The 253,129-nt window shown below is 49.6% G+C and overlaps 33 protein-coding genes and 5 long non-coding RNA genes across 60 annotated transcripts; 20 read left to right on the top strand and 18 right to left on the bottom strand.

Moving 5' to 3' along the window:
- Positions 1-919: 919 nt before the first annotated feature.
- On the top strand, positions 920-8,022 carry LOC108161170 (maestro heat-like repeat-containing protein family member 1). Its single transcript, XM_017295393.2, has 9 exons — positions 920-1,183; positions 1,973-2,150; positions 2,224-4,727; positions 4,792-5,437; positions 5,511-5,982; positions 6,062-6,262; positions 6,418-7,311; positions 7,380-7,482; positions 7,567-8,022. The coding sequence occupies exons 1-9, from the start codon at positions 1,030-1,032 to the stop codon at positions 7,707-7,709; spliced, it is 5,295 nt and encodes a 1,764-aa protein (XP_017150882.1). The 5' UTR covers positions 920-1,029; the 3' UTR covers positions 7,710-8,022.
- Positions 8,023-8,493: 471 nt separating this feature from the next.
- Positions 8,494-10,537, bottom strand: LOC108161180 (aladin). Its single transcript, XM_017295404.2, has 5 exons — positions 10,046-10,537; positions 9,840-9,969; positions 9,610-9,761; positions 9,169-9,542; positions 8,494-8,931 (listed from the first exon to the last, which is right to left on the bottom strand). Exons 1-5 carry the CDS (start codon positions 10,444-10,446, stop codon positions 8,591-8,593), a joined length of 1,398 nt encoding a protein of 465 aa, XP_017150893.1. The 5' UTR covers positions 10,447-10,537; the 3' UTR covers positions 8,494-8,590.
- A 1,045-nt stretch (positions 10,538-11,582) lies between these two features.
- LOC117187256 lies at positions 11,583-12,614 on the top strand. Its single transcript, XR_004472001.1, has 2 exons — positions 11,583-11,964; positions 12,104-12,614. It is a non-coding gene; the product is annotated as an uncharacterized LOC117187256 (long non-coding RNA).
- A 1,481-nt stretch (positions 12,615-14,095) lies between these two features.
- LOC108165265 lies at positions 14,096-15,137 on the bottom strand. Its single transcript, XR_001775958.2, has 2 exons — positions 14,746-15,137; positions 14,096-14,606 (listed from the first exon to the last, which is right to left on the bottom strand). It is a non-coding gene; the product is annotated as an uncharacterized LOC108165265 (long non-coding RNA).
- Positions 15,138-15,788: 651 nt separating this feature from the next.
- On the top strand, positions 15,789-19,012 carry LOC108164967 (CXXC-type zinc finger protein 1-like). Its single transcript, XM_017300982.2, has 4 exons — positions 15,789-15,936; positions 15,990-16,123; positions 16,188-16,827; positions 16,910-19,012. The coding sequence occupies exons 1-4, from the start codon at positions 15,907-15,909 to the stop codon at positions 17,966-17,968; spliced, it is 1,863 nt and encodes a 620-aa protein (XP_017156471.1). The 5' UTR covers positions 15,789-15,906; the 3' UTR covers positions 17,969-19,012.
- Positions 19,013-19,681: 669 nt separating this feature from the next.
- On the top strand, positions 19,682-26,183 carry LOC108164915 (extracellular signal-regulated kinase 7). 3 transcript variants are annotated; one of them, XM_017300911.2, is made up of 9 exons: positions 19,682-20,021; positions 20,125-20,171; positions 21,615-21,923; positions 21,978-22,168; positions 22,231-22,437; positions 22,490-22,663; positions 22,722-22,821; positions 22,901-23,367; positions 24,267-26,183. In XM_017300911.2, the coding sequence occupies exons 3-9, from the start codon at positions 21,849-21,851 to the stop codon at positions 25,927-25,929; spliced, it is 2,877 nt and encodes a 958-aa protein (XP_017156400.1). In that variant the 5' UTR covers positions 19,682-20,021; positions 20,125-20,171; positions 21,615-21,848; the 3' UTR covers positions 25,930-26,183. The 3 variants fall into 3 exon arrangements, with proteins under 3 accessions (XP_017156400.1, XP_017156392.1, XP_017156408.1); XM_017300903.2 differs by having other exon boundaries at positions 19,682-20,171; XM_017300919.2 differs by having other exon boundaries at positions 19,682-20,171; positions 22,725-22,821.
- A 401-nt stretch (positions 26,184-26,584) lies between these two features.
- LOC108164976 (synembryn) lies at positions 26,585-29,283 on the bottom strand. The gene is made up of 2 exons (XM_017300995.2): positions 29,093-29,283; positions 26,585-29,013 (listed from the first exon to the last, which is right to left on the bottom strand). The coding sequence occupies exons 1-2, from the start codon at positions 29,171-29,173 to the stop codon at positions 27,394-27,396; spliced, it is 1,701 nt and encodes a 566-aa protein (XP_017156484.1). The 5' UTR covers positions 29,174-29,283; the 3' UTR covers positions 26,585-27,393.
- A 187-nt stretch (positions 29,284-29,470) lies between these two features.
- LOC108164955 (kelch-like protein 5) lies at positions 29,471-34,600 on the bottom strand. Its single transcript, XM_017300961.2, has 6 exons — positions 33,836-34,600; positions 31,783-32,826; positions 31,510-31,717; positions 31,309-31,431; positions 31,007-31,243; positions 29,471-29,734 (listed from the first exon to the last, which is right to left on the bottom strand). The coding sequence occupies exons 1-6, from the start codon at positions 34,093-34,095 to the stop codon at positions 29,645-29,647; spliced, it is 1,962 nt and encodes a 653-aa protein (XP_017156450.1). The 5' UTR covers positions 34,096-34,600; the 3' UTR covers positions 29,471-29,644.
- An 891-nt stretch (positions 34,601-35,491) lies between these two features.
- LOC108164991 (dual specificity mitogen-activated protein kinase kinase dSOR1) lies at positions 35,492-38,082 on the bottom strand. The gene is made up of 4 exons (XM_017301020.2): positions 37,686-38,082; positions 36,243-36,882; positions 35,821-36,147; positions 35,492-35,725 (listed from the first exon to the last, which is right to left on the bottom strand). Exons 1-4 carry the CDS (start codon positions 37,793-37,795, stop codon positions 35,612-35,614), a joined length of 1,191 nt encoding a protein of 396 aa, XP_017156509.1. The 5' UTR covers positions 37,796-38,082; the 3' UTR covers positions 35,492-35,611.
- A 246-nt stretch (positions 38,083-38,328) lies between these two features.
- On the top strand, positions 38,329-40,205 carry LOC108164982. The gene is made up of 2 exons (XM_017301008.2): positions 38,329-38,663; positions 38,725-40,205. The coding sequence occupies exons 1-2, from the start codon at positions 38,482-38,484 to the stop codon at positions 39,902-39,904; spliced, it is 1,362 nt and encodes a 453-aa protein (XP_017156497.1). The 5' UTR covers positions 38,329-38,481; the 3' UTR covers positions 39,905-40,205.
- A 73-nt stretch (positions 40,206-40,278) lies between these two features.
- LOC108158022 (pickpocket protein 28) lies at positions 40,279-44,452 on the top strand. The gene is made up of 4 exons (XM_033389505.1): positions 40,279-40,990; positions 41,064-42,588; positions 42,647-43,908; positions 43,973-44,452. The coding sequence occupies exons 2-4, from the start codon at positions 42,398-42,400 to the stop codon at positions 44,308-44,310; spliced, it is 1,791 nt and encodes a 596-aa protein (XP_033245396.1). The 5' UTR covers positions 40,279-40,990; positions 41,064-42,397; the 3' UTR covers positions 44,311-44,452.
- A 2,793-nt stretch (positions 44,453-47,245) lies between these two features.
- On the top strand, positions 47,246-61,728 carry LOC108164938 (glutathione hydrolase 1 proenzyme). Of its 3 annotated transcripts, none has more exons than XM_017300930.2 (7): positions 47,246-47,613; positions 58,057-58,272; positions 58,347-58,450; positions 58,829-59,492; positions 59,675-60,088; positions 60,193-60,834; positions 60,904-61,728. In XM_017300930.2, exons 1-7 carry the CDS (start codon positions 47,555-47,557, stop codon positions 61,403-61,405), a joined length of 2,601 nt encoding a protein of 866 aa, XP_017156419.1. In that variant the 5' UTR covers positions 47,246-47,554; the 3' UTR covers positions 61,406-61,728. The 3 variants fall into 3 exon arrangements, with proteins under 3 accessions (XP_017156419.1, XP_017156436.1, XP_017156427.1); XM_017300947.2 differs by having other exon boundaries at positions 47,247-47,613; positions 59,213-59,492; XM_017300938.2 differs by lacking the exon at positions 47,246-47,613 and adding an exon at positions 52,261-52,547.
- Positions 61,729-62,560: 832 nt separating this feature from the next.
- LOC108164998 lies at positions 62,561-67,484 on the top strand. 2 transcript variants are annotated; one of them, XM_033389450.1, is made up of 6 exons: positions 62,561-63,249; positions 63,304-63,455; positions 63,506-63,719; positions 63,785-64,419; positions 64,759-67,230; positions 67,334-67,484. In XM_033389450.1, the coding sequence occupies exons 1-5, from the start codon at positions 62,628-62,630 to the stop codon at positions 67,222-67,224; spliced, it is 4,089 nt and encodes a 1,362-aa protein (XP_033245341.1). In that variant the 5' UTR covers positions 62,561-62,627; the 3' UTR covers positions 67,225-67,230; positions 67,334-67,484. The 2 variants fall into 2 exon arrangements, with proteins under 2 accessions (XP_033245341.1, XP_033245340.1); XM_033389449.1 differs by having other exon boundaries at positions 64,759-67,484.
- Positions 67,485-67,747: 263 nt separating this feature from the next.
- Positions 67,748-71,671, top strand: LOC108164908 (sodium/potassium-transporting ATPase subunit alpha). Its single transcript, XM_017300892.2, has 6 exons — positions 67,748-68,026; positions 68,104-68,370; positions 68,700-70,783; positions 70,845-71,019; positions 71,088-71,320; positions 71,378-71,671. Exons 1-6 carry the CDS (start codon positions 67,883-67,885, stop codon positions 71,496-71,498), a joined length of 3,024 nt encoding a protein of 1,007 aa, XP_017156381.1. The 5' UTR covers positions 67,748-67,882; the 3' UTR covers positions 71,499-71,671.
- Positions 71,672-73,284: 1,613 nt separating this feature from the next.
- On the bottom strand, positions 73,285-88,920 carry LOC108164891 (dual specificity mitogen-activated protein kinase kinase hemipterous). Of its 3 annotated transcripts, none has more exons than XM_017300861.2 (10): positions 87,944-88,920; positions 80,956-81,428; positions 80,703-80,882; positions 80,416-80,636; positions 80,184-80,348; positions 76,818-77,446; positions 75,933-76,418; positions 75,278-75,835; positions 74,416-74,995; positions 73,285-74,339 (listed from the first exon to the last, which is right to left on the bottom strand). In XM_017300861.2, exons 1-10 carry the CDS (start codon positions 88,287-88,289, stop codon positions 74,201-74,203), a joined length of 3,777 nt encoding a protein of 1,258 aa, XP_017156350.1. In that variant the 5' UTR covers positions 88,290-88,920; the 3' UTR covers positions 73,285-74,200. The 3 variants fall into 3 exon arrangements, with proteins under 3 accessions (XP_017156350.1, XP_017156358.1, XP_017156368.1); XM_017300869.2 differs by having other exon boundaries at positions 74,416-74,920; positions 87,944-88,919; XM_017300879.2 differs by lacking the exons at positions 80,184-80,348; positions 80,416-80,636; positions 80,703-80,882; positions 80,956-81,428; positions 87,944-88,920 and adding an exon at positions 78,715-79,058.
- A 537-nt stretch (positions 88,921-89,457) lies between these two features.
- Positions 89,458-92,785, top strand: LOC108165042 (dual specificity mitogen-activated protein kinase kinase 6). Its single transcript, XM_017301084.2, has 5 exons — positions 89,458-89,980; positions 90,073-90,463; positions 90,527-90,659; positions 90,734-90,936; positions 91,008-92,785. The coding sequence occupies exons 1-5, from the start codon at positions 89,919-89,921 to the stop codon at positions 91,233-91,235; spliced, it is 1,017 nt and encodes a 338-aa protein (XP_017156573.1). The 5' UTR covers positions 89,458-89,918; the 3' UTR covers positions 91,236-92,785.
- Positions 92,786-92,973: 188 nt separating this feature from the next.
- On the top strand, positions 92,974-94,165 carry LOC108165051 (probable alpha-aspartyl dipeptidase). The gene is made up of 3 exons (XM_017301096.2): positions 92,974-93,220; positions 93,280-93,840; positions 93,917-94,165. Exons 1-3 carry the CDS (start codon positions 93,123-93,125, stop codon positions 93,978-93,980), a joined length of 723 nt encoding a protein of 240 aa, XP_017156585.1. The 5' UTR covers positions 92,974-93,122; the 3' UTR covers positions 93,981-94,165.
- Positions 93,993-112,589, bottom strand: LOC108165011 (chondroitin sulfate glucuronyltransferase). Its single transcript, XM_017301051.2, has 6 exons — positions 111,846-112,589; positions 99,813-100,424; positions 96,816-96,971; positions 96,139-96,741; positions 95,568-96,063; positions 93,993-95,500 (listed from the first exon to the last, which is right to left on the bottom strand). Exons 1-6 carry the CDS (start codon positions 112,065-112,067, stop codon positions 95,166-95,168), a joined length of 2,424 nt encoding a protein of 807 aa, XP_017156540.1. The 5' UTR covers positions 112,068-112,589; the 3' UTR covers positions 93,993-95,165.
- On the bottom strand, positions 107,894-108,723 carry LOC108165060 (soma ferritin). Its single transcript, XM_017301110.2, has 2 exons — positions 108,513-108,723; positions 107,894-108,443 (listed from the first exon to the last, which is right to left on the bottom strand). Exons 1-2 carry the CDS (start codon positions 108,648-108,650, stop codon positions 107,997-107,999), a joined length of 585 nt encoding a protein of 194 aa, XP_017156599.1. The 5' UTR covers positions 108,651-108,723; the 3' UTR covers positions 107,894-107,996.
- A 328-nt stretch (positions 112,590-112,917) lies between the features above and the next one.
- LOC108165022 (actin-related protein 6) lies at positions 112,918-114,617 on the top strand. Of its 2 annotated transcripts, XM_033389517.1 has the most exons (2): positions 113,213-113,303; positions 113,363-114,617. In XM_033389517.1, the coding sequence occupies exon 2, from the start codon at positions 113,477-113,479 to the stop codon at positions 114,365-114,367; it is 891 nt and encodes a 296-aa protein (XP_033245408.1). In that variant the 5' UTR covers positions 113,213-113,303; positions 113,363-113,476; the 3' UTR covers positions 114,368-114,617. The 2 variants fall into 2 exon arrangements, with proteins under 2 accessions (XP_017156550.1, XP_033245408.1); XM_017301061.2 differs by having other exon boundaries at positions 112,918-114,617.
- Positions 114,444-115,570, bottom strand: LOC108165077 (iron-sulfur cluster assembly 1 homolog, mitochondrial). Of its 2 annotated transcripts, none has more exons than XM_017301138.2 (5): positions 115,390-115,570; positions 115,228-115,281; positions 115,096-115,171; positions 114,942-115,016; positions 114,444-114,870 (listed from the first exon to the last, which is right to left on the bottom strand). In XM_017301138.2, the coding sequence occupies exons 1-5, from the start codon at positions 115,471-115,473 to the stop codon at positions 114,767-114,769; spliced, it is 393 nt and encodes a 130-aa protein (XP_017156627.1). In that variant the 5' UTR covers positions 115,474-115,570; the 3' UTR covers positions 114,444-114,766. The 2 variants fall into 2 exon arrangements, with proteins under 2 accessions (XP_017156627.1, XP_017156619.1); XM_017301130.2 differs by having other exon boundaries at positions 114,942-115,019.
- A 429-nt stretch (positions 115,571-115,999) lies between these two features.
- Positions 116,000-116,688, top strand: LOC108165068 (DNL-type zinc finger protein). Its single transcript, XM_017301120.2, has 2 exons — positions 116,000-116,260; positions 116,343-116,688. Exons 1-2 carry the CDS (start codon positions 116,024-116,026, stop codon positions 116,670-116,672), a joined length of 567 nt encoding a protein of 188 aa, XP_017156609.1. The 5' UTR covers positions 116,000-116,023; the 3' UTR covers positions 116,673-116,688.
- Positions 116,655-117,901, bottom strand: LOC108165033. Its single transcript, XM_017301073.2, has one exon. It carries the CDS (start codon positions 117,707-117,709, stop codon positions 116,669-116,671), a length of 1,041 nt encoding a protein of 346 aa, XP_017156562.1. The 5' UTR covers positions 117,710-117,901; the 3' UTR covers positions 116,655-116,668.
- Positions 117,902-118,804: 903 nt separating this feature from the next.
- LOC108156105 (E3 ubiquitin-protein ligase HUWE1) lies at positions 118,805-141,519 on the bottom strand. Of its 5 annotated transcripts, none has more exons than XM_017287411.2 (16): positions 141,401-141,519; positions 137,673-138,290; positions 137,320-137,559; positions 136,989-137,210; positions 136,649-136,920; positions 136,024-136,520; positions 126,827-135,961; positions 126,355-126,749; positions 125,108-126,271; positions 124,898-125,036; positions 121,323-124,460; positions 121,072-121,260; positions 120,671-120,992; positions 120,432-120,597; positions 120,139-120,329; positions 118,805-119,567 (listed from the first exon to the last, which is right to left on the bottom strand). In XM_017287411.2, exons 2-16 carry the CDS (start codon positions 137,952-137,954, stop codon positions 119,465-119,467), a joined length of 16,455 nt encoding a protein of 5,484 aa, XP_017142900.2. In that variant the 5' UTR covers positions 137,955-138,290; positions 141,401-141,519; the 3' UTR covers positions 118,805-119,464. The 5 variants fall into 5 exon arrangements, with proteins under 5 accessions (XP_017142900.2, XP_017142927.2, XP_017142909.2 ...); XM_017287438.2 differs by having other exon boundaries at positions 136,069-136,523; XM_017287420.2 differs by having other exon boundaries at positions 126,355-126,746; positions 136,024-136,523.
- Positions 138,653-139,865, top strand: LOC108156142. Of its 4 annotated transcripts, none has more exons than XR_004472000.1 (3): positions 138,653-139,141; positions 139,355-139,632; positions 139,703-139,865. It is a non-coding gene; the product is annotated as an uncharacterized LOC108156142 (long non-coding RNA). The 4 variants fall into 4 exon arrangements; XR_001775090.2 differs by having other exon boundaries at positions 138,668-139,354; positions 139,416-139,632; positions 139,703-139,861; XR_004471998.1 differs by lacking the exon at positions 138,653-139,141 and adding an exon at positions 139,337-139,354 and having other exon boundaries at positions 139,457-139,632; positions 139,703-139,859.
- Positions 141,520-142,749: 1,230 nt separating the features above from the next.
- LOC108156133 (DNA-directed RNA polymerases I, II, and III subunit RPABC1) lies at positions 142,750-143,553 on the bottom strand. Its single transcript, XM_017287449.2, has one exon. It carries the CDS (start codon positions 143,460-143,462, stop codon positions 142,830-142,832), a length of 633 nt encoding a protein of 210 aa, XP_017142938.1. The 5' UTR covers positions 143,463-143,553; the 3' UTR covers positions 142,750-142,829.
- Positions 143,554-144,419: 866 nt separating this feature from the next.
- On the bottom strand, positions 144,420-145,754 carry LOC108164988. Its single transcript, XM_017301014.2, has 2 exons — positions 145,276-145,754; positions 144,420-145,217 (listed from the first exon to the last, which is right to left on the bottom strand). The coding sequence occupies exons 1-2, from the start codon at positions 145,597-145,599 to the stop codon at positions 144,573-144,575; spliced, it is 969 nt and encodes a 322-aa protein (XP_017156503.1). The 5' UTR covers positions 145,600-145,754; the 3' UTR covers positions 144,420-144,572.
- Positions 145,755-146,842: 1,088 nt separating this feature from the next.
- On the top strand, positions 146,843-150,349 carry LOC108163025 (ATP-binding cassette sub-family F member 2). Of its 2 annotated transcripts, none has more exons than XM_017298070.2 (4): positions 146,843-147,025; positions 147,972-149,143; positions 149,227-149,763; positions 149,853-150,349. In XM_017298070.2, the coding sequence occupies exons 2-4, from the start codon at positions 147,977-147,979 to the stop codon at positions 149,982-149,984; spliced, it is 1,836 nt and encodes a 611-aa protein (XP_017153559.1). In that variant the 5' UTR covers positions 146,843-147,025; positions 147,972-147,976; the 3' UTR covers positions 149,985-150,349. The 2 variants fall into 2 exon arrangements, with proteins under 2 accessions (XP_017153559.1, XP_033241969.1); XM_033386078.1 differs by lacking the exon at positions 146,843-147,025 and adding an exon at positions 147,415-147,581.
- A 1,648-nt stretch (positions 150,350-151,997) lies between these two features.
- On the bottom strand, positions 151,998-154,254 carry LOC108164795. The gene is made up of 2 exons (XM_017300719.2): positions 153,927-154,254; positions 151,998-153,835 (listed from the first exon to the last, which is right to left on the bottom strand). The coding sequence occupies exons 1-2, from the start codon at positions 154,094-154,096 to the stop codon at positions 152,977-152,979; spliced, it is 1,029 nt and encodes a 342-aa protein (XP_017156208.1). The 5' UTR covers positions 154,097-154,254; the 3' UTR covers positions 151,998-152,976.
- Positions 154,255-154,584: 330 nt separating this feature from the next.
- LOC108162006 (CDP-diacylglycerol--inositol 3-phosphatidyltransferase) lies at positions 154,585-157,011 on the top strand. Its single transcript, XM_017296495.2, has 5 exons — positions 154,585-154,738; positions 155,051-155,185; positions 155,601-155,754; positions 155,820-155,971; positions 156,058-157,011. The coding sequence occupies exons 1-5, from the start codon at positions 154,687-154,689 to the stop codon at positions 156,243-156,245; spliced, it is 681 nt and encodes a 226-aa protein (XP_017151984.1). The 5' UTR covers positions 154,585-154,686; the 3' UTR covers positions 156,246-157,011.
- Positions 157,012-157,303: 292 nt separating this feature from the next.
- Positions 157,304-158,037, top strand: LOC108162013 (mitochondrial inner membrane protease subunit 1; the record flags this gene model as incomplete). The annotated part of the gene is made up of 2 exons (XM_017296508.2): positions 157,304-157,462; positions 157,523-158,037. Coding segments are annotated over 2 exons (540 nt in total), but the record flags the coding sequence as incomplete, so codon positions are not given.
- LOC108161992 (nudix hydrolase 8) lies at positions 157,969-160,386 on the bottom strand. The gene is made up of 5 exons (XM_017296463.2): positions 160,343-160,386; positions 160,192-160,288; positions 159,242-159,531; positions 159,045-159,166; positions 157,969-158,987 (listed from the first exon to the last, which is right to left on the bottom strand). The coding sequence occupies exons 3-5, from the start codon at positions 159,415-159,417 to the stop codon at positions 158,290-158,292; spliced, it is 996 nt and encodes a 331-aa protein (XP_017151952.1). The 5' UTR covers positions 159,418-159,531; positions 160,192-160,288; positions 160,343-160,386; the 3' UTR covers positions 157,969-158,289.
- Positions 160,387-160,516: 130 nt separating this feature from the next.
- Positions 160,517-164,895, bottom strand: LOC108161978 (SRSF protein kinase 3-like). Its single transcript, XM_033386077.1, has 4 exons — positions 164,807-164,895; positions 163,384-163,513; positions 163,237-163,321; positions 160,517-162,877 (listed from the first exon to the last, which is right to left on the bottom strand). The coding sequence occupies exon 4, from the start codon at positions 162,853-162,855 to the stop codon at positions 160,600-160,602; it is 2,256 nt and encodes a 751-aa protein (XP_033241968.1). The 5' UTR covers positions 162,856-162,877; positions 163,237-163,321; positions 163,384-163,513; positions 164,807-164,895; the 3' UTR covers positions 160,517-160,599.
- Positions 164,896-164,970: 75 nt separating this feature from the next.
- Positions 164,971-167,433, top strand: LOC108162022. 3 transcript variants are annotated; one of them, XR_004471204.1, is made up of 3 exons: positions 164,971-165,572; positions 165,628-166,068; positions 166,128-167,433. It is a non-coding gene; the product is annotated as an uncharacterized LOC108162022 (long non-coding RNA). The 3 variants fall into 3 exon arrangements; XR_001775531.2 differs by having other exon boundaries at positions 165,631-166,068; XR_004471205.1 differs by having other exon boundaries at positions 164,971-165,555; positions 165,631-166,068.
- Positions 167,434-177,941: 10,508 nt separating this feature from the next.
- Positions 177,942-179,954, bottom strand: LOC108158109. Its single transcript, XM_033386048.1, has 2 exons — positions 179,791-179,954; positions 177,942-179,363 (listed from the first exon to the last, which is right to left on the bottom strand). The coding sequence occupies exon 2, from the start codon at positions 179,302-179,304 to the stop codon at positions 178,048-178,050; it is 1,257 nt and encodes a 418-aa protein (XP_033241939.1). The 5' UTR covers positions 179,305-179,363; positions 179,791-179,954; the 3' UTR covers positions 177,942-178,047.
- Positions 179,955-184,870: 4,916 nt separating this feature from the next.
- On the top strand, positions 184,871-187,472 carry LOC108165086. Its single transcript, XM_017301137.2, has 2 exons — positions 184,871-185,103; positions 185,969-187,472. Exon 2 carries the CDS (start codon positions 186,027-186,029, stop codon positions 187,215-187,217), a length of 1,191 nt encoding a protein of 396 aa, XP_017156626.2. The 5' UTR covers positions 184,871-185,103; positions 185,969-186,026; the 3' UTR covers positions 187,218-187,472.
- A 13,718-nt stretch (positions 187,473-201,190) lies between these two features.
- Positions 201,191-219,115, bottom strand: LOC108158187 (homeobox protein vnd). Its single transcript, XM_033392301.1, has 3 exons — positions 217,475-219,115; positions 209,146-209,846; positions 201,191-203,321 (listed from the first exon to the last, which is right to left on the bottom strand). Exons 1-3 carry the CDS (start codon positions 218,085-218,087, stop codon positions 202,125-202,127), a joined length of 2,511 nt encoding a protein of 836 aa, XP_033248192.1. The 5' UTR covers positions 218,088-219,115; the 3' UTR covers positions 201,191-202,124.
- A 19,074-nt stretch (positions 219,116-238,189) lies between these two features.
- LOC117188429 lies at positions 238,190-240,130 on the top strand. 4 transcript variants are annotated; one of them, XR_004472580.1, is made up of 6 exons: positions 238,190-238,320; positions 238,440-238,815; positions 238,872-239,100; positions 239,158-239,337; positions 239,396-239,747; positions 239,805-240,128. It is a non-coding gene; the product is annotated as an uncharacterized LOC117188429 (long non-coding RNA). The 4 variants fall into 4 exon arrangements; XR_004472581.1 differs by lacking the exon at positions 238,190-238,320 and adding an exon at positions 238,363-238,381; XR_004472582.1 differs by lacking the exon at positions 238,190-238,320 and having other exon boundaries at positions 238,327-238,815; positions 239,173-239,337; positions 239,805-240,130.
- The last annotated feature ends 12,999 nt before the right edge of the window (positions 240,131-253,129 follow it).

Genomic DNA, 253,129 nt, shown 5'->3' on the forward strand with positions numbered 1-253,129 from the left:
GGTCTTCCAAGTGAATTAACTTCACAATAAAAAACTCTGAGAGCTCGGAATTCTCCATCAAGTATTCATTCGCTCCACTATATCTTCATCCATTGAAACGTGGCCAGCAATGGATCCGCATAATGTAAAAAAAAACTCTCAATTCGTGTGATTTAATAGTGATTAGACTTTCTTTTACCTCGAAAGCCCAATTGGAAAAAGCATGCAGTGAGAGTGAGAGAAATGTATGCGTTAGCTTGGCTTTCCAATTGAGCTGTGACATTAGCCATATCAGTATACAATAAAAAGTTAATAAACAGAATTTGCAAACAGTATTAATATATCTCGCACGCGGCTACCACTGTTTAAATTGAGGGAGGCTAGGTGGGTTAAGTTAGTTCAGTCGTGAACGTTCCAGATCACGGACAGAGAACGGTTAACCAGGGTGACCGTTTATGGTATTTTTAATACTTTTCGGTATTTTGTAGGTCAAAATTGAACCGTATATTTACTTAATTATTTTAATTTAATTTTCAGGCAAAATCCAATAAAAGCATGTATCTAAATTAACCCAGTCAAGTAGAAAATTGATTCACTAATCGGATAAAAATATGTGGGCATGGCTAAATTGTCTATTTAGCTAGTAATATTCGATGGAACATCAAAAGCGAGGAATATGATTTCCAATTCATGACGGAGAACGATTAACCTATTATAAGCCAAGGGGGTGTTTCAATTTTCCACCGAATATAAAAAAAATTTTATAATTTTAGCGCAGTTCATTTGAAAGTTAGCGTTGTTATTTTTAAGTTCAGATGAAAAACGGTATGAATCTACAAGGAAAATTTAAAATCGTTAATATTTTCCGACATTTTCCTCAAGAAGTTGAACTATTTTAATAGTGGGGGCTTAAGTGGGCTAAGCCGCTGTCACCGCTGTTCTATTCTGTGCTTCCCACCTTCTTCGCATTTTCAGTTAAATTCGCGTTGAGCAACTAGAAATCTCGGCAAGCTGGAGAAGTGGAAGAGAACTCGTAATTCCACTAAGAAGATGGACCCGCGTCACCGGAGTCCTGGCGGCAGCCCAGCAACCCCAGCCGGAGACGGAGCCAACAAGTCAGCTGCTGGCAGTGCGGGTGGTGCTGCTGGTGCCTCGCAATCGGGTGCAGCGTCGCCCCCAGTTGATAAGCCAACGGTTCTGGAAGGTAATTCGCTATAAACAAAGGCCTGTGAGAATCTCTGGCATGACACAGACTTCTGCGCTGGGCACTGGGCGTTTTTTCATGGTGTTATTGTGGTTATTGTGCCCTGGAGCTATGTATGCTGTTTAATGTTGGTGTGGGGGGTGGTACGTGGTGGGTTCACCCCCGCCCTGGTCCTGGGCTATAAATACAACTACGCAATATCTAGGGCGCCAGGACAGTACAGGATAAACACACACGCACTGGTGGACTACTTTTGGTGTTTATTTTTAGTGGTGGACTGCTGTGCTGGGGGTGGTGGTGTATGGATATGACGGGAGAAAATGGAATTCTTATCTGCTATTCTGTATAGGAATTCTGGTGTGTGTGTGTGTGTGTGTCCACCCGACCTGTTGACTGTCTCGCTCCTCTCCCGCCGCTAGCACACTGATGAAATTGGAGCAGTTGAAGCCATAGAGAAGCATCTCCATAACCTTTGGAGCCAACAACAACAACAGCCAGTATTTCACAATAACACCCACAAATTGTATTTGTATTTGCATTCCCCGCTGCTGTGATTCATTGTGGGTGTACATATGTGTGCGTGCTTGTGTTCATGTGTGGTGTGTGTGTGTGTGTGTGTGTGGTTGTACTTTCCTCACTAGTGCACTAGTGGAACGGAACGAAACACCAGTGGGGGCTGTGGACTGTGGGCCGTGGGGCATACTTGACTTTGAACCAGATAGATTCCCGTTCCCGTTGAATGAATGATACGCCTTTCTTTGTCTCTAATCACGCTCCCGCCCGGATCAGGTGTGCTCCACAATATATTCGACGGACTGACGGATAAAGATGAGCAGGTGCGGGGAGCCATGCAGCAGGCGATAGTCAAGATACTAGAGACGCACCCGGAGCGCGCCACCGACATCCTCGGCGAGTACCGCGCAGAGCACCTCAAGATGAACGAGCAAACAGTCTCCATGCTTTTGGAGTAAGTAGTCCGTCACTGGCCTACTGGCCTGCCTGCTTGCTAATAATCCTGCCATTTCTATCCTTTCCTGCAGCTGTGTACGACGCGTGGTGGGGGCGGATACACCACTGCCGCGTGCGGCTAGCCAGAAACTGATTGCCCTGGCCCTGCAGGAGCTGACGCGGAGTACGGAGCACGTACCGCTCATTCAGAATCCCGCCCTGCGCATTCTTGTGGCCATCGGCAGGAGCGGACCAGAGGGCTGTGCCCTCGTAATGGAGGCCCTGCAAGCTCAAACCGGGGGGCCTGAGGGTGTGCCCCACTTTATGTTGATGCAGTGCCTGGGCCAGTTGGCCACAGAGAATCCGGGAGGCGTGGTGCCACACATCAAGACGATCCTGTCGCGCTGTCTGCCGCACCTGGGAGGGATACGGCAGGACCACATCAAGCAGGCGCACGCCTATGCCATTGGTCGCTTCAGCGAGGCGGTGCTGGAGGAGGAGCAGCAGCAGGGACAGGGACAGGACACGGATGAGCAGCAGGACGAGACGGCCATCAGCTGCTCCACAGAGATAAGTGTGGCCTACGACGTGCTATTCAATCAATGGCTCCACTCGCGGGAGCCAAAAGTGTGCGTGGAGATCCTCCAGGCGCTCTCCAGCATGTATCCGCTCTTGCCACGGGACCGCATCCAGGACCAGGCCGCGCGCCTGGTGCCCCAGATCTTGGCCCTGTACCGCCGCAGTGTGGACCGCAACGCGGTGACACAGTTCCTGTGCTCGGTGCTCAAGACGAACCTCGCACTGCACGCCCAGGTACTGGACGGGATTATAGATGCACTCGTGTCGCATCTGTTCGACCTGGTCTGTGTCTACCCCGACTACGAGAAGCCGCAGACGGTGAAGGGCCATTACGAGGTGCTGCGCTGCTTCCACCTGCTGGCCGGCCATCCCGCATACTCGGCCAAGATCATGGACACGCTGATCATCCACCTGCGGAACAACAGCGAGCGGGAGCGCATCAAGTCCCTGCTCATCCTCACCCACTTCCTAAACACCTGCTCCGGCCACATTGAGAGTCGCCTGCCAGCCACCATCGAGTGCCTCAAGCAACTGATCCTCAGCGAGCGCAGCGTCAAGATGAAGCTCACCCTGCTGAAGACCATTGTCGCGCTCGCCCAGAAGTCGCACATCCGGGACAAGGAGTTCGTGTGGTTCGTGGTGCGTCACAGCTGCCGTTACGGCAAGCTCAACCAGGAGCACGGCACCGCCGAGGAGCACGCCAACCTGGCGCTCAGCTGCGAAAACACCCTCTTTATGCTGGCCTCCACGGTGGGCACCCTCGACGAGCTGCTCAAGCGCGAGCTCCTCAACTATCTAGTCCTGCTCGACTACACCGACATCTGCGGCAACCTGGCCAAGTGCCTGGCCAGCCTGTTCGCCAAGTCGCCCCACATCGAGTATGACATCGCCGGTGACGAGATAACCGCTGAAGCAGCCAATACTGAAGCGGCTCCTCCGCCGGGAGCATCTGCGACAGCAACAGCGGTGGCGGCCACTGGCCACGATGACCGATCGGTGGTGAAGCGCGGCAAAGTGATGGTACCCGGAGCGGAGTCGATATATGCCCGCTGCCTGGCCCTTCTGGGTAACCAGCACTGCATCAAGCGCTGCTCGAACATCCTCAGCTTTCTGCGCTACTACCACCCGCAGCTGAACCCTGCCCTGGATAAGCTATGGGAGCACCGCATTCCGGACCTCCTGCTGCATATAAACAAGGAGAGCGCGTACCGGCAGCAGCTGCACGACTTCATCCTGGAGACGAACGAGTTCCTAACCGGCCTCGACGAGCACTTTGCCCAGCGGTTGGCGAACAAGCTCGCGGATCAGATGTACCTCTATCCGATGACGCTGCCGCACTCCGAGTGGCAGCTGCCGGACGTGAGTGCCGAGCGCGGCATGCTGCTCCAGGCGGTGGCCCTCACCCTGCTTCAAGTAACGGACGTGGCGTGCATCCATACCAAGATCGACCTGATTGTGACCACCGCCAGGCAGGAGCGTCTCGACAAGCACGTCAAGCACGCCGAGTTCGAGCGGAAGATCGAGCCGTGCGCTCGCGCTCTCGGCTATATATCCCGCCAGCACCTCGGCCACTTGATCAAGAAGCTGTCGGAGCTGGCGCAAGTGGGGGGACGCAAGCATTCCACGGGCTTCTTCAGCAACCTACACTTCATCAAGGACACCCACAAGGAGCTGGAGAACTACAAGAGCAATCTGCTGGTGATAAAGGCCTTCGGCCGCATCATGGACGAGGCCGATCCGCTGCAGTCTCTGCAGCACCTCGACGATGACACCATGCTCAGCTTCCTCATGCAGCAGCTGGCCGGGCACAAGGACCAGACCATAATGTCGGCCATCCTTCAGACGCTGCTTAGCATCTGCAATCAGCTGATCGTGACCAAGGAGCAGCTACCGGCACCACTCAAGTATCGTAAGCAGATCATGGAGACGGTGTTCAGCATACCCATCGAGGCGCCCTTCCACGACCTGCCCCTGCTGCCCACAATCCTCAAGCTGGGCACGGACTTCATACGCATAGGTACGAAACGCCACTTGAACTTTTACTTTCACTTGATTAACCTCTAACCCTTTCCTGATTGAAGGTGGTCCCGACAGCGAGGAGTGTGTGGATGGAGGCGTCATATTTGAGATTGCCTGTAAGAACTTCTTCAGCTGTGCCCAGCAGCTCAAGATGAAGTTCGACTCGCAGGAGGAGGACGAGCGCAACAGCTTTCTCGCGAAGCATCTCAACGAATCTCTGCCGCAGCTGAACGCCCTTGTGCGCGCTATAGTCGAGCTGGATGCCTCGCCAGCCACGCTGGACCTCATCATAGGCATCCTCGAGAGCTGGACGCGCGACAGGAACTCTGAGGTGCGCATCTGTGCCAGCCACGTGTTCAACAACACCCTCGACGTGTACATCAAGTCGATGCGGATCGGCTGCGAGGCGCCCTCCAAGTTCAACCAGACGGGCCAGATGCTGGGCAAGATTGTGCCCCGATGCATCGACTCGAACGGAACGGTGCGCCAGGTGTCGGTGGAGATACTGCAGAAGACGCTGGAGATAGCCTGCATCTACGAGACGCTGACTATAGCCAGCATCGACAGCAGCGCCGACTGGCTGAAGGAGATCGAATCCATCAAGGAGCACATCATCACGGACGAGCCAAAGCAGATCTACGACCTGGCCGGCGACATAGCCAAGGTTATAGCCCAGCGTATCTCCAGCTTCCAGTATCTGCAGTTCTGGTTAGTAATCCAAGTGCAATGCTTTGCCAATTAGCGTTTGGCTAATTATCGCCGTTTTCTACTTCCACCTTAGCAAGACCTTGCTGCTGTCGCTGAGGGACCCAGAGCAGAGCTCCACGATCGGGGCCAGTGTCGTGCTGAAGTTTTTCATACAGCAGAAGGGCTCCGAGCTCTTCCATGCCATTCCCGATCTCGTGAAGGACAGCCTGCTGGCCCTACAACTCTGCGAGGTGCCGCGCGCCAAGTCCGGCGTCCTCAAAGCTCTGGTGGCCCTCACGAAGCACCATCCTAAGCTGGTCTGCGCCGAGATGCTCAGCCAACCGCTGCCCTACGACGCCCACATGGTCGAGTACTGGCATCTGATCTGCAGCGATGCCGACCTGACGGGCCTCATGCTGGACAACTTCTTGCAGTTGCTTAGCGGCGCTTGCCTGCACGAGGCGTCGCAGGAATCGACGCTGGAGCGTCAGCGCTTGGCTAGTGTCCAGCCATTTGCCATCTTTTGCGCCCTGCACGAGATGTTGCCCTGCAAGGACATACAAGGGGTGAGACTGCACACCCCACCAAACATCATCCATAGGATTCCCTTAACGGCGCCTTCTCTTCACTTCTCTTTCAATCCAGCAACTGGAGATGCGGTTCGCAGACATGTTCAGCATGCTCCTGACCTCGCTGAGCAGCTACACTAACCTGGCAGCCCCGAATATGCCGGCTAACTCCAGCAGCCCCGGCCAAGTGCAGACGAGCAAGTCAAAGTTCGGTTTCGTGCCCAACAAGGAGCTTATCAAACTGAATCCCTGCCAGATAGCCCTCGAGACGTTCCAGGTACGAATCCGAAACTGTAACTTCATTTGGTTGTGTGCTCATCCTGCCCAAAGGGCATGGCAAACTTTCTTGGTGCAGATACGCAGACAAGCAACGGGTGACTGTTCATCTGTTCGGACTACTGTTGACTTTCTTTCTTCCCTTTCTTTCAATAGGCCTTTCTCACCAATCTCGAAATGGAGCAGATAGCCAATGTGCTGACCGTAACAATCAACCTGGCCAGCAGTGCGGACTGGCACAGCTACATCGAGCTGCTGACGCCCATGGCCATCGGTCTGGGCCAGCAGCTGCAGCTGGGGAGTCCTCAGATGCGTCAGCTGGTGAATTCGTTAAGCAAATACTTGGCCTCACCCCACGACGGGCAGCGTGTGGCTGCTGTCGGACTGTTCTCGCGCCTGGTACCGCTTAAGCCGGTCGGGGAGCTGGCCAGCTGCGTCATGATGCACCTCGGGGCAGCTTTAAGCGACCCGAATGCGGTGGTGCGCGGCCTGAGTATCCAGGGAATGGGCTTTGTAGGCCAGTTGGGTGAACACGAGGCGCCGCGGTACGCGGAGGCGGCTATTGCTGCCCTGCTAAAGGGTGTGGACGATCCCGTAGGCGATTGTCTGATCAACATACCACTGGAGAGCATGCGCGGCCTGTCCACCATCCTGAGGGCCTTGCCCAGCAGCCGTGTGGAGTCCTTCCATGTCTCTCTGGCAATTCGCATCCGGCCATTCTTCGGCAATTACTCACTCGAGATGCGCGAAGCGGCGATTATTTTGTTCGGCGACCTGTGCGAGGGCAAGCACGACGATGGCAGCAGCTCGCCCAGCAGCTCATCGATGGAGGCCCTGCGAGAGCAGCTTATCGCCAATCTCTTTCCGCTGCTGCTGCACCTCAGCGAGGGCGAAGCGGCCATAGTTAGTGCCTGCCGTGGCACCCTGCAGCGTGTCTGCCGCCTGTTGAATGCCCCGCGGGTCATGGAGATGGCCCACCAGCAGTTGGGCGAGGAGAATGGCCATCAGCTCAGTTACAGCACCTTTGTCGTGGATTTCGTCAAATTGATTGTGAGTGGAGTGGTTCTTTTCTATTCTCTTCCTTTGTAAAAGCGTATCTTCCGTTCTGTCTGTCGCAGGCTCTGGAGCTGACTGAACACATTCAAGACTTCATCGACTCTTGCATGCCCAAGCTGCGCAGTCAGTGGCCTGAGGTGCGAGGAAGTGCCGCCATTGTGATTGGTAAGTGGAGGCGCGGAGGCGAGAACAGGGCGGATAGGGCGAGCCCGACTTATGAGTGACTAATCAACGATCGATCTCTTGCAGGCATTCTCCACAATTTTCTAAGCGAGCGTAATGCCCAAACGGAGGCGGTGGCCAGCAAGATGTCCGTGCTGCTCAAGGACGAGCAGGCGGGTGTGCGTATCCGGGCGGCCACGGCCCTCGGATACTTCTTCGGCGACATCTAGAGGGACCAAATCTTTTATTTATTACTCTATGTGGATATAAATTGATATTTATACATGTTTATATTGTGACTTAGTATTTCTCAAGTGTGATCCCGCCTGCGCCACGCATTCCCGGCGTAGCCTCATTAATTGTTTATGTTGTTCTGGTTGCAACCATTATGTTTTGTATTTAACTTTATGTTCTGTTATCCACTCCAAGATTACGTTATATACTTACTATATATATACACCATACAGATATACAAATATTTATAATCATGTTCATGAAATGCGTCTTAAAACTAAACAATAGCAGAGTCTATACAATTGTCAAGATATTGCATTAGGAACCAATTCCATTTGAATTTTGCGATCGGCAAGGACTTTGCATTTTTCTCTTGGACTCTAGGGACCGAAGGCAATGACGAAAAGACGAATAGGCAGCGAGGAGTGCGGTCAAAGACGAAGCATAGGTAAGAGAAGAACCCCGCCGTAGAACAGTATGCCACATCTTGGTAGTTTTATAGTCAGTCGTTGATAATAGTTGCCATTTCGAGATGAGCGAGTACGAATCTCGAATTAGATGAATTATCTGTTGAGGATCGAATAAAGTGATGAAGAGGGACGGGGATAACACAGATTGAAGGGAGGCAGAGACACACACATACATATACATATACAGAAACATATATGTAGATAGAGGCAGAGGTCGAGCGTCTACCAGAAGAAGCCATAAAGAAAAGCAAGCCTTTCTTATTATATACATAAAGTTGCTCCAACTCCCTCTTCCATTGATACATTCCTATTTTAGTTTCGTTTTATCAATTTATTCCCTTACAGAAACTATATAAAATAAAAAATACAAAACGACCATCCTGAATACCCTATATCGTGGCATAACATCAGTCGAAGGCATAGTACTGGATACGTCCCGAGGACCACGCAATGGTCACAATCGATCGCTGGTCCTCTTTGTACAGCGGCTGGAAGCACACGAAGATGGGGTGCTCTGCTGCGATCTCGCCACTGAGATAATAGGCGGGCGAAATTTGCAGATCGTACTTTGTGATGAAGGTGCGGAAGACGGCAATGTGGTTGGTGGACTTGAAGGTGACCACCAAGTAGTTGCCGCGCGGATCCCAGGCCAGCTGCTGGACAGGGCCACCGATCAGCGATCTATTTTCATCTGCACTGCAAGCATTCAGATCGGCTATGGGCAGTACCTCGTTCTCGTCCTTAGTCGCTAGAGGGGAAAGACGTCATTATATACGAGTGAGTATAAGGTTCAAACTGGTGTTTCAAGTGTAGGCAGCATTATACAGGCGGTCTGGAAGCTCAAGCAGCCGCCAACCTGTTGCTAACTGGTTTACTCTTGGGCAGCCGCTGGTGGTCACATTCTGGCCATAACTCTGGGACAAACTTTTGACCAGGCTGCCCTTGATTTGATCGGATAAGCATTCGCATTCGCGTGCGTACTTACGTTTCAACAGAGTTTGCTGGACAAACTGCAGTCGATAGAGAATCGGCTCGGTGGTACTGACAAAGAGCAGGAACCGTCCACAGGGGGACCAGCAGGCAGTCTGGACATGGCCGTTGCCGCACGTCCAGCGCTCAGTGGTCCAATGGTTGTGGCAGTTCCACACACGAAATACTCGATTCACGGTGCCAGCGAAGAGCCAATCATTGCCCGGTGACCACTTGAGCAGGGATCCGGGCGGACCCAGTCTCTTGAGGGGCTCCATTAGTCCACTGTCTGGCTGCCAGATGATGATCGAGCGATCGCCAATTGAAGCTGTCGCCAGTAGGTTGCCAAGCTTGTTCCACTGCATGGAGGTAATGGGAAGATTTGCGGGACTGCGAATACCATTAACAATAGAATACCACTCACTCTTGCTGCTGCTGATAATGCATTAATACTCACTGCTTGAAGAACTGACTGGGCGAATTGGTACGTCCCAGAATCATGGTGTTGTCCACTACCCAAAAGCAGAGACCCTGACGGCAGCCTATAACGATCTCCGTGGCACTCAGTGGACGCCAGGCTATGCATGTGATTTGTGTCTGAGTTGTACTCTGCAATGTATCAGGATGATGGATTGGGTTAAGCCGATGAAATAGTTGGTGTGCGGGTGCCAAGGGACTGGCACTTACCTTCAGTACGGTTGTCGCTGCATCAGTGTTCCTGGTGTAGATGCGCACCACATCGTCAATGCCAGCTATGGCTAGCTTGAACACATGACAGTTCCATGCCATGAAGCGCACATCGCTGTCGATCCAATCCCTGCAGCAAACAGAAAACAGCAAACCTCGGACTAAAATGCAAGTCCTTTAGACAAGAGAAATCTCAGTAAACATACCTGGTCTCCACATACTGGGCGATCCGCTCTGCACTCAAATCCTGTGTGTGCGGGAATACTTTTAGCTTAAGCGTAGTGGCGATGCCCAGCAGCTGGGATATGTAGTCGCCGGTCTTTCCTAACCAGGGAGCCTGTTCGCGTGTCTTTTCGCTGCGAGTCTCCGCCAGTGAATCCCAGAAACCTCCTTCAAAGAAGGTGCGAATGATGCGTTTCAGGACACCTTCATGAACCGGCACGAAACCCTGACCGCCATAAAAACGCTGAGCCGATGAATTGTGTAGCTCGCCCTTCACATGTATCCTGGGGTAGCTGTCCAGCTCAGGAATATGATTGGCATCGAACGACGGATCCGCCAGGGTGGAGAACGGCGGGCATTGTTTCAGATTGCTTAGGGCAGCCATTTACCTTTAATTTCAATCCAAATCCAAATTTCAATAGCACGCCAACCAAAAACAAAATCAAAAAAGGCAGTTTAACGCGTAAAAAATATAGCGTCCGACTCTCATAAATATACCGAAACATACCGTCTTACTATAAAAATATACCGTAAATATACTGACGAGCTCAAGTTCTATTATACATACATATTCTTCAATTTTTATATTTCGTCGAATATTAATAGCTATATAGAACATTTAGCCATGCGCACATAATTTTATCCGATTAGGGAATCTATTTTCTAATTGACTGGTTTATTTTATCGCACTGCCGAAAGCGTACAGAAAAAACCAGTATTTCAAAGATATGCAAATCCAAATCTTCGGAAGGCTATTTCTCAGACAAATAAGGCCAGATCGGTGAAGGACTAGCACTTCCAGGATCGCGAGGGTCCACCCTGTCGAACGGCATCAAAATCTCGACATCGAAAATGAGGCCGATTTTTGGAAAATTCAATGATGTAACCATCATGATTTTTTGCGAAAATCGTGAAAAAATTGATGTCTCTTTTTCTGATGCCAGTCGATTGGCAGGACCCTCCCGATCACGAATAGACATGCCACGCCCAGATCGGCCGCTGTTTAGCCGAGATATAGAGTACAGCGAAAACCAGTATTTAAAAGATATGCAAATCCAAATCTTCGCTTAGCTATATCTCTGACAAATAAGGCTAGATCGGTGAAGGACCAGCACTTCCAGGATCGCGAGGGTCCACCCTGTCGAACGGCATCAAAATCTCGACATCGAAAATGAGGCCGATTTTTGGAAAATTCAATGATGTAACCATCATGATTTTTTGCGAAAATCGTGAAAAAATTGATGTCTCTTTTTCTGATGCCAGTCGATTGGCAGGACTCTCCCGATCACGAATAGACATGCCACGCCCAGATCGGCCGCTGTTTAGCCGAGATATAGAGTACAGCGAAAACCAGTATTTCAAAGATATGCAAATCCAAATCTTCGGAAGGCTATTTCTCAGACAAATAAGGCCAGATCGGTGAAGGACTAGCACTTCCAGGATCGCGAGGGTCCACCCTGTCGAACGGCATCAAAATCTCGACATCGAAAATGAGGCCGATTTTTGGCAAATTCAATGATGTAACCATCATGATATTTTGCGAAAATCGTGACAAAATTGATGTCTCTTTTTCTGATGCCAGTCGATTGGCAGGACCCTCCCGATCACGAATAGACATGTCACGCCCAGATCGGCCGCTGTTTAGCCGAGATATAGAGTACAGCGAAAACCAGTATTTAAAAGATATGCAAATCCAAATCTTCGCTTAGCTATATCTCTGACAAATAAGGCCAGATCGGTGAAGGACCAGCTGAGGAAGGACATGTAAAGCCTTGCTTTGCTGGCTGGCTCTTGATGACGCGGTGGTATTCGAACGCCACAGCCGAAGACCCTGGGATCCAGTTTTCTGTGTTCGATGTGCGACATGCTCGCTGTATGAGCTGGCACATCTATGCACTGTATGGTTAGTAGTTAAACCACGGAAAATAATACTAATAATAAAATTAATAATTACTCTTGTAGGTCCATTTTGTCCTTCATCTGTGTTCATCTTATTTCTTCTTCTTAAGCTATTATTTATTTAACTTCTCCTTCCGTTTTAGCAGGTCGCCCCCTCCCGCGTACACCGTCATGCCCACCATCGCTCATCAGGGGCTTCTCCCTTCTGGTCTTCCGGTTCATATGAGCGAGGGTGCGCTCGATGACGGCAGTCCACTCCAGGTGCCTGACCGGGTGACATCGCGAGCTCCCCACCGGCTCCAGCGCACGGGGCCACGATGCCCTCGGGACATGATTCATGTCGCGCGAGGCTGTGGGCCTTGGCCTGGGTAGAATAAATGCAGAATCGTATCCTGGCAGTACAGAAGCGCACACCTTGCAAGATCCGAGCCGAAAGGCCATCGTCATCCTTCCACCTGGCCATCGACCACAAGGACTTTGACTATGACAACCAAGGGAGAGGCTACGCGGGCTACTAGACTGTAGATAGATATCGTTGTTCTTAGGTTTAAGGATATACCCGTCCATTTATTTAAATAGTAGATACAAATGTTTAAACTTATTTATTTATTTATACTAAGCTAAGTTTTGATGAATAAAACTTTTGAAAAATCATCCTTGCTGTATCCTGTATGGGGGGGAAGCTATGCAGATTACAAAAAGGCGTGGCACGCCCAGAATGGTTGACAAATAGCGGGAAAAACAAAAATGCTTTGATTGGGGAAAAGGTCCTTGATCCTTGATAAGGACCTCATTAAATCAGGGACATTTTTCCGAACACAGAAAGCCTTCGCACGCCCCCATCGGGCCACAAGTAGCGAAGAAAAATAAATATGTATGGTTGGGGTTGTTGGAGTCCTTACCGAAGGATCAAGGACATTTTTCTGATCACGGCGGGCCATGGCATCTTCCACTCAAGCCACAAATAAGGGAGAAAAAAAGATATATATGTCTGGAGAAAATATCCTTGATCCTTGGTCCTTGGTAAGGACTGCATTACATCAAGGATGCTATTCCAAGCACAAGAAGCCGTCGCACCTCCCGATCGGGCCATAATTAGCCGAGAAAACGTAATATGTATAGTTGGGGTTGTTGGAGTCCTTACCGAAGGATCAAGGACATTTTTCTGATCACGTGGTGCCATGGAACGCCCCGATCGGGCCACAAAAAACGGAGAAAACAAAACAGGCTTGTAATTTGTTATTTAACAAAAAGGAAGTTCAAGAAATCACCGATAGGGGCGCCACCGTACAAAAAAAAAAAACTCGCGTCAAATGGCCAAAATCTGGATGGGATACCAGGCGAACAGAATCAGAAGAAGGTCGCTGAATTTTTTTAAATTTTCGAGCCCCCATAAGTATGCACCACTTTTTTCATTTTCTAAAGTTGCTTGCTGCTGATTCTGTTCGCCTGGTATCCCATCCAGATTTTGGCCATTTGACGCGAGTTTTTTTTTTTTGTACGGTGGCGCCCCTATCGGTGATTTCTTGAACTTCCTTTTTGTTAAATAACAAATTACAAGCCTGTTTTGTTTTCTCCGTTTTTTGTGGCCCGATCGGGGCGTTCCATGGCACCACGTGATCAGAAAAATGTCCTTGATCCTTCGGTAAGGACTCCAACAACCCCAACTATACATATTACGTTTTCTCGGCTAATTATGGCCCGATCGGGAGGTGCGACGGCTTCTTGTGCTTGGAATAGCATCCTTGATGTAATGCAGTCCTTACCAAGGACCAAGGATCAAGGATATTTTCTCCAGACATATATATCTTTTTTTCTCCCTTATTTGTGGCTTGAGTGGAAGATGCCATGGCCCGCCGTGATCAGAAAAATGTCCTTGATCCTTCGGTAAGGACTCCAACAACCCCAACCATACATATTTATTTTTCTTCGCTACTTGTGGCCCGATGGGGGCGTGCGAAGGCTTTCTGTGTTCGGAAAAATGTCCCTGATTTAATGAGGTCCTTATCAAGGATCAAGGACCTTTTCCCCAATCAAAGCATTTTTGTTTTTCCCGCTATTTGTCAACCATTCTGGGCGTGCCACGCCTTTTTGTAATCTGCATAGCTTCCCCCCCATACAGGATACAGCAAGGATAATTTTTCAAAAGTTTTATTCATCAAAACTTAGCTTAGTATAAATAAATAAATAAGTTTAAACATTTGTATCTACTATTTAAATAAATGGACGGGTATATCCTTAAACCTAAGAACAACGATATCTATCTACAGTCTAGTAGCCCGCGTAGCCTCTCCCTTGGTTGTCATAGTCAAAGTCCTTGTGGTCGATGGCCAGGTGGAAGGATGACGATGGCCTTTCGGCTCGGATCTTGCAAGGTGTGCGCTTCTGTACTGCCAGGATACGATTCTGCATTTATTCTACCCAGGCCAAGGCCCACAGCCTCGTGCGACATGAATCATGTCCCGAGGGCATCGTGGCCCCGTGCGCTGGAGCCGGTGGGGAGCTCGCGATGTCACCCGGTCAGGCACCTGGAGTGGACTGCCGTCATCGAGCGCACCCTCGCTCATATGAACCGGAAGACCAGAAGGGAGAAGCCCCTGATGAGCGATGGTGGGCATGACGGTGTACGCGGGAGGGGGCGACCTGCTAAAACGGAAGGAGAAGTTAAATAAATAATAGCTTAAGAAGAAGAAATAAGATGAACACAGATGAAGGACAAAATGGACCTACAAGAGTAATTATTAATTTTATTATTAGTATTATTTTCCGTGGTTTAACTACTAACCATACAGTGCATAGATGTGCCAGCTCATACAGCGAGCATGTCGCACATCGAACACAGAAAACTGGATCCCAGGGTCTTCGGCTGTGGCGTTCGAATACCACCGCGTCATCAAGAGCCAGCCAGCAAAGCAAGGCTTTACATGTCCTTCCTCAGCTGGTCCTTCACCGATCTGGCCTTATTTGTCAGAGATATAGCTAAGCGAAGATTTGGATTTGCATATCTTTTAAATACTGGTTTTCGCTGTACTCTATATCTCGGCTAAACAGCGGCCGATCTGGGCGTGACATGTCTATTCGTTATCGGGAGGGTCCTGCCAATCGACTGGCATCAGAAAAAGAGACATCAATTTTGTCACGATTTTCGCAAAAAATCATGATGGTTACATCATTGAATTTGCCAAAAATCGGCCTCATTTTCGATGTCGAGATTTTGATGCCGTTCGACAGTCTGGACCCTCGCGATCCTGGGAGTGCTGGTCCTTCACCGATCTGGCCTTATTTGTCAGAGATATAGCTAAGCGAAGATTTGGATTTGCATATCTTTCAAATACTGGTTTTCCCTGTACGCTATATCTCGGCAGTGCGATAAAATAAACCAGTCAATTAGAAAATAGATTCCCTAATCGGATAAAATTATGTGCGCATGGCTACATGTTATATATAGCTATTAATATTCGACGAAATATAAAAATTGAAGAATATGTATGTATAATAGAACTTGAGCTCGTCAGTATATTTACGGTATATTTTTAAAATGAGACTGTATATTTTGGTATTTTTCTGAGGGTCGTCACACTAATTTTCTTTCCACCATGTCTAGCTCACACACCTTGCAAATGGTATGCCTTTCATAGTATTTTCTAGTACTTTCCAGTATATTTTAAGACGCGTTATGGACCACCCTCTTGTCGAATGCACCAATGTAGAAACCGTGTAGAAATGCCACTTAGAGCCATGTCCCACGCCACATCGAATACTAATTCGAGATCAGTATCGAATTCCTGATGTGTTGTAGTTCATATGTAGCGAAAGTGTAGTTAGTGTGTAGTTGCTATGTAAAGACATTAGTTTAGTGGAAATGGTTCGGTTTCATTATTATTTGTATGGTATATTTTTTTAAATTTGTGACGTATTTCGGCTGTGGTAAACAATCAAAATAATCATGTCTGAAAAAAAGAAGTACAAGAAAAGCGTAAGAATACTATAGTTAAAAAATAACCAGTTAATATTCAGTCATTCCTGCAGAGGGAAGAGATCCGTAGGGAAATTGCCCGTGAATTCGATTTGCCTGAACGCAAATCCAAGATAGCAACAATTTTGAAGCAGGAGGACCAGGCGTACTGCATATGTCGCACTTCCGACTGCTCTAGGTTTATGATGTGGGTGACGTAAATTGATTGACTGCCGAAGGTTTGGTAATCCAACAATCTTTGCAATCCACAGCGGCTGCGATGGCTGTGAGGAATGGTACCATGGAGATTGCATTGGCATCACGGAGAAGGAGGCCAAACACATCAAGCAATACTTCTGTCGACGATGCAAGCAAGAGAATCCGGAGCTGCAGACAATATTCAGACTGGTGGCCACCGAGCGGGCAGCCGCCTCAAATGCCGCCTCCACCAGTGGCTCCAGCATTCACGGATCGGGTCCGCCTCCATTGGCTTCCCTTCAACCTGCCGCCGCCCAGCCAAAGCGAAAGCATAGCAATGCCAAAGAGCCTAAGGCAGGAAAACGTTGCGGCACCTGTGAGGGATGTCGGCGTCCGAACTGCAATCAATGTAATGCATGTCGAATTCGCGTTGGCCACAAGCCGCGCTGCATCTATCGGACATGTGTCGCCCAGGCAGCCGCTGTGTCTGAACCTCAAGCTGCGGTTCCTTCAAGGAAACGAGAAAAGGCCACGGCCAAGGATCGCAAGATGAAGGTCGGGAATCGCGTGGCCAGTCCCGAAGTTTTTCTCAACCCCGAGTTGGAAGGAACGAGGCAGTGTCATGGCCCCGGCTGTTGCTGCCAGGCGCGACCGCAAAGCAAATACTGCAGCGAAAAGTGCGGCTTCAATCTTGCGACCAACCGCATATTCCAGGTAGCTATCATATCTTCACTCATTTAAAATTATAAATTAACATATTGATCAATATTTATCAATATTTCAATGGCAATGACAGGTACTGCCGCAGCGTCTGCAGGAATGGAACCTAACGCCCTGCCGTGCAGCAGAGGATAGCCGCACGCAGCTTGAGGCCATTAGGGATAAGCAATCGATGGTCCGCTTCGCTCTCGCCGAGCTCGAGAAGCGTTCCGACGAGCTCAACATGGTGGTGGAGCGGGCCAAGCACAGCATCATAGAAAGACAGACCGCGAACGAAACTGGGGACGTCGAGGATGAGCAGAGCATGTATTGCATTACCTGTGGCCACGAAATCCACTCGCGCACCGCAATCAAGCATATGGAGAAGTGCTTCAACAAATACGAATCTCAGGCCAGCTTCGGCAGTATTTTCCAGACCCGCATGGAGGGCAACAACATGTTCTGCGACTTTTACAATCCGGCCAGCAAGACCTACTGCAAGCGACTGCGAGTCCTGTGCCCCGAGCACAGCAAGGATCCGAAAGTAAACGACACTGACGTCTGCGGCGCTCCCCTCGTCGCCAACGTCTTCGAGCCCACCGGACAGTTCTGTCGTGCTCCAAAGAAGAGTTGCTTCAAGCACTATGCCTGGGAGAAGATCCGGCGGGCCGAGATCGATCTGGAGCGGGTCCGGCAGTGGCTGAAAATGGACGACCTGATGGAGCAGGAGCGTGGCTACCGACAGCAGCTCAGCTCTCGGGCCAATCTCCTTGGCCTCATGCTTCACTCCACCTACAACCACGAGGTAATCGACGAGCTGGTCCGTAAGCAGAACGAGCATCTGGCCGAGTTCGAGAAGAAGCAGCGACGTCAAGCACATCAGCAGCTGCTGAAGGAGAAGCAGCAGAAGCAGGTACATCAGCACCAAGAACAGCAACAGAAGCAGCAGCATCCGCAGCAAGAACAGCTACAGAAGCAGCAGGCACCACAATCCCAAAATCCTCAGCGACTAATACTGCTACAACAGCAGCGACAGCATCAACAGCAGCAGCAGCAGCAACAACAACAGCAACAGCTCCAGCTTCAGCACCAACAGCAATCACAAACGGAGCAAAGGCAAAAGCCCCCTACCATCTACCAGCATGGAAGAAGCTAAAGATCGAAACTGTGTCCGGCTCCAGCCGACGCTCCAACTCCAGCGCCTGCACGACATCATTCCCTTCGCTGCAAACGTAAACTCTAGTAAAAAGCTAAAACGTAATACTTTTTTTCTCTATAAACAAGGTTCTGTATCCGCGTCCCTCTGGGCAACCTATTGACACTTACATTTACCGGTAAGCCGCCGTCGTTTCTCTGGAGACTTTCGTGGAAGAAGCAGATCACGAGCATAGTCACAGGTTGCTATGCGTCCGGACAAGGGCCCGCCCATGTTTGTTTTGTTATAGAAAACTAAGCATCAAATATGCATTTATTGATAGCAACGTGTCCCATAACAACCATAGGTCGGCCCTCTTAAATATATCATTCACTCGCTCATACTTCATACTAGAAAATAAATGAATTTATGGTTATTTACGTATAGAAACATGATGGTATGTATAGACAGACATACAAGGCCTAGTATTGGGGCTGTAATTATATGAATTATTTTTCAGCATTTTTAAATTTAATTCAACTCCGGTTAAAGGATAACATAACTAAAAGTGTATTAAGCTGAGTAGATGTAATCCCAAATCTGTTGTTAAATCGGAACATACACACTTGATCATAATAATAGGTACACACATCTACGTAAACTTTAACATAACATAAAACGGTTTTATGCAATATATTAAACTTAAAATTAGTTCTCAATTATTCCTTAAGTATCTGTTTTCAATCAAATAAACTTGATTATATTATAAGATAATGTTATAAAAGAAAATAGATCCATTTGTACATCACAGTCAATATCATGCTGCTCAAAATAATAGGTACACCACTTCAAGTATTGTCACCTTTATAATTATTTTTGGCGTACTTTTAATAAGCGTCTGGCAGGTGTCTCATACCACAATTTTTGGATGCCCTCGCATAATTTTTGATTATTTGAAAATGAAAACTTAGCTAATTTTGTTTCGTAAATCTGCCCACAAGTTTTCGATTGGATTTAAGTCGGAAAATTTAAGAAGCCACTTTAAAACGTCTATTGTTTGGTCCTCACAAAATATGGTCAAAAGCTTGGATGTGTGCCTTGGGTCGTTATATTACTTAAATACCCAATGGAAACTCATGTTTTCTTCAGCATAAGATAGCATAACTGTCTGCAATCTGGGTTTGTATTGCTCAGCGTCCATTCTGTTCGTTGTCAGGAAAAATGGACCTACGCCGTACCAGGATGAGCAGCCACATATAAAAAAAAACATACCAAAAAAAATTTTGTTTTCAACACTTAAAGTACGATAAAACTAATTATTAATGAAAAGCTTCAACGTGTACCTATTATTATGATCAAGTGTGTATGTATGAGTAGATTCCTTAAGCAAACGGTTCAAAATTTAATAAAAAATGGAAAATTCCTTTAAATCAGCAACCAACCGAAGCGTGTGCGTACGCCATCCCATGGTGCATATGTGCGAGGCGGCTGGAGGGTGAATGATATGGCCAGCACAGCTCCTGCCGGAGCGAGCTGCAGTAGTGCAGTCAACGGAGGGGCTGGGGCGGGGGTTGGGCAACCAATGGAAACCAATGGAAGGGGAAAGGGAAAGTAATGGGACCGAATGTTATTGAAGCCGGGAGGTAGGAGGCCGTGCGAGTCTATACGATACGATACGATAAGTAGGCATGATATGCATTTGAAATTTTCCAAAAACAGTAGTCGTGGCGTTTTCTAGACGCTGAGCAAACAAAACGTTCGAAAGCATATACAATTCGGAATTCATCAACTTCATACACAGTGGGATTTTACAACAAAAAACACAAAATATTTCCCTTTCTTTCTATAGTAAATTCGGTTCTTTTTGGTAAATTTGAGAACCCACGTGCTAGCCAAAGCCTGCAGGCCGCGTCGGCTGTATCGGGTTGTCGGTCACTCATCAATCATCCATCATCAAGAAACAATATATTTTATATTCCACGACAACTCCGAGAAAGTAAGGATGCGTTTGGCCCACGAGTGAAAGGTGCAAATTGAATTGTCCGCGCGCTGCCCCAAAGAAAAAGCTAACGGGGTAAGGATTGGCCTATTGGATCCCCACCAGTTCGAAGACGCCACCACCGCCTCAACGGATAGGGGTTCTGTGTTCGTTATCATTTTGTTCGTTATTGTTGCAGTCAAACATCAAACAGCCCCACTTATATCGAGCAAGTTTTCCCATCAGGTAAGTACTTAGGATCTCATCTCATATCTCCCCTTTGTCACGTTTCTGCTGCTGGTCTCTGGTGTTTTCCACACATTTAAGAATCTATACAGATCATTCGCTTGGCATTTGGTTCTTGGAAATGCCAGGAACATTTCTATAGATCATTTTCGCAAAAGCCTTATCTACTCCCCACACTTGAGCTGGATATTGTGGGAGGCCCATACGCAAATTTGAGTACCTGCCTATTTATTTGTTAAACAAATTCATTTTCCTCGTTATGGCTGTGACTGTGTGATGACTGTGGCTGTGCTTCTTTCAGTTGATGGCCTGCCATCATGAACCCATGAATTTCTTTTGATTGTTTTTGCGGCGTTTGTAGAGCAACATCCACACGAAAGGGAGGCTAACAGTGCGCCTCGCCTCACCCGAAGCGAATGGTTTCGAGGCAATGATACCCTTGCAGATCGATCGATCCTATAAACGATGATATATACATACATATGCTATGCAAACGATCTACTGAATTTGATCTGCATTTGAATAGGTTTGGTTTCGATAGATGGTTATTACATTCATACAATCAAGAATATATGTATGTATAATATATATGAGCAGATTGGATGAGGGCCACATGAAGTTGTCGAAGGCACTTGAGCGTCCCATTGGATTGGAGACATTGCCAGGACGATTCCGGCGGTCGCTTTCCCTGATCGATCCAACAATAATTCAGTTTCAATCAAATTGTTTCACGAAGATTAATTCGTTTTTCGTTTTTTATTTTTTTCCTCTCTCTTTTTCTTTCTTCTTTGTGCAATACCCTTCAGAGGATACTATTATTTTGGGCAGATGTTTGCAACGATTGGCAGACACCTTATTTCTTTAGTTATTTATCCGGTTATCCGTTTTCTGATTCTATCCTTTATTTTCGTACATGCTCTATATATGCCAAGATTGGATCAGTGTCGTGCATCCCAATAGGCTGTCAATCGAAGTTGGAATAACAGAAGAAGGTGCATATTCCTTTTGGTTGTTCCAAGCAAACTCAAACCACGTTACTTTATCCGAAACGTACCATATATTGCCCCCGTATAGACTCCATATAGGACCGATCTTCAAGGGTGTCTAAAGCTTCGGCGCCCGTAGCGCTGGCCTACCTTTTCTTGTGATTTTTGGTTTTGTTTCCATCCATACATACAGTCATATGTATATATATATTTACATATGTACTTGTGCTACTTGAATCGAATGCCGTGTGCATATGAGAGACATAGACATCCAGGACAACACGCGAGCCTCCTTTTGGTCTAGGACAGATTCCCCGGAGTTGGAGCCCAGAAACCACTTGGGAACTACTCAAAGTCACAGTCACAGCAACAATTGAGACCAGCAGTTGACGGCAACAGCACTACAGTAGACTCGCGCTAAAGGGAACTAGAGAATTGACCAGATACCTTGCCACAGCACCAGTCCACCACCTTAGTGGGCCTGGGCTCTCCAGCAGCCACACACAGCTACACACACACACATCCAAACCGGCTGGAAGAAAACACTCGGGGAAAGCACACGCGGAATCGACGGATTCAGATCCGCAAATGAGCGAGTGAGTCCGTTCCGAAGTGGAGGACAACAGAGGCCAGAGGCAATACACCACAAATTAGCAGCAGAAGCGGACGCGGAGTCCAGAGCGTGAGTCCGATGGCAAACAAATACAAGACGGAATCCAACTATGAACTGGACAAGAACGTAACGGCAATCTTCGATGTGCGAAAGGTAAGAGCAACCATGCTCGTACATATCCATGCTCTAATAATACGAGCATTGCAGACCTTGGGCAAGGGTGCCTATGGGATTGTGTGGAAGGCCGTCGACAAGCGGCAAAGGGATACAGTGGCCCTGAAGAAGATCTACGATGCGTTTCGCGACACGACAGATGCCCAGCGAACGTATCGGGAGGTGGTCTTCCTGCGGGCCTTTCGCCATCATCCGAACATCATTCGACTCTTGGGGATATACAGGTGCGTGAGCCATTGCCATCGCCATTGTCCTACTGGTATCACGTTGATTACTTGCACTTTAGGGCCACCAACAATATGGACTTCTATTTGGTGTTCGAGCACATGGAAAGCGATCTGCACATTGTCATCAAGAAGAGGGACATCCTCAAGGACATCCACAGGCAGTTCGTAATGTACCAGTTGGTCAATGCCATAAAGTACGTGCATTCGGGCAACGTCATCCACAGAGATCTGAAGCCCAGCAACATACTGATCGACAGCAAGTGCAGGTGAGTCCCCGCCCCTTACTCGACGGTTTTTCTAATATTTTGCCAAACAAAGACTGAAGGTGGCGGACTTTGGACTGGCGCGCACGCTTCCGGTAAAGCCCAGCGAAGGTGGGACCGGCGACGCCACCGGCCTCCACGACGCCCCTTCTGAGAATGATGGCATGATGTCCGACTACGTGGCCACGCGCTGGTATCGTGCCCCCGAGATACTCGTGGGCTGTCGCAGGTGCGAAATACAGTCGTGGAATCATGCAAATAGTTGCATCTTTTACCTTTCACCCTAGCAGGTACACTAAGGCCGTCGATATGTGGAGTCTGGGCTGCATCCTGGGCGAGATGATAACCGAACAGCCGATCTTCCAGGGCAGCAGCACCATCAATCAGGTGGGGGAGTCACCACAAAACACAAAACACACCCCAACCCACCATCACCTAACCACAACCGTTCTGCCATGCCCCACAGATGGAGAAAATATTGTCTGCCCTGCCGAATGTGACCCAGCGCGAGATAGACGATATTGGAACCAGATTCGGGACTTCACTGCTATGCCGGTCGATCGTACGCGACTACCAGCAGTCCCTGAGCGCCATGTGTCGCGGCTGCACATCCAACGAGATTGCTTTCACCACCTCGCTGCTGATGCTCGATCCGAACGACCGGATCACGGCCAACAAGGCCCTCAAGCATCCGTTTGTGAGCTCCTTTCGTTGCCCCTCGGCGGAGATGGAGATGCGACTGAATGTGCAGCCGCCGCTGCGCGACGATTACCGCTTCGCGCTGGACGACTATCGTAACAATCTGTACAGGATGATCTCCAAGGAGTTGGGTACCGGACGTCGCAGTACCCAGTCCTGTAGGACCCCGACCACGACCACGGTGCCAAGGGATTCAGCTGCTCTACGGGAACTGCCCTTCGGGTGCCGAACCAGGTGAGTGTCACTCGATTGTCTTGAGTCCTTTGGGCTGGCGAGGGGTGTGTGGGTGAGTCTAAGGAGTCCAAGGAGTCCAAGAAGTGGCGGTAGTCTGGTGGTGGGGTGCTGGAGCTTCTCTAGCTGCTCGTCCCCTTTTTCAGGTACCGTCGTCCCTAGCATAGGCGTTCCGCATCCACTACGAGTATCCTCGCGCCACCAACAGCCGCATCGAATGTGAAGCCACAGAAAACTGGCAAAAAGACCGAAACCTCCGCTTCCGCTTCCACTGCCACTTCCACAACCATAGCTTCGGCAACAGCTCCACCACAACAGCCACAGCAGCAACAGAAGGAGCGTCTTCACCGATCCCGGCCCAGATATTCCAACACATTATCATCCGCGTCATCTCAACCCAGGGCAGAATCAATAGCCAATAGCCAATAATCAATAGCACTTCTAAGCCAGTCCGGCCGTTAGGCACATCCGTTGATAAGTTTTAAAAGGAACGCGTTACTAGTACTACATACATATATCATATAGAACCTTAGAAAACTATCAAATAAAGAATTTTTAGGAAAACAAATTTCATTTCTAAGATCTGTGCAAAGAACTCAGAGAACTAGGGGCAAACAACATAGAGGAACGATCAGAGAACTCATATATATGTATGTATCCCTAAGAAAAGATAATTTGGAGTAGTAAAAGTCTACTTTTATCTTAGCTTGGGGAATATTATGGTATATATCTAGATAGATACTGAAACACCTAGTTGGGCTCCCGAGAGAGAGAGCGAGAGTATGGTTTAGTCGGAAAACACCCCCAAACCACCCCCATTTTACCACACACGAACCCCCTCCCCGGCACCACCCTCAACCTGCAACTAACATAAAATCCAACCTGCTCCGTCCCTCCCCCAGTGCATTGAGCAGTATGCGAAAGCCATGTGCACTCGCTCCGAACACCCCACGAAATAACCAGAATAGGATCTGTGCGGAGCCCCAGCAGAAGTATACCAATGCGTGTTGCAAAGTGCAGCAGCTCTACTCCAACTCCCAATCGCACCCCCATTTCCTAGGCCAGGCGAAAGCGCACGCTCAGTCTATGGAGGAGCTGCCAAGGCGGCCTCATTACCACAAGCACAGCTCTCATTTCGGGTTCAAGGGGCACACCCACTCACCGCCGATCCCTCCGCAGAGGGTAGACGGAGAGCGAGCCCAGCACAAGGGCCATCGATCGCATGTGCCAGCCGCACAACGGGAGTTGCGGGAGCACGAGCGTCCAGTGGTAGTAACGACACCGCGTGTGGTAGCCCAGCCAAAGGTAAAGGAAAGGGTAAAGGAAAGGGTAAGGGAAAGGGAAAGGGTAAGGGAAAAGGAAAAGATCCTATCACAATCACAGGCTCGAGCCTATGTAGAGACGGAAGCCACAGGCAAGCATAAGCCGCAAGTCCTCGAGCTGAGTACACATGACTGGGTCGAGATGCTGAATCCAACCACCTTGGCTGGTTCTCAGGATGCTAGAGAGCCCCGGGGCGAGGCCGGCCACCTAAAGCCGCCCAAGGCAAGAATTTCCAAGCAGAAGCCTAGAGAGCAGCCGAAGACAGTTCAAACCAGTGTTCAGCACGAGCTCGAGGCCATAGTCGTCCAGAAGGAACCGCAGGGCATAGTGGACCATAACCAAAACCCGAACCCTGACCCGGACCCGGACCCGGACCCGAACCCGAACCCGAACCTAAGCCAGCGGAAAGTGAGGAAGCGGGAGAAGGAACTACTGCAGGCGCTACCGGGCAGGCGCACGGACAACACAACGAACGAGAGGAGCTTTCTTCTCGAGGCATTGCTGCGGCGGAAACAGCGCGAAACAAATTCCCAGGATCCCGATATGGATGCCAAAGTGCAAGCGAATTTGGATAAACTCGAGGCCGCGAGGAACAAGATGCAGAAGAAGATCCTTAAGTATGCGGCAGAAACCGGACTGATGTACATCAACGAAAATTCGAAGAATAACGGCTCAGACCGCTCCACACCGGTATATTCTACAGACTCCGAGACCTATTTTACACCAAAATCTCGTAAGACGGTGGTAAAGAAGACACTGCTTGAGAAATATCAAGGCAACCGGGACGTAAAGCACCACGGAAATAACATTACGGAGCTCCACGAATCCACCTTGTCCCACAAGTTCAAGAAGCAGCAGCAGCAGGAGCAGCAGCACGATGTCTTCGATGCATCGGAAAAAGATGAGCAGCAGGTGGGCGACGTTCAAGATTTTTTGGAGGCAAAGTACTGCCTAACCCAGGAGCTCCTTCGCCACGAGATGGAAAAAGCTAGATACGATTCCATAATCCCTTCAGGAGTTCGCCAATCGCCAGACGATTCATTCAACACTAGACCTACACCTGGCAAACAGCACACAGTCCTGAAGCCCATGTATTTTGATTCGCGTTCGACTCCGGCACCGGCACCGGCTCCGGCACAGACCCTGCCCCGTCGCAGGAAGCATATTACTGGAGATAACTTCCAGCCCCTGCATCAGCGACACATCAGCGAGATCCAGGCGGCTCGCATCAATGACGACTAGATGATTTCATTACCATTTTTGTGTTTTTAGTTATATATATTTTCTATTTATAAATGCAAATTTTTCGATCGACGACAGTAATTTAACAACATTTTCTTGTTGCTTGTGTGAGACTTTCACCGATTGCAAGAGTTTCTTTCTTTGCCTGGCCCTGCCCCTGGCGCTGGCGCTGCCCCTGGCCGTATCTCGTATACATATATTTATTTATTGATGTCTTCTATCGCTATTGCAAATTGAACACAATAAAGCTCTATATAGGATGTGGTTTTTATAGTTCAAAGAGACTGCACGTCTCCGACACGTGAAAGCCAGATACTCGTAGTTTCGATTATAGTCTCCGTTCTGGATTCTTTTTGTAATGCCTTGCGCGAATATATAAATTTTAAAACTGTGAACATTATGTTGAAAGGTTTAGGTTGAATAAATCTGATCATCTGAAGCATATGCGTCCGGGGAGAAATAGACAGGACAGGAGCCTAGATTAATTCGAAATCGTATGGGGTTGTGTGGTTATCCCTGGGACCAGTGTGCTTGAGGAAGCATTTCAGCTAATTTCAAAGGGTAACAAAGAACTTATAGCAGAAGAAAAAGTTCAAGAAACTTGACTTGACAACATCCGGAAGAGCCTTAACGACAATAAAGAACAATTTAGTAATTAGCAAGGCGAAGTGTTTGAAATCGGTACCGAGTCTGGATTTGCTCCTTCAAGTTTACCTCACTCGCGTCTATCATGGATAGACTTCATAGTCATTATTTTAGTCAGTTTAAGCTAGTGTTATAGTTACGTACACAAAACATGTATAGTATATGTATAATATAAGAGCTGGTGCGAAATAGATCTGATGCAGCATAGTAAACATAAGTTCTGGATCTTCGAAATTGTACTCGAATGTGTTCAATGTAAATTCAAAGCCAAATGTAGGCTGCAGTTTCGTAGGAGGTCGGCCAGCTGGGAGGATCGGATCGGATCGAATCCGCGTAAGGCCTATTTCACACGAACTGTATGTACTTAGATCGTAAATGTATAATTAGAGTTTTTATAAATACATGCACTTAACTATTACAAAGATTAGTCAAATTTGTCTATTGATCGATTTGTGGATCAGTTGTGTATATATAAAAGATTGCCGTTTTGGTATTTGTTTTTGTTTCTGTTTGTTGATCTGTCACTACCCTGCGAGGCCCCATCGGCCCCGACCCCGTCCCCCGCCCCGGCCCGCCACGGCCCCGGCACCAAGCTGGAAGACCCCAACGATTGTTATGCATTTTGTTTTCGATTCGAAGCGTACGATGGAAGTGCTGTGAAATTAGCCCCACGTCTCTGTTTGGGACCTATTCCACGCAAAGGTATCGATAATATAATCGAGCTTAGCATTTATCTACCGATTGCAGGCAGGTGCAGTTAAATCGATTTCAATTTGGGCTATGACATCATCGATATCATTATGCAGGCTATGCTACTGCTTAGGTTTTGCGCTTCTGCTCAAGCTGCTGCTGCGGCAGTTCCTCCTGGAGCTGCAGAATGTGCTCCAGCGGCTGCGGCTTACCATCCTTGTCGATGAGTGCGGGCTTGACTATACCCCCCTGGCGGAGCTGCTCGATGAGATTGACCAGCTGGAGCGCCTCGCTCTCCTTCTGCTCCTCGGTCATGTCGTCCAGCGGGTTATGCTTGGATTTGGGTTCCACGCAGCCGAGAACAGGATTAATACCCTGCTGGTGCTTCTTGTACTCCTCGGTGTCGCTGTCCTCGCTGTCCGATGAATAGTCGGCGCCCTCCACGCGGCGGCAGTCGAGTATGCCACGTTTGGCAAACAGGCCGGCCGCATTGCCATATCCCGTGTACTTGATCATCCGGCCCACGTCTTCTTTGCAGAGGACAAAGAGCAGCTCAGCGGCGAGGTCGCGCAAGATCATTGCGGGCAGCGTAAGGAAGCGGCAAAGGTGATTGCGCAGCTCCTGGCCAATCTCCGGACGCTGGCTAACATCACGCAGTGGCGGTAAGATCTCCTGCCTCAGATAGTGACGCATAACGCGATCGCTGCGGGAGCACTTCACCAGAACGGTTAGCACCGGAGAGAGCAACTCATGGGAGCTGGCCTCGGCCTCTTGCTGGGCCAAGGCTTGCCGCAGATAGTTAAGGAGTACGGTCAAACAGCGCACATTGCGTTTCTCGAAGCAAAGAGCACAGCATTTGGCCGGCTTTTCCTTTGCCACACCCTCCACCGCCTTCTTGGGCTGCTCCTCGGCATTACTGCACTTGAGGGTTAGTTCGATGAGGCAGCTGCTGGAGATGTTGGTAAGCAGATTGATGGCATGCGTGACCACCGAGCGCTCCTTGTCGGTGGCCATCTTTCCGAAACGGAGCAGAAGCTCCCTGAGCACTCCGGTCAGATGCAAGCTCTGGATCTCGTACTCGTTGGGACTCTTATCCGGTGCACTGGTCACATTGAACATCACTTTGAGCAGCTCGCAGATGATGTTGAGCTGCTCCTCGCTGCAGCTGGGCTCGGCCAGCTTGTCATCCAGCCACTTGGTCATGTAGGTGAGGCCGTTGAGATCGATTTGGAGACGGGTGCGAGCCGCTGGCTCCAGAGCTGTGAGCAGAAACAGTAGCTTCATGTCGTAGTACTCGAGAGCACAGGGATGACGCATCGAGGAAGCCACCCGCTTTAGGATGGCGTCCAGGCAGTGTTGGCGCAGGCACTGCCGGCGGCAGTCCGCACTCTGGTAGACCAAATTGCACAAGCATTTTAGGGCTTCGGCTATAATGTCCGACTGGGCCAAGCTGGGCTGCTCCTGCAGCTGCAGCTGACCTTCCTCCTGCTGCTTGAGCTCGTCGGGGGTGGCTGGCAGCTTGAGGGAGCTGGCCTCGACGCGGGCCAGCCTAAGCAGCTGGCTGACCTCATGCTCGATGTAGTTGGTTTGCAGACTGAACTCGTCGCGGGTCAATATCCTTACCGTATTGAGGCACTGGGTGTGCAGGTGTCCTAGCTGCGCGTCGTCCAAGATCCCGAAGATGGCCAGCCAAAGCTCGTGCCATTGGTTGTCCGAGTGGAAGCTGTCAAAGACCAGAAGATCCGCGTGCTGCAAAGTAGTTTGTTGCATTGGACCATGGATCGAACGGATGAGATGAGCACGGTTCACCATATTGTAAGTATCCTACCTTTTTATTGAATTCATTTAAAATGTCTGGGATGTGCTCAGCTTCCCTGCCTTCTAGTCGTTTCAGGTGCTCCGCGTCCATGCTACCGACTTCGCTTTGTGCGTTTTTAATTAACGCTAATTGGATTTTAAGCAAATTTCAATTCTATGACAAATGAGAGAGAGAGAGAGTATGGAAAACAGAGAGGAATATGGCCGGGAGAGAGCGCAGAGTTGCCAGCCCGACTTATCGATACGGTCAGAGGTGGTGCGCAACGGGATATCGATATAAAGAGCGGACTATCGATAGCTTGTAATAAGCGGTTGAGTTCGATTCGGCTCTCTCGATTCGGTTTTAAACAGGCAGCTAATCAAATAAATAAGATTTACGATTTATTACAAAAAATACATATTCAGTTTATACATTTATGCATAGTGTATGCTTTGTGTAAAAATATATGTGTAAATATAAAATAATACGTAATATTTGAATTTATCTTCCTTGCTTTTTTCTGTTTTCGTAGCATTGCTTTGCTTAAATATTTATAGTTTTTCAGTTTCAGCTTTCTTTGCTTTACATATTACAGTAGTCGACAAACTCGACGGATCTAGGACGCCTATAGCAGATTGGATCCAATCTCACTGGCTTCCACTTCTTCTTTTTCTACAAAATACACGCACGTTTAATGCAGTCGAGAAACGAGGAAAACGTTCGGAAATGGGAAAAGAAAGAAATAAAAACATAATAAAAAATTAGAAATAAATGCTTGCTTATAAACACATATATGTACATATGTAGGTAGTACATTGCTAATCGATGCCAATGAAGATGCAGTATGTAACTATAATCATTCAAAACTAGTTTCAAAATGCCATTACATACATACATACATATGGTACTTACTAACTAGAACTAATTTTTGTATTTTCTTACTATTTTTCTTCATTTGTATAAACACAAAAGCGTACACTTCACATGCGAATGAGCCGTTAATTGGATTCGGATTTGGAATGTTCGGAATTTTGGCTTGGGACAGTCTTCTTTAGCATTAATACACTGAATCACTGGAGCAGTATGGAATGGAATGGATGGTATGCTGGATGGAATGGAGTCGAGTAGACGGTGTGCGTGTGTACGTGGGAGTGTGGGATGGGATGGATGTGTCTGTATCTGTCACCTCGAATTGAGTGAGAGCGAGCAGGGGCAGGGGAGCGACTACCGTGAAGCATTCGACAAAATAAATGAGATGCGAATGTAACTACGATAGGTAGAAAGAATATTTAAATGGCGTTAGCGTTCATGAAGCCTCGCCGCATGCATATCTTATAATTTATGAGATTTTTGTTTGATTTCGTTGGTATGCTTAACCGCGAGGAAAGTAGCAGGAAGGCCCGTGGATGGCTTGGATGCGAGAAGTAGGAACTGGGAGCGGGGGGTGGAGACGCGAAAATGCCATGCCAGAGGGTGCCAGGGGATCAATGCCAGAACACAGAGGGCGAGAGGCGACGCGAGCGACGTAAGCAGAGCCGGGTCGGGTCCGTTCGGGCTGCAGTTCTTGCATGGTTACAAAAGTATTTATTTGCTTCCCAGAAGCAAAAGCTATCTTCGGGAGCCGAATCTTCACGTACCCTTGCAGATTCTCGAACAATACTCTACTCTTTTTGCGGCCTATCTTTCCACCAATAGCAGCTCTCTACGATACAGTCGTTTTTATGGAACATGGCACCATATGGCAGTTTGAATGGAAGCAGACATAAGGACATGGCCACATCTAGTGGGCTTTCTATACTGCAAGGATATGATCAGGATAACATCGACAACAACGGCAGCGCAACAGCCACGAGCAGCTCAGAACGACAACGACAGCGAGAACGTGAACGTGAACAACAACTACAGTAGAAACAAATGTGATATTGGAATTGGGTTAAACTAAACTGTAGCACTGGGGGGCGGCTGCTGGGCCGCCGGCGGTATGACATTGGGTATGGCCACGACACAGGCACCGGCCCGGGCAAACGACATGGGGGCCAACTCGTTCCAACCATTGCGAACCGGGTCGTATTCCTCAACGCTCTTCAGCGCAGTATTGCCATCGTAGCCGCCAACGACAATCAGTCGATCACCAAGCAGAGCACAGCCAATTGCGTCCCTTCCTAAGGCCAGCGAGCAAATCTAAGAGCGGGTGATATACTCGTATACTCGTATGCGGAGAGCACTTTTATGTGGGAAAGACTTACCAGTGTCCAGGTATCGGTAGCTGGATCATAGCGTTCCACGGTTTCAGTGCGACAGACCATGGGGTTGCTGGCGGGGCAATCGTGCCCGCCCAATGCATAAAGGAAACCATTTGCCACCGTCACCTGAAAGAAATACGTACAAATCAGATCAAAATATGTGCATATGGATTCCGTAGTCCGTGCCCTTCCGAGACGACTTACACCCACACCACCACGACGCCGATTCATGGGCGCCAGCAGGCTCCATTTGTTCGTGTGCGGATCGTAGCATTCTATGGAGCGATGGCAGACGGAACCATCACGCCCGCCCACCGCATAAAGGCGGCCACTTAGCACCGCCACACCGGCGGTGGAACGCATCGAGGACATGGGCGAGACATAGCTCCAGGTACGAGCTATGGGATCCCACCTAGACCAGGGAAAAAAAAGGGGAAAATCAAAGGGGATTTCCAATGATTGGGAGCCCTGACTTACCGCTCAACGGTGTTTAGGTAGCTCCAGCCATCATGACCGCCGACAGCATAGAGCGGACCCTCGAGCACAGCCACACCGAGACCGTGGCGTGGAGTGGCCATGGGATTCAACGGGACCCAGGACATAGTATTCAGGTCGAGGCTCTCCACAGTGTTGAGGGTCTTCAGGCCATCACGTCCGCCTACCAAGATAAGCTTGTCCTCCATGACAGCGGCCCCGAACTGTAGACGACGTCCAGTCATGTGCTTAAATGGTGTCCACTTGTCCAGGCGAGGGCAGTAGCTCTCGATACTGATCGCTCCCTTGTGGGCATCCATGCCGCCGACAGCTAGGAGTCGGCCAACGGTTGACTTTCGGGGAGTAGTGCGCTCGGTGGCGATGCGGGAGCGACGCTCGGGCATTAGGTGCCACTTGAAGGCTTCCATGACCAGTTGCTGGCACTCGTTGGCATTGCAAACGTTCTCCACGTGGTCCATGATGAAGGACGGCTGCAGCAGCGGCAGCCGGACGAGGGCCAGCAGCTCGGGAATGTGCTGCTCCCGGCTGGGGGAGTCGTGCCGCACCCAGGACATAAGGCTGTGAAAGACGTCCTGCTCGGAGGGCACATTGAGATCATCGCTGCAGAGCAGCTTGCCCAGCTGGTCGGCATTCAGTTGGAAGAACTCCTGGTTCTGGCACACTTGCATGAAGTACTGGCACGTATAGGACTGGGCCAGGCGCAGCAACGTCGTGCAGCTCTGCTGCTCGGCGAAGAAAGCGAATCCCAGACAGTTGGACGGGTGCAGCTGCCTGGCCAGAAAGTTGCAGCACGCAGTCACTACCGCGGTGAGCTGCAGCAGGCAGGCCGTCGCGAGGAGCGTCTCCACGGTGTCTTCGCGCAGTTCGATGAATCCCGTGTAGCAGTATTGCACCAGAAGATGCAGGGCGTCGCCTGGCACCTCGCCGAGCGTCACCTCCTGCTCCTGGGTCTCGCGAAGTGAGCCCGTGAACATCGCCGAGAAGTAGGCACTGGAAGCCGATAGCACCAGTCGATGGGCGGGCACTCTGAACAACGAACCAAAAACCAAAAAGAATAAAGTGTTAAATCGTTAAAGTATCCTTCCCTCTTGCTATTTATTGATATATAATGGGAGAAGCAGAATGAAGTGCGGGAACCGGCTTCGAAGAAAGCTATCTATATCTAATATATTTGAGCTCTGTCTCCGAATCATCATTCGGATTCGGATTAGGACTCTGATCATTCCCAAACATAAAAGTTCAATATGAGTATAAGAATATCATACATTGTGTGTATGCACTGTCTGCATCCGAGTACCACGGTACCGGGGAGGAGGGTTTCCATGAAAAAAAAACCGGTTGAATGCACAAAGCATCAAAGGAAGCATCAAAGGAAGCATCAAACAGAGCTTCAAATGTACTCGTGTGTGCACATTTTTCTGCATAGATCGCACCATAAATCTTGATTGGAAATCGGGAAATCTACACATATGTATCTTTCCATATCGCTATCTTCGCCGCATTACCATTGTTCCCCTCTCTCACGAACATGAATACGAAACGAAACAGACTGCGGAACTGCATTCGCGTCTCTCTCTCTCTCTGTCTGTCTGTCTCTGTCCCTCGCTCGATCACTTGTCGGCCCGTTTGCTCAACTCTCAGCCGCTCAGTTGACTAGCCTCTGCTGCAGCTGGGACCCAGCTCCTCCAGCTCCTCGTCAGCTCTCGTGCAGCAGACGCAATTAGTGCGACGCGTTCGATGTGTGTGTATGAGTGTTTACTGTTGGAATCGCGTTGGGGACAGCGACTGACAGCGCAGAAAACAGACAAAGAACCCAAGTGAACTGAGCCGAAGTGAAGGTCAGTTGCGGGAGAGGAAGCGCCTGGGGAATGGCAGCAAGTGAGAGAGCGAGATAGAGAAAGAAGCATACGCTGGAGAATCGCTAATGAATCGCACAACGGGGATGTGGCTGTGGAGAGGCAAAGGCAAAGGCAAGGCAATTGGAAGGGGCCCAACTTTCCAATTTGGATTCCTTTGTCTTTCGTTTTCGACTCACCGCTTCCCATCGATCCCAGCGATTAGAGTTACATCGCACAGCTGCTGGCTTTCCACGTACAGCTGCATCCGCTTAAGGACATTGTCGGCGTGATCCCGGCAACGGAAGAACTCGTCCTGGCTGCCGGCGGAGTTCAGGCTGCCCAGGCTGTAGTCCCGGGAGAGAGACTCCAGTGTGCTGTCTACCAGCATAGATATGTGTCCCGATGTGGAGGCAGTGGAGTCCCGGCTGGGACTCTCCTTTTGATTAACTGCTGACATGATGCTGGATGCTTGAATTTGGTTTTCCTTTCCTTCTTCGATAGTGTTCCAGAGATCTGCCCCTGCGTCAAATGCAGTTGCAGTTGCAGTTGCAGTTACCGTTACCGTTGCTGCTGCTGCGGAACGTCTGCATTGGAGCTCTGTCTTGAACCTACTGTCGCGTCGCTTGTTGTTGTTATGGAGCGTGGTCGGTCGGCTTGTTGCTCCAACTATAATTTGCGTCGCGTTGCGTTGCAACAAAGAACTCTTGTCTCAATTTTCCTGTGCTTGTGCTTGTGCTGCTGCCGCTCTCTTCCTCTCCCTTTCCCTCACCCACATCGCTTATGTGCTGTGCTGACTGCGTCTCTGCTTGGTGTCTGCCGCCTCTCTTTCATTGACAATTGCAATTAGTCAGGAGGGTACGTACTGGCCAAAACTGCGTGCTCGATCTGCAACTGCGTCTGTGAAATGCTTATCAACAAACGTACTTGTATCTGTTTATATACAACCCGAGCAACACAGCTGTTTCTGCTACTTTATTTATTTTTCGCGACTAGAGATGGACGATGCGATACCTTCGATATCGGTAACCGACGTTGTTGAGTAAAATCGGTTGGAATTTGAAAGCGCGCCCGCCAACAAAATTTGGCAGTGCAAGTTCACTTATAAAGATTTAAGCAACGATTGGTCTAACACGAACCATCAGTACGGCCAAATCGGAAAGTTTGATGAAGAATTGATTGGTTATCCCCTGCTCAGGCAAGAAGTCCACGAGAGCATAGGATGGGCTGTGCACTCGATACAGGAATACACATTCCAGTAGTGCTCGAACAGGAACAGCTCCTTCTTTCAGCGGGAGCGGTCAGCATTGCTAAAGGCCTTCGACAGCAGTTTGCAATTAATGGACAGCTCTTGAACTTGGGCGTAATTCGTTAAGGATTGGCTGGATTGGCCACGAAACACGGCTTAAAACCCATTCATGCCGTAGGGACGTTTCACTTGAGTCTTCACCAGGGGTTTCGCGATGATTTTTGAGGTAAGATACTCACGAATGAAAAGTGAACCAAAAGCTGCCCAAGCAAACAGCAATCGTTTTTGAAGAGTTTTCGAAACAGTTTTTGCGTGATTTAACTTTGATTTTTTATTTTCGATTTTATAATTAGTTTTGTTTGCTTTTGTTGATTGTTGGTTTTCTCCTTTCGTTGCGGAGTAATGAAACATGAAGTTTCTTTGTAAAAGAGCAAATAGAAACACACAGAGACATCGGAAGGATTCGAAAGAATTGGAAATACATATATAACATACATATGCATGCGATGTATATCGATGGATCTATATATATATATATATATATATGGTATGTGTATATGATACAACAGTATAGTACTTAGCTACATACAAATAGATAACGTGTATGTGTGTTTTTTGTGCGTGTTCGTTAGTGAGTGCGGCACGGCGGGTGAGAGGGCCAATGGTGAGTGGTGGTGTGGTGAATGGGGAGAGCGCAAAACGCAAAACGCAGATCGGAATGAAACATTTAGTTGGGCGAAGTATTGCGTTTTGGTGTCGACGGCGGCAGGTCCATTGTCTTACACACCCATCCTGATATATCCACCTCCTCCACCTCCGCCTTGCGTATCCACGGATGACTCTTTACAGCAACAAAAAGAAAAGAATTCGGACTTCAGAGAACAGAACAACGATCGAAATGATTTGCGCAGCGGAACTGGTCCCGAATATACATACCAGCAGAGTCTTGAGATCGGCCCGCTCGTCGGGCTGCTTCTTGAGGCAGATGTCGACAAAGTCCTTGAACTCGCTTGAGAATGTCTCATGCTCCAGCTTGGGTGGCGGTTCATTTACTATATAGTCGAGCAGCTCGAAGATGGCCATCGCCCTCGGCTCATCTACGGGCTGATTGCTATCCTCGACTTTGTCGGCAAACATAGACGCTAAAGTGGCGGTGTTCGGCGGCGGTATCGGATACATGCCGATGGCCATCTCCACCAGCGACAGTCCCAGCGACCAAATGTCCGACTGTACTGAGTAGTGAGTGCCCTGCAGACGTTCCGGCTGCAACAGAAGCGCAGAGTAGAGTAGAGTAGAGGGAAGCGGATTATTTAGTGCACATTTTGGCAAGGATCGATCGGCAAGGGAGTGACACTCACTGACATGTAGCTGCGCGTGCCCACAAACGAGTTGGCCATTGAGTCAATCAGCTGGCCAGACACTCCGAAATCACAGATCTTTATCTCTCCGCTGCTATTGACCAGGATGTTGCTCGGCTTCACATCCCTGTGGATGATGGCGTGCTTGTCCCGCAGATAACTAAGGCCTTTCAGAACGGCGAGCGTGATGCGTCCCAGGATCGACTCGGGTATTCTACCGGCCCGCTTCAGTATGAGATCGAGTGAGCCGCCGTCCATGTATTCCATGCATATGCTAATCTCACCGTCGCTGTAGAAGGCGCCATAGAAGCCGACAATGTGTGGGAAGTTGCACTCGTGTAGGACCTTTAGTTCGCGTAGGATTTGCTTCTTGATGGCCGGCTTCACCTCCAGATGAATCAGCTTCCTCGCCATAATCAGGTTTGTGTGCGTGTGTCGGACTTTCATGACTACGCCGCCGTTCCCGGAGCCCAGTTCGCCCAGCTTCTCCAGGTCCTCGTCCGAAAGTTCGCCAATCTTCTCCTTCTGGCTAAGGAACACTTTTATCCGCTTGCGCTCCGTGTCGTCCATGTCCAGTCCTTCTAGAGTCTCAGTTAACGCATCAATGCTCGTTTTTGGCTTTCCCAGCAGGCTATGTGTTCTTTAATTTAACTTTTTAATGAATTTTTGCGGAACAAAAACGAAAAATAGAACTAGGAGCGAGGAGTTGGACTGGATTGGATGGGATGCGAGGCGAGGCGAGGCGATGGAGGGAAAGAGGTGAATGCAAGGCCAGGGTATACTCATACAAGGTACATTATCTAAGTGGCAGAGGACCCTCTTCTTGAGTAGCATAATTGCATTCAGTTGCACTTTTATGTATATGAACATGTACATACGTCCGTCGCTGCATGACAGAGAGCGAGAGAGTGAGAGCATGACATATGCTACCCGTAGAGGAGAGTATGTATGGCCCCACCTTGTATACGTTTACCCTGTGCCATCACCATGTATCCTTGTCTCTTTTTCACTGCTCCACATTGTTGTGGGTGGCTTGGGCTTGGGCGTATGTGTGTGAGTGCAAACTGCCAACGACTACGACATCGCCTACAAAAGCAGCACACCCACCAATACACCATTTCAAAACAGACCCGGCCAACTGTTCATGCCCAGCACTCGCTCCGGGTAGATTAGGTTGCCTCGTATCGATCATTGACAGCACCCGCCTTCTAATGCAACTGCGCTGCCAAATTTGTTGCTTAAAGCGACACCCTCTTCCATGGTATACCACTTGAGACCACACCGTATTATCGCCGAGATTACCTAATATCCCCGTACTGAGTGCTGGGTGTACACAGTGTGAGGCAGTCGAGCATTCGCTAGCCTCTGTTGACAAATGAAAACTGCGAGTTTTGCGAGAAATGTTGGGAATTAGAATTAATTAGAAAGAAATGCCATATTTACTCTGTGCCCGATGGTGTTTTAAATGGCGGCGTTGGGGCCACTTGTGCGGCTGCAACAGTTGCCTCCGTATTCACCGGCGGCAGCACCAGGTTCAGCTTGTTTTTCGACATTTCGGCCAAAATGCAAAAACACACGCACAATAACAACAATACGAGTGCGCTAGCAGCAGCGACGGGTCGGCGTTTTGCGGATGGCGCGGCGGGGCGGTGACGAGGGCCAGCTGCGAACGTCGATCCGGCAAAATTGTATAATCAAAATAAGTGCGGTGCGTGCGCTCCAGCCGCTTTTCAAAGGGCAAACAAGTATAGTTTTCTTTGGGATCCTGCCTGGAAATTCGCCGACACGGCTATACGGTCTTTTTTTTTGCTTTGAAGCTGCGCAAGTGAGTGAGGTCGGTGCCCAAGGAGTGGTGGCGATACTGATATCGATAGTGTGCGGGAAACTATCGGCAGTACGAAATTCACCATTCTAATCAACAAATAACTCAAGTATTTGAATAATGTGTGTTTTTCTTCGAATTAAAATGATGGACACAAATCTACTTAGCCGCAAGGATGTTTTGTTTGTCAGTTAAAGCCCTTTAACGATATATGTACGTGTTGCTTCCGCGTATCGATACACTCAATACACAGCTATTCCTATTCTCTCATGTCCGACAGCTGATGGGTGGTATAACCAAAACCGAAGAAAACCAACCCAAATTTAACTGTTTATCTTGGGTTCCGTTGCATGCCAAAAAACATGATAGAAGATTGCAAATGATCTGCTGGAGGAACAGCCGGATAGCGCACTAGCGATGCAGCTAAATCAAAAGATGGAGAACGATCAGCATGAGCAAAGCTCGTCGCACGAACCTATTGAGTTTAGTCCTCAAGCCACCGAGCTAGTTAACGTGGCCAACCAGGACTGTGATTCACTCGCAAAGCTGGCCTACAATCTGTACAAGCTGTCCAAAGACGACCACATAGTTATTGATCGGTAAGTAGTAAATGTCTTTTATGTAGACAACTTTTGACAATTAATTTGCGTCTATTGCCAGCAAGCGGAACGAAGTGATACGCACAGATTCCGTGACCCATCAGATGACCATCTACCGCTGCCTCGATCCCATCGGCATGGGAATGCGCCCAGCGGAGATTAAACACACTCCTCTCAAAGTTGGTCGCCCCCCGAAACGCATATCCACACAAACTACCTCAGCTGCTGCTGTGCCTCTCGGAAAGCCGTCACCTCTGCCACAGGCGGCAGTGCCGGCTGAGGGCACACATCGTACTCGCTCCGGTCGCCTGGTGCGTCCTTCAATGCCGCAAGCAGCGCCAGTTCCAACTGGCATAGCCTCGGAGCCAACATCCGCCCAGCTTCTGGAGGCGCTGGTGGCTGACCTACGAGACAAAGACTATTACGCTCCGATGCCAGCGCCAAAGACCTCGCCCGTTGAGGTTGGCGTATCTCAACGATCTGTGCCCAAGAACGCCATTTGCCCGGGCTGCAACAAAATCTTCCTTGGCCGCCGCATGCAGCGTCATTTTGTCAAGTTTCCCGAGCACATGCCACGCGCATCAGAGCCCTCGCAGCCCCCCCAGCAGGTTCAGCCAACTCAAGCTACGTCCCAGCCCCTTCAACCGTCATTGTTCGGACTTCTAACCACCCAGCTGCAGCGTCACTCCCACCTTAGCGAGGAGCAGCGAGCCGATCTCTTCTTGCACGAGTTGAATGACTTTGTGGTTCAGCTGCAGCTGCGGAGCACACGACTCATACGCAATACCTCCGGCCTGCATTTTGTAAATGCCCGTATTGCCCGCGTCCTGGGAATACCCGAGGGCCAGTATGCCTTGGACATGTCGGCGATGGAGTCGGCACAGGCACCTACACCGGAGCCAGAGCAACTGTTGCCCTCAGGGCCAGCTGTTGGCGGGGGGCGTAACCTGGTCGACTACACCGGGCTTAGCATGTCACTGGACGATACGCTCACCGATGAGGCGGCCCAGCGCTTGAATCTGTCAGCGGGCGGAAAACTCTTGCCACCGTCCGAGGAGAGCCTGCTGAGAAACGTGAGCGACCTGATGCAGCCCCCAGTGGCGGGGGCACCGCCCACCTTAGGCCATGGGTATGATCATGCCAGCGACAACGCCGTGGAGGCGCTAAGCATGAAGGAGACGCCCAATGCGGCAGACATTCTAGATCTCAAAGTCGACTTTTTCCAATTTAATCCGAATTAGCTAGCTCTTTTGGCTATAGTTTCGATGCATTTGATATTTTTTAAGATAAATGCCAGAGTTTGTAGCACTCCTTTTATCTGTCCAACGATTTCTACGGCTTTTATACATGTACATACACACAACGTATAGTTATTTTAATGGAAAAGAGAGTACATACAGATTTGAATCTAATACGAGAAGATGGCCGCAAATGGATGCAGTCACGGAAGGCCGAAAGTTTATTGAAATTATTTACAAAGTTCCCGACTGCCTCACGAAAGAAGTTCATTAAACGCTGGCCCATGCCATTTGAAAATTTGAATTTTAAATGGATGAGTAATAATCATTTCAAGACCGTTTCTTTTTCTTCCCAACCTGTGCTGTGTGCAATGTAAGGTGGGGTTTTTTGTTTTTTAGCCAAATATGCTGGCTTCGTCGATCTTTTATGAAGATGGTCGGTCATATTGGAACTTCAAGCTGATTGAAGTGTCTTCAAGACATAACAGGAATCTACGACCAGAGACCACACTCGAATCAGTCGAGTGGCGGCTTACGTGCCGCGACACTACTGATACTCATAGTATATTTAAGTGGGCATTTCCATGGAACCACCGTACATATTGAATCTATCTATCTATCTATTGAAGCTTGACAAATGTATGTATTTACATGAGACAACGATATTTATAGTGGATGTTCCATAATAGTCGCATAAATTGCAGAAATCAAAGCAAGCTCATTGCCCAAACGGACCGCGATGCGCTGGAATTCAGAGCACACGGACCTTTTTTCTTTGCTACTTATAAGACATAGACATAGTTAGTTTATCGAGTAAAGGAATGGGAATCTCTTACAATTTTCAATACATTTTTTGATCTACAGTAGGCTATGTAATAGTTTTGTTTTTGCTTATATAGTATATTTCCCATTTTATTTCATTATCAAACAGAGAGTCGACACGTTCACATCACATCACATACTTGTCAGTAATTTTTCTCGGTTACATTTTTGTAATCCAAGCAACACTGCCACATCTATCATCGGCATACTGGTACTGGTGGCTTGGGAGAGTGAGTTTGACAGATCGGTTTAATCCAAAATGTCGACGTAAGTAGACTGGAAATCTCTACTCTAGCTACCTTGGGTTATCCTGCCATTTTTTTTGTTTTCTTGGATACAGAAACAGCAGCCCTTCCACAACCGGAGCCCTGGCAGCCCATTCGGATACAAGACGATGGTAGAACTGATGCTGGCTCGTGATATTGGACAGTGGTCTGAAATGTTCGACTTATCCACTTGTACACTTTATTCGTGATATTTCTGATGCTGATGCCTGGCTCGAGGCACATCTTCAATACCATATGTTCTATAAGTAATTCTGAAACGTAAATAAATCTCGATTCAAACAAAAAACCTAACGAATTTTGTATACCACTTCCGTTTTGGCATCCGTTTCTGATTGACATGCGGTTTTTCTGGTGAAGTGTCATTTCTGATAAGACGAAGCTGGTGAGTCCTTGGCAGGCTGGTGAAACCTAAGGAGAGCATGGCTTATGCCACCAAAGTGGCGTCAGGAGTAAAGCGTTCATTTGAGAATCACAGTATGAAATTAATGCTGAATCTGTTAACAAAATGCAGTTTGAGTCAGACATACAAGGGCGAACATGCCACCGGAAGTTTGTCTCCACATTCCAACGCCAATGAAAACCACGAAATGAATCTTTACAATCTATCATTCAAAGGAAAAACTAGATCTGGACGGTCTATAGCACATCATACTGTGTTTCAACAAACCTTGTGAGGCAAATGCGATAGTGCCCAACGATGATGTTGAGGAACTAGGGACTGTTGGAGGCATAACAGAGGCAGGCTTGTCTCTCTCTTGCTTTTATAGTCTCTCAGAACTGAGAATTCCAAAGAAGAAGGACAGAAATATCGGCTGATATTGATACAGATATAAGGGGTTGGAAACGATTCCTTACACTCGAATTTACGATGCCCCTTACTACTCGTTGACACAATTAAATACCGCGATATATCTCAACTGGTGCCAGTCTACAAGTCGCGGGCCTTGGATCTTTTCACTTTCATGTTCGAATATTGGAGTTTTTGGAACACAGAAAAGGCATGTAGGTGGGAGCTTTGTTTATGCTGGCGGTTCTGGGATTGTAATTGTGGCAAGAATGCCATCCACTGTGTTTATAGAGAGCAAATCGGATTGCTTTGATTTTCGACCTTTGGGTGTGGGAATCAACGCGTCCGACTTTGATGGTTGACAAACATTGGCATTTTCTGGTAGCAGTGGGGCATGCCCCATGCCCCGCCATACATTCAATTTGGCAGTTATCGCTGCCAAATGGTCGTCTGTGTTTGCCCAGAGCCAATATGATTAGCGCTGATGACCGGACCTGCACTACGGAATGGGAATGGAATTGAAATTGCAAGTACCAGTGCAGCGCCGCCCCTGACCTGCTATAAATGCACGGGGACCTGGCCGTCCCGGGCTAGTGCACCATGAAGGCATTGACGGACAGCAAGCGACGCCTCAGCTTGTCCTCCAACTTCAATGATGACGACCAAGATGAGGACGATGAGACCATGTGCAGCGGCACAGCCGTCAAGCGGAGCATTGTCTACTACCTGAAGAACAGCACTCTTCATGGGCTCAAGTACATCGCCGAGGAGAGCATTACCATTCCAGAGCGGTGGGTCCTCTAGTCCTTGTCCTTCGCTTTTGCTTGAAGCTTCCAGTTTCTATTTCAGGGTCTTCTTTGGGATCGCCTTCGTTCTGGTGGTGATCCTGTCGGGCTTCTTTATATCGAACGTGTACGTCAAGTGGAGCGCCTCGCCCATCATTATCTCGACGAGCGCCAAGCAGAAGCTGACCAGCAACATGCCCTTTCCGGCCATCACCATCTGCAACCTGAACCAGGCCCTGCTTAGCCGCGTGCAGCGCATCTCGCGCTCCAGCAGCAACTTCTCCCTGCTGATGGGCCTCTGCGACCAGGGCGGAGACCTGACCATCTCCTACATCGGCACCTGGAAGTACTTCAAGGCGATACTGGTGGAGGTGGCCCAGCCGTGCGACGAGATGCTGCTCTACTGCAGCTTCGGCTCGCGCCAGGAACAGTGCAGCATGCTGTTCAACTCGATTCTCACCGACGACGGCCTGTGCTGCAACTTCAATGCCCTGGACCCCTCGTACCTGATACGCAACTACAGCGACGATGTCCGGCTGGAGCCGCCCCAGCAGAACGGGCGCTACGAGGCCATCGACTGGACCGCGGAGCGGGGCTACGCCAAGAAGCTGCCCGAGTTCTACTACCCCCGAACCTCGGGCGGCACCGGGATACGCATGGGGCTCACCGTGGTGCTGAATGCCTCGGTGGCAGAGTACTACTGCACCAAGTCCATGAGCGTGGGCTTCAAGGTGCTCGTCCACAATCCCGCCGAGCTGCCGAAGGTCAGCAACTACGGCCTCATAGTGACCGCGGGCAGGGAGGCGAGGATACCCATCGAGCCCGTGTACGAGGACGCCCTGCCCTCGATTCGGTCCATCAAGAGGTCGGTGAGGCGCTGCCTCTTCTCGGACGAGAACGATCTGGCCTACTACCGCACCTACTCGCGCAAGAACTGCGAGCTGGAGTGCGAGGCCAAGCTGCTGCTTCGCGAGTGCAACTGCGTCCTCTACTACCTGCCGCGGATCGACCCGGCCTCCCGGGTCTGCGGGCCGAACGACAACATCTGCACGAATCGCGTCCAGACGGAGATCGAGTCCTCGCTGACGAACCTCTCCTGCGAGAACTGCTGGCCCGGCTGCTTCGAGCTCACCTACAAGGCCACCCTGTCCACGTCCTCGATTGTGTCCGATCCGCGGTTCCAGTCCGGCGAGAACCTGCCCGACTACATCTTCAAGGGCGAGCACAGCAATGCCAGCGAGCTCTCCATTCTGCACTTCTACTACGTGACCAACACCTTTCGCAGCACCACCAAGTCCGAGATGTTTGGCTTCACGGAGTTTCTCTGTGAGTTCATGAGTCCTCCCCCCCCCCCCCCCCCCCTCCTGGCTCTATCATAGCATCTTTTCAGCAAACACTGGCGGCCTCCTGGGCCTCTTTATGGGCTTCAGCATCTTCTCGGTGATCGAGATCGTCTACTACATCACTGTCCGTCCGTACTGCGCCTCGCGAACACTCCACCAACGGCGCCGACGGCGCCTCGAGCACCTCCGCTGGCTGACCCCCATTCGGGCTCCGGCCAAGCAGCTCCAACGAAGACTACGCAGACGCCGCCTGCTGCCACCTGCCTACAGCGAGCTCCAGCAGCGCCAGATAAAGGCGCGCCAGAAGCATACTCTCTGGCAGACTTTGCGCGTCCGGCCAGCGGACCCCGGGCCGGAGCCGCCTGTCTATCCCTACCTGGACTAGGATGGGGATGGCGTTGAGGTTGAGGGAGGGAATGTACAATATCCGCTGCGTTGATTATCGATTTGTGGGCATGGCTGAAAGTTGAATGGCCACATAAATGGGAATGGGAATGGAAATGGGCCAGAGGAAAGCAATAAATAAAACAAAGGCTACGAAAGAAATAGAGAGGCCAACGAACGGGTCCGGGTACGGGTACGGGTCCGGGTCCGGGTCTGTTTGCGTCACTTGGGGGCAAGGTAAGCGGCGGAGGGTGGCGTTGCACCGGAAGCACAGACAGCGCCCACTGTGATTCCGGATACTCCGATCCGATAATGGCGCTAATCGACACGCGAGTCCAATTTTAATTGATACTTTAGTCCGTTGTTTGCTGCCAACGGTTTGGACACTGCCTCAGAGGATGCACAAATTGGCAAATAAAGAAATGAAGATTCAGAAAGCCTAAGCTCCATAATCGAAGAAACCAGTTTCCAAGAAGAGGTACCAAAAGACAGATCCATTTTCGAGGGATATGCAGTCATCCATTGCCAGAGGGTATCCAGGCTTCGTTCAGACCGAACGAATTGCCCTCGATTCGGTCTGGCGTAGAGAATTGTGTGCCAATTGAAAATGAATTGAAAGACAACTTTGGAATTGGCCAATTCCATTGGCTTTCGGCTTTTCTGTCTAACGAATTTTAAACATGAAACGAGCAAAAATATTCCGGGCCAAAGCTTGCCACTGATGTCACTCCCTCGATTCGCGCCGTCATGTGTTGCCCTGTCTTTGCGCGAGTGCGCGTATCTGTGGGATGGATTTTTACGAGCTGCCTCGAAGGAGATAGATTTTAAGGCCGGGTCACACAACTCAAGTGGGGTCCCTCCTCCCGCGGCATGGCGCGTCAATGTCAAGTGGGAAAGTGTCTGTTTCGGCGACTTCTTCACTTCACATCTCGCTCGGATCTAAGTACATAAGTGCCTCCACCGCAGAGGAGCAGGCCGGCATAGGCATACTTTCTGGGGGATAGCATCACCACCCCCGTACCCCCATACCCCACTCCGTCGCTGCCCTGCTGCGCTTTATTACACGGCCAGCTGGAATATCTCACATAGCACTTTCCTACATTTTTTTTCGGTTTTTTCATTTTCCAGAGAGCGGGAGGTAGAGGGAGGGGAAGACTCCGATCGCCTCGATAGAGTGTAAACAAACAAGTGCCGGCACTAGATCTTGCTAGAACTTTCAGACGTATAGGTATAGGTGTTCCAGGGCCGTAGACAAAGAGGGGATGAGATGGACACTACCCCTAGGGGCATAGCCTTCTGTGACAGTCCACAAATCTCATCCGGTTTTTTGGTTCAATATGTATCTTGTAGATAAAAAGCAAGTTCCCCTAACAAAGTTCTGCACCTTCACTCAGATATGGAAGAAATATTGAAACTACTCTCTGTAATTTCCAATGAGCAGACATTCCATCTGTCGGTCCGTCGGTCCGTCTATATAGTATAAGCAATAAGTATAGTCTCTGGCCATATATTATTGCCTGTCTGTCGGCCAGGCCATTTTAGATTCATTGTGTTGTTGTTGCTTCGGTCATGGTTTCCTCCAGTTTTATGGATGGATGTGTTATAGCGGTCTGGCCTGTGATTCATTCCAACCAGAAACCAACAGCGTGACCGATAACATGTGGTGCTGTTTCAGAGCACCTCATACATCCCATTTCTGTACATACGACATCCCTCAGTTGAAGGGCTCTTACGAGTAGTATCTTAATACTAACAAAGTAGTTTTGGCCGTGCCGAATTGTGCTAGAAGTTGTCCTCTTACATACTCGTACTCTCACATTAAAAATCGGTTTTATACTTATTGGGATATACCGCATTTGGAAGCGCAGTAGCAAAGACTATACCATACCGATATGTTGCATGAAGAACCAGAAAGCTGTGCTATGGCGGGCCTGCCCAATGCCTATGGCAGCTTAGTCGGTCCCTAGAATCTAACAATAAAATGCACAGTCTCTAACGACGTGCACAAGTCGGTCCCCAGTCGAAAATTGAAATGGAGTTCGTTCCTAATGAAATATCTTGATGATTGCATAGACTTTGGCTGTAGTTACGCTTGTAAAATTTAATTTGTATTCCTTATTTATCGTTAATTTATTATTATGCGCCATTAAGTGGCCCCAGCGACTCCAAAGCGACTCAGAAATGCCAGGAGGTTGGTAGATCCAGGAAAGATACATAGATGTTGGACTTATGATGTAACATTGATGCAGGGATAGGAATGTTATTACCTAGTATTCAATAAAAAAAGAAGGTAGTTAACTGCTCTTCACAATGCGGGAGGAGGAGCAGTTATAGTCCGAGAATAGGACCCTGAACGGTTCATAATTGGATATACAAAGCGGAAGGGAGAATGCTGTAAAGTTTCTAGTGGATCTAATAGGATCAGTGATGCTTAAGCGACTCATCAAGTAAGTACAAGTACTCTTCGTCATGCCTAATGCTAGAACTACTATTAAGTACCGGCATTATATTTAATTATAGCATTGAAATATGTGTAGCCCAAAAAAAACCAAATAAAGAATCACCTGCCTTAGAGAACCATCCCGCACTGTATAGTAGATCTGTACGCACATGGTATGGGTATGGGTATAGGTAGATATAGTATTCAGGTACTGGTCTATCGTATCTGTGTGTTTATGCTGAGGGAACAGCCGTAATAGCCGCAGCAACTATTGGCCATCCCACGTGGTGGATTTGGATATAGCTGTGGCTGTGGGTGTGGGTGTGGATATGAGGTGGCATCTCATTCCATGGAATGGTTTCGTTTTGGGAGCAGCAGCGTCATCCTCTGCCCCGACCGGCCGCGCTGCTGCTGCTCTGCTGGTGCGCTGCTGCTGCGCCCGTGGCGGGCATCCTCGGCGGTAACAGAGAATTCAGTCAGCCGCCGAACGTCGCGAATGCCGCCGCAGCCAGACGCAGCTGCAGAAGTCGCTCAAGTCGCATGCGCAACATCTAAGCCGAACCGAACCCTGCCGAACCCTGCCGAGCCGAGCCGAACCGCAACGAACCAGTGAAACCCAACCCCGGAGTAAAACCCAAGCCGTGTTCCAGCCTCATTTTGATCATTAACCGTTGGTCTATTTTGTGGAATCGTTTTTTGTTTCTGTTTGGTGCGTGAATATATATATTTTTGGCGGATTGTGCTGACAGCCACGGAGAGAGAGAGAGAGAGAAAGCAAAGGAGGAAAAAAAGAACAAGTTGCACAATGCATTCCACGGCGTGCGGCGTTGGAGCCTCAGCCACAAACCTTTCCACACTGCAATCGTAAGTCCAGAATTCCCGAATAAATAAATAAACAAATTTCGGAGTTACAAAAATCAGAAAAAAAGGGCGGAAAAATATAGAAATATTTCGAAGAAATTTTTTGTACGTACATATTCCTTAGGGAGCTTTTGTTGCCCAAAATAAAGTCTTTCTATAAGGAGAACTAAAAAATAAGGGGAGAACAAAATGAACAAAAATTTGTACGAGTCTTGGGCTTTACAGTAGCCCAGACTTGCGTTATTATTATAATTTTTATTATTATAAAAAATTCCTTGGGAATATACTATTCTCGTATACATATGCACGAGTATGTATGCTCTCTTTTTAGAACCGTCGAATAGCTGTTTTCATGGCAAATCAAAATCACAATTCAAGCCGAAAATGTTTACATCTGCAGTGTTTAAAACAGAAAAAGAAACAGAAAAAATAGAATTGAATTCCGCTCAAACGGATTCAAGGTAATCAAAGATCAAATTGTTTCAATATTGTTTACATTTACATCCGATTAGATAGGTGTGCAGTACAGAATAGAGAAAAGAGTACCGCACCCCACAAAAGGCGGATGGTTTTATTTTCGGGGATGTTCAAACTTAAAGTTTTCCCGATTTCCATGGACCGCTAAACAATCCATCAAAGATGAAAAAGGAAATGCAAAGAAGGGGAAAACCAACAGGGAAAATTGTTTGTGATTTGGTTGAGGAGAACCTGCGACTGCGGGTGGGGGTGGGGGTGGGGTTGGGATCGTGTGCGGTTAGAGGGGGTCACATGCTGTGCTGTAAAGTAGCCCACAAGAAGCCGAACAATGTAAACAAGTGACTGCCCCTGCACCTGCCCCTGCGCCTGCTCCACAAGTCTCCTTCCATCGCTCTGGCATTCCTCTACACTCCACTGCCAGCCCGCCTTCTTTAACACATACTGCCTCGGACCCTCTTCCGTTTCTCCCATCATAATGTGTGTCAGACAGTCTGAAAATAGTTGCAGGATGATTGAGGGTGGGGCATGCCACATGAAAGTGCAACAGAATGTGGGGAGCACACTTCAAAAAATGAACAACCAAACAGCAAGAGCCCGAAGAGCAAAACATTTCCCCAACCAATTAATGGGTATGCCAAGTGCCCCAATTGACGAAGGGGATTAGTGGCAAGTGCTGATCAAGTTCCCCACTTTCACAGTTCCCCACTTTCCCAGCTTCCCAGCAGACTATGCTTTCCTCGCCCCCGTCCCGTGGAGCAGCCCAAGGGCATTCGGTAAATGATTTTGTCATCACGTCGGCGTGCCAGTGCCAGTGGCAGTGGAAGTGGAAACCGACATCAGCCAACGCACCAAAATGTATTGATAAATGTCTTTTTCCCGGCATCGACTGCCGCTGCTGCTGACTGCATTCGCACCTATGATAAAATAAAACAAACGATTCGAATGGGTTCGGCTTATGGCCATTGATGGGCAGGTCGCTGGGGATTCCGCCTACATAAATGCTTAAATATGTACATATGTATGTTCATACGTTCGTATGGAATACAGTACACGCTCGATAGGGAGTTACAAGCCGAAGGCACAGTGGGTGACCACTGATCAGTATTTAGAAAATGCTCCCAAGCGTATGCTCGTTATGGAGCCACAAGTCTATCCGAAAGATTCGGTTTGATGCCAGAGATACCGCTTTGGCCCTTACATAATTTTATCTGTCTATTAATAAAATTTGATAATGTTATGTAAGACAACATTACAATGATCAGAAAAAAACTGAGACAGAGACTGGGAAAACAGACGATTGGCGAATGTGCTATATGGTATGGGATAGGGTTTATAGGGTCAGAGTTGGTTCCTTTTGTTCCTTTGATCCGCTTGTATAACTTTAATCTTAGACTGTAGCTTTTCGTAGTTTGTTGTTAAGTCTTTGTTAAGAAAGAACTCTTTTGCTATCCTGAACTTACACGAAGGATCTTCGTTCCTCCAAAATCTTGGTTGAGGCTTTCCTAGGTGCTTTCCGAAGTGCAGGTATGTATCGTATAGTCAAAATTCCTACCTTCTTGAGTAAAATTTGAATAATGGGAGCGCGTTTAGGTTCACTTGACGAATACCCCAAATGTTTATTCTTGTTTATTTGTGTTTACCTGTAAGTTTTCTTATACCACTCGTAGTATTTTCCGCACTCCCCCCCGCCCCAGGGCAAACTTAAAGTCCATTCCATTCCGTTCGATTCCATTCAACTTCGAGTTTGTTTGGGGTCTTCAACAGTGGCCGGCCGCCCACACACACATATCCATACCCATACCCATACCCGTACACAGATGGACGAAAAGTGACAGTGGCAGAGATTTAGCATGGAAGTCCATTCCGCTGGCTGGTCTGTGATGCACAGTGGGATAAACCGGTCAAAGAGTGCCAATCGACTGGGCAATCAGAGGGGGGGAGACCAGAGACCAGAGACCAGAGACCAGAGGCCGTCGACAGTCGACGGTCGGCAGTCGGTGGCAGGTCATTTCTCGTGATGTATGAACCGTAATTAGCCCATTGTCATGCTGATGGATTGTGATACCGCCCACCTACCTTCGTACATACGTACGTACATACGTACATACGTATGATGTATCCGAGTTCGTGTCAAGTGCACTAGCTGTCTCTCTCGCTCTGCCTCCCTGCTGCCCCTGGAGTGGCTCCTAACTGTACCACAACTGCTGATAATTTGTGCAATTTGTTGACACACATTTCAATTTTTGCGTTTGTCGTCCGTGGCTGCTGGAAAATTGCACGCTTGCCCCTGGCCTGCCGCGCCGCGCCCCTCGCGGGCGCCAGCACGCCATCTGTTCTGACACGCATCCACGATCATCCTCCGTGTATTTACACATGCTCGTGCATGTGTGCGTGTGTGCGTGTGTCTGCTCCGCTGTTCAATCTGCGTCTTATCGGGCCCGACACTGCAAAATGTCAAACTGCAGCGGAAATCTTCGTGCCTCCACACACACACACACACACACACGCACGCATGTACAGCGGATGTGATGACCAGAGAAATATGCAAAAATATGCGCAGACCTGCCCACTTGCTGGCACAAACACAAACACAAACACATACGCGTACGCATACGCATACACATACGCATGTACCCGCATTGCACCTGTTCCAGTGTTCCAGCCAATTCCATAAACTTCCAGTCGTGGAAGGAGTATGAGTGGGTGGAGCCAGTGACTAAGCTGAAGACTCGGAACAGATAGGAAGGAACCCTGTGCCCGATTCAGGAGGCATCTCAGAACGATTTAGGCAGGTTTTCTGGTCTCGGGAGTAGTTCCAGTATTCGATCCGGCAGAGCAGTGCTCCCGCAGTGCTCTTTTTAACGCCGTTGAACGGTCAGTGTTTGATAGGGCAGAGTGTCCACCATTTAGCGATTTTACAGCTCATTTAACCAAATGGATGCGGAACATGTGGTGTGGATCTTATATTGGAATGAGGACGATTAAAGTGTGTAGATAACGCCTTATCCGCAGGAAAGGGTCAGTAAGTGCATTCAAACGACTTTCGAGTTTATGCCCAAATGTTTGCCGTTCGCTTTTTTCCCTCTCGTCGACTACGACAACCCAATGCTTTTGTATATAGAGTCGAACATCCATCTAATATAGAACTATTTTGCGTTTGTGCAGAATAAAGAATTATTGTGCTCTGGAAATCAATTCGGCTGTATACCAAACCTCGTCGTAAGGAATTTCGTAATAGAGAAGTTTATACTCGTATTCTCCTCGGTTTAGCGGTGTTCTATTTACATCTGAGTATGGAAACTTATCGGTCTCAGGCTAGTGTTTTTCTTATCAAACACATTTCCTCCCAGAACTGTGATTTACCAGAAAACACTTTAAGAGAGGTTTCCCTTGAGACCAAACTTTCACGAGAAACAACAGAACACATACTCTTTAAAGCCACCCCTCTATGTATGTATGTATGTGTGTGTGCATTTAAGTAATCTACTATTTAATCTTGTCTCTGTGACATTTGGCCTTTGGCAATGAACTGTCAAACATTTCTGGTAATCGAACGTCCCAACGGGGGCTGGTGGTACTGCACTTCCCAGCGGATCTAGTACAGCAATCAAGATGGATGGATTGTGGTCAGTTCGATGATGTGATGATGTCATGGAGTTGTCTGTCGCAGTCACACGAGTATTCCTACCACGTTATCATTTTCGGTACGATTTGTTTGCTTCGCTGGGCGCCTCTCACTCTCACACTCTGTGTGCGTCCACTTTTGTGTGTCACTGTCAACAAATTGCTTTTAATGGCCTGCCGGCGGGTGGGTGGGTGGTTGGTTGGTCGCCGCACAGCCTTTTCCTCCGCCTGAAACGGCAATCACGCCTCCAAAGTGACAATCGGGGGGAGCTCAATGCGTTGCGTCGCGTCGCGTCGCGTCGTGTCCATCGGGGTCGCCTAATTTTCGTGATTTCCGCACGCCAGCAACAATTTGCAGTGCAGCATAGAAGCAACAGTGAAACAACAGCAGCAGCAGCACCAGCACCAGCAGCACCAGCGACAGAAGCAGCAAAAAAACCAACAGCAGGCAGCGACGCAGCGTCGGCGCAGAGTCTGACGAAGTTGCCCACTCGGCTAGACGAATCGCAGAGGCTGCCTCTGCCTCGGCCTCGGCCGCGAACCCGTCCCGTTCTTAATTCAGTTGACCAGACGACGTCGCAGACGCGACACGCGACTAAATCAGCATACAAAACGGCTAAAAGAATAAAATTGCGAATCATAGAAAAGTTATAGAACATATGTACACATAGCACATACGATACACACACATAACATATATACGCACATATGTACACCTCGAGGAGAATGCGAGTGCCTTTCACGCGTCTGGAATAGTGCGCTGTGCAAGAAACGCGCGCGTTTTTGAAAACCGCAGCACCACCGCGCATAAATCCAAACAAAATCCACGCCAAAAGGTGACAAAAAACCACATTATATACACAACATATCCGATTCTGTTTTATTTTTTTTTATTTTTATTAAATTTTGTTGTTGTGCGTGTGCGTATCAGGCCAGTAAAATCAAATTGCAAAAAAAAAAAAAAAAAAAAAAAAATGAAACGGAAACATATAAAAAAGGTTTTATTTCTGTTGTATGTTGACTCTTGGGCCGGCATCCGCCGCCAGGTCCGCCCACCTGAAACCAGAAAACTGAAGGAAATCGACTATCATCGCATTTGATACACTTGCGACCCTATCGTTGCACAAATATCGGACGATGCTACAGTCATATGATATGCGGTCTTGTGGCCGGGTCTTTAGTAGGGAAAGTTGCAGGCCGAAGGGATCCTTATGGGTTATGGGCATGGGTTGGAATATTCCCATGTCATAGTACCCTCTGGAAGGGTATAAAAACGTTGGCGACACCAGCAGCAAAAGCAGAAGAAGAAAAACAAAAACAAAAAACAAGTCCAAGTCCAAGTCTAGGGCTACCATCTCTCTGCTCTGGTTCGCTCTGCTCTGCCGGGTGCTGTGTGTGCTTTTCGTTTCGTTTTGAAATTATTAAGCATATTTATAAATAACCAAAATAAAACAGAGAACTGAAAACAGAAAATCAGCAGCAGCAGCAGCAGCAGCAGTGGCAACAAAAAATCTAGAAAACAGCAGAATGAAAACCAAATAAATGCCAGACGCCAATAATGCCGCCAAATGCGTGGAGCAGCGGGCACACTTGTTGAGATGCACTCATTCCTCCTGGTTTCCGTTCCTGAAGGCCATCGGAGATGGTGGGGCTAGACGAGTGGGCAACAGAGAGAGAGATACGAAGGAGAGAGTGTGTGTGTGAGAGACGCTAATCTGTCAAATTCTTGAATACTTTCGTAAATTCTTTGTTTCATATAATGAAATGAAAAGAAAAGTGGAAAATGTCCCATAATGAGTGGAATGAACGAAAAGAGATGAGATGGGATGGGATGGGCTGGGATAGATGGGAAATCTGTAATATCGATAAAGACTTTTACTTGGCAACTATCCAGGAAATACTTTCCCTCTCCCAAACGCCTATGATTGATGAAAGTCAATATTTTATTCCATGAAATTGGGCAATGATATAATACTGTAGGAGTTCAAAACTATAGATCGGAGCGGAGTAGTTCTTCCGTTAAGAAATACTATATATGGTAATGATTTAGTCGCTTAAAACTCTGTTCTTGGGTACGAGTACTAGTACTAGTTGCAAATCAGTTTTCCTTTCAAGAATTCCAAATAAATACTCTTTTACTCTTTTCAGTATATTCTTAGTATTCTTACCCTCTCTTAAGCAATCACCGCTATCCATAGATACATTTATATGTCCAGTAATCGTATTGATATGTACGTTGTCTTATTCCCGTTCTTGACTCATTTTTGGACGATTTTGCCAAGCAGAAATTCATTTCCAAAACCAAAAGCCATCGAGAGATACCCGTATATCTAGCAGTTGAACAAATATATACATATATATTGTATATATCCAAAGCATTATTCGCTGTCCATACATTTCATTTGAGATGGAAGACCATTTCACGGCACCACATTTTTTATTGGGGACTGTAATCCCGTGCGGTAATTTAATAAGTGCCACATCCAAATCCGACAACTGTTCGAGTTTTTTGTGTGTTGCTAAGAGTATACGTATACGAAAGAAGCAAAGGGGGGAAACAGAACATTTATCCTTTGGGGGGATCAAAGAGTCCCCCAAGACTTCACAGTTGACGTCTAACACGCCTCGGCACCGCCGAAGAGATTCAGATTCATTCAGAGCAAGTGCAGTCTTTATCAAGCTCAATTCTGAGACCCGGCTCAATTGCTCCACAGATCTTGAATGCTATCCCAGGCCAGAGTCTGGGGCTGGGGCTGGATCTCGGGCTGGGGCTGGGCCACTTAGTCTAACAGTAATGGACGCTAAACGCTGTCTCGTTTTGGGAAGCCGCTGAGGCTGCTGTCGAGGTTGCTGATTGCTGACAAGTTAATCAACAGCAGCATAAGGCATTATTCCGCCCCGATCTCCCTCAACCATACACACCCACCCATCCATCCATCCATCCATCCATCCATCCATCCATCCATCTATCTATGCATATGTACATCCATAAATATGTATGTGTATTGGAGCAGATACTATAATGCCCGACACTTTCCACTGACTATGGCCCTGCCGGCTAATCTGTACTCCCCCCCTCCCACACTCTGTGTCTATCTGAAGTACCCATATGTGTACGTACCGCTCGTACAATAGACACTCGTATGCACCCGCATGCTCTGGTGGAAACGGCCCTGAACTTTGGGGCGAGATCAATTTGCACTGTCACGAATTGGATTGGAAATGATGCGAAATGTGTCAAAATACAATAGCAACACGACACAAATAGTATCAACTCAGGCAACTCGGGCAACAAACACGCTACTTATTGCCTTCTGCTCTAAAAGGCAGATCATTGTTTGATGAATTCAATGCGAGCTGCTTGCTGGGCCCTTATTCCCCTTATTCCTTATCACTTCCAGTCGTCCCCCATAAATCGGTTCTCTGGATCAGTGACTGGGTTGAGCCTGGCTTCGATGGCTTCTTCGACCAAAAGAAGTCTCTGAAGATAGTGCAAGTCTGCATCTGCATTGGGGATTTGTTTCACTTCTTATCGTCTTATCGTTCTGGGGACGAGTAGAGAGAGGGTGCTCCTATCTTGATCTTTGTTTCCTCTGAACGAACCCTGGAACGAACCTAATCCATTCAAGCGGGGGTGCTGCCTAGTACTATTGTTCGGAGGCAGTGCACAAATAGTTCCGAGCTGACTCATCCATAAGGCCGAAAACGGGGTCACTCTGGTGTCTCTCAGTGCACGGCCTGGCACATACTCTTACACATGTGTATGTCTAGTACTCGTACTTGTTGTTTAGGAGGAGCATGAGCATGAGCAAAAGCAAACATTAACATTTTTATGCTTTGCAATTTGAAAATGCAAGTGGGTCGCCTATCCCAGCCCGCCATGTCTTCGGCTCGCCGGATTGATCATCGTTCGGACCTGTCTTTTATAGATACACACATGTACATACATGCATACTTGCATGTATGCCCATGTGTGTGTGTCCCCACTCCCTTCTGTTTTCACTCCAAATTTGATTTATTTGCGTTCGTCTTCGCGCATTTTAATTGTATTTGTTGTCAAATTGTTGTTGACTTAATTGCCCCCCACCCAAACGTTTCGATCCGAAATGCAAATTGAGTTTCTGTGCCATTGGATATGCCCGATCGACCGTGATCTATGGCTATGGCTATGGCTATGGCTATGGCCCTTGGCGGCGCCCCTTCGTCTCTGTCCGCCGCCACTTGACTTGGTAATCGAAGGCTCTTTTATGGCATAATTATTTAGAAATTATATATGTATATTTTCGGCGCGGAAATATCATAGGGAAATGAGGTCTAGCCTCACCGAATCAAAGCTTTCGCTCCACACAATTATAGATCGCATGCAAAGGCCCGAAAATTGATAGACAACTGAGACCCAGAACGCATGCTGAGTCGTATTTCTCGCACTGTACCAGATGACCTCTGTTCCTCTGCCTCCTGCCTCTGCCATTGCCTCTGCCTCTGCCGATTCAGAGCAAGCTCTGATAAACAGTCGGAAAAGATGAGAGTAAAGCCAAGATCCGGCACTCCATGAAACCACAAAGATATCGGACTCCGATATGCATATACCATACATATATATACAGCATATTTCCAGTGAATGAAAACTCTCAGTGTCTACTCATTTCTCATTTGTATAATTAATTTCAAAGTTTTTCGAAGCTGGCCATCAATCAGTCGACTCACGTAGCTCATATAATGACAATCAATTCCGATTTTCAATCGGTTGTCGGTCCGAATTTGTCTTTAGGGGCGCTGCGCATGCGCCAAAACCGTCGGAAACATCCGTCCAGCAGACGTCTGCAGACATACATAAATATGTGTGATCAGAGAAGGAGGAAGGCAGACGAGGCAGAAGCAAAAGGTAGAAAGAGTGTAGTAGAAAGAATATCCAAAGCAATATCTTCTATGAAGAATACAAAGAGAGAGTAGAAAAATACCAATTGCTTACCTAAAACTGGCCCATTGCTGGGAAATCCTGGGAAACAGGCGTCACCTTTCTGGACATGCGAGTAACGGACGAGGTCTGGCGAGAAAAGAGCGAGAAAAGGGGCACTGTTGGAGGGCATGGCATCATCCCATCGCGCTACTCAATGCAATGGTTCAATGTGCCATTTTTCATAGGACTATGGGAGGATTAGGCAGGTGGGCCCAAATGGTGGGTAAACCCAAATCGCATTCCGCCTGCCATGTAATTTCTGCTGGCTGGTTCTGGCCACTGCGAGCCTACTGCGGGCGGCCATTTAACGAAAACGAAATGAAATTAAATGCAGCTGACCTAAAAATGCAACAAATGCCTGCCACGTGCCATGCCACGCCATGCCATGCAACAAAAGTTGCACAAGCTCTAACAGCAGCCACAAAAACCGATGGCTATTATAGGGTGCTGCCTGCAAGTAGATCCCCAAAGACCAGAAGCTCAAAGCTCAATTTCGCTCGTAAGCCAACTCTGAATTGGTTGTACATGTTTCAGCCAGAAGGGTATAAACAGCCAACGATCTATTCGATCTATGAGGCTGCCACACACCCTGTATGGGCTGCTTTCCTCCACAGCAAGTGTCGTCACTCGTCGTCACCGTTTCCCGGCAGCAGTCTATCGGGCAGCTGCAGCGTCAACAATTACCGCGTGGCCCAGGTCCGGGTACGGGTACGGGTCTGGGTCTGAGTCCGGAGCCAAAGGTCCAGCGTGCTGGCTTTGATGGCTCCGCCGTAGTGGCAATTAACCCAATTGCTGAGTGCAATGACTCCGCCGCGAAGCCACGAAGCCGCGGACCACCCGCCCAGCCAGCCATCGGCACTGCCCACTTCCTCCCGTGGAACGACCACGCAAGGTTGCAATCACAACATTCAATTATGGTTATGGCCGAAACAACAAATGAAAAGCGCAGGAAAATGCATTTGCTTCTGCTTCTGTTCCTCTGCTGCTCTGCCGCTCTGCCAACTGCGGCGCTGACGTGTGCCTGACCCATTTTTTCACCCACCCACACACGCACGCCGACAGCCACACAGGGGCATACATATGTACACATAAATACATACATATGTATAAGCCACATCCTGCCTGACGACAGGGCTGTCGTCGTCGTCATCGTCGTCGCTGTCGTCGTCGTTTGTCGATTGCTGAAAGACTCTGAGCACGGTTGGGGAGGGGAGGGGAGGGGAGGAGGGGCGGTGGGGGACTGTTTTCGCCCGATGGGGGACTGCGAACTGAAAGCGATTTCAGTTTGCTTTGTGGCCTGCGGGCGAAAACTGTTGCATACTCCCGGGCGCTGGCACACATCTGATTGACTGACTGACGCTCTCTGTTCTCCCTCTCCGGCATAGAACCACAGCAGCTGCATCGGCTGGAACAGGAACAGGAACAGGAACTGGACCCGGAGCCACAGCAGATGCCCACAAAATGGTGCACCACAGCAACGAAGATGCCATGAACAAGATTCCCCTGAAGTCGGCCAGCGGCCTGGACTCCGACGAGGAGAAGAATGGCGGTGAACTGATGCAGGACACCGCCGCAGCCGAGGAGGCGAGGCGCGAGCAGATGTAAGTTGGAAAGAGGGTAGAGGGGGCTTCGGGGGCTGTACTAAGAGGCAACTAATTCTGCTCCTTTTTCGCAGGAGAGCCAAGCTGCTGGCCTGGATGAAGAAGCTGACCATTGTGCTGATCTGCTTCATTGGCATTGCGCTGATCAGCTACGTGATCATCAGCCTCTGCTTCAGTGGTGAGTACAGATCGTACGGGTCCTAGGGAGAGCAGGATCGAGCCAATCACACCCAGCTAACAAGTCACTCCACACCCAAGGCAAACTAAACCATAAACAGACACAGACACAGACACAGACATAGACAGACAGACAGACTGATAGACCGATAGACAGAAAAACTGACTCTTTCGTATTCGTATTCGTATCGTTATCGTTATCGTTATCGTTGCTTTCTCTGCATGTTCCGATCCATCCTAACCAAGCACCAGGCATTTAATCAAGCTCAAAATAATTTCTTCTATTGTGGCACCCAAAAGTATTCACATGAAAAAAACCAAAACGTAAAACTTTACACCCTAACCTCACCTAACTGCAACTGCAACTACAACAACGAAGACTGGCCCAAATCGACGCCACATAGAAACAGCACCACAACAGCAACAGCCACAGCCACAGCACCAATAATTGCAACAGCAACAATAATTGCAACAGCAAGCACAACCACAGAGGCAACAGCAACAGCGACAGCGACAGCAGAAGCAACAGAAATTGCAAGTAGCACAGCACCAACGGCAACGGCAACGGCAACAGCAACAGCACCAACAGCAAGAACGGTTTATGATAGCACCACAACAAAACCACCAACAACAACCACAACAACAACAATTTCAACAATAGAACCAACAACAACAACAACAACAACAGAAAGCACAACAACAGAAAGCACAACAGCAGAAAGCAATCCTAGCCACAAGACACTTAAAACATTTACTTTGACAGATGAGCAGCCGCAGGAACAGCCGGACCAGGACCCGGAGGAGGCGACCCCCATCGGCAACCTCAATTTGCTGGATGGGTCGCCGGGCGGCAGCACCACCCCGGCAGAGGACACACTGCCGAATGTGGCCGCCTCAACGTCGGCGACAGCGGCCCCCACACTGTCCACTGTCTTCGCGGATCAGGTCAAAATCGATACCAGCGAGAAGTTCGATTCCATTCTGGGTGTCTACCAGAAGGCGGCCGTGAGCTCCGACAACCTGGAGTGCAGCAAGATCGGCAGGTGAGAGATCGAGGCCAAAAGTCATGGCCAAATCCAATGGGATGGCTCCCATGGCTTAGAATTTGAGTACAATGCTCGTAGTCCCCCGAATCACTAAAGATCGCTGATTCCGTTCAGACTAATGATGCATTATGGCAGATGGGACTTATAGCTTATTGATTCGTTGTCTCCCCTCTCCTCAGCGACATACTATCACGGAACGGCAGTGCTGTGGACGCGGCCATCGCCGGGCTCCTGTGCAACGGCCTGCTCACGCTGCAGAGCATGGGAATCGGCGGCGGTTTCCTGATGAACGTGTACAGTCGGAAGGAGCGGCACGCCACCTCCATCGATGCCCGCGAGGTGGCACCCTACGCGGCCGAGCCGGACATCTTCGACAAGAGTCCCGAGCAGTCCTTCAAGGGACCCTTGAGCATCGCGGTGCCCGGCGAGGTAATGGGCTACCATGAGGCGCACTCCAGGTTTGGCCAGCTCCCGTGGGCGGAGCTTGTGGCACCATCGCTCAAGCTCTGCGAGACCGGCTATCATGTGTCCAAGCACATGGCGAGGGCGCTCAACCAAACATGGTCGAATATCAAGGATCAGGAGCAGTATCAGTGAGTAAAACTCTTCACTTAAAATGTAGATCTAGCCTCAGAATCGTATTTCTGGCTAATCTAACCTCTTTAACCTCTGATCTTTGAATCTGTTTCGCACTCAGAATTTACTTGAACAAAGAGACAGGCAGGCCGCATGCTGCTGGAACTGTGGTGAAGCCGCCGAAGCAGCTCTGCGAGTCGTACAAGCTGCTGGCAGACAACGGGCCCCTGGACTTCTACAACGGCACCTTGGCCAAGCTGCTGGTGGAGGATCTGACGGAGTTGGGCAGCATTGTAACCGGCGACGATCTGCAGTACTACTCCGCGGACGTGGTCCACTCGATAACCATGGAGCTGGGCGAGGACACGCTGTACGTGGTGCCACCTGTCAGCTCGGGCTCGGTGGTGGCCCATGCGCTTAGTATCCTGCAGGGCTACAACTTTACCAAAGACGATCTGGCGACTGAGGATCTGCGTGCCCGCACCTTCCATCGGTTTGCCGAGGCCGTCAAGTTTGGCTTCGCCCATCGCTCAGAGCTGGGCGACTTGCACTTCATCGATGTGCGGGAGCTGGTCAGCAAGCTGAATAGTCCGGAGTTCGGAGCCCAAAACCGCGCCAAGATCAACGACAGTCACGTGCTGGAGGGTCCATCGGCCTACGGAGCTCAGTACGGGAGCAATGGTGACCCCGATGGGACCTCTCATCTTGTGGTCTTGGCCCCCAACGGGGATGCCGTCTCGGTGACCAGCTCCGTCAATTTTTAGTGAGTCCGCATCGGTTTCAGGTTCCCTATTCGGTTCGTATTTTAATTGCTGATCGTTCTCCTTCGCAGCTTTGGCTCGGGCCTGATTGGACCGCGGACTGGCATCGTTCTGAACAACGGCATGAACGACTTCGCCGTGGAGAACAATTTTTATGGGCTGCCCGCCTCGCAGGCAAACACCATAGCACCCCACAAGCGGCCGATGTCCTCGCAGTCCCCAGTCCTGTTGGCCGACAAGGCAGGCGAGATTCGTCTGGCTCTCGGAGCGGCCGGCGGCGCTCGGATCATTCCCGCTGTGGTCGAGGTGTTGGCTCGCGTCTTGTGGTTCGATCAGGATCTGAAGACGGCGATAGATGCCCCGCGCCTGTACCACCAGCTCATGCCCGATGTCCTGGAGTACGAGCAGGGCGGCTTCTCCGACCCGCTGCTGCAGCTCCTGGCCAAGCGGGGACACGTCCTCAAGTCGGTCAACAATGCCCTAACATCGGTTGTCACGGCCATAGCGAGGAATGCAACGGCGGTCTATGCGAATGCCGACCATCGCAAGCGTGGCGGTGTTGCCGGCTTCTAGAGGTCAACCCACCCAGGCCTCCGCCTCCGCCTCCGCCTCCGTCTCCGCCCCCTCCCCACCCACTCGCACACAGCCGCACACATTCACACACCGCATTGAGATTAGATGAGCAAGAGCAGGAGCAGGAGAAATTGAAGTGGATGGATGGGGCTCAGTATCAGGATCAGGATCAGAGTCAAGATCAGCCGCAGCATCAAGTGAAAGTATTTAAGCTAGCTATGTCTTTTTTTACATACTATGTATATCGTACGTTATATAAATTTATATGCTACTACCTAACTACTACCTTATACAATAAACAATAAACAAAAACAAAAACCACAAAAAATACAAAACTTGTCGTCTTTCAATGAATGTGCATGCAAAATAACCCATGGAATCACTCATGAAAGCGTCACGGCTAGGGGTGACTTTTTTCCAAAACAACTTTCGTATAACTAGAACTATGCGGGAACTAGATCGGAAGAAAACCACAGATCGGAGCTGGTTCAAGGGGTCACTTTTGCTGAATCGATAAGACGGAGGGAGAGGTTTAACGAGTTTGAATAGAAATAAAGTCTTAAAAACGATAAAACATACGAGGACTTTCTCCGCCAATAGAAAAAATATTCCTTCACTTTTCCAATCTTTTCCACTTTCTGGCAAACCTTGACCTCGAGAATTCTTGTTTTTTTTGCAGTCAAAATTTGTATACCTGATACTCAAAATGAGTATAGGGGTAGATTAGATTTGTGGTAGAACTGAATGTGTGTAACACCCAGAAGAAAGAGTTTCAGACCCCATAAAGTGTATATATTCTTGATCAGTATGAAGAGCCTAGTCGGTAGGGCCACGTCTGTCCGTCCGTCCCGATAAGCGCCTAGATCTCAGAGACTAGAAGACTACTGCGATATCACACTGTTACAAATGTATTTCGAAGAATGAGCCCTCACGATGATCATGATCCTGGGAGAATTGGGAGTCAAGTCAAAAACTTTAGAGTTTTCTTTGGCACCCCCCGTATACTAAATGTTCGAAAAGCTACTCCTTTTGCAAGATATAGTGATGCCACACTTGGTACCAATCGATTGAGTGTGTGTCCCGAGCTAATACCACCTTACCGATGTTTTCTGATCGACCCCTTTTCGGGCACACAAAGCAGCTAATGCCTTAAAAGTTAATCAAGTATTTGGAAAGACATTTGTTTGTTCCTGAAACAAACAATGATTGCTGGCTCTCAAATATGTTGATGCAACAATTGATTTTTCTTATAAGCTGTTTGTGCACTGTAGTAGTCGCGAATTCGACGAATGAGTTCAATGTTCATGTGTTTATTAACCGGTACAATGCCTACGGAAGAGCAAATATAATCACGACCCTGGACTCCTTGCCAGAGGCGTGGTTCACGACTAGGGTCACCATGAAAGTAAGGATTTTGGTTGACTTCTTCCAGACAAACGTGAGCGAGCACCAGGGGGCTTTCGCCTGGTATCGCACAGCAAACCTGCGGGAGACACTCGACTTCTATGATGTGAAGATAGAAAAGGATCTGCCCTACGTGAAGGGTCACTTTCATGTGTCGAGAGTCAACTTCTTTCAAAGCGGGCACTTCCTTATCAATGCGATCATCACAACCGAGGGCCTGTACGACAATGCGGTGACAGCAAAGACCTATACGATTGTCAAGCTAATGCAGGGCAATGCATGCGAGCCTAAATTCGACATTCCAAGCTGCTTCGACTCAAATCGGCCCCAATATTACGAGACATCCAAGGAAATTGTCCTGCGAGCCAACTTCTCCCGGTTCTGCCCAATGGATACCTTCATCCAATATCACTGGACCCTCCACGACAGTACCGATGCGAGTAAGTTCCTTCTTCGGGATCACGTTATTGTGGATACATTGTTTGTACTCACAGAACTACTGGAGTTCCTGGGGGCCACCCTGAGGCCGGAGATAAAACTGTCGCGGCATCGTCTGAGCGTGCGCCAACAATCGCATCTGAGCCGCATAGTTCTGGTGCGGCTGAACGCCAAAATTGTGGGACGCCGCATACCACTTGTGGCTCGGGTAATTATTCTGTTATTGTGGCTGTCCTGTTGAACATCTAGTGCATTTAGTGCTATCTTTCCTTGGCGTCACAACGACTCTTTCCTGTTATTCGAGGCGGAAATTACCGGAGGGTTTTCCGCGGTAAGACCATCTCAATCAGCGGCAGCCTCAGCAAGGATCTTTCGCTTGCCCGGGAAGGACCCCAACACCTCGAATACAAGTGGTCGTGTACCGCCAAAATGAAGCAGCATAAGAACGTCTGTAAGAAAGATATGGGCACAAGTAAGACTTCACGGTACGGTCCAAGAACGCTCTGCTCCTATATTGTATACAACTTTGTTCCGCAGGAGATCGCATTATTATTCCACCGTACAGCCAACCGAATAACCAGACCCTCCACGTAGTACTGCTGATACGTTCCGCCTTCGATCCCATCCGCACCGCCAGTTCGAGGCAGAAACTGGACTTTGCCCTCTCCCCTCATCTGATAAACCTGGAGGTTGCCTGCGTTCGGAACTGCGAGGAGAACAAGTACTATCCGGGAAAACCCATCCACCTGAGGGGCAAGTGCGAGGGCGTTGGCAACAAGAACATTACCAAATGGGAGTGGCTAGTGGATGGTCTGCCAGTAGAGGGACATGCAAACCGACTTATTTATACGGAAAAGGACTTGAAGAAACAGAACGTTAGCATACATCTCAATGTGGAAGCAGCCCATCTATACAACCCGAGCTACAACTATTATGGAGAGGACTGGATATTTTTGGAGAAAAACATTGGCCCCACCGACACCAAGTGCACGATAGTCCCGAGAGATGGCTATGCATTTGAGACACTATTCATGATCCAGTGCCAGAGAAGTCAAGCTCGCTTCATGCCCCTTCGGTATTGTGTGGAAGTCGGCCGCGTTCTCATTATCGACTGGCAGTCGAATCGGGAGATGGTCGTTCGACTCATTCCAACGAGTAAGGTTTTCGTAAAGGTATGTACTGTAATCTGTTTCCATTGCATACCCCGCGGGGCATCAGAGCCAAGCCATGATGACCTTAAACAAGGTCGTCCGCTCCCGCAACGCGCTCTCTTTTCGGGTCCTATTTGGCGCAGTAGAACAGCAAACTTCTCTCTCTCTCTCTCTCTCTCAGCAAACATGTCGTCAAAATAATGCAGAGTGTAATATAAGCCCCGAAAGAGAGTAGGTGGACCTCCTTGTATAATTTCTCTCGCTTCTTCTGGTCCTCTCTCCCTACGCACTCTCTCACTCCCACCTACAAAGTAATTTTAACTTGATTATGAGGAAAATTCGTTATCCCCCATTCCACAGATATGCGATAAGCTTGATGTTTGTGAAAATGTTGAGCTTAAAGTCTGGGTCCAGACAATACCCATTCCAGAAAAGGAGTCCGAGGTCATAGCTGACCATCTGGCTCGAGTGCGTCACTGGCTGGAGTATGCAGACTGGCAGAAGGCCTATCCTATGTTGAGTCTAATATCCAAAGTGATCAAAACCAAGGAAATGCTGGTTGTTTTCACGGATACACTCGCCGCACATGTGCCGCAGTCAACCGTAGAACTCACGCAGCTGGTGCGACTCACAAAGAACGTGGTGGTCACCATTCAGCCACTCGATGACATGAAGGCTCTTATATTGGCCAGAATGTTCCACAGAATCACCTCAACGTACAAGCTAATAGTCGAGAGCAACGATCTCACTCTGCTGGACGAATACTACGAGCAGATGACGAGCGATATGTGCGACATGCTGGACATCATAAACGCCGAGTGGGAGTACATTCCCAAGGCGCACTGCCTCACGGAGTCGGAGTCGTGCATAAACATCAATAACTTTGGAAAAAGACTGGAACAACTGTCGTCCCTACGACCGCTCCTTGAACATGTGGACAACTGGATGTACGCGTATTGGAAGCTGAGCAACTGCCTCATTTATATGGGGATGGAAACGGCCCGTCGTCTCCACCCCCATGAGGGCCCGAGACTAATTAAAAAGGATAGTTTCACCATCCACATGGAGAGCTTTGATCTGGACTACCAGCGCAGTCTCCAATTCGAGTCCGCCGACTCGATGCACACGCTCTCGTTTTCGTGGACTCTTCTTCGGGAACTGCGTCGGCGACTGCGACACAACGAAGTTCTGATTTCTGTGCGCAGTCATAAGATCAGCCAGTACTGGTGGTACCCGAAGAAGCGATCGCGAACCCAGGAACTAGTCGTAAATGCCTTTACAACCAGTTCAATGTTCCTACCGTCCGCACCGCTCTTGGAACCGCTCAAGTTCTTCGCGCGGCTACAGAGTACCCCGAAGATCGACATCGCCGAACGGGACAGGCGAACTGCCCTCTTTGGCGGACCCGAGGAGGAGGCCTATGCCGTTATTCACGATAATGTTTACACCCCGTTCGAGGTTCGAATGTACCGCACCGAAATCTATGCCAAGTCAGTGCTGAAGGTGACATTTATCCGAGCTCAGATAGACTACGACGTGCTGATCCGTATGACGAACGTACCCAAGTTGGAGGACATGGACGTTGCCGGCGCCACGTGTCGAGTGAAGTACGGCATTGAGCAGAGAACCAATTTTCTACTGAGAAATCGCTGCGATGAAGCGCGCTCGGCGTTTATTTATCTCCGTGCAGCCAATCCATCTGAGTCGTGGGATAACTATGATCAGAACGGAGCCTACTTCTCGTTCGCCACCGAGATCCACATCTGCCGAGCCTGGAACTCCTCGGGCACCGAGCATAGCTGGCAGAAAATATCCTGCATGCCCGAAATGATCAAAAGCACCAACTCGGGTGTGCACTGCAGCTGCAATGTCATTGGCGACTTTGATGTGGATGCCATGCCCATAATCACCGTGCCCGTGAACATCAAATGCCACCTGGATCGGCCATCGGCGAGACGGCACTACGATATGCTTATCGTGTACGTGCTCATAACCGTGCTGACTGTAATATACATAATTCATCACATGAAGAAAATACGTCATTGGGACAGGCAGCTGTGTGTTGCAGACTACTATACGAGAGCGCTGTACTACCGTGGCGACATCGTCCTCCGGCTCACCTTCGGTGGACGACTCAATGCCGGCTCGTCGGGCAATATCATAGTTTCATTGAAGTCATCCCAGGGGACTGTGCAAATGATCGTCTACCAAGACCCAATCTGCAAATCATTCCTGCGAAACAGCACAGTATCGTTCCGTATTCAGCGTGAGCTCGTCCAGGTGCCCGCTGAGATCGCGATCGGCCATGACGACTCTGGGATATACCCGCACTTCTTTTGTCGGACCGTTGTCCTTACCGATATGCACACCGGTCAGACACAGACCTTCCTCATTCATAAATGGCTGAGGGGTGCCCCGAACACCTCCAGATACATATCAGCTCCGGTATTTTACTTCGCGAAAACCACCGAAAAAGAGGTATACCCTTGGCGCGCACGTTTCGCCCATATACTGGAAATTTCCATGGGAGGCTGGTATCTGTTTCAACCAATCATCGGTCCCTGGCGCATCGGAACGCACTGTTCTTCGTTCTGTCGCTGGGAGCGCAGTTGCATTTTTATAGTCAAGATATTTGTCACGATTTGCATTGTTGTTCAGTACTTTGGGCCATCCTATGTGGCCCTGTCCTGCGACCCGAGTCCGAAGAAATACCACGACTTGTCTTCAGTATTCTGGGTAGCCTTGATATGTTTTATAACCACTGCTCTCGTACAAGCAGCTATGGAAAAGACTATCCTATTAATTGGATACTATGATCATATTTAGCAGAAAGTATGTGTGTTTTTCACCCCTATAAAAATGTATTGCATTATATTTTGGAAATAAGGTTTCCATTGCCAATGATCAACTTTACTTTACTAATTACTGAAAATAGGTGCCGCTGGAAATAAGTCGATACCTACTTGGACCGTCTTTGCACCAACATTAATGGGCCAGTAAGGTTCCCTGAACTACCTCTACATTTGTCGGTTAGTAAATTTGTAATCATATGAATCCTGTAACTTATACAATATATAGTATTCCTGAGCTCCGTCTCGCAAATATTCGAGTTCTCTGTCTTTCTCTTTTCTCTTTCTTTTCTCTCACTCCACCAGGGGACGAAAAATAGATGGAAATAGATTTTCTTCATGTCCGAACTGATCGAAATTCGGCAATCTTGTACATATAATCGGGGGATGACACAGATCGACATTCCCGTCGAATTCCAGGTTTTTATTATGGCTTCCTTCTGGCTGTTACCCAAGTAATCCTTGAGCAGTATTGGAAATAGAATAGACTCTAATAGACTATCAGGATACACAAACATTGCTGTGAAAAAACTGTTACAGATATTAAAAAATTATCAATAAATCATTTGTTTCCTAATCCCATATACGTACAATACGACATAAACTTTTACAACAAAAGCTTGTTCGTTTGAAACATGGCTTCAAACGAGAAAAAGAAATTCATAAAATTAAAAGAAACCAAGAAGGATATTCAATCGTATAAGAAAGATGTCGAAACCGATCTCCATAAAATTCCGCTGGAGGAACTCTTGGCGCGGATGAACACTGATCCGGTCAAGGTAGGCCGAGCAGCCAGAGGGCTCGTATTGACTGCTAATTTTCCAAAAACCTTCCTTGTGCCTTCCAATCTGCACAGGGTCTATCTAAGTCGGATGCAGCAATGCGACTGGAACAAGATGGCCCCAATATGCTGACACCAGCCGCAGCCACGTCCCAGCTTGTAATATTCCTTAGGAATATGTTTGGCGGATTTGCCATGTTGCTGTGGGCTGGATCTTTCCTGTGCTTCGTTGGGTACATTATACAATCTCAAACCCAACCCGATGCACCTGATGACAACATGTTTCTTGGCTTGGCCTTGGCCATATTGGTGATCATCACTGGCTTATTCTCCTACTTCCAGGTAAATTTTATTGTTCACTCGCGAGGAGTCATTGCTAAGTATGCCCCCGCATGACACAATTTACCAATGAAACCAGAACTTGGTTCCAGAGATGGCTCGTTACGAGTATAACCTGATTTCAGTATTAATACTTTTTTGTTGAGGCCTTTTCTGTGAGTTTAGTGGTGTACCACGTGGAAACAGCTCTCAGATATCTCGTGGAAGAACACCTAACTTTCTTTGTGGTCCTCTTGGGAATAGGACTACACTTATACGGACTATAGAAGCGGGTGTTCGGCGATGAAAAGTACACTGCACATCTATTAATTGAATGATTTCCTTATGTTCAGGTTCATAAATCATCGGCCATTATGGATTCGTTCAAGAATATGGTTCCGCAATATGCCACAGTTATTCGAGATGGCGAAATAAACACCATACCCGCAGATGAGCTCGTCAAGGGCGACATCGTGGAGGTGAAGTTCGGCGATCGAGTTCCGGCCGACATTCGAATCCTAGAGTCCCATGGCCTAAAGGTGGACAACTCATCGTTGACGGGGGAGTCGGAACCACAGGTTAGATCGCCCGAGTTCACACATGAGAATCCGCTGGAAACAAAAAATCTAGCCTTCTTCTCGACCAACGTCCTCGAAGGCACTTGCCGGGGAGTTGTCATCAGCTGCGGCGACAACACCGTGATGGGTAGAATTGCCAACTTGGCGGCCGGCTTGGACGAAGTACAGTCGCCCATATCCCGGGAAATAGAGCATTTTATTCGATTTATTACAATTCTGGCGTGTCTGTTGGGCTTCACGTTCTTTGTAATAGCATTAGTTCTTGGATACACGTTCATAGACGCCGTTGTGTTCCTCATCGGCATCATAGTGGCCAATGTGCCGGAGGGTCTGCTCGTAACAGTTACTGTCTGCCTGACGCTGACGGCCAAGCGCATGGCGTCTAAGAATTGCCTCGTGAAGAACTTGGAAGCCGTCGAAACATTGGGCTCTACGTCGACCATCTGCTCCGATAAGACGGGCACTCTGACGCAGAATCGAATGACAGTGGCACACATGTGGTATGATCAGGCCATAGTGGAATGCGATACCACGGAGAACTTCAGAGGGTCAAAGTTCGATAAGAGCGATGCCTCCTTCAACGCGCTCTTGCTCTGCTCAGCCCTCTGCAACTCGGCGGATTTCAAAGGAGGCCAAGAGGATTTACCGATTATCAAGAAAGATGTAAGTGGGAACGCTTCGGAGGCGGCACTGCTCAAATTTGCGGAGACTGTCTATGGCGGCGTGGGACCAGTTCGACGAAAACACCTCAAGATGACCGAGATACCCTTCAATTCCACGGAAAAATATCAAGTTTCTGTGCACGAGTTCGATTCGGAAGATGCTCACTATATTGTAGAGATGAAAGGTGCCCCAGAAAGAATATTGGACCGCTGTGAAACGATAATGATTCAGGGAGAAACCGTCAAACTGACGCAGCAGCTGAAGGATGAGTTCGAGGAGGCCTACATGGAGATGGGCGGAATGGGGGAGCGAGTGTTGGGATTCGCCGACCTCATGCTCACGAAGAACGAGTATCCGCTGTCCTACGAGTTCCGTACGGAGCCACCAAACTTTCCGCTCACGCAGCTGCGCTTTGTGGGCCTAATATCCATGATAGATCCCCCGAGGGCGGCCGTTCCAGACGCAGTATCGAAGTGTCGATCGGCGGGAGTGCGAGTAATCATGGTAACCGGGGATCATCCCATCACAGCCAAGGCCATAGCCAAGAGCGTGGGCATCATAACAAAGCCCACGGCGGAGGACATTGCCAAGGCGCGTGGCGTTGATATCCACGAGGTGGATCCCCGCTCAGCCACTTCCATCGTGGTACACGGCGGAGAGCTCCGCGAAATGAAGGCAGAAGACCTGGACGCCGTCATTTACTACCACACTGAAATCGTATTTGCCCGTACTTCGCCGCAACAGAAGCTCATCATAGTCGAGGCCTGTCAGAGGCGTGGCGAAATTGTTGCCGTCACGGGCGACGGCGTCAACGACTCGCCGGCCTTGAAGCGGGCCGACATTGGCGTGGCCATGGGCATTGCCGGATCGGATGTTTCCAAGCAGGCTGCGGACATGATTCTGCTGGACGACAACTTTGCCTCCATAGTTGTGGGCATTGAGGAGGGCCGCCTCATATTCGACAATCTCAAAAAGTCAATTGCGTACACTCTGACCTCGAATCTGCCCGAGATAGTGCCCTTCTTGCTGTTTGTGACAATTGACATTCCATTGGCCCTGGGGACCATCGCCATTCTTTGCATTGACATCGGAACCGATATGCTGCCGGCCATATCCCTTGCTTATGAGAAAGCCGAATCCGACATCATGTCCCGCATGCCGAGGGATCCATTCGAAGACCGCCTGGTAAACAAAAAGTATGCTTAGATGTGTTTCAATCGGAGTTCCCCCTAACTGCAATCCACTTCAATGTTACAGGTTGATTTTGATGGCCTATTTGCAGATCGGAATCATACAAACCGTCGCTTGTTTCTTCACATTCTTTGCCATAATGGCCGAACATGGATTTCCGCCCATGTCCCTCGTGGGAATTCGGGAAAAATGGGACGCCAAGGATGTCGAGGACCTGAAAGACGACTATGGCCAAGAATGGGTACGATGATCGATGGCCTAAGGTTTAAATGGACTTAAGGTTTAATCCACTTCATTGTTTCACTGCAGACCTACGAGGAACGCAAGGAGCTCCAGTATACGGCCTGCACGGGGTATTTTGTCTCAATTGTTGTCACCCAGTGGGCCGATCTAATAATCTGCAAAACGCGCCGAAACTCCATAGTACATCAGGGCATGAGCAATCATGTTCTCAATTTCGCATTGGTTCTGGAAACAGTTATCGCAGGTGCGCTCTGCTACCTGCCAGGCATGAAAAAAGCTCTAAGAATGTACCCCGTCAAGTAAGAAAACGTAGACTTAACCAGCTTGAACCACTTTGTAGACACTCCTACTTCCAGATTTATATGGTGGACCTATGCCTTTCCGTTTGGAGTGCTCGTTATTCTATTTGACGAGGGTCGCCGCTATCTCATTCGCCGAGAACCCGGCGGCTGGGTGGAGCAGGAGACATATTACTAGCCACTGACATAAATAAATAACTCTGAAAATGGCATCGAGAATCAGTCGTATTAAGCACTCCACACGCTCACAAATGACTCGCGAAACGAGTCAAACGCGAGACTTGATCCGACAAAACGCTCGCATTCGGATCCGTAGACTATGCAAATATATGAGACTTGAGAGACTTGTGATATCTTTTGCGCGACTTTTTTGATGCTGTGTTCTGGTTCTTGTGTTTTGGGCAGGAAATAGTTTTTACATTTTACGTGAATTGTATTCGAATAAATATTGCGACTACATTATACGGATGGGAATCAAAGCATTCCGAAGCATTGCCATTCGAAGCTGGCATGGTGCTGCCGTGCATGGTTTCGTTTAAAGCTAGTTATTTATTAAATTTGTCTCGTTACTGGTATTCATCAGAGTCTTACATGTTCGGTTTGATGGTTTATTATGGTTTTTCAGTTGAATGTTTTTACAATATACAATATGCGCATAAAAACTAAAAACGTACGTACACATCTCGCACAGACTGTGTATAGAGAGTACAGCATGGATGGGTGTGCGTATAGGGTGCACCAGAAGATCGTTCCAGGCGTATACGCACAGCCAAGGATACTGCTCGCTTCAAAATATACAAACATACATAGGCCTAGACATACTCGGTACCAAAGCTTAAACTTTAACACATAAATCAGTCGAAAACAGATCGTTTCATGAATTGTTGCTTGTTGCCGAATGCATATATAGTAAATAAAACATTTGCATTATCATAATCGTTACAGTAGTCGGTTACAATATCTTCCCATGTGATGTGCTTGGATTTCCCTTCTGTTTTGTGGTTGCAAACAGCACACATCCGCCTACATCTCCCACTACACTCTACTCTCTCTCTCTCTCTCTCTTTATATATACAAGGCTCTTCTATACAAATACAAATCAACGAAAGTTCTTCTCTTTTGGGGTTACTAGACAGTTACTAGAGTTGTGGCTAATAGGTTACATACTATGTACTTTGTTGCACGCACGCACAGAAGGAACAAAGAACACGAGGCCACACAAACTGTGATTAGAATTTGGTTTCGGTTTTCCACACACACACACACACACAGGACAGGACTATTTATATGCCTTCTTTCCTATTTTTATGTATACGTACTATGTCTGTCTGTACATACCATACGTATGCGCACATGCAGGGAGTAGCAGGGGGGGTATGCGAATGCTGGGTCTGGGTCTGGTTAAGGAACATGTCGAATGGACTACAAATTAGTGTTGGGTAAACATTGCTTATTTTGGTGAACATGTTCACTTGTTCTTTTTTAGTAAGTGAGTCAACTCACTCATATTGCTCACTTGCTCTCTTAGATTGCTCAGTTACTCACTTGTTCAGTTGCTCACTTGCTCAGTTGCTCAGTTGCTCACTTGCTCAGTTGCTAACTTGCTCACTCAGTTGTTCACTATTCATGCACAGATGGTTCCAAATTTCACTATACTTTCGAATTAGCGACATACTGAATATTTGAAAGAGTAAACAGCTTTGCCGGTAATACAAAAAGTGTGAAGTAAACGCAAATATGAGCAACAGCTGCCAGATCGCAAAATGCCCTTTGAGGAGCAAAATTGCGCAAAAAGTGAGTAGAGAACAAGTGAGCAAAAATGAACAAGTGAGCAAAAAAGAACAAGTGAACAACAAAGAACAAGTGAACAACAAAGAACAAGTGAACAAAAAAGAACAGCTTGGAAGGAACATGTTCAGTTGCTCACTTAAGTGAACAACTCTTTTTTATTCACTCACTCATGAGCAACACAACACTACTAAAAATACATATTTACAGAGGAAGAGTCTCTCCTGGGGATTGCTTGGTTGCTTGTTTTGTTTTGAGGTGTATAACTCGTACAAATCGAAATTGCTCTTGACTCCTATATGGAATATACATACACGCATATTCATGTACATAATAGGTATATGCTTGTGTATATCTGTGTATATAGTTGTATAATGTAAACATTTAACATTGAAAGGGGCATACAGTAGACTGAACGATAGATAGATAGATAAATAGATAGATAGATAGATAGATATCTCAATGGACAAACATTATTGCTTTCAACTATTGCACAAAGGAATTTATATATACTCGTATATAGATCGATATATGTATCTTCTGATTCTGATTCTAAACAAAAATAATAAGAAGAAAAAGGAAAAGATAAACACAGCGGAAGAAGTAGTATAAATTAGATTTAGGGATTTCTAAGATGAGGAATCGCTGAGGCCAAACACTTATTCGTATAAGACTTTTGAACACTTTCGTTTGCTTTTTCTCTCTATATGTTTCGGTCTGTCTGTCCGTCTGTCTGTCTCAATCACATGTCCACGGCGCCTTGTCCATCCATCTGTTCCCATTTCGGCTGTTTTTTGCCCCTGCTCCTGCTCCTGGCCATGCATCCCCATCCCCATTTGCATCCGTATCCATATCCGCTTTGGCATCCGCATACAAACTGGCATACGAACCACTCGCCGAGCATGCCCGACGACCCGCTCCGCTCATTCCCCCCAGCGTTGGGCCGGCGCTCAAGTGGCCGCGAGGGTCGGGCATCGACAGCGATACGTCCCCTGGCGACGCATCCAGAACGGATGCATCGGAGCCACCTGCGCCCCCGGCATCGTCATCGAAGCCATACCAGCATCACATGACCATGATTTGCAGCGCCACTCATTGATCTATGGTGCGATAGATGCGTCTCTGGGGCTCAGGGGTGTAGTGGATGCGGGTGCGGAAGTGCTGCGGCGATCCGGGCACGCTCTCAGAGCCGCGTCGCGGCGGGGGCAACGGCGGCGACGCCGACACATATCTATAAGGAGGCACAGAAGGTGAAGATAAAGCATTCACACGGTTTAGAGCAGGCCGACAATAGGGCAAAGACTCACCGTCTATGGAGCAGGGGGGAGCCCGGCGGCTGTCCACTCAGCTCTAGCAGATTCTTGCGTAGCAGCAACGGTGACTGGCCGCGATTGTAGCGTGGCGGCGGATCCGGACTGCGGTGCCTGCGATCCAGTCCTGCGAGGATGTGCGGACTGGGGGGTGTGCTGATGCTGCCCCCGCCTCCGGAACCGGCACCGCTGCTGGCATAGCGCCGCAGGAAGCCAGCGCTGCTTGCCAGCGGCTCCGTGGTAGGGGAGGTGCTCTGGCTTGTGTTGCTGCTGCTGCTCGCTGCGGAGAGGGTGCGATAGTAGTAGGCCTTGCCACCTCCTCCGTTGTTCACGACACTCCTGTAGGCCGGCGGCTGTACCTGCGACTGCATTTGTGGCTGCGACTGCAACTGCAACTGCGACTGCGACTGGAGCTGAACAGGACTCGACATGGACTCCATGGGTAGGAGGTGTGGCTGTGGCTGTAGCTGTGGCTCACCCGCGCTGGCCACCGGTGACGTGGCTGTGGAATTCAATTGGGTTTTAACATAGGTGGCAAATTGTCGCTTCATGGCGCCGGCGAGGGTGTTGAACCAGCCTGATGCAACGATGATGGATGATTTATTGATTGATTTGTTGATTGGTTGATTGGTGGAGGCAGTGCAATGATTATGACGTGCGTTTTGTATGGTGCGTGTGATGGTGCATGTGGATGTGGATGTGCGGTGTGCGGTGTGCGTGTGGAGAAAAACAAAGAGAGAAAGAACGAAACGAAAATGTAAATGCAAATGCAATCGAAAAGAATTCCCCCCAAAGCTCAAGCTCAAAGCAAACCCAAAAGCGGCAGCCAAAAGATGAAATATGAGGCGGCGCCACTCACCCGCATCGTGCTGCTCCTTCGCGTCCAGGCTGTTGCTGCTCGCCCTGCTGCTCGAGCTCTGGCCCAAAAGCTGCCGACGGGCATACAGCTTGCTCAGCTTGCTGGCCACCATCGATCCCCCAACGCCACCGCCCCCGCCACAGCCACCGCCTCCCCCACCGCCATACTCCATCTGTGGATGCTGCTGCTGGTGGTGCAGGGGCTGCGGTTGCGGCTGCTCTGGAGATCTGGGACTTGTGGCCACCTCCGCCGTCGTTAGGGGCAGCGGCTGGTACTGCAGCTGCTCCGCACTGCCCACCCCAAAGTGTCCCGCTGCCGCCGCCGCAGCCGTCGCTCCGGGCGGCGATAGGCTGGCGAGGGGGGCCGCAATCTGCGAGCACGTCGACTGCGTGGACGACTGACTAGATGTGGAGTGCGTCGAGGGCGGCGGCGGCACGTAGTTGCTGTGGAATGGATTCGTGCTGGTACCGCCGACTGGCTGCTGGCGCTGCTGTTGGTACCGCTCGGCGGCCTCCTTCTCGCGGAGCTGGTTCTGCTGATGGTAGAAGCGTTGCAACACTGAAACGAGAGTGAGAATTCAAAGGCCGATTAATATACAAGCTTTAAACTCTCGGTGGGGTTTGCTTTTCCTTGGGGATCCTTTCTTGACCATTACCTATGGGGCTTTGATTTCCTGGCTGCAGGCGCTGTGGTTGTTGCTGCTGCTGCTGCTGCAGTTGGCTGTTCAGCTGCAAAGTCACCGACGAGCCTGTTGTTGCCGCCTGCGTTTGTATCTCTGTGGGAAATAGCCTGCGCTGCAGCGATGGCGAGGGGGAGGATAGGCCCAAGGTCAGTGTATTCGCATTCGCATTCACATTACTACTACTATCACAGCTGTCGTAGGCTAAGGGACTATCCGCTGGCAGTCGCCATTGGGGCGTGCTGGGTGCTGTCGCTGTCGCTGTTGTTGTTGTGGGCGTTGACGTTGGCGCTGCTGATGCTGTTTTATCCGTGGTTGTTGCGGTTTGGTTGTTGTGCGGCAGTGTTGTTATTCCTGTTGATTTTGTTACTGTTGGTGTCGTCGATGCCGACGATGACGATGTTGAATTGTGTTTCTTTTGGCTGAAGGGCGATGTCGTCAGATTGCGTAGAATCGATTGGCCTGCAAAGCGGAACGAAAGAGAATGGGCGAGCGATAAGATAAATCATACTATCAACAGTAGCCACAAATGATAGCTTCAGGTGGAGCGGGCAATCTATCAAATTGTAATGGGATTTCGAGTACTTATCATTGTAAAACATTTTAAGTATTGAATACAAATTCCTATATGAGGTTTGGGGTATGGGGATACCCTTACGAGTACGGGTTTTCCAGCGAGTGCAGGGTGATGCGAGCTGCTAAGCCACGCTAGGAGTGATAGAGAGGTAACAGCGAGAGAGCGCTAACGAGATGCTAGTAGCGAGATAGCGAGATGACGTTTCCAATTCGTGGAAGCCTCTGGCCAACTGTTTCTTTACAGACAAAAATGGATGTATGTTGACTGCTTCAACGTGTACCCACCAATACTGCTGAACATCGACTCCTTCTTGGGGCTCTCATCGCTGTATTTGTAGTGCTGCTGCTGATAATGATGAGGGTTTCCGTTGCTCAGCTTGCGCTGCATGAAGGGCGACTTCCGATACAGTTTGCTTATGTCGCTGATGCCACCGGGCGGCGACAGTGGGCTGGCGCTGATGCCTCCACTCGGCGGCGACAGCGGGCTGGCGCTTAGCCCACTGGCCGGCGACAGTGGGCTGGCACTGCTGCTACCGCTCCTGCTCCCACCGCTGTGCCCGAAGCAATTTGTGGCTGTTCCTGCTGTCGTTGTTGTTTTTGTTGTTGTTGTTTGAGGTAGTTGTGTGGCTGATTGTATGAAATACTGCGACTGCTGTTGCTGTTGCTGATGCTGATGCGCCTGTGGTTGCTGGTAGCTTGGTATCTGCGTCGGTTTTATTGTCTTCTGTGGATTCATGGTGCTCGGAGCTTGGTAGGATATTGCCGCTCTGCCGTATTTTGTTGGGGCTGCTCCTGATCCTGGTCCCATCACTGATGCTGCTGTTGGAGCTCCTGATCCTGGTTCTCCGGCTGCACCATTTCCAACTGTTGTTGCCGCTCCTGTTGTTGTTGTTGTTGTGGTTGTTGTTGTTGGTCTGCAATTAGTGTAAGCTTCATGTTAATCGATATCTCGATAACTCGACATCAATACCGATATGGATAAACAATAGATGAGGGGAAAACAGACAAATGTACGGCCAGAAGGGCAGAAACACGACGGGTGGAAGGTATTGTGAGGGGATTGGCGTGGGTGAGAAGGTGGCGGGGTGTGTGGGTGTGTTTGGGAGGCAAGGATGGGACACATATATACATATGTATATTGTATGTACATATATACATACATACAAACCATGTGTATGCACAGCAACACATAAAACATACATTTAGATATACATATATAAATGATTCGTAGTGTATGTGTATATACAGTTTCTGTGTATTTGTGTATGCGTGTGTGTGTGGTGTGTGTGTTTGTGTGGAACAGAGATCAAGCGAGAGGATGATGGAGCCAGCGAGAGAGAGAAATAGCTACAGCGAGTGAGCAACAGCGAGATGCCAGACAGGGGAACAGGGAATAGAAATGCTAGGCAGCTATAGATTGGCCAATTCGTTGAAGCATCAGCAGGATAGCTGTTTGCTTAAGCACTACCACGAGGCACGACACGGCGCAGCACGACACTCGACGCCAGGGATCGGATAAACAAATATGTACAGGACTTGTACAGGATCAAAAGTGGGGGAAGTGGGGGAAGGGGAAACCAGAAAGGGCAGAGGAGAACTTAACAGCTTGCAAAAATATTGTACAACACAAATAAGCACTATTCAAAATATCGAAATTACCTTCTTTGATGTGGTATGAGCTTTGTGGAAAAAAATCATAATCAGAACCGAAACCGAAACCGAAACCAAAACCAATGAAAAGTTAATGAAAGCCAGGCAAAACTCATGCGAGCCACATGCAAGTAAAGAAACCCAAGAAATCAGCTAACTTCGGGCTGACCGAAGCATCAGGTACCATTGCAGTGCGGATTGTTCCTTGGGGTAAACCATTCCTAATTATTTGCATATGCCAGAAAGCATATATAGCACTCACACAGACGTTACGGACGGACAGATATCATCTGCAAGTCTTAGATTTTCTTTAGATGGTAGATTTCTTTGGCAGGGGTTGGGGCTTTGCTCAACTTTATTGCTAGGTCGTTGTCTGCAAGGGTACACTGTATTCTCGGACATTAGTTGATGAAAATTAGTAAAGCTTGTGATCGTATGATACAGAATGGATATATATGCGCACATGGAGACTATGATTAGACGGCTAATAGTAATAATGTTTGTAATGTAGTAATAAACTCTTCGTACTTACTGAATTTTACTTTTGATTGGGGAGGATTGTTTATGGGTAGTCTTGAGTAGTTATGTTCTTGGTATTGGTTGGTATTATCATAATATATAGTAGATATACGTATATATAAGTATGGGTTTATATCTGCATACAGATGGGTATCGGTATTGATCGGTTGCTCGACAGTTTTCCACACACATGTGGTACGTACGGTACCGCATAGTGGTAGGGATGCTGTTTTGCTTTTTGGGTGGTTTTATGGGTTGCCTTGTGGGTTGTCTTCTGCTTTTTCGATTATATTTTTATAATTTTTCGTTATTGTTTTTGTCATTATTCAATTCTTTCAGGTTTGTTTTTTGTTTTGTATTTGTATTGGTTTTGTTTTGTTTAGAAATGGTATTAGGAATTAGGTAACCTACAAAAAATGGTAATAAAAAGATGGTAAAAAAAGGAAAATAAAAACACTGCGCACACACATACTTTCAAATGGGATTCTTCAAAAAATAATACGCAAAAGAGTGTCACAAAAGTGGGAAGAAACAAATAAAAGTTTATAAATATTCGGTGGTACTCCCAGGGGGGTGTTTCTTGCAGAGCATTACTGATATTTAGAGTAATATCTAGTACCAGTACACGGAGCATAGACGAATAGATCTAAGGGATATAGGATACAGGACAGACTTTACAGTGGGGGGAGGGAGGGAACTAGCACTTTCCAAAGGCTTACACCATTTCGATTTCGGACATCCTTCAGCTACAGTGCGTTTCAGGATTGCAAGCACCTCCTCTCCCATTATCCCAAAACGCACTGCGCAGACCGAAAGCCAGATACATACATCATTCAGTGCCTTGGAAAGAGCGTTGGAGCTAGGCTCCTAGGATCTAGAACAACAGATTCTATGATGCTATAATTGCTACGTGTAAGGCGTGTGGAGAACGAAGAAAACATGCCGGAAACATAAACGAAAACAAAGAAAAAAGAGTGCTAAGAGGAGGAGGAGCAGGAAAGAGAGTGGAGTGTGTATCCTTTGCCAGGAGAAAAGACTAAAGAAAGTACAAAAGTAAGGAATCTGTAATCCTAGGGTAATTTAATTCGTTTAAATAAAAAGAAAGGAAACAAGCAATTCGGATTTAGTTGCTAGCATTAGAAATTAGAAATTAAACATAGTTTTTGGGTTAGGCAGTAGCTTGTCCTACGATTAGGTACTGTGATCCTTTCTCCTACCTTCTAGCAGGAGCTTGTGCTTCCCAGATTTGGACTCAAGAAGCACAGAAAACAGAAAACGGAAACGGAAACGGAAAAGATGCGCTCAAGAGAGAGACAGAGAGAGAGAGCGAGAGAAAGAGCGCGAGAGCGAGAGAGATCTATACAGGACAACCTCACATCATCCGCGGATTGTACATATCTTTGGGAGTAGTATTTTTGAGGAACTGTGGGGTTTTTGTCGGGTTTTCAAGAGGGGCTCCTCTTGATCTGCCGGCCTCCTCACCTCTTCAGCGTGGGATCGCCATTGACGCGCAGCCGCTTGCCGGCCGTCTCCATGACCATCTGAAACCAGTTTGGAACATCTACTTTGGTTGTCTCATAGGTCCTTATGAACGGTTGAACCAGGAGCTCCGGGTACTTGGGTCGATCCTGATGGTTCTTTGTGAGGCTGCAACCAAAAGAAGAAGCGAGTTCAGATTCTGATCAACAACAAGGAAAGCCAAAGGGGGACGCACCACTTGATGACAAAATCGTGAAACTCGTGACTAAAATTGAAGCCCTCGCCGCTGGGCAGGCAGGGCGGCTCCGAGTCCAGCACTTTGGTGAGCACCTCAAAGTCCGTGTTGCAGCCTTCGTAGGGGGATCGCGCAGTGGCCAGCTCCACGAGGGTGATGCCCAGCGACCAGACATCGGCGCGTATGTCATACTTTGGTTTCTTTGGATCGATTCGTTCCGGCTAAAAGGAAGGGAAGGATAACGGAATATAGGAATAAAGGAATATACATATGTACAGTGCACCCACCGCCATGTACGCCGCACAGCCAGCCGAGCGCGTGTTGGCCTTGGAGTCCACCAAACGACCGCTGATCCCAAAGTCGCAGAGCTTGATGTTGCCGCGCTCGTCGATCAGTATGTTCGAGGGCTTCACGTCCCGATGGATGACCCCGTGCTTGTCCTTCAGATACGACAGGGCGTTGACCGTCTGTGTGGTGGGCAACAGGAGGGTGGAAATTAGTGGGAAATCAAATCCGAAAGAAGGTGTGGTCGCCACTTACCGCCACTGTGACCTTGCCGAGAATGCACTCGGGCACCGGCTTCTTGGAGAGTTTGAGCAGCTTGTCGAAGCACATGGACATCAGCTCCATGCAGATCCACACGTCCGGGTCGCGCACAAAGCAGCCGAGGCACTTGACAATGTATTTGCAGTCGTGGGACTTGAGCACCACATCCAGATCCATCAGGATGCGCTTGTTCTCCTCCGCATTGCCCGTGCGCCGCATTTGCTTCACGGCAATGATCGTATCGCTGGACACGTGCAGCATCTTCACCACATTGCCACTGGTTCCGTTCCCCAGGTCGCCCAGGTGCCGCAGATCGTGGATGTCCGTCGGGTACTGGCGCCCGTTTATGTTCAGCTTGCCCGTCTGGGCCATGATGATCTTCAGCTTCTTGTCCGTCTCCGTTTCTGAGGGGTGCGGCTGTGTGGGCAGCGACAGGATCATACGGCGCCGATTCGTGCCAGCCTCGGCTGCACAAGACAAACGAGAGACATTACAATATTTGTATTGGTCTAAACGGTAAGCATATAGGATGATTTATGTATCTTCTGTCCGCAGGATTGGGACCTGAATAAACTATTCAAAGTACAGTATGAAATATCACTCTACAAAAGGAATATCAGGTCAACAGATTCTGTTCTGTTCCACAAGATAGAGCGGGTCCCAAAACATATTCTTCTATTGAAAATCCTTCATTCGACAGCACTCCTTATCGGCCACGAAGCTCCCCCGCCCCCCACACACACACACTCGAATGCTCGATTGGGAGACGATAATGGTAATGTACTTCTCAATGCCAATAATAACAACAGTTTCCCTCCACAAACTGTAAACAGTAATAATCCCCAAATAAACATACACACCCGCGCACAGGCACACACACACGTACACCGATCTTCTTGGGAAACTGTTTTAAAATATCGTACAGTGGGGTGCGTGTGGTTTATCTTTTGATTTGTCTTAGAATACGATCAAACATCGTTCCTTTTATTTGAGCGCATTTCCCAAAATATTATTCCTACTTGAGGGGCCCTTTGAGTGGGCACGACATAGAGGCGTAGCCCCGGTTCAAGATCCATCAAAATGGAATACCATTCTACACTTTTATTTTGTTTCTTTGTGGGTTTAAGCTACCATGCTACCATGGGATTATTTTGAAGGTGAAAAATTGCCAAGTCAAAGAATAGAAGATGTTGGACTTCGTCGATGAAGTCAATTAGTCAATTAATACGGCGTATTCCGTATTCTCTCTCCCATTCTGCTTTTAAAATTCTGTGTATTTCACACAAAGCGTCTTTGAGGTTCCATTTAACCGCTGTGTATTTTCCTCGTCTATGGGCTTCTTGGGCTGCTGCGTCAACTGAAGTGTTCTGCAGGATGTTAGCGTGTCCGGGAATGCAGTGAACCTCTACAGTTCTTAGATGTTGATTTTGTTGAATCTTTTCTCTGATTTTGTAGGCGATAAAGTTATCCTGAATGAGAGCCCCGTTTCTGCTGTCTGTCAGGAGCGCGACACGAGGGAAATTGTACAAAATAGCATGGTCTAATGCCTTCTCGATAGCAAGCAGCTCGGCGGACAACGAGGAAAGGGTTTTGTGCGTGTAACAGCTATCTAAAAAACCTGTCCTATCGTGCAGGAAAGCGACCCATCTGCGACTGGGACCGGGGTCCAGATTTTAAAGCCAAAAATGGAAAGTTGATCCTTCTTTTCCCCGTGGAGCAACATGATACCTAATTGGTCTATAGCGTGCTTGTTAGCCGCAGAACCCTTGAAATAATCTAAGTCGGAGCTAATTTTAGTGCAAAACGAAGATGTGTTCTCGAAAACCTCAACTCTATCTATTATGCTGCCAAACTACCGATATGCCTTAGCGTAGCCCGTGTTTAAATCCCTATTTGCTGCCACCGTTTCACTTGTTGGGAGATTAAATGCAAACACCTTAACCAACTCTTTCGCCGCCAGGAATCTCATCCTGTAGTCTGGGGGAAGTTCTCCTGCCATGTGATATACACACTTGATCATAATAATAGGTACACACATCTACGTAAACTTTAACATAACATAAAACGGTTTTATGCAATATATTAAACTTAAAATTAGTTCTCAATTATTCCTTAAGTATCTGTTTTCAATCAAATAAACTTGATTATATTATAAGATAATGTTATAAAAGAAAATAGATCCATTTGTACATCACAGTCAATATCATGCTGCTCAAAATAATAGGTACACCACTTCAAGTATTGTTATGAAAAAAGTTTGTTAACTGGTTATTATTATTTTTTGTTGCCTAAATGGGATTTGATAGTTAATATCCACCTTTATTTTTTGTCACCTTTATAATTATTTTTGGCGTACTTTTAATAAGCGTCTGGCAGGTGTCTCATACCACAATTTTTGGGATGCCCTCGCATAATTTTTGATTATTTAAAAATGAAAACTTAGCTAATTTTGTTTCGTAAATCTGCCCACAAGTTTTCGATTGGATTTAAGTCGGAAAATTTAAGAAGCCACTTTAAAACGTCTATTGTTTGGTCCTCACAAAATTTGGTCAAAAGCTTGGATGTGTGCCTTGGGTCGTTATATTACTTAAATACCCAATGGAAACTCATGTTTTCTTCAGCATAAGATAGCATAACTGTCTGCAATCTGGGTTTGTATTGCTCAGCGTCCATTCTGTTCGTTGTCAGGAAAAATGGACCTACGCCGTACCAGGATGAGCAGCCCCATATCTTTAACTGGCACCTCCATGTTTGACAAATTTTTTTTGTGAAACATGGATCAAAATTCTTTCTTTTAAGGCTTCCTACATTGCTTTCACATTCATTCCCTAATAAATTTATTTTAGTTTCGTCGCTCCATAAAAGGCTTCTCCACTTTTTCTCTCCGGCGCATCCTGCGCAGTCTTTATGATCTTTAGCAAAAGTTTGCCCCATGGCTAAATTTTTTTGACGCGTAAGTTGGACCTTTCTTTCCATTCTCCTTGGAAGGCTGGCTTGTTGTAGCCGTCTACGGATCGTTGGAGCACTAACTTCTAGTGCAATTTCTGATACAATAGCCTTTGACGACTTAAATGGGTCCTTATTCCTCAAAGAAAAGTATGTAGTGGTCACGTGTTATGGTTGTTTTCTGTGGCTTTCCGCGAGTTTCCTGACTAGGTTTTTATTTTTAAAGTATTTCAACAAAATTATGAAACCTTTTCATTAATTTAGCAATGGCCCGAAGAGATTGGCCTTCTTTTTTCAGACTAAGAGCCAATTGGGCTGTACAATAAGACTTTCGGCCTATTCTTGTAAAAAAAAAATAATTGTTTGCTTATATTTAGACTGTAGTTAATGAAATGGATGTTTAATTGCCAAAAAGCCAAGAATTTCCAAATTATTCACTTGATATTCAAAATTTACTGACACTGTACCTATTATTTTGAGCAGCCAAAATGTGATGTCAACTCGCAATATCGCTTAAAGCTCTGTTATTCGGCGGTTTCCCTGTTTCATTTTTTTTGTCACGGAACTGCAATACATTGACAAAAAAAACATACCAAAAAAAATTTTGTTTTCAACACTTAAAGTACGATAAAACTAATTATTAATGAAAAGCTTCAACGTGTACCTATTATTATGATCAAGTGTGTATGATAGGAACGGGAGTGCAGATTATCAGACCCAGCGACTTTCTGAGGTGATGTTTGCAGTGGGATTTGATTTTGGCCAAGGAAGATTTTGACAGGTTGCAGAATGACGAGCACGCGTACTCTAGCCTACTTCTGACGAATGCCTTGTAAAATATAAGCCCCCTCTTAGGGCTAATACCATAGTGGCACCCACTGAGTAATCTAAGAAACGCACAGTTTCTGTTCTGTTTGACTCCGAGATGGCCAGATCAATGTGACCAGAGGCTGAGTTGTTTGCTAAGATAGTCCTGCCTAGGTATTTGATCTGCTCTACTTGTCTGATCTCAACTCCTTGATGCGAGATATTTAGCGCAGTTCTGAGATTTTTTACGTGATTTTGTAGATTTTTGTCGGCTTCTAAGGTTGCTCTGGCATCAACCAATTTTTTGGTGAGGTAGAGTTTTAGCCTGCAAGCGTTTCTCACGCGAAAAAGTTTATCCGTTTCCTCGTTCCACCATTTCTTGGCAACGTACTTGTTCTTGCTTGGGAAGGTGCTCCTCCAGATTTGAAAAGTCGCTTGCACCCAGAATCCGGGCTGTTCTGTTGTGAAGGATCTTCTTGCCTTGGAGGGGGGCATTTAGGCCTTGCACTGTAGTTCGGAAAAGAAAGGTCAAGAACAGAGAATTGAGATGGGCCTACTGGAGAAGGTTGGGAACCGTCGTTTAGGCAGATAAATCCCGCCTCTCGGGTGGAATTCCCAATGCTGCGACCCTTGCGATCACAGATCGGATTTCCCCAGATAGATGACTTAGCGTTGAAGTCCACTACTGAGGGTATGTCAAGCGAAGCCGCAAACTTAAAAACCTTTTTTGTGCCCGATTTAAATTGTGAAACTGTTGTTGATGGCGGTGCATATATGCTAAAAATATTGAGATTGCTCTTGAGGTTTAATGTTTTTATTCCTTAAATTTCCAAGTCGTTCTCTTTTTATAAAATGCTGAATTGATTGTTTTTTCTGACCGTCCTCTCTGGGGGTGCAGAAAAAGTTCTAATAGTCTAAAATGCTGCAGTCCGCGTTTTTCAGCACCCAAATCTCTGAGAGGATGTCAATATCTATTGCGTTGTTATCTAGGAACATTGAGAGGAGCTGTTTGTTGTTTTTGTGTGTCAGACTTTGAATATTTAGCTGAATCTTCATTGTTGGATGTTTTGGGAACCAACTGCCATCCCTTGGGCAATCTGAGGCCTATTTAGTTCTGCGTTGGAAGCATTGACAGATTCTCCAATTTCCTGAATAAATCTCCTTTAATAATGTTGTTTGGATCAACCAGGAACGCTGTGAGTTTGGCTCCTAGTGCGTTTAGCTTATCCTGGGCCAGAGAAGATGCCACGGATGGAGATCTAACAAATATCTCGCTCATTTGGAAGCAGTTTGAGTTTATCGAGTTCCTCCACTCTGCCATGTTGGCTGCTGCCTTGGCCGCCTCTGCGTTCCGGGCGGCAGCCCTGTTGGATTTGGTCACTTCCGCGGAAGAGGTGACAGATCGAATTTCCCTGGCGGACTCTGAGCTGTTATTTAGGAGTTCAGGGGAGCGGTTAGATTGCCAAATGGGTCTGGGAAATTCCACTTGATCCCTTCGGCTGGGAGAAGTTCTATCAAAAAGAATGAGATAATATCCTTGTTGTGATCTTGTCCGCATTTGAAACATTTCGCTCCACTCTTGCCATGTTGCGCCAGATGGCCAAACCTAAAGCACCTGAAACATTGAATAAACCTGAACAAAAGGTATCACTTCTACTTTAGAATATAGAAAATTGATTTTAGGTAGGTACACGTTCCCCCGATGCTCTGCCTCTTCGCGTAATCCGAACTATCTCCGAAACTATTAGCGAATGTCGTGAAATATTTTAATTTTTTGTTCCTTCCACAAACAATTTTTGATTAATTATAATCTAACAAATTAAACAACAAATCCTAACATCCTAACAGATTCAGACATTTTAAACAGTTATTTTATTGCCCCATTCTACACTTGAGCTACCATTATTCGAACGTCTGGTTCTTCGAGCTGAAGCGGGTGGCAAGTCGAACGTTTTCTTTGCATAATAGTGGACTTCGACTTCTGGAAGGTCGACTGTAATTTGTTTACAAGCTCATAAATCAAAAACTGATGGTGGGAAAGGGGAAACCTCGGAAGGGCGGCCTCTTAATACCTTCTCATACATCAAACGTATTGCATTCACAGGAGAGCGAGCGACTTTCCATAGTTAAGGGATTTTGTTACTCAAAATTCTGATTGAAATCTAATTTGTCCCACTGTGCACCCTTTACGATCTCCCATTTACGCGTTTCGAAGTACTGATCGAAGAGAGGGGGGTGGGAGGGAGCCACACTTGGGTTTGTGTGAGGTGTGAGCGAGAGCGATAGCGCAAGAGCTACTAGAACAGCCCCGCCCTCCCCACTTACTCCCCCACTTCACCAGTGACAAAAAAAATTCAAAGTGAAACAACAATTAGCAATAACAGCGGCAACAAAAGCACGGCATAAACAAATGCCGTTATGTGTAAACATGCGAAAGAGGAGACACACTCGAAATCGAAATCCATAACAATCGACTGTGGGGGCGAGGGGGTCTGGGGGCGAGGGGCCAGAGAGCGAAAGAAGAAACGCAAGAGCGGCGTGGCGCGGCGTATCATGAAACTTACTCCGGAAATGCCAAAAAATAACCAATAAAATACCTATTGACAGAGCGAGAGAGTAAACGACGAGGGAGAGAGCGCATACGCACACACACACACACACACAGAAAGCATGGGCTGATGAAAATCCAATGGGAATGCGGTGAGGGAGGATAACGTGTGGAGGGGGGCTGTCCGCAGGGTGGTGTCACTGGGGGATGGCTGTGGCTGGACGGACACACGGGCAAGTGCTTTTTTTTTGCCATATATGGAATAAGATACCGCACATACACATGTACATATGTATGTAGGTATACATATGCAGTCTTGCATGTGTGTGTGTGTGTTTGCCGAAAACAAGTTTTGCTGTGCTTTTGGTTTTCGCACTTGGGGCCAACCGACCGACCGATGGACGGACGGACCGACCGACAATCCTCCCCCGCCCCAAACACCTCTTATCTATGCAATCGTCAAACGCCACGATTAGGGAGGGGGAGGTAGATAGGAGGGTGAGGACACAGTCCCGTTATGCAGTCCCTGAATCGATAGCGTTTGGCCCCCTTTGTCAACACGGGGAATCAACTGCTTATAAGAAGAAACAAGCAATGTTTCTTATCAGAACACAAACATGCACACACAGCTTATTGGTACTTGTAAACCCCCTCCCCCGTTACTCGGCGACAAAAACTTACACAGTGGCAGGTTTGGAGTGGGACGCGGACTCCTGGTGGTGGGCGGGATAAAGGTGCCGCCATAGACGCCCGCTGTGGGGGCCTGCGCTGGCTGAGGAACTGGTGGCGCGGGTCTAGAGGCTATGCTGATGGCCGATCCAACTGTGGTGGAGGTGGCGGCGAGGCTGCCGGGGGCTGCCGGTGCTGGTTGGACACGCGCCAGCGATGAGGAGCCTCCGCTGACGCCGCTGCTGCCGCCGCGCGGCCTCGATAAGACGATTTGTTCATGGGATTCGTTCTGCGCCTGCAGCGCAGCCTCCAGCGACTGCAGTCGGCTGCCAATCGTTTCGAATTCGATGGTGGACATTGTTACGGTTCTTTACGGGATGCTCCTCTCTTCTCTTCACTCTTTCTCTTCTCTTTGACCAGCACGAGAGCGATGGCGGCGGAGGAGCAGAGCAAGTCCTGGGATCTTCGATTTTTCGTACTGCAGCGGCAGCGGTGGCGGTCCGCAGCACACACACACACACGCAGCGTCGGCGCCTTTTATTCTTCCTTTCCCTCTCTTTCACTATATTTTTGGTCGAGGGGTGGGGGCAGTGCACACGCGCTTTTGCACAAATAGTTAACTGTTGTGGCCGAAACAAAAACAAAATTCACAAAAAGAAAACAGCGACAGCGGCGAGAAAGAGGGAGAGAGAGAGAGTGAGGAACGCACTCACTCACACAGCACCATACAACAACAACAGCAACAGCAGGAGCTCGCGATTTTTTTCTTTTTTTTTCGATTGGCACGACGGCGACGACGTTTGCGGGTTTTTGTCGCAAGAAATCGCTTCTGCGGTTTTATCCTATTATGATTTGCAGTTTTGCCGCGGGCTGCGGTCGCGTTCGCACTATTATTGCACCTTATCTGCTTTATTTATTGCTTGGAATCGCATGTAAAATCTATAAAACGACGAACGACCTGGCTGAGCAGCAAACTATCGATAGACTAAACAATCGTTACACAAAATCCCGTAGAGAGCAACCATGCTGGCAACCCTGCCACCTTCTCCTCTCTATCGTGATTAAAAACGGAATAGACAAACTTAAAACATTTGAAATACCCTTGATGCGAAAACTCCCTCCAAATACTAGATATTCCTGGTGTTCGAAACAGGTAAAAACCAGAAGAAGAGGTAGCTAAATATGTGTTTCAGTGACACTTTTTGAGCATACAACAGACCTTTTTCATTAATGATAAGGTGTTATTGTATTTTCTATTTGCCAAACCAAGTGCCGCCTATCGCACAATAATACCACCATTTTTTTTGTGTACATCGATGAAACTGAAAATAGAATAAAAAGTCGCGGGTATATCTGATCCAGCGACGGGAAGTATCCCAAAAGCTGTGTCGATTTTCCCTGAGCTCAGAAAGTTAGTTCCGCTGAAGATATATCTATATATTCCAGTACAACATATAATCAAATAATATATTATCACCAAAACTATATGTATATCGATATGTTCATGTATCAATATATATCTAACATCTCTAATTGTTTTTGACGAGGACGAAGAATACGCGAGGAAAAGCAAGAAAATCGTAGAGAAGCGCGAGAAAAACAGGAAAAGTGCAAAACGGAAAACCGCGGCCACAAAGTCAAACCGAAGCGCGGCATTTTCCTAGCGTTTGCATTCCATTCAGACGCGCAGCGAACGTGCTTTCCACGAACACGACCAGGTTTTTTTGACCAAATGTGGTAAAAATAGCAGCCAGCAGAAGCAGAGAAGCAGCAGCCACAGCCGCCGCCGCCGCGCCGTCGTCGTCGTCGCCGACTCCCAAACTCCAGAAAAGCCCACACATTTGATTCTAAATCACCCTCCCTCCCTCCCACACACGGACACACGCACACTGAAATCCGTGCGACAGCAACGGGGGAAATCCTTGCAGAAAAGTGCAACAACACACTCACGTAGAACCGAAGAGAGACCCAGAAGAGCCAAGCCGCAATGTCACGACCACGTCCGCGTCCCCAACCCATCAGTATCCACCGCGAACCGGAACAAGCTCTGTAAGTTCTGCCCCAATCCCCAAGACCGAAACCCAAATCCCAAGGGATAAACCATTACTTTCCTCTCGGCCGCCCTCTTGCTGTTTTTATAGTGTCCCGCCACGGAACCTGGACTCCCGTGCCACCATCCAGATCGGGGACCAGACCTTTGACATAGATGCCGACAGCCTGGAGCGAATCTGTGATCTGGGACGAGGTGCCTACGGCATTGTGGAGAAGATGCGACATCGCCAGACGGACACAGTGCTGGCAGTAAAGCGTATACCGATGACCGTCAATATACGGGAGCAGCATCGTCTGGTCATGGACCTGGACATATCGATGCGATCCAGCGACTGCCCCTACACGGTTCACTTCTATGGGGCGATGTACCGCGAGGGCGACGTCTGGATCTGCATGGAGGTGATGAGCACCAGTCTGGACAAGTTCTATCCGAAGGTCTTCAAGCACGACCTGCGCATGGAGGAGAGTGTGCTGGGAAAGGTAAGCGACTCCATTGAAGGGAGCGAAATGTTTTCTCATCGGATCATCCGGATCGCTCCATAGATTGCCATGAGCGTGGTCAGTGCTCTCCACTATCTGCACGCCCAACTGAAGGTCATCCATAGAGATGTGAAGCCTTCGAACATACTGATCAATCGCGCCGGCCAGGTGAAGATCTGTGACTTTGGCATCTCAGGTAATCATACCCTGCCCCTCTGGCTTTCCATTCTCTGGATTAATCTCAGCGTCTTCTCAACCGCCTGGTCTCAGGTTATCTGGTGGACTCCATTGCCAAGACAATCGATGCCGGCTGTAAGCCGTACATGGCCCCCGAGCGCATCGATCCACAAGGGAATCCTGCACAGTACGACATACGCTCCGATGTGTGGTCGCTGGGCATAAGCATGATTGAAATGGCCACCGGCCGCTATCCGTACGACAATTGGCGGACGCCATTCGAGCAACTGCGACAGGTAATCATCCATCCATCCGCCGAAGTCTCCCTTTAATCTGCAATTCCCTTTTCCTGGGTGTATTTTCGAAGGTGGTTGAAGACGATCCACCCAGGCTGCCAGCGGGCACATTCTCGCCCGAATTCGAAGACTTTATCGCCACCAGCCTGCAGAAGGAGTATATGGCGCGGCCCAACTACGAGCAGCTGCTGAAGCACAGCTTCATTGTGGAGCATCTGCAGCGCAATACGGACATTTCCGAGTTTGTGGCCAGGATACTGGATTTGCCGGACGAACAGCCGCAGCAACCGACAAAGTAGAGGCCCCGTCCGCAGTCTCTTCCCGTGTAAATTGCCGCCGTCTTCTTTCTAGCATGCATTTCGTACATGTGTGTGAGTGTGTGTGTGTGTTGTGTCTCTGGAACTGGAAAAAAAGAAAAGAAAAAAAATCAGAAAATAGGAAAAAGAAAAACCCAGCCCATATGGAAAACATTATATAATTCTAGTTGTAAGTGAAACCAAAAGCAAAAGCAAACGAGCAGAAGCCGAAGGCGAAGCCAAAGCCGAAGCCGAAGCAGAGAAGCATCTTCCCTCAGCTACGACGAACTACTTTTTGGGCGGAGAAGCCGCCAGCCACCATCCACCAGCCGCCCTAGCACTTACGCCCTACGCTCCAAAAGCCTCTTGCACTACGCTCAAAGCCAAACCGTGCCTCCCGTCAGCTGTCAGCCGTTGTGTTAGTTAGTTGCTGCTGCTAAATCTATATCTTATATATGTATACACACTATATTAATCAATTTGTACTACGAGTGATCCAAAAGAGAGAGAGAACGAGAGAGAGCCATGGAAACCTTCAGGGACTGGGACTGGGACTGGGAGGAGTGCGAGTGCGATTGTGAGCGTAAGCGCCGTCGCGCAGCCGTAATAATGGTAATTGTCTAACAAATAAACCATACGCGGATTATAGCTAATTAATGTTTAAACATCTCTTGTAATTACTTGTTGATTTTTTAATATGTATAACGATAACGATCTAAATGTACAAGAGCGAGAGAGAGAGCGCGCGCGCGAGCGTAGAGCGGCGAGAATTCAATTAAGGCGAGATGTACGATGTACGATATCCGATATATGATGTATGTATGCCCTGCCCCACCCCCCTTTCTCCCAACAATCAATCAATCAAGCAATTAATTAACATTTATATTTACATTTAACAACGAATGCGCAAGGCTCTAAAGCAATCAATTGTATTACTGGCCCTGAAGGATCCTCCTTTGGAGGACTCTTGCAAATAAAAGTGTGCTAGAAAGCCCGCTTCGGCCAGCCGAAGTTTATATACCCTTTGCAGTTGCAACGAGATCTATGAGAGCGTTTCTTTATGTATTTAAGGACTAGAGGATCGGACAGATCGGAGATCCCTGCAATCGGAAGTTTTTTCTAACAATCCTATTCTATCCTGTTCTTCCCACAGTCTTCCGACACCCTTTGTACCTACGATAGCTATATGCTGTAGATATATGTGCGTATTTTATGGATCCAACCTTGGGAGTCATTCGAAATGATAAGAAAACATCAGATGGGGGACCGATATCTGCTTTGGTAGCTATTAAATATAGTGAGGCTTGAAGACCGAAGTTTTTGTACTCAATCTTCCAACAAAATTGATCTTCCCCAAGAACCTATAGAATATGGAGGCACACCTTTCAGGGCTTGTAATTTCGTTTTAGAGTCTTTCAAATGAAGGATGTATGTACTTGTTCATTTCCTCATAAAGTTGCATCTTAATTTAATCTTAGTTTAATCCCCGATGATATATTTAAGAGATTTTCAATGTATTCATGTATAAATTCAGATACAAAATGAAATATAAACGTATACGTGTTTGGCTGTGGACTGGCTTCCTTCCACCTGAGCGTTACAAAAACTCTCCTTGTTACCCGCCCTATCTATCAGGAAAAAGCGCGCACCGAAAGCCCTTATTTATTTGCGATGCGATGAATAACTGCAACTGCAATCGATCTCACGCTCACAGCTGCTATCGATATACACCTAGGGATGCACTTTTCCAGAAAAAGTTCGATTCTACTCTGGTTCTATCCGCTTTGGGGTTTGGGGGATCATAAAACTCTGCTAATCTCTGTGTCGATAAGATTGCGGCTGACGGCCCGGCCCCACAGTCCACAACCCACAACCCAACTGGAAGCTAAAATGAGCGTGCCGAATCTGCTGCTACTTTCCTCTTCGCGAGTTCACGGCCATGGGTATCTGGAGCATGCTCGCGCCCAGCTGGAGAATCTCTTCAAGGCGTAAGCAATGGAACAGTCTTCCAGTAGTCCTTCAAAAACACTTTCTCTTTCCCTCTCAGTTCCAACGTGAAGACGGTGCTCTTCGTGCCGTATGCACTGAGGGATCACGACAAGTATACGGCGCTGGTGCGGAATGCGATTGCACCCTGGGGCTATGATGTCGAGGGGCTGCACACCAAGGAGAACCGGGGACAGGCGCTGCGCGATGCGCAGGCCTTGTTTGTGGGCGGCGGCAATACCTTTGTTCTGCTGCGCACCCTCTACGAGCTGAAGCTGCTGGAGCCCATCCGGGAGCAGGTGCTGCAGCGCGGTCTGCCCTATGTGGGAAGCAGTGCGGGCACCAATGTGGCCACCAGCTCCATTCACACCACCAACGACATGCCCGTGGCCCATCCGCCCAGCTTCGAGGCCCTGGGCCTTGTCCCATTCAACATCAATCCTCACTACCAGGAGACGGACCCCAACAGCGAGCACAAGGGGGAGACGCGGGACGAGCGGATCGCGGAGTTTGTGGCCTACCACTGCCGGCCCGTCCTCGGCCTCCGGGAGGGCACCAGTGTGCGGGTCGAGGGCAACAAGGCCACCCTCCTGGGGGATCGGAATGCTAAGCTTTTCCAATCGTAAGTAGGATCCCGAAGCCTGTTACCCGCCTCACCTCACCTCACTGTTAACCCCTCTCCGTCTCATTCATGGCAGCGATGGGGGATCCAAGGAACTGCCACCCCAAGCGGATCTCAGTTTCCTGCTGAGCAAGGACTAAAACAACGCAAGATTATTGTACATACACACATACACATTGTATTATTGTATTATTCTGCAAAATAACAACAATTCCTACATAGAACTAGTATCATAATCTACTCTACGTATGACTAAAAACTATACAAGACAAGATGGTGTTCCCGCAGTTGACGTTTTGTAATAAATAAAATGTTTCTCACACAACAAAAAACACATTGGACCCATTGGACTGGCAGCAGACTTCTTATTCGATGATCAAAGCGAAGGGGAGGGCGGGGGCGGGGGCTGGATGCGAGGCCAAAAATATGAATTGTAACAGTGGGAATGAAACACACGTACATTCCCATAAGCGAATAGACACACTGTGGTTCGTTCTCTTAATGTAATATATCTGTATATATGTATAACAATGCTGGTTACGCTCTATTTTGGCATGGCGAGGGAGAGAGCGTGAGAGCTAAGGCAAGCCGGGGGCACTTCTACAGCCACAAATGTATGTCGTTGTTTCGTTTCACTTAAACCACTATTATACAGACACGTATGTATAACACTTATATTTCCTAGCTAGGAGTCAATGGATTCGTACAGGAATTCTTTCGTTTTTATAGAGATACAAATAAGCTAAATATTTACATGCGAAAATCGAATGTTTCTTTCTTTCTTTCTCTTTTGTTTCGATTCTTGTAATGGCTCTCTCGGAACATGTGGCATTTGTTTTGGCAGCTCTAAATGGGTGCATACAACCATTCGTAAAGATAGTATCTATCGTATATTACATGCAACAAATTGGGTTTGTTGGCTGCCATTTTGAGCATTGAAAGTTTCACTTTAAAAGCAAGCAACAACAGGAATTGCCTAAGGTCTAAACACTATAGTGGATTGAGATAGGTCTGCGCTGCAGGGCTTATACACGAGAGTACGGAATTCCAATGTCTGATTCTGATTCCGATTCTGTTTCTGTTTCTGGAGGTTTGCTTGCCAGTTCAGCCTTGGGGGGAGGCATAAAATGCGAGTATAAGAGTTTGTATAAGTCCTGCATCTAGATCTATTTGACATTCATACACCCACCCATTCACCCATTCACTCAATCACTCAATCATTCATTCATTCATACATGGAAATATGTTAAAAAGGAACTGATGATATAACAGGCAGGAGCTGGCGCTGGCGCTGGAGCTGGAGATGGAGCTGAAGCTGGATCAGGCTATTTGTGGAGAATACTTCTGTCCTCGTAGCGTATGATGGCATCGCCGATCTGCTTGCGCGACGCCAAGTGGATGCACTGCTCCCGCCCGCACTGCTCGGGCAGCTGCTCCGGCAGTGTGCTTCCGCGGCCCAAATGATTGCGCACATCGTGGCCGAAGCGCAGATTGGGCTCGACGCCGCGCAATATGTGCACCGAGTGCTGGGCGGCCACGAACATGTCCAGGATGCTCTCGACGCCCTCGGGGCGGGACTGGGACGCCGGCTCCAGCAGCTGATCGATGTCCAGGTCGCTGCGGATGATGGGCAGTCCCTGTGGATGCAGCAGTTTGCGCGCTGAAATGCAGATGGAAGAGAGGAGTGTCAGTGTCGCCTTTGTGGACCCTGGAAGCCGGACACTCACCTTGCACATAGTCGCGACTGTAGAATGCAATCACATCGTGGTTGTGGCGATCGAAGTAGCCGCTGCTCTGGGCCACGTCGCACGCCTCGCACTCCTTGCAGAACTGCGCCCAGCGGCAGGGGTACATCTGGAAGCCGATGGGCGCGTATACCTGGAAGCCCTGAATGGTGTTCATGCGCACGCGGTTGAGGAAGTCCGCCTTGAAGGACATGCCCGGCGTGGCCAGCAGCACCAGGGACTCGAGGCCGAGCTTGGGCAGAGCCAGGTCAGCCACCACCAGACTGAGCAGCTGCTTCGGGCCGTACATCGAGGCGTGGAGCAGCCAGTCCTCGGGCCTGACAGCCTCGCTCAGCTGCTCGGGCAGCCGAATGGACACCCAGGCAATGCGGGAGCCATCTGTTTTGTACTTGGAGGAGAGGTCGAGGGCCAGCGTCTTGAGGCCTTTGAAGGGATCCTCATCGCCTTTGCTGGGCGAGTCCAGGCGGTACAGAAAGATCTGTGGGCGATAAGCGATAAGCGACAAGCATGGAGTTGGAGGACTGCATCAGGACTGCATCTGATCCGCACTCACCAGCAGCAGGAATGTGTTGTCCTGGTTTTGCATGCAGAGGCGCTCGTACTGGGCCACAAATTCCAGGGCGTCCGGCACCTGGTGCTCGAAGGCCGGCACCAGGATGGCGATCCGTGTGCTCTCCGTCACATAGGGCGAGGGCACCACCTCGACGCGGCCCAGCGGCTTGACCACCTCGAAGCTCTTGAGCAACAGTCGCCGCCGCCGGCCCGACCCTTTCTGCAGGTTCAGGTGCAGCTGGTAGTCCATGCCCCGCGTCGCGTCGAACTTGCGGTAGGCGGTGTGCAGGCTGTGGTAACTGAGGCCGGGATGCTTCAGGGCCGCGTACTGCAGGGCGATCTCCAGCACCTTGGCGAAGTCGAGGGCCTCGATCCGGGTGAGCGGCGCCACGGCGTGCTCCACGTTCCCGTTGGGCAGGTAGCTGTGCGTCTCGTTCAGCATCTGCCAGATGAGGATGTCGTGGCGTGTCTCCGGCGCACTCGGCGGCGGCACGCCCAGGGGCCAGCGGATTTCGAGTATCTTGTTGGAGATGCTGCCGTTGGCGATCCGATAGGACTTCTGTTCCAGCGCATAGCCCCGCTCCTGCACCATCTCCAGGTGTTGCTGCCGAGACCAGAGATGATTTCGATAAGGATTAAGGCAAGGATTCTCGTGGGAAGGCACCTCCAAGGACTTACCTTTGAGTAGTAGGCGTGCAAGCGGTAGAAGTCCTCCGGCGTCGGCACGGGATACACGGTGCTGGCATTCCGGAACGCCTCCTCTTTGGCCAGGTCGCTGAAGTCCCTCCGCTGGCGCCCCGGCGTGTTCAGAGCGTAGCTGTACTGCCGCATGCCCTGCAAGAGAGGGAAGGGCCAAGGTCAGCGCGAGGAAGTCCAAGTCAAAAGAGTCTGGCGGCGGCAGAGCCCCGTTCTGAGCGAACGACAGAGAGAGCCCCGAACGCAGTGGAATGGAAGGGCAGACAATCGACTTCCTTCTCGTTACGCGTTCCACGACACGTAAAAGCTGCAGACTGCTCGGAGCATAATTAAATTAACATATTCGCACTAATGAAACGGCGGAGGTGGCTCGGATGGGAAGAAGATCTGTCACTGGATGGGCAAAGAGATCTGCCTCTGGCTCTGGCACTCTCCTCTGGCCAAGGTGTATAGCCATGGGGCTCCACGGAGCACTCCTCTGAGGGTTGTCTTGGAAGAGAGTGAGCGACAATGCTCCACCTTACAAAGAGACACCTTGCACTGGTTCATCCAACTCCTTTGCTCAAATTGCTCTCTCTCTATTATAGACACGCTTTTGAATCGACTGGGTGACAGCGTCTTTGATGCAATTATCCATGGTGGTCCGCAATTGCAGCGCGCTCTCTTTGCGGGTCTTATTTTGCCTAGTGCAACAGCAAACTTCTCTCTCCCACTCTCTCTCATCATTCCAACACAATCCCACTGCTTTGCAAATTTCTCTTTCTCTTGGACACACACTGCCAAGGGCAAAGGTGGCGAGAGGAAGACTGACCAAACAATGGATGAGAGGAGGTGACGAGAGGAGTGCGACAATCGGATGTGTGGGAGAGGCGAGTGCCCAACGACAAACGACAAACAGAGATGAGAGGCACAAACAGGGGGGGGAGGGCCACTGCAGCGGACTGCCGTTTGAAGCTGCCGTTAAATAAACTTCTTGGGCAAGTTAATTAAGCGAAGCGAGAGACGAGAGTCGAGAGACGAGCGACGAGCGAGGAGCGACGAGAAGTGCAAATATACAAACATTAGCGCATTTTCATGGAAATGCTGCTTTCACACACACGCACACCCGCAGATCCACACCAGAGGGACCACGCACACACACAGAGAGAGGGGGTCAGAGAGAGGGAGAAGATGTACATAAATCATGACATGCTGCTGTTACCAGGCGTCTTGATACCCTCTCCATGAGGGCTGTATTCTTTGTAAGATATGTTTGAAAGGGCCATCAAAGAGTGCATATTCCGTAGTGCTTCAAGAAATGAAAGGGTATTCAAATCTTCAGCCACCAAATAGAGCCACATCTCCTGCCTCTGCCTCTGCCACTGTGATGTGATGCTGCTGCCACATAAATAAACCCAGCAGAACGAAATTTAAACAAACCAATCGAACAGAACCCGAAAGAACATGATAAACTCGAACATCGAAAAGCGATCTTGGGCAGGTCGGGCGCCCTGTTTATGCTAAAAAAGCAATTGCTTGTTCGCGGAAATTAGCAGAGTAAGCAGAATCCAGAAATCAGAAATCAGTAATCAGAAATGATAATGAGTAAGGCACACAAAATAGAAACCCAACAGATCCTGACTGAATGGCCACATTTATTCTCACGAGAAATTAATTCCATCACGATTTTGAGTATTCATTTGTGGGGGGGAATTAAAGGAACTATGGATCAGTTCCTCCAGGAACTATAAACATTTAGGCACACACAATAAGATAGGATCTCTTGGAAGATCTCTTTGGAAGACTGCCTTTGCCTGTCAGACTGCCTCCTGCCTCTTTAAAGAGTCTATTTATTCAAGAATCAATTTGGGTTAGAAGTTTCCGTGATTTTTGGGCTATCACTTGTTGGATACCCTTAAGTATTAGGTATGTGGATGGGGCTATCAATATACATATAGATATCTATTATGCATATCTGGATCGATGAAGACTCGTTGGATGACTCTTTACGTACTCGTAGGCTTCTAAAGAAACCGCTACCAGAGTTCCCCTGCCTGCATTTAAATTGTAAGGCTCTCAGTCGCCCTCCTGCCGCCTGCGTATCCATCCCACGTCCATCCGTCTGTCCCCTGTCCATCCGTCTAATGGACAGTCTTGCTCGCATTTCATTTAGCCACTTACGAATATTGGACTGCTTGGAAATTCTTTTGTTGCTGCTTGGAAATTAAATAAACTGTTGTCCATCAAGTGTGTGCCCCCCCCCCCCTCTCCACCCCGCCACCCCTCCTTTTGGGGCACTGATCGTGGATCGTGCACCGTGTTGGTCTCGCCTTTTGGGGCACTGCCACGCCGCACAAGCATCAGGCGGCAGCAGCAAGAACATGGCTCTGCTTTGTGTTGCTTCGTTCGTTGCTTCTTATACCCTCTGCAGACGGAGGATCCAACGATTCGGAGAAGATGTTGGAGATCCCACGGGCCACCAGAGCCCACCAGAAGGGTATCAAAGGCTTCGGCTGCGGCATTGGCCTCTTCTCCTTCTTCTCAGTTTCATCTCCTCTTTACGCATCGCTCACGAATGGATCTCTCTGTGTGTGTGTGCTTTGCTCTTTTTTATTTTCTTTGCCTTTTCAGGGTCACACTGTTCTGCACGAGTGTTGTGTGCGTATACGTGTGCGTGCGTGCGTGTGTGTGTAATATCAATGAACTGATTTTTTTTTTTCGAGATCTGCCCGAGAGCTCCCTGTGTGTGTGTGTGTGTGTCTTTTTAGTTAACGGCAAATTGTTTAAATAAATAGAATAAAAACGGCTGTTGGAAGCGTGTAAAGAACATCACACGACACACGAAACGAACAAGAAGCTGAATTCTGTCTCGCTCTGCCTCTCTCTCTCTGCCACTCTCTCTCTCTCGGTGACTCTAAAACTGTGAAACGCAGACAACAGCTGTGCGTTCAGTATCCCGCAAACTGTGAAATATCTGCCATAAATTGGACCTCCGCTCACCTGAAAGCTCTTCTGGCAGCCGGGCACATGGCTGGCATACTTGACGCACCGCCCGATATTGACGCTGTGATCGCCGGTGATCCCGATGCGGACGCAGCGGTCGAGGTTGTTCCGCATCTTGCGGATGACGCTGCTGCTGAGCAGGATGCCCGCCTCCAGGGAGCAGTAGTTGCGATCGCCGGAGCCGGCCGGGCCGTCCCCCTCGCTGGAGGGGACGCCGATGTGGGTGCCGCCCATGTACAGGTCAAAGGTGATGCTCATGTGGTAGAGCAGGGCGTTCAGCTTGCGGGCATCCACGTAGACATTGTCCGGGACGAGCAGGAAGTAGTCGTACTCCTCCAGATAGTTGTCCGCAATGTACTTGATCACGTGGAAGGGCCGCCGGTTCTCGTGCGTGTCCGCAAAGCCCACGATGTTCTTCAGCTTGTAGTTGGTCTTCACGCTGTCCGCGTAGATGAAGAACTTGATCTTGTTCACCAGATGGGCGGTGGTGCGGTTGAAGGCGGTCGCGAAGCTGTTGATGTGCTCCTGGGAGGTCATCACGCCGATGAACAGCTTCTCGCGGATCCCCAGTTCCGAGGAGTAGTAGCGGGGGCGTATCACATTTTTAACCTATCCGAAAACAAGAAACAATTAGTACACAGGATAATAGGGGGGTTATAATCGTTGTTCGTTAGCCTCTCCACATCTCTAATGCCTTTCCATGCCAGATCCCATCCCCAATGTGAAAGAAGAGTGCTCGTACGATCGATCGTGCAATCGAAAGCATGGGCTCCCCTACAGCTTTACAATTAGATGATCTTGAGAGCACTTTAGCGGAGAGTTCTACGACTCTTTGGTCAGTCTTTCTTCTGGATTTCAAGATATAGCCTTAGACTTCTACTTTCTCTCATATTTCCAAGCAAGAACCCATGCTTGGGGTCATTTATGGGAGTACCCCTCGTTTATTTATAGACACAGACACCAGAGACACACCCACGTGTGCCTTAAGGGTCTCGCAATAGCTGAGTATCTGTCCAATTAAGATCTTTCGGGGCCCACGCTTATGTACTTAGGGAATATTATGTGTTTGTGTGTACTTCAGCGACTGCCCCATCGGACGAGGGTGTTCTTAATTTTTTTTTTTGTAAGTTAAGCCCCGTCGTCGAGTGCCTCCGCTGTCTGTCCCTTGCCCACTCGAAGAGGTTTTTATTTTGTAGTTTTACGATTACCGATGACTGTTCAAAAGTGGAGGAAGTCCCCTGCGAGGCACGGCGGATGGGGGATGGGTTATCCATTATCTTTTGCCACTAAAAATAAAAGTACAAGTAGTTCCGTTTCCAAGAAATCCCAAATGTCAGAGAGGGAGGGACACGCCATGTGATTCGATGGATTATAATATGTACAATACCTATTCGTAATATCCCTTGGACAGACCTGAACAGATGCCACATCTGCATCTGTATTTTCATTCATGGGACTGGGTCTTTCAAAGGGATAAACTCTTGATATTTACCTGACACTTCTGTGAGGAAAACTTGCTCTGAAGTTCTGATCTTTCACTGAGACAAATCGATGCACTTTTATTCAGGAGGAATCTTCTCCTTATCGATGATGTTCTTTTCAGATTTAAAAGAAATAAATATCATCCCATTTGTAATGATTTCTTTATTAGATTCTGCACGAGAAGAACACAGCTCTCCGATGGCAACCCGATAGGAGCGATGAGAAGAATATTGGTTTATTATTACAAGATAGTCCTGCGATAATCGAAAGACAAGAAAGCGTGAAACTGGAGATCCGCCCATTGCCATATTCTCCCCTTGGGAAAATACCTCCCCGGGGGCGATTGTAAACACAAGCGAGGAATACGTGTCATATTATCAGAGGTACGTACATATATCATGGGCTTATTATTATAAGATCCAGTGGAAGGTGCCAGACGAAAGATAAGAGACAAATCATTCGATTTGAGAGAAAAGATCGCTCTCCAGTAAACAGATGTCAAGAATTCATAGATGATTTGGTCGTGTGAATGAGAGAGATTTCCATTCGCTTCTTCTGTGGCTTTTGGAAGGTTTCGGAACGATCTTTGGGTATTGTTTCGCCTCTTCTCCGCCATTCTGCTTCTCCAAGCTATTTGCGTAACCTTCCCTCTAATGGATGGGCGTATAACATATCATTTTTGAAGGCACTTTTCGCTGTGGAAATTTGCATCGGAGGGGATGCCTCCGTGTGTGCTCCTAGCCCGTAATTTGCCAAGCCCAAATGCAAGTCTTGGCCGCCCATTAACCCAAAGAGGTGCACGCAAGGTTGCGCCGCACCACCCCACAAATTACTGCCCCCCCTTGGCGCTGCCTTTGCCTTTGCCGCCGCGTCGGGGGTCGGTCGAGGGCACTACCTCGTTAGGCAAACAACAGTTGTGCAAGCACTTTGGACCAAGCCAGCAGGCCATGGAAAAATGTTTGACCAGGGGATCGGTTGGGGGATTGGACCGAGGAGCGAGGCGCAGAGGCGGCTGCTAATGAGTGCTGCTGCCGCTGCTGCCGCCGCTGCTGCCAGGGGGCGTTGCCGTTCGGTTTACAGGAATATTATGGCTAATTAAAAATCATTCTCAATAGAGTTTCAATAAATGGCAAACAAGCAGCAGAGCAGCAGAGCACCAGAGCAGCTCTATTGCTCAGGTTTATGGCATCGTAAAGCAGCGGCCACACAGCACTCCAGGGTCACCGTTCGACTAATACCTGTTACAGTGGCCACTCGGAATAGAGGAGAGCTTGGCAGAGACAATGAGGGGAAACTAAGAGCGAACACCGGAACAGATTGCGGCTTTTGGGCTCGGTAATCCTCCCTTTTATACTCCACAAAGCAAACTGTCGAATATAAAGTGAATCCCCCACAAAGGAGCAATCATAGAATCATAGAGAATGACCATATCTAGCAGATCCCCTTCCACACGCTTCCTCGTTCAAAGTCTCTCTCTCTTACACACTCTTCTTCGTGCAGTTTGCGCCCTCTGGCGGAGGGAAGCCATACTGACCGAGTAACGGGTATGGAGTAGACCCGTGGCCCTAGCCCTTAGGTCCAAGTGTCGATTTATCCAGTTGACTTCTTCTGACAAGGACAGGGCCACACTTCGGCGAGGGAGTGGTGTAGCGAGAGATGCATGGAAGGAACGAGTGTAGCAGGGACTCTCTTGGTGGAACGAGTGAGAACTGATGCGAGGAAGTAGTGTAGCGAGAGATGGGTGAGGCGAGAGAGCGTAGTGTAGCGAGAGATGGGTGTAACGGGAGAGCGAAGTGTAGCGATGGAGTGAAGTATAGCGAGAGAGTGAAGTGTAGCGAGAGGGTGAAGTGTAGCGAGAGAGTGAAGTGTAGCGAGAGAGCCAAGTGCACCGGGAGATCAGTGGAGCGGGAGAGTGAAGTGTAGCGATGGAGTGAAGTATAGCGAGAGGGTGAAGTGTAGCGAGAGAGCCAAGTGCACCGAGAGATCAGTGGAGCGGGAGAGTAAAGTGTAGCGATGGAGTGAAGTATAGCGAGAGGGTGAAGTGTAGCGAGAGAGCCAAGTGCACCGAGATCAGTGGAGCGGGAGAGCGAACTGATGTCAAGTGTCACCCAAGTGGAAAAACTTAATGCACTGGCACTCGCACTCGTTAGCGGCACCAATTAGCTGCGGTGTAATCATTATCATTATGGGGTCGGGGGGCCGGGCCGGGCCTCCGAGGAGAAGGCTGGTCTGCTGGGGCACTGGTACTGGTCGGATCGGGTTTGGGAAATCAATTTTTCAATCCGATTCGCAATCATAGATATACATATGCAGTAAGCCGTGAGGGGGGGTCGGTCTCCATGCTTTAATTACCGCCGATCCAGCCTGCCATGGACTCGGAGAGTACGCGGGTTTAGAGGGTAGGGGGGGTGTGCGATTATGGATCGACCTTGTGCCTCATATTCAAAGAGAGCCAGAGCCAGAGAGAGAGTAAGGGGTGGAGCGGAGCGGTGCGCGGAGGGGGATTGAGTTCACGCACATTTGCCAATCGTCAAATTCTCCGTGTGTGTAAATATACGGGCGGAAAGGTAAACCACGGGTAAAAATAACACCAACAACCGCAGAAATGCCGCAAAAAGCCATATTTCTTGTGCTCCCCCGAGACTTTCGTGTGGATTTGTTGTTGTGTGTGTTTTTTGTTGGGTAAATAAAAATGCTTTTCCAAAAATGAATGATGCATGGGATTTCGGCGAACCAAAGCAATCTCCAGCACGAATCCAAATCCATTCCCCCGCCCCTTTATTTGCTTTTTGGCCATATCCATAACAATGCCAGCCACAAAAACTGATTCACCTGAATATTGGAACACCCGAATGGAACAATGTGTTTCATCTTTTTAAATTAAATTTCCATTTAAGATCCATTACGGAAGATCCCCTGAAGATTGGGAGGAGAGAACTGTTTGGCACCAGTTCCAAAGATGAGTCCTCTAAATGATCCTTGTTTCATGGATTAGCCATGAAATAGTCATGGGTTTACCTGAAGATACAAGTATGTTCTTCTCGAAGAAACGAAGAATATCCCTTCTAGACCATGATCCCCTTCAATCATAGATTTCCTCAATTGAAAAGCATACCCCTTTATAAATATCCCACCCAGAAAGCACCGATGATCCTCCAAATTCGCGAGCAGAAATTTCTCCACTTTTGGGGGGGACTTCGTAGGGGCTCCCGCTGGGCACGTGGGCAATTTTCCCCGGCGATAAAACCCACAGACCTCGCCTTGTGACGTAACCAAACAACGGAAGTGGGGTGGAAAGAAATAGCAACAACAACAACAAGAGTTAAAAGTTAAAACAAGCAAAAGTTTTATTGAAGAAACTGAAACCGATACTACGACAGGGGAGGAGGTAGCAGAGAGAACCTTATCGATGGATGGGAGGCTCTTATCAGCGGCAGTGGCAGAAGCAGCGGCAGTGGCAGCTGGTGACAACGTCATCCATAAAAGCCAGCTGGGGCAGGGGCTGGGGCTGGGGCTGGGGCTGGGGCTGGGGCAGGGGCAGGGGCAGGCATTGCAGCATTTTCAATTTCTATTTCACAAATTTAATTAAACAATGATATGGCTTATATTTTTGTTTACTTGGAGATCGGATCGGCGTGGGATACAATGGGTGGGGGCGGCCTTTGATAGCCGGATGGACAATCTGTGTGGCGCCTTTTACAGGGCATGGAAAATGGAATCTTGGATTAGTCGAATGCCCAGAAGAACACGGGGGTTTCAATAAAAGAGAGGATTCCAGGTTCCAGAATAAGAGATTATTTACAGCACATACAAAACACAAGTATGTAAGATCTTCTTTGGTCTTTGCTTTGCCTTGGGTCGAAGTCTTCACGAAGTCATTGTCTTTAATTTCAGCAAATTTCCATTTTGTGAATGCTCTACTCCAAGTCTTCGAACCTTTGAAAAACACAATGAGAGATGGCAAGGCTGCACTCAAGCGACAGAGTTGTCAAGCGATACAGGAGTGTAACGAGAGAGCAGTGTGACGAGAGCGCACTAGAGCGAGTGAGTGGTAGAGCGAGAGAGTAGTGAAGTAAGAGCAGCGATGCACCGATAGAGCAGAGGATCGAGGGATTTGTGTGGAACGAGTGAGCACTATAGCGAGACAGAAGTGTACCGAGAAGTGTCCCCGAGTAAAAGCATTCCCGTATGCACCCCCTCCCCCATCACACAACTTTACCACATTATTCCCCGGTAATAGAAACCAATACAGGGGCCTCTCAGCGAGTCCTTCGCTTCTGCCAAAGTTGCAAAAAGGAATCCCCAGAGTGCTGAAGAATCGATCAATTACAAGGTTAATTCTTTTGGGACTAATGAACAGATCTCAAATGAACGCTGATGGAATTCAGCGAATGAATAATTCATTTCGATTTACTCCATTATCCGCCAGCTAATGAATCAATTCAATCAAGGGCGATGCCCGATGCCGTTTTCGGAATCATTTCTGAGGCAAAAGTCCGCTACCAAGAGAGCGAAAGTGGCGACAATACAGGACGCATAGATGGCCCATGTTTTCCCAGAGCTTCCCCCACTGCACCCCACCATTCAAGGCAAACACAGAACTCAAGTAGTTGCCATATAAAAAAGGTTATCTCGAGATTTATTACACCCAGTGCCGACGACGATGACGGGCCATATATATACGCCTTCCAAACGGGGAAAAGGTTCGGCATTTATCGCGTCCTAAGTTCAAGTTTAGCCCATGACTCAAACGAGGTGAGACGCAAATCAGAGGCGCATTCATGACGTGTTGATTCGCTGTATAAAAGTCGCATAAGCGAACGGATATACGAGATTTGGCTTGGCGCTGTCCCACAGCATCGATCATCGATAATTCCACTCGTTTTAAAAGCAATTTCCATCAGCAATGATTTGTTTTTCTTCCTTTCCACACATCATATGTGTATATATACATCTCTAGATACGCAAATCAGCTCAGATATCAGGTATATAAACTGGCAGAGGCGTGTGCTCGTCGCAGCTGTGTCTGAATCTCAGCTCCCGTCTTCTCAGGCGAGTGGACGGAGCAGAGGGGGAGGATGGAATGACAATTGTATTGGATTGGACGAAAATCTTAATTGGGACAAGTGCGCCAACAGACGACGATGACTCTCAGCGACAGAGACTGCGTCTAACGCCCGAAACGGGAGGGCAGACTGGCAGGCGGAAGACCAGGCGGGCCTTTGTCTAGCGCTTATGACAACAATTTATTGAGGACACACATAGCCCCCGCTCCGTGCCGATCCGAGACCCCATCGCTGTGGCCTTAAGCCGGAAATGCGACGCGCTTTTCAATTGAGCCGTAGACCCATAGACCCATAGACGTAAACGACTCTCATTCGCTCGCTCAACGGGCCCGGGCCCATATTCTGGGTGAGATTTCAATCCCAAGTACGGACAAGAGACAACTCCAGGGAGTCGGATCTCGATCTCAAAGATCTCAGTTGATGCATCCATTAAGCCCGCTGCATGGGGGCCACCTACAGATCTCTAAAGAGAGACACAGAGAGAGAGAGAGATGTAGTGATTATTTAATTGTGGATAACAGATATTGTTCTTCTAGAGAACCTACGAGATATCTTTTAGATATCTTCAGCTTTTGCTGCGGATGATCGATGATCTTGTTACCTAATTGATCTCTGACATCTCTAATGATCGTTCGACTCCACTCTTTTGAGCATCATTTGTGGATGAACGATTTGGATGGGTTCAGAAGCTGTCTTTTATGAAGATCTACTCAAATCCGACTCCAAGGTGAACGATCTTTGATTGATCTTTGATCAAGATCGGATCATTCTCATCGCCAGAATAAGGCGCACGTGTGGCTCTTTGACTTTTTGAGCAGCGCGCTTTGAAAATACATCTTAAAGAGTGGGTATCTTGAAATCGAGCAACGTGTGCCACAGCTCCCCAAACATCGATTGGTAATTGAATTGGAATTTTGTGTTCGATTTGAAGATTCAACGATCGTTAAATGATACGAAGCTGGCAAGATAGGGATCTTTTTTCAAGGTTCTTTAACACTTTTTCAGCTTCAGTAAAAAGTATTCGGGATTCCGCGAAGAGCGTCCACGATCGTCTACTATCTTTCTCTTTGTTTCATAGACATGCAACAGCACTCCTCGGTCATTTGGGTATCTGTATCTGACGTGTGTAGCAGGCTTCGTTCCTCGCTGGATACCATCTTTTGGATTGTTTCCCCCACTAGAAACTGTTTTCCTTTTGTGTTTCGGGTGCAAAATCTTCAGCGCTGGAACTGTTTATTCATTCCCCAATAATAGCCACTCTTTGATTTCTGCAAAACGTGCCTCGTGGCCTCGTAGCTCCTTTGATTCATTCGTCTACGAGTAGACGAGTACACGAGCGAGTGTTTCTTTTCCTACGTCATAAATTCAAGGCAATCCAAGAAATCCGAACGCGAATCGATGTGGTGCTCCCTCCTTTTCTGCGGGGGCTGTGGGGAACGGGTTCAAGGTTTTTTTCAATTAAAAAATCTTCAGTGTTGCGGTGCGCGTCGGTGCGTATTGTTGTACACTTGATAAGCGGGTTTATTTATAGACTTAATGCTGCTGCTGCTTCAGCGGCTGATAAGTCGCAAAATCTTTATTCTCAAAGGCACGAAATGAATTTTTGGCAATACAAAACGGAGGTGGGGTGGGTTCAGTGTCCTTCGGCACCGCTGGATGGATGCATGCCTGCCGTGGAGGACAGGTACTTGTCGAACAGGTACTCCCCCAGATCGTCCTTGGCCCGCTCCATTTGCCGTATGTAGTCCGCGAGGACCTTCTGGCCGTCGACCTGCTCCTGCAGGAAGTTCGCCTCGATGAAGTCGCACAGATTGGGATCGTTCTCCTGCCCGGCCAAGGCGTGCACGTCGAGCAGGTGCTGGTTGACCTCCAGCTCCATTTCCAGGGCATGCTTCAGGCCGGCCAGGGTGTCCGCAAAGCAGGGTATCGGCTCTGGAACGGCACTCAGGCGGACGAGGCCGCCCCGCTTGTTCATGTACTTCATGAGCTTCTCGGCATGCTCGCGCTCCTCGTTGCTGGCCTGCAGAAAGAACCTGTGGACGCCCGGGGAGCTCACATCGGCCCGATCGTAGTGGAAGGCCTGTCGGAGAGGAGGGGAGCGGGGGGGATTGGTGGCTCTGCTTTTGGACAGACCTCTGATCTCCCTTACCATTGCCAAATACTGGTGGCAGGCCTTTAGCTCCATGTTGATCTGATCGTTTAGCTTTTTCTCGCAGCTTTTGGCAAAATTTTGACGCATTATCATGGACATGTGGCGACGCCCAAATAAACCGAAAAGTAGCGCCATCGCCAGAAAGTAAAACTCAAAATTTTTCTATCGAATTGTAAATCGAAAAGCAGAATCTGTCAGGGGGGAATGTGGGTCGGGCAGGATAGACAGGTGCCTAGATCTGGCCATCGATCGTTGGAGTTCAAAGTGCTCCGAGACACGGGGTCTCGTCTCTGATTTCACTTGAACGTCTATCCGTCTGTCCATCCGTCCGTCTCTGTGTCGCTGCTTAGCCACTTAGACCCCTGTGTAGCTGTGTGTGTCTGTGTGTGTCCCACTCGACTCTCTTACACGTCTGTGGCACCATTATACGGACAGATGGATATGTACGTGTATATACACTCGTACTACGGGTAATACTTACTCTCGGATCTCTCTGTTTGCGGCGGGCAAACGCAGTTATTGTCTCTTTTATTAAGTGAATGAAAAAAAAAAAAACAAAAACGAAAACGAAAACGACTTTTGTCCGAGTATAATCTTGCCATACACTTGGCGGAAAGGGTAGCACCGTCACGGCTAGGGGTTTGTATCCACAGGAATATCTGTACTCGAACTAGAGGAATACTTCAATGGTTTACTGATATCTTCGATGATTAGGGAGTAACCATTTATTTTCCTGCTCAAATATCTGTGAAAATGCCCTCATTCAAGTGCTCTTTCGCCATTACAGGGTATTTGCCAGTTCCTAAGACCCTCCGCCCTCCCCCCACCCCAAAAGGCAGAGTTTCAATTTTCAAAATGCGAATGCGAATGCGAATGCGAACGAGTTTCAAACATTATCTCTCGGTCTGTCCATCCATCCAACCATCACAACCTTCCGTCTGGTCGGACACATGGGCACACACACACTCTCACACAAATAATTACACAGACACTTTACGCACATTAAAAACAAAAAAAAAATACAAAAAATATGTATGTATATACAAAAAAGTGACTCTTGAAACTCCATGTGCGACTCGTAAAAAGCCCATTATAATCGCCAAGAAACTCAAGTAAGCATTTTCCCCTCCCCTCCCTACCCTCCTGGTCTCGAAAAGACGATCCGATCCGAACCGCAACGCGGGTTATGCAAATCGTGGATTCGAGTCCGCGAGCAGCGATTTTCGGGCCCACAAAGGAGAGAGGATTTGGGCATTATTTCAGGGTAGAGCACGTACATTTGTCCCTGAAATCTATGATGTAGAATAGATCAGAAATACTTGAGATTCAGCCATTCTATCTCATTCATTCTACCTGAATTTCTGAATATGAAGACTCAACTTTTAAGAGATGGAATCTTTATCTAGGTCGTCTCGGGCGCTACGAAGGGGATGACCACATTCGAGTTTCAGGGAAATCTGTTTTCGTATTCCACACGCGCCGACAATCGAAAAGTGTTCGACATCCCCAGCGACACATTAATGTCACTTTTATTTCCCCCTTAAATGGAGGCAAGAAAACAGTTCCAGCAACAAAAACGTGCAACAAATTATTAAACTTCGGCGGACAGTAATTTTTGATTGCACGTCGGATAAAACGCAAACGTTGGCATATCCACAAAAGGAACAACAGAAAGACACACTCGTAATATGCCGAACACGAGGAGAGAAAACCTCACGGCATATGGAAAATATTCAATCGATTTGCAGCTCTTCATGGGACCCGTGTCCAATGGGAGGGAAGAGTATGCCGGGCAATGGATAATGGATGAATTCCAGGTTGATATCCACAATTTTAAAGATAAGAGAAAATAGAAAAAAAACCCATATCTGGCAGATCGGATCAAATGAAAGTGCAGTGGCTACCCATTCCTCTATCTCTCTCACACACTCTTCCTGGTGCAGTGTGCGCCCTCTGGCGGAGGGGAGCCGTACTGACTGAGTAACGGGTATAAATGCAGAGCCGCGACCCTTGCCGCGGCTCCCAGCGTTTGGTATGGCGGTAGTCGCAACGTTCTTGTCGAGGCACATGGGCCTGGTGCTCTCCGATTACCGGGTATGAAAAGGAACATCTCTGACTGTCTTTGGAGGAGCAGAGGAGTACTACAGTACTACAGGAATGCGTGGAAACACTTCCAACACCTTCCAGGGTATTCCAGCTTCGGCTAAGGGAAAGGCGCACTCCTGAACGGAACCTTCTTGTTCTCGTATTTTCGCGCAATTTATTTAATTCAACAAATTGTTCGTTGCTTTCGATTTTTGCATACACACACACACACACACAGATCATGGGTATATGTATTTATAATCGCACGATGGATCGAATTAACATTTATGTAATTTAAGGCATATTATTTAATGAGTTTATTTATGTAAGTGGAATTTATGAGACCACGCGATCGTCCGGAATTTATTGGGTGGTTCGGGTTCAGTTCATCACAAACTGTACAAAACGGTGCCCGGGGAGTGAGAGAGCCTGGCCGTTTTTCTCTTTCATTCACACCAAGGTGTACTGGCACACGGTGAGGCCCTCTTTGTCGGCACTCTCTCGGGTGCAGAGGGACACGCCTGCATTGCGTTTAGATAGAGAGCGAGAGTCCAAATCGAAGAGCTTAAAGCCCTACCCTGACACACGCACACCCTGCATCTCGCTAAATGAGGTGCAAAGTGTATGCGTGTGTGCGTGCAAGTGCCATCCCTATCGAAAAGGGAATAATTTTAAGCAACAAAAAATAAAGAAATAAGTGACGTCTGAAGTGAGCCGATGCTGACGTTGACGCCGATACCCGCAAAACGAATAACGGCACTCTTTCGAGGAGGAAACACACAACAGCACACTGTGCAACAGGATTAAGGGATCACGAATCTAGAGAATCTAAATACTAAACAGATCATTGCAATTTCCTAGTTTTTCAAGAAGAGATCGAGGTTTCCTTCCCAAAACAGGATGAGTTTTTGTGTCCCTAGTTTATGGGATTGGAGATGCTTCTTTCTTTAAATGATACCCTCTAAAAGGGTGACAACTGGATTGACAACTATTCGCTTCCTCGTTTTCGTATGCCATTGCCAAAAACATGGACGATGTTGCGCGGTGTAGCGAGCGCGCGATAAGCAAGAAGGTCAATAAATTGCTATCAGTGGACTCCCTGATACATGAGACATGTGCACGGCGACGGCGACGGCAACAGCGACGGCAACAGCCACGACGAGTCATGGCGGAGCGCGAATATTTGCATTTTTTGGGCAGCATTCCAAATTCGATTTTGGATTCAAGTGGAAAAAGAGGACTCACCGGCTTTTTGGCCGCCAGCGGCTTGTTGATCAGGTTCAGATGCGGCTCAAAGTCCTGGCCAAAGCGTTCTATCAGCAGATTCTCGGCGGCCTCCTGGGGACATTCCTCCTGCTGGACCAGCTCCCAGATGTCCTCCGGTATGTAGCAGCTTAGCACGAGCCCCAGCAGCAGCCCAATGACGAAGTAATGATTGCGGCTCAACGCGGCGACTGGTCTACGCATGTTTCAAAGACTCTGCACTTGAACTTGAACGTGGATGTGGATGTGGGGGCCTGCCGATGATGATGATGATGATGATGATCGGGGATGATGGGGAGAGATAGGGAGGAGAAACTGGTGCTCAGGAACCAATGGTCATATGCACATTTTCGCTGTCGTTGCCGTTGCACGCTCTCTCTCTTCACCGTGTATGGCCACTTGTTGCTTCTCTGCGGTTTTTACGCTTCTGTTCGTAGACACGAAACGAACTCCAACAAGTGCTGCTTTATTTTGGCACTCCACTCGCTTGTGTTTTATTACCGCTGCTGGCACGCACTTCTTTTGCACTGATTATTGTTGTCGCCCTTTACATTTTGCATTTTGCCGCTAATCTCGGCATTTTCGATACATATGCACACGGAGAGCCACAAAACACCACGATGGCGCGTAAATTTACATTAATCTGCGGCAAAAACTTCGAAAAAAAAAAAATCTTAAAAAATCAAAGCGCCGGTTGCGGTTCCGCTACGCGAGAAAAAAAAGTAAACAAATTAGCGATGATAAATTGATGTACGATCAGTATATCGATATATGTATTTGGGCGATATTTTTTCTTGATTTGCAAAAATTGATGGATATTTTCGTGGGATATGTCATCAACGGAACCACTTTTCTGAGTTCGAGCAAATGATGACGATTTTCGGTTCTTTCCAGTTCTTTGGTTCTAAAAATGATCATTATGTCGTCCACATGTGATAATTTCATGGAAGCCTTGTCGTCAACACCAACTGCCTCTTTCCATGGACAACCTCGCTGTTGTAGCACCCCTTGCAGGAAAACATCGATAATTTGCAGATTTTCGAGGATTTTGTTTAACTGAACCATGCCAAGTGCATTTTTCGCACACACGCTGTGCATGTGACGTGACATTTATTAACTATTAAGACGCTTCTGTAAATCTATGTTATCTAAAAACATCGATTTTTGCAGCGTACCCAAACATCGATTTTTCTCCAGTTCAACACGCAGTGACACCGGAAAAAGACGGACACAATTGATAGGAGAAAACTCCAATCTAACATCATCTCGGAGAGTCAGAACAGACTAGAAGACAATGTTATAGAGATATGGCAAGCACAGTTGTGGTGCTCGACAATGGAGCTCACACAGCCAAGGTGGGCCTGGCCAACCAGGAGGAGCCTCGAGTGGTCCCGAATTGCATTATGAAGGCCAAGAGCGAGCGGCGGCGGGCGTTTGTGGGTAATCAGATTGAGGATTGCCGCGATACCTCTGCCCTGTTCTACATCCTGGCTTTTCAGCGCGGCTATCTGCTCAACTGGGACACCCAGAAGACCGTGTGGGACTACATCTTCAGCAAGGAGGGCATCGGCTGCAGCCTGGACAACAGGAACATAGTCATAACAGAGCCCCAGATGAACTTCCCGAGCGTGCAGGAGGCCATGTTGGAGATGCTCTTCGAACAGTACCGTGTGGCCGGCATGTACAAGACGACGGCAGCCGATCTGGCGGCCTTTAACTATGTCGCCGACAGCGAGGAGCGCACCACGATGCAGACCCTCAACTGTATTATCATTGATGTGGGCTACAGCTTCACCCACATTGTGCCATTTGTCCTGGGCAGGCGTGTGCTCGAGGGTATTCGTCGCATCGACATGGGTGGCAAGGCGCTGACCAATCACCTCAAGGAACTAATCTCCTACCGGCAGCTGAACATGATGGACGAGAGCCACGTGGTGAACCAGATCAAGGAGGATGTCTGCTTTGTGGCCGAGGACTTCAAGGAGGCCATGCGGGTGCATCAGTGCGAGAAGAAGCGCAAGGAGGTGGCCATCGACTATGTCCTGCCCGACTTTACGACAATCAAGCGTGGCTATGTTCGGATACCCGGGCGGCCCCGCATGGACGAGGAAACCATGCAGACAGTGCCCCTGTGCAACGAACGCTTCACCGTGCCCGAGCTGCTCTTCAATCCTTCGGACATTGGCATCCACCAGGTGGGCATACCGGAGGCAGTCGCCGATTGCCTCAAGGCCTGTCCCTGGCAGGCCCATCGGGAGCTCCTGCTCAACATCCTGATTGTGGGCGGCTGTGCTCAGTTTCCCGGCTTCTTGCCTCGCCTCAAGAAGGATCTGCGCGCCCTGGTGCCCGACGACCTGGAGGTGTCGCTCATCTGCCCCGAGGATCCTGTCTGCTATGCCTGGTACGGCGGCAGGGAGGTGGCCACCAGTCCCAACTTCGAAGAGTTTGTCTACACGCGCGACGACTACGAGGAGTTTGGCGTCCATGGCCTGAACCAGCGATGAACGGCGGAGGTCCTTCTCCCTCCCCCCCTGAATCCCTTTTATGCAGTTTTTAATTACGTGAGACAGATTTGTTCTAGATTCGTTTCTTGCTTGTATTCAACTAGGTGTCTAAACGAGAAATAATGTGCAAAATAGACCAAAGCGGGCGCACTTATATCATGTAGATAAATCGCCTAGACATTGAATGGTTGCCTAGAGCCTAAATCGTTTTTATCAATATACAACTAAATTTGAACTACAGAAAACACAACTTAACTTTAGAATTCGTTTGCGAAATAGAATTTACATACAGATACAGGCTTGGGGCATATTGTGGGGTAGGATCTGCACCTGACCGTCGTTATGCATAAGCTTTGGGGGGCTGCGAGGCGGGTGTTACCGGCTCCAGAGCCAGTTTGTTTACATGCTGAACGACTCGCCGCAGCCGCAAGTGCCCTTGATGTTCGGATTGTTGAACACGAACTCGCTGGACAGCTTCGACTCCACAAAGTCCATTTCCGTGCCTGCAACAGGAACAAAAACAAGATGTTGATTAATTCGTCTGTTGGAGATTACATAACATGGGACCACTTGCCTAGCAATGAAAGCTGCGCCTTCTTGTCAATGAATACCTTCACGCCGTCCTGGACCACCTCCTCGTCTAGTTTGTCTGCTGGGAAACAGAATCCAGAAAAACAGAATCTTAGTTCACTTCTATGTAACGCCGTTGTGCGTCTTGGCGTACTCACCTTTGCTGCTGGCATAGTCCAGGGTGTAGGAGAGGCCGTTGCAGCCGCGCTGTCGTACGCCTACCTTCAGGCCGATCTGCAGGAGAAAGGCTTTTGATTGATGGCATGATTTCGATGTTGCGATTCACTTACAAAGTCTGGCTTGTCCTGCAGCAATGTCTTGATGCGGTTCACTGCAGCCGAGGTCTGGAGGGACGAGAGGGTAAGCAATTGATAAACAACAACAAATTCTGGCTGACTAGGTGGACTGTTACTTCATCAGCGCGAATTTCATCACGCTCTGTCGATTCTTACCAGGGTCAGGGCCGCCCGTGTGGGTAACAATTTGCGTCCCTTTAGCGCGCGCACCGTTGCCGTTGCCACCACACGTGTTGCCATTGCGTCTTTGGTTTATATAATTTGTTTTTCTGCCCAGAAATTCCAACGATTTGCGATTCGAAAATATGTGATTTGCGACTGTTTTGGTAGAGCTGTCAGATTTCTCGATATATATCACTATTGATTGTAGGAATCGTAGAGCGATAGTTGCTCACGATTACCATCGATAGATCCTATCACTAGCCCTGCAGCGGAATGTCGTGACAGAAAGTGTGACTGTTAATTTACGCAAATAAACTGCATCCAAGTAAATAAACGTTATAACATTTGGTGCTAGTGTTGGTTAACCACGAGCACAGTTGATTCATTTTTCACAAATTATAAATTCAGATTAAAACTTCGTTTCAATTCTCCGCCAATTGGATAAGATTTCCATACTTGAACAAATATACCTCTGACTTTCACAGCAAAGCGCTTTCAATGCTCTTCGCACACGGCTTAATTGAGGTGGCTATTTCACAAGAATGTACATCACTAGTTGGTGTTGTAACAGCTGTGACGATTCCATCTCTAATATACCTCGCTTTCGCTTAATAATATTCGGGGCATAATGAGCACATTCAGGCAGTTGTACAATCTTTCTGCTGGCATGGGCCGGCGGGCGCTACAAGTTGCTACACGAATAGCACAAAATGGGGCACGCACGCACAGTCACTTCCAGTTTCAAGTGCAATTTCCCACGAGACTGGCATCCAGCACTACAGCTGTTCCTGTTTGGACCGGCACGAACAGATGCACGTGCAGGGGGACGTCTCGATTCCACAGCAGCAACAGCAGCAAACCAGCCGTAAGTCTCAGGATGATACAGTCCAGTCCCTTTGAGATACGCACCATTCATTCCTCTATGTCTTTGGTTGGTTATCTTTTAGAAAGATGCAGGCGAAAACAAGGCCACTAACAGCATACCGCTGGGCGAGCTGCAAACGAAAATTCAGCTCATTTACACCTGCAAGATCTGCCAGACGCGCAACATGAAGACCATTTCAAAGGTGGCTTATCAGCGTGGCGTCGTCATCGTAACGTGCGAGGGCTGTGCCAATCATCACCTGATAGCCGACAATCTGAATTGGTTCACGGATCTGAACGGCAAGCGCAACATCGAGGAGATTCTGGCCGAAAGGGGCGAGAAGGTGATCAAAATGGTGGACGGAAACTGCGAATTTCTGCCCGAACACAATAAACCGAAGCCGAATCCTTAACTGTACACAAATGCAACTTTATTGAGGAGCTCCATCAGCTGGCTGGCCATGGAATGGGATGATCGCAATTGCATGTGGAATTGCTCGCGGCAGGTCGATCGGGGCGTCAGCAAAAGGTGGGTGAGAAATGTCACTTCGTCTAACGGCAGTGCCGGGCTGACCGTGACGGTGGGTGGAGCATCGGCCGTGATTTGCATGTCGTCCTGGTCCAAGTATGGCATGTGACGATTCCAGTAGCCAATCAGGTAGGCAATGAGGCTGCCAGACAGACGGGCATGGTCCAGGCAAGCCCAAAATCGCGGCTCATTGGAAGGGTTTTCCAGGAAGAGGTACATGTTGTGCAGGAAGCCACAGCAGGGGGCAGCTGGCTGGCTCTCGACCAGCATATCACAGATCATGTGGCGCAGCAGATGGCAATCGGAGTGGATGTTGCTGTGGCGTGGCTCGCGGAATAGACACAACCACACGCTGAAGCCGACGAGCTTTAGAGCACGGTGCAGAGCGGTTTCCATTTTCTGGAGCGTGGACAGACGACAGATGCGCTTAACCAGGCGACGCATTTGCAGGAGATCGGTGCTGATCATTTGAGCTGGGTCGAATGCAGCCGGCTGACGCAACGCTGCCCAGTCCAGCTCCCTGATGACACTCCACGCCGGTTGCACGTCCGCAAAGGGCTTGTGCATCAAGTGGAGCAACGCGGCATGCGCCTCGCCCTTCCTCGTACTGACTATGCCGGCACACAGCTCCTTGATGCTCTGTTTGCGTTCGGCCAAAGTGGAGCATGTGGCGTAGAAACTGTGCGAGTTGCAGCGCTCCGCCAGAGCCTCACCGAAGCGTTCGTGGCACTCGAACAGATACATGGTGGCCTTCATCATCGATTCGATTAGATTCGGTGTCACCTTGAGGAGTTTCTGTTGCAATTGGATCTCCAGTTGGCAGTCCAGCAGCCAATCCAGTAGTTTGATGCAGTGCGGGGCTACATTTTCGAGGCTTGTGCCTGCATTGAGGATCAGCTCCTTTCTAATAAACGCATCCATACCCAATCTCCAGGCAACGCCAGTCTACTAATAACAATAATTACTCTTTTAGGTCCATCCTATTCTTTATCTTTGCTGTGATCAGCTGACCAGCTACTGTGCGGAATACACAACACACTTTTGTAACAATATAAATAACAAAATTAGTGGGGCGGCGGGTTTGCGCGCGTACACCCTCCAGTGTGACCGCGGACTTATCGAGCAAATATACCGTCCGACCCTCATAAATATACCAAAACATACGGTCTCATTTTAAAAATATACCGTAAATATACTGACGAATTGAAGTTCTATTTTACATATTCCTCGTTTTTGATCTTCCGTCGAATATTACCAGCTATATAGAACATTTAGCCATGCCCACATAATTTTATCCGATTAATGAATCAATTTTCTACTTGACTGGTTTATTTTAAATACATGCTTTTATTGGATCTTGTCTAAAAAAGGTCTGACCTGACTAACTAAATTCTTCAACCCTGCCCACATAGTTTTATCGATAGCAACGCTATCGTCAGACCCCTGCTGATCCCGTTTTTTTATGTTTTCCGGAATACTAAGGTCTTTGAGATGATGTGAAACGTGCCTAAACTCATATTTTTCATTCATTCCGCTTTTGATTCAGCGAGAGTTTGATATTTCAGGCCCTGCCAAATTCCAAACTATTGCGATAAGGGCGATATCGATAGGAGGGCAGTGCTGCCCATTGATCTCGACTTTGGGGTTTTTGTTTGCAGCTAGCTGTTCGAATTTTGCAACATAGTAGAGATTTCTTTGAAATTTATTACGATAAATGAGCTTTCTTCATCAAATCCACTCTCTTTGAGTTACATTTACGGCTCATTGCACAAAAACAAAATGCATAACACATAGACTTATATATGTAACATCGAGATATTTGAATCCATTTGAAATATTCGTCTCCTTGGTAGTCCTCCTCGTCGTCTAATGTCTTTGGACTTATTTCAGATAAACTCTAGAAACCAAAGGCGTATACTGTGAGTTTCCTATAGACTATTGTATATATACTAGGGTTTTTTTATATCTTCTCCTCTCTATTAAAATAAATCAAAATAAACAAAAGATAATTATAAATATTGTTTTGTATTTTGTTTTATTTGTATTTTTTATTGTTATCTTGCTTGTTTAATGGGAAAGGAAATGTTTGAATCGACAGAAAAACGAAAAAACATATTTTAAATGATCTACGCACACTAAATTTAGATTTATTCCTTCGTTTCTTCTTATCTTCTGTTGTGATCTGTGTGTAATTTTCTTCTTTCTTTCGTGTGGTTTTTGTTTTCGTTTTGGGAATCTATACTTTCTCTCTAAACTTCCAAGATTTTTCGCCGACTTTCGTTTTCCTTTTTGAAAATTTAAGAAAATATATATTGTATATATATAGGCGCGAAAATTAATAATTAATTCAACATTTTTTATATATACTATTTAACTTTATGTATTGTATGTTTATGCATTTGCTGTTTGCCGCTGCTGCTGCTGTTTTTTTTTTTTTGAATTTTGAATTTTTCTTTTTTCCTGCTGCCTTACGCTTGCGCCTTCGGTCTCGCTCGCTCTCTCACATCTGCAGTGGCTGTTCTGTACTCTCTTCACGAATATATATGTGTGTGTGTCGGGCTTAAATTAATTCAAATTTCGTTTTCGTGGGTGTTCGCGAAGCGCTACACTGTTGCCGTCGTCGTCGTCTAGGAATCATCGAGTGCTGCGTGGGCGTGGGCGTGGGCTCGCATTCGCTTAGGCGAAGCCAAAGCCTTCGGAACACTCATGAATGGCCTTCAGCAGACAGCTGCGCAGTTTATCGTAGGACTTGTACATCGGCAGATCCAGTTGGTTAAAGCTAATGATCGCGTCGGATCAGAGGGGGAGAAAAAGATGTATGGTTCCATTGGTTAGTAAAAGAAGTCGCAAGATTGATTGGGATAATGAAAGCAATGCAAAGGCAAAAGGCGTCGCCCCCCTTGGAGGTAGTAATCTTTTATCAGATCAGGGCACAGCAGATGGATGGACGGATACCCCTGAAGGGCACTCAAAATAAACAAAACGAATACGTGCATGCGTACCATGACATCTAAATACTTAATTGAAACAACATTATTGCTCCCTAAACATTAGACAACCAACCAATAAATATCTGCAAGTATTTAACCCAATTATCTAGCCTAACATATATTCAAATGACTCTACAGGTGGCACTATTAGACTGCTGCATAAGCCCCCAAAGAAATGAATCACTTGACGATGATTTGAAATGGCATTGCCTTTCATGCCCGTATTTCCTTCTCCTACCAACAGAACAGAATGGTAAACTATTGCTTAGTATCTTAACAACCCATATAGCTCCTCCCCTTGCCCGTCTTCTTGGGCATTCGTTTTGCCTGCTTGGATCTCTGCATGGGATATTCACTCACCAAGTGTGGGCACATGGCAGGCGATCTGTGGAGCGATCGTCGCGATGGATTTGGAACTTTTGTATGCCGTTCATGCCCTCCAGCGAGCCGAAGCCCTGCAGCGGGACCTTTGAGGTGCCGGTGACAAACTGCAAGAATTTGGCCCTATCCGCTTGGTCGAAGCTGCGCAGCGCACGCCAGAACCATTGGATCTGATAGAGAGAGAGAGAGAGAGAGATGGAAACAAGTATATGGTTTAGAAAGAGATGCAAGAGAATTGGAGGAATGGGAACAGCTCCTCGTAGGACTCTTACCTGTGCCGACTTCGACGTGTACTTGTGGTATTCGGTGTTGGCCTTCAGATCTTCTATATCAATATCTGGCAGGCCGGATATGAGAAGTTCCAGTTCCTGTTCGTTGAAAATCGAGATTAAATGCTTTGGAATTATATCGTAGAAGCCCTCGAGGAATGCATCCAATCTGTAGACAAAGGGAAGACAAATTTTCATTATGGATGGATTCTCTCTCTCTCTCTCTGGGGGGATGTACTTACTGCTGACGAATGGAGCCGCTCATCTTCAATTGGCACACCAGCTGCACATACTCGAACTTGTTGTCCTCGGTAACTGGGATGTCGCGTCCGTTCGGCTTGAGATCACGGATCTGGGTGACGCCGAACTCCTGCACTTCGGTGGAGAAGGTCACCTCGTAGCCCAGATTGGAGATGTCGTTCTTCATGAGATAGTCGAGGCCCTTGTAGAACTCGTAGTCCTGCGATTCCATGTCCGTGTGCTTCACTTGCTTGCCCAGGATATGCTTGTAGAAGGAGCGCGTAAAGTAGCATTCCAGCAGCTTGTTGTCGTGGACGGCCTTGGCTATAGACACACAAAATATAACAAATTATAAAGGAGAGTCCTCCTTGGTGCGTTCGGGCTCTGCGGCTCTGGGGCTTACCAATCACGCGTCCGACAAACTTGAAGTAGCTCAAATGATTGGGATTGGCATGGCTGGAGGGATTTATCATGTAGGTGACGCGATCGCCCGGCGACACGCAGAACAGAGCGTACATCGGATTGAAGATCTCCCGCGATATGATCACATACCATTCACGTAGCAGGCCGCCAGCGTCCTGACCCTCTTCATCTGTAGTCGGAGGAGAATCGTTAGAGGGGGAGTCCTCTACGCAGAGAATGCGATTATCTTACCTTCAAACACGATGTAGAAACGATTCTTCCACTCTTCGGGGCCCAGACGGTACAGGACACGGAACGAGTCCTCGAAGACGGTCACGCGTCGAACACTAACGGTGTGCTCTTCGCGGCGTATGCCCTCGTCGAGGCGCTCCAGCTCCGTTTGGAAGTACTTGCGCTTCACGTCGAAGTCCAGGATGCGCGTGTGGTCCACGAGGACGGCGAAGGGGCCGTCCGACAGGTGGGTGAGGGACTGGCGCAGGATCTGGTTGAGCACAGTTCGATGCTTCTCAGCGAACTGAAGGAACTTGTGGCGATCCTGCTTCAGCTGTGCCTCGTGGGCACTCAGACCGGCTGTGGAGCCGCAGCTCGCGGACGCGGCTCCGGCATTGGGACTGAGATTGGCAGTGTTGCCGATGGACGTGTTGCTGGAATCCTGTGCATCGTCCGAGCCGAAGGCTGTGCTGCCGCTGCCCTCGTCCATCAGGGGACTAATGTCCTGCACCGAGGACGAGGACACACTGCCGCCCACTGTGCGGCCGGCTGAGGCTGCGCGGCCGCCGCGTGCCCCCTTCTTGGGTATGCGATGGGAGGCGTGGATCAGGAAAAAGGCCTCCACCGTGGGCTGCAGCACGAGGACGGCAAACTCGTCCTTGGACTCCTCCAGTGCCACCAGGCACTCGCTCAACGTGTGCCACAGGACATCGAGGCACAGGATCTGGCTGAGCGTCGGCTTGCCTGGCTTGCTGCCGCTGTCCGTTGTACCGCTGCCACCAGCCCCGCCACCGCCGGCGCCGCAACTGCTGGACGAGCCGCCCCCCAGGGGCATGGCCTCCTCATCGTCATCCTCGTCGTCGCCATCGCCGTCGCCATCCGCGTCGATGGCCCCCACGTCCGAGGGCTGCTGATTCGTCTCCATGCGGGCCCGGAAACGCGAGGCATCCGAGCTGCTGCCGCTGGTGGCACCGCCATCGCCCAGGATGTCGATGAAGTCCTCCTCGTCGTCGGAGGCCACCGTCTGGTTCTCGTACATGTCCCGCACCTGCATGAAGATCTTGAGGGTCCGCAGGAAGAACGGCTGCGAGGAGGAGTTCGACATCAGTTTCTTCATCGACGGCAGCTGCAGCTCGCACGTCGGCTTGGCGTTCTTCGGTGCCGAAATGATCACGTGCTCTGCGGTGAAGCGATCCTGCATGATTCCCTCGTTCACGGCCAGATTGGGAAACAGTCCAGCCGAAGTGGATGGTCCCGTCGCCGCTGCTGCTGCTGCTGCTGCTGCTGCTGCTGCCGCCGCTGCCGCTGCCGCGGATGCCGCTGCCGTTGCCTGTTGCGAGGTGCTGGGCAATCCCGCATTGATGTTGTACGCCCGTATCTCCTGGAGCAGCGTCTGGATGGCCTGGCGCACCTCCTCGGCGAGGCCGAGAATGGCGGCGGTCAAGTACTGTATGAAAATGGCATTCGATGCCTGCGAGCACTGCGTGAGATTGACAATCAGCTTGGCCACGTTGTCCAGGCCCTCGGTGGTGCCGCACTGGTGCGTCAGCACCTCGATCACGAGCTGCAGCTGCGAGAAGTTCTTCGCGTAGATCTTGCGCTTCGGCTTGACCGACATCTGGAGGGTGAGCGGCGGCGGCGGCATCTTCTTGAGCTCCGGCAGGGGACGACTGGCGTGCGTGGTGGTGTAACCGGTGTCGCCGGTGGCATTGGCGCCCGTCAGGGCGGCCGCTGCCAGGGTCATCTCCTGGTTCTGCTGGGCCTGCTGATTGAGCACCGCTTGGTTGATGGGTATCAGCCTGGGCATCTGGGGCTCGGCCCCAGGCCCGGGCTCCTCCTCCTTGGGCAGCTCTGTGCTGAGCGAGGCCAGCAGCTTCACGAGCATGTCCGTCAGGTGGGGCGACCGACAGATCACCTTGTACGGCAGCATGGCCAGCAGCTGCCCGAACGGCGAGTCGCTGAACGACAGGAAGTCCCCTGTCTTGGCCACCCACTCCCAGGAGGGCTGCGAAACGATCGGGAACTCGGCCACGTGCTTCATGCGCTCCTCCGTCTGTCGATCGATGTTCAGCACCACATCCCAGAAGTTGTACGAATTGGTCTGGTAGCCACTTCCAGTTCCTGTTCCTGTACCGCTTCCCACATCCGTTGCAGTGGCTGCTGTGGTCGTGGCTGCCTTTGCCGCCTTGGCGGCAGCTGCCTTCGATGTCGAGGGAGCCTCATCGTCCAGCGGCGTGGCTGGAGCCGGAGCTGGAGCTGTGGGCGTGGCTGTGGCCTGGACTGTGGCTATGGGCTGGACTGGGGGCGGTGTGGGTGGGGCCAGCATTCGGGGATGATGATCCTCGATCATGGCACGCATCCGATTGGCCACCTGGTAGCGATAGAAGCGGGAACGAAAGTCCAGGGTACCGCCGGCGGGTGGGTTCTGCTGCTGCGCCTGCGGCTGTTCTTCGACGCGCGGTGCTCCCGGGATGGGGGGCGGCAGGCCAAAGACGGCGCTAAGCATGCGACGGGCCTTGGTCTCGCGATGGTAGGGCACAAAGCTGGACGGATAGTGCTTGGCCAGGACGAACAGCAGGTCCAAACAGTTGCGGACAATCAGTTGGGCCGCCTGCGGATTAATGCTGATGCTCTTGGCGCTGCCGCTGCCGCTGGCACTGGCACTGCCGCCGGCCTCGTCGTGGAGGTGATTGATCAGGAATATGTTGCTCTTGTACCCAAAGGCGGCGTCAACGCGCAGCTTCAGCCAGTCGGGCTTGCTGCCCTGTCCCTGGCCCTGGCCCGCCCCGAAGTTGGCGCTCTCCTCGTTCGTTTTCTGGACAATGTTGATCAGGGCATTGATGATCCAGTCGCGGGTCGGCTCGTGGTGGCACAGGTTCCGGATGACGCGATGCAGCCGCAAGCTGTTCGACTTCTGGTCCTCGACGAACAGGAACAGCAGCAGCGTGGCCAGGGAGTCCGGATCGAGCAGGATGTTCTCGTCCTCCATCATGAGCAGGGCCAGCGGCTTGCCCACGTTCAGGGCGTGGCTGTGGGCATGGTGGTGCACAATCGTCGTGTGCTGGTGGTGCTGCGGCAGGGCATTGCCGCTGGCATCGTACCAAATGGAGCTGTGCCAGCGCGCCTCCTCCAGGGTCTGCAGCGAGTTCTGATAACGGGCTGTGGGCGGATCAACATAGAGATTGGATCAGAAATGGATGGAGCAGAGAACAGAATAGAAGCAGGGATCAAAGACCGATAGAAGAATCGACTCTTTAGCAGATCCCCCATCCCCCATCCTCCTACACGTACAACTATCCGCCTCTGGCCCCACCAAAGTCTCTCACTTGATTCAAAGCCTAAACATACAATGGAATGGTACAAAAGATCCCTCTATAGATCCAATGGGATCACGGATCATCGGACAGAGGCAGAGCACTTCTAGGCAGGATGGCAGGCAACATCCATTACAGAGGCCGATGGACAGCATCCTCGACAGTTATTTGACGGACAAAGGGAGACGGAACGGACGCCAGTGGAGAGACTGCACTCGGATGGATCTCGGATCTCGGATCTCTACAGATGGAAATATCCCAAATATTCGTTTTCGGACTTACACAGCGCACTGCTGGGGGGATGGGCATCCCCCAGGCGCGGCCCGTTGCGTGTCTCCCAGTCGCGACGCAGGAACTGGGCCTCGGCGGCCAGCTCTGGCGGCAGGCTGGCAATCTGCGACTCCTCCATGTCCGAGAGTATCTAATAAAAGAGAGAGAGAGAGAGAGACAGGATAGAGACGGGGGATCCTTGCGTTTCTGACGACCACTCACCACTTGACGCAGATTCTCGGGTAAATTTTGGAAAAAGGCTGCCGTGTCGACGGGATCCTCGGGGTTGGCCGTCTGTGCCGCCTGGCGCTGCTGTTCGATGCGCTGCTGCATGAGCACCTCCGACTGGATGCTCAGCGGTAGGGCGGCCAGGAACTCGGGGTTCACCTCCACGAGCGAGTCGTGGGCGATCTGGATGGCGTTCTGCTGGGCCCGCTGGCGGATGCGCTGCATGCGCAGATGCTCCTGGATCACCTCCTCGCGCATCTCGCTGGGCAGCGCCGCCAAAAAGGAGGGGTCCACGCCCTCTGGCACCTCTAGATCCCCCAGAGCGGCACGCACCTCGGGGCTCATGTCTGTGACGGTTCGGCTTGCAGTTCCAGAGCCACTCGCAGTGGCAGTGGCAGGTGCAGTGGCAGTGGCAGACGCACCACCACTAGATCCTCCTTCATCTGTGCTGGGAGCAGCTGTCGGTGTCGGTGTCGCTGTCGCTGTAGCGGCAGAGGAGGAGGCCCCTCCCGCGGCATTGGTGGGAGACGATCCCAAAAAGAGTGTCCCATTCCGACCTCCAGGGGAGGCCGACGTCCTGGTGGATTGCTGCTGCTGCTGCTGCTGCTGCTGCTGCTGCTGCTGCTGCTGCTGCTGCTGCTGCTGCTGCTGCTGCTGCTGCTGCTGCTGCTGCTGCTGCTGCTGCTGCTGCGGATGTGCTGTGGTCGGCCGCGGGGGACGGGTGAGTGTGGCCGCTCCCCATAGCGGCTCATCGATGATGGCCACCTGGATGGGCGGCGTTGTGCTATCAGTGGGCGGCGGTGGTGGCGGTGGATCTGGTCGGCTGCTGCTGCTGCTGCCGCTGCCCAGGGACTGCTGCTCCTCCTGCTGGCGCTGTGCCGCCTCTGGCTCGGGCACATCCAGTACACCGGGCTGCAACAGGCTGACATTCACTTCCTCCTCCTGCACATTGTCCTGGGTGGGGGCCTGGTCCTGGTCGCCAGAGGATGACGGCGCCAGGAGCGCTGCTGGCGGATAGAAATCGAGCACTGAGGCCGGCGACGGGGCCAATGGTGGCGGCGGTGGCGGGGCCGGCCCACGTCCCGCATGATGATGCAGCCGCTGATGTTGGCCGTACATCAGCCGATGGGTGCGTCCGTTAAGGATGCGCGGGGCATTCTGCAACGACAAAAGAGAGAGAGAGACACCCGATCGTTAGAGAGGATCTCCAGCAGGAGGCGGATCTGCATCTGCATCTGTACCTGTCCAAATTCATTGAATACATTAAAATCCTGTACGCGAGCATGGAGACGCGGCGGCCTGCCGCTGGCCGATGGCAAATGCGGCACTGGCGGGTGTCTTGTGGCCACAGCCAAGGCATCTGCCTGCGTCTCTGCCTGTGCCTGCGGTGGTGCCTCCTCTTGTGGAGGAAATAGTAGCAGACGTGATTCTGTTCCCGCTGTTCCTAATGGATCTAAAATAGCATCATTGTCATTGTCCGGATCGTTGGTCAGGTCAATCTCTGCGAATATATTGAAGGACGGCCGTGGCTCGTTCCGGCGCAGTGTGGCGTTGCGTATCGCTGCACGCAGCGGGCGCGAACGCGCCGATGTGGCATACGGCGGCATGGCCAGGCCTTCGGCTGACGCAGAAGCTGCTGTTCGGGGGGAGGGGAATTGGGAATTGGATCGATTAGACACCAGGGAACATCCATCCTCTGGGGGGAATACTCACTGCCGCTGCTCGCTGCCAAAGTGGTCGCTGCTGTCGCTGTCGCTGCGGCTGCGGCTGTCGTTGTGGCTGTGGCTGAGGCTGTGGCTGTCGCTGTGGCCACTGTCGTTGCAGTCGTCGTTGTTGTGGTCGTGGATTCATCGTTGGGGTTCGCTCCTCTGGTGGCCAATGGCTGGGCCTGTGATGCCGCCGGCGCTGGCGCCAGCGAAGAGGGTATCAGCATGGGGATCAGTACGGGTATGGAGCTGCGACGATTGTTGCTGCTCGAGCTGGAGCTGATCGTGGCTGTGGCGCCTCCTGCCGCTCCCGGCGACGATGTCACTGTGGCTGTGGCACTCGTGAAGGTCGATGTCACCGACGACCCGGTGGTGGTCGGCGTCGTGGCCGTTGGCGTCGGTATGGTGGTGGCCGTGGTGGCTGCTGCTGCGGCCGCCATGGCCGACTGGCGCGCGGCCTCCTCCTGCTTCCGTTGGTAGTGGGCCGCCTTCAGCTGCCGGATCAGATACGGCAGCAGGAAATGCGCCGCGTACAGGCACGCGTCCGTCTGGCTCTCCATGTCCAGGGCCTTGGCCTCCTCCAGCCACCAGTGGAGCGCGTCCTGGGTGAATATCTCGATCTGGGTCTCCTCCGTGGGGTTCTGGTGCGAGGGCATGCACACGCAGTACTGCTGGTCCACGTACATCAGGCGACGGCGCACTCCGTTGTTGCACAGGGCCGAGGAGCCAGAGCCGGAGCCCCCTCCGCCGCCGCCGCTGGCCGCTGCGCCAGATCCGCCGCCGGCCACCTGTTCGTCCAGGAGATTGCTCATGTTCTGGCTGTTCGAGGAAGCGGTTGCTCCTACTCCCGCTCCTGAGGCTCCTCCGCTGGGTGTGTGGAATCCTGAAGCTCCTCCGCCTCCGCTACCTCCGGCACCGCCTGCCTCGCTGTTGCCATTGGCGGGGGCATTGCTGCTTCCGCTACCCCCGGGGGTGGGTATTCCGCCTGCGGCGCTAATGAAAGTATAGTCCGGGGCGATCCAGGAACGCGAAGAGGGACGCAGGGCGGCAGCCACAGGGCGTTCTCCGCCGCCTCCTCCTCCGCCGTCGCCGCCGCTGCTGCTGCTGGCACCAGCCGCACCTCCGCCAGAGCCGGCTGCCCCTCCTCCTGCGGCGGCACCACTGGAACCGCTGGCACCACTGCCACTCGCACTGGTATTCGCATTCCCGCCGCCACCGCCACCGTTCACATCAATGTCCAGGGGCTGGACAATGGAGCTGTTCATCCGCACACGGAAGCTGGTCGGGGGCGTGGGCATCAGCAGGGGATTGTCGACGACGAGGCGCTCGAACAGGAAGGCCTCGGCCCGACTGGCGGCCTCATTGACGGCCGAGTCGTCGTCGTCGTCGTCATCGACATCCTCGTCGTCGTCGTCATCGTCGGGTATCGGGTCATCGGCCACTGGCTCGCCGGAGGCCGTGATGGCGGCACTGCGCCTGGGTCGATTGTTCGAGTTGCTCAGGGCCAGGGCTATGTCGATCTGGTTCTCCAGCTCGGGATCGTCGATGGCGGCACGATGGTCCTCGTCATCGGCGTCGTCTTCGTCGTCGTCGTCGTCATCGACGTCCTCGTCGTCGTCGTCGTCGTCGTCGGCGTCGACGTCGGCATCGTTGGAGGCCGTCTCCGAGGACTCCGGCTCGTAGATGTGGTCGAATACCTCGATGAACTGGCGGGGCCGCTCCTCGTCGACGTCCGTCTCGCTGTGCTCGTCCGCCTCCTCGTCGGGTGCATCGTCCTCGTCGTCGTCCTCCTCGTCGTTGCGCTCATCGTTCTCCGAGGAGCCGTCCGAGTCGGAGTCCGAGCTGCTGGCGTCTCCCAGCAGCGAGGTCATCTCGCGGCGGTTCTCGCGGGCTCCCGTATCGGAGGAGGTGGAGGCGCCGTCACTGTTGCCGCCGCCCAGGCCGTTGTCGTTGGCCGAGCCGCTGTTGCCGTTGCCGTGGCCGCCGCTGTTTGCATTGGATCCATCGCCTGGGGCCAGGAGGAGCCTGTCCGGCTGGGAGCCGCGCAGACGGGGATCTACGTTGATGGAGCTGCCAGAGCCGGCGCCAGAGCCAGATGCTCCTCCGCCACTCGTCCCGCTCGAGGCTGCTCCGTTCTGCGGGTGCTGCTGCTGCGAGGAGCTGCCGCTGCCGCTGCCGCTGCCTCCGGCCCCGCCTGCTCGCGAGGCCAGACGCAGGCCCTCGCTCTGCAGAAAGTCGTCCCAGAGCTGGTCAAAGTTTAGCACGGGCCGGACGGGGCCTCCAGTGGCACCTGCAGAGCCAGATGGTCCATCGTTGGCTTCTCCTCCGATGCCTCCGATGCCGCCTCCCACGCTGCTGCTGCTGTTGCGTTCTCCCACAACATCGATGACGGAGCCGGCGGCCGCACTGGTGATGCTACTGCTTGATCCCAGTCCGAGGCCCATTCCCAGACCCATTCCAAGGCCTCCTGCCCCAGTTCCTGCGCCTGAGCCTGCTCCGCCTCCGCCGCCGCCTCCTCCTCCGGCTCCGCCTGCTGTTGGGGGGGCCGCATCCTCTGGGTCGACGGCCATTTCGTCCGAGTTGAAGATGAATTCAAAGGCGTGACGCCTGTCCGACAGCACGTTGCGGATTATGTCCCGCAGGACGTGCTCGCCGCCCATCCCGTTCGAGCGCTCGACAGCCGCTCCGGCGGTGGCGCGTGTGGCCATGCGCGGATACAGGCGTCGGTTGATGATGGTGCCGTAGGTGTTGCTGCCGCTGTTGCCTCCTCCGCCGCCCAGGGTGGACACAGAGGAGCCGCCAATGCCCGAGCCCGCGGAGTTGTTTCCGGCGCCCGTGCCGCCCGCTCCGCCCGTGCTGGCGCCTCCGAATAGTATCCGCTTCGAGCCGAGGGTCGTGGTGGAGACGTTGAACCGCAGCAGCATCTCCATGGGCCGCAGGATGGAGGCCAGGGTGCAGAGGGTGTTGTGGTTCGACAGATCCTTGTACTGGGCGATCTTGGTGAGGTACGTCATGACGCCCTGCCGCAGCAGGACGCGGTACATGTTGTTGCGGTGCATGTGCACCTTGTCGAACAGCATCGGAGCCTCGATGAGGTTCGGGAAGAGGCTCATCAGCACCTGCAGGCGCGTATGCTTCTCCGAGGAGTCCGGCTGGGCCAGCGCTCGCGCCACCGCCGCGTGCAGCTCCTCTACGACCTGCACCTGCACTCCAGGCACCTGGTAGCAGTCGGCGAGCGAGCAGATGAGCACACGGGCCATGGTGCTCACCTCCGGGACGTGGTGGCGCTTCGTGATGGGCAGAAAGCGGTCCAGCAGCACGGCCATGAACGTCATCTGGGGCTCCTGGATCAGCGGACTGTCTGCCGAGGTGTACACGTGCCCGAGCAGCACTCTGGGCAGCAGCGACTGGTAGGCCCGTGTGGCGTCTGCCAGCAGCTTGAGGAGCGTCGCACGGGAGATTGTCGGCTTCGAGTGGGTGTGCACGGCGGTGGGCACGTGCCAGGTGCAGCAGCAGGGCTCGTACTTGCCATCCCCCGAAGGAGGGCCACCAGCGGCGGGAGCGGCAGCAGGAGCAGGCGCCGATCCAGGACCTGCACCTCCTTTCTTGCTGCCGCTGGTCGATGCCTGTGGCTGTGGCTGTGGCTGGGCCTGCTGCTGCTCATGTGTGGGCTCGTCCTCTTCCATGGCCCCAAATTGTGGCTGGGCGCCGGGAAGCCCTTCCTCCGTTTGAGGCGGGGGCTCTGCCGCCGCCTTGGGATGATCGCTCGTGGGAATGGCTTTGGTGTAGTGGCAGCACGGCTGGACCAGGGCCAGCAGCAGCTCCTTGAGCACGGACACGGCCGACTGGACCATCGGGTCCTCCCACATCTCCTCCTTGGCGGGCGGGGCCGGGGCCGGTGTCTGCGTATTGGGTCCCCCGGCGGCGGCTGTCGGCTGCTGGCCGAACTTCGACTTGACCATCACGCGGGCCTCGTCCGCCAGGGCATTGCCGCTCGAGCTGTTCGAGTTCATGAGGTACTCGCCGCGCAGCATCTCCTTGGCGGCGGCCACGAAGATCTGCGGGTTGCGCGACACCGCCGTCGACACCTGGGTGAGCACGAAGATCAGATCGCGCTGTCCCACGGGCACTATGCCGGCGGCACGCATCCCCAGGACCCGCTCCATGGCCTCCTGCAGCACTGGCGGTGCCTCCAGCACGTGCCGCAGGATGATGATCGCGTACGTCGGGAATCCCATGAAGCTGCACGACTGCTGCAGCTGCAGGAGCATCTTGACGCCCCCGCAGCGTATGAATGTCTGGGCGTTCTCGTAGTTGCGCGTCAGACGCGCGCAGAGGCGCAGCAGCGAGAGCTTCGTCTCGTGCTGCAGCAGGTTCGGGGGCTGCAGGAGCGACACAATGCTCCCAATGATCCGGGCGCAGTCGAATTTGCTCAGTCCGACGTTCTCCTCGCTCAGCAGGATCCTCTGCGTGCGCTTGGGTATCGAGGGTGTGGCCGTGGAGGCCGCCGACGATGTCGTGGCTGACGTCGTCGATGTCTTGGCCTTGGCGGCCGCCGCAGCGGCGGCGCTCTTCTGCCGGGACTTGCTGCGTGTCGTCATCGGTGCGGAGGCGGGCGGCGAGCGGGTACGTGCCCTGGCCCCCCCGCCCCCCATCGAAGATATGGCTCCACTTTCATTGGAGGTCTCGTCGCTGGTGCCTGCTGCCGCTGCCCATGCCGCTGGCCCTGCTCCTGCCCCTGCCCCTGCCCCTGCCGTTGTGGCTGTGGCTGTGCCTGGTGGCTGGACCATCGTGGGGGTCGTGTTTTGGCCCTCGCCGAAGGTCATCAGATGCCGCAGCGAAATCAGTTCGTCCGTGTGGGTGGTGCCCTGGCCGTCGGGCGCTGTGCGCATGACGCGGTTCAGCAGATGCTCCACCTTGGTGACGGCCACCGGGTTGTTCAGATTGGAGATGGCCTCGCTCAGCTTGAGGGCCGGGAAGACCGGCCGATGGCTGCCGGAGGCCTCGCTCACCTGCGTCATGCAGTTGAAGGAGACGGTGCACCGCTGCCGCCCGATGTTGATGTGCAGCCAGCGCTCGCCGGAGTTGTAGGCGTTGCGGATAAGGTCGTTGTTCGCGTCCGAGTAGGCGTTCCACTTGCCCGTGGAGGCGTCGTACCAGCGCCACACGTCGCTGCACACCGCCCGCATGTTCGACTTGCGCTGCAGAATGTGGCTGATGCTGTCGATGGCGTCGATCAGGTCGACGAGGTTCTGCACCCAGCGGGGCACTGTGATGCGCTCCGCCTGCGGCTTCTCCGACTGCTCCATCATCCACTGGGACATGCAGTCGAGCAGCTTGACCAGCGACACCATCGCGTCCTGGGCGTTGATCGCCTCCACGAGGGGCCTGTGCATGTCGCTGAAGTTCTCGTCCAGCAGCAGCGTCGACGTCTTGAGGCGCACGAACAGCCGGGTGGCCGTCATGCCCGTGAGGCACTCCTCGAGACGCGTGCCGCGGGCGGTGGCGCCCGGCAGCCGCGGGTTCTCGAACAGCTGCAGCGTAAAGTCCACCCACTGGATGATGTTGCGCACGAAGTTCGTGACGAAGACCTGCTTGTTCAGGTGGTTGTGGCGCCTGTACAGCACCGCGATGAGGTCCGAGGCGCTGTTCACGACGTCCGGTATGGCCTCCATGAACTCGAAGGCGCGCGAGATGGCCTCGTCGCAGAAACGGTCGAAGATCATCGGCGGCATCAGCTTCAGATGCTTGTAGTCGTAGCTCGAGGGATTGCCGCCCGACTTGTACTGGCTGAACGTGGGCGTCGGGGTGGGGCCCAGGCTGATGGTCGAGCCGGAACCCCCGCCCGAGGACTCGCCCCCCTCCATGCCCGGTCCGTCCATGCCGATCTCCATGGCAGAGGGCGGCGGGGTGGGCGCTGTCGGTGCTGTGGGGTTATTAATACCGGCCCCAGCACCAGCACCGGCAGCAGCAGCACTCGTGGTGGCATGCGCACTGGCCTCCGGATTGTTGAGCAGATAGTCGGTGGCCTCCTCCAGGGAGCCGTTGTTGCGCAGGGCATCCACCACGTGGTAGTGGGTGAAGCCCATGTCCGTCAGCGTCTTGATGTGCTCGACGTTGAGGCCGTCGTCGGTGCTGCGGATGTAGAGGTTCTCGAACTTGATCTCCTTCAGGCGCGTGTGGTAGCGCTCCAGCAGGGTCGCGTGCGACTTGACCAGGTGCTTGACGATGAGGATCATCGTCTCGAACATGCTGGCCCCGTAGTTGGCGATGGGCCGCCGGGCCCAGATCCGGCGCAGGGCCTGCATCGCCAGCTGGTGGATGTGGATCAGATAGAAGACGGGCTCGAAGGGCACCGTGTCGGGCATGTAGTTGAGGCGCGGACTCATCGTGTAGGGCGAGTCGAGCATCGCCCGCGGATTGACCATCTTCTCGAGCAGCTGCAGCCAGGCGTCGAGGAACTCACCGGTCCCCTCCGGACAGTCGCGCTTGTCGTCCTCGTGCGACTGCATCAGGTCCTCCATGGAGGCCCACTGCTTGAACTCGAACTTCGTCGACTCGGCGTCGAGCGACAGCGCCCAGTAGAACATCTCGAAGAAGGCCTTGAGGCCGTTCTCGGCGCAGAACTGCGAGATCATCAGGTGGAAGGCGCTCCGCTTGTCGTCGAACAGCATCGGCCCGGTGAAGCCCACCGAGCAGATGAGGAACGTCAGCTTCAGCTTGGGCACCGGCTTCGGCAGGATGCTCTCGTGGCTGAAGCCGTTCACCAGAATGGAGCTCAGTATCCGCGCTATCTCGCGCGCCTCCGGGGTAGGAACTTTGTTTATGTTGCTGATCAGATCGTTGATCCGCCGCTGGCGCGTCTGCGGCGAGCCCACCGACAGCTTCACGAGCGTCCCAAGCAGCTCGGCGAGGGCTCGGCCCAGCCGGGAGCTGGCCGCCAGCAGGCTCTTGATGTACCGGAACTGCTCCTCGGGCGTGTACTTTGTGCGAAACTCGGCGGCGCGCTCCAGCTTGCGGGAGAGCTCCGCCTCCGTGAGGGGATCGGCGGTGCCGGCGGCCGCCGACATCTGGGCGGCAATCTCGTCCCAGATGAGATCCGGATGCTGGGTGGGCTCGTCCGAGCACAGATTCAGCAGAATGGTGCTCTCCCACACCAGCGAAATGTAGAGCTGGACGAGCTGCTGGAGCAGCTGGACTCCGGTCTCGCGGTTGACGCCCCAGCGCTTGAGGAGAATGGCCCGCATGTCGGTGGAGGCGTTGCGGCACAGGTGCACCAGCATCACCACGTACCCATGGACGAAGCTCATGTTGTGCAGGATCGGCGTGTACTCGGCATTGGCGAAGCCGTCCTCCAGCCGCTGGCAGCACACGAGCTCCGCGAGCAGCACGCTCCCGCCCGGAAAGGTGAAGTGCTTGATGAGGGGCTTCAGCTTGCCCACAATGTCCGCCAGCTGCTTGAGGGCCACGTCCAGCACCTTCGTCTCCTGCGCCTGGCTGAGGATCGCCTTGCAGACGTTCGCCACCGCCTGCGACGTGGTGGAGACGGGCGAGTCCACGGGCAGATTGGGCAGCGACAGCAGCTGCAGGATGGGCTTGAGGCCGCCGTGCAGGACAAACTCGCGGCAGTGGTCGCCGTTCGGGCTGTTGCTGAAGATCGCTTCGATGAATTTCATCACGTTCAGGATGTAGTCGATCAGGGGTATGGCCTCGCGCTCGGGCGGCGTCACAGAGGCGCGGACCAGAGCCGCGGACGAAGACGTAGCCGAAGAAGTGCTGGCCACGGTGGGGCATCCTCCTGCCGTTCCGCCAGTTCCTGTTCCTGTTCCTGTGGATCCGCCTGGTGTCTGTGGGGCGGCACTGCTGCCACGTGATGTAGAGGCCACTACTGCGGCGACTCCGACGCCGACGCCGACTCCTCCGACCACGACTCCTGCTCCCTGTGGCGGCTGCTGGTGTTGCTGTTGCTGCGAGGCAGAGCTCATCTCGTCATCGTCGTCGTCGTCGTCGCCGCTGCTGTCGTTGTTGTTGTCATTGGCCGCACTCTGCAGCACGGATACGGTGCCTCCGCCTGCCCCCGCCACCATCACCATGGGGGCGCCTCCGGCGACCGAGGGCAGGACACCGTGGGCGCCATGGGCGCCATGGGAGCCGCTGCCGGAAGCGGAGCCGCTGCTCTCCTTGTTGGCCCGCCAGCAGATGAACGAGGGATCGGAGCCAAGGCGCACCAGCTCGTTGAGCAGCCGGACAATCGCTTCGGTGGCATCGGCCCTCAGATACGGATGGTGTTTGATGAGATCGTCCATGGCGTTGCCCAGATTGGTGGCCGTGTCGCCTAGCGGATCGGAGGAGCGGCGCCTGCGCATCGCCACCAGATAGTCCGGGGAGAGCAGCACCTTGAGCACCTTGTCGAACGGATCGTACGAGAGGAACTCGAACAGGCCGCGCTCGTTCAGGCACAGCGCGGAGAAGACGTTGGGCAGGGAGCCGAGAACCTCCCGCGTCGCTGGGACGTCCTTCTGGAGGAGGGCCTTCAGCATGACGCTGGTGATGCCCAGATCCTGGAGGGAGGAGAGCAGCGAGGGCTCGTTGAACACGTACACGGTGACCACGTCGGTGGCCAGGAGGAACAGCGAGGGCCCGTAGTACTCGGCGTTCGCGATGATGTGCCGCAGCGACTGCGTGAGCGACGTCTCCATGATGTTGCGCATGTTGCTGAAGTGCGCATGGTCCTGGATGCTCTTCTTGAGGAAATTCAGCATCGACTTGAGCAGCGCCGCGCGCTGCGTCACGCACGACGGCTTCTTCGGCTGGACGCTGCTCGGCGGCAGCTGGGCCTGCGACAGTTCGGCCTTCCGTTCGGCCAGAGGACGGGCGTAGTAGCTGTTGGCCGGATACACGACCACGGCGAGGCCTGCGTCGGCAGGATCGGCACGATCACTGCTGCTGCCTGCGGCTCCGCTGCCCTCGGCGCCCTCATCGCTGCCGCCGACGACGGCCATGTTGCTGGAACCACTGGGTCCGGCCGCCTCCAGGTCCAGATCCTGATCCTCCCCCTCGTCCCCCTCCTGATCCTCGTCGATAGTGCTGACTCCCAGGCGATCATCGGAAGCGTCGCGATGCGGGGAGGAGCCACTGCCCTCTGAAAGCAAAGCAAAGAGTGTTAAAAGGGTTTCGCCTTTTCCGGAGAGAGCAGAGCCACACCTTCGATGTCCGCATCCACTAGGTCCAGCGACATGTCCAGCTTACCCTCCTCGTCCCTGAGCGTGGACTCCTTCAGGGTGATGCCGATGTCCGCCAGAGCCTTGCAGCAGCTCTTGATCTCCTTCTCGAGGCGATCGATGAACACGTTCAGTCCGTTGTTCTGGTGGAAGCGGGCAATGTCGATGTTCGTGATCAAATCAATCACCCGCACGGCCCGCGTCACGAAGGTTATGTGCTCGAGGTCCACGCCTGGCCAGCTGATGACGCACAGCAGGGACTGCATCATGCCGCTCTTCACGAGGGCGGAGCCGCCCATCTCGTAGCTGGCCAGATGGTACAGCAGCGAGAACAGCGACGTGGCCAGGATCAGGGGGTAGCGCTCCGTGAGCCCGTGTGTCGTCAGATTGTTAATGCAGTCGCGCACCAGGAGCGGCAGTGTGCCGCCCTGACGCTCGGCGCCTGTGTAAAGGACAATCTTCATTAGCCGCGATCCGGCCCTGCTGCAAAGAAACCACGAGAGGAGAATGGCCAAAAAGAAAAAAATCAACAAATTATGGAATTGCGGGGGGTGGGGGTTAGGGCAAGGGCAAAGGCAGGGGCAGGGGCAGGGGAGGGGGCATCGCACCTGGGCACATTCGGATTGCGATCAAAGTGCAGCATCGATGTGAGGGTGCGCAAGACGGCGGCCCGTATCTCCACCAGGATCACGTCCTCCTTGTCGATCAGCTCGCAGAGCTCTTCGCCGAAGCCCGGGTACAGCACCTTGTCCGTGTTGTCCTGCAGGGCGTTCGAGTAGATCAGAATGGAGACGGCCTGCAGGCGGGCCTGGACAAACTGCAGGCGCAGCTTGTAGTTGTTGAATCCAGAAATGAGACGCACGCGATGAGCAATGCGCATCTGGAACGAGTATCAAACGAGTGTCAAATGGAAAGGAGGAAGGGGGAAAGTCACTGCAGTCACTGCACCTTTATTGCCTCGCTGGGCTTTGAGATCTGTCCGGCAATCGTTTTGATCACCTCCGGTGCCGATGCCGTGTGGCATAGGTCCATCATGTCAGGGATTTCCAGCTGGGCGGCATGGCCGTGCTCGTCCACATAGTCGATGCACAGCTGATAGAGAAACTCCAGCTTTGGCTCGCCAATGCAGCAGTCCTTGAGCGAGAGGCCATAGTTTGGGTCGCCCCACCGCTGCGGCAACAACAGAAACAGAGAGTAGAATGGTGAGAGGGTGAGTGGTGTGGTGTGGAGTGGAGTGGAGTGGAGTGGAGCGGAGTGGGGGCATGGGAGTGGTTGTTACCTCTGCTATGTTGAACAGTTTAACAATCAGCAATTCCTTCTTTTCGAAGGGCAGGCGCGGTATAAAATTGCTGCGCTTCGAGAACATGTACAGCAGATTGAGGACCGCCAGGACAATGTCCATGTTCTGTGAGGAGAGCAGCTGCGTCAGATGCTCGATCGAGTTGTACAGATGCCGCGAGAACGAGTGCTCGATCAGGAGTGTCGTAAAGTTGAGCACATGCAGCAGCAGTGTAACGTCCTGCGGGATATAAGGTATTTCGGTTAGAATCGTTCCATCTGTCTGTTGGTTTTTGATGAAGAGGGGTGGTATGGGGGAATGGGGGAATGGGGGAGTGGGAGAGCGGGACCTACCGTGGGTGGACCTACCGTTGAGTGGAATTGTGTGTCGCATTGGAGGACAAATTCATTGGAATTCACATGTCGGGCTGCCTCATCCAGAATCTTGTCGAAACGATCGAGTATCTCGATCCAGTGATAGAGCTCGCACTTGCCGTAGATCCACACGTGGATTTTGTCGAGAAACTCGAGCAACTCCGCGCGTGTCCGTCGCTTTGTCAGCTCATCGATCAGTTCGCGGCACTCGGAAGTCAGCTCCGAAGAGCCCTTCTTCAGCTTTACCGTGTCCACCTTCATGGCGATGGCGATGGCCCGGGCTCCGGCTCCGGCTCGGGCTCGGGCTCGGGCGGGAATCGCCTTTCGCCTCGCGCCTCGCCGCTCCGGAAGCTTTCGCTCCCTCCTGCTGGTTGTTGCTCCTGCTGCTCTCTCTCTGTCTCTCTATATCGCTTTGTGTGTGGTTGTTGGTGTTTGTGGCGGTGCCTCTATTGGTGGGCGTCGGGTGGATGGTGGCTGTACGCTCCACCTACTCTCCGTCTCCTGGTTCGGTCGGTCGGTCGGGTTTTCTCTCCGTGTCTCTCTACTGATTAAGCATTGAATTTTGCCTCAAAAGTTATCGTCAGCGTGTTTAATAAACTGCAAGATTTTACCAAAAGAAAAACACGAATAAAAAAACATTTAGCATTAGTTATTTTCCGAGATTTTTAAAAGGATTATTGAGCCAAAAACAAAAACAACAACAGAAACTAAAACTGTCACGAACAGCACACATGAAATGAAATGTGGATGGGACGAACACACAAAAAAAAAACAAGAAATATCACCGATATACATATATGATTGGAATTTGAGTGGAAAAGAAAATGCAAACGGCGAAAAAATAAGTTTTTTGTTTTTCTTGTTTCCTTTTTTCTCCAAAGGAAACTGCGTTCAGCACACACTAACACTAGCGCACTACCTACGCAGCAGAAAAAGAGTAACTGCACTTGGCAGCTGTGCAAACGAGAAGGGACGAGACTGCGAATCGAAATGAAAATGTTGGCTGAACATCGCCGGAATATATATCTATCAAAATAAATGAAAAATGGTTGAGAACGAGCTCCCGGAATTATGGGGAAAACGCTGTGAAGGAACAAACACACTTGCACACGCGCACGCACAGCACAGAACACAGCCGAATAAGTACCCTGTAGAACCAAAGAGATCAATTGACCCCTCTCGAACTAGTTCTGCGCTGTTTACCGCGCAACTAGCTACGCAACTAGTTACGCGGGAAGCGAACGCGGACCAGGTCTTCGTCGACTACAATGTACTAGTTCTGCAACTAGTTACGCGGGAAGCGAACGCGGACCAGTCGAAAAAGAACCGAAAAACGAAGCCGCCTTCGGTTTGTTTTTGAAGGCGGCAAATAACCGCAATTCCGTGGAGTTACAGTGCCCACTCAGCTAGTTTTTACCGTGCCACGACATGCAATAAGCACCGAAATGGTAAGTTAATCGTGATATTTTACTGTAGTTGCGCTCGTGGAATGAAAGAGACAAGAATTTACACAAACAAAATGCATTTGTTTTCCTCGTTTGCTTTATGCGTTGATTTTGTTCACTTCTGTAGAACATCTAATCGCTGGAAGAGTCTTTTGTGTAAACATTTATTAAAAAAGTGGAAAAGAATTAATAAATAAATCAAATTAATATAAACAGGTACGTGCAAATATATATTATATATTTCAAATAAAATGATGAGCAAAAGGCATTTGCGTAGACTCCGTAAGAGTGAAAGGGAAGCTAACATTGCAAAGTAAGCGTTGTGCAGGAAAGATAACAGATAACAGCAATGAAATCGATTCTCCAGCCAGCTGGCGTTTTGAGCGGCTTAAACTTTATTTTGAGTGAGGAAATTGTTCTAGCCTATAACGTCGATGGGGTCCAAGGGAAGAAGGCCCTTAGGACCCACAAAGAATTTTTTGCAGCTTTGCTAGGTAAAATACCATTTACACTTCTAGAGATTTAAATAATTTTCATATAAATTAAAACAAATATTAATTACAGAATGTATTCCGCCTGGCGATGAGCCCCCCGAAAACACTGTGCGGAAGGCAATGCAAAGGATGAAGAAATGGGTTTTTAAGAAGAAGTGTCTTGCCAAAAACCAGGAGTAGGCTAAGCATCATAAAATTAAAAATTATTCGTTATAATGAAAGACATTGTGTTTTTATTTTTGTATTATTCCAGACTGCCAGATTGACTACTACCAATGGTCAGTTCGGAACTAGTTACTGGTAACTAGGTCAGAGCTAGCTACAGGTAATCGAAGGGTAGTCGAGTGGGGAACTAGTTGCTGGCTTTCTACTGGTAACTAGTTCGGAACTACCTCCTAGCTACAGGTAATCGAAGGGTAGTCGAGTGGGGAACTAGTTGCTGGCTTTCTACTGGTAACTAGTTCGGGTAATCGAAGGGTAATCGAGCGGGAACCAGGGGTGGTTCCGCCCTAGGACATGCATGTGTTAAATTCTCCGCTGAAACACATTGCGGGTAATCGATCTGGAACCAGGGAGGTGAGAATGGTAGCTAGTGCGGCACCAGTGCGGAACTAGTTGCCTGGTACCAGAGGGACAGCCGAATAAGTAACTGCACTTGTCAGCTGTGAACGGAACAAAACGGAAAGGTACACTACCACTACGTTAGCAGAAATGCTGCATCCCCTCCACACTTATACCAACGCACACACACACACACACAAATGCCAATTGGACGCACAATACATTTCCAACTGGCAACAGCCGCAAAACAGCACACGGAACACAACACACGATGAAATAACGCGTAAGGTAAATCGGAAAAAGAGCGCGCGCGCATTAACAAGAACTTCCCGATGCGTTAGGATATAGATATAGAGTAAAATGCATTTGTAATTGTATCATTTCTGACAGACAGACTCACACACACACCTAGCCACAGACCGGACAGGCACACGTCTATACAGGCTCAAACGCAACATGTTTGAGCGAAATGTCAAATGAGCGCCAACCGTACACCGAGACGCGGCGCCGAGCGATGCGTCAAAGAGTGGAGAAGACTGATGAAAAGGGTGGAGTGGAGCGGTGCGGTACGGAGCGGGGAAAGGAGTCGCGACGGTGGCCTGTGCGTAAGTCAAGGTTGGCCTGCGACGCAAAACAAACGGTGGGAAGGGCGGAGGAGGGGGCTCGACTTGGAAAGGGAGCCTTATGCAGCCAGAAACAGTTTTCTTTTCATCTTTTTTTACTATGAAATTTACACTTTTGCGTGCATGTACATGTATGTCTAGGTGCAGTCGTGTGTGTGTGTCTTGCGGAGCACCCCGATTTCTAGAAACACTTGGGCATTATTTTTCCGTGCGGCATTTCCTAAGATTTCTACCGACCCAAAATGCATGTGTATGCGTGCGAGTGTTGAAGAAGTCTGTTTTTTCGCCCCAGCAACAAAAACAACCAGCTCCGCTCCCTGTCTCACCCGATGCAATGCATTTTTTTCACTATGCTTTTTTTTCGAACCTCAGCCTTTTTTCTTTAATAATATAAAGTTCTTTTCACAGCCAGGCCAGACACACGCGCAATAGCAATGCATGAAATGCAAAAAAAAGAAGTCCAAAGTGGAAAAAACTACCGTGAAAAAAATGAAATTTCCACAGTCAGAACGCAGAAAACAATTAGAGTAGATGTGCGTGTGTGGATGGTTTCCTTGAAAAAAGAACTCTGATGCAATACTTACATTAATATTAAACTGCAGCATTACTACTATACTATTTTATTTTCTCTGTAAAACGCTATAATTTGGTATATTTAACAATCTCGATTTTCTTGAAATTTCAACAACCAGCAAAATGCAAATAAATGCAAGATAGGGATGATATAAATTGGCATATCAATATATCGATATATATTGTTGGATGATAATATATTTTGTACTGGTGAAATAATTATTGTGGAACTTATCATCAATGGCACGCTTCTCATCAACTTTTCTGAATTGTTTTGTGAGCAAATGGCCACTAATTTGTATTGTTTCATGTCTTAAGGACATAAATTCACGACTTTTGATTCTGCTTATCGATGCACAGCGTAGCTTTCAAAATAGTATCGGTATTTCTGTGCGATAAATGGAACTTATCGACGTATTATTTTTTAAATTACACTATTCCGAATCACAAACGCGATTAACGATGGTTTTTTCGGTGTAGATTCGTAAAGATCTGAAATTGTATAAACTAGATGGGCATGCATGCCAGTTTCGTCCTCCTCCAATAAAATGCCTGCCTCGTTCCCTGTCGTGTGCTCTTTAAGAATATAATATAATTCTCTTCTTTGTTTTTGTTGTTGACCTGAATGCCTGTGTGGTGTGATATGTTTGATTACCCCTATCTGTCCTACAGTGGTTCGAAGACAAGATATACTTTTCGTCATACATATATATCTCGCTGGCAGCAGACTGGCATTGTGGGATTGGATTGGCGCATCTCCTCTTCCTGATGCTGAACGGAAAATCCACCAATATTGGATGAATTCACACATGCAGTAAAGAAATTGAATCGACATGAATATTATCTCCATATGAATTAATAAAATACAACTTCATTCGACTGCTGCCTTCCTTAATTATACTTAATTTGTCTTTATTGAATGCTGATGGCCGGCTTGCTTCCATTTTTGTTGTGGCCAATTCGCTAGCGAAAGATAGAAAATTTACCGCTCTTCTGGGTCAGCGCCTCTCGGGCGGATATTGTGCGAATGGCGGTCCGAATCATGCGCTCTCGATATCAGCATTGCCATTGTTTCACTGGTCATTGGCCTCAAATGCTTCAATACATGAGGCAGGCGATGAACACCACACCTCATTCATTGTAATCGAATGCCGATCAAAGATCAAATGGAGAAGGTCCAGCTTGGTCTTGATCTCCAGAGTGGCCAAGGCCAGCCACAGATCACCCATCATGACGTTAGACATGGAGCTCTGAGTTCAGGCTGAAGCGCCAGCCACGGACGTGCTGCCAACGATGAATGCAATGCTCATCGCGGAATCAACGACGGACGCGGCTTGCCCAGACAAATTCGCGACACGCCTTTAGCCTCGACTCGGATTGTATTTTATTTGTTTCTTAATCTTAATTAAAATATATATAGGCGTCATTCGACGACATATCTCAGCAGACGAGGCGGTAGGAGATGTATCTACCGGCTGTTTCCGAGGAACGGATGATCTTCACCACCTGACCACGCTTAAGGCCGAAATAGCGAGCCACTGGATCGCCGGCCTGAATGCGCATCAACATGTTCTCCTTCAGCTTGTAGCGACTGAGCAGCTCCTGTTTCTCCTCCACCGTCATCACCACATGCTCCGGCACCAGTTCGTGTTCAGTGATGTTGATTAGCAGCTCAGACTCCAGAAACTGTTCCAGAATGTACTTGGGTGCCATGTCCACGAGCGATTGCTTGGCCGAGGGTGTCATGCCGCCCTGGACCACAACGATTGCTCTATGAATGTTCTCTTCCTGCATACGGGTGCAATAGGTTTTGATCGTCTTGATGCCAATCTTCGGCTCCTCCGGGAAAAAGACGAACATCTGATCAGTGGGATCGTCGTTGTGGGCCACCAGTACAATCAGGTCGGACCTCGCCGGCCTCTTTTCGCTTGGCTTGTCGCCAAACATGTCTTTAAACTGCTCTAGCGTCTGGTCCAATTCGTCCTGCGTCACCAAATATCCACGATCGTGACTCAGTTGCATTATGGTCTTGCGAATGCGCCATAGTTTGTAGGTTTCAGCTTCGTCATCCATGGTTATTTTCTAAATTTTTTTATTGCAAAAAAATATGAGCACGCGGCAGCGTCAACTTTGTCGATACCGATGAAAAAATGAACTTAGCCCACTTCAGCCCCCTCTACTTATACAGTTCAACGACTTGAGGTATGTCGGAAAATATTACTGATTGTAAATTCTTCTTGTGGATCCATGCCATCTTTCCTTTGAGCTTAAAAGAAAAACACGATATCTTTCACATTAACTGCGATAAAATGATTCAATTTTCATTATATATGATGGCATATTAAAATACCCCTTGGTCTACAATGGGTTAATCGTTCTCAGTCTAGGATTGGAAACCATATTCCTCGAATTTGATATTCGATTTGAATATTATTTGAATTTTATACCATTGATGAATCAATTTCCTACAAGATTGGCTAACTAAAGTACCCTTTTTTATTGGTCTGCTTATAAAAAACGGTTTAGGCAAAAAAGGTACACCAAACTGCAAATTTTTTGACATGGCAACATACATTTGCTACATATTAACTACATATTTATGTAAAAACGAAGGGAAAGTCGCGCTACGAAGAGAATATATACCAAGATAAATTTAGTAATAAGGTGACGTCGTCACCCCATCTGATCTCGTTCGAGGAGCATCCGTCGGTTATTTCTTTCTAGCGCGTGTCTCTCTGAGAGCCGAGAGCGAGTTGGAAAGGTGGATGGACACTACCCTATTACTAAATTCATCATGCCATAAATATAAAATTAACTCAATTTGATGTTACTATCAGTATAATCTTTTTTTTCGTTCGTCCGCTCATATATTGTTAAAACTCTTTCAAGAATACCTTTACTACAGAACTGTTGGCCAAATTTCAAAGCTATCGATTTTGAAAGTATAGAAATTAGTTCAAGGTTTAAATATGATTAGTGATTTTTTGATTAATTATAGGATATTTTATTTCTTTAAATTTCCTTTAAAAAAAATTCGCTTTTTAAAGCAATTCGATATTAAAAATAAAAAATAAACTAATGTAATTTTTGGAAATCGTTTGAATAAACTATAAAACTAGTAACTTCAAGCTTCTCTGGTACATAATCCATAATACTAAAAATAAAACCCTGTAATTCTGTAAACTAAACTGGAGAGATTAAATTTGTGGCATCAATAAAGTTGCCTGCGGAGCTTTCAAAGCTTCCGGTCTCGGCGGAAAAGAGTATCTGCTGGATGCGCATCTTGGCCCAGGAGCGGCTGTACGGATTGGTTATCTGCCGCAGCTGCGAGCCAATGCTTTGGCCAAAGTGCGTCATATCATCATCGGGATGTGGTGCGGCAGGTGCCACTAGTGGTGGTGGTGGGGCTATAGCTGGTGGATCGATCTGTTGCTGCTGCTGCTCCGACTCCGGCTGAAGGCTGCGGACTGGAGGCTGTGCTGCTCCCGGATAAGTGTATACAGGTGTGCGCTGCTGCTGCTGTGCGTTTGGTTGACTCTGGCCCGTGAGCTCCTCCTGTACTTGTGTATTTTCCTCTAAAATGGAATCATCAACAGTGAGGTCGTAGGTCATTCTGCGTCCGCAGCCATTTGTCATAGAATTATGCCGAGTGCTGCAACCATTGGGAGTGGACGATGCCACAAAATGCTGTTTGGTGCTTTCCGTATTGCTTACATAATCCGTTTCGTCACCAACCGCCGCCATTATGGCATCCTCGCTCATACTGATGTCCGAAGTTGCATTGAAGAGGATTCTGCTTGCTGGATTCACGGCTGGCGTTTTCTTTCTCTATGGATGTCGATTATGTACATTAGAAAGGGGAAACCCTATTGATGCATGTACTCACGTTCCTGCCGTGGGAATGCGAAAGGAAGGCATCGGCCAGATGGAACCAAACAAGCTTTGTGTGGTAGGGCTTGCCCTGCTCCTTGAAGCGCCTGCGAGTGCTCAGCTCCTTTGAGTAGACGGTGCGTATACTCTTGATCTTCCGCTTGATATCGTTGATCGACAGTTGTGGCACCTTGAGCTTCTCGATCATCGCGGTGTAGGCCTCCTCGCGGGCCACACGACTCTTGTAGTTCTCCAATTGGGGGTTGTACAAGCAAGGCTGCTGCTCGTAGGCCTCCAAGAACTTGCAGATTGAAATGCTGCCATCGCTCAATTTCGTCATGGCTACAGTTTTTCGTTTTCAGTTTTCGCTCTACAGGAATGGCTATTAACTGGTTAGATTTCAACTATATTATTCTTTTCTTGTTTTTATTTTTGATTGTTTTCTAGAGCCAGTGTGACTTATCGGATTTATCTATATAAATATACGTCCGACCCTCAGAAATATACCAAAATGTGCGCTCTCATTTAAAAAATATACCGTAAATGTACTGAATTTCTGAAGATTTTCATTGGCCGCTACATTTCCCGGTGGGGTTAACCTTTTCAATGGTTGGGAAATGCAGTTCCAATGATCTCCATAAATCCAGTCCAGAATAAATGACGCATGTAAGAACGATTTGAAAGCGAAAATTCAAAAAACCTGCGTATGGAAGTTTCTATACCTTTTTTTCTTAAATAAAATATTTTAAATACCTATGCTAGCACTTCATTCTACATTTTACATTTACATTACTTTTAACATGCATATCAACTGGACTTGTTTCAAAAGTCGGAGCAGGGTGGCCGTTTACGTGGTTTTATATTCTTTTCGGTATATTAACGGTTGCCAGTTCAAAACTCGCAGAAGTAGATTTTATCAAATGTACGAAATAGATTCAAGTGCACAAATATTCCAAATCTATTATAAGTTAGACGAAGTCTAGGAGACACAAAGAAATTGCGGGAATATGCCACGGAAAATGATGGTTTGTTGCATGCTTATTTAGGAAAACCAGTTTTTTTTCATCGCTATATTTTACGGTATATTTTATCGGTAAGTCCGCGGTCACACTGATCCCGAACCGAAACACGTGCGTGTAACAGTGATAAGTTACACCATGTCTTGCTCACACACCTTTCATATTTCAATACTTTTGATGGTATTTTTGAGTATTTTCTAGTAATTTCCAGTATTTTTCAAGAAATAAGCACATTTTCCGTCAGGTGTCTCTGTCGATAGTTACATACATATGTAGTTGGTACGTAGCACGTGCGTAGTTACCGTGTATTTACCATGTACAAATTAAATTATGCTTCATGTTTTACATTGCTTTTATTGCTTAAACCTTATTTTATTAAGGATTCAAATAAAAATGAGTACTTGACGTTAGAAAATCTAGTAGGAAATTGATTCATTTATCGAGTAAAATTATATGATTGGCCCTGAGAGTTCTAGCAGGCTAGTAAATCTAAGCCGAATATCAAAATCGAGAAATATCAACGCAATCACGAATGGCAGCGCTGCCAGCTGAAAAGCTGTGATCCCAAACCGAAACACGTGTAAACGCCTTTCAGCTGCTCTGTTGCGTGTGTGTGTTCTGTTCCCCCCTCTAAGCGGCCGCCAGCACCAGTCCGAAGGCAGATAGCCGATAATTTGCGAACCTGTGTTTTAAGACTTCGATCCGTTCCTGTTCGCGACACCTCTATTATTTATTAAAAGTTAAAAGGTAAGTAATTGCACGGTCAAAGCTGTAGAAAATTCAATAATGTGCGCAATCCACACACATGCACTTTTCCCCTGCCTTTGGCTGTGTTTCTGCGAATGTCGTTCGCCGTTGGCCCTGCGTGTGTGTGTGCGTTGCGTTGCGTTGCCTTGTGTGCCCGACTATAGACTACAGGGGCAAGGTGGTAGATCGGCAGTAGTGTTTTCTAGCCCGTGTACGTACACGAGTGCTGCAATTTTTTTTGCACATTTTCTTTCTGATTTCCCTTTTCCGCCCGTCCGTTGCAGCAACGGAATTCCTTGGTATTGTGTGTAGTGTATAGTGTATGCAGGCGCTTGGCTAACTGTGAACTGTGAATCATCGTGAAGCGCGCGAGGGGAAGCAGACGCGACGCGGAACACGAAGTGGTCCGCTCAGCAACAGTGAAACCCGCAAGCACACGCCGAAGGCACAGTGGAAATTTTTCCGTTTTTGCTGACGCTGTCTAAATTTAAAATTGAGACCAAACCAAACATTTGTTGAAACAGTTGTTCGCTTCGCTGCGCTGCTCAGGTGCAAGGTGGGTGGTGGATGGTGGATGGTGGATGTAGGTAAGGGGTCTGTGGGGGATCACATCTACATGCATACATACATACATACATATGTAGCGTCTGTGCTGTGGGGCTGGAGAGGACGGGACGCCTGAAAGCGTGCTGCACATGCATACGCAGGTGACCCTGATTACGCAGGGCCGCCCGACAACCCTGCTGTGCAGCGTTACATGACCTTGTCGTAACAGGGGCTCTTGCGAGCAAATAATTATCCCTTTTTGGCAGATTAATGTACAAAGCAAACCCAGATTTTGTTGGCATCTAGGCAGAAATCCAGAGAAAATAGAAAATAGAAAACGCTCGGCAACAAAAGTCCAAATAAAGTGTAATAGTGTAGTATATTTTTTGTATATTGGCAGATAAAATGCCTTCCGACTCAAAGAAACGCGATGCGCAGCGCAAGAAGGATGCCCGCAACAAGAAGATCCAACAGATTCCCTCCACCAAGAAGGCCAACGGCCAGCCGGAGCGCGAACTGACCGAGGAGGAGAAGCTGTGCGCCAAGCTCGAGGAGGAGGCCCGCATCAGTGCCGAGGCCCGCTCCTGCACCGGCTCCCTGGCCGTGCATCCGCGCTCGCGCGATGTCAAGATCGCCAACTTCTCGATAACGTTCTTCGGCTCCGAGCTGCTGCAGGACACCATGCTGGAGCTGAACTGCGGCCGTCGCTACGGCCTGATCGGTCTCAATGGCTGCGGCAAGTCCTCGCTGCTGGCCGTGCTGGGCGGGCGCGAGGTTCCCATTCCGCCGCACATTGACATTTTCCATTTGACGCGTGAGATACCGGCCAGCTCGAAGAGCGCCCTCCAGTGCGTTATGGAGGTGGACGAGGAGCGCATCAAGCTCGAGAAGCTCGCCGAGGAGCTGGCCATGAGCGAGGAGGACGATGCCCAGGAGCAGCTGATCGATATCTACGAGCGTCTCGACGACATGTCCGCCGATCTGGCCGAGGTAAAGGCCGCCCGAATTCTGCACGGTCTTGGCTTCGACAAGGCCATGCAACAGAAACAGGCCAAGGATTTCTCTGGTGGCTGGCGTATGCGCATCGCCCTGGCCCGTGCCCTGTTCGTGAAACCGCATCTGCTGCTGCTCGATGAGCCGACCAATCACTTGGATCTGGACGCTTGCGTGTGGCTGGAGGAAGAGCTGAAGACATACAAACGCATCCTGGTGCTCATCTCGCACTCGCAGGACTTCCTCAACGGAGTCTGCACCAACATTATTCACTTGACCGCCAAGCGCCTCAAGTACTACACCGGCAACTACGAAGCGTTCGTACGGACACGCATGGAGCTACTCGAGAACCAGATGAAGCAGTACAACTGGGAGCAGGACCAGATATCGCACATGAAGAACTACATTGCCAGATTCGGCCACGGCTCCGCCAAGTTGGCGCGCCAGGCGCAGTCCAAGGAGAAGACCCTCGCCAAAATGGTCGCCCAGGGCCTAACCGAAAAGGTCTCCGACGACAAGGTCCTCAACTTTTATTTCCCCTCGTGCGGCAAGGTTCCCCCACCTGTGATCATGGTTCAGGTAAGCGCCTCGATTCATCAATCATTCATCATTCAGCGCATCTATCCAGACATCTCTCTGATCCCTCGCGTGTCTCTTTGCAGAATGTGAATTTCCGGTACAACGATGAAACGCCTTGGATCTACAAGAATCTGGAGTTTGGCATCGATTTGGACACACGTCTCGCTCTGGTGGGCCCCAACGGAGCCGGCAAGTCGACGCTGCTGAAGCTGCTTTACGGTGATCTGGTGCCCACCTCTGGAATGATCCGCAAGAACTCCCATCTGCGCATCGCTCGCTACCACCAGCATCTGCACGAGCTGCTCGACCTCGATGTCAGTCCGCTGGAGTACATGATGCACGCCTTTCCCGATGTCAAGGAGAAGGAGGAGATGCGCAAGATTATCGGCCGCTACGGCCTCACGGGTCGCCAGCAGGTCTGCCCCATTCGCCAGCTGTCGGACGGACAGCGTTGTCGCGTCGTCTTCGCCTGGCTCGCCTGGCAGGTGCCCCACCTCCTGCTGCTGGACGAGCCGACCAATCACTTGGACATGGAGACAATCGATGCCCTGGCCGATGCCATCAATGACTTTGACGGCGGCATGGTGCTAGTTAGTCACGATTTCCGTTTGATCAATCAGGTAAGAATTCAATCGGGATTTGGAATTTGCGATTCATGATGGGATGATGATGCTGGGATGCTTATGGACGATCTTTATGAATTTTCCAGGTGGCTGAGGAGATTTGGGTGTGCGAAAAGGAGACGGTGACCAAGTGGAAGGGCGGCATTCTCGACTACAAGGATCATCTCAAGAACAAGATCACCTCAGAGAACGAAAAGAAGGCCAAGGCGGCAAAGTAGACAGATGCTACACAGAACACAAATTAGTAACATACAGAAGGAACACATACACAGCACCCACAACCACACACAACCGCACACACCCTATGGACATTCAGGCAAACGCTCCTCCTGCGCTCTTCAATATACAACAAACACCCATTCGATGACAATCTCAAGGGGATTGCTTCGCCCTCCGCCCCCCTTAGGATTATCCCCTACGAAATTACGATTTGAGTTTACACTACGCTATAGTCAAGTCATGTAAACACACCCCAACCATATAGAAGCATATATATACTAGAAACTACATAAGAACCACACCATATACCCACACACATGTGAGAGTCCGAAACTCAACAAGAATACACAAATTTTTAGCTGAATTTTTTCTTTTTTATGTGTCGAATTAAATTAAAAATAAACATTACAAATGTATAAATATTTATATATATATTTATATCGTATATATAAATGCTATATACATACATAAATACATATATATATGTATACCAATCATTCATCAAATGTGGAGTAGTCGTCGGAGAGGAACAAAACATCAATAACTAAACAGAAGAAAAAAAAAGAAAAAAAAAAGAAAAGATAGAAACAAAAACTACAAAAACTGCTTGTGATCTTGCGCTTATTCGTAATTTCGTTTAATTCTCCGCTAGGTTTCAATATATATTTATATATATATATATATATTTTTTTTTTGTAATTTATTTACGCCTTAACGATACGAGTATATATACATATACATACATGATAGATACGATATATACACCACAGATCAGATCTATAAAACACAGATCAAGTTAAAGATAAAGATAATAGATACAACAACAAAATATACTACTACTACTACTATATGTAATTAAAGTTCTGATTAAGAAGCCAGAGAGTGACAAAACAAAACGAAACCAACAACAATGTGTGTAAACAAAACAAAACAAAACAAAACAAAGAAGAAAAACGATACCGAGATGATACTGCCTATCCCCCACATCCCATTCCGCTGGATGGGGGGGGCTCAGGCGTTCAGCCGTTGCTTAGAAATTTCAATATTCAATATATCAAATTTGATAGGGGAATTCGAATGAATTCGAGACGCTCGAGATGGAGTATTCGAGACGTTCGAGTATTACAATACAAAATATAAAATACAAAAAATAACTAAATATGTTTAAAAACAAAAAAACTATTAAAACAGGAAGAAGAAAGAACAGAAACACATATAATATTATTTATAGGTTATTTAACAAATTGGAAGAGTTTTTATATACGAGTATGCCACAAAGATATATACAAATACGCGTGCCCGTATCCCACATACAACAACAACAACAACAGAAGCAGCAGCAGCAACAATCTATGCATAGATGAATGATTTTAAGCAAAAAGCATCTAAGCTAATGTTAAGGTTAAAGGTTATGTCAAATCAATTAGCCATCAGCTCCAAATGTGAAATTGCTGCGATAAAAGAAATACAGCAAACAGTTGCTTGAAACAAAGTAATAAACGAAATAATTGACCAAAAAACAATCAAACTCGTTTACTCATTTCAGAATCTGTGGTCATTCAAATGGTTCTGTAACTTTCCAGAACCTTTTATAGCCCCGGAAGGTGGTTTGTCCTGCGATGCTGACCACCCGAATACTCATATGATTGGAATTCTTCAAGGCAGAGGAGTGAGTTCTCTCCATGGATACCTTATATTCTTAAGTGAGAGATATATCAATAACTTACCAGTACATAAGGCCTCCATCGTTCATCCAATTCCAGATCCCGTCTTTCGTACCAGAGTGTGCTTTTCTACCTATCTGGTCTTTAATTTTAAGCTTTTGTTACAATAATTCAAAGTTAAGAAATTACATGGGCTTTGTGGATCTTTTCTACTACCCCAGAAGTGAATTTTCCCAGTAAAGCAGCTCGGGATAATGGATAGTCATCTATATACTCGTTTGTCTCTAGTTTTCTTATATCTAATACAAATTTTATTTTTCGAGTATTATCCCAAAAGTAAGTCGCAAGTTCTGTGAGGTAATCTCCATTTGCTTTGCTTTATTGTACAATTTTCAAATCTGTGTGCTTTTAGATGACTTATAACATTTATTGTTAGCGCATTTACATATGTATCATATACGGATTCCCTTTATTGTTGCATGGTTTTCATATATACCCTTGCAGAGGAAGCACCACCGACACTACCATCTATATCGGGTATTACAAGATTAAAGGGGCATACTATTTTCTTTTTCAACCAAACTCTGCTTTAGGCCATCCCCCTATGCTGCGTGGCACATGGTCTGCATTCCTGATAGATCTAGCATATAGTATATATTCTCTTGGCCATTATTATTTGTATTATTTCAAGGCCTTGTTTCGACTTCGACCATATATTGATTATGGTAATGAAGAGGAAGATGCCGGTCTGTTTGGGGATTTGTCCCGATGTTTCCTGCTTCATTTCACAGAACCTTTAGGAGTGAGGTGATATCTCACGAGACATACAGCTCGAAGAAATAAGAATTTGTTGTTATTTATGCCAAATAGGTTACAAATCGGATGACTATATCATACAGCTGCCATAGGAAAGAGCGGTGGAGGTTATTTTTTAAAAACAAATCGGATTCCTATTGGTATTAAAGTTCAACAGCAGACAGAACAGAAGGGACAGATCAATACTCAATAGCCTTTAAATGGTCGTCCGTCCAACTGCAAGGGTATATCGACTTCGGTGCGCCGAAGTGCGCCTCCTCCCTTACCTGCTGCTTCCCGCTTCTGGTCTGTGGTTCGTTTTCTCGTTCCTTGCGTGTACGAGTGTAGGCACGTTCAAAGGTTGAATGGTAGACTTGGTTGCACTTAAGCGATACTAGTTACGTGTGCTAACGCTAATCAATAATTGTAATAAAATAATCATATATGTATGTATCGTATCATATACTATGCTACAATCCATGGTACTGGTAATCGTACAATGAATGCCGTGACGAGCCGTGCTCGCACGCGGCTAGTACACTGTGGAGAGGTCCGCGTAGATCAGTTTAAGCAGCTGGCGCTCAGCATTGCTAGCCGAACTGAATTCGGCCGCAAAGTCCCGGAGTAGGTGCTTCAGATCGCACATTTTGCGCTCGACCCAGGCACAGATGATTTCGGCGAGGGCGTACTGCTGCTGCTGGGGCACAAAGGCGCCGGGCCGCTCCACTAGCTCGCTGTTGTATCCCGGACAGGGGCTCGCCTCGAACTGGGCGAGGCTGTAGTAGTGCTCGATGAGCTTGATGTGGGCGGGCGATTGCCGGGCAGGCGGCAGATTCAGGTGGACCAGCAGCAGCAGGCGCAGGACCTCCACACGCCTGAGCAGCTCGCTGTACATCAGCGCCCCACGTCGCTCGTAGATGTTGTCCACGATGTCGTCGTAGTGCTGGAGGGCACTGCGGTAGTCCTCGCGCTGCGTGCTCAGGTCGGCGCTCATTTCCAGGTCGTGGATCTGGTGGGTGGGCGAGGCGAAGCTGCTCGTGCGGTCCAGCTGCCGCTGCAGCTGCTGCAGCTCGCGGAGAATGGCCGCCTTGAAGACGCAGCCGTCCACAACGCGCTCCGCTGCCTTGTGGTAGCAGTGAATGGCGCCCTCCCGGAAGCCACAATGCTGGGTGCGCAGGTGTAGGAGCCCGAACTCGTTGTGGGCCTGCAGGAAGGCGCGGGCGGCTCTCACATAGGCCTCCGACTCCCGCTGCGGCGCCCCGCCAAAGGACTCGCACTTGGCATACCCAATGTGACACATGGCCGCGTACTGCATGATGCCCGACTCCTCGAAGCTGTACGCCAGCCTCTGGAAGTCCGCCTGTACATCATTCACGCTGGGCGCAAAGCGTCTTAATGAGAACAACAGAAAATGAGTCAGATATGGAATTCAGTTGGGCGGAAGTTGGCGGTGGGCTGGGTTGAATGGAAGGGAGAACTCACTTGAAAAAGCCGGCACGCTCGAACTTTTTGATTTTATTTGAGGCACGCAGATATTGCTCGATCAGGTTTTTGGGATACTGCTCGACATGGTGTTGCTCGGCCAGTGGTCCTTGGCCCGGGGAGGAGGTGCGTTGGTGGGTGCCTGCACTGCCGCTGCGTAGCTTGTCCATGCTGTGCCGGTGGCCGGGGTGACGGTGGCGGTGGCCGTGGCCGTGGCCGTGGCAATGGCGGGTTACAGCTATAAAAACGTCTCAATTGTGCATTATTTCGTTGTAACAAAAACAGTTTCCACGGCTGGTGCTGCCAGTGCTGGGAAATGCCGTTATATGTGTGATTCAACATCGAATGCAGTGTTGCCGAGCCGGACTTTTTCCCGTAAAATCTAGCCTTTTTCATAGTCAATTAGCGGGAAAAAATGGGAAACAACGGAAAGCGGGAATTTTCGATTTATTATAAAGAGCAATAGAGAGGGAGAGAGCGAGAGAGCACCCCTATATTCTTTGAGTTGAATGCATTTCAACTGAACTTTTTCCAGCTTTTTTTGTTCATATGATTCTAGCTTTAATTCAGCCCCAAATATTTTCTGCACTGATCAGCGTACGAGTATGTTCCGCCAGGTTGGCAGTGCTGCCGTGTTGCGCAGGTGCGCACATTGGAAATCCCACAACACTAGCGCCTCATCACTCGCTACGCATTTAACAAACAAAAAATCTCGCATCACGGCAATTGCATACGCTAGTTTTCAAGCGCCCCAGCCAAAATGGCCATTGTCGAGCATGACAACGTCTTCATATTTGTGCCAAATTTGATTGGTAAGTTTTGGCGGAACGAATCGGTCGAGTCCGCCTCTGGATTTATGGAATGAATACATACCTGAACCCGTGTGATTGTTCCTGCTGATGGGGCTGGCGCTGGCTGTTGCGGGGAGGGGGGCCGCGGGTGCGCCGTGGGGCCTAATTTAATTAGACGTGTGCTCGCATTGTCATGCAACCTGTAAAATGCACACTGCCAGTGCATGGACCAGCCCCAGCCCAGCCCAGAGCCGGCCCCACGTCAATGTCACTTCCCGTATCGATTGAGCCGTGCCGCTGATGAATGTTTGTTTGCTCTTCTCCCCGTTGCAGGCTACACACGCATCGTTTTGGCCCTGATTGCATTCTGGTTCATGTCCACGAACTATGTGATCTCCGGCTGGTGTTATATAACCAGCGCCCTTCTGGATGCCGTCGATGGACACGCCGCCCGGGCCTTCAATCAAAGTAAGCAATATCAAATCGAACGCTAGTATCTAGCGGGCTAGCGGGCACCCAGTGCCCTCATCAGGCCACATCGCACACACACAGACGCCGCCTGTACACACCTGTTCAAACAATGACTATAGTATCCGACGAGCCTTCAACGGAATTATTTGGCTATTTAATGTTATGCGCACTTTGCCCATACGAATGCGGCCTATCAACACACCATACCATATCGCCCCGCACATCCCGACAACCGCCAATCGACCGAATCGTATCTTTATGTAGTTGCGGCAGTATCTGATATTGGTTTTACCGCACGTCAATGCTTAATATGGTCATGGTTGGAGGGGGCGGCGGCCACTTCAGGCCCTCTATTCCGCTGAGGCATTGATTTGAACAATTAACCATTTCGTACCCTCTTTTGGGCTTCCAGGCACACGCTTTGGGGCCATGCTGGACCAGCTCACTGATAGATGCGGCACCACGGGCCTGCTGGTCACCCTGGCCTACTTTTATCCTCGCTACATGTTCTGGTTCCAGCTGTCCATCGCCATCGATGTGGCCTGCCACTGGCTCTTCATGCAAACGTAAGTGGTTGAGTTCCGCTATCAAACTCAATTAATCTCCAATCTGCAATGTGTGTGTATTGCAGGAGCGTTGTGGTTGGCCGAGCCTCTCACAAGGTCAACGAGAACTTTGTGATGCGTCTGTATTATCAGAAGGACATTTTGACCTTTATGTGCTGCGTCAACGAGCTGTTCTATGTTTGCCTGTACCTCTTGCATTTCACCTACGGTCCCCTCAGTGAGTATTTGTTGCGTCATTTTGTGTGCGGATTGGACTGACTTAATTTGTATATTCAACTTGAACTTTCACTTGAACTGTGATAGTATTCGGCGCCTCGCTCTTCAAAATACTGGCCTTCCTCACGGGCCCCTTTGCCGTGCTGAAGGCCTTGATCTCCGTGATGCACGCCTATGTGGCTGGCATTGATTTGGCCGCAGTCGATGTACGTGAGCGCCAGGAGAGGCGCCAGAAGCCCGACCCAGTGGCAGTGGCTGGCAAGAAGTTGGAGTAGGCGGCACTAGTCAAAATCCATTAAATGCCAACAGCTCCAACAGCTCCAGCTTTCAACTTAAAGTACTAAAGCAAAACAACTCTTGATTCCAGAAAGAAAACAAACAAAAAAAGCAAGAAAGAAGATGAGAAGTGAAGTAAAGCGTAGAGAAAGAAGGATAGAAAAAGAAATAGAAAAAAAAAACAAAGAAAAATATATTAGATTATTAATTATTTGTACGCGCTATTGCAATATTGTTGATTTTATTTTGTATTTTGATTAGTTATACGGCGGAGGGGCGTGCCCGCCACTGATGTGTATTTAAATATTCTAGAATGGCATGGAAATTGAGTGAGGGAAGCGATTCTCGTTCCATGCGCGCGAGCAACAATTCAAAATAATTGTTGTTGTAGTCGTAGCTGTTGCATATTTATTTTTGCTTCTTTTAGTCAATGATAATTTACATCTTTTTTGTGAAGCTTAACTAAAATATACACATATTTTACGTATCTGTATGCTAGATATATGATTGAACGTCGTCTATATATATATATATAGCGGATACTTCCAGGAGTAGCTTCAAACTCGTATATTCGTACGTGTAGCCCAACAGAATCTCATTTTGTACATTATTATTTTGTTTGTCAATTATATTGGTTCCAGACATTGCAGATTACAGACACAATCCATGTTAAATTCTCAATGTAACTAATGTATTCCTAATCATAAGTCAAGAATTGTAATTGGAGACCTGCATGAAATATATATATAACCATTATCGTGACCACTCCACCTGTGTTCCTCCTCAATCCTGGAGTATTGATATTGATAGGCAGACCTGTCAACACACATTCAATGTTTTCTGTCTTCGCACATCAAAAGGGAGAGCACAAAAAAACGTACACTTTTAATTTGTTTCGTACTTCGAAATTATACTCCTAGCCAAAACAAGTTTCTGCAAGTTTCGAGTACTTGTGCAGGTTTGAATTACGCGCCCAATTGCTCTGCGTTGCAGCCCTGCTCCAGACCAGACCAGCTGACGCATCTCTTTGCAGCCCTGGCCCTGGTAATTTGTATGTTTATATTTTTCTGGGCCAGGCCACATAAAGACAAGCCACTGCGGACAGCGGCTCAAAATGATTATAAACTGGAAGCGCCTGTCCAACATAGTGCGCTATACAGTGGCCTATGCTGCGATAACCCATTGCACATTTGAGTACATTGGCGACTTTGTACTGGTGAGTGTGATGTTCAAGGCTCCTCTGCGGTCCAAAGCTAATACCCATCTGCCCGCCCAGTGCAAAGGACCCTCGATGGAGCCGACTCTCTTCACGGACAACGTTCTGGTGACCGAACGGCTTACGAAGCACTGGCGCGGCTACAAGCCCGGCGACATTATCATTGCCGTCTCGCCGACCAATTCCAAGCAGTGTGTCTGCAAGCGTGTGGTGGCCGTCTCCGGCCAGGAGGTGCACATAGCCCAGCCCTGTTCGGTTGCCAACAAGACCAAACCAGCCATGATAAAGTCCTATGTGCCGCGCGGCCACATTTGGATTGAGGGCGACAACAAGGACAACAGCTGCGACTCCCGCGACTATGGCCCCATTCCCGTTGGTCTTATCCGCAGCCGTGTGGTCTACCGTGTTTGGCCGCTGGCCGACGCCTGTGGCGAACTGTAGGATCATCTGTAGATCTGTAGTACATCTTCTGTTCTGCCAAGCTTATTTTTATTTGTAATGCGATGATGTACCCTTACAAAGGGTATGGAAATTGTTTAGAGACTGTTAAAAAGAATATATATTTACGAAACGAATGATGCTTCTCATCCGGCAAGCAATCGTTCGCATGGCCGGGTAATCCCTTCCTCAATGCGATCCTTAGGAAATCCCAAGATTTTCGTTTGTTTGGCCAGTGGCTGGCCTTTCATTTGGCACATTTAACAATACAAAGTACATACAAAAATTAATCTCTATTTATCTACATTTTTGTGCAATTTCCCTAAAAACGTCGTCTGCCATTTTCAATTCTTTTGGCTTCCCATTACCATTCCCTTTCGCATTCGCATTCACAGTTTTGGGCCATCGTCTGGCTTCGACTGTCCGTCCACAAAGTACAGATTGTACTCCCTCTTGAGCACTTGGTGCACCTGATTGCGGCAGGTGAGCACCAGGCCGCGCTTCTGGTAGTCGAGGAATGTGTGCACAAACTGCCGATTCGTCTCGTGCACCTGGGGATGCTGCAGATACTCGGCGATGGGCATCCACTGAAGGCGGGCGATCTCGCGCTCGCAGCGCGTAAAGTCCAGGTTGAGGGGCTTCAGGGCAATCACCATATAGATATCGGAGCAGCCGAAGTTGCCGCCGTGCGCATGCCGCAGGCACACCACCGAACGGAAGGTGGTCCTGATGCCAGTCTCCTCCTCCACCTCGCGTATGGCCGCATCGATGAGATTCTCGCGCGGCTCCACATAGCCTCCTGGCAGCTTCCAGCTGTTGGGTATCATCGCATAGCGATCGGAGACCACCAGCACCTCGTCCTTGTCGTTGATCACCAGGCCCCCCACGCCCAGCAGGGTGTGGGCGTAGTTGGGCAGGTTGATGGACTCGTGTGTGGGCAGCCAGCGGTACATGACCACAATCCCGGTGCGGGCGTGGTGGAAGTCGAAGCCGGCCGCTGCCAAAATGGGCACCCAATCCGCCTGCTCCTTGTACACGCGAAACCAAATGGCACGGTTCTTGTTCTTTGTCCACCACTCCAATGATTCTGTGGGATATCAGTTTTCAGATTTCTTGATTTCTTTCTTGACTCTTATTTACTTACTGTTTAGCTTTTCCTCAAACTCGGACTTTTCGACGGTCTCCTCGCGGCCGTCCACTGTGACGCCAGCGAAGCGATCCGTTTGACCGCGAAATACGTCCGGCGGCGAGTCCATGGCCTTGTGTCTGCAATTATGTGCACATTTATATTTATGTACGTGCTATTCTGATACTTTTGCCTGGGTCTGGGTGTCTACTTACGAGTGAAACGCTCGAGTAAACTGCCGTGGCTGCTGTTGGGTGGCCTGCTCGCGCTGGTGCTGGGGGAATGTTGAATCGGAGGAGGTGCTTCTATTGGTCCGTAGGCGCCTTCTCCATGAATTGAACGCTTGCAAGGGTAAACGAGTACTGCGACCCAATATGGCTGTAGACAACATTAAATGATTGCGCAATAGCAACGGGCGGCGCCGTTAGCAGCAGCAACTTCTTCCAAACTTGTCACAATTTCCAGAGATTACCGAGATATAAAACGAAGCGTTGGGCTGGGCATGCTGCGTGAGAAATGTAAGAGGGTGGAACGAGTGAAAACACCAGCAGTAAGAAATCTGCAGCGCTCCAAACGTCTGTTCGATGTAAATCTGAAGTGGGGGTGGACCCTATCTCGTCTGGGAAAGAGATAAGCGTTAAGCGTTGTCATTGCAGTGACGTTGTTGAGTTCTGTTCCTGACATTTCGAATTTGGCGCGAGTTGGTGTCATATGCACATGCAATAGAGATGAGTCGTGACCGTTTCCCACGCGTTGGGACCTCTGCCGAAATGCAGTTTGAATGGATTTATGTAATAGCAGTAGCAGTAGCAGCGATTTAATCGGGTGTGATTTATAGCTAAAGTTTTTGATGGCCAGAACAAATGAAAACAGCTTGTTAGTTTGTTGCGATTCAATGATTTTTTGTTGTTCATGAATCAAGTGACACTCGGGAATAAGTAACGTAACAATAAGAGTAACCGTGACGAGTAGTCGGCCATCTCTGACAAGGAAACCTTGAATGGCAATTTGCTTGTGTTATTTATTTTAATTGCTTCCGGACCGGTTATGTGCTAGCTTTTATGGGAGGCGTGTGTGTGTGCGTTTATCAGCTGTTATCAACATCGTTCAGTCATTGTATGCACGCTTTATATAACAAACAAACCGAAACACTGCTTGCACTTACTGCACACTCGATACCTGTCACGGCTACTGTTGCCCACTAGGATGCCAACGAATTAGGGCGATAATAGAACCGAGCCGAACCCACTTTAATCTATGCACTGGAAAAAAGTAATATTTTTAAATACTTGCCTAGTAAGCAAAACAAACCTTACAATTCGAAAACACAGGTCTGCGCCCAAGATTGATTAACGATAGTTATCGACTTGTCGAGCCAGTGCTGGTAAACTCTTAGGGTGTACTGTTGTTCGCGCGCTTTATTTAATTTGAAATATTTACAATCGAAATGGTCATGTAACTCTTGGGGTGATCAAGAAGCTCGGATCATATCCGTGTTCTGCTTGCGCACTTTATTCAATTTGAAATATTTACAAGCGAAATGTTCAACTACCTTATCGTATACAAAATCTCTTTAGCCTGTCTTGAGTAGGCGAGGTATTTTCGATGGTTTGGGCAGCGGGACATCTTTACCACCCTGAAAGCGGTCTTCCGTGATTAGCCAGCTGTCGTTCAACGCCTTGGTGGCCGACATGCGACGTCGTGGATCAGGGTTCAGCATGGGCTTCAAGAACGAAACAAAGTCGCAGGCAGCGTTCGTCCCCCACTTGTAGTCGTGGATTAGATCGGAGACCAGGTTGCGCTTCTTCAGATGGGTAATGTGGAGCAGCTGTCCATCCGGCTGGAATATCTCCGACGAGTATACGCCCCGGTCAATGAGATACTGGGGAATGGGGCCGCACGTCTCGATGATGCTTGCGACGTGCATCTCGTCACTGGTGGTCGAGTCGGTCGCCTTGCCGGGCTCAAAGAGGTAGTTGCCGGTGGCCAGCTCCCAGAACATGCAGGCAGCGCTCCAGATGTCTGCCTTTTCGTTGTAGCCAGCGCCAAGGATCACTTCCACGGCCCGGTACTCCCGGGTCTGTATGTCGTCCGTATAGTGATGGTCGAACCAACAGGCATTGCCCATGTCTGCAAGCTTCACGGACAACTTGCACGGGAACAGAGCCGGATCTCGGCGCGCGACTATGTTGCTGTCCCGCACATTCACATTCGCATTCACTTTCGTCTCGGACAACCGATGTTTCCCCTGTTTTCCACCTTTCTGTCGAGCACTTCCGTTCTTCCACTTGCGGTTCGTCACCGGCGCCACCTTCGGCTGGTCCAGTTCTGCGGCACGATCGGCCTCCAGCACCTTCTCCTGGACGATGCGCATGAAAGCCACCGGGTTCTTGTAGAGAAGCTTCAACATTTTCGATCCCTTGGCCAGGCTCCTCTCCATGGCATCCGCGGCGTCAACGGCATCAGCGGCTGCATAATGGTGGTTGCCTGCTTTCAAACGGTTATTTTTCTTCACCGATCTCAAATCGACTGGCTCGCTGCTGTCGAAGGACTCGCAATCGAGGAGGAAGCTTTTCATGGCATAGGCGGCGGCGTCGGTGTCCTTCTCCAAGTGACCGAAGCGCTCCAAATGAAAGATGTCGTACTCCTCGAGGATCGTCAGACCGTCAAAGTTGAAGGGCATGAAGGGCAGCATCCCGGTCACGCCCATGCCGGCGGTGGAAGGGCTGAGGAGACTGCGACTGGCCAGCTGTATTAGATCCTCAACTGCGCGCCGGCGCAGCAAACGGCGATGCGTCTCGAAGAAGCTGGTCGTGCGCTTGATATGTCCCCGAAGCCGCTTCTTGGCCGTTTTTGTCAGCTTGGCATCACTGCAGCGAGCCTCTTCCTCACGGCCGGGCGGCATGGCAGCAGGGAGGGGATTCGCTGGAGAGTCGCCAGTTGGGCTGGTACGGCAGTGGGGCTTTCGGGTCGGAGGTTGCCTGGTGTGGGCCTCCAAATAGGTGTTGGCCGCCTCAGCGGCCTTGCTCCGCACATTGAGGTCGTCCGCCTCGAGCAGCACATTCTCGGGCTTGAGGTCCGTGTGGATGATCTGGCACTGGCCGTGCAGATAGGCCAGGCCCTCCAGCACCTGACGGGCAATCTGCCGGACATTGTAGTTGGGTATGCCCCGGTAGTTGGAGCGTTGGATCAGACAGAGCAGGTTCTGGCCGAGTACCTCGAACACCAGACAGTGGTGCGTGCCGTTCGGTCCGCTCGTAAAGAATTTGTCCGTGAGCGAGACCAGGTGGGAGCGCAGTGCGTGCGACTCGTACTTGGAAACCTGCTTCAGCAATGTGATCTCGTCGCACGCCGTGCCCGCAAAGTGCTCCGCCGATTTGCACACCTTGACGGCACAGTAGATCTCCGATTGCGTGTCGAAGCAGAGCCACACGATGGAGAAGTGGCCCCAGCCGAGCTTCTTCAGCACCACGTAGCGGTGGCTCAAGAGGTCGCCCAATTGTATCGGATGATAGCCCCCCACGCAGTAGTCGCTCGCGTTCTCCTCCACCCCATTGGTTGTCGAGCTGCCACTGCAGCTGCTGTTCTGGCCAAGGCCCAACTGTTGCACCGCGGCTTCGGAGAAGCAGCTGGAGGACACGGTCTCCTCGGAGCAGAAGCTCAGCTTCTCATCACTGTTCTGTGCAACCGATTCCTTCACCGAGCTGAAGCTCTTCCGCAGAGTCGCTTCAGTCTCGGGGTCGGACGCTGGAGAGGGCTGATCCACGGCTCCACAGTTACAATCGTCGTCGTCAGGGTCGAAGTCAGTGAAGTCCTCTTCGTCTGACATGTCTGCTGGCCCGCTGGAGCACCTAGACGCCAAATGCACACAAGATATTTAGTTTAAAAGGGAATTCCTCTCAATAACTACTAAATACGTTCCGAAAAATATTGAAATTTGTGCCACAAAATAGTTTTAGGCGACCTGAAACTAATCTGAAACAAAGCAAAAATGACTAATGGCACAAAAGCACGTATGATCTGGTTACTTGTGATCCGAACGTACTACTGCCGTGGCCAATGCTTTTGCTAAGGCTAAGGCTAAAAGATATCCGAGCACCTCAAACAGATCGGACAGATGGTTTCGTATAAGAAGGGACTAGGCTCTTTCGGGTATAGGTGTTATAGATCTTTCTATAGACAGGGCTGTGGTAAAGATTGGTTGTATTACCTTTGAATAGATGGTAGAACGACCAGAACTGGCAAATAATCGTATGGTACGAGTACACTACAATGATGTATGAGATCGATCCTCCCTAAAATAAGAAGATTGCTAAGATGATTAAGGAAAGGAAGTACTAAATATATATATACTCACAGTGTTATTCGTTCCTTATATGCTTGAAGACTTATTAATTTTTTCCGCTTTAGACAGTGGGATTTTGATTTGGCGGCTGAAAGTGCCTGTAGGCAAATAACAAAACTGGGAAACCCCCTCCTACTTAGGACTGAATTTACAAAAAAATAATATCATATAGATTGTTTATGAACGGCCACTTCGATGTGGAATGTGTGTTGCAGTTGCAATTGCGGGAATTGGATTGGGAGTGGGACCGGGTATGGGGTGTGCTTTTGTGCGAGTGCATTGATCTGGAAAATGCCATTTAAGGCAACAAAGCGGCAATACCAAAACATATAACCAGTTTACAGTGCCAGCGAAGGGATTATAAAGGATCGTTAAGTTGTTGCGAAATGCACATAGGCCCCGGAGTCAGCGGGATGCCGGACGACGGATGCCGCATTAAAACCGGAATCAAAGTCCCAATCCAAATCCAAATCGGAATCGCATCCACTCCGTCCAGTAGGTGTTCGTCTCAGGTGTGTCATCGATCGGAGAACAATAGCTCCCATTGAGGGTCTCACATTCGGATATGTTTGTATTTTGATTGCCAGCTTAACAACTTTTTTGTCCGCCTTTTTTAAGAGTGAAATTTCCCAAAAAAAAATATGAAAGAAATGTTACCCCTGCCGGGCGAATTTTCTCCACTTTTTACAATCGATATTTGCTCAGTTGTTTAAATAAATTTTCCGCTTAGGGTTGCTGCGCGACCTACTGTTTGCACACAATGGATTTCCATGCGTTTTAGGCTTAAGTGAAAATGCCTTGTCAAATATTTATGAAAGAATCGATTGCGTGGAACGGGGGGGCTGCGTACGAGTATATCTCTCGGGGGCCAGGGCCCCGAACGACAAGCCCAGAACTTCAGAGATGCGACCTGTGTGCGTGTCTGTGTCTGTGTCGAAAAGCGTTCGTTCCCAGGCGCGACTGCGCGACTGCGCGACTGCGCGTCTTCAACCCTTACCCTCACACCCTTCTCCTGGGCCATTTACCGCGTTTTTATGAAAATCTTGTTTGTAATTAGGGAGTTTTCCTTATCATTTGCCGAATGCCCTTGGCATTGTTTCTTTACCAATTAAGCGTCATTTTCAAGTGTCCCGTTTGGGTGAAATACACATCTATTTGCCTAGGCAGCACTTTCGTGCCGCGGAAAGAGGCGGACGGAGAGGCGTTTTGAATTTCACTTATGCCCATATAACTGGTTGCCTCCTAATGAACTGTTTATGTGCACACAATGGAATGGAAATGAACATAAATTAATAGTAATTTTCCCCTTTTTCCGAGGGGCCAAGCGCAAAACTCATTTCGGTTCTTTTTTTACATTTTTGTGGGTGGTTCAGCGCTTCTGGCAGCTGAAAAAATCGCGTTTGCACACAAAGAGCATTATAATTTAGGCACACACTTTTTCCTGTAGTTTTGCTGTTAATTTTTGACACGCATTTGAGAATATAAGCAGCTAACCCGAGATCCACATTGCACTCAAAGGCAGAGAATGAACGACTCAAAACCTAGAAGTTCCACCTCGTGGCAGCTTACAGGTGCTGCGAACTGGTTCATTTGGAGAGCCAAAGAGCAGCGCAAAATTGTGTGACTCAAAGAGAATTCGACCGGCTAATTCAATTCACAAACAATACACAAAGTGCCACAATAAAAATTAACAAGAATGCTTAGCAGTTTTTCAAAGTGTAAGCTCTTTGCGCTGGGCCACTCCGAACAGCTGATTCGATCTAGTTTTAGTTCACGCGCTGCAAATGTAAATAATGGGAGCTGGGTAGAGGTAATTGGCACATTTTGCAGCATTTTGGGCAATAGCCCGAACAATAGACGGGCACACAGTCTGCCGGAACGGGACGGGACGGGACGGCAGCTGCTGCATCATCGATTGGCACAACAAAGAATGCGACGCACGCCACACACTGCACTGCGAAAAAAAAGGAAAGGAGAGGAGAGGAACGGAAAGAAAAAAGGAAGAAGGTCGCCCAAGAAAAAAAAAAAAAAAAAACGATGCTGCAGCAGTAGGCGCAATAACTGCACATTGACATTGGAGGAAGCGCTGGCTGACTGCCCCGAACAATGGAAAAGTGAAGAATCTCCCAGAGGACAGCTGTCTGCCACAGGGCAGAACGTCTCCTTCAAGCAGGCATCTTCAGGGTATGTACGTCTACAGGGTATGTGATTTGATTGTGCAACTAAGTGTAGCAACACTAATGGGCTTTCCACCAGCAGCGGCAGGGCAGCGGCAGCATCGCCAGGGGCAGGCATTACGCGCGACTACGCGGTCAATTGGTAATTGGATTAGGGCAACCGGGCAACCCTTCCGCCCAGCATCCAGCATTCAGAGGGCCATGCAGCGGCAGTGACGATGAGCCGATGTTGACCCTGTGACCCGACGGCGACCCCTTCCTTGGCTGTGGGCTAATCAAGAGGGAGCTGGCCCTTTTGCTGCCTTCGCTGCCAAGGAAAACACGGAAATTAATTAAGAAAACAGAAAGTATCCGTATCTGACAGCAGACGCAGCCGCAGCCGCAGCAACAGCCACAGCGTCAGCCTCATCGCAGCTCTCGGCTTCCCCGGCTCACGGCTGTCCATCAAGGATGATCCCCGCATGGCTGCGTACCCGCGGCAGTGTCCCATCTAGTGTCCCGTAGCGGATTTTTATTACATGTAAGTTATTTACGCACACATCAGTGCATCACGTATCAAATGTTCTTTTCCCATTTAAGGAATTTGCATATTCCCTGACCTGACCCTTTTACCGACCGAATCGCCAAGGGGCTGGGCTGGGCTGGCCTGCCCTCTTGGAAGAGCTTGGAGTACATCTTGAGGAATCCATCTGTATCCCAGCTGCAGATCGTTGTGGGAAAGCCAGTCTCCAGCGGAGATCTGGAGCAGCACCGTTGATGATTGGAAATCAAATTGTGGGAAACTTCTGTGTGGGATGATGTCATACCCACCAGTCATCGGGTATCCTCCAGTCATTTATCATATCTGTTGGCGGCAGGATATGCGACAGGATGTGACTGGGCATAAACGGTGCCCGCAATCATTACCGCCAACCGCATCCTGGTGTCATCCCGATCCTGCGCATAAAGAGAAAGGCGAAACAAAGCGCCATTGTCGTGCTCCAAAAAACGTAGCGAATGGGCCATCGGATCGGCCAGAAACAGGAGCAGAATGCGCAGGCAGCTGCTGCAGACCGACCGCAAAGTTCGCGCCCATGTCCCGGCCGCTGTAATCCTTTAACTGTCACCAAAACAAACACAAACAGAGTCCACAGGATACAGGACACAGGACACAGGACTGACCTCTTCATTATAATATGAATACGGCGACAATCTGTGCCGGGTCATGCCGCACCGCGCCGCGCCGCCCTGCGATCAGGGCGGTTCAGCGAATCGGAAAATTATGCAACGCTCTCCGGCTTCTCAAGGCACTGGATTAGCGGCAAGGAGTCGCCCGACTGACCCCTGCGCCTGCTTTTATTGCTTTGTGTCGGACAATTGATTCTGTGACATACATTTCGGTGTAAACAGCTTTGGTCAGCTTCCCGGCAATCGACGCGACTCTACCTGGGAAAAATAGAGTCCTCAATGCCCGCCCTGCCCATTGGACGGGGCATAAGTCACGGGAATCACAGGGCTGTCCGGCAGAGTGCTCTCTATTTATACGGATCGCTTCAATCAACAATGGCCCAGTGATATATGGTCCATGCATAATGGTAATCTATAATAATTACATCCATCTGTGTGTTATTATAGCTCCAGTGCCCGTCGAGTGTCCTTTCAATGGAATAAATATGGATAGATTAAGGTCGATTAATGGGTGTAATTGTCGCATCATAGCTTGATTTATATACATTTTATTTAGGCTATTTATGAGAAGTACCTTAAGAATATTCGATATATTATGGATATAAGTCACACGGTATATAGAACACTATATTTCTTGATTTATAGATGGAGCTATAGGTGCTATAGTCTTCAAAGTATATTGTGGAGTATGAGTATTCATAAAGCTACGAATAGACTACAGACAACCTCATGGCAATCAAATTTAAGAGCTCTATGCAGCCTGGAAAGGTGGTCCCTGTGCTCTACCCAATCTCTACCCAAATGGCTTCAATGGCAATTTGACCCTGCCCTGCTTCCTGTCCGTCCACGCCCACGACCCAGCCTTGACTCTGCCCCAGGCACCGGCACAGATACTGGGCCACTGGTGTGTACTTACTGGGTGGAAACATGCCACAAATACATTAGAATGCACTCAATATGCAAACCGTGTACAATAATTGAAAACTGTCAGCGTCTGACAAATTTCCCTGTCGTAAAACCTGGCGGGTAGCCCTAAATTAACCCCCAAAGTCAAGGGCACGACATATGTGGGTTGGAAGTGAAATTTCCGAAAGTCATAAACTTGCGATCGACATCGACAGTGGCAGGCAGGTCCTTCTAGTGTCCTTCAGGGTTGTGTTAATGTGTGAGGCGCGTGGGTTTCCCTAGGAATCGTGGGCTCTGCTCTGGAGGGTGGCATTCGGGTTGCAATTTGCTGATAAACATCTAGCGGTGTATTTTTGACAGTTTATCATTATGCCGGCGAGCGGACCGCCGCCGGACCCCCGCATGGGGGTTGTTCTGCTCTTTTCCTGGCCATGGGTCAGGTCAGGGGATCATTACAGTGTAAACATTTGTACAATTTGTATTTAATTGATTTTCTGCACTGACAGTGGCGCAAGTTTTCCGTCATTAGCAGATCCAGTTCCGATATGTGGGACCTTAACATTTGTCTGATTAATGCACGCCCCAGACGACGTCGACGTCGACGCCGACGACGACCGGGCTTCTGTGGCATGGTCCTTCCACCGGTAGGTTCTCACGTCTCTGATCTTAGCATCTCGAGAGTCCTAGGACGCCAGGCTCCTATTGTGTTTCCTTATGGCTGCACACGACGCGCCAAAAAAGCGAAAATTCGCACACTCTCCGGAGATTTATTATTGGGCAAACACGCAAACACGGTGCCGCAGGAGCAGGAGCATAAATCTCAATCTGTCGGGCCAACGGGGAAGCGGAGAAATGCGAAATGCGAAATGCCAAATCGAAAACGAAATCATTGTGCCGAAATCAAAATTGAAAAAATTTAACCGCAAATTAGGCAATAAACAATAGCTAAAGCGGTCACGGGTTAATACGTTTAGCATCAGGCAGACACGACCTCCGAGGGTCGCAGCCGCCACACAAAAGGGTTAAGGGTGTGTTCCCGTTCTCTCCCGCTCCCTCCACAAATTTTAAACGTGTGCAAAAATATTGTAAATCCATGTCGATGCTCCAGTTATTTGGCTTTTGGGAAAATGTTTCCGATTCAGATTCGACGCATCAAATATTTCACATACATATGTATGCACCTCCTGGCAGTGTGGGGTGTATCCCATGGAATGCCAAGGTGCCAAGACACCTCGAAGAATGTTCGAGTTCGCCACGTGCACACACATGCATACCTCTGTACAAAGAAATGCCACAAAAGCGGAGTGCACTACGCTTCAGCACTATAGCTTCAGCAGTCCCCATAATTGAATCCAATCCATCCATCATCCACGTAAAATTTACGTAGATTTTTGCAGTAAACCCCAAACCACGGCTGCACAAAGCAAAAACCCTAACCTAAAAGCACACACGTACGCTTTGCGGCAGAAATGGCAGACATTTTGTGGAAAATCCCAGCCTGTAGGCCAGGTTAAGCAATAAATATACATAGCTGGTTGCATCAGCAGAATGTGCACGTGGACGCGTGCAGTCTCATTTCACGCAGAGATATTTTCGCACAGCTTCTGCTCTCTCTCTCTCTCTCTCTCTCTGGCACTTGTCCAAGCCCACGCACAAGCGAGAGGGCCGATGCACCGACCACAAGCAGCTTCAGCAATGCCATTCGCACACACACAAAGCCCAGCACGGCACACATACATACGTGGGCATAGGGGCTGGCGGTGTGCGTGTCAACGCTGGCAATGCTGCGCAATGGAGAAAATAAATGAGCGTGCGCAAATGTTTGTTTAATTGGATTATTTAGCCTCTAAGCGATTGCAAATTTTAAGAGATTCATAGTATTTTTTAAATTGGTGGAAAATATCACAAATTCCTGAAAAGAACATGCGCAAACAATGAAAAAACTGTGCAAAAAAGCAAATATGAAAACTTACTCGTAGAGGCGTGTGGGGGCTACCCGAGTCCTAATTAGAACCATCGGCATCACCCAGTTCGGATATCTCGTCGTCAGTCCAATAATGGTGCTCGGTCTGGGTCTGGGCCTCCGCCTGGGGCTGGACCTCCGTCTGGGTCTCCACGATGTGCATGGGACATTCGCGTTTGACAAACAACTTCATCATATAAATGCCTGCGGATTGGACATTCATGACGAATTCGAGGGCCAGCCACCCGGGAATATCTTACCAATCACGTCCAGCAACTGCTGGCCCAGTCCGTAAATGTAATTGAAATTAAAAAAATTAAGCATCTTGAACTTGCGATCTTATGCGAAGGCGTCGAGAAATGCGAAAAGCGGAAGTCGGGTGTCTCGCCGAGTTGACAGGTTTGACAGGTCGCTGGCATCAAACAATCGCAGGCCTGATATTCGCATATCGATGTTTCTGCAGCATGCGGCTAATCAATTACGCAACATTTAGTAAAAAGAGAGGGTATTCTTTGCTCGATAGCTTTGTGTTTTATTCAAATTTAATTGAAGCCATGCATTAATTTCTTCCCCGAAGGAACCTGATCGCCTCTGCGCGCCTGTCAAACGTTTGACAAACTTCCACGGCGTTTCCCGCCCGACGGACTGGCATTGATGCGCGGATCGACATGGGTCCCATGGCCATGCCTCAGTCCCATTCGGGAACGGTCCTGGATGGGGAATGTCTGTCACGTCATTTGCATTTTTAACCCCTTTTCTTTGTCTAATGATGCACACAAGTCGCGACGTCTTTGCCGCCTTGCGGTCGCCTCTCCGTCTTCGAAGGGAGGCACACCACACCACACTGGCCGTGTCGATTCCCCCTTGCCAGGGCGTCTGGCAGTTTGCGCCAAAGATTTATGGGCGACTGCGACTGCGACTGCGACAGAGACTTTCCCCGGCAAAAGACCATTTCCATTTGGGTTGCTTTATGCGTGGATTGATCCGTTCGCTGCCTCAATAATTTCTGATATTTTGGTAATTTTCTTCACAATTAAATATGCAAATGCCCTCGCTAAGCGTTTGTTTGCAGGGCGTTTGGTATTGTCTATTGGCCCGCAGAGTTCTCTGCCGGAGCAGGACGCATCCATCACCTTTTGCCCAGAGAAAACTGAACAAATCCCACAAATTATGGAACACAAATCTAAGCAAAGATCCTGCATGGAATGGAACGATGATCAGCCAGAGAAGGTGGCGGAACTCAGCTCTACTTGACCACCGCTTGGAGGATCCTCTTCCTTCCACAGAAGGGAGTTTCAGGATAGAGCAAAGGATTAACAGAAACTGCCCAGACATGCGTGTGACTTTATTCTAGAGGAAGTTGGGGATCTGGCCTGTAGTAGCCCGTTTTCCCCGTGATACAGGGGTTGCCTTAAAGATGAGATGTGATCTATAGCAAAGGACTATGACTCTATGAGTTGCTTGAGATTAGAGTTTAGGGGATTTGCTTCAGCCGGAACCTGTGAATTTCGACAACTGAGATTAGCAAGATAATGCACTCGGGATGCACGAGTCTATGATCTCATTGCATCGCTCTGCTGAGCCTGGCTGCTGTCCGGGATCCCGTTTCAGTTCATCCAAGACGAATGCCGATTTCAATGGTGTGTCGTAAGCCACAGTTTGGACTAATTAAGTGTCGAAAGGATTACCAACGCCTACCCACGGAGATGGTGATTTACGACCTGCTACCTGTATCCTGCATTCTGCATCCTGCATTCCGTAGCTGTGTGTGTCCAGCCTCGATCCTCGGATCCTCATTAGCATGAGCCACCTGAGGTGTGGATCTAATGCGTCCGACTTGGGCTCAGCGCGTGTGCCATTCATTGCGGATCACTGAGAGGAAGGACCGCCATTCATGTTCATTCAGAGACCTCGTCCCATTCTGATTTGCTAATCCTTTCCTTTTGTGTTGCATGGAAACTCATTTAGGCTTAGTCCGCCGCCAGAGAGACTGCTTTCGTATTGCAGGCGAATCTTGGCGACAATCTCGGCCAAGGCAAGAATCCTTTCATGCCGTAACCTTTGCCATTGCCGCCGCCTGATCCTGCCGGTCCTGCAGCTGCATCGTGGGCGCTGCCAGTGTCGTGCATTTGCATCTGGCTTAAGGAGGGAGCAAATCTTAAGACCTCCTTTGTGTGCTCAGAGCTCCTTTCAATAGAGTCCTGCCACAAACAGCTGTCCGCCGCCTGCCAGTGATTGACACGGCCAGAGACGAATGGTATCCCAATCTTTGTCGTCTGGGCCTGTGTTTGCCTTTGCATAACATCCATTATGTCTTTATATGGGTGTATTCAAATGATGGGCAGCGCAGCCTTCCACTGCGCCTGTCAGCTGTCTGCTGTCCGCTGTCCGGTGTCCCGTGCCCGTCGGTCACGTGCCCACGTGTGTCCACTCGGGGGCACCGGCACCTCAATTTTGGGCACATCAAACGCGCGACTAACTCCTGTAATTGGCCCTCTCTCCTCCGCCCCGTCCCACGGCAGCTTATCGTAATTGGATCTTGCTTTTACTCTGGGACTCTGTTCTGCTCAGCTCTGCTCTGCTATTTTGACTATGTCATGTCACATGTTGCAAGGAACCAAGGAACCAAGCCGGCACAGCGGCAGGGAAAGATACTCACGCGTATCGATGTCCCCAAGGAAAACATCAGCGTCCCTTCGCGACCAAGGGCTCTGCCCCTGATCGAAGGAAAGTCGAGGAGTCGAGAGTCGCAGACCCTTGAGCAATTTATTGCTCAATTTATATTTGCTTAGACTGCCAATAGTTCAATAATTCATAAATGCAAGGAGCCTATCATGTGTCTCCTGGGAATTTGCATAAATGCGATTTGCATAAGGCAGCTGCCGCCTCGTCCCGTCTCGTCAGGGGTAGTGCCCTGCCCTGCCCTGCCCTGCCGTGTCCTGACTTTGCCTCCTTGGCTCCTTGGCGCGACGCGAAAGGTGTGAGGCCATGTAATAGAAGTCCTGCCACGACTCTACCTGGCTCCCGCTCCGATCTGTTGTTGTTTGTTCCCGTGTTGTTTTGATATGTAAGTTGATATATGATATTTGATTCAGACTTTTGGGTGTCGCGCAAGGACTTCGGCTTCAACTTCAACTTCAATTATGGCAAATGGCAAGCACAAAAGCTAGTTATGGGCTGGCTCTCGGATATGGTTTCCTGGCTTTGATGCTGGCTCTCTGGGTGAGGTTTTCCCTGCCTTTTCCCTTTTTTTTTGTTTTTGCATAGTCACAGCTGCCACCTCTATGCAAAATACGAGTAGGAGTCGCAGTTGCAGTTGCAGTTGCAGTTGGTGTGGGGCAACTTTTAGTCAGGGCCTGTCTGTCGTCCCATATGGCAGGGCCTCGAGGTGCAGTCTAGCGTGACGCACGCTACCTGTACCTGGCTCCGGCTCCGGCTCTGGCTCTGGCTCTCCGCAAGTTGCACTGACAGTCGGACAGGAGGGTTCGACCTTTGCTGAAGTGCGTTTGTAAATTTGTTTGCCAAATCAATTCAGATCGAGAGCGCGCGGAAAATATCCACAGAATGGGCATTGTGTCACCCTCCGATCTCCAGTGACAGGCCAAGGCCACCCTGTCACCCTTTTCTCTCAAGGCGCTTGGGCCTTTGCCGATTTGCCGATCTTCTTCATTAGTGCAATGCGGAAAATTGCAAATGATTCAATTCTAATCCGCTCAGAAACTCTTTGGCATCATTTAAATTTCTGCGCACTTCAAGTGAGAGGACGATTCGGTGTCTCACGGGTTGGGTCGGATCGGATCGGATCGGGTCTCGTTCCCCCATCACTCAAGGGTTTAAAGGGTTCCGCGCCGATCCTCAATGATTTTGTCACATCCCGACGCTGTCAAGTGAGCCGCACTTAATGAAGTAGCAAAGGATCGCAGTGCATCCTCCCGTCTGCTCCTTAGATTGCAACAAAGATCGCACACAGTTTCGCACAGCGCTTCGCCCCGGGAGGGAGTCGAGTCTCCAGTCTGCTGGCAATTGTTATAATAATATTTTCAATGACATGACAGTACTGTCCTGGTCGTGGCCCATAGATTTGCATTAATGATATGCGGCCCGATGATGATGTGCAACATTTGTTAGAATGCTCTCCTTCCCAGGGCAAGGGTTGCCTCGCTCTCGCTCTCGTCTCGTCTCGTTCTCTGGGTGACTGCATCTTGATGGGTTTTTTTATGTTTTTTGTTTAGTTGAAGTCCTCTCCGAGGTGTTGGGTTGCCTCGCCCAAGGAATATTGGCAATTATGCCAGTCGCTTGGTGTCGGTAAGATGATGCATGAGGATATTATGCAGATCGTCCTGGAGAGACGGAGAGACAGAGAGACAGAGAGAGAGAGAGATCGCATATAATCCAGATCTAAGAGCCCAGAAGATTGATTATGTCGACGGGGCCTGTGACTAGGCCAGGCGCATCCTCAGCCACATCGATGCTCCTTTCTGTGACCTTCTTTCCTTGCCACACTCTTCGGGTTTCCGTGGATCGGAGGATCGAGGATCAGAGATAGATTGATTATGTGAAGAGGTTCGTCGTGGAATACTTAATTGTTTATATTAAAACGAAGCAGATCTCTTCTCAGCTGCGATCTGCCGCAGTGAATATGTTAATGATCCTTGGCCTCTGATCTTCTTGGATTGCCATGCGAGGCAGCAGAATTTGATAGATGGACTATGTCTGTGGGTCCTCCTAATGATCCTTCCTGAAGGTAGAGCCAAATAAAACATCAAGTTTGATTTGTTTCATGGGTTTGTAATTGTAAATGGGGTTCTACATACCTACTTTCCCACTGCTCGGCTTGATTTTCAGCTGTGACCGCGGTTGAAGGTCCTTCCGTGACCTTTGCACCTGCTGCTGGCCGAGTGTGCTTGATGTGGAGCGGTTTGGCAGCAAACAACATGTTGTCTGCCGCATAATTGGACCGAAAAAAGCAGCCGCAGGACAATGCCCTGGCCAACAGGTGAGTTTTCGGCGCTGTCGAGGGATACGGCTTGTTAGAGCCTCGCCACAAGTCTTGGGCCAGCGACCGTCTACGTCTTCGTCTGCGCCTAAACTGTTTAGCGCCTTCTACTGGCTAGAGGAGGAGGAGACCCAGGAGGAGTCCCAGGAGGACTCCCAGGCGTGTGTGTGTCCGTCTGTCTAATGGATATTAGACTGCCTCTGGGGTGGAGTACCCGCAGAACGTACACACATACATATGTGGCAGCAGCAGCAGCAGCATAACTGTTAAATGTCCTTTGTCCTGGTATTTCTGCGTGTGTATTCTGTTTTTGCACATGTTGACGCGACAGCGACTGACTCCGACTTCCTGACAGGACATGCAGGAACGAGCCAAATGCCTGCTTGCCTGCACTCCCCGGCCAGTCCATTGTCTGGGCTGTTTTCGCAACTGTTTCGATCGATTGCCGCGCGATAAGGCCGGCACTGGGACGGCGAACGGGGGACGCGGGACGGGGCACGCGTTGCAAGGCCAGCGGACACTGAAGCGGGCAACAAAGTGCGGGTCGAAAGGTGCGTCAGCGTCAATCGACGCCGGTAGCCGATCGAGTGGCTACATCCACTGCATTCACACACCGATCCCGATCCGATGCCGAGTCGACTTTTGTCACTGTCCAAAAATAAGCGGGTGCCTCAGCAGCCAGCAATATGTGTGTGTGCCTGTGTGTGTGTGTGTGTGTGTCGCTTTTCCATTTTCGCCACTCGAGAAACCGTTTAAATCGCAATTAGAGTTTTGAAGTGTGCCCGCTTTTAATGGGCGATTTTTCACAATTTTCCCCATTTTCAGCGAACAAAAGTGTGTCCTCAAATGGGTTTCGAATTGAGAGGAGAGCCGCCGATCGACCGATTTCCGATTTCTGGCACTCCATTAACTTGTCCACAATTGCAAAATGACACTCATGCAGACAACAATTCAATTAAATTTCGGATAGAACTGGAAAGGGGGACATCTGTTCCACTGTTCCACTGCGTGGCAAGCCCTGCGAGCAGCTTACCGATTGTTTTATTTGCATATTGCCGCTGGTTCTTTTCGGAATTGCCAGATCTAGGCGAATGCCGTGTGGAGCGGAGGAGAATGAACACCAAAAGGAGTGCAAAAGCACACACTTACGGGAAAGCAGAGGCAGAATGAGATAGAAACACATAGAAAGAAGTATTGAAAGTTGCAGAGACAATATGGACCGAATAAAGCAGTGCAGAATCATCGATTGAACCAGAAGAACCAGCAAACATGGGATAAATCAAAAGCGAATGAACAGAAAGAGAAGTACGACGTTAAGAAGTCAGGAGAATCAATTGAAAAATATTAAGCAAATACAAAAGCGAGGAATACTAGTTCTTTTTGGGGTTCGGCGTCTGTCTAATGGGACTTTAGATGTAAAACCCACGAGGCAATAGTTTTTTAAGTATTTCTAACCTGAAAAGCTGAAGAGAAATGAATGAATCCAATGATATGTAATGAATTTTAGTGACCACATTCTTTGGGGTACTTCTAGGAAGCGCGTGCATGGCTTTATCTTACTGGACGATCGGTTATGGAACTGTGACTCTTTTAACTCTCGGCCTCATTACGCGGCAACCATCCAGAACAGGAGGATGGCAGTCGGTAGAAAAAGGTACGTCCTCGTACAGTGCAGAATGTCTGCATTGCGTAAGTATCCGTTTCACTTTCAATCAAAACGAAATTAAAGAAATGCATGTTAAATGACACGAGAAGTCCAGAACGGGAGCGGGAATGGGAAAGGCCATCATTAGCCGGACGCGCCAGAACCCAGAACCAGATAATAATGGGCAACAACCCATAAAAAGAAACGCCAGCAAGCGACAACAATGACAACTACAACGACGACGACAACACACGGCGACGGGGTACGAGGCGGATGTTAACCTCTCGGCGACTTGGCCAGGGAAATGCCTGGAGAAAGTTCATATAGATAAGGACAAGGGTATGACAGGACCGGACCTGTGCTTTGTTGCGCCGTGATTTCGGGTGGGCTGGTCAGCCTGCTTGACCGCCGCTGCCCAACCGAAGAAAGCCCCGGCCACCCTGTCGATCCTGCCCATTCATATCACATAATAAAGTATTTTACTTTGTTTTTCCTGTCATATCACACAAAGAGACGGACATGTGTCGGGTGTGCTGGGTGTGCTGGGTGTGCTGGCTGTGCCCTGCTGAACTCGTCCGAGCATGCATTTTCTTATAGTCGATGCTACATGCTACTCGGACGAGCAAAGTACTTGCGGACCAATGAAAGTTTCACGCTCTACTGATCATTGCCATGGGAAGAAGGTTGTGTCCGTCTGGCTTGGGGTCTGGGAAAAGTGTTAACCCATTTCTAGCCCATGAGAATTTGCATAGATCTGGGGTTGGACAAAATGTTATGACAGCTCATTTAACGCCCAAGTCTCGAGTGGCATTGACCATCGATCCAGCGACAATCCTTCGGCCAAAGTCTTGGACAACCAATTATCATAATTGACGGTTCGCTCTTCCCCGAACAGCTGGTGGGCATTGTCTTCTGGTGCTTGTAGTTCTAGTGCTCTGCGGGTGATCAATCGGTCTTTGAGGGGGTTCTCTAGTTCCAGTTTTGGTTAGTAATCCTAATCGTTCGAGGCCTGTAGTCTTGTGCCTAGATTTAAGACTTTTCGTCACTAAATGGGAACTCATTCTAGTGGAAAGTTCTGGTTCTGCGACTATGAATTATCTCTAGGAATAGATATTCATGTGAGACCCTCTGGCCGGGATTGCTTATGGTGATCTGGGATCTGCTTTCTCCTTGATTATCTCTCGTTTCCCAGTAATCATTATGGACTTAAGACCCCATATATGTAGTACCTTTCCCTTAACCCGACTCGACCACAAATGTTTAGTGACAAATGCGGCCCACCCCTTGCCCTCATTATAGCCAAAAATTCCCGAACCGAACCGAACCATTCCTTGGACCCACATGATGACTATTGCTAGTGCCAGAGTCGGGATCGTGATCGTGATCGTGCTCGTCAGCCCAGATGGGCCATGTCCCGCTATCAGAGCATTAAAACGCTCATTAAACCAGGAGCCATCGCTGTGGCTGTGAGAAGCACTTGGACCTGGCCTCTGCCCGGCTCTTGCACTCTTCCGTGCACTTTCCGCAGAACTCATGCGCCACGCTCCGGTGCCCCTGCCCCCTCTGGTCGAGCGAGGTGTTTTGCATAAACTGCTGGCTCCTTTGTGGTTTCTTCATCGAAATTATGGCACCCCAGACTCAGACCCAGACCCAGACCCAGAGCCGGCCATGTGGGAACCTTTCTTCCTTCATTCCGTTCGTCAGAAAACGTTGCGCTTGCATAAAAAATGATTTATTCCTTACAATGATTATACGACAAAAAAAATGTTTACGGCTATAAAAAAAAGTTATAAAAAAAATTCGAGTCTCCCAGAGAAGAGCCTCAGCTGGCCTCAGACATCGAGAAGCTGAGGCGTCTCTTGGTGGCGTCCCTGACCTGCGCCTGCGCCTGCATCCACATGGCATCCAGCTGGCACGAGGCTTCCAGCTCCTCGCCGCCCAGTCCCAATCCCAATCCCATTGCCAGAATGGGAATCGGATGCTCCTCGTCCAGCTCGCAGTCGCTGGTCGAGTTGTGGCCGCTGTCGGGGCTGATGTGGCGGATCTTCTGGGCGGAGCGGGCGGCCGCCAGCAGCTTCTGGGCCGACTGCCGTACGCTGGAGGAGATTCTTGTCGCGATCTTCCGTTTGCGCCGCACCACGCGCTGCCTCCGCAGCTGCAGTGATCGCCTCTTCCCCTGGGACTGGGACTGGGACTGTGACGGTGACTGGGACTGGGACTGCGGCTGTCCATCGACGGTAGCCGGCTGGGGGGAGCGCACCTCCCGCTCCTCGTAGCCACTCGCGTGGGGTGACCTCCAGTACTCGCAGAGGTCGCTGGCCGGGTCGAAGGCGGGCCGGTAGGTGGGCGAGTGGGTGGCGGCAGCGGCGGCGGCGGAGGAAGAGGTGGTGCTGCTCAGGGGGTGGTGTCTGTGTCGCTGGCGCAAACGTTGGCGCGGCTGCCTGGGGGCCGGCGCCTTGCGGGTGCTCTCCAGAATGGCGTCGATCATCCGCTCCAGGGTCACGTCTCCCATCTGGCTGGAGCTGGGCGTGGTCTGGCCGCTCTTCGTGGCAGGGGCCTGGGGCACGGGCAGGGGAAGGGGCAGGGGCTTCAGCTCCAGGTAGCGTGGCTTCTCGAAGTAGCTGTCGGGGATGCCCATGCCGCGGAGTGCGAGCAGCGGACCCGGTATGATGGCCGCGCTCGGGGAGTACTCCGCCTCGAAGGTCGGCAGCGTGGAGGCGTAGGCGGTTGGGCGGAGTGTGGGCGTGGGCGTGGGCGTAGTCAGGGGCGAGGACATCATATTGCTGAGGTCCTTGAGCAGCGGGGTCCGTGGGTGCACGGGCAGGGAGCTGGCTGGCAGTGGCGTCGAGGTCAGCTGGTTCTCCTTCCCCTGTCCGTGGGCGAGGGCCAGGCAGAGGGACTTCCGCTTGAGCTTTCCCCGCAGGGCATGGAACTCGCTGTAGCTGCTTGCCCCTGATCCAGCTCCAGCTCCAAGTCTAGGTCTAGCTTCTGCTGCAGACCCAGCTCCGCTGCGCATTGGCGTGGCTGTGGTCTCCTCCATGTACGAGGGTCGGGGCTGGTTGACGGCCCACTTGAGCATCTTGTTCTCTGGCGAGGTCTCTGGCGAGGTCTCTGGCGGTGTGGGTGAGGTGGCGGGTGCTGCAAGTGTGGGAGAGGGGGAGAGAAGTGCGGTTTAGTCTCGTGCTGGAGCTGTATCTAGATACTTATTTGTATCTGTGTGCGGTTCTGTTCTGTTTGTTCTGTTTGTTCTGTCTGGAATCCAGAGCTGGTCGGCTTTTGCCGCAAAAAGTTGCCGGGTGAGTTTTTCGGGAATTTTGGCGCGCTTTCTGGTGGCCTTTTCGATTCCCAAATCAGCGAAGCGGCAAAAATGAAATCAAGAAAACAAAAAGAGAGAATTCCAGGCAATCAGCCTCCCCCCGGGCAGTCGCCGCCGCCGTACCCCGTTTTGCATTCGGACACGAACTGGACACGGACCTCCAGTGGAATACTAATCGAATATCCCTAATTGCAAGTCCATGCATCGCTGGCCGCGCAGCAAATGCCTCTTAATTTCACTTCCATTTACCTCTTCACAGATTTCTGTCCACTTCAAAAAAAAGCACAGATTGCACGGATTCAATGGGTGTATTTTTTCTCTATTTGCAGATGGATATTCCAGGGCCCGATCTGGGGTTCCTTCGGACGCGGCGCGAGTGAGTGTACGAGTGGTGCGCCTGCGCGCCGCGAAGTTCGTTTCGAGAGTGACTCTGTTCGGCTCTGCTCGGGTACGTCCACGACTTGGCCAACGGCGCTAAAAGCGGCAGAGACCAGAGAGAGCGCGCAGAGGGAGAGCGAGAACGTCGAGAGAGCAGAGAGCAGAGAACGTGTTGCATTTTCTGAGAGCGGGAGAGCAGGAGAGCGGTTGAGCGGGTGAGCCGGCGAGTTCCACTGCAACAGTTTCGAGCTCTCTTCAAATCGAGAAAGTGGGTGGAATGTCGCCTTGAACGGCCATGGCTGGTATGTTATGGAATGCAGTCGATGTATTACTTCATTAGACCATTCCAGGCAGGAGTCGGTAAGATTTATCGGTTATGTGTGCAGCTCCAGGGGAAAGTTATCTAGGACTTCAGAGCCATTATCAGTCGATTTGGTCTATATGTATTGCAAATTGTATCTGTTATGTTTACTTTTTGGAAAATCCATTTAAAGTGGCCTGTATCCTTATCCAGGTCTATATTTTTCCTGGTTTCAGTATGCATAAGAGGTAGAACCTGCAAGACTCGATCACCATATCATTTTATGGTTGACATGGGAAAAAGAGTTTGCTTCCAAGTTCTGAAGAGTTTAATTATTGATTTGTAGATTGAAATAAGATGAAATATGCAGACTTAAGCTTCAACAGAAAATATGGGTCGAACAGGAACCTTTTATTGTTTTGGAAAGTATTTCAATCAACCAAAAGATGTGGCTTGTGTTTGGATCTATGGACATCTTTGGTGTAATCTATAAAGAAACCATTAAAGGCTCACCATATAAGCGGTAGATAATGCAAAGTTATCAGACGACTAGTTTAGCCTCAAGCCCTCCTATCTGATGTACACATATTTATGCAAAGCCCAGCCCAATCTGATAAAAATCGGCTGACTATATCATATAGCTGTCATTGGAATCATGGTTTTGCAGGAGTTTTCGTAAAGGAACTGCCAGAACCTTCTCTCTGGTCTTCCGAATCCAATTCTATATGGTTCGTATCCCACAATCGTGTTCCAACAGCTGTGCGAATCCTGATTGAAAGAGAGAGATGGACATATCGCTGCTCCTCTGTCGAGGGGCCAGATGTTCTCTTCGCTGCTCGGCTCGGCGCTGCTTACGCCACAAAACATAATTTTCAATTACCTTTCTCTCAGCGTGTGGCTCCTTTCACCTCTGCTCTCCTCCATCTCCATCTCCCTCTCCCTCTCTAGCTGCTTGTCCTTCCCCTGTCTCTTGGTCTCTGTTTTCCCATTTTCGCCAAGAAAAGGACAACTCGCACACATAACACTACAGTGGGAACCGGGGGATTGTACAATTTGGCCCATTGTTTATGGGACAAGCAGAGGAGTCGTCGTCGGCGTCAGCGTCGCTGCAGGAAAATGTTGTGGAAAATTGTGCAATTGTTTTGCAATTTATTGGTTGAAAAGGGGCTCCGTGGTTCAGGAGAGTCGCTTCCACAACCTCTTTCACTGTCCCCCTCCTCTTTCTCTCTCTCGTTGTCCATCTTCTTGCGCTTTGTTCTTCCATCTCCTTCCGCCTTCTGTATTGCCATCCTCTTCCGCTTTCTCTGCCCATCTCCTTTCTCCTTTAAGCGCAAATTTATGATGACTCTGATACCCTCTGGATGGCCAGAAAATGAAGCATCTCTGGGAGCATAAGTAGTACGTACATATATATATATATTTCTGATCCTACAGATCCTTCTGTTATCGCTGTATCAGGTAGACAAAAGCACCCAAAGATATCCCAAAAATTGAAGAAAAATATCATATACCGATCAATCGATCAATTTCCAAGGGTATCCAAAGCTTCGATACCGGGTACTTGCCATTGAGCGGAGAATCTCAGCAGAGAGCCAGAGAGAGAGCGAGATAGAGAAAAAACAGAGATAGCCACAACGAGAGACACGAGACACTCATAAAGAAGAGGACCAGAAACCATCCCATAGAAAAGGACAGCTGAGTCTCTCGAGATCCGTCAATTATCCCCGTTTTTGGAACCTATCTACTATCTGTTTTTTTGTTGTTTTGTTTTGCCTAATTTATTTGGCACTTTGTGCGAAATGGTATTTATTTTGTATTCCCTTTCAATGGCAATCGGATCACTTGCCAATGTCCGGCGGTTCGGATCGGGTCAGGTCCTGGCCTAGATCTCACGATCAGTTCCGGACCACCGAATGGGTTCCAATTTATGGCCTATGGCACCTGTACGAACAATTGGATGAGGTCCTCCAAGTGATATGAGTCTATTAGGCCGTGGGGGACCACCCTCAGTTGGTTCCCAGGAGAATAATCTCAAGAGAATCTCTCTTCATTCAGTTTTGAAATTTAAAAGCTGAAATACACAAGGGAATTCGGACAAAGTATAATTTAGAAATCTGTATACGTCTCTCATAGCATATCCCCCCGATCTAGTAAGGCGAGAAGTGGTCGCGAATATACCTCAAACTATCCTTAGTCTTAATAGAATATTGAGAGTGAAGAAAGAGTTGGGGTTGATGGGTTTCTTTCTTATGGGTCTTATTTTTGGTTTCTTTGTCGTATACCTTGCACATTCTAGAATCTGGATTGTAGTTTAATTTGATTCCTTTTTAAGTTTTACACCATCTTAAACGTTTATTCCCGTAATATACCATCTATTTCCATATCTTTAGGCATACAAAAACTGCCTTAATTTACTTTCCAGCCAGCTGTTCCGGGCCCTGGAATACGCATCTATGTATGATTTCTGGGTCTTTCTCACAGTCTTAATTTAAATAATAAATCTCAAACCTTCGTTTCGCAAATTTGACACTCGAGAGGCTTTGCAGGACCTCAATTTGTTCTTCCATTCACAAAAAAAAACAAAAAAACAAAACCAGAAACGGTTCAGCTGCCCAGACATGTCGAGTGACCAACGATAAATCTACGGAAAAAGCGAAGAAAATGGAAATAAATCAATAATATTGCAGTGGAGCGGAGTGCATCCCGAGGATGGCCAGCTGCGTTTTCCTATGGCTTATGCCCTCCTTCGGAATCTTACCAATAATCCGTCTATCTGTCTTTCAGTTGCATCGAATCAAAGGCAATTTTACGCATTGGTCACTGGCCCAGGCTCAGGCTCGGGCTGAGGCCGAGGTCCTGAGACCAGGGAGGAGAACAAGGAAGATAAATTAGGGCAGAGCCCGATCCCCGTTCCCCGAGCCCCGACCCAGGGACAGAGGGTAGGAGGGTAGGAGGAGGAAGGGCAGACAGTGCGTCGCGATCCACTAATAAATTGCCCAACAATTGTGCAATTTTTCATAGACGTAGAATCCGCAAGGCGGCAGCGGCAGGGGCGACCCTGACGCTAAGACTTCACGCTCGGATTTGCTACCGTTTTCGATTTTTCGCTGTCCTTTTCCAATCATTATTATTTTTTCTTAGAGGCTCTGCCTCGAAGAGTGGGATTGGCTGTCGCTTTCCCAGTCCCCCCACCCTCCACAAGGGCATACACTGGAAGGACGTGCGGCGGCAAGGACATCAGATAAAGTGGAAAGTAGGTAAGGGACAGAAGAAAACTAATCTTGAATCACACGCCGCACTGATAGCGCCAGGATCGGGAATCGGGGATCGGGGATCGGGGACCCACAATCCACAATCCCTGGCCGGACAGCTGTTCGGGGATTAGCACACAGCTCCTTCTGCTCCTATCTGGACTCGCACGCAAAATTATTAAAACACGGCCCTGAATTATGGGCCATAATTCAGAATTTGAACGGGACCCCCGTCCACCGCTTAGCCGGCAAGATATTTGTACTGCTGCCTTTCGGGCATATCCGACATTTCCCGACTCCCGGCGTCTTATTTGATAAGGCAGCCAAAAGGGAGAGAGGGAGGGAGAGGGGCAGGGAGAAAGCCGAGACTAGATGCAGCCACAGGATCCTGTGACTGTAGGCGCTCGCCTTTCATAATTTACTTTGATTGATTTGGGTAGCCCGATGCCCGATGCCCGATCCGATGTGAAGAGCTGGGATTTATTGAACTATTGAATGTGCCACTCAGAAGCCCCCGGGCGGAGAGATGAAATCCAAGGATGTAATCGAAACTTAAGGAATGCGGATCTTAAGGACACGCCAAAGTTTCGATGGAGGGACATATGTACGTGCATATGAAAAGATTGGACAGAATGTTATATAAGAGCTTTTTCGTTTAAGGAAATTTAAGGAAGAAATCATGAAATGCATGGATTGGAAACCCCCTTGGCTGCCTTCTATTATTACTAAGGTGAGTATTTTGTATCTGTTTTAAAGCCTTCTGTTTCGAGCCTTCAAGGCTCAAGGCTCAAAGGAGGGGATACCATATACTTTCTTAACGGAATAACCCCCGCATTTAGTATCTCCCGATATTGGGTGATTATCATCACAATGTCTCCTTAAGCGAATGTCTTTAATTTCAGATGAGTCAGACCTAGGGATAGAACCCGTCTGGCCATCTCCATCAAATCCAAAGACATTTGAGCCAATTTTTCACAAAATACTGTCATCTAATGATTGCTTCAGAAAACGATCAATATTCGGAAAATGTATATCAATTACAATTTATCCAAATGGCAAACGAGAACCCCGTGAGAGCCATTAATATGCTGATGGCCTATTTGTCAGGGCATATTCGATTGAAATCCGAACTTAAATTTCAATATTCAAAACGGTGCAAAGGGGTTTCCAAGGGAATGCGCCAGAGAGTGCACAGGAATGCAGAATCTCACATCCAAAGGTAGAGCAGAGAGAGAGAGAGAGAGCCAAAGGTGGTGGCGGGGAGAGTCGTTGGCCGAGGCAAGCCGATGTCTGCCGAAGCAGGGAGAGCACAGGGAGAGCTGTTGCCGAAGCAAGGACAGTCGCTGCCGAAGCAGGGAGAGCCGCTGCCGAAGCCGATCCGAGGTGACCACGCCATGCGGCGTGCAGAGGCAAAATCAGTCACATTTGCACCTCTTGCACCTTCGGGACGTACTCGTTACCCGTCTCCAGCGCGATCTGCCCGAAATTCTAGATTTTTTCGAAATTTCTGTTGTTTTTTTTCTCGCAAAGGCAAAAGCAAAAGCAAACGAAAGTTATTTGAATTTTTTTTGACTGTGAAAAACCAAGGAAATTCCTGCAACTTTGGATATCAGCAGAAACGGCAGAAAAAAGGTAAAGATAAAGTGAAGTGAAAGAGAAATCGAGTGGAAATACGAGTGCTCGTACTCGTGCTCGTGCTCGTGCTCGGACTCGTACTCCCATTTCCGGAAGAACATTAAAAATGCATTAAAGCAGGGGAGTGGTGGAGTGGTGGGCCTCTGGTCTGTGAGAAAATTAATTAAAAACACCCCATAAAAATCGCATAAAAATTCATAAATTCGCGCGCGTGCGATTCCGATTTGGGGGTACGGAATCGGGGTTATTTTGTTATTGTTTTTTGGGCTATTTGTGGGCTACCCGGGCCAAGTGCCCGAGTGGCCGATAAGTGCTCTTCAGACCAAAACGAGAGAGCGGCTGCAAAAAGCGCAAAATGCTAGCACGCATCGGAGTCCTCCACCTCCTCCTCCTCTTCCATTTCTGCTCTCTCCGATCTCCGCATCTCCGAGCAGGGTCTTGAGTGGCCCGAGATGGGCAGAGTGTGGCAGTGCCACCATTTTGGCCGCTCCTACCACCCAAAACACGAGTCGCAGCTGGAAGTAGCTGTTGCCGTTGCCGTTGCCGTTGCCCTAGCCAGAGCCTGAACCAGAACCAGAACCTAGTTGCAAGCTTTTGCGCGCTTTTCCATTGTTTCCAAGGTCCTCATTGTTGGCAGGGGCAGGAATCAGGGGCAGCCGGCTGCCGGCAGCGAAGTTGTGCGAAATCCTTGCAGAAACCCCACCGAAACCCGTTCCCGTTCCCTGCGACACGTTAGTCGGGTTTGCCAGTGTCACATGTCCCTCTCGTTCGGGTTTCGCACACTCTGCCACACTCTAAATCGAATGCGAAGAACCCCAGCAGACAATTGCTAACTAGCCCGATCTTCCTTTGCTACTTTCAGATCCTCACACGCACAACCCGATCCACAACTTATATCCAGAGATATCGCAGCTGTCAAGATGCTCAAGTGGGCTGTGAACCAGCCCCGACCCTCGTACCTGGCCAAGGAGCTGCCAGAGGGAGCTGCCACCAACCCCAAGACATCAGCAGCAGCAACAGGAGCAAAAGGAGCAGCAGGATCAGGGGCAAGCAGCTACAGCGAGTTCCATGCCCTGCGGGGAAAGCTCAAGCGGAAGTCCCTCTGCCTGGCCCTCGCCCACGGACAGGGGAAGGAGAACCAGCTGACCTCGACGCCACTGCCAGCCAGCTCCCTGCCCGTGCACCCACGGACCCCGCTGCTCAAGGACCTCAGCAATATCATGTCCTCGCCCCTGACTACGCCCACGCCCACGCCCACACTCCGCCCAACCGCCTACGCCTCCACGCTGCCGACCTTCGAGGCGGAGTACTCCCCGAGCGCGGCCATCATACCGGGTCCGCTGCTCGCACTCCGCGGCATGGGCATCCCCGACAGCTACTTCGAGAAGCCACGCTACCTGGAGCTGAAGCCCCTGCCCCTTCCCCTGCCCGTGCCCCAGGCCCCTGCCACGAAGAGCGGCCAGACCACGCCCAGCTCCAGCCAGATGGGAGACGTGACCCTGGAGCGGATGATCGACGCCATTCTGGAGAGCACCCGCAAGGCGCCGGCCCCCAGGCAGCCGCGCCAACGTTTGCGCCAGCGACACAGACACCACCCCCTGAGCAGCACCACCTCTTCCTCCGCCGCCGCCGCTGCCGCCACCCACTCGCCCACCTACCGGCCCGCCTTCGACCCGGCCAGCGACCTCTGCGAGTACTGGAGGTCACCCCACGCGAGTGGCTACGAGGAGCGGGAGGTGCGCTCCCCCCAGCCGGCTACCGTCGATGGACAGCCGCAGTCCCAGTCCCAGTCCCAGGGGAAGAGGCGATCACTGCAGCTGCGGAGGCAGCGCGTGGTGCGGCGCAAACGGAAGATCGCGACAAGAATCTCCTCCAGCGTACGGCAGTCGGCCCAGAAGCTGCTGGCGGCCGCCCGCTCCGCCCAGAAGATCCGCCACATCAGCCCCGACAGCGGCCACAACTCGACCAGCGACTGCGACTTCGAGGAGGAAGTGGACTCGTTGTCATCGCTGGGCGCCTGTGGCGGCCTGGGCCTGGGCATGGGTCTGGAGGCAGCCACCAAGCGGCGGCTGAGCTTCTCCTTCCAGGAAGATCTGTTCGTGGAGAAGTGAGGGAGGGCGACTCGGAGGAGACTCATCTTTGGCTGTCGACAGATAACGTTTGTTCCAATTTTTCCCACTTTTTTCGTTACACTTTGGTTGGAGGAGTATTTTTGTTTAAACATTAGAAAGAATGTGGCTAAAAGCGCAGACTTGCCTTGGTATCCATAACCATATATATCCCCCGAAGATAATGATATGTTGAAACAGATTTTATAATTGATTAAGATTTTTTTTGGAAATAAAACTTTTTAGAGCAATAATCATCGGAAATAATATGGTATTTCTACTGGGGAGTGTGGAAAGGGTAGAAAGAAAGAACCACCCCGGAGGAGGAGTCCTGTGTTGAGTTAAAGATCCATAGAACATCTAAATGCAAATCGAGTTCTTTATGGCCTCCAAGAGGCTGAAGATACAATATTAAGTTCAGAACGAGGCTGTTATCTTCCAGATATTCCCTATAGATCCCCTATGGATATATTAAACAAGTCTTATAGTGTCTTAGAGCTTCTCGCACAAAGGAACTTCACTGCTAGGACTACTTGGCACTCGACTATCCGCAGAGTGCAGTTCTCACGGGATTCGGAGTCAGAGTCGTTCCGCCTCTGAGTTCGTGAGGACGCGGATCGGACATTGCCGATTAGTCGAACGCTGCAGGACGGTAAGGCACGCAGACATCGTGTGGGTTGGGAGAGACCCACCCCCCGCGCACTGGGCGACTGGCTGAGTGATACGGCATATCCTGTGTGTCCTTCGACACGGCACTTATCACGCACCTGTGCACCACCACGAAATGGCCAGGCAGCGGACTACAAAACGGTTTGGCATTACCATAAATTTGCATAGAATATACGAAAATTCGTTTTCGCTGTTGGTTTTCCGTGTTTTTGTTTTGTGGCCAGGACGGGATTCGGCAAGGTCCTTGTTAGCTGTACTCGAGAGAGTACGATCCAATACATAGACCGTGACCAAGTTATGCAAGCTCTGGAGGAGACATATGGAAAGTTGTTCGCTCTGATCCTGGCAGGGTCCAGCAGCTGCTGCCGAGGACTGGCTGTTGGCGTGGGCTGTTGCTCCCCGAGGCTCTGTTGCGTTTTTAAATGTCTTTTAAATGCCTTTAAGTAAATGCCTCTGAATGGTACGGCAACGGCAACAGGGCATTGTCTGCATCGGATCGTATCCCATCCATTGTTGCACGGCTTCTGTTCGCTCAATTGAGCCGGTCCCGCTCCCGCTCCTCCGCCCGGCCATGCCAGCTGCCCAATAGGTGGATGTGCATGTGGATGTGAGGCTAAGGATCTGAGGATCGCTCTGTTCTGCTCTGATTTGAGGCTCTTCGGTCCTTCGGCTGTGCTAAATGTCACATAAGAGCCCGAACGTTGCGTCGGCGGTAGCCGGAACACCTTTCCGAAAATTGCGCCAAAAGGGACTGCAAGAAGTCAATGGAAGAATGGGAATAATGGGAATGAAGAATGAGGAAGCGAGGCGGCGGGACAGCGAGGAAAAGGAAACAAAATCGCATCGTGGCATGCGTCCTACGAGGGCAGTGCCAGCCCTCGGGGACAGCTGTCGTCGTCTCCTGTGGCACGTGATACACTCATTCCGCCAACGCATCGAGGATCGTCTTGAGTGTTTGGCATAGGAGTGGGAGTCGCTGCATAGTGGCACGAGGAGTTGTGTGCTTCAAGTGCCTCTTGCCACATGTTGCCGCTTCAAATTGGGGCAATTTTCGGCCTAACAGGGTTAAGTGCCGGAAATTACCCCGACTAAAAGGATGTACATACTCGTTTAAGAGAAATTCGCGCAAAATATTTTCCAGTCTTTATGTAAAAGAATTTCCTTTCAGTCTAAAACTATATCTATATCATATATCCGCCAAAAGAAGGACAAGATAGCGACTAACGATCGTTAGATCTGCAAAGATATGCATGGAAACGATCGATTGATCGGCAGAAGATAGCTTAGGAAATCTAAAGAGCAATCTATATCCCTTCCTTTCTCTCTGTTTTTTGTTGGATAACAGCTGCCCTCGAATAGAGAGGAATGGGAGGAAGAACTAGTCTGATAACGATCATTAGCGGAGCTGTGAAAGATAGAGTTCAAGTCTTGCCGAAAGATGCCTTCCTTCCGTCCGAGCAACTCAATCAACGTCAGAGGGGAGCGGGAATGAATCGCAACTGTCAATAAATGGAGCACTGGCGAGGGGACAGTAGTTCCCTAATCCCATCTGACATGAGCAATAAGTAATAAGTGGCAGAATGGGAACAGTAGCCCCCGAGACCAGAGCCCAAAAGCAGAGCAGATCAGGGGAGGATCAGAGCAAGATCGGGGGAAAGTAGTCGCTTTTTTGCCAACTAAAACTATTTGTATTTGTCAGAAGGCTCTGATTTCACGGCAGCTCAAGGCACGGCTCAAGGAAGACTGTCGCGAAGGCAGGACCACGTCTGATCCTCGACGATTAATCAATGTGACGTGTGTGTGTGTGTGTGCACTCTCCCTCTCCGGCTCTGGGACATCTTGTGTTTGGTTTTTCGCGCCAAAGAAATGTCCCCGCTCTTGTCCTGTGTGTCCCTGCTCTATCCATTTCGGTGACAGCAATTTAATTTTATTTCTCATTTCAATTTAGCTTTAAACTTGAATGTTGGATATCCCCCACGTTGGGTCTCTCTCCGACTCTCGGCTTGGAGTGGTGCCTCGGTTCGGTTCTGTCTGGGTCCTCCGCCATCGCTTGTGTGAAAGGGTTGTCGTCGGGTCAGAGGAGCCGGCCAGGGGTAGACCGCAAGATCAAACAATCCAATCGATTTGCATAGCCCGAAAGTAGAAAGGGTTGTCTTTGGTCCTTGGTCCTTGCTGCTGATCCCGATCAAGATTCGGCTACAGATTCCGTTTGAGATTCCGATTGCGTATGTAAATGTTGTTTGCACGACAAACTTTATCTCGAGACAATGCCAAATGCAAACTAATAGATACATTTATAGCGATTTGGGCGGGATTAGAAAGGGTCTCTCTCCGACCGGGGTAATTAAACATCTTTACGGTCAGCCAAAAGGGCCAAAGGTGGAGGATGCTGCCGCACGCAGATTGCTTTCTCTTTTTCTGTTGTGTACCCAAGGCAATGGAAAGGAGTGAGAGTATTCCTGAGAGCCATGAAAGGAGTGAGTCGAGTCGAGTCGAGGACCCGATCTTGAGCACTTAAGCCAATTTGAAGTGAACTTGTTGTTTGTTTTGTCTGTTGTCTTGTGGCTTAGATGCGGTCATGGACTTTCGCTCATCGCATTTGATCCCATTTTGACCACAGATCTATTTATTCCACATTTGCATGTTCAATCCTCTGACGACTTACGGGTATAGCTTCCATGGCAGCAATACCCTAAAACCTTCAGTCCTTCAAAGCTTTAGAACTCTAGAATTGTATGGCTTTTTTTCTCTAGATGTACGACTCATACCACTGAATCCTTGGAGTAGATGTTTCTGAATCAAATACTGTATAAATTAATACATTTTTAAATATTTCCGTATGATCGTAAACTTAGAAACAATGAGTCTGAACCCATAAGACCCAAACCAATGCCAAATGCTACCCATACTCGTACATATTTCGTTATCAAAACACAATTGCTTGAAATATTTCTAATGAATGTCCTCCCCTCCGTTTCTGCGTCCATTCCATTACGGCATTTATGGCTCCGCAGATAATCCTTGTCTGAGGTCTGGGGTCTGGGGTACACGCAATGTTTGCCCACAAAGATGGATCGTAAAAACGTGTAAAAAGTTTCGAAATATACGAGTGTGTACTTGTGTATGCCTAATGAATTGTTTCTCCCTTAAATTTGGGTCGTAAAACCCCAAAAAATTCTTGGGGTGGGGCTGCAATCGATATATGTACGTCCGTACGTAAAAGTGCAGTAAAAGTGAAAGAACAAAGGCTGGGAGTTGCGAGAAGTCTTCATGGATTTGATGTTTTTACGAGCGGGATGGAAATTTTTATGGATGGATCTTCACTTCATCCATCCACACATAAATCGCAAGAGACTTTATCAAATTGTCATTAAAATCGGGAAAACCTTCGGGGCGTGTGGCAATGAGAGAAAGGCAGGAAGGAGGGACTACAATTTTGATTAGCCAGCGATCGGTTCGGTATCGCATCCTAACGGAGTCATAAAATTGCACCTTGGTCCGATGGCAGCTGATGCGGGTCCCTCGTACCTCCCTACCCTTCCCTTCCTCCATTCAATACCACTCACATTCGTATTCGCATTCACATACTCATATCCATATTCGAATTCCCATTCGCTTTGTCGTTGTGCAGTCGTCGTGCGACATGTGCGAAAAGGAATCGGTATTGGAATCGAAAATTAGCGTATTCAGTGGGGAAATTAGCCAGAGCCTGATTATGCTGGTTGCAAATGAAATATCCTAAATTATGAGGCATTCACACTCGCACTCGCACTCGCATCAACCTGCCTCTGCCTCTGGGCCCTGGACTATGGGGGTACCATCGAAAACATACAATATACAGTATAGAAAACGAGTGTTTCCTTGCCCTCATTCCCTCATTCTCTTCTCTGCTTGGGTATCCTTTTCTGCTGTCTCGTGGCACCTGTCTTCATTAGTTTGCTCTCCTTCGGAGCCCTCGATAAGCAATCGATAGAGGGAAACGCGAGGAGTCAGCCAGTGTCTGTTTGTCTACAGGTGCAAATGGCTGGCTGGTTGGCTGCCTGCTCCAATTTGTATCCAGCCAGTCGCTGCCTTGGGCTGTATACATAATTCCAATGGCTTTTGCATATTTATTGGGCCTAATCCAGGCCACTTGTCGCAGGTACAGGTCCATCTATAGGTCCATATTCATCTCCAGCTGCTGTCTGCGAAGTCAGAACCAGGCTGGAGGTGAAAAATGCAAGGGAAATACTTTCTTGTTCTACTGATCTTTTGCTTTAACAGTCCATATTGCTCCGATTCAAGATGTGTAAAGCGTTATTTCTGGTTTCTTGAAGCATTCGATAAATTCTAGAAATAAATGGTCACGTATCCCGATTGCGATTCCGATACAGATCAGTTCCCATCGGGCTATAGCAAAGAGGTTCCATCATTTGCTCATTAGACATCTCTCTCTCTCTCTCTCTTTCTCCCTCTCTGGCTCTGGTTCTGGTTCTCTATACCTGCCTGAAGTGCTAATCCCGAGGTAGGATTCCTTCGCTGTATCCTGTGTCGAATGCGAACCAGTTTTCCGCTTCGCTGCAACTGACGCATAAATTGCGGCATATCCCGTTCCTGCCTCGTCTAAAACAGGACATGCCGCACACCCTCTCCCTCCATCTCCATCTCCATCTTTCAGAGTTTTCCTTTCCAGACACCAACGTTTCCAGTTGGTTTTCCACATCCAACATTTGCCCGGGCCAAGTGGCCAAGGGAATGGCTATTCAAATTGTTTGCCCTGGCAATATGGCACGGTGATTTTTCATTTCTTGGGCAGCAGCAGAATCGGAATAGGGATGGGAATGGAAGAGGACATGGAAATGGAAATGTGGATAGGAATACGACAGGATCATAGATCAGTTTTATGGCGCTCTGTGGCAGCCGCTCCTCCAGCACCTGTTCCCCAAATGCAGGTGCCATCAATGGCATTTTCCTGACATTTACATAAGTGGCGCGTGGCCCCAGGAGCAACCTGCTGCTCCTGCTGCTGTCCTTAGATCCTCGTCGTAAAGACGATAGCCCCGGGATCCTTCCGCATGACAATGCTAAGTGGAGGTCCCCCTCCCCTCCTTTGCTGGGCATCTCCCTATCTCTGTGTGTTGGTCTGTCGTCATCTCATCGACCCTCATCAAATGCGTCGATTTTTATGTTTCCTTTCGAATTTTTCACGCTGCATTTTCCGGTGCTGCTGCTGCTGCTGCTCGGCTCGTTTTCCTTCTGCTGACCAGCGGGCAGCCGGCAAGGGTTGCAAATGACCGCCTGCCAGGCCGAGTAGGTTTTCCCTTTCGGGCAAGTTCAATATTTTCCCAAGACGCAAGCGGCACGCGCTTTTCCTGGCCAGTGGCCGGTCAGCCATTGTTCCAACCCTTTGACAACTGTGTTGTGACAGCGGACAGCAAACAAAATAACCAGAGGACAGGCCACAGCCCACAACGGGCCAGTGGCTGAACCTTGATTCCACCCAACAATTGAAGCATCAATCACGAGGCAAGCCGCGATATGACAGCCAGGGAAACCGATTCCAGGCGATTAGTTGTTGGTGGACAGAGTCCAGTCCCCAATTTATGGGAGAAAACAAAGAGAACTAAACCACTTACCTTTTCGAGGTTGAAGTCAAAGAAAGGGCTTTACATCTTCATAGTTTTACTTACCTTTAGATTTGTTTTGCATTTGAATTCTTCTCTAGATTCATTGGGTAGGAAAGGTACTTCGTATTCTCTCTTGCATCTTCATGGTTTTACTTACCTTCAGGCTTTGAATTCTTCTGTAGATTCATTGGGCAGAAAAGGTACTTATTCTTCTCTCTTATTTATAGAAAAGCTGGTTTGGCTTTGGATTGATATTCTTTTTCGATTGGAGAATCCCATAAAGGTAGCACAGAAACATGTACTGATTGTACCTCTTAATTCGTATACATTCTTACATAGGAATAAATATCTCATAGGTAAGTACTTACCTTACTTGTAGGTAGAGAAGATCTCGCATCAAGTTGAAGGAACCTTTATTTTGTTGAACCACCATCGTTCTGGTCGTCCCAGGTGACGGAGCCCCATGTGCCACCGTCCGCAATACCAGTTCCAGTTCTTCCAGTGGCGACTGATCTATCAAGAGCCTTTGACAACCGCTTCGAGGGTTGAGATTCCCGTACATGTCCTGTTCCCGAATCACTCAGTTTTGTTCCCAAAAAAAAAAGAAGAAGAAAAGAGTATTCGTATCCTTTCATTTGCATTTAACCCTTTTCCATTGATGGCCGCCGCGGGGTTTCCACTCGGTCGTCACCAGCCAGAGACTCTGCGTACTTCTCGGAGAACGCGGTTCTCCTCCTCCTTCTCCTTCTCCTCATCCGATCCGCTCCGCTACGCTCCTCTTTGCCGGCCTCTTACTTGATTTTAATTTGATTTTTTCCTCTTCGGTTTCTAATATTTCGCCTGACATTTTCGTAGTTTTATTATGAAAATAGTTTTGGGTTTTTTTTTGTCGTTTTGCCGCTTTGTCGCTTTGGGTCCTGTCCTGTCCTGGTTTCTTCTTCAATTAAATATGCAAATGTCCCGGATGATGCTGCAGAAATGTCAACAAGAAACGATTCTCGTGTGATATATCTCCGAGTGGGACACTTGAAGTTGCGCTTAATTAACTAATTGCCAGCCCAGCGGAATGGGCTGGGAACTTGCTTAGGAAATGGTATGGAAGCTGGCACTGGGACTGGATCTGGGACAGGCATCGGGCATCCTGGCAGATGGCAAAAGTCACAAGTAATTCGTGCTCGATTAAGTTTTAGATCTAAAACTAAGATGTGAGATTGTTCGGGGGGTTTTCCTTTGACTAGGAAACACTTACAAATGTATTAGAAAAGGGTGGAATGAAGGCGACCAGACCTGAGGTGGAACAACCCGAGGACTTTGATTGAGATATGAGCAAGGCTAAGGAAAAGCTCAGATCAAGACAAGGAAAATAAAGGATTTTCCACTAGATTTAACTTAAAAATAGTTTTCGTTGTTTCGGTAAGACGTGTCCTGCTACAGGTCTTCTCCGACGGTTGCACCGTCTCCTTGGGTGTTCTTATGCCTCGGTTGTCAATGGAAATTTAAGCATTTTGTGGATGATCCTTATTATGAAATATGTACGTGCATGCATCTAGGGAAAATAGGAGTCGGAGTTTACCTAAAAAAGTATACAAAGTGTTATAATAATAATTTCGAATAGAGATGTGTCTTAAAGATCATATTGGATCTCCGTAGAACATAAATATTAATGTATCTATGATATCAAGAGCTCACTCACTTGTTACGCATATCGCCTTGCACTCCATTTCGCCTCGCACTGCTTTCCGCCTTGCACTGCTTGCCGTCTTGATGACCACCTCCTTTGCTCAAACTCACGCAGAAAAAAAAGCAAAAAAAAAAACACACGTGGAAAGGTAGCACCCAAGTATTTCGCTCAAATGTTTTCTTGTGCTATTTTCACACTTGCTGCGATCTGTTTTTAATTGTTCCCAAACTTCTGGCTCTCCTCACATATGGCTTTGCATTTTCCTGCCTTTTCGACCATTTTTCTTGATTCTCTTCGCACTGCATCCCACTACTGCTCGCGTGTAGTGGGAGGGGGAAAGGGACAAAACTTGACGAATTTTCAAGCACGCACACTCGCACACACGCACACACACGTTGCTGGAACTCACGTGATCAAACGGAAAAAAAACACAAAATAACGAAGCAAAAACACATTTTTAGATTTTTACACATGAAAAAAAAGAATTTATGCAAAAATAATATGTTTTTCTACGTATGTATATTTATATTAAAAGAATATACATATGTACATATCACAAATTGCGGCACTTTTTCTTCGTCGCCACTTTCTGCGCCCCCGCCCATGATCAAACACATTTTCTTGCACCAAAACACTTTTTTTGTACACCTCGTATCTTCACTGCAATCCCGCGCGACATTTTTCGCGTCGAATTTTCCACCATTTTCCCGATTTTCACCAATTGAAACGCGGTGCCGACTTACAGACGCGCCGCCTTGACCGGGTGAAAAAATTTGAGTGAGAGCCGTGCAAGTGCGTTCATTCTTTGATCTCCTGCTCCTCTTCCTATTTGGTCGCTCTCCCACTCCCTCTCCGAGTGCTTTTGCTAATCCATGATAAAATCGTGCAAGGTGGTCCGCTCCCGTCTTGTTTTGGTCATCACACCAGCAAACTTTGTTCTTCTCTCTCCTTCTGTACCGCTGAGCGTACAAAAAGTCTCGAAAGAGAGTAGGCGGACCGACCACCTTGCATAATCTCATCGTGGGCAAAAATACTCGAGAGAGCGTGGGAGTGAGTGCAAATTGGAAGAGAAGGAGTAGATCAAAGAATAGACGCATTTGCACCGCTCTCACACAAATTTTTTCACCCGGTCAAAGCGTGCGTCATGAGTCCGCTCCGCGTTTTTATCCGGGAAAATCGGGAAAATGGTGAAAAATCCAACTCGGAAAATGTAGCGCAGGTGTGGAAAGTGAAGTTCAGTGTATTGGTTCGCTGATTGAATACAAAAAAGTTTGTTTTAATGCAGGAAAATATGTTTGATCAAGGGCGGGGACACGGGAAGAGGCAAAATGGCAAAAAAAAGGCAGCTCGGCGAAGGAAAAATGCGGCAAAGTTTGATAAACATATACATATGTATATATTTGATATATACGTAGAAACACATATTATTTTTGCATAAATTCTTTTTTTTCATGTGTAAAAATCCAAAAATGTGTTTTTGTTTCGTTTTGTGTTTTTTTCCGTTTGATCACGTGAGTTCCAGCAATGTGTGTGTGTTTGTGTGTGCGTGTTTAAAATTCGTCAAGTTTTGTCCCTTTCCCCCTCCCACTACACGCGAGTAGTAGTGGGATGCAGTGCGAAGAGAATCAAGAAGGAATGAGTGCTCTCGTTCCAAGTGAAGTTCATGAAGGGTGAGGCACTCCCAATGATGCTGATCTGACACGAACTTCCGCCGTCTTGTGCCTCACCTTAAATTAATAAACGAATGCCTAATATGCAAGCTCGGAAAACGCAACGGAACAAAATTATGGGTAAGTGAGAGAGAAATTATAATGTTATTTAATGATTTTAAGGGAAAATGCACTTGATTTTTATACCCGATGCTCGAAAAGAGTGTGCGAAAAATGGAAGGAATGCAGGCGGAAGCGTTTCCAACCCCATAAGCACTATATATATTTACTTGATCAGCAAGAATAGCCGAGTCGATAGAGTCTGTCTGTCCGTCTAGCGCTAGAGCTGCCCAGACTCCTGTTATATGGCTCCGCCCCTATCGTATATGTATCCCCCATGATTGTTGGCTTTGAAATGGGGCATTTTATGGGGAGCTCTACTATATACCATATAGTATTGTACTATATATAGGCTTATGTACACTTCCAAGCATTGTTTTTGTAATTTGACAACAAAAAATGGGAACAAAATCTAAGCATGAAATTGAAAGTTTCCAAGCCACTGGGTCCGATTCCTGCGATTCCTGCGATTCAATCAGAGAACAAAAAGTGCGGCAAGAAAACAAAAATAATACTCGTCGGGTCGGGAGGAAGGCAGGAAATTAAAGGAGAGGCAAGGAATGGAAGAGAGAGGAAAAAAACGTAAACTAAATAATTACAAGGCCTGCCAGCCAGTCAACAACAACAACAGAACACAACACAGAAATCACTATAATAAGGAAACGGACAAATCCTTGACACCCATGGCAAAAGGACACCCCATGCCATAGCACGGCCTGGCCGTGGCGTGAGTCCCTGGCTCGGTGTTGGGTCCGAAAGAAAACGAAACGAAATCGAAATCCCAAAAAATGTAATGTAATTGCAGTTGCAACAACAGAAGAATAAAAAATGGGAAAAAAGAAAACTAGACCAGGACCTTGGTGTTTTTTTTTTTTCTTTCTTAGCGCCGAGGGGTGAGCATGCCCCTACCCCCGTTGAGGCTGCGGCCCAGCTACCCCTTGCCTCGCGGCCTGCCCCTTGGGAAAGTCTTTCGCTCTGGCGCTGCTTTCTTTGCTTGATTAGATTTGATTTGTGTATTTGTGGCATTTCACTTTCGCCATCGCCATAGCCTTGCCACACCGATGCCCATTTCCGGATCCCATTCCAGATCCTATTCCCTTTTCGGTTCATGCTGCTGCGAGCTACATTTAATTTCTAAATTATCGACACGACCATGGCAATGGGCGTGGATTGGCTTGAGAATCGGTATCGAGATCGGTGCCAGGATCCGGGACTCGGCCCCCCTTTGCGTGTTGCTGTTTTTTGTTTTGATTAATCAAATTATATAGAGCTTTGCGGGAATCGGCATCGGAATCTCAATCAGAATCGGGGGCAGGAGCAGGAGCACTCCAGTTTCTCGCAGGAAAAAAAAAAAGAACATTGCACTCGGAAAGCCTCTGCTAATGAGGCAATTTAAATGCTAATACTTTGCCCAACAAAATATCAAATTATAATCCAAATCTCACCGCCCCGATGCGTGTGCGCCCCCCTGCCACAGTCGCTGCCACTGCCAGAGGGGTTGGCTTTATAATTATGGAATATGAATATGAATTTAAATATGAATTTGAATTGTGAATTAGTTGGGAATTGGCTTTCGGCTTTTGTGATTCAAATCGAAGCCCTAATACGACAGTCGGCCGAAGGATGCGATCACCGGCGGAGGATCGGTGGGGACACACGCCACACATCGCCATCTCTGGCGATCGCCTCTCTGTCGCGGCCAAAGTCCGTGAAGTTTGGTGCTCTATTTGTTGTTGCTGCTGTATCTTTTGGGTGGATTGTTGGCAGACCTAAGCAAACAACGTCACAGGAGCAGCACCACCACCACCACCATCACCATCACCACTAAGCTGCCGCTGGACCTGCTGGCCGCAAGGATGACCGCATTGTGAGCGCGTGCTTGGGGTCAAAGGGGACACGCTCGCATCTGCATCTGCATCTGCAGCTGACTTTCCCGAATGGCAAACAATGAAACAGAAACAGAGAACAGAGAGCTCTCTGTTTACCATTTTCCATTCTGTGTGCCGCTGTCTGTTTTTTCGTTTTTTAATAAATTAAACAAATAGAGGAAAACGCGCTTTCATATTTTGTCATCTGTTGTTTGCTTTTCCATATTTTTCCACAAGGCGCGCACGCTCCCGTGCCACCGAAGCCCCGAAGCCCCGAAGCCCAGGGCCAGAGATGATAAACGATGTCGCTAAGCCGCGACAATATCGGCTATTAGGGTAATAATTTGTGGGATTAGGAGCTGGACTTGGACTCGGCCTCGGACTCGCACCTAGAGCTACCCCCAGTGTGCGCCAGAGTCGCGGCAGAGTCGCGGCAGAGGTAGAGTTCCGTTTCCGTTGGCCCAGCGGGTCCTGCTGTGGGTCCTCTCGGCCCCTCGGGGCGAACTACTTGCTTTTGCGGTTTTGGGAAATTATTTCGAATTATGACATATTAAGATTTATATTTCAGCGCGCGGAGGGAGGGGCACAGGGGAGAGCGAGAGTGAGAGTGAGAGAGCTTGCCAAAATGTGAGCGCGCACAGGAGGCGGCCGCAAGACGCGACACGGCGCTCCTGCTCGGGTTTCATCCTTCACTTCTTCCTTCGCTGCACAATGGGCGCCCGCTCTGCCGACTTACAGCTGTTCCTTGGAGGGACCTCGACCTCGACATCGACATCGACCTCGACTCGTGTATCATCCAGCGAGGCCGAAGCCATTATTATTTCATATTTTGATTTATTGTTTTGCTTATTGTTTTGCAATACATTCACAGCAGATTTTTTTTGGCAAATGCCGTTGCCGTCGCCGTTGCCGTCGCCGTTGCCTTGTCCTCATCCTTTTGTTCCTCCGTTGGCTACGGCCTTGCGGTCTGCCTCCATTTTTGCGATTTTCGCCCAGCAATTTATGTAAATTTTTCCCAACCGAAATTTCGTTTTATGCAGCCAGGGGCATGGCTCTAACGGAATTCTAAATGGATCCTTTGCAGCAGGAGGCACTCCCTTTGGGCATCCTTTGGGTAGCTCTCCAAACGTTTCCCATGTTTATTCCTATTATCTGGGTTGTCTGGGGCACATAGCCTTTAGATACTCTATGGGGTAGCTATGGGCTCAGGAACAGAGCTCTTAAGTCCAGGAACTACAAGAATTAAAAGAAATCATCTGAATTGCATAATAAGCATATCTTCTTTGCTAATTTTTTAAAGATTTATACCAAACCTTTTCCGACTTTTATGCATTATTTTCGTGATGAAATCAGGAAAACCCCCTTGGAAGATCAATGAACCCACCAGTAAATTTGCACCGAGTCGTTGGACGGCTGGGCAGATCCTCAGTAAAAATGGTCCAAGATATAACCAATTAAAAAAAAAAAAAAATAAAAAGTGAAAATGTGCCTCTTATACAATTGACACCGAGAGTCTTGAAATTAGATTCGACGACTGCTCAGCTTCCTTTGGAGGCATTTTATTCTCCCCTTTACTGTACTTTGGCACGCCTAAATGTCGTGAGAATGACAGGTGACGCGTGGCGAGTGCAGGGGTATACGGAACAGAAAGAGAGAAAAACACAACCCTTTGGCTCTAAGCCGGCCTCGAACTCTACTACACACAAATAAATCTCTATTCTATGCGATGCTTGCCAGCACCTCAGCGAGCTATGCCACGCCGACCTCGTTCTGCTATGGCAAACAGCTCGCACTAGTTCGGAGGGAGCGGGAAAGGCACAGGTTCGATTCCCACCGAGGATGGACATAAATTATAAACTATTTTTGTTTGTTTTTTCTTTTAAATAATTGTTGGCATTAATTAGGATATATAATATATATTAATTATATTATTATAATTATATAATATAACACAGATCGGCCGGACACTAGCGCCATCTGGCAGTCGCTTTCGTGTCGTGTGTAAATTTATTTTACATTTGTAGAACTGTTATATGAGTTGCATGTAAAAAAGAAAGTCATGTAAAATTAATGCAGTGTCGCCTCTACTCGGACACTAGGAGATACTTGAGTTTGTGGAACTCATCGAAATAGTATCGCTAGGCGACGCCTCTGGCGATTGTTATGTAGAGTAGAGATGGACAAGGCCCGTGTCTTTTTTCGTGCCACGAAACTCTAGTTTTGCGCGGAAACAGAACCAAATGTTTGAATATTTTAGATATAAAACCAGTTGTTTTAATAACGAAGAATTTATTCTCATGCGAAAGCCTTTAGCAATAATTCTAAGTAGATTTCCACAACCGACTAAATCCGTAGATGTAGACCCAACAAAAACGCAATCGAATATTTTTCATATCATCCATTTTATTTCATCTAACTTTCATATATTCGTAAGTATGTATTGTATGTGTGGATTTGCTTTGTCTTGCTCAATAATTACACAATTTGGAGTTTACTTATGTGGTTCTTGTGGTTGCTTCGGGCCTCCAAAAGGGCCCTGAACAATGTTTGAATTACGAGTATGCAAAGGATAAAGTAAGAGCATAAGGAGGGGTCTCAAGCGGGAGTGGCGGTGGGGGCTCAACGCTCGAATGGGACTCGTATGTACAGAATGTCCGCTGATCCTTTTATAGAACAGATGCGTCCTCCATGTATTCGATAGGTCTTTGATGCAAACGATACGATGAATGCGGAGCAGGGCCTAAGGACTCGCATCTCCCATTTGAAGGGGGCCTTGCTTGTATGTACAATTTTTACAGGAAGGATGCGACACAAAAAAAAATGTAAAGGATATTTAAAACTTAATTTTCGAGGAAAAAAAATGATCTTAAACGATAAAAAGCCTTGTTCAGAATCGATAACTAAATTAAATCACATTTAGCGTATTTTAGAAATTTTTGCAAATCGTAGCTCCGAACGGGTTCCACCTCTTAGATATTTACAATCTCTAGACATAAAAAGGGCAAACAAACTCCATTGAATATGGTACTAAAGTATCTAGGTGTATACGATCCGTGCGATCCGTGCGATCCGTACGATCCGTAGGATACGATTTACGCGAATTTATGCTTGGGTGCTGCTTAGGTCTATGAAAAAAAATGTTTTGTTCCGTTTTAAGGTTTACGTTTACGTTTACGTTTACGTTTATGAATAATGTCATTAGATTATGCTTAGAAAAGGGTTCATTGCCACGCCCGGAGGCGTCTCTCCGGGGCGTTCCCGTTGCGCTTCGTTGCCGGTTGTCTGCTGAATTAGAACAACACATCGATGTACATGTTTCATCTGGAGGAGCCGCCCGCGGCCTGCTCCTGCTTGACCTTCAGCAGGAGCTGCTCGTGCATGTGCACCTCGTCGTCGTGGTCGTCGCAGATGTCGATCTCCCCGTCGGCATCGCCGTCGCCGTCGCCGTCGGCGTCTCCGTCCGCGTCGCCCGCGACCTCCATGTCACCGTCGATCTCCGGGTCGCAGTCCTTGTCCATCTCCTCGTCCTCGTCCGGATCCTCCTCCGACTCGGCGACGGTCACGGCCGCGGAGGCAGCGGCTGCGGCGGCCGCGTTCCGTGCATTGGCAGCGGCTGCCACAGCAGCGGCGGCGGCGGCAGCGGCCACGGCTGCCTCAGCGTAGCCGGCGGGGCCGTGGTGGTGCATGTGCATCGCATGCTGCACCGCCTGCTGCTGCTGCCGCTCCCGTTCCCGTTCCCTCTCCCTCTCCCTCTCCCTTTCGCGCTCCCGCTCGGCTAGATGCTGCTGCTGCTGCTGGTGGTGCTGCTGCTGCTGTTGCTGCAGCTGCTGCAGGTGGTGCAGGTGCTGCTGCTGGTTGTACGGGTGGTGCTGGTGCTGGCCCCCGGTGCTCGCCCCCGACGCTCCGGCTGGCTGCGCGTGGTGCGCCCCCGGCTGGGAGTGGGAGTGGGCGTGGGCGTGGGCGTGGGCATGGTGCTGCTGGGCCATGCCCGCGTGCATGGCAGCGGCAGCGGCGGCTGCGGCGGCCGCCTCCCCCCCGTGGTGGTGGTGGTGGTGATGGTGGTGGGCGGCGGCGGCTGCGGCTGCCGCCGCATTGGCGGCCGCGATGTGCGCCTGGGCCTGGGCCTGGGCGTGGGCGTGGGCATGGTGCTTGCTCGGCTTGCCCGCGGCGGGCGGCGGGGCGTCGAAGAGGAGCCGCGAGATGGAGAAGCTGGAGATGGGGGAGTTGTGGGTGCTGCCGGCCGAGTAGCTGGTGTTGGTGTCGTCCGAGGTGGGCGTCTCCCGGTCGCTCTCGTCGCTCTTCAGCAGCTCGGCGGCCTCCAGCGACTTCTTGTGCATCCCCAGCAGCCAGGGGGCCACCGACTCGTCCTCCTTCGCCGACTTGATGATTGTCTCCGGCAGCGGCAGCGAGTGGCGCACCATCGCCCCGTACAGCCCGTACTCGGCCATCTTTGTGCTGTGGCCCCAGCACTTTTCCGTTTTGCGCCACTTGGCCCGCCGGTTCTGGTACCACACCTGCAACAGAAGCGGAAAAGCATGGATCAGTTGTGGATGGATGGATGGATGGATGGATGGATGGATGGTCACTATCCGGGTTAAAGGCCACGGCCTGGATAATGCAACTTAATATGCAATTAAAAATGCACGCATCCCGCCTTGGATCGGGGGAAATGGAGTGGAACTGGACCCAGATGTGGGTCAAAGGGATTGAATCGCAGTGTATCTCTCTTTCTCGATAATTGAGCCCCCGAATACCGATGGGATTTCCACATATATTTGGCAGAAATTCTTTCAGAAATAAATGCAGGGTACTCCAGCATGAAAATGCCATTCGGAGAGGCCCTCGGAGAGCACTGAACAGCAGGGAGAATGGGGCAAAGATCTCTGCTAAAGCTATATCCTGGCAGGCGTCGTTTGGGGCCTTGGCCTTGGCTTGGATTATCCCTTCCGTGTACAGTCTGCACAAAAAGTGGTGGCAAAAGCAAGCGAGAGGGAGAGAGAGGGAGAGCGCGAATCGTGACAGGGTCAGGACAAGGACAAAGGGCGCACGATTAGGGCGGGCGGCACACGACACGACCAGCAAAGCGACCAAAAACTAATTAAATTAACGCCAGACCGAAAAGTGGGTGGAGGATGGGCTCGAGGCTGTGCCGCGGCAGACAGCACTTGTCACGCATCCGTCTTGCCCCTGCGCTTCCGATTTCGAGTACTTATTAGTGGCACAAGACGGGCCAAAATGTTGCCAGCCGTGGCCGTGCCCCGGCCCAGGCCCGTGTGCGGCAACATTAAACGGTCAATTTTCAATTTCACAGGCTGCTGTCCTCCCATCCTTCCATCCTCCCCTCCTCCCGGGGGACAACTTAATCTGCTGTTGTGAAAAGTTCAACTTCATTTTGGTGGCGGGCTTTTCCCAGGGTTGCCGCTCCTGCAACATGTGCCGCAATTCTCCAGGGGCCATCAAATTGTGGAAATCACTTTAAATTCGTGCGCCACGCGGCCTCGTGAACGCCCGAAAACCCCTCCCCCTCCAACGCCCCCGCCCCCGCACCACTTGGTGTGATGTCAACATTTGCATTTACAGTTGTTTGCCTTGTTTATTGTTGCACTTGCAACAACAGCAACAAAAAGCAAAGCAAAAACATGGCAAATTAAATCTGCTTGAGTTGACAACACTTAACACCCGCCACCTCCCCAGGGAGCGAGAGAGAGAGAGCGGGAGAGGGAGACAGCAGCAGCGACAGCAAGTGCTATCTATTCGAGAGAGGGAGAGAGAGAGAGAGTGCTAGAGTGGGGAGAGGGGAGAGGGAGATAGTGGATGGGTAGACTCAATCAGTGTTGCTAATGCGTTGATAAATGACTTTTTTGTGTGTGTACAGGGTGTACAGGATGTACTTGGTATACAGGGTGTACTGGGTACATTTGTAGGCCCTCCCTCCTGTGCTGCGAGAGTGAGCGAAAAATGCAAATAACAATTTGTTAAATGCTTTTGTTTCCCGCCATAACCTCTTTTGTTTAAATGTTAATTACATAATTATGCATAATCATTTTTAATTCCATTTGTTCCCTGTCCCTCCGTCCACCTGCTTTGTGGGTGTGCGCGTTAACAGCTCATTAAAAGCGCAGGAGAAAGCCCTGGGATGGAGAGTGCAAAAGTGTATAATTAATGCCGCAACAGAATTATGCAAAACCAAAAAACATAAACTATGGTGCCAGCAAATTGTTACAAGCCGCGGAAGCCTACGAAAAGGGAATCTTGAGGGTCTCCCTCCCTGCCGACCAGGCAGAATGTCGCTAAGGGTTCTTCTCTCGAACTTCCTTATAGCGAACTTCCTTCAAGGGAAGCAACAAAAAGATGCGTAGAAAGAAGTTTGTTTTACTTTCAAATAATTCGAAAAATTTGATGCCACTTTTCCTTCGTAAAAGGATGTTTTGGGGATGTTTAGGCAAGCATCCCACACTCGCCTCTAGCTCCAAGTACCCCAATGCTATAGCGGCTTCGAGATTCTACTTGCATAGATGGAGGTGGCATTATGTTTATCGATTCCAACATGAATCTTCATATATAACTCCCCCTGTCATACCTTATCCCCCGAACTATCCCTTAAGCTATCCCTAAGCTATCCCTAAGCTATAATCCCCTAAATTTAACAAACTTTTAAATTCTCTTCTTTCCTTCTTTTGTAACCAATTTCCAATATTAGCAGATAATTGTTAATTAAATAAATAAATACAAATTTGTATCGTCCCCTTTAAGTTCGGGACTTGTTTTGGTGGGAAACCACAGTGAAAAATACAGGAAAAATAATGATCTATGATCGAAAAAACATGAGAACGCTCGAGTTACGGCCATATAAAAAAGTCGTAGTCAAGGAATATTCGCTATAAGGAAATTCGTTCTGGAGAGAAATCCTTTGTAGAGAAAACTTTGTTCTGTTTTAGGGAGGATTGTAATAGAGAAGTTCGACTTTAATGTTTATATTTTGTCCGCTAATAAGGTCTGTGTTTCAAGTGCAAAAAGGAGTAAGATCCATGGTTCTCTCTCAAAGACTACTTTGAATTTCGATGGAGTTCCATAAAGGACAGGGATAAGGATCATTTCCAATAAGAGTACGATAGCCGGAACTAATTGAAACGAGCTGCTTGAAGCCCCCTACTATATATTGGGTAGTGGGGGCCAGCCTTGGGAATGCTGCTCAATGGTGCTCGAGGGTCTAGCAGGGTTTTGCGACTGTCGGCAGCTCAAGTGCAAGTGCAGCGATTTCCTTTTGGCAGTTTCTTTTGTGGCAGCTCCTGAGCCACGGGTTTTTTTTCGGCAAATTGGAACAATCGGAACATGCGGTGGAGTGCAATTGGAATTGTGCATTTAATGCACTGGCAAAAAAAGCCCAAAAAAAAAAACACAGTGCACTTTTCATTGTCTTAATTCGATTGTTTTAAGAGCACAAAGAGCCTTCGAGCACGTCCTCAAATGGACTCAGAGAAGGGACATTCAAAATACCCTTGAAGGGGGATCTTCGCGGATTTGGCTGCGAGCACTATCTAGGCAGAGCCGTCAGCCAGAACAAGTCGGAGTCGGAGCTGCTAGCTTTGTCCCTGTCGCACTCGTCCAGGCGACCAGTGTGTCGCGTGTCGAAGATGCGGAACATTCCGCGGACTGCCGTTGGAGCTGAATGGCTGATTGGCTGGGGCGGCCACTTCAATGCGAAACGTTTCGCCAGCGACGCCTTTGTCGCCTGGTCGTTGACTTTTGACAGCGGCCACAGCACTTTCGGGAGAGCTGCCGAACGGAGAGAGCAAGCTTTGCTGCAAGAGAGAGAGAGCAGGCAGGCAGGCGAGCCGAAAACATGTTTTGCCAGCCATGTTTCTTTCTCTTTTTGTTGTTTGCTGCTGGGCAGGCTGCAGGGGCCCCGCCGAGGGGGAGAGAGCATGCACACACACAAAATGGAATGCAATTAAAAACGGCAGGCAAAAAAACACACGCAGAAAACAATCAGCGGGCGGAGAGAGGGAGGCGGCAGCGCCAGAGAGCGAGAGAAAACTTTTAATGGTGGCTTCGATTTGTACGAGTCCGTGGGTTCTTGTCTCAACGAATTTGCATGGCTGCCGACGACAGGCACTCCCTCCTCCGCCTCCGCCTCTGCCGCCGACGAGCTTCATCTTTGTCCTCGGCCTCTTATCGTGCTGCTAATGATTGCCTCGCCTCGGCACCAGAAGAGAGAGAGACCCCGCGACGACGACGGCACTGCCTCCGCTGCCCGCCCATTGCCCTCGCCGACTCAAGCTGTGAGCCGACTGCGCTGCTGCGCTGCTGCGCCATATTTGCACTTAATTGAAGTGTGTGTTGGAGAGAGATGCAGAGAGGGAGAGAGAGTGTGAGTGAGTGAGTGAGTGAGTGAGAGTGAGTGCTTTTGAATTATTTTGTGCGTTTTACTGCCTTCTGGTTCTGCTTTTGCTTCTGCTTCTTCTTTTACTTTTCACTTTTCAGCCAATTGTGTTTGTTAATTTGATTTCTGAACATTAACACACACACACACACTCACACGCACGCATGAGATGCACCAGGCCTGCACCCTGGGTAAGCGCCATCTTGCGGCTTCTCAAGTGCATATTGAAATAGCGGGAGTTGTGCGCTACGCAAAACCCCCAAGGGAGGACGACCAAAATGGTAGATGAACGATGGGCAAAATTCGCTATTTATTGGCTTTGAAGATTAGCCGTAGGACCCATCTGGAACAATCTGTGCTTCTCCTGAACCCCTGAGGGTTTCTCTGCTTCCATTTCCCCTTCCAGTGTGGCTGTGTTCTATTTCCCTTCTCTTCGAATAATTCCCGAATAATTCATCATTTTCTGTGATTGTTTTTTGATCTAGCTGAATGTTCCACCTTTTGGATTAGCCAGATATTCGAAGAGAGCATCTTTAATCCACAGGATTGAGCTTTTTTTGGAGTTCCATCGATTGGATCGAGGTAAAAGGTTACTTTTAGACCTCTCTTGGAGAAAATCCACCAAAATGGAGGATCCTGCATCTCAAAAGATGCAATTTTGTGTGGATTATAGGAATGATATTCAAGGACAGCATCTTCAATCGATGGGATTAAGCTTTTTCGATTGAATCGCGGTAAAAGATTACTTTGAAGACCATTTTGCAGATGCATTTCGCCCAAGAGAAGTAAAATGGGATCCCACATCTCAAAGAATGAAAGTTTTTGCCACTTTTTGTGGATTTATGAAAGGTAAGAGGTTACCTTTAAGACCTTGTCGCCCAAGAGAAGCAAACGTCCACCAAAATGGAGGATCCTGCCGCTCCAAGAACAACTTATAGGCTGTACGAAGGAAGAGCACCTTCAATCGATGAGATCTAGCTTTTTAGGACTTCCATCGATTGGTTCGGGGTACCTCTAAGGTTAACTCTTAGACCACTTTGCAGATGCGTTTGGATGCGAAATTCCCCCAAAACGGAAGATCCTGCCTCTCAAAGAGTGCAATTTTGTGCCACTTTTTGGTGGAATTGTGGGTTATGGTCCAAGAAGAGTACCTTCGATAGATGGTATCGGACTTTGACGGACTTAAGTCCATTGGTTTGGGGTAAAAGGTACCTTTAAGACCATTTTGCAGATCTATTTCGCCTAGAAGTAAAATTCCTCCAAAATTAAGGGTCCCACACCTCTGAGAGTGAAATTTTGTGCCACTTTTTGGTGGAATTGTGGGCTATACGGATGCAAGGCTCTTCCTTGGCTGCTGTTTCTCTTTGACTTTTGATCGCCTTTGTTTTAGTTGCCATTCCGTTCCGTTCCGTCTCGCCTTCCAATTTGCAATTTTTGCAATTGTTGTGCTCTCCTCTCGTCCCGTCCCCGTCCCCGTCCCCTCCCGACCCCGTCCCGTCTCGGGCTCTTCGCGTGTTTTTTTTTGGAGTGTCGGCGAGTGCCGCTTGCCACGTTTTCTTACTTCATGCCCCGTTTGTGTGCTTCTGTTGCTGCTTCTGTTTCTGTTGCAATTGCAATTGTGTGCACTCGTAATTATGTAATCAGCGGAGGCCTCATTACGGCGGCCCCCCGAGTGTGGCAACACTTGCCGAGTGGCAGGTCCCATTCTCCCCCTTCTGGCACACGCCCCCAGCCCCCTCCCGCCACAAATCGAAGCATTCAATCTTTACGATGGCGCACCCATAAAAGTCGCCCCCCCCTCCACCCCCGCCATAAATCCTCGCCAGCAGGCCGTTAAAGTCAAAGGATCCACAATCAGTCGAAGGACTGCGACGTGACTCCCGGGGGAGCTGCCCCACCGGACGGAGAGCCTGAATATATGTATGTACGGTGTGATTTGGGAGTGCGAGTCTTACCTGTATGCGGTCCTCGGCCAGGCCCGTCTTCATGGAGAGCAGCTCCCGGGCGCTCACGTCCGGGTAGTGGGCCTCCTTGAAGGCCTTCTCCAGCTCCTCCAGCTGGCTGCTGGTGAAGATCGTGCGGCCGTGTCGCCGCTTGTTCTTCTTCTTGCCGCCGGGCCCGGCGCCGCCGGGGCCCACAAGGACGTCCGCGCCGTGGCCGGCCAGGAGGCTGTTGGGGTTGCCGCCGGCTCCTCCGGCCGCGCCCAGGAAGGCGGCTGCCTCCGCATGGTGGGCGGCGTGGGCGTGCAGGTGGGGGTGGCCGTGGTGGGCGGCATGGGCGTGGTGGGCATGGTGGGCGGCGGCCGCAGCGGCAGCATGGTGATGGGCCGCAGCGGCAGCGGCTGCCGCATGCTGATGTGCCGCCAGAGCGGCGTGATGGTGGCTGGCGGCGCCGCCGGCGGGCGAGGAGCGACTGGCGGAGGCTGCCCCGGCCGCCGAGGCGGAGGCGCTGGCCAGGGCCGACCCGGAGGCCCCCGATCCGGCCTCGCCGGCGGGTCCGTTGCTGCTGGGCGGAGACCCGAGATGTCCGTTGCTGCTGCCGTTGCCCGGGGTGGCGCCCGAGCCTGCACTACCGCCGGCCTTGCTGGGCGACTGCTCATCGCCACTGGCGTTGGCCAGGCTGCTGGCGTACTCCTGACCACGTGCGGCCGCTTGTTCTGCAAAGAGAGAGGGGAAGAGAGAGAGGGGGGGGGGATTAGTTGAGTGGCATTCCAGGCGCTTGCTCTACACATGTCGTGGATGTCGATGTTGAGGCATGTCTCGCTGCCACAGAACCCATTTCCATTTTCCATTTTCCCTTTGAGCGGAGGACAATGGAAATGCCGCAGGACCCGAGAGACATTCGAGCCGAGTCCTCGTTCCCCGTTCCCCGTTCCCCGCTCCCCGTTCCCCGTGATTCAGTGATTTTTCGCACACGATAACGCCGTGGCGGGCGGCAGCTGAAAATAGTTGCATGCCCCTGCCCCCCGACTCCCCTAGCACCCGGTTCGTGCGGATTTTGACAAGTTGCCTGGATTTGTATTCAAATGTCAGGCAGCGAAGGGTTAAGCGCATGTCCTCCTCCTCCTCCTCCTCCTCCTCCTTTCCCTCTGTGGCATTCCCAGAAATGGAAATATTTTCTTTTTTTTGGCAGGCAGGAAAAGAAAACGCAAAGACGACCGAAAGGAGGTCTCCTCAGCCTCGGCTGCGGCCTCGGCTTCGGCTTTGTTTTGACAATTAGGGTGTTAGGGTGTTAAGTGGTTTAGCCCTTTCCTACCCCCGTCTTTCCGTCTCAAATTAAACGGGAATCGGCTTAGGCGTGTCGCAAGGGGCGTTCTATTGTGATGCCCCCGATCGACGATTGTGCGCGTCTCGCTTTTCTTTCGAGAACCCAAATCGGTTTCCGGCCACACACTTATCGGGCTGACCAAATTATCTTGTTCGAGGAGGGGAGGAGGAGGTACCTTCGATCCCTTAGAGGTGGAGAGTCGGACCCAGGCATTGGATGGATCTACAGTTTGGGCCCGTAAAACTGTTCAACTTTCCATTAAATTAGGCAGAAAACAACGAGCAGACCGAGCAGCTCCTAGCCACCAGAGAGGGGGGGCCAGGAAGAGAGCCTTTCATAGTCTGTCTGTTATTGCCTGGCCACTTTGGCGGCATAATTAGACACACATCAATTAACAATTAGCTGGGTAGCCCGGGGGGGGCAGCGACAGCAGACCAATGTCCAGCCCAGGGCCCCCGGCAGAAGTGCTTTAAAGGCACTAGCCCCGGCACCGGCCCCAGCCCCGGCACAGCGCACTTATAAATAGCCACAATGATGAACAATAAACTGTGTATTGGGTGTGTGTGTGTGTATGCTTTCTATAGATGCCAGCGAATGGTCAGCCACTTTGGGCGGCTATCGATGTCGTCTCAACTAATTTGATTTGCGGCATGGAGGAGGTCTGCCTCTGGTGTCATGCGATATCTTGTGGCCGGCAGCAGCAGGCTCCTTTTCTGCCCCTTTTCCATATCCATTTTCATCCATTTTCCTCGCCTGTTTTCCGCCTAAATTAATTTGATATGTTTTCTGCCCTGCTTCTGGGTTCTCAAGTGGTAATAAATACGTGCCTTTGTCCAGGTCCTGCCTTTGTCCAGGTCCTGCCTTTGTCCTTTGCTTAATTGTTCAATTAAGCAATATTTCGATCGATTGACGGCATTCGGCCTATCGATACTTTTCGATAGTTGTTCACCCGCCACTCCCCCTCCCCCACCATCCACAGACGAAATGTAAAATTACCAATAAACTCAAATTGAAATTGCCAGACATATTAATAAAAGCCAAGCCCACCACCAACTAGCTCTCTCTCTCTCTCTCCCTCCCTGTGTGTCCTGGAGAGGGGGGGGGGGTTCTGCCTAGCACTGCGTAGAGATGGGCCTCCAGGGTGCCACCAGCCACCACGATGGAGGCTCTCCCTCTCCCTCCCTCTCCCTCTCTCTTCTTCTCTCTTTTTCCTCTTAATTTTATTTCTGCTGGAATACCTTGAGGGGCTGCTGGTGGTGGCACGGCCTCGAGTGGCAAAAGAGAAGGAAATTTCTGTTGACAGGAAATACACTCGAAATTGGCAATTTTGCATTTACGTTAATAATACTCGAGCGTATTTACTACTTACGCTAGCACGGTGGAGGGTGGAGGGGTCTGTGGGGGGGTTGTCTAGGCAAAATGGGGCCACACGATGGTGCGGCGGGGGATGGGGGTGGCGGGTGGTGCCTTTGGGTGGTCCTGGCAACTTTTTTGCCAAACGAAAAGCGGCCCTGATGGAGGTGGGATAGCGGGGGGTGGCTTGTGTCTGGCGCGGGTGGGAGCCAATATGACGCGCAATTATTTGTAATGGAGACGTAAATAAGTTGAAGAAGCAAAGTGGCAAAGAAAAATGGCAAGAGGCAAGCGGCAAGCGGCGGGCGGGCCTGAGTGGGTGGCTGGGAGGGGGGTGTGGGGGCTGGGTGGGTGGTGGTTAAGTTGTTAGTTGTTGTACAATCCACAGAACCTTTTCATTCTGGCGTTTGGGGGTGGCTTTACGGGATATGTCTCCCAAATTGTGGGTGGTGGCTGGGTTGTGTTTGCCTGTGCAGGGTGGTGCTGAGTGCCTGGGTGGGAGGGGGGGGGGGGGGGACGCCCCGCAGTTAGCTCGTTAACTCGATTTGCGCTCGCATTTCCCTTTGTTGCTCCCCCCCCACCATCCCCCTCCCCCTTTGGAAATAAATACGAAAAGGCGGAGAGCAGTCCCGTTGTTTTTCCAAAATGGCGGCCCCCCCACCCACCTCTGTGTGAGCGGGACAGATAGACAGCTTTTCGGGGGCACAGTGGATGCCATGAGTACAAGTGAACAATCTTCAGGGGCCTTGCGGGATGGATCGCCAGCCCTGATCCTTCCCAAAGCCACAGCCAGACCTGGGAGACTGTACCCGAAGGCGGGCTGTGGCAGGGCGGCAGGCCATTGATTCCCCAGCTTATTCGCCGCCCCACTCCACCACTTGGACGCATTGCTGCTGCCCCTGTCCACTGGCCCTGGCAGTGCCTGTGCCACGACTATTTCCATTCCCATTCTGAAGCTGATTTCCCGTGCTCTTCCGAAGGGTATGACGATTTTGGCCAGACGTTTGCCCTGATTCGGATCCGATGGGACCTCGAGTGCGGCATCAAATGCGTCGGCTATCGATGCCAGAATTTCCATTCTTTTTCCTCTTGTTTCCTTGTTTGTTGGCATCTCTTTTTCCTTTTTGTGTTATTTTCGTTGTTAGACGACGACGTTTCCTCGAGCCATTCAACCATTTCTGCACGGGGTGGGGGAGGGGCAGAGCGAGAGAGAGAGAGTGCAGTGAAGCTTAAATGAAATAATTGGGTAGTTAGTCCGTAAAGAGCCCTCTCTCTCTCTCTCGCCCCCTCTCTCTCTCTCTCTCTCTCTCCATCTCTGGCGTCTCTGGGAGTGAGAGGTGCTGCTTTTGCTGCTCTATAATTAGACATTATTTCGCGTTCAATTGCGTTTTGTAGTTGCCCGGCGGCGTCTGTGGGCCAGGTGGCTATTAGCTTATGAAATTCAGTCTCACAGCATAGCTGTATCTGTATCTATAGCTGTACCGGTATCTGTATCTGTTTGTAAGGCATGTGCTATCGACTTGTTATCGCTTTGGCTTCGATTACATTTGATGATGATTTTTCAGTCAGTTTATTGTCTATCTTTTGCCCTGGACTCCTGGACTATCTCCTGGCCATCAATAACGGTGGCTCCTTCGTCCTGTCCCTGCCCCATCCACTGAATTATCGATAACATGCCCCCGAGCACACACACACAACGAATCAGAAACCAAGCGAAATGGTATGTTTTACTTTTGTAAAATTCATTGGGCCATAAAACGGCACTGCCCCCTAAAAACCCCCCTCCCCCCAACCGCCGTGCCTGGGCGCCTCTCGAATGGACGGGACGGAATGGCCCGTAAGGACGGAACGGACGGAATGGACGGCAATGCTGTTCCATTTAAATGGGCAACTAACTCGTAACCAGAAAACGGCTGCAACCTACAACCCTTTTGTGGTCTGTCCATTTCGGTTGCCAGCAACGTTTTACAACACTGTAAATGCTGTGCGGAAATAGCGGTAAATATAAAAGCACACACACACACACACAGAGAGCGAGAGAGAGAGAGAGAGAGAGAGAGACATGTAGTGTTGTGTTGTGTGCGCTCAAATATTTATTAACCCATCAACACATGCGGAAGTTTTCGTTTTTCCGGCCGTTTCGTTACACTCACACACACACATTCGTGGCACGTTCAACACCCACTCCTCCCACTTGCCACATCCTGGGGGGCGGGGGCGCTCTCTGTGTGTGTGTGTTTTGGGTGTTTTCTGGCGGTAACAAATTCGTGTAGCGTTGCAAATTGCTGTCAACAGGGAAATTAATAAAAAGTCAAACGCCTTTTACCCACAAGGCACGGGGGCAGGGGCAGGGGCTTGCTTTAAGGGGGGGTTAAGCGTTAAGATCGGCAAATAAAACAGGACTCCCTTCCAGGGGGGGGGGGCTCTAACTTTCGGGTTCTTTGCCTGGCCATAAAATGGATTAACACGTTTAATATTCAATTTGGGCACGCAGTCCGCCATGCGAGTGCCCCGTGGGCCAGGGGGCTGGCAGGGGGGGGGGGGGGGGGGGGGACAGGCTCTACTCTGCATCTCTGATTCGATTAATGCCATTTTTGAGTGGCAAAATTCGCTGTCCGGGTAATTGCTTTGCGGGAAATGAAATGAAATGGAAATTCGCAGCATTTCCGCAGCGCCACAACCGATTGGCATTGCGGCATTGATGGGGCCACTCGTAGGGGCTACTCCCGGTTCTAATGCATCCGTTTTCGGGCACTCGCAGCCTCCTTAGGCAGGTCCGATGCACTTTCCCAGCGGCTCGACTGCCAAATCATGCAGAAACTGCTCAAGATGGGGCCTCCAGCTCGAGGAGCAGCTCGAGCCGCATTAACGGCCGAACAAAGCCACTTAATGGGGCCAGGAGGGGGGGGGGGGCACCAGCCTGGTCGAGAGAGGCTGGAAAATCTGTGCAAGTTGTTTACACGCCGCGCACTCGAGTGCTTCCTAGAAAATGACGAACATTGCGAGTGCAACCTGCAGTCTGTGGCAGTCTGCGGCAGTCTGCGGACGTCTGAAGTGGCTGTTGCATTTGTGGATGATCATGCAGCCCGGCCAAGGGGCAGGGGCAGGGGCAGGGGCAGGGCAGCTGGTAAAAGTCTCAGAGCTCCTTTCAATGCCCGCTGCCACTTGTTGTCATCAATTTCTGTGGCTTTGGTTACCTCTTCCTCGCCTGCTGTTTATCCAGACCCCATCTCTGCCTCTCCCACAGGCCGGTTGCATGCCACTTCGTTGGAAATATATATATATATATTTTTTGTTGTTGGGAAAATTATCTACTTCTGTATTTGTTTTCGTTTCGTTTCGTTTTGTTTTGGTTGTGTTTGCCTTTCGGAGGTTTTTCCAATTAAAAAATTATTAAGAAAATAATGGCCCCCCCCCTCTCTCGATCTCTCTGAGGATCGTGATCGTGTTTTGGGCTGTTCTTTTCCGCTCTTTCGGCCTACTCATTGTCACATAATTAACACTTGATACAGCAATTTGTCGGCCGGGTTTTTGGGTTCCTTTCATTGTCGGTTTTTGGGAAAATGTGCGAAAAACTATCGAGTTACCTTTTTAACCCCTGGCAGGAAATGTTTCGGAAGTAGGGCCCCTCCAGAGATCCCTATCGAATGGTGCACTTTTTAGAGGTTTCTGTTTTCATTTTCATTTGATTTTGAGTCAGAGGACACGCGTGTGGCAGATCGGAGGTTTCCCGGCAATTATCCGATTTATCAGGCACCCAAACCCAGCCCCCAATTTGTGAAAGGTCCGTGACTCAGGAACGAGAGTGGGGCGGCGAGGGATGTGTGTGTGTGTGTGTGTGTGAGAGACATGTGTACACAAACAGCAACAAAAGAGCAGCCAGACAGCGATACGAGAGCTGGAAGCGATCCCAAAGGATCTGCGCACTTGCACGACTTTCGGGTAAATATTTATTAGAAGAAGAGGAGCAGCCAGCAGCCGGCAGCCAGGATGGCCTCCTCGATGGCCACTCAAATTAAGGATAACAACGTGCACAGCACAGGAGCATCCTGGCAAAGTAGCAATTTTCCCGGAGCCAACAACAAAAAGGAATAGAAAAGAAATTGAAAGGATGCTGCCACTGGCACTGCCACTGCCACTGCGGTTAACCACTCGAGTCGATTTATTTTGTACACAATTTGCCTCGAAAACTAACGCCCCGTGTCCTGTGTCCTGGTCCTGTGTGCTGGTCCTGGGCAGAAGAAAGCTGAAAAGGACTTGGTCGTCGTCCGTCTGTTGCCTTTTTTACAGCTCAACCAGGCCAAAAGGGGCCCCGAGGCCCTCCAACTGTTGTTGTGCAAACAATGTGCGAGCGGACACGGACACGGATAAGGACGCTGACACGGACGGACCCTGGCATGGGCTTGGGCTTGGGCATGACTAACAAGAACTGGAGGAAGAATAAGAACAGGAGAGGACAGGACAGGACAGGAATAAGGGCCAGCAGATGATAAAGAAGACGGTGAAGACGGTGAAAATGCAGAAGTGGCTGGAAAAACAGCTCCCGGAAAGGTCAACAGTGAAAGCGGGCACGGAAACCACACAACGGAACGGCAAATAAACAGATGTGGAGTGTGAAAATTTAACAAATTAAGTGCGTGTAACTCTCAGATACATTTATATCTGGTATCTAGTATGTGGTATCTGGTATCTGGTGTCTGGTGTCTGGTGTCTCGTTCTTCGCACCTTTGAGGCTGTGAGAGTGGGATGGCTAGACAAACACGAGCGCACGGCCCACTGCCCCGAAGGCCAGAGAGGGATGGCGATGAAGATTCTAGCCAGGGGCGTGGCCATCTGCCCCATGACGCGGCCAAGAGGGGGGTGGGAAAGCAAACCAGATCTGCATCAAAGTAGATCTAGCAATGGATCAAGAAAGATCTGACCCAAGACCCAAGATACGATCCAATGGAAGAGTGTCCTCAAAAGTACTCTAAGAGAACTCTAAGGGATTCGGCGAGAAAAGATGGTAATCAGAGTGGAATCCCATTGGAATGATCCAATCAGAAGAGAGAACAAAAGATTCCCCGGAAAGAAGAGCTTTTCGGGATAGCCCCATAGGTTGTACGATTCCGAAAATGTGAAGGAAGGGAGATACATATGAAAGACTCCAAGAACGATCTCGGAAGGGCCCTGCAAGGAGGCCCGACTGGCCCAGGGCTATCGCGTTTCAAGGAGTGATGATCCCCTGTCCCTATCCCGAAGTGGAGGAGTGCTCGTCGCTAATTTGAATGGAAATTATGCGCTTAATTAGCGATACACTCACGCGGATGGGAATACGAATACGAATACGAATACGGGGGAAGGGGGGGCATGGAATGAAGTGTGTGCGAAATATCACACTTTGCTGACATCCCCTGCCCCTCTTCTACGCTCTCTCTCTCTGTCTCTCTCTGTGTGTGTTATTAATAAGCTTTGTTGAGCGTTGCCACTCGTGCTTAGTGCTTAATTTACCGTTGTTCCCTTTGTTTCAGTGCCCTGCCCTGCCTGCCAACCCCCTTTTCACACTTTGAGCTTATTAGAGAGCGGGCCTACGCGACGTCCGTACGGGCTGCCACTTGGCTGCACTCGGTTCAAAGGCAGACGCCGTAATTAGCCGTGCAACAGATCTACGGCGGACTCACTCACCTGCGAACTGGGCTCCAAAGTGCTGCTGGAAGTGGCCCCGGAACTCGTGCGGCGTGCTGAAGCCGGGCGGCAGGAAGCCGCGCAGATAGGCCGCCGCCGCCAGGGTGGTCATGTGGTGGTGGTGGGCCGCCGCCGCGTTCGAGGGGTCCGCGGCGGCCGCATAGCCGGCGGCCGCGTAGAAGTTGGCCGGATTGAAGACGGGCAGCTGGCAGTGGGCGGCGGCAGCGGCTGCGGCGGCCGCGGCTGCCGATAGTCGTGTCACGTCCGGGGAGGGCGAGAGGGAGCGCGAGTCCCGCACGGCCGCCTCCTGGGAGATCTGCTGCTGCTGTTGCTGCTGTTGCTGTTGCAGTTGTTGCTGTTGCAGCTGCTGCTGCTGCTGCTGCAGTCCGGAGGCGCCTGAGGCCGCGCTGGCTGGCGTGTTGGCATTGCGGGGCGGTGGAGTGGCGGCCGGCGATAGTGGCGCCTCCGTGGAGCTGGGCGTGGCTGCAGCGGCGGCCACCTGCTGATGCTGCTGCTGCTGTTGTTGTTGCTGCTGCTGGTAGGCGGCTGCCCCGACGCCCAGGCCGAGGATCTCCTGGATGGCAAAGGGGGTGCGCATTTTGGTGGCCTGCATTGTGCCGACGGCTTTTCGCTTTGTCTCTCCGGGCGGACGCGCTCTTGCGGCAACTGTTCGTGGGTGGAGAGGGGCAGAGCAGGAGGGTCTTCTTATAGCACTCGTGGAACGGTCATGGCCGGCACAGTTCGAGTTACAGCTGGGCGACACAATAAAAAACAATTTCCGTGCGATCGGAACACTCGGACATTTGATGGGAAAAAAAACGCACGAGATATCGAGATATCGGGATATCGAATGGTAACTGTTTCACTCTTTGGCTTTGGCTTTCGATTCGGTTCGGTTCGGGCTAGAGCAACGGTTAACTGTTAACGGTAAACGGTGAACGGTAAACGACTGCCTGTGTGTCTCTTTGGCTCTTTGCTGCTGAAGCTTGTCGCCTGCTGTCTGTGTGTGTGAGAGATGAGCCGTTCGTTGCGAACAGCGTGCGAAAACGAACTGAAACCATAGCGGGCGCTGCACGCGAGCAAAAGCGTCGTCGCTGTCTCTCTGCCGCTGTCACTGCCCGCGCCGGCTGCGACGCCAACGCCAACGCCAACGCATGGAGTGGGATTTCCGATCCGTTTGTCGTTTCTCGTTTCTCGTTTCTCGTTTGCCGTCGCTCGGTGGTGGCTCGCTCGCTGCCGCGCGCGACGACGACACCTCGGCGCAGCTTCAACTGTCGACTGTGGCGCTGCTTCTGCTCTGCGCTGCGCTGCGCTGCAGCTGCTGCTGCTGCTACGCCATCTTTGCGAGCGAACGGGATGGCACCACTGCCGCCCGCTAGCCATCCCTCGCGCACTCACGGCCCTTCCACTGGCAGGGGCAAGCGCTCGACTTCCAGCCCAGCCGTCCCGCTCGCACTCGCCGCGCCCCGCTCTGGCCCTCTCGCTCGCCCCTGGAAGCCCGCTCACCGACACTGTCCGTGTGCGCCCCTCCCGTACGTGTGCGGCAATTATGCGGCGACTGCCCTGCGTGCTTTCTCGACGGCGTTTCGGTTTCAGTTTGTTTTGCGCCCGCCGCCAATTTGGCTGGCCGCTGGGCTACCCTGTGTCCTCCGCTCTGTCCCTGTGTGTGTGTGTGTGTGTGTGTGTGCGTATGGGTGTGTGCGGCAGATGGGACTTACGTGCTTGCTCCTTGGCTCCCCAACTTTTTGTGCTCAATAAAGGCCCAAAAACTATGACATTTCATCGGTTGGATTGCCAAGTCAAACGTCAACACATACTGTTTATCGATAAAGGGAAACGGCTAGCAAGGACTTCCCTCCAAGAACTAATTTCCATGCGTTTCTTCGGGAAGGGGGGGAGGTGGAAACTTTAATTCAAAGACTTCTCCAAGTGGCAGCAAAGCTTCAACTGAACTTTCGATTGGAATTCGGAATTGGAATTTTATGGAAATTCTCTTTCGGCACTCTCCTGGAAGGATCCAGGGAGGCGGCGAGAGGTCCTCTCGCTCCTAAACGTTCCGTCCGTCGGTCCCTCCGTCCGTCCATCCGTCCCCAAATTGCAGGCATTGTTCGTGCCAAAGTTGGTCATGTTAATTAAGCTTTTCCTTTGCGCTCTCTCTCTCTCTCTCGCTTATCGATTAGCCGCCTCTCCGTCTCTCCCGATTGACGGCACTCGCACACACATTAATTAGTCGCATTGCATAACAATTGCATAATCAATATGCCATTTCAATTAGCACACTTGTCTCCAGGACTACCGCCCACCGCCGCCCCCAACACTGGCAGATGCAACTACAGTGGAGCCTCGATGCCCAGGACTTGGGGAGAGCTTTCACTGTCCATCGGAAGCGTTTCCTACCTCTGGGAATTGGGTATCCCCCCGAATAACACTGGAATCTACCCATATTACTATAGATCTAGATATATCCTATAAAGCCCTTACTGATGGATTTCTAGCACTTTGCTTTCATCTTGCTCCCCTCTCCCCTCTCCACACTCCACAGGGAACACATTAAAACTGAAAATTCTCAATGATTTCCATCCATCCATGACTTATTTTCCACGCTTTGTACTCCTCAGCCAGTCTCAAGTGTCCCCCCCCACGTCCCACACCCCCACGTCACAGTCGCAGATGAAATAAATCTAATTGACAAAAGGACCTGCCTTGGGGGCGGGGAGGGAGACACAATCACGGGGCACACATGTGGCAGAATGCATTCCCACCGGCCAGTCGTTGGACTCGATGAAAGAAAGCAAAGCACAAATATTCCGAAAACTTTCCACAGCTCCTTAAATATTTGCATAAAATGTAAATCTGTGCTCCAGAAGGAAGGGTCATCCATATGAAGGAAGGGTTTCCTTGCAGGTGGAGATGGCCCTAGATCTGGAGACAAAACGATGGCCAGTGGCTATAGAGGCGTCTTCTATTTGAGGATCTGCTAGTGCCTTATTTAGGGGTTTGCAAAAGAAAGTCCCTCCCGTATTTCTACGAGTCCTCCATCTGCAACAGAGTCTTATGTGTCCGATAAACGGGGACTATATGGGGATCGTAGGGGCTTGTATATCCAGCAAGGCCCTCTTAACGTGCTAGAAATCTAGGAGAACGGCTTACCTACAGAGCACCTTCTCCTCAAGGGCCTGGGGCGTTCTCCTTCTGTTTGAAGGCACTTTCCCTCCCGCACACTAGCCCCAAATACACCGTCCTATCGGGGTCCTCCTAGGACACAATTCCGCTGCGTAGAGAGGAGGATCACACGGTCTTCTATTCGTGGGGGACCAGGGATCGTATGAAACCCTATCGATGGAATCTCCACCATTTTTGATTCGTAAAAAGGCCTCCAAAATTGGGGGACTATCTATTGATGGGTTATCCAGCAGGCTTGTGATATTTCTTGGCCTTTTCTTGGATTTCCTTCGAGTCTGCAGGGATCCGATGGGTTCTAATTGGTTCCTTCATGGGCTGCCTTCCTTGGGACACTGTCACTGCCCCTGCCCTGCCCTGCCGTGCCCCCTTCGGCTGTGGTTCGATAAAAGGAGTTTCCGTTTCGCATTGTCCTCAAGGGCCGTCGCATTATTTCATATTTATAATGTAATCTGCACTTCATCCTCAAAGAGACGTCGCATAAATCACACACAAATGGAGGCGTGCCACTGCCACTGCCACTGCCACAGCCGGTGGCAGGGCCCGTGAGTGGGCGAGTGGGCGACTATTTGGATTCCATATTCCTTCCATATGGAAGGCGTCCACTTCATGGGCTAAAAGCCCTCTCTGGCAGCGCTGCCTTTTTGTTTGATGTTCGACGGCCACTCGAGATGCATTTGGATTTGAGATGCATTTCCCACTTGGCCGGGAGTCGGAGTCCCTGCGTCCCTTCGTTGCATGCAAATTGGGATTTCATTTCGATTTGTTATTGCTTGATTGATCCTTTGATCCGCATGGGTCCCTGCTGGCTGCCTCCCTGCTGCTCATTAGGCTAAAAGCCTTTCAATCCTGTCGAATCTGCGGCCAACTAATTAACCATCCTTTCGAGGGAGCTGCGAATGGGGCTGCGGTGGCCGCTCCAGCGCCAGGCGGAGGAACATCTGGCGGCTCTTCGATTGCTTCTTTTCGTTTTGTTTTTGCTCACTTTGGAGGCAATCCCCTGGGGGGGGGCCTTGCATTTGCATTTGCCATTGTCTCTGGCCTCTGGCTGCATATTAGCCAGGTTCTCGGCTTGGCCATTGTTGTTGCTTAGCCAGAGGAACAGGGAGAGCGAGAGAGACCGCCATTGTCCTGCCGGCATTAGCCGCCGAGTCCTGCCATTTAACTAATGACAAACAACGACCGCAATTGAGCTTCGCTTCACACTCCACGTGACTTCTTTGCGACTGGGTGGAGGAGTTGGGAGAGCCTTGGGGAGATCTGGCCCGATGGAGGGGCATCAGAAGCTCTGTAGCTCTGTGGAAGAAAAACCCTCGGCAATGCGGGATTTCCTGTGGCCTAAGCCCTCCTGGCCCAGCACATAATCCACCCATCGACTGATGCACGTGCATTCCCGATCCCAATACAGACTGTACCCAATGCACAGGAGCGCTCCGGGGCTCCTTGTCCTGGCAGACACGCTCCCAATGGTCGGATGGTCGGGCGATGGCGATGGCGATGGCGATGGTGCGACGTCGCTTTGAGCCACTTGGAAATCGTTAATTTCATAATTACATGTTTCATGCACACGCCCTGTGCCCCGGACTCCAAAATGGGGAATAGCTGTGGCAGGTCCGTGCGTGCGTGTGTGTGTGTGTGTGAGTGGCACATAAGTGGCAGCCAGCCAGAAAGCCAACACCATTTTGGCCATAATTTAGTTTTGCCCGTCCATTAGCAAGGCAGGGCAGGGCAGGGCATGGCAGGAGCTGGGGAGCAGGGGGCAGGGGGCGTGCCTTTGTTGCAATGCCACACAAAGGGGGGAGGGAGGAAGTGGCCTCGAAGGAGCGGCAGTGCCACAAACGCGAAAGAGAAGCCAAAGAAGAAGGACGAGTGGATAATTATTAATAATTATCGCATTGACGTGTTTTCGCTTCTTCTCGCTCTCCCCCCCCCACCCCCTTCCATTGCGAGTGTGTGTGTGTGTGTGTGTGTGTGTGTGTGCAAGTGGTTTATATAATTGGTCAACTGCTGCCCCTTCTTCCTTGCTCCAGCGGCGGCCACTTGGCTCGAGGGTTGACACAGAACTGGCAAAGAAAAAGGGTTGCCCCCGCCCCCCCGTCCCCCCGTCCACCGCGAGGGGAATCGATTTGGAATCCCTCTTTGGCCTTCCATCAGGCGGTTTCTGCCTGGATTTGCTTCAGTTAAAGCTCCATCTTGAGGCCCCGCTGCCTCCCGCCTAATCAGCTGTAGGGGCGAGGGGGGGGGCTACCCAAGCCCGGCCCAAGGATAACTCCAGAGCTCATTAAGCTGCGGGCTCAAAAGAGAGAAGCTCTTTTCAATTATTGCCGCAGAAACAACATTTGAATGGAATTCAAAAACGCTCATAATTCAGAATTAATCCCAGGGCCCGAATGGGGGCTGTCCTTTGTGGACATTGCGCCTAAATGAGCAGCAGACGAGACCATTCGAAACGGAACTTCAAAAGCGTACCCCCTCCCCCCCCAGCCCCCGCCGAAAGGAGACGGGGATATGGCTTTTCACTTTCTGTTGACGCGGCATTCCATTTTGACCATCCTCTAAAGGAGGGCTGCGACTGGGGCTCAAATTAAAAGTAAACGTCGCATTCATTTGAATCTTAGGGGGTGCCAAGGGGGGTGCCAAGGGGGCTGCATGTGGGGGCTTACATGGGGTTTATTTTCTTAATTACGCAGCTCAAAATGCTGGACCCGCAATGGCCCGCAATTATGTGATTTCAGAATTTTTCAATTAAAAGCCACCGCTCGAAAAGGAGTCAAAAGAACGACAGGCTGTCAATGGGAGAGTCCTCCAGCTTTTGTTTCGAGTTTTCTGTTTTCTGTTTTCTGTTCCGTTTCATTGGATACGTTCTGGCAGGGATTAGCGCGGCGGCACACAGATGGGGCCGCTTCGCTCCGCTCCGCTCCGCTCCTCCTCGGAACTTTTCAAACAAATTTAATCAACGGCCAAAAAGTGACGCTCGAGCGGGGCAAGGGCCCGCCTCCACGGGCCTTTTATGGCAGACGTCCTGTTTATGGCACGTCGCGTCTGGCAACGCCAGGGGGCGCCACCGCAGGCCGCCGCGAAGGTCCTCGGGGGTTCGTGTGCCGGGAAAAAGCTTAAGCTTCGGAAAGCTTACGCAGCAGAGTCTTGGGAGTGGTATTGTAGACCCAGGAAGAACCACCGAACTGTAAGTCAAGGATATATGTAGGTGTCCTACAGGACATTATCATTCGGCCAAAGGGGTCCTGGAGGGGTCTCTATCTGTCGTGCTTCTGCAATGATTCTGGTCCTGTTTTTTAGATCTGTTGTTAATTTGGTGCAGCGGCAGGTCCTGGGGAGTCCTGGCGGGGAGAGAGAGCTCATTTCTGACGGATGACTGGCGCCATTGGACGGATGCGTGACAGATGACGGCAGCACTACAAACACTCGTGCCACCAGCGCACAGATAGAGGGATACCCTCCCCCCCTCCCCATCCATGTCGGGCCCTGATTGAATCAACTTTATTTCAAAATGATGCCACTTAAGCGCTTCCTCTTGTGTCAGTGTGTGTGTGTGTGTGCCAGTGTGTGTGTGTGCTGGATTCAGTTTGGATTTTGCATGTGGCTGCCACACACACACTCGCATGGCATACTTTCTGGAATGTGCAACGTGCCAACCGAAATAAACTTGATAACAAGCAATTTCTCACGTCTCTCGAGCGTGGCAGTTGCCATTTTTGGTTGCTGCCCCGAGGACGAGGCAGGCTCACGGCATGCCACACATGAATCCAAATCAAAATTGCCATACACTGAGGAAAGCAGATCCAAGCGATGAATTCGAAGGTAGCTTCTGGCCCAGACTGGAAATTGGATGCCCTTTGATTGGAATAGGCCCAAGGATGATGTGCCAAAACGGGATTTGCGCCCAAGATATGATCAATCCTCCATTTCGATGTCTCTTTTCTCCGAGTGTGAATGAATTCGATTCGAAATCCACACACCGAAAGGCTCCCCCTGATGGCTCTTCGGATGTGTTTTGACTTCTGACGCTTTCCACGGCGTTCCTCCTCGTTCGCTCCTCGTTTTGCTTATCATTAGTTTAATTGGTGGCATGACGACATCATTGACATCTATTTTATCCATTGCCCCGGCTCGGCCCGGCCCGGCCCATCCCTGGGCTGCCTTTTCACCATTTAATTGGATGTTGGCAGTCGCAGGCCCAGCAGGTGGCCGGAGGAGGAGGCAGGGGATTGGGCTGGGCCAGGGCGGGGGCTTGCTTCGAGGGTTGCCTTTATTTTGACATTTGACACAAATCGGATGACTCGGAGCGGCATCAACAAACCTCCCCCCGCACCCCCGCCCCTTACACAGGGGTGGACTTTTAATTTGTCACTAATTTTCCATGTCTCGTCAAATTTCATCGCTCCGCTGCTGTCCTCATTAACGCCTTTTAAGGCAGCGACAACGCACAGAGGGAGGGAGAGAGAGAGAGAGAGATAGAGAGAGAGAGAGAGAGAGGGAGTGGGAAGAATATGATTCCAATTTCGCCAACTTAATGAAAGTGTCAACTTTAACGAGCCTCAAATTGTTTTTATTTTCACTTACTAATCTTGGCACAACAACAACAACAACAACAACAGAGGCACCAGCAACGCCAGAATCAACAAAAGTAAGCCCCAACATTGGGGACACCCAAGAGACACCCTCAAAGAGGCATCATTCCCAATGGTATATGGTAAGCATATATGTTTATTGCACGATTAATACCTTATTTTATGTTTTATAGGATTTAAGACCTTGCCAAAATGAAGATTCCTTGGAAAGAAGTCACCAAAACACCACAAAGGAGATTAAAAAAGGAAAATAATGAGGCCAAGACTCGATCCTACTACAATAAATACTTGTACGCATTCTAGTAACTAAAGAACATTTACTCAGAGCTCACGGAAATACGTAAGTACCAAAATCTTCTTTAACGATAATCCATCAGTGAACGAGGCCTCCGAGAGGAGGACGCCACAGGAACACAGGAACTGTTGGCCTATGCCAAAAGCACCTCGATTCTCGAAGACTTTTAACCACGCCCTAGCCGGATAACGGAGGTCCATACTGAGGGCCGTCCGGGTTAACCTAACCTAACATTCGAAAACTGAAACTAAACTACTAAAAAGAAACAAATTTAATATGTAATATGTATAATATTACAATAACACCAGCCAAAGGTAAGCTTTTTAAATAGTTAGTAACTCCAACCTCGTTGTAGCCCGTCCACATATATCTCAGAAAACCCATCATACCCTCCCAGAGAGTATAAGAAAATAATAACAACGCCAACGACAACGACTTCCTGCCCGCCCCGAACCTCATCAGACATCAACGCTATTGATTGCTTCATCAGCGACCACTGACCCCCTCGTGCCCTTCCCCATCCGCTGGGGGGAGCTTTGTGCCTTGATTGATTGGAAAAATTATTCAATCTGGTCTACGGATTTTATGATTATGTGGATTATTACATTTTGCTCAACATTATGTGGGTCCACAAAGTTCGACCAGCAAAGGGCGATGGTGGATTTGCTACATCTGTGACTTGTTTGGACCAATAAATCGTCTATAAATAAAGTCTTTTACGAGGCCTTAAGGTGTTTTTCAAAGTTTGATCTCATTAGAGATTCATTACCGATTCATTACCCAATAATTGGATGTGTTATTGCTAACAGAAGTCTTTATTTGCAATCGAAATATTCATAAATCATCACCTTTACATATTCCAACAATTTTGAATGGGTTGTGCCTGGAATGACTTCTGGAGATTACACCAAACTCTGTTTAAGTTTGAAGCTAAACAGGATTCGCGGAAGGACCAGTGCCAGAGGACAGAGGACAGACACTCTCGTGGGGCCCGAAAGCTGGCTGCCTATTTAGACAATTGCTGTCAAAACATTTGGTAATTGATACCAGGATACCAGGATACCGGGATGTCTCACCGCCACCGGCTAGGGCACAATGGGGCCACCAGAGTCCTGGCTACAAGCGAACAAAATTATAGAAAAGAACAGAGCAGAGCAGGGCAGAAAGAAACGCGTCAAGTTGATTAAATTGCGTGAAGAGCTAAACGACAACCGCAAGGATAATGACAAAAGGGGAAGCCGGCCAAAGGATTGCCCGTGTCATGGTGATCGGGTTTCAATTACAAAAAGGAAATGCCGTCTCCAGTCTATAGTCCCCATAGCCATACCGATTCCTATTCCCATGGAAGTCCTGTTTCCATTCCCATTCCCATTCCTATTCCGAGGCTCCAATTCAATTGCCGCTTCCTGGCGCAAATGTCATTCGTCCAGGGGCCAAGACAAAAGACTGGCTGTGGCTGTGGCTGTTCCCTGCCTCGTTTGGTTGGGTTTTAATTACGTCAAGTGATTCGCTGCCTGCCCTGCCCTGCCCTGCCGGTCGCAATAAGCAAAATGGAAATCAAATGCGCCATCTTGAAATGCAGCTCTGGCATCTCAAGTGACATTTATCGCGTGTTTTGACAGAACGTTTGATGTGCCAGGCCAGCATCCCACCACCGACCCGTGACATTTCCACTTCCACTTCCGCTGGAGGAAGGGGCACGAGAGGGCACTGCAACACTCTTGAGCGAATCCTTGGCCCATTATCATCCAAATTATCGAAATCCGTTCGTTCGCCTCCATCGAGCACTCAGCGAACACCAGCGCAATCCAGCGCAAAACAATGGGAGACCTCGTTTTCCACTCGAATAGATCCGCAGATGACAACACCGCAGCGGCTGTCCCGCATTATGCAATCATTATATTTTTATGCCTATTAACAACTAAACGAATCTACAGAAATTTGCATAAATCTGCGCAGGTGATTTGGGCAGTGGAGTGTGGAGTGGCCCGTTCCCATTCCCCCATTCCCCCATTCCCCCATTCCCCATGAATGAGTGTGAATCAAATCGCTGACTACTCAGACGGAATGGACCCAGGACCACACTGCGACCTGGTTCACAAGTGGTTCAAGCCGTCCTGATTGATTCGCTGGGGATCTATCCGAGCGTTTGAGCCTGAAAGGCGCTGCAAATGACTAGAAGAGAGTGCAGAAGGCCACTCCTTGCACCCCTCACGAGTGAAATATCAATTAAATAGTCAATTCTTCAGCAGAAGTGCACTGCCTTAAGACACAGTCGCTCAAGGAGAGCCAGATACGTCCCGAATCCAATTTGCACAGCCCGCAGCAATAGCATTTGAAGTGGTTCAACCAATTGAATAAACAAAACCAATCATAGTCCGAGGCAAAGGGCCAAGTGTGAGTCTCTCTTCCCCGAATAATGCACGTAAATGATTCGAGCTGGCACTCACTTAGCCATGAAACGTATTCACTAGGGCACCCAGTCTCTGTCCCAGTCCCTGTCCCATTGTGTCCGCAGCTGAGGCACCTTTCTGCATGCGAGTATGTCCGTCGGTGGTTCCTTCTCTTTGTTGCTCAATTTGTGCCTCAATTTGCTCATTTATTCCCATACACTTGGCTTGGCCGTTTCCACACTGCCACATTTGCCCCATTATCACTCACTTGCCAAGACAGGACACTGGACACAAATTGTGCTCGCCTGGGCTGGGGGCAAACTCAATTGCAGTTCACATGACAGGACAATTGAAGGGCTGGCCGCAGCTGAGGATGCCTGGGATATCATTATCCCTGCCACTGTCGTCCTCGCCTCGTCCTCGTTCTCGTTCTCGTTCTCATTGTCACCGAGTTCCTGACTGACTAATTGCTGCCTGCTCTTTGCCGCCCGGAGAAAGTTCTCGGTGGGACACCGGAGAGTGGAGAAAGTCAGCCGTGAAATTTTAATGATTCGTAAGTCGATACGCCTTGTAAGGCGACAAGAACTGGCACTGTCACCGAGCCTGGGGTGGGAGATGCAAATGAAGGCACCACGAGACGGAGACTCGACGCTTTGGCAACCTCTCAATGATCCCGTAAAGGACAATTTCTTAGTGAGCATCAAAGGCTAAAGACTATACCCTCTGCTCGAGAGAGATATTCAAGCATTCAGAAGGATACGCAAGGCCAGGAGATGCCCGTTTAAGCAAAGCTATGGGGCCTTCCCAATGCACAGACAACACATTATACCCTTCGGCTCCACGGGTAAGGGGTAGAGTGAGAAAAAAACGAGCGGAAAAATCCAAACAAATGAAGGGGGATGGAGGAGTGACACCGAGGGTGAGGACCGGGGCGCACGTCAAAAGATTATGACAATTTTCCCACCACAAATGAACATGAAAACCCGACAGGCGACAACGACAACGACGACGACGACGACAACGAAAGGAGCAACAGCCCAGGACCGAGACGAGGACCGAGACGAGGACCGAGACGAGGATGAAGGACAGAGGACAACGGACAACGGATCCAGACCCAGACCCAGACCCAGAGCCATTGTTAGCTCCTGCCTTGTGTTGACAAGGATTAAGGACATCAGCGGCAAAGAAAATTCCATGGAAAATAAGAAAATGACAAAATGTGTAAAAAAGAAAATGAAGACGCGGCATTAGAGGCAGAAAGGAGCCAAAGAAAAGCCCGAGTAGACAAGCAGCATAAATGTAATCAATGGGAGAACAAAATAGCGAAAATTATGATTGATGTCGATTGTTTGATTGGGTCCGTCGACTGGCAAGGGATGGGGGAATGGAATGGCTTCCAGAGCTAGGAAACTCGGAGGAGAGCCCCAGCGGCTGTGAAAAGGACGATCTGGGATTGGGGAGTGAAGCTATGTGCATAAGAGGCCCACTGTCGATGGAGGTTCTATGGAACGAAGATCCTTTGCCTTCAAGGATCCCATGATGGTTCGTTTGGAACCAGTGATGATCCACATCCAGTAGAGTGGTATTGTTGGCAACAAGATGCGGGGTTCGGGCACTCGAATTGCAACTAAGTCGAAGTGAAGGGCCTCTGGCGAATGTTGCCACCCGGGGCGCTGCCACTTCGGTGGACGAGTGGAGTGGCAGCAATCCTGGCTAGCAACCCTTCCTTTCTCATTAAAAATCATTTAGGAAACACTCTTTTTTGTTATTTTTCCTTTAGGATAATTTCAACAATGCCCTTGCAAGTCCACGCAGTGCCCCGTTAAGGGTTAGACGACGCCGACGACGCCGACGACGCCGACGACGGGGGGCGTGCCTAGCGCCATTCAGGGCCAAGTGGGGCAAAGGGGGAGGCACAGCACAGCAAAGCACAGCACTCGAGTGCAGCAAGACGCACATGCAGCCATCAGCCATCAGGCAGAAAGGAGGCAAACGAGGCAACGGAGGCAACGGAGGATGCAGGCAGCGAAGCTCCTTTTGATCGAATTAAGGCGCACAGCATGGCGTTCAAATATGGCCAACTTTGTGTCGAGACCTTTGCACTTGTCTCAGCCACGCCACGGCACGGCATGCCGCACCACCCCCACTGGCAGCCACCACCCCACCGCGTGCTTGAGTGCAGTTTATTGTTTGATTTTTTCCTCTTTGTGCATTTGCTGGCTGGCTGGCTGGATGGCTGCCTCTTGTGGGGGCGGCCCTTTGAAATTCAAATTCAAATTCAAATTGAAATTCAAATTAAAATCAAGAGCGGCGCAAAGCGTTCGCCATCATCGCAATTGCATTCGTCAGCCATCATGGTTACCTTTTTTGCTTCACAAGATCTTCAGCCATGGACTCCGCCCAATTCGCGGACATCAAAGCCCCATGCGGCAGGTGGAACCTTTCGTGAATGCTCGCTCGTCTTTTGTGATTGTGCAGCGGGCCTCCTTGGCCCGCGGCCCGCGGCCCGCGGCACTGCCCCTCGAGTGGGGAAAGAGTCACCGAAAACGAACAAAAAACCAACAAATAAAGGCCCACCACACGCTGAACGAAAATTAAAAGGTCTGAAAGGTTTCACGCTCCAGCGCGGTCGCCAAATGAAACTTTCTCTCCCCTCGCCCCTCCCCAGTGGAGCTGGCAAATTTTGATGGCTCTTTCCGCCATGTTCTTTTACTTTTAGGCAATGGTCCGCTGAGCTGAAGAAAGTCTCTGCTTTTCTTTTGCAACATGCCTGAAATCATTGTCTTTCGAAGGGCTCTGAATTTATCCAGCCAAGGACCAAGCGATGATAGTGTGGGTTGCAATGAATCTCCACTACGAATTTGACTCAGAACGATGGCATTCATCGAAGATTAGCACATCTATTACATACATGAATTCTATATACTATATTCTATATAGGGCTTCTTCTACTCTAAGGTTTTCCATTTGCCTATGTGAGTCCCAAAAATGAATGGATAGTTGCTGCCACTTTCTATGCAAGTGCAACAAGTCTGGTATCAATTAAGAGGAATCAGAGTTCCATATTCGAACGTGCAGTAAATGGAAAGACCGAAAAGCCGCACACACTTCTCATAGAAGCACCAAATGGAAGATGTTTCCCAAGTAAACCACAGGTGGCTTATATCGATGTATAAACTTACTAACTCGTTGATTATTTTGAAAGGAGAGGTGTATAAGTATGTTGTATCTGTGCATCCACCATGAAGGTAAAGTTAAAGGCGAACCTGTCCTTAACGTGGTGTCCCCTGGAGGTGTGTCCACGGACTTCCTTTGAGATTAGTCCTTATATCACATCAGCCTAAACCTAACGCAAAACCAGGTTTTAAAATGAAAGTTTTAAGCCAGTCCAGGGCTGGAACAGAGCACCCCCGGATCGAAGGCTGTACTTATAATGCAACATTTTCCCTACTTCTGATGGGAGGATCCTTGTCCAAAAAGGAACTAGTTAACGAACAAAAAGGCAGTCGCTGGAGCCCAAGGATTCAATGCCCCAAGAACTCTACTCACTTTGTTGATTGCTGTGCGAAAAGTTCGAGGTGCCGATTGGGTTGCGAAAATTACTAAAAAGGACTGTTACTCACAGTTATTACTTTGTCACAGGTGTCTTCTGCAGCCATCGCTCACGGAACTGGCATTATTCAGTGATTGAACTGCATTGAATCCACGTAAAATTGGGTTTCGCTCTGCCCTAGAATCGCTTTCGCTTGTGCAACCGAGCTTCGTCTTGTGTTCGTTCGTTTTCTGGCTTATTCGTGTACGTTCTTCTTCGCTTCTTCTCTAGTTCCATCATTTTCGTTTACTCTTCGAACATTCTTCTACTCCTGTGCAAATCACTTGATCTGGTAGCGTAGCTGGAGATGATTCCGGTACCAGTTCCAGTTCCAGTTCCACAGCTGTTAAAGAACCAGCGTCGATATTCCTCGAGGGCTGTAGTCGGCCGTCGATAAGGCAATAAGAAAGCACATCTCTCTCTATTTCTGGTGTATATTTTCCATAATATGGATATTCTGCTGTGATTTAATAACAGAGGGCGCTATAGATGCTCTTTCGTTCTCCATTCCACCTGGCCGCGTGGCCGCCAGTGCGCCGTGGGGCATATTAAATGAATTGGTAAAACGGCACAAACAAAAAGTGCAACAAAATGCAGCTGTGGCTCCTTTCATCCTTCCCTCCCGCCTTGAGCCACACACACGTGTCTGTGTGTCCCCAAAGGCGCCGTCAGCCTGCGCCGGGCAGAGGGACTGCCTCAAAGGGATCGCACCTCAAAGCAAAATGCAAAATAATTGTTTATGGTGTTTTAACAATTTGCAGAGAGCCGAAAGAACGAACGACAGAAGGCGGCAATCCTCATTGGGCGAAGGAACCTCGCGAAATGCAAACATATAACAATTATAAAGGCAAAGGCGGTACGGGGACGGGGATGGAGATGGGGACAAGGAGGAGGTGCACATGTGCATGTGGAGCAAAGGAGGCGGTTGCACATTATGCAAAGCAGCCAAGGATATCCGAGGAAAAATGCGTCTCATTATAGATTCAGATTCAAACACACACGCATCCTCAATCCCATTCGCCTCGCATTCCCAGAAGAGGCCACCGAGGACCGAGGACCGAGGACCGAGGACCGAGGACGACGTCGCATCGTTATCCTTAATTTATAAGAGTGTGCTGTGCGTTGGCGTCGTCATCTTGTGAATATGCATGAAACTGGAAGGAATTAAATTTTCAACTCTGTCCCAGGACACCCCCCTGAACCGTAGCCACCACCGATCCCAGAATGAAATGTAATGTAACCGAATAACGAACCAACCAAGCGAAACCGCCACCACCCAGGGAGCTCCCCGAGCGACACCCACCTGCTCGCTGGGCTGCAGTTTTCCCTTTGTGCCCATCCGCATCCGTATCCGCATCCCCGTTCGCAGTAATTTGCATATATGCATTAATATGCTTCAAGAATCCCGCATCCATCCGTATCCATCCTGTGTGGGGATGCGCGGCATGCGGGGGGAGGGGATCGAAGTGATGAGGCTGCACAATCCATCGGGAGCACAGGCATCCCCTTGCGGGTGGCTGGGCGCTGGAGGTGGCCTGTTAATGGTCCTTGTTAAGTGATACAGTCCGCCAGCCACATCCGATGGCAGAAGTGTCTTGAAACGGATACGCCACTTGTTAAACGATTGGGGAGCAGTTAATGACTGCCAACCGATTACGGCCCATGCTCGTGGATGCATCGAACTTTGTGTAGCTCAATGGTAATTTCAAAGACAGCTTCTCCACAGCCACCTGGAGATCAATTGAAGAACAAGGCGAGGGATTCCACCTGGATCTTGCTACGATGGAGGTACGCTACTGGAAGGCTACTGGTACTCACACATAATGCCTGGCTATTGATGGAGCATACTTAAGATCTAAAAAAAAAGTATTCCTATACCTTAAACATACCGATCTGATACAGAAATTGCAGTTACACTTTTAAAATCGTCTCTAAAAATTGGACTACAATCATGTAACATAACCCAATCATCAGATATGCTGTTGTGCAGTGTAATAGCTGTAGGGATCCTCAAGTGATCCCTACAAGTGAGTAGTAATCCTCTCCAGAAACTCAGAACTCGTTGTACTGAGTAATCGGGTATAATATTTATTCTTAGTTTCAAAAAGACTACAGATACCCTTGACTATATCGATACTCATCAGCTGGTTAAAGCGCTGGTCCTACATAGATCAAAGGCTAGAGTTCTCTTATGATCTGTACTGGAATGTATCTACTTTATGTCTAAAGAATACTGGAATCCCGAAGGTATCTGTCTATCTATCAAGTAAGGCTTGTAAAATATGAGAGAAAAGTGGAAGTTCTTAGAACCCTTTCCTTCGCTCAGACGAAGACGTATAGTTAATATGTGCAAAATGAGGAACTGTGGGAGGAACTGAGTGTACTGAGTGGATGCCAATGAGGAGGCGACAAGTGCTCGAGGAATAGGCTGAGGCTGAGTCCGGTCTGTGGTGTGGAATTAGTTGCTGGGCCTGCCAATCCCCGGGTATCCGGGTCCGGGTATCCACAGGGCCAGGCACTGTCTTGGTGCGGGCCAAAGCCACCACCAGAGTCAGCACCACTCCTCCCCCTGGCTTTCTCAGGGTTGTGCCCTGCTCTTCTGCTGTCCTCCTGTTGAGGGGTTGCCAAATCGAGTAATCAGCGTTTTAATAAACGCCTCACCCCCAGCGCCTCGCCGACAGAAGGACAATTTATAATGGCTTCCGCTTTGAGTCGGTCCTTCTCTCGTTGCAGCCAGCCAGCGAGACAGAGAGAGAGGGCGAGAGAGCGCGCGAGAGTGAGTGAGAAAGAGCAGCGTGCGCAGGTCGAGCGAGTGCGAGTGAGAGAGCCCGAGGGTGAGAGAGAGCAAATGCAATTCATAAAATGAAAATGAATGAATGAATCCACAGAGAAAAGGAGCGAGGTATACATATAAAGAGAGAGAGAGAGAGAGAGCCAAATTAACTGGGAGGGGCATGCGGCACCAACAGAGAGCGGCACACGAAAAAGTCCTGTCAAGGATGATTGCAAAAATCAGCAAAGAATATGAACAAAGCGGAGGGAGAGAATATAAAAAGAAGAGCAGCAGCAGAGGGTTGCCTGCCACACGACAGCACACACCCCCGCAGCCACCCACGACCCTCCTGCCCCACCCACTGGGGCAGGTAAGCGAAGGGAAACAACCACCAGGCGGCATGCGGCCTGGGTGCAAGAGTGACAGCAACAGCGACGCCAACTGTGAGGCGCCCCGGACAAGACGAGACCTGCCTGGGCCTCCTGCTCCAGCTCCCGCGCCCGCTCCTGCTTCTTGCCAGGACTCTGCTGACCGTGATTGGGTCCTGGCCGGTGGTGGTGGACGTCGACCGGTGGCTGGGGGCTGCGCCTCGGCACTCGGGCGGCGGCACTCGGGTGTGGGTCGCCCCGAAAGCGGATATTAGATTGGAAATATTGAATGCCCGCCATGGAGTGGCGGGGCAGCGTCTAATGGCTCGTCTAAACAGCCCAAACCCAATTGCACCGCATCGCCACGAATCAACAATTACGCAGGCGTCACCTCTAATGAGGCATATCGATGGCTGACTTTTAATGAGGCTTCTTTGCGGCCTGCATGCAACAAGGGGCCCCCATGCGATTGAGTGCGACTCGCATGGTGTTCGGCGATTAATTGATTAATCAATTCTTGATTTACATTCGACTGGGTGTTCAAAAAGTACCGAAAATTGTCCAGGCCAATCCCTGAGGCCAGCAGCAAAACGGACGGAAGATGTCCTCCTCCTCCTCCTCCTCCGCTGTGGCCTCCTCCACTCCTCCTTCCTGCTGGATTCCTGCTTCATTTGCTTTGCTGATTTCGAAGTTTTTCCATATTTTTATGCAATTTTCGCTCTTAATTTTGGGAAGAGTCCGCAGTTCGTCTAGCGGTTGATTATGGCGCTGTGGGAATTGAGTTTGGGGAATTATGATGCGTGAAATGTGAGGGCAGAGCCCCGAACACAGCGCACAGAGCACAGAGCACAGAGCAGAGCCATTCGCTTCCATATGCAAATCTCGTTAGTTGTGCTCCTCCTTCGCTCCTTCGCTCGTTCGCTCCTTCGATCGTTCGCCCCATCGTTAGCGTATCTCAAATGCAGCCAAACGGTAAAAATGGTGGAAAAATCGAGGTGGAAATTGAATTTCGCAAGTATCTTCTCTCCCCCGCACAATGACATATTAATTTCAAATGTTCAGAGGCGGAGTGCTCGACAAAGCGCAAGCCCATAGGTACGAGTGTAACCCATCCTCAAGGGCTCTCCAGTTGTATCTGTATCTGCGTATCCGCCATCCGTATCCGTATCTATATATCTGGCTTACGGCCTAACGAGTTGCAGCATCTCATTCATTATACGACGATTTGCAGTATTATGGCCTCGTTTGGAGCCCCACTACCTCCCTCCCCCACCCTCGGTTGTCTTTGGCGGTTGGGGCGTGGCAAGCACTCATCAAATATAACGGTTTCTTTTTGTATTATTTCTTTTTCCATTTTGTAAAATTTGCATTAAGTGAAGTAGTCATCAGTTATCAGCATCAACCAACATCATCCACATAATCATCCCCCAGCCCCCAGTCCCCCATCTCCCAGTCCCCATCCACCGACGCAGCAAATTTGAATTCAATGGACGGGGACAGCTTTCCGAGGACGGAAGGACGGTCCTCAAGGGGTTCTCTCAAGCGGGCTGGTGCGGTGGCGGCATTGTTTGCCCAAGAGGAGCCCTCCCCCCCCCCCCCCCCCCCCAGCCCCAAGCTCAACCTCATTTGGACCAGAAATATGCCAACCGTTCTCGACGAGCACTCGGAATAATAGAGAAGGTATCGGAAGGAGCAGGGAGCAGGGAGCAGGCAGCAGGCAGCACTGTTGCGCTTCAGTTGCCTGTTAGTTTGAACGCAAAATCAGCGACATTATAATCGTCCTCATTAACAGTGCGCCGTCGTTGTCGTCCACGTCCTCGTCCTCGTCCTCGTCATCATCATCATCATCGTTAATATCCTGGAAAACCTACCTCGTCAACTCATCAGCGTCATTAGCGAAGAAGCTGCAGCAGCACCGGCGGAAGGAAAGGAAAAAATCTCGTTCGCAGAATGGGTTCGGGGCAGGTCGAGCCTTGAGATGCGCTATAAAAAGCGGCTAGAAGGGCATAAGGTGGAGTGCCCCAGGGATAGGATATCTCCGGCAAGCTCTCGCCGAAAAGGATTACGATGCTCTTGAGACTTGTGATCGAAACACACGAGTGTGCATCGAATGATCAGTTCTGGGGATAGTAGGAGCCTGTAGAAAGTTGTCACATCTCTGGATGTGAGCCGCCTGAAAAGCCGCAACACATCCGATTTTGAAGGGTCCCTTAACCGACCACGCTTACTCAATCCATCTCCGTCTGAATCTCAATCTCAATCCGAATCCAATCCAATCCAATCCAAATTATCGCTACCTGGCAAGTTCGTTGAGTTTTCAATTGATAATACACTTGACTGAATCCAGCACATCCCCCGATCCAATGCAGTCGCCATGCCTCGTAGCCCGTGCCCCGTGCCCCGTGCCCCGCGTGCCCTTTCCGGATCTATTGAATGCCCATTCAGACAATTGCACAGCCCATCGCATACAGACGAATCCAAGTCGCTCCCCAGTCGCTCCCGCAGTCCGTAAGTCGGTCGGTTTGTCAATCAGTCAGTCAGTCAATTGGGGAACGCAATTTTCTATTGGCAGTCACTGACAGGAAGCCAGGATGCCGAAGGATGCCCCAGGCCAGAGCTGATGTGGATATGGATGTCGATGATGATGATTCTGGGAGGGAGAAATCGAAAAGAAATATTATTTCAGCGTTTCGTTTTTTTTTTGTCGCTTTTTTCGCTATTTACTATTATATTTTTTTTTGTAGCTCTTAAGTGCACTTTCAAGGGGTTGTGTAAATTATTCAGCTTAATTCTGGCTGGATTCTGGCATTATTTGCAGACCGCCCACCACCCACCAGCCACCCACCAGCCACCACCCTGCCTTGACTCGATGCGATTCGCCTTGGGTGCCTTTGTTGTCCTTGCTGGTGCTCATATTTCGCTAATGGCTGCCTGCCTCTGCCTGCCAGGACCACCTCCATAATTCTGCTCCTCCTCCTCCTCCTCCTCCTCCTCCTCCTGGTCCTCTTGTTGCTGCTGTTCTTGCGGGTTGGTCGTTGCATTGCGCACAGGATGTCATTATGGCGCACAACTGCAATGCCCCTGGCCCCTGGCCCCTGCCCTCTCGCCATTCTTTCCTTCATTCATAGCCTCCATTCCGCCAAATTGAATTATATCGAATTTGGTATTTTGCAATTTGTATTCTACTCCCATTCCCACTCCCATTCCCATTCCTATCGAGGCTGCTGCTGCTGCTGCCCAAAGTTAATGGATGGCTCGGCGGTAGCAGGGCAGATTTGATGGGCTCTCGTGGGTGGGAGACTGATTTGCGCAACATATATAATGTAATTAATTAAATATTAACCGACGACGAGTAAAACTGATCTCTGGGGCATCGCCTGATGCGATCACATATTTCGGATGCGTGTATTGGGGTTAGGGGTTTGCCCACGTCGGCAATGCCTCCTTCAATGTCAGTTTCTAAAGAAACCCTGAGTCTAGGCTTCATGGGAAACTCTGGCCAAATCTCACCATCAAAGCATGCAATACTTAAACGTCATAGCATAGAAGGCACATTCAGGCCCAGAAACACACAGTCAAAATTCTAGTTCCGTTCGAAACGGACGTGTAAAAAATCAGATCCCAGGAAAAAAAAAAAAAAAAATTTGTAATTTTGTGTAAGTCGTAGAATGCCGTTTTATCGAGTGTCACATCTGTGAGGCTCCGACGACAGTCTCTGTCAGTTCAGTCTTGGGTGAAGCCGCTTTCTTCGCCAAGCTCATCGAGTATCTTACAGACCACGCACTGACCCTGCACCGTCGAGGGATGTCCCAAATGCGCAGAGGACCTCGATGGATGCCTTGCGGATGACCTCCTGGAAGTCATCAAAACCGTCGAACAGCGAGTTCCTTCAAGATTAATGAAGCCTCCTCCTTTTCGACGACAAAGTCGTTCTCCATATGCAACTCATCCGAATCCCTATTGCCATCGGCCTCATCATGATTCTTGTTGACATTGTCATATTTTGTGGATGCCACCATTTGAAGCATGCGTTCGGTAATCTTCATGGAACGCGGGGGCCATATTCTCAGTCACAACGAACGACAGTCCGCCCGTTTCAGGTCTGGATCAGCTGGTCCCAGCGTTGCACTCAAACAGACTGAGAACAAACCGTAACTACTATATGAACACAATAGGCCATGACAATTATGCATTACCGATCCATCAGCACTGACAAATGTGGCACAAGTCCATCCCCAAGGCTCTCACAGACAACTTCCAGAGCAGAAGATGCGGTTCATGCAGTTGGCGATCGAGGTCAGTGTATCGATGCACTCCATACTACTCCACCGAACGCACAAACAGAACTGCAATGGTGTCTTATGGAAACATGTTCGATTCTTGACAGCTCTCACTCAGCCGGCCTTGAGTGTTCCTTCGGCAGTTGCCACCAGCAGGTAATTCCCATATCCAACTCATAAAATAGCTCCTTGAATATAAATCGATATTTGCAGCTTCTCTTGCCACAGATCTTCCATGGGTTTCATCTTCACCGCTGGCATTTACGGGGATTAGTTGAGCTCGTCCTCGTCCTTTGCCCAGGGAGTCGCTTAGCAGCCAGCAGATCCGGCGAGTGGATCCGGCGAGAGCGAGGAGGAAGCTAACAAGAAGTGGGAGCGAAGGCTGACGGATCGGTAATTTATAATTTTCATGGCCTATTGTGTTCATATAGTAGTCCCTGGTTGTTCTCAGTCGGTACAAGTGCAGCCCTGTCCGGCATCTCAACGGTGGCCATCGCATCGAAAACGAGTGCGCCGAGTCTGGCTTCGATCGCACAAGATACGATGTAGTTTTGTATGACTTTGATCCTGACCTGAAACGGGCCTGCCGATCGTTGTCTGCGAATGTGGTCACTGCGTTCCACTAGATTTTCGAACGCTTGCTTCAGACAGTTGCATCCACAGAGCATGGCAATGACAACGAGATTGATGGTGACGACGATGACGATAACGGTACAAATGAGTTGCAGGTGGAGACCGACTGTGCCTTTGAGGAGGAAAAGGCCACATAAGCCTTGAAGGAACTCGCTGTGGGTTCAAGCAAGGTAATTCCCATACCCAACTTATAAAATAGCTCTTTAAATAGAAATTTATATTTACAGCTCTTCGCACACCAGATCTTGCCAGAGTTTCACCTTCGCCGCTGGCATTTACTGGTATTTGTTGAGGTCATCCTCGTCCTTGACCAGCGAGCGGCGAGTGGATCCGGCGAGAGCGGGAAGGAAGCTAACGAGTGGTGGGAAGAAGAGGACCGTGCCTGGCTTGTCGAGCAGGAGTCTTGCCAACCCGGCAAGGAGAAGTGCACCAAGTGAGAGCGAAGGCTGTCTCGAATGCTCTCCATCTACCAAAGACCAGCATTGTGCATTGCCGCTTTCCCAGAAGTTTTCATGCACAAATATATACAAATTAACAAATTAAATATATTCCAAGTGAAACAGTAATCCCCCTTAAGTCTTGTGACAATCAGAAGTCTGACAAATGACATTTATCTCAAAGGAAGTCGTAGTACTGCACTTCTAATAATACAGAGCTCAATCATTAAGTCACTGCGGCTGGTCGCGTCACATCCACAGACCAAAGACATGCATGAAATGTTGCCAAGTCGGAGCCGGAAGAGCAATCCCCACTGCCAAGTGCAGTATCAACAGTTGAACAGCCAACACGGCTCGAGTGGAAATGGGAATCGTAATAGAAATTCGTTTAGTTGCAATCGCTCAAGGATCCTGCGATGCTGGCTGAGTGTCAGCGGCAGGCGTAATCGGAATGGCCAAACGTTGCACGCGCACAATACGCATTCTTGTGATGATTGCACAATAAATATGGCAAGAGCCCGGCCCCACGCCCCACGCCCCACGCCCCGTGCACCTGTCAGACTTCAGCGGCTGTGATTTGATTCGATTTAATAACTTCTGTCAAGCGCACACACTCGCAGCTCTTGTGGAAGTCCCATGATGTGGCGTGCAATTGACGGGACCCCATCCTGGCGCCACTCGAAGCTGCCAATATTTGCCCTGCAACAACTTATTTACGGGGGAGGCTGCCTGCCGATGCGTTGCCTTTGTCGAGCAAATAACTTCAGACCGAGACGGAGACCGAGACGGAGACGGAGATGGAGACGGAAACGGAGTACGTGGCGGAGCAAATGGCAAACGGTAATAGAAAATGTCAAAAGCCATTTCCTAGGCAGATGAACATGCGGAAAACCTGTTGATTTGACCTGAGAGAGCCTTTAACCATCGCCGAGCAATCAGTATGGGTATGGACAGCATCAAGCCTGATATGAAGGACATATCAGAAACCTTCAGGCCTCCAAAAACTCCCAAATTTCGATGATCACTCGCCTAGTCGCATGGAATTATGGAGGCACCCTGAACAGAGCAGAGCAGCCCGCAACCAAAGATTGTTCTAACGATGATAAACCAATAAGAGACCGCATATCGTACCCCCTACCGTTGCCATTACCATTACCTTGCACCATCACCGCGGAGTCCCTTCCCGGGTGCCACTTCAGAGGCTACGTGTCAGAATTGGTTGACATGTTTGCCGTTGTCTGTCCTCTGGTGACGTGAAATGTTTGCACTTCATCCTTTTGTCCGTCGGCCGTCGACAGTCGACAGTCGACAGTCGATGTTTTCGTTGATAAAAAGGCCTTTTGTATCTGGTATCTATCAGATACGCATGAGTATGTTCCCCTATTACCGTCCTATTACCGTCCTATTACCGTCCTATCCCTCCATCATTCCGCTTCTCTATTTATTTGCTCACGCCGACAGATGTTGCATTTGTTGCTATTCCCATTCACGCTTTCCGCATAATTCTGGATGCAACCGTCGCCTGTTTCGTTTTGTTCAGTTCTGGGAAATGTGAAAGTATCTCAGGGATACGAAAATTACTCAATTTTACCAGCTGGAAGCAGCGGCCAGGTGCCACGGCCTCCGCGGGGGAACGGAGCACACTCATCATTCGGCATTTCTCCAGTCTGCCCCATCAGCAGAAACGCAGACGAGGCACGGAGAAAGGTTCCCATTTGCATACCAAAAGCACGGATAAGCCAAAGCAGGAGACCAGACGAATTTCCCTCCGATTCGGTCAAAGAGATTTCTCTTCGCTTCTCTGTAATCCGAAATTAATTCATTTACAAATTTTCCCCTGTGCGGCGAAAGGTAAAAAATGCCGTTAAGCAATTTTCATTCATTCATTCATTCATTCATTCATTCATATGCTAAGAGGTTGTGTCCGAGCGATTTCTTTTTCTTTTCACCAAATCTTGACCAATTCTGAGGCAGGGTGGGGGAGACAGCCACCCCACCAAGCCATAAAGCAATTAAATTAAATATTTGAAATGTGGAAACACACAAGAATGGAGCAGGCAGCGACTCGGGCTGGGCCAAACACTCCCTAATGCCATCGGATACAAGTCAAATGCGAGGTTTCTTCGACATCTTCGCTCGCACTTGGATCTGAAAAGGATAGAAATATCTAAGATATCTGTAGTATTGCCTGTCGTTTGCTGCACTTATACTCCCAAAATGTATTATAAAACGGGTTTAAAAGTGTGAAAATGGTGAACATGTACTAAATATCGGTTTTTGAATTAAAAACAGAAAAGTTTTTTTTGGGTATATTTTGCCATTTCCAAGTACGAGGATCCGCTTTCATTAGAGGCCTTGTATACTGCCAGATCTGCCGCATGTTTTCTTTAAGCTCTAGAGTTTTTGGACATAATGGCAGGTGCAGGTTTTGCCTTTATTTTTTGCACCATTCTATGCGCTATCTGCACTAGTCCTTTAGAAGCATTTCAAATTTCCCTTGAAATTGTTCCTAAAAGCTAGAAGCTTCTACTTTCATCTTCTAGTCTTCTTCAGAGCTCGTGCCAGGCTGTGATGTTTTAAAGCAGTGCAAAATGGCAGTCTCCCTTGCGATTTAGGTCGTTTGACATCGAGTACAATCTAATACCAACTAATACTAACACTAATACTCTACAAAGTGCATTTTATCCTATGGTTCGAGTAGCCTGCACTCTTTATTTAAGCCTTTTCTCGTTACTCATTAAGCGATGAGCAATTACCAAAAATTTGACGACAATTTCCACCGCTCAAAGTCATCCAAGCATAGAAAGGTGCCTATCATTGAAGATCAATGTTTTTTTTGTGGCCAGAAAAAGGGCCCAAAATTCCCCTAGTCCAAAGTCACGAAGTAAATATGGGCTCATCGTCTCGTTTTATAATAGAACGAGTCTTTTTCAGATCTGGCGAGATCCGGGGTACATCCCTCCCACCTTTAAGCGAGTAGGAAAATATGTCATTGTTTGTTTGGCTTTCTGCCTCCGAGATGCAGCAGGACGGGACCCCGCCCGAGGAGCACAGCTGAAGCGGATTAAGCGGCATCATCAATTAGTTGTAGTCAAGGTCTGGCCAGAACTGGGCATCACGAAACCACACAAAAGGCAGAGACATGGAGCACAGCAGCCCTGTGCAGCCCCGTGGGTCTGGAGCATCCCTTGTTGACTGTGTTTGACTGGACCGCACGAGTGTAAATAAATTCAGCAAGGAACTTCCTGGCTGGCTGGCTGGCTGGCTGGCTGTCTGAAGGATTACACTGGGAAAAGGTTACGTGGCCGGGGAGTGGAGCAGTCACAATGGCAGCCGGGATAACAAGCGACACAACAACGGGGCCGAGCAACTTGGCCCATTGTCAAGTGGGCTCTAAAGCTTTTAGCTTAAATACACTTTGGGCCAACTACTTGGATGCAGGAAGCAGAGTGGATGGAGGGTCGTGCCTCCGCCTTCGCCTTCGCCTCCGCCTCCGCCTCTGCCATTGACATATTTGGCCAGGGAAAGGGGCCGGCCAAGTGTAATTTAATTTATCGTTTCGATTGTGCCAAAGTGTATCGAGAAAATTGCGCAAAATCGAATGGCCGGGTCGCCGGATCGCCGGGTTGCCGGGTTGCCGGGTCGCCGTTAAATGCAACTTAACGAAATTGCCAACAAATTGCTGGACATGCCACATGCCACATGCCACATGCGCGGGGGCAAGCATTTAATAAATGAAATTGAATCAAATCTGTCCGCATGACGCATACGCAGCGTTGCGCCCCGCGATTCGGCTAAATACCTGAGACACACACACACGCTGCATGTGCTGCAACCCTTTGGGCGACCCGAAAGCTCCCCCTACTCCGCTCTCCTGTTGACACTCGAAAGCTGCGATGTTTGCAAACTTTTCAGCGCTCGAAGGCAGCGCTAGACCTGGACCTGCGGCAGGGCTTAGTCGGGACACGAACCCCCGGCGAGCGGCCGCCGCAAAAGGGGAGCAGTGGCAGGGCAGGGCAGGGATGCCAGGGATTAGTGGAGGAGGAGCATCAGCAGGAGCAGCAGGGGAAGGAGAAGCAGCTGCAGTAATCAATTTTGGAAATCACTTAAAGAAAATTGTTTATCTGGCAAGAAAGGGGGGGGTAAAGTGGATTCTCTCCGAGCAAAGCGGCAGCTGCTTCATCGAAATTCTATATTCCTTGAGGGGGGGAAATGTGGGAGCAGACCAGGAAGAGTTTTCAGTGGATAAATCACAATTTGGATGGTCCAAAGCGGGATAATACCTGAGCGAAAAGCCTTAATGAAGCCTCAAGTTGATTAATCTCGAGCATTCAAATAGTTAGCCAAAAGCTGATTTGGGCCAGGACATTCGTATACCCAGGAATTTGTCCCTTGATTGGCAGATCCCTAGAAGAAGAGAGGCTACTTTAAGCCTCACAAATTAAAGTTATTTCCTGGCTGAATCATTTAAGATTCTTTTGTTTCAAAAACGAATAAGCAGACGCTACTTTGAAGAATATCTGGATGGAATTGGTGTGGCATGTGACCCCGTTTAGGGGGGAGTTCGCCTTCAGGAAACGCATTTAAGTCAATCATCTTGAGTGGGATTACCCTGATTGGGGATACGGCAATCACGTGGCAATCACGCCGATGAGCGATGTGGGATGTGCGATGTGGGTATGAGTGGGTCTCGGTCTCCGTCTCCGTCTCGGTCTCGTCTCGGTCTCGTCGAGTGCTCAACCACTTCAAAGTGCAAATGTCATCCAGCCACCAAATGAATGTTAAACGCACTTCAAAGCCCCGTCCAAAAGCCGAAATGCATCCATGGAATCCACTCGGCCAGCACCGAGGGCATCGCTTGATTACTTATTTAGCATTTATTCCAATTTCCATTTCCATTCCCGAAGAGCCTTCGACAATTGTCTATTGTCAGCAGTTGGCACTTGGGCTCTAATTGCAATCTGCAATCTGCAATCTTATAGGACCAGGAATTAACCAAAACGGGTATGAATACGCGGGATCGTAGCAGGAGCAGAAGGAGGAGGAGCAGGACCTGCTGGAGCTGAAGCTGGAGCCTTTGCGGCCTATTATGCAATCAGCAGGCTGAAGGCTGAAGGCTGAATGTGAATCCCAATCCCAATCTGAATATGAATATGATTTCCTTTTTGTATTTGGTGTTTTATTTTCCTGTTCACGCCACTTGCGCATTATTCAAATTTTGCAATTTTCAAATGAAAAACAAAAGCTCTATTCAGAAACAGCAGAAAAAAAGCAGAAAAATGTGTGTGTTCTATATAGAGGGAATGGATGGGAATGGAATGGAATGGAGAACAGTCGCTGCTGTTGCCGCAAATCCTTTTATGATAATTTCTCAAGAGTGTCGTCCTTTGATCAGGCAAGTGCCTGGCGTGCAGAAAAAACTCATTCAAGCATGAATGTGAATATGATTTTCAACCACATCAGACCCACCTACACCCACATTCAGACACTACAGACTTTTGGGCGTGGGACAGCACAGGGCACGGGCATGGGCACGGGGCATGGGCAGGAGCAACCTTGGGCCAAGGGCATTGTTTTCGGTTAAATTTTAGACAAAAAGGATCAACATATCCACAGCAAATCAATCAATGGCCAGAGTGTGTGTTCAACTAGGGATAGCACCGCAATAACCCCAAGCTTATACCATATCCCATGATCCCACGGTTCGACCCACTGTTCCCGGTGTTGCCTCTCGTTAGTAGTCGGATTTCTCTTTCTTTCTGCTGTGGGCTTGGGTCTTGCCCTCTTCCCCCGTCTTCTGCTTATAAATATTCAAAACTGCAGTGCCCCCAGCCCAGGCAACCCCTCGCTCTCCTCTCTAATTGCATTTTTAGCTCAATTTTCGCTCACTCTCCGTCCGGGTCCGTGTTCGGGTCCGTGTTCGGGTGCGGGTCCGTGGCTCGTTTCCTGGGAAATCATTGCAATTAAAGCGTAATTGTTTTTACGCATTTGTCCAGTGTGCCACCTGCCGCACCTGCCCCACCTGCCCCAGCAACTACTACATCTTCTGCCCCTCCCCTCCCTCCACTGCGCTGGGGCTTGGGCTTGGGCCGTGTCTCGTGTCTTTTCGAGAGCTGAAAAAATTGTGTATATCCGAGGCAGAAATTAATTTACAACATTCATAATGCAGCGCCTTGCCCCATGCCACAGGCCACAGGCCCCAGGCCCCACCGGCATGCGCTTAATTTTCGCGCATTTGGTGGGAGTGGCGCAGGCTCAGGCTCAGCCTCAGCCCCAGCCCCAGTCCCAGAAGCAGAAGCAGCCCCATCTCTGGCTACAGCGAATACGAACACACGAATTCATTTGCATAATTTTTTAATACTCCATTTCGCTTGCAGGTGCGTCGGCGTCGGCGTTCTCCGCATCCGCATCCACATCCACATCCACATCCTTCTTCTCGCTCTCGTCCTGCACCTCATCGTTAGCTAACGAGGAGTGGATGTGGTGGCTCTGCTGCGTCCTGGCGGGTCCTGGTGGGTGTCCTCATTATTATATTTCACTGCCTCGACGAGCACACACACGGGCCTCCTTCACTTTATCCGTTTATACATAATTCCCGCCTGCCTTCCCCCTCACTCACTGTGCGGCCGTATCTCTGTCTCTCTCTCTCGCTTTTTTTCTTTCTTTTGGCGAAATTTTTAACTCATTTCCCCCCCCCTAAAACCCTCGACCGGCTCATGTCATCCAAATTAATGTTAAAATATGTTGATTTCCTTTGAGAAAAGCATTTTTCCGTCTCTTTTTTTCTGGAATTTTTTTTTGCCATGAAAATAATTCGAATGAGAACCAAAACTTGTTGGCTACCAATTTGAAAACGGCGACATCCCATATAAAACAGAGATGATATCCCAAGAAGATCATCGCCGAGAGGGGGCACCGATTCGGGGCTGAAAGTCTCTTCGGAGAACCCATTAGCCAGCCAGTTTAGACATCGACCTGCCCATTGCCCATTGCCCATTGCCCAGCGGCAGAGCGAGTGCACTCACCGCCGTAGAGACTTCATAGTTATTCATTATTCCGGGGCTCACAGTCCGCCAATTATCCAATCAAAGAGGCGTGAGCAAATTGCTTTCTAAAACGTGGAAAATGATTTAATTCCATTCCATTCGAACAGCTCGCATGCAGAGCACTCAATAAGCAATTCAGAGTCGGAGGCGGATCATTCGTGGCATATTCAGGAAATTTAATTGGTTCCACCGAAGCGGGGAAGCCGGGAACCATCAGCCGACAGTCGACAGCAGTCAGCCGACAACCGGGGGAAACCCTTGAGAGGCATTTTCGCGTCGTCGTCGTCACCTCGTTAAAAAAGGTGAAAAACTGTTGTAATTGTTTTTACAGCCAGCAGAGGCAGAGGCAGAAGCAGATGCAGAAGGCCCCGGCAAGTGTGAATCTGAGTAGACACTCGAGCGAGTGTGTGAGCGAGTGTACCTCATAATTGGTTCTGACTGCTAAATGAACCATTTACCAATTAAACTTGATTGCCAGCCAAAGACCTGAGACCCGAGAACGGAGAATGGAGAGCCGAGAGGCGCTCGACCTGGCCTAGAGATGGAACAGTGATTGTGGCGATAGAAAGACGAGTACAGAACGATCTATCTAACTTTAATCCATCAAAAACCAAGATCATACTTCCAAATTGGGGACGGAATAAGTCCAACCACTGAGCCGCACTTGAGTATCCATAGATTCCCCATCACGCTGCCATCTCTACAGGCACTCGACCTGGCCTAGAGATGGTACAGTGCTTGTGGCGATAGAAAGACGAGTACAGAACGATCTATCTAACTTTAATCCATAAAAAACCAAGATCATACTTCCAAATTGAGGACGGAATAAGTCCAACCACTGAGCCGCACTTGAGTATCCATAGATTTCCGATCACACTGCCATCTCTACTCGCCGAGAGGCGCTCGACATGGCCTAGAGATGGTACAGTGATTGTGGCGATACAGAACGATCTATCCATCTTTAATCCATCAAAATCCAAGAATTTACTTCCAAATTGGGGACGGAATAAGTCCAACCACTGAGCCGAACTTGAGTATCCACAGATTCCCCATCACGCTGCCATCTCTAGGCGTGGCTTCTGCTCGTTAGCGACCTGTTAGAGAAACGCTTTAGTCACGCTTAGGAACAGAACAGAATAGAACAGAATAGAGAGGAGAGGATAGGAGAGGAGTAGAGCGGAATGGAGTGGAATCGCTTCCCCGAAGTGCCGCGGAGCTGGAAAAAACAAGGCCCGTCGGAGCTGGATAAACGTTGCCTGTTTGCTGGAAAAGTGTAGGGAAAACACACACGTGAAAAGTTGCTGAGCCATCGACGGGGCACCTGTGCTCCTGGCTGTCTTTTTTGCGCTTAGAAAAATGGAAACTCAAGTGCCTGCCCCTCCTTCGCTCCGGCCATGTGGGAACATGGTACTGCCTCCGAATGGAGGGAGGGCTATTCAAGACAGATTGGCGTTAATCATGCCATTAATTGGGCCAAAACGGCAGGGCAGGGATAATGATAGACCGACAGTTGGCAGATGAAATGCGGACAGGGATCGGTGTCTGTCCAGCTGCTAAACTCTGTTCTCTGAACGAAAGAATAATAATGATGAGGCTGTAGAAAACAAGTGGAATATATCGTACAGTAAGGCTTAATTGGAACTAAAATCCAGACGATACAAAATCCTGGTAGCCTCGATATACTGTTTGATTCCGCATTGGCAGACCTATCAATCATCAATTAATAAATAGAAATGGAAGTAGGCCTAATTGCAGTTTATTCCTTGAAATCTGAGGATATTTTGCACATTTGAATGCCATTATATTCCATGATTCCATAGTGCCCTCGAAAGGCTCGGAATCTGTGCAGCTGGGACTCAATGGTCGCTGGTCGATGGTCGCTGGTCAATGGCATTGTCATGGGCTTTGTTTGTGCGGCCCAACTGTTGCTGGCTTGCGATTGTTTTTTCTGCAGTTGTGCCACTTAACGGATGGGATCACACCTCCGGCCGGTGGAAAGGTCAATGGTAATCGCATTCGTAAGCCGGCTCGGCCCACTCCTCTTCGCACCTCTCGTGGAGATCTGCTTATTTACATTGGCACTTCTCGGTCGTGCGGATTAGCAGCAGGGAGAGCCACTCGGCGAGCATCCTGTGCCTGTTTGTTCTCCAAATAATATAATTACAAGTAATTCAGATGGATTCTGCAGGCTGCTGCTGCTGCTGCTGCTGCTCAGCCGTCGATGATCCCATTTAGAGCCAAGACAATGGCCCACTGGAATGTCCTGCGAGGGCCCGTCACAGACCCGAGTCCTGACAGCCTGACAACTGTTGTGTCAATATTTTGACAGAAGAATGCCAAAAAGGAAGAGGTCTCTCGCTTTTGCACACAGCCTCGCAGCGAAGCAGGAAGGATGGCTGGCTGGCTGGCTGGCTGGCTGGCTGGCTGGCCAGGTCGTGGAGGATTCGATGAGTCAGGCTGCAAATATGCAGACAGGATAATGCAAGACGGAACTATCGAGAGAAAGGGAGAGCCCGAACAGGTTTTCGGTTAGCCAGGAAGCCGTGGATCGGATCGTTTTGGGTAGCACTGAATGCCTCTCCGGTTGGAACGTGTCCTGAGCGGCGGAAGCTTCTTCTTGAGAGATTCTTTGACTGTCTAGTGGCTAGTGGCTCGTCAGCTGTGGGTGTGGCATTCTACAGTAGATCGAAGCAGATCCGAGGATGGCCTGTACCTGCCACGCCACCGAGCCATCTCTCCATCCCCCTCATGGCGGTGGTTGCCGGAGCACTCTTTCACTTAACAACAATTGGAGCACACACACACACACACTCGTTTTGCATTTGTCAAGTGTCCAGAGAGACAGACACACAGACCGACATTTGCATGAAAAGACGATATAAGCAGCAAACTAAAATAGAAATTAAGAGAAATGCAAGCAAAGAGGGGGGTAGGGGACTTGGGTCTGGGATGAGTGGCGGTGAAAAACAAGTACAAAGTGCAACTCAGATGGCGGAAATGAAAAGAAATTGCATATACAATGCATAAGTATAGCTACGAGTGTGTGTTTGTGTGTGTGTGTGTGTGTGTATCTGTGTGTATAATGAAAAAGTACTTCATTAAAAATCAACAGCATTTCCATATAAACACGAGGAAAAGCCCCACAATCGCGTGTCGAGACCTGAGATACCCCGGAAATGGTTCGAGAAATTGTTCTTGGAACAAGCATAGCCCCAACGAGCACCATATATCTATCTCTATTTGTGTATATTTGGCGATTTGGGGATACCCCTCGTATTGTAGTGCTCTGCAGAACCGGAATACCCTGTGACATGGCTGTTGAGGCACAACAACAGATGGAAAAATAGAAACCAACCGAGGAAATGCAAAGCACACGTGAGTTGGGGACAGCTCTTGGGGGAGACTGGGCGATGGCTGGGTGGGTGGTGGCCGTAGCAAGAGGCGTGGCAACGCCATTGTTGCAGGAAATGAGTTGAGCCATAATGCAGGGCCCCGAGTGGATGGCTGGGTGGCTGGGTGGAGGGAGGCCTAGACTCTGGTTCAGAATTGAAATTAAAAATGTGTAAATGAAGAAATGAATAAATATGCATCTGGGGGGGGGAGGGGGTGGGTTTCGGTGTGTTTGCCAAAGCAAATGCAAGAATATAATTGCTACATTTCGTATTAAGCAGTTTATGCCCCACACCGTGCCCCTCGTGCCCCACCCCACCCTCAAGGAGAGTGCTGCTGCTGCTGCTGCTGCTGCTGGGCAAATGGCAACAATTGAAAAGTTTCTTTGATCTTTCGCATGGAAATTAATTTCTTGCGCCTTTTTGTTGTTGTTCTGCAATTATGATTCATATTATTTGTCGGCGTTGAATGGGCCCCCCGCCCTACGCCCCCCACCACCAGCCCCCAGACCGTCCAGGTCCTGGAGCAGGGGATAATGGAAGTTGTGCCCGAGAGGGCTCTGCGATTGGAACACTCAGTGATACGCTCAGCTCGCTGCCGAGCGCGGAACAATGGGAGTGACAGACGGGATTAAGGATTATGGTAATCTGCGGAACAATTGGAAAGGAATGGCACGGAAAACGCGTACAGTCACACAGATACACATGTGAGAGCCACTCTAATGGGCTTAATGAAGGATTCACCCATATTTCTGAATTTAAAGAATATCTAGGGATAGCCCGGGCAATTACTGAAGGGAATATTTGAAGGAGTGTGTGATGTATTGATTCCCAGCCAAAACCTCCTTCTTTGAGGCACTATTATCATATAGACATTCAGAGACCCAATCCACAGGCGGCTCCCCCCCCTTCTTTTGTGGCAGACTCTATCAAATCGAATTCTAATGATCTCTTACCATCTCTTTCCCCCTGTTAGCCCCTATGCCTGCACAGAGGGCCCTCATCTTGCATTTCTTGCATTTCTTTCTAGCAGTTGCATAATCAGACCATTGCATAATTTTAGGCCTACACACACACACGCACACAGAGAGGGAGAGAGATAGGAGAGAGCACTCACACTGTGGCATACATTAATTATAATTTGCGGCCTGTAGGAGAATCGCAGCTTATAATTATGCAAAAGTCTGCATAGACACGCCCCCGTGCCCCCGCCCACGCCCCTCCTCGTCGTTTCTTGCGAGAAATAATTGAAAATTGCGCAATTCTCACAAGTGGGAAACAGAGCGGCCCCAACCCACGCCAGTGCCAAGGCTCCACCACAATTAACCGGGCGCATAGCACACCCACACACCCACACTGGCACATATATGTACCTTATGTAACCGCCGACTGCCACGCCCCCCTGAGAGTGACACCAGTCTCCGTGGCTGGTAGAATTTTTTCCTCACTGGGATTTTTTCCTCGGAATTTTTACGGTTTTTTTTGCCACCGCATTTTCTGGGCGCCAACGCCCTGGCCCCAGGGGCAGGCCATATCCCATATCCCACATCCCACATCCCCCCTCCTCCACCTCTCTTATGTATTTATGTGTGAGTGCGATTATTATTATCATGATTATTATGCGCAAATTGCAAAATTTCGCGGCAGCCATCCAGCGGCAGAAACAGCAGCGGGGTACAAAAATCTCACATGAGAAAGAACACTGGAGAAACTGTTCAGCAGACGCCGAAAAGAGGTCCTGCACAAGAGACGCCTACAAATAGAGTCCTATGGAAGGCATTCAATAACCTCTGGAACCGCAATCCTGTCGCAAGACCTTGGAGAAGCATTCCAAGCAGCTACGTGTCTTCCCGTTTCTCTCAGTGTGTGTCTCCCCCATGGCCCAGACTTCGGTTCAGGCCACAAATTGCTGCGGTTTCAGGCTGCATTTTCCATTGTTTCACAAAATGGCGTGGCTTAGACCAGGCCGAGGGAGAGTGAGAGAGCCAGAGAGCCAGAGAGCCAGAGAAGGGGAATGAGAATGAGAATGGGAATGAGGGATTGGGGCTGCTTTGTTCCCACTCACTTGTTGTATTTGCATACATAATTGTAATGAAAATTCACGCCCGACGAGCAGGCCCACATACCCGTTCTAGTTCCCTTTCCCTTTCCCGGGCATATCCCTGGCAAATCAGCCTCATCATTATCATTATCAAAACGTCACCAGCCCCAGCCGCAGAGGGGCATGTGGCAGCATTATTTGCACCGCAGCAGGCTCTCCTCTCCTCTCCCAGACAAGTGGATATGGAGCTGAAGATGAAGATGAAGCCCTCTCTCTTCCGCTTCCGCTTCCGCTTTGCCACCTCTCGGTGCTCTCGAGCACTCGCATAGTTTTCATCCTGCAATTACTTGTCTGCAGCTCTCATTTGCCGAGTCTGCGGATAGGAGTGCTGGGTGGATGCCATCTAGCTGGGGATAGTGCGGGTTTTCCCATAAACATATACACAACCGCTTCTAGGGGAGTTTTCTATTCGATTTGTGGCCTTACGCGACGGTTTTCGTTTCGATTAGTGGCCAAAGATCTCCCATTCGCCTCGGAAAGAGGCCTTTCCTCCTTTCAGTCTCCTGGGATGTCCTTCTGTGCTGTGGATATTGAATAGTTGTGGCATACATTCATTGATATGCCCCACACTTTCCGGCT

The sequence above is a fragment of the Drosophila miranda genome, chromosome XL (genome assembly GCF_003369915.1).
Source record: "Drosophila miranda strain MSH22 chromosome XL, D.miranda_PacBio2.1, whole genome shotgun sequence".
Lineage (NCBI taxonomy): Eukaryota > Metazoa > Arthropoda > Insecta > Diptera > Drosophilidae > Drosophila > Drosophila miranda.

Coding starts and splice junctions, on each gene's coding strand:
- LOC108161170 (XM_017295393.2), top strand. CDS start 1,030: ATGGACCCGCGTCACCGGAGTCCTGGCGGCAGCCCAGCAACCCCAGCC. Junction 7,312..7,379: donor TGGATTTCGTCAAATTGATT/GTGAGTGGAGTG, acceptor TGTCTGTCGCAG/GCTCTGGAGCTGACTGAACA. Junction 7,483..7,566: donor AAGTGCCGCCATTGTGATTG/GTAAGTGGAGGC, acceptor GATCTCTTGCAG/GCATTCTCCACAATTTTCTA.
- LOC108161180 (XM_017295404.2), bottom strand. CDS start 10,446: ATGGCTGCCCTAAGCAATCTGAAACAATGCCCGCCGTTCTCCACCCTG. Junction 9,970..10,045: donor GCCCAGTATGTGGAGACCAG/GTATGTTTACTG, acceptor TGTTTGCTGCAG/GGATTGGATCGACAGCGATG. Junction 8,932..9,168: donor CCAGCAAACTCTGTTGAAAC/GTAAGTACGCAC, acceptor TTTCCCCTCTAG/CGACTAAGGACGAGAACGAG.
- LOC108164967 (XM_017300982.2), top strand. CDS start 15,907: ATGTCTGAAAAAAAGAAGTACAAGAAAAGC. Junction 15,937..15,989: donor AAAAGAAGTACAAGAAAAGC/GTAAGAATACTA, acceptor TCATTCCTGCAG/AGGGAAGAGATCCGTAGGGA. Junction 16,828..16,909: donor CGACCAACCGCATATTCCAG/GTAGCTATCATA, acceptor TGGCAATGACAG/GTACTGCCGCAGCGTCTGCA.
- LOC108164915 (XM_017300903.2), top strand. CDS start 21,849: ATGGCAAACAAATACAAGACGGAATCCAACTATGAACTGGACAAGAAC. Junction 21,924..21,977: donor CAATCTTCGATGTGCGAAAG/GTAAGAGCAACC, acceptor CGAGCATTGCAG/ACCTTGGGCAAGGGTGCCTA. Junction 23,368..24,266: donor CCCTTCGGGTGCCGAACCAG/GTGAGTGTCACT, acceptor TCCCTCCCCCAG/TGCATTGAGCAGTATGCGAA.
- LOC108164976 (XM_017300995.2), bottom strand. CDS start 29,173: ATGGACGCGGAGCACCTGAAACGACTAGAAGGCAGGGAAGCTGAGCAC. Junction 29,014..29,092: donor TAAATGAATTCAATAAAAAG/GTAGGATACTTA, acceptor ACTACTTTGCAG/CACGCGGATCTTCTGGTCTT.
- LOC108164955 (XM_017300961.2), bottom strand. CDS start 34,095: ATGTCAGCAGTTAATCAAAAGGAGAGTCCCAGCCGGGACTCCACTGCC. Junction 31,432..31,509: donor GGCGTCGTGGTGGTGTGGGT/GTAAGTCGTCTC, acceptor TATTTCTTTCAG/GTGACGGTGGCAAATGGTTT. Junction 31,244..31,308: donor CTACCGATACCTGGACACTG/GTAAGTCTTTCC, acceptor ACCCGCTCTTAG/ATTTGCTCGCTGGCCTTAGG.
- LOC108164991 (XM_017301020.2), bottom strand. CDS start 37,795: ATGTCGAAAAACAAGCTGAACCTGGTGCTGCCGCCGGTGAATACGGAG. Junction 36,883..37,685: donor AAAACACCATCGGGCACAGA/GTAAATATGGCA, acceptor GTTAAATTAAAG/AACACATAGCCTGCTGGGAA. Junction 35,726..35,820: donor CCGATCTCAAGACTCTGCTG/GTATGTATATTC, acceptor GTTGCTGTAAAG/AGTCATCCGTGGATACGCAA.
- LOC108164982 (XM_017301008.2), top strand. CDS start 38,482: ATGCAGCTAAATCAAAAGATGGAGAACGATCAGCATGAGCAAAGCTCG. Junction 38,664..38,724: donor GACCACATAGTTATTGATCG/GTAAGTAGTAAA, acceptor GTCTATTGCCAG/CAAGCGGAACGAAGTGATAC.
- LOC108158022 (XM_033389505.1), top strand. CDS start 42,398: ATGAAGGCATTGACGGACAGCAAGCGACGCCTCAGCTTGTCCTCCAAC. Junction 42,589..42,646: donor AGCATTACCATTCCAGAGCG/GTGGGTCCTCTA, acceptor TTTCTATTTCAG/GGTCTTCTTTGGGATCGCCT. Junction 43,909..43,972: donor TGGCTTCACGGAGTTTCTCT/GTGAGTTCATGA, acceptor GCATCTTTTCAG/CAAACACTGGCGGCCTCCTG.
- LOC108164938 (XM_017300930.2), top strand. CDS start 47,555: ATGCATTCCACGGCGTGCGGCGTTGGAGCCTCAGCCACAAACCTTTCC. Junction 59,493..59,674: donor GAGTGCAGCAAGATCGGCAG/GTGAGAGATCGA, acceptor CCCTCTCCTCAG/CGACATACTATCACGGAACG. Junction 60,835..60,903: donor ACCAGCTCCGTCAATTTTTA/GTGAGTCCGCAT, acceptor TCTCCTTCGCAG/CTTTGGCTCGGGCCTGATTG.
- LOC108164998 (XM_033389449.1), top strand. CDS start 62,628: ATGTTGATGCAACAATTGATTTTTCTTATAAGCTGTTTGTGCACTGTA. Junction 63,720..63,784: donor TAAGAAAGATATGGGCACAA/GTAAGACTTCAC, acceptor TTTGTTCCGCAG/GAGATCGCATTATTATTCCA. Junction 64,420..64,758: donor CGAGTAAGGTTTTCGTAAAG/GTATGTACTGTA, acceptor CCCATTCCACAG/ATATGCGATAAGCTTGATGT.
- LOC108164908 (XM_017300892.2), top strand. CDS start 67,883: ATGGCTTCAAACGAGAAAAAGAAATTCATAAAATTAAAAGAAACCAAG. Junction 68,371..68,699: donor GCTTATTCTCCTACTTCCAG/GTAAATTTTATT, acceptor CCTTATGTTCAG/GTTCATAAATCATCGGCCAT. Junction 71,020..71,087: donor ACGACTATGGCCAAGAATGG/GTACGATGATCG, acceptor GTTTCACTGCAG/ACCTACGAGGAACGCAAGGA.
- LOC108164891 (XM_017300861.2), bottom strand. CDS start 88,289: ATGTCCACCATCGAATTCGAAACGATTGGCAGCCGACTGCAGTCGCTG. Junction 81,429..87,943: donor CACTCCAAACCTGCCACTGT/GTAAGTTTTTGT, acceptor TGTCTTGTGCAG/CCGAGGCTGGCACGAATCGG. Junction 77,447..80,183: donor GGCGATCCCACGCTGAAGAG/GTGAGGAGGCCG, acceptor CACTAATTGCAG/ACCAACAACAACAACCACAA.
- LOC108165042 (XM_017301084.2), top strand. CDS start 89,919: ATGTCACGACCACGTCCGCGTCCCCAACCCATCAGTATCCACCGCGAA. Junction 90,464..90,526: donor AGGAGAGTGTGCTGGGAAAG/GTAAGCGACTCC, acceptor ATCGCTCCATAG/ATTGCCATGAGCGTGGTCAG. Junction 90,660..90,733: donor CTGTGACTTTGGCATCTCAG/GTAATCATACCC, acceptor GCCTGGTCTCAG/GTTATCTGGTGGACTCCATT.
- LOC108165051 (XM_017301096.2), top strand. CDS start 93,123: ATGAGCGTGCCGAATCTGCTGCTACTTTCCTCTTCGCGAGTTCACGGC. Junction 93,221..93,279: donor CTGGAGAATCTCTTCAAGGC/GTAAGCAATGGA, acceptor TTTCCCTCTCAG/TTCCAACGTGAAGACGGTGC. Junction 93,841..93,916: donor AATGCTAAGCTTTTCCAATC/GTAAGTAGGATC, acceptor CATTCATGGCAG/CGATGGGGGATCCAAGGAAC.
- LOC108165060 (XM_017301110.2), bottom strand. CDS start 108,650: ATGGCGCTACTTTTCGGTTTATTTGGGCGTCGCCACATGTCCATGATA. Junction 108,444..108,512: donor GCCACCAGTATTTGGCAATG/GTAAGGGAGATC, acceptor CCTCTCCGACAG/GCCTTCCACTACGATCGGGC.
- LOC108165011 (XM_017301051.2), bottom strand. CDS start 112,067: ATGCGTAGACCAGTCGCCGCGTTGAGCCGCAATCATTACTTCGTCATT. Junction 96,972..99,812: donor GCTGCCAGAAGAGCTTTCAG/GTGAGCGGAGGT, acceptor CCTCTCTTGCAG/GGCATGCGGCAGTACAGCTA. Junction 95,501..95,567: donor CAGTCGCGACTATGTGCAAG/GTGAGTGTCCGG, acceptor TCTGCATTTCAG/CGCGCAAACTGCTGCATCCA.
- LOC108165022 (XM_017301061.2), top strand. CDS start 113,171: ATGGCAAGCACAGTTGTGGTGCTCGACAATGGAGCTCACACAGCCAAG.
- LOC108165077 (XM_017301130.2), bottom strand. CDS start 115,473: ATGGCAACACGTGTGGTGGCAACGGCAACGGTGCGCGCGCTAAAGGGA. Junction 115,282..115,389: donor CACGGGCGGCCCTGACCCTG/GTAAGAATCGAC, acceptor TCGTCCCTCCAG/ACCTCGGCTGCAGTGAACCG. Junction 115,172..115,227: donor TGCAGGACAAGCCAGACTTT/GTAAGTGAATCG, acceptor TTTCTCCTGCAG/ATCGGCCTGAAGGTAGGCGT.
- LOC108165068 (XM_017301120.2), top strand. CDS start 116,024: ATGAGCACATTCAGGCAGTTGTACAATCTTTCTGCTGGCATGGGCCGG. Junction 116,261..116,342: donor GCAACAGCAGCAAACCAGCC/GTAAGTCTCAGG, acceptor GTTATCTTTTAG/AAAGATGCAGGCGAAAACAA.
- LOC108165033 (XM_017301073.2), bottom strand. CDS start 117,709: ATGGATGCGTTTATTAGAAAGGAGCTGATCCTCAATGCAGGCACAAGC.
- LOC108156105 (XM_017287403.2), bottom strand. CDS start 137,954: ATGAAGGTGGACACGGTAAAGCTGAAGAAGGGCTCTTCGGAGCTGACT. Junction 137,211..137,319: donor AACTGTTCAACATAGCAGAG/GTAACAACCACT, acceptor TTGTTGCCGCAG/CGGTGGGGCGACCCAAACTA. Junction 120,993..121,071: donor GTTTGTCGGACGCGTGATTG/GTAAGCCCCAGA, acceptor GTGTGTCTATAG/CCAAGGCCGTCCACGACAAC.
- LOC108156133 (XM_017287449.2), bottom strand. CDS start 143,462: ATGGATGACGAAGCTGAAACCTACAAACTATGGCGCATTCGCAAGACC.
- LOC108164988 (XM_017301014.2), bottom strand. CDS start 145,599: ATGACGAAATTGAGCGATGGCAGCATTTCAATCTGCAAGTTCTTGGAG. Junction 145,218..145,275: donor CGCATTCCCACGGCAGGAAC/GTGAGTACATGC, acceptor CGACATCCATAG/AGAAAGAAAACGCCAGCCGT.
- LOC108163025 (XM_017298070.2), top strand. CDS start 147,977: ATGCCTTCCGACTCAAAGAAACGCGATGCGCAGCGCAAGAAGGATGCC. Junction 149,144..149,226: donor CACCTGTGATCATGGTTCAG/GTAAGCGCCTCG, acceptor GTCTCTTTGCAG/AATGTGAATTTCCGGTACAA. Junction 149,764..149,852: donor ATTTCCGTTTGATCAATCAG/GTAAGAATTCAA, acceptor TGAATTTTCCAG/GTGGCTGAGGAGATTTGGGT.
- LOC108164795 (XM_017300719.2), bottom strand. CDS start 154,096: ATGGACAAGCTACGCAGCGGCAGTGCAGGCACCCACCAACGCACCTCC. Junction 153,836..153,926: donor GAGCGTGCCGGCTTTTTCAA/GTGAGTTCTCCC, acceptor GTTCTCATTAAG/ACGCTTTGCGCCCAGCGTGA.
- LOC108162006 (XM_017296495.2), top strand. CDS start 154,687: ATGGCCATTGTCGAGCATGACAACGTCTTCATATTTGTGCCAAATTTG. Junction 154,739..155,050: donor ATTTGTGCCAAATTTGATTG/GTAAGTTTTGGC, acceptor TCCCCGTTGCAG/GCTACACACGCATCGTTTTG. Junction 155,755..155,819: donor CACTGGCTCTTCATGCAAAC/GTAAGTGGTTGA, acceptor TGTGTATTGCAG/GAGCGTTGTGGTTGGCCGAG.
- LOC108161992 (XM_017296463.2), bottom strand. CDS start 159,417: ATGTTGTCTACAGCCATATTGGGTCGCAGTACTCGTTTACCCTTGCAA. Junction 159,167..159,241: donor TTTACTCGAGCGTTTCACTC/GTAAGTAGACAC, acceptor ACATAATTGCAG/ACACAAGGCCATGGACTCGC. Junction 158,988..159,044: donor GTTTGAGGAAAAGCTAAACA/GTAAGTAAATAA, acceptor GATATCCCACAG/AATCATTGGAGTGGTGGACA.
- LOC108161978 (XM_033386077.1), bottom strand. CDS start 162,855: ATGTCAGACGAAGAGGACTTCACTGACTTCGACCCTGACGACGACGAT.
- LOC108158109 (XM_033386048.1), bottom strand. CDS start 179,304: ATGCTCAAGTGGGCCGTCAACCAGCCCCGACCCTCGTACATGGAGGAG.
- LOC108165086 (XM_017301137.2), top strand. CDS start 186,027: ATGCTCAAGTGGGCTGTGAACCAGCCCCGACCCTCGTACCTGGCCAAG.
- LOC108158187 (XM_033392301.1), bottom strand. CDS start 218,087: ATGCAGGCCACCAAAATGCGCACCCCCTTTGCCATCCAGGAGATCCTC. Junction 209,847..217,474: donor CTTTGGAGCCCAGTTCGCAG/GTGAGTGAGTCC, acceptor CTCTCTTTGCAG/AACAAGCGGCCGCACGTGGT. Junction 203,322..209,145: donor TGGCCGAGGACCGCATACAG/GTAAGACTCGCA, acceptor CTTCTGTTGCAG/GTGTGGTACCAGAACCGGCG.